The sequence below is a fragment of the Drosophila sulfurigaster genome, chromosome 2L (genome assembly GCF_023558435.1).
Source record: "Drosophila sulfurigaster albostrigata strain 15112-1811.04 chromosome 2L, ASM2355843v2, whole genome shotgun sequence".
NCBI lineage: Eukaryota > Metazoa > Arthropoda > Insecta > Diptera > Drosophilidae > Drosophila > Drosophila sulfurigaster.
In genome coordinates this window covers 8,131,370-8,389,381 of record NC_084881.1, presented here as the reverse complement: position 1 = coordinate 8,389,381, position 258,012 = coordinate 8,131,370, and the positions used below count along the sequence as shown (strand labels likewise).

The 258,012-nt window shown below is 37.0% G+C and overlaps 15 protein-coding genes, 2 long non-coding RNA genes and 1 pseudogene across 23 annotated transcripts; 10 read left to right on the top strand and 8 right to left on the bottom strand.

Moving 5' to 3' along the window:
- Nucleotides 1–14,698: 14,698 nt before the first annotated feature.
- LOC133847368 (laminin subunit alpha lam-3) lies at nt 14,699–99,435 on the top strand. Its single transcript, XM_062282357.1, is given in 21 exon segments — nt 14,699–16,002; nt 35,378–35,727; nt 42,988–43,638; nt 43,640–43,837; nt 47,411–48,450; nt 48,595–49,391; nt 87,980–89,339; nt 90,512–90,767; nt 91,090–91,143; nt 91,145–91,487; nt 91,541–92,570; nt 92,629–93,202; nt 93,204–93,287; nt 93,664–94,404; nt 94,473–94,755; nt 95,201–95,351; nt 95,412–96,069; nt 97,584–98,202; nt 98,266–98,399; nt 98,463–98,691; nt 98,755–99,435. Coding segments are annotated over 21 exon segments (10,161 nt in total). The 5' UTR covers nt 14,699–15,548; the 3' UTR covers nt 98,910–99,435.
- LOC133850826 (uncharacterized) lies at nt 19,854–23,202 on the bottom strand. Its single transcript, XR_009895708.1, has 3 exons — nt 23,074–23,202; nt 22,898–23,008; nt 19,854–20,260 (listed from the first exon to the last, which is right to left on the bottom strand). It is a non-coding gene; the product is annotated as an uncharacterized LOC133850826 (long non-coding RNA).
- Nucleotides 44,422–45,381, bottom strand: LOC133844304 (synaptosomal-associated protein 25-like; annotated as a pseudogene).
- On the bottom strand, nt 46,476–46,958 carry LOC133847426 (synaptosomal-associated protein 25-like). The gene has a single exon (XM_062282460.1). The coding sequence runs from the start codon at nt 46,946–46,948 to the stop codon at nt 46,541–46,543; it is 408 nt and encodes a 135-aa protein (XP_062138444.1). The 5' UTR covers nt 46,949–46,958; the 3' UTR covers nt 46,476–46,540.
- Nucleotides 99,436–99,513: 78 nt separating the features above from the next.
- LOC133847376 (uncharacterized) lies at nt 99,514–105,774 on the top strand. Of its 2 annotated transcripts, XM_062282369.1 has the most exons (8): nt 99,517–99,906; nt 99,963–100,285; nt 100,339–100,424; nt 100,720–103,857; nt 104,116–104,270; nt 104,910–105,120; nt 105,173–105,280; nt 105,349–105,774. In XM_062282369.1, exons 1-8 carry the CDS (start codon nt 99,645–99,647, stop codon nt 105,731–105,733), a joined length of 4,668 nt encoding a protein of 1,555 aa, XP_062138353.1. In that variant the 5' UTR covers nt 99,517–99,644; the 3' UTR covers nt 105,734–105,774. The 2 variants fall into 2 exon arrangements, with proteins under 2 accessions (XP_062138361.1, XP_062138353.1); XM_062282377.1 differs by lacking the exons at nt 104,116–104,270; nt 105,173–105,280; nt 105,349–105,774 and having other exon boundaries at nt 99,514–99,906; nt 104,910–105,074.
- Nucleotides 105,775–106,102: 328 nt separating this feature from the next.
- LOC133847391 (non-lysosomal glucosylceramidase) lies at nt 106,103–126,798 on the top strand. 2 transcript variants are annotated; one of them, XM_062282399.1, is made up of 7 exons: nt 106,103–106,571; nt 122,293–122,562; nt 123,776–124,293; nt 124,352–124,607; nt 124,668–125,041; nt 125,107–125,340; nt 125,403–126,798. In XM_062282399.1, the coding sequence occupies exons 1-7, from the start codon at nt 106,294–106,296 to the stop codon at nt 126,260–126,262; spliced, it is 2,790 nt and encodes a 929-aa protein (XP_062138383.1). In that variant the 5' UTR covers nt 106,103–106,293; the 3' UTR covers nt 126,263–126,798. The 2 variants fall into 2 exon arrangements, with proteins under 2 accessions (XP_062138383.1, XP_062138374.1); XM_062282390.1 differs by having other exon boundaries at nt 123,683–124,293.
- On the top strand, nt 117,722–119,766 carry LOC133847409 (uncharacterized). Its single transcript, XM_062282435.1, has one exon. It carries the CDS (start codon nt 117,922–117,924, stop codon nt 119,470–119,472), a length of 1,551 nt encoding a protein of 516 aa, XP_062138419.1. The 5' UTR covers nt 117,722–117,921; the 3' UTR covers nt 119,473–119,766.
- On the bottom strand, nt 126,768–128,599 carry LOC133847417 (transcription termination factor, mitochondrial). Its single transcript, XM_062282447.1, has 4 exons — nt 128,042–128,599; nt 127,420–127,849; nt 127,212–127,362; nt 126,768–127,152 (listed from the first exon to the last, which is right to left on the bottom strand). The coding sequence occupies exons 1-4, from the start codon at nt 128,490–128,492 to the stop codon at nt 126,919–126,921; spliced, it is 1,266 nt and encodes a 421-aa protein (XP_062138431.1). The 5' UTR covers nt 128,493–128,599; the 3' UTR covers nt 126,768–126,918.
- Nucleotides 128,600–130,662: 2,063 nt separating this feature from the next.
- Nucleotides 130,663–132,478, top strand: LOC133850789 (uncharacterized). 2 transcript variants are annotated; one of them, XM_062286982.1, is made up of 3 exons: nt 130,663–131,524; nt 131,609–131,677; nt 131,743–132,478. In XM_062286982.1, exons 1-3 carry the CDS (start codon nt 130,721–130,723, stop codon nt 132,181–132,183), a joined length of 1,314 nt encoding a protein of 437 aa, XP_062142966.1. In that variant the 5' UTR covers nt 130,663–130,720; the 3' UTR covers nt 132,184–132,478. The 2 variants fall into 2 exon arrangements, with proteins under 2 accessions (XP_062142966.1, XP_062142965.1); XM_062286981.1 differs by having other exon boundaries at nt 130,663–131,677.
- Nucleotides 132,313–135,070, bottom strand: LOC133850793 (defense protein l(2)34Fc). Of its 2 annotated transcripts, none has more exons than XM_062286988.1 (3): nt 134,986–135,070; nt 132,745–133,058; nt 132,313–132,680 (listed from the first exon to the last, which is right to left on the bottom strand). In XM_062286988.1, the coding sequence occupies exons 2-3, from the start codon at nt 133,051–133,053 to the stop codon at nt 132,507–132,509; spliced, it is 483 nt and encodes a 160-aa protein (XP_062142972.1). In that variant the 5' UTR covers nt 133,054–133,058; nt 134,986–135,070; the 3' UTR covers nt 132,313–132,506. The 2 variants fall into 2 exon arrangements, with proteins under 2 accessions (XP_062142972.1, XP_062142973.1); XM_062286989.1 differs by having other exon boundaries at nt 134,982–135,026.
- A 570-nt stretch (nt 135,071–135,640) lies between these two features.
- LOC133850792 (uncharacterized) lies at nt 135,641–136,346 on the top strand. Of its 2 annotated transcripts, none has more exons than XM_062286987.1 (2): nt 135,641–135,902; nt 135,960–136,346. In XM_062286987.1, exons 1-2 carry the CDS (start codon nt 135,719–135,721, stop codon nt 136,265–136,267), a joined length of 492 nt encoding a protein of 163 aa, XP_062142971.1. In that variant the 5' UTR covers nt 135,641–135,718; the 3' UTR covers nt 136,268–136,346. The 2 variants fall into 2 exon arrangements, with proteins under 2 accessions (XP_062142971.1, XP_062142969.1); XM_062286985.1 differs by having other exon boundaries at nt 135,643–135,902; nt 135,954–136,346.
- On the bottom strand, nt 136,278–138,767 carry LOC133850787 (nucleolar protein 10). Its single transcript, XM_062286979.1, has 4 exons — nt 138,607–138,767; nt 138,149–138,550; nt 137,368–138,089; nt 136,278–137,312 (listed from the first exon to the last, which is right to left on the bottom strand). Exons 1-4 carry the CDS (start codon nt 138,670–138,672, stop codon nt 136,328–136,330), a joined length of 2,175 nt encoding a protein of 724 aa, XP_062142963.1. The 5' UTR covers nt 138,673–138,767; the 3' UTR covers nt 136,278–136,327.
- A 98-nt stretch (nt 138,768–138,865) lies between these two features.
- Nucleotides 138,866–143,069, top strand: LOC133850791 (ras-related protein Rab-14). 2 transcript variants are annotated; one of them, XM_062286983.1, is made up of 6 exons: nt 141,461–141,479; nt 141,542–141,655; nt 141,721–141,901; nt 141,970–142,152; nt 142,210–142,389; nt 142,451–143,069. In XM_062286983.1, exons 2-5 carry the CDS (start codon nt 141,550–141,552, stop codon nt 142,385–142,387), a joined length of 648 nt encoding a protein of 215 aa, XP_062142967.1. In that variant the 5' UTR covers nt 141,461–141,479; nt 141,542–141,549; the 3' UTR covers nt 142,388–142,389; nt 142,451–143,069. The 2 variants fall into 2 exon arrangements, with proteins under 2 accessions (XP_062142968.1, XP_062142967.1); XM_062286984.1 differs by lacking the exon at nt 141,461–141,479 and adding an exon at nt 138,866–139,202 and having other exon boundaries at nt 142,210–143,069.
- A 482-nt stretch (nt 143,070–143,551) lies between these two features.
- LOC133850788 (polypeptide N-acetylgalactosaminyltransferase 35A) lies at nt 143,552–145,936 on the top strand. The gene has a single exon (XM_062286980.1). It carries the CDS (start codon nt 143,725–143,727, stop codon nt 145,609–145,611), a length of 1,887 nt encoding a protein of 628 aa, XP_062142964.1. The 5' UTR covers nt 143,552–143,724; the 3' UTR covers nt 145,612–145,936.
- Nucleotides 145,937–146,208: 272 nt separating this feature from the next.
- LOC133850786 (DNA mismatch repair protein spellchecker 1) lies at nt 146,209–150,357 on the top strand. The gene is made up of 6 exons (XM_062286978.1): nt 146,209–146,372; nt 146,439–146,488; nt 146,551–147,344; nt 147,964–149,048; nt 149,113–149,345; nt 149,408–150,357. The coding sequence occupies exons 1-6, from the start codon at nt 146,324–146,326 to the stop codon at nt 149,954–149,956; spliced, it is 2,760 nt and encodes a 919-aa protein (XP_062142962.1). The 5' UTR covers nt 146,209–146,323; the 3' UTR covers nt 149,957–150,357.
- A 437-nt stretch (nt 150,358–150,794) lies between these two features.
- LOC133850785 (voltage-dependent calcium channel subunit alpha-2/delta-3) lies at nt 150,795–163,905 on the bottom strand. The gene is given in 12 exon segments (XM_062286977.1): nt 150,795–152,342; nt 153,128–153,552; nt 153,613–153,706; nt 154,198–154,440; nt 154,514–155,019; nt 155,478–155,629; nt 155,685–156,061; nt 156,132–156,209; nt 156,269–156,913; nt 156,915–156,962; nt 156,964–157,777; nt 162,612–163,905. Coding segments are annotated over 12 exon segments (3,666 nt in total). The 5' UTR covers nt 162,782–163,905; the 3' UTR covers nt 150,795–152,228.
- Nucleotides 163,906–215,998: 52,093 nt separating this feature from the next.
- On the bottom strand, nt 215,999–241,108 carry LOC133836427 (voltage-dependent calcium channel type D subunit alpha-1). Its single transcript, XM_062266920.1, is given in 35 exon segments — nt 215,999–216,717; nt 216,796–216,926; nt 220,241–220,281; nt 220,825–221,249; nt 222,068–222,727; nt 222,788–223,036; nt 223,094–223,282; nt 223,347–223,412; nt 223,471–223,554; nt 223,623–224,094; nt 224,169–224,315; nt 224,381–224,433; nt 225,513–225,620; nt 227,405–227,512; nt 228,201–228,288; nt 228,371–228,537; nt 228,718–228,847; nt 229,341–229,458; nt 230,710–230,768; nt 230,832–230,947; nt 231,013–231,222; nt 231,287–231,494; nt 231,613–231,838; nt 232,116–232,635; nt 232,693–232,874; nt 233,453–233,605; nt 234,087–234,193; nt 234,343–234,482; nt 234,700–234,805; nt 235,627–235,758; nt 235,760–235,841; nt 235,939–237,314; nt 238,330–239,119; nt 239,567–239,980; nt 241,011–241,108. Coding segments are annotated over 34 exon segments (8,214 nt in total). The 5' UTR covers nt 239,577–239,980; nt 241,011–241,108; the 3' UTR covers nt 215,999–216,156.
- Nucleotides 228,845–229,465, top strand: LOC133836432 (uncharacterized). The gene is made up of 2 exons (XR_009893727.1): nt 228,845–229,086; nt 229,317–229,465. It is a non-coding gene; the product is annotated as an uncharacterized LOC133836432 (long non-coding RNA).
- Nucleotides 241,109–258,012: the final 16,904 nt, after the last annotated feature.

The following is a 258,012-nucleotide window of genomic DNA, read 5'->3' as shown; positions in this document are numbered from 1 at the left end:
TTCCCAGGCAGCGACCCGGGTCAACTGCCTCGAGATTGTATTGAATACTTAATCTTCTCACTCTTTCTATTTGTCTGTCCCTTTTTCTATGAGCTTAAATGATTCAGTATGAATACTTTATACTATAACTTTTGTTACATGCTATCTAGAAATAGTTTAGGAGGCATATAAACGTTAAACTTTAACATACACACTTCAATATGCAAATTAACATGCATGCAGGGAAAAGTTTTTGAGCCTGGTCGGAGGATTATCACATCATTTAAGCATTTTAATGGACTCTCATTTGTTTGCTTAGTCAAAGTTTTCGAGACAAAACTTTATCAGCTGCCACGTGTCAAATGTCACTGGAATCGACTGGTGACTCTCAAGTTCCTTAAGTCCCTACGCACGTGTCAGGGGCCTTAGGTAACAAACATATGAGATTCTAGATCCTTGAGGCGATGACGACAGTCATGACCTAGAATACGGAAAATCCAGGCACTCTTCTCTAACAATCGCAGATTCAAATTAAATGTATTTATTCACGACCATTTACATTACGAAAATAGATTAAATAATATTCCATATATTGTTGTACAGTGTTTTTCTTGCATAAATCAGGGAGTCTCATGCGTGTTGCATACTTTTAGGCTACGCTTGAAAAGAACTTTTGCTTGCTGAACGAAATTTAATTTGATTTATTTTGCGTCAGCGCAAATTCGCCAAACGCCGTTTGCTGACGACAGCTGTGGCAAAGGTAAGTTACTTACAATTGGCTCAACTGTGAAATACCCTGTATGCAAAGCCTCATTGAGTTCATTCGGAAATTAACATATTGGGGATCATAAAATATATATTCCAATAAATAAAATATTTGCTTTTATATCAATATACATAAATACCCTTGCAAATGTATTCGTTAAGGAACGAACGTCATGAACAGATATCCCATTGTGACGATTTATTTTTATTAGACCTGTTATGAAATTCAAATGCTTGTCAGCACATTTGACGTCAGTCGAGGAGGCAGGTTGCACAGCGCTTGTAAGTGAATTAATTCCAAACTAATTAAACAAAATTTAATAAATAATTATTCAACCGTGTTCCGGCTGTCACCTACTTTTAATGCGACTTTCAGTTATTCAAGTGAGCGACTGAGCAAACTTTTAACAGGAATGAATTTGTAGTAGAGAAAAAGACAAAAATCATTGCATACTTTCAGGCGGCACGTGAATTACTTAAGTACACTGCTTGTCAAACTGTGCGCGAGACACAGGTAAGGATCGAAAATTTTCATGTCGTTTATTTGTAAATATGGTATGGCAGGAAAATATTATTATTAAAACCGTTGTTTTTTAAAGACGGAAAATCTTCTATTAGGTTTAATCAAAATTTAAACTAGTAGGTTTGTCATGCTGGATGAATTCCAATACAGCAAAGACGATTGTTGAACAACTACTGGAATTTTATACTTTAAATTTCTAACAAAATCAGGTATTTTGATCAAAATCAAGGAATGCGATTCAAATATCGATAGATGAATTTCCCTATACCGGTTTAAAATAACGAGAAAATATATTATACGCAACTTCAACAATTGAATTATTAATTCAACTGATTTTGTATCTTACGATATTTTCATGAAAAGAGGTCGTCGTGTTCTAATTCTCCTCCGACTCATAAACATCATCATATCAACATACATAATTTGCATGTAATTTGTTGTGTCGGCACCACAAGAGCCCAAAAAAACACCAAATTGCAAGAAACTCAACTCCATTTTCAGGTAGTCCCAAAAGAGGAGCACACTCAATATTTTGCATTTGCTCGCTGGCTGCAGAGATGCTTATCGAGGTGACAACAACAACAGCCAACAGCAGCAACAACTGCACCAAATTGGCTCCAGCTACAGACCCCAAAGCAGACTCGACTTTTGTCACTTTGCATATTGGGCCGGCTTCTTAGCATAATATCAAGTTCACGCTGTGCGCCCAGTTAACCTGATCAGCATTGTTGTTGTTGTTGTTGTTACAGTTGCTATGGATGTTCGGTCTCCTGATCATGTCTTCTTTTGGGCAAACAACAGCACTAACAACAGTTGCATGCTCATTGGCCCAGTTGGCAACTGTTTGACATGTTTACCACGCTTCTTGGCAAAAGCAGAAGGATTAACCTCGGACCCAAACACAGAGTTGTTCTTTGATCTCGTTTCCAGTTATGCGGAAGTTATTCGCTGTGTTCTTTTTTTATGTTTGGATGCGAAGGTGTCGGCTTTTGGCCATGATTGATTGAATCTCGAAAAGGGACTGAATACTAAGCAAGGGGACCAATTCACATAATACAAACTGAAGATTTATTTCAGGACTCGTATAATTTCAATAACAGAATAAAAAAAGGGAGGTAAGAGATAAAAATAAAATTCAGATTACACAATTTAAAGTCAGATTGAATTTACTTCATGCTATTATTAAAAATATATGAAAGCATTGTTAGACTACAAATAAAAGCAGTCTTAAGGCACATTATTGTACAATAAAATTTAATTTCCCGCTACAAATTGTATAAACAAATCAATAAATGTAATGCAATTTTAAAGTTATTGATAAACATTGTGTTCTCAATATTATTAAATTCGTGTTTCCAAAGTAGACAAATTGATCTGGCGAATAATAAATAAGTACGTAAGCTACAGTTAAGTTTTTAATTAGCTAAAAATATACCATAGAAATACTAAAATATACCATAGGCTATATTTGGTACATTGACATTCTTCTACATTAAAAATATACCATAGAGAACAAAATATACCAAATTGTCAGCCAAGGCAAATAATGCAGTAGCCATTTTTTTGCCATACAAATGTATTTCTTAAATATCTTGAATAACTTGCATCTTTAACTACTTTTTAATACTTCGCGTGTAATCCGACAGACAATTTCTCAATTAAAAATCAAGATTGAATATGTTGTCCATTGTTATGCATAACTCTTGAGATATATCTTAATGATAATATGAATTTAACTGTACCTTAAAATTCTGACATACTTTCCTTGGATTAATTTGGATTTCTCCAACAACATATGTATGTATAGCCGATACATTCACGCCATCAACAAGATCACACGCCTCCCATATTTTCACTTGACTCACCGCAAACATGCAATTGGCCAACACTTGCAAAGCTGGCCACACTTACTGCCACATAATACCTTTAATTACGCCCCAAATATTGCGGCAGACAGGTTGATATCAGATACAATCTTGGCGTTTAATCAGAAAAGTAAAGAAAACAGCAAGGAGAGCAGCAGTAGCTGATGCCGTGGCAGTTGCAAGTATGTAGGAGAGGACTGGAATGTTATCAGTGGCAAGCAATCGGCGCATGCCCCACACGGCCATCGACTGTGCCACTGAGCCACAGCAGCACTGGAAAAGCAATTACACGCCACATGAGAAGCTAAACCAACCAGTCGCAGGTATGTATTATAAGTTTTTCCCCTTCTCAACTCATTTTATGCAATGGTAACATCAGTTTCTCAGCTGTCTCAGTTTACCTTGAACTTCGGTTGCGTTCGCTGTTTTCTCTCCTCCTCTCAGACGCATGCAAATTGACCGTTTAATAGGCGCTAATATGTTTTGCCAGCTACCGCGTTAATTTACAGTTTACTTTTCGCAGTTGGCAGTTGGCAGTTCCCAGTTCCCAGTTGCCAGCAGTTTGCAACCCACGCGACCAACTCGTAAATGTAAAGCTCAGTGGCACCGCGTCGTATACTTTTAACGATTTTGTAATACCACCAAATGGCGCCTCGCCCGGAGGTGTAATATTTTTTGTGAGAAACGTGTGTTGTATGCAAAAACAACAAAATTTAAATGCCACTTCTATGCAATGTATTTGCCAGCAGCAACATTTGCCTGCCCAACATGTACTCCGAGATTGTGAATCATCAACATTTATTCTAAGAGTCTTATAGAATTTAAAATCTTTGATAGAATTTATCATTTTATTTTTTAAGTGAAAGCTTGGTAAGTGAGCAAAAGAGCTGAAAATCTTCAAATGAGTAGTAAAACGAAAAACAAATTTAAAATTATATAATACAAAATTATATTTTTTGTTTAAATACGACTTCAAACAATAAATGAACATATTTTTTAAAATATATTTTATGTATATACATATATGTATATGTTACATGCGTTTGATGTTAAAAGATACATAAAATTAAACTGATATTTAGTTGGTAATAAAATAACTCGCTACCCATTTTGAATAAGAGCAAAACAGTGCAGAATTGCTCATAAGAATACCAAATATTATACTGCAAATATACTTAAGTATTCTAAAGGTTATATTTGGTATATAAATTATATAGTACATTTCAAATATAGAGGTAAAAATATACCAGATTGTCATCGAAAGTAGCTAAGGGCTACTATAAGTATTTTATCATATTCTTTTAACTGCGTATTGAAGTATTTAAGTTCAATGAAGACAACCGATTCTGACATGCAAAATAGTAATAGTAAAAAGTAATCCCATTTATGAACTTGCATTCTTTTTATTGGAGTGTCTCACAAAGCAATTAATGTCTTTGCTACATTTTTGCATGCAACACACATTGCATATTCCTGCGAATTTAAGCCTCCACACACAATGCAGCAATGCCATAAAAGAAGGCGAAAGAAGAGGAGGAGAGGGTGAGATAGACAAGTTTATTAGCTTAATTAAAACTCTTGAAAAGGTTCATCAAAGCAACGGAAAGAGTCGATTGGATGCGCTTCTCTTAGCCCAGGGGCAGCAAAATGCAACAAAATCTTCAAACTGAAAAAAAAATGTGTTGAATGCTGGCAATTTAGCAAGTTAACAGTTCTCTCTCCCAATAATGGAAACCTATGAACCATTCGCATTCGTATTCGCATTCCCATTGCTATTCCCCAGTTGAAGTCCAGTCTTGAAACCATTGCTGTCTCTCATTCCGTGCCCAAGTCCCAGTTGAATGACGTTTTACTTGATTGCAGTTAATTTTTTTTCCCTCAGCTTTGTTCAAATGCAAATTCTACTTTTCTATCATCTCCCTCTCCACCGAAAAGAGAGGGAGAAGCGACAGAGGAAAGTGGTTTTGTGGCTCTGCCACAGCTCAAATCCAATTGAAGCCACAGAAACTTTTGATTGTTTGTCCCTCAATCCACTGACAGGGTTTCTTTGGCGGGGCAAAGTCGTATAATAAAAAATTAAGTTGTAAAATGTGGAAAACGTGTTGAAAGACTTTGTTGGAGTCGAAGCGAACTCTTCGATTTTCTACACCCAACAAACATTTTCAAGTATGCGGCATTCGATTTTTATTGTACTTTAATGTGTTTGTGTGTGTTTCTCTTGATGTCGGAAGTGAACATAAAATGGGATTTAGTGAAATGAAACTACGGATCGTATTCAAAAATAAACCTACATATTGTCAGTTGTCAATAAAGCAAACGATGTTTGGTTTTTTATTGATTTATTTTTAAGCTTAACTCCATATTTATAGTTCGGATAGGTGGATATTTGATTTTTTATGATTTCTGTAATAATGAATTCAAAATATAATTAATTTTAATAAATAATAAAAGTCGAACCAAAAAACGAAGCTTTTTATATTAGCATTAAAGTAAAAATAGTATTCGAAACTTTATTTAAAAATGTAATTTCATTGTAAGTTGGTTTTATTATACGTAAGTTCCTTAATTTTATGAGCCATTCAAAAATTCCTCTCTTAGCATTGTTTACGTGAGAAAAAGCTTCCTAATGGATCTGATGCTCAAAAGACCCCATTACCAGGAACGTAGGGCAATGAGAAATTGAAGTTTCATGACTCTTAGCTTGTCGGTGAACTATTGACCTGAATAGTTATTCGGTTGCCCCTCGACATCAAAACGAAGTCGCCAATGACGTCGCTGATGATGACTTGTGTTTGATTTGCCGAGAGCTCAGTTCAATCGTTAGCCATGACTCTGAGATTGAAACATTTCGCCAATTACTAGACGCAAAAGGTGAGGCGGTTAGGTCAAAACAATGAGGGAAAAATATTTCAGAATGCAATATTAAAATTTATGAGAAAGAAATTGTAACAAGTCGGATGGGTAAATAACTGAAAACCCGTTTAAGTGAGTAGAGACATCTCCGGTTCTATGGATAAACTTGTTGAGCTTGTTGTCAATATCAATTACGTAATGTGGGCATGTTCGATATTAATATTCAATGTTCAACATGAATCAGATGGCTCGCTTATGGCTGCGCTTATCTAATAGAGTCATAAAACTTGGCAACGTTTTTGAGAGATTTTTACCAATAAAATGTGTGGCCTTTTTTTAGTAGTGGACACTTTTGTGGCAATTAACAGCAGCCACCACATGGTTCACAATTAAACGAAACTGTCAGCAATTTATCTTAAAGCGTCGAAGATGTCGACGAACGTGACTTCCCAGAAAGAGCCGGCTTTGACTTTTCATTTGCGCCTCCATAACTGGCCAACTGGCTAGCTGGCTAGTCGAGGCAACTACGAGGATTGGTAATGAGGCAACGGTGGAAAGTAAAAGGGTTGAGATTGCAGTGCTGTACATCCTCCACCTCTAATTGGCACCAAATATGGCAATTTAGCTGCTACCCATGGCCAAGGCTGCGGCTGCGGCTGCGGCTGCTGCTGTTGCTTCTGTTGTGGCATGCAGCAAAAATATGTCAAAATGTGACAAAATGCGTGTAGACTCGTACTCTGCACTCGCTTTGCCAATATGGGAGAAAGGTATTGGCGGAAACTACGGATAAGTCCACATACCAACAGCAAAACTCTGGAAAACACCATTTAAGGTGTTCATTAGTTGCGGCCACATCGATCGTCGATCGTTGCGACGATCGAAAAGGGACGTCCAAAAATGGCAGCAAAATCTCATCAGTCGTTGCCCATTTCTGAAGATTACAACAGACGCAAGATCATCATGATCGTGCTCAAGATCGATAATGGAAATGCCAGCATGCCGCATCGATCACATCCCATCAGATGGAGAGAATCTTCTCTCTTTGCGCTCTCTTTCTATCTGCCTCTTTTCGCTTTCTTCGACATAACTGTAAAGAGTTTGCCCTTAAATGTCACTGTCCAACACGAAATTAAGCGATTTTCGCTTAGCTCAATTTACATTTCTCGTTACCAGATTTCGATTATTGTCTGTCCATCAAGGCAATCGTAAATCGTCCTCAGGTGTCAAACGAGACCCGAAAAAAATAAACAATAACAACAACTTTCACTTGTCGTGTGGTCATTGTGGAACATGTTGCAATTGCACTCAATATAAATTGTAAATTAAAAACATTGAGAAGACTCGATTATAACATATTTGCACAGCTGTGATTTCGTTTAATCATATACTTGTAGATGGCATCCCATTTTGCCTAATATGCCACAAAAGAATTTCAGCTTGTTAAGTGATTTGTCTAAAATTAATTAAATTGAACATTTTATGCCGGGAATGCGATAAGCCAAGCCACAAATGAAGCCAAACACGCAAGCTACAAGCAAAGCCAAAGGCAACAATCCGCCCAATACACAATACACTGAAAAAATAACTTGCAAAGAGATTTTGAACATACAAAAAAAAGATTTTATAATAAAATACAACTCTTTTTTTATAAGAGATATTTATTTAATGTTAAAATAATACAATAACTATTTAAATAAATAACATTAAATATACAGAATCTTTTGATTTTCTCTTAGTACTATATTTTGTTCTCTTAGTGTTATGTGTTATATTATTATTATTTCTTTTATCCTTTCAGTAGGTCTTCAAGTTAAAAATTGTGTATTCTAATACATAAGTAAAGACCGTAAAGATATCACATTTCAATTAAAAAATCTTGTGATCCTAAATCTTTATTAATTTTTACGATTTTTATTATATTACTTTTAGTAATTTTATTACAAACAAAATGTACCAGAATACCACCAGAATTTTTAGAGAGCGAAGTAATCAAATTCATTTATAATGCATAAAAATCACTTGAGCTACAGGGCTTGATAAAAATGCATCAAATTTACGTAAATACATTTAAGATACACATATTTATTTATATTAAGAAATCTCTATTATACACCGAAATTGAATGCAAATTGTATTATTTTAAGTGTGCCTGTTGAAGCATGAAATTTAATTGAATGCATTATTTCTCTCAGTGTATGCATAATCAGGGCGCAGGACCTAAATGGAGTTTAAATTAATGGGCTTTCGGTAGCCCACAGAACAGACAGATAGAAGGAGAGGGAGACAGAGAATAGCAAGGGGATATCCGACAAAGAGTAGAGCCTGGCAATGGCGTAGGAGTCCAGGGCCAGGCAACCTGTAGACAGAGCCCTCAAGTGGCGTCTGTGCTGGCGATGGCTAATCAAAATATTTAAAATAGTTTGCCGCAGGCTGTGCTCCTCATGGTGGGGATATAAATAGATGGGCAAAGGAAACCTCCTAGTGCAGCAATCGACTGGCGTGTGCTCGCTTCATAAATTATTGAATCCCATCTCTCAGCATCCTCTACGCCCATTTCATATTTCATAATGTTGCGATGTGGCGGCGAGTTAAACAATATGCTTAATCATTGCCAGGGAAAAGTGACACTGGGGGGGAGCATTGTAATTGCGCATGCGCGACATGCTCCGATGGCAGAGTCGGCGGCCTCTTCATAAGCAAAATGTACCGTGTACTCGTATTAAAACATATATCATGCCTTCTACGCGCACTGCATTGATTGCAAATGTCCGTCCAATTCGCCTTCTCTTTTCCCTTCTCACAGCTTGAGTATCTTGTTCGGTCTGTGGGTGACCTACTAAACGCCTTTACTTGACCCCTTTTCCCGTCTTCACTTCAATGCCAGACTTTGATTGCGACTCTGTCTCTCCCGTCACGCAATGTTGCTCCGTTCTGGGCGTGCTTCAGCATTTCCCTTTCATTTGACTTCGCAGTCACCAAGCAGAACTCATGATAGACAGAACAAAAGTTATACTCAGGGTGCGCTAATTTCAGTGATTAGACAATAATACGATCTGGCCAAATTATGGATCCTCAGAGATCGACCACACAAACGATTTGATCGAAAGAATTCATTGAAGATGCAGAACTTTAAGGACCTCAATGCACATATGTATGTACATATCAATTTCGCGGTCAACAGATTCTAATCGAGATGTACCTAGGGTATTTTTTCAATGAATAAAGAAATCCCACGAATAAAAGTGTTCGTTAGACATATCTGAAACAAGTAAGAGTGAGCTCGACTGTGAGATACCCGCTACTCATTTTGAATAAAAGCAATACAACATGATTCTTAAAATATACCAGAATGATATGTCACAAATATACTTAAAAACATATCAAATGGTATATTTGGTATATTACTGCATTAAAAATATACCATAGAGTGTAAAATATAGCAGATTGTCAGCCAAAGCAACTACGACCATTAGTGGGTGAATTTTCCCATACCAAAGAATTTATTTAATAACTACGACACTTTTTTCTAATGTAGTACTTCAGTGATATAGCAAATATGGCCTCAGGTATATTTAAGTATTATAACAGTATATTGTTTGGTATATTTTAAGGATCATAACGCATTGTTTGCTTTTATTCAAAATGGATAGCGCGTATCTCATAGTCAAGCACACTCGACTTCAGCTTATATCACTTGATTTTAATTGTAGAACAGCCATGAGATACATACATACGTAACTGCATTTAAGCAATCGGTTCAATATACAAAACCGTCTTTAAAGTATAAAAATAATAAAGTATCATATAAATTGAATTTTCCCTTTTAACTCAAATAATCTGTAACTCAATTTTAATTGGTAAGTCAAATATAAAATGCTGCTCACATATTGAACCCTTTTGGTAACAGATGCGCAATGTTTAATTAAATTACAGAAAGTAACGCCTCCAAACTGTTGATGCCACTCTGATTACAATCTTCTTGGCCGGTTTGCCTTGGGCCATTAATGCATTTAGAGCCCAGTTATTTCTATGTGGAACTAAGCGTAGCCACAATTATAACTTAATTTTACAACATTTTAAACGCTTTGAGGCGTAATCATATTAATTTATCGTAAAACTCTCTAATTAGTGGAGCATTCAAAGCGCCGCCTGATTCACAGCTGGTGGCTATAAAATAAAAACCGAGTCCCAGAACAAAAAGGCGTTACTACAAATTTTCCAGTGTCAAAAATCAAAATGCGATGCATGACACTTAAAAGGTCATAAACTTGTCCGAACCCCTTTTAGAATGACCGTCAACAGGGCTCTTGAGTTCTGTTTGTTGAACTGAAAAATTAGTAAACACATTTCATTCCCATAGGGTGGTCGTGATTGTGGTCGACTCAAGAACCTTTTCACTCTGCCCCCTCACCAAAGAAAAACAACACTTAATTATGAATTCTATATGCATAATTTTGTCATTTCAGAAGAACAAATTTTTGGGGCAGGTTGCGGCTGCGCATAAGAAGAGAAGTGAATTAAAGGAGTCGAAGATCTTGAAACGATCTGAAATCTCAACTATTCAGTATGCGTGGACATGTTGCATGAATACAAGTGTCTAGGCAAACAATTGGAATTGAGAGACTCATGTATCACGTATTTATGGAGCATGAAATAAAGTTAATTGGACATCAACTGGAATTCAGAGCGAAGATTGAACGTGTTATATAATCTCAACAATTCTGAGAATAATTTAAATTGATTTTTAACAGTTTGCGAGTGTACAAAAATGTATTGTATAATATTTAAAAGCGCCCCATGAAATCTTTATTGAATTTTAAAAATTCTTTTCTAAGAAAAGCTACAGAGGTACAAAGCATTCTAATAAAGTGCCTCAAACTTGGATTTCTGATACAAGTATATCAAGTAGCTGTGACTAATGAAGTGATCACCATGAAAACCCCCCGAGAGAACTGTTTTTACCGCTAGCTCTGTGACCAAAAATACGAATGCATCATTAATCTTTCAAACTCCTTGGGCAATGCCATAAAAATATTTCCTGGAAACCCAAAAAACAAATGAACATTGCGAAGAGAGAAGTAACAAAAAAATGCAACCTTGTTAGCACTTGGAAGTCTGAGCTGTGCACTCGATTCACCCACAAGAAACTTGCTACAATTTACATAACAAGACCAGTTCCCAAGGCGAGAGACAATCAGTGGCGCTAAAAAAAAACTGAAAAAGAAAACCAGAGCCTGTCAACATGTAATCCATCAAACAACAGCGTTCAACATGTGAGGCAACAACTGGCTGGCAGTTGCAACAACTGTCCGAAGCATGCAACATATGTATGTACATACATAATGCTAGAAACAAACAGTTGAGAACTGGCAACTGGCAACTGGCAACTTGTGACTTGCGACTGGAAGACCCCATGGGCGATCGAAATCAATTTGGCGCTTTAACACACGAACGTGCCCCCATAGATGACACGCCCACCGCCTCTTTTTGTACAGCAACTGTGCAACTGTGCACCAGACCCACAGGAATTGGCAGTCTCGGAGATTGCGCCTCAGCTTGCACCTAACTCTAATTGGGCATAATTTAAATTCCGCTCGTGAGCGCCATGAATTGTATTTAACGTTTTGGCGCTTCCAAAGTTGGAGTCGATATCCATCCAGAGACTGTAAGACTCGATGGCATTGGCGGTAAATTTCATTTGATTTTATTTCGCTTTTTTTCTAACTTAGTTTTTTAGTTTCGGCTACCGCAAGGCGATTGCGACCAGAGAAACTTCCTTATTTGTTTGGCCAAGCAAAAAACTTCTTTTATTTTTGTTTTCTCTTTTTGGTTTCCTCCCAATTCTCGGCTCGGCTTAATTGGTTTTGCGCCTACAGAATCGTCGAGAAGTTAGATGCCTTAGTTTTGATTAGAAGGCGGCTATTAGAAAATTGAATACACGAGTTTCGACTACTTAGATTCCATTCGAAAGTCGCAGTCTAAACAAAGATTGTCATCTGGTAAAATGGTCATGAAAAATTACATCACAGTTTGCTAAGCAAAACGTGCACTATTCAGTGGGTCACGAAAGGTTTCAAGCAACTGAAGGTCTCTTGGTTTGCCAAATAATTAACCTCAAAATTATTGTTGAACTGTTTTGCAAATATTACTGTTTAAATTAGTATTTGCAACACAATTTGTAAGTCCACAGTCCAAAGGGTAAATACAATTAATATTTAAGATAAATAAATTAACTATTTCGTATAATTTTTATAAATTCACATTATTGTCTGTAAAATAATGTTGTAAATAGCATTTAATCTTAAATAACAATCGTCACACAAATACAGCACTTGAAAATAAATACATTTTTTTAAGGTTTCGTTGCAGAAAACAAATTGTTACTTTTTAGTTCGATGTAGAAAGTAAAAGAATAATCATGGATTTAATCCCAATCACAAACCTGACTATATAGTATCTGGATTTTATTAGGAAGATCAATTAGTGTTTGCCGCGAGATCTTTACGATATTTTAATTTGATTATTTAGAAAACTCACTTTCAATTACTAACCTAAAACTAAATGACAATGCCTATGCCTTAAGGAGGCTCTCTAATAGTCTGAAATACCATTGCCTACAGGAAGTTGTCACACTCCATCAAGAAGCGATTCTAACTCTATTCACGTTGCAGCCGGGCATTCCGAGAAACACAAACTCTTTTGCTGCTGCGATGCCAAGGCCAAACGTGTCTCTCTCTCGCTGTCTTTGGCACTTGCGCCAACAATTTGTAAGCCATCATTTCAATTAAGTCGCATAAATCACAGAGAAATCAGCAGCATCATCATCATCATTATGGTCATCATCGTCCTCGTTATCCTCAAGTACAGAGAGCACTTAAACAGGCACTGGGCATGCGCACAACCTACGCAACCTCAAGGTAACCGCGGAGAGAACCTTTTCTCAACTCGTTCGAGCTCATTTCATTTGGTAAACGAACCAATTTAAACGGCGCATCGGCATCGGCAGCCTGCAAACGATCAAGAAGACGACGAAAGCGAAGAATACGGAGACAAAGGGCCGACAGACTTAATCCTTGTCATGACCGATACCCTGGAGGGGGGAAGGAGAGACACAGAGAGACGCCTGGCAATTGCAGCAGCTCGTGAAACTGCTGTTTCACGCTTCGACAAATGCCCTTTGTGCTCTGTGAGGAGTTGCAACAAATTGCGGCAGATACTTCTCGTCTTGCCTCTCAACATGTTGAACTTATTAGGCGCAGCATTTCGACAACGAGGTACGAGTATATTTATGTAACTGCCACGAATTGAGTTGCAAATAGCCAGCGGGGCAACTTATAACGTGCGCCACTGCAACTGAGTGGCTTAAGTATCTTTCAGATACTTCTACATGGATTTCAGCACAGCATCCCGAAGGCGGCGTTAAGTATCCGCCATTCGTTGCGGATCCATCACCTGCTGCGTTGCCGCGTAAAAAAAACACGAGCACAACAAAAGCACCGCAAGGATAATCAGGAATGACCCTTGGCCGGTGCTCAGTCTGTTTTGTCGGTCTGTTTGTTATGTTTTTCTCTTGGCCCTAACTTGCAACTGTCAAAATGAATTTCAAGACAAACAATAAAGTGTAAAATGTGAGACAACAATGACAGGAGGCTCAAGGTGCGGGAGGTCATAACAAAATGTTTTTCTTTCGCGCACCGGAAAATCCCATTGAACCCAATACGCATGTGTATCTTTGAAGTACCTGTAAAGTCACTCGGCAACAGGTAAATACCGGCATTCTAACTAAAACGCCGGCACGAGAGAACTCAGCTGGGCGAAAACCAAGAGCGAGCCAAAAGAGTATTAAATCACTTGTGGAACACAAGTTTAACTATAAATTTTTATAATATAGATGCTTTCGGAAAACTGAAGATGATCTATAGAAGATTTCTTTTAAATTTTTTACTTTAATTTTGATTTTAAAGGAAGAAAGTAATAAGAGTTCGTTAAATGAAACCTTCGGGTTGTTTGCATTAAATTCTCGAAAATAAATTCTCTCCGCATCGAGAGATCTTTAATAAGGATAATTCTAAGGAATGCCTGTAATTGCATCACAAATAACACGAAGGAATCGAACAGCAATACGTTCCACAAACTCAAACAACACAATTACATTCCAGCTTGCACTCAGCACAGAACATTTGGCTTTTTTGCGGCTAAAGTCACAACATTGTTTAATGGTGTAAACATCTTTAAAGATTTACCATGCTGCTCAAAAAATATATAAATAATAAATAAAAATAATTGAGATCAGTAAGATAATGATGAAAATAAACAAAATAAAATAATAATAATAATATTTTGAAATCGCGAGATCAAATTTAACAAATAAGAATGTAATTAGTACATATTAATCAATAAACTAAAATGAGAATATATACTTACATATTTTAATGGTCCATTAAATTAACAATTTAATATGAACACAATCTACAAAGGCATGTCTGAAATAAATTGAATGAAATATAAATAAGAGATAAAGACAAAATGAGATAATTTGAAGGAGCATAATATATTTTACTGCTTTTGTATTCAACACGCAATCACGTGTTTGTTTCTTTTTATAATCTAGCCGTATTTTTTACACCAACTCACAAGTTGGCATCACTGAGTGCAACGAACAGGCAGCACGATCGCCAAGCCGGCACGAGCGTTCGCATCAGTTTCGATTTGACGGTCGTTTGTGTAGGACGTAGATCTCGCTCAAAGACCGAAGCGAAGAGATCGTCGAGTGTTCGTTCGTTTTGTGATCGGTTCGTCTCGGTGAAAGAAAACATCTCGTTCTTGTTGTTGATACTGTGGTGCGTGTTTATGTTCTTCTTATGGTTTTTTATTCTATTCCTGATAAATAAGCGTGTCATAAAAATTAGCTCTTGCAGTGATAATACAGTGCCAATAAATAAATGCGAAATTGCTTTATGCAACGCCACAGTTCGTCTTTAAATACATATGTACATCTGTCTGTCTATATGTATTGATATCATTATTTTTTGCTTCTTTTGCGTCGAGGATATACGAAAATAGCCAGAGAAAAAAATTTGTCGCTGTCGCCGTGCAGGGAAGTGCGAAATGTGCGTGAAACGAAAATAAAATTAAATAGCGCAAAAATTGCAGCAAATAAAAAAAAGAGGCGAAAATAAAAGATTGAAATGTTTTTAAATACATATAGAAAGTTGAGTTTGCGATAGAATTTGCATACCAAGTCAAATAGAGTGCCAAAGGAAATGTGTAAAGAAATAAAATAAAATACAAAATCAGACAAACGTCGCGTCATCGTCTGACAAGCGGAAATTGTGAAGAAAATACGAAAAAAAAAAGAGAATTACAGAAATAAAAAGCATTAAAATTATGAATGAAAATTCTTGGAAATGGGCTGTGTGAGTGCGCGATCATTTTGATATAAAAGCTATAAAAAATCTTAACGAATACAAAGTTGAAGAAATAATTAAAGTTCCCAAGTTCAAAGTCAAGTCGTTAAAATGCTCATTTGAGTTGTGTTACAGCATTTGTTGTTTTGTGTCACAATGAAAACCAGAAAGTTCTACAATTGCCTTCTCTGCTGCCTTTTGCTGATCCTGTTGATGGCCATCGATGGCCACTGCAGACGTCAGGGACGTCAGGGCAAGACCAAGGCACAGACGAAGCGTCTTCAGATCTTCTCACCTGCACAACTGCTCAAGGAATACAATTCCAGCGATAGCTATGCAGCCTCCTCCACAATGGATGTGCTCGATGAGAACATTATGTCCTGGACAGGAGTTAGGATAAAGGAACAGAAACCGACGACGACGACGGTGAAATTACAAAATCCTCGCCGTCGCAAAACTAAAAGTGGCCTCCTCATCGAAAGTAACATTGCCGAGGAGCAACTGACAACAACTTCCGCAGAGTTTGGTTCCAGATCTGGCAAGAAATCCGCACAGCAGCGACGTCGCAATGGACGCCTCCAAAGACCCAACAGCAAATCGAATGCGAATGGTAAGTCAAAGCCTCCTCTCTAACTTCTTTCCTCTTAACTATCGGGGGTCTAATGCCCAGCTTGGAATTGCATACTAAATATGGCTTTGATCGATTGTTGCGCCTCAAAGAAGTCGATCGTTGTTCGGCTTCCTTGTTGGTGTTGTTCTTGTTCTTATTTTTATTCTTGTTGTTGATGTTGCTCTTCTCGTTGTCGTGTCCAACGTGTCTTGCGTCCATATTTGGGCGCTCAAGTTGAAAGAACTTTCATGTGAAAGTTGTGACAGGAGGAAGAGATTTTTTTTTCAACTTATTTATTTTTTCTTAGCTTTTTTTTTGTAATTCTATACATTATTACGTGAGAGGTCCAGTTATGGGCCAGCTATGTTGTCGTTGCCTTTGTCGTTGTCGCTGTCTTGGCTCCAGATGTGGTTCTTTGCTTGCTCAGTATTTGCTCTGCGTCTTTGTCTTCTGCTGCAGCTGTGTTGTGAACTTTGCCTATTAAGCGTGCGATCTGCATAGTTGTGTAGCTACTTAACGCACCAACAACTTTACAGATAAACTTCATTCCAAATGAACAAAAAAGTTTTAACATTAAACTTTGATATCAACAAAATAGATAATTTCATAAGAGCGATGAGCGATTTATAAATTATTTTAAAATTGTATTTAATTTCTTCCTAATAAAAATAGTTATTGAAATTGATGACAGTTTTTTAGTATACCCAAACAATATCCCAATATTTTCTGTCAACACAAATTATTGTATTGTTTTCAATAATTGCTCAACAATTGAACCCATTGAAAGTAAAGGCCTAACACGATAACCCAACAAATGCACAAACTGAAAACCCAAAAGAAAAGCAAATCGAAAACAATTTAGAATGTGCAGCACTTAACCGATATAACATCTGGATTTGTTTGTGTGTGTGTGGGTGTTTGACAGTCTTTGAGACGCACATATGACCCCAAACTAAGAGCACACCAAAACAACTGAGAACAACAATAGCGCCAGGCTCTAGTCTCAAGCCTCGACTACCTACTCTAGGTCTAGTTCTAGTAATTGTGGTCGAGCCTAAAGAAGATGCCGTAACAACAAACTAACAGCAACAGCAACAGCAACAACAACAACAACGACAACAGCAAGAACAATGCACACAATGGCCAATTGTTGAGCATTTAGAAAACCCTCTTGAGCATATAATAGATGGGCCAACTGGGACTGAGACTGCGTGAGTTGTCGTTACTCGTAGTTCGTAGCTCGTAGTTCGTATCTCGGAATATGTTAGACAGGAACCGCAACACGCGCTAATAGGAACATGTGTTCAACTCATAGTTCAGTTCGGTTTGGTTCGGTTAGGTGTTGACCAGAAGAATTCCGGTGCACATATGGCAAAGTCTGTGGTAGGGTTATAGAATTTCAATCTGGACGTGTTGCACTTTTCAGCCCCCGCCTCCGACGCTGTTCATAAAAATTAAGTGGCTTATCGTGTTGTCTACTGGCAACGCCGAATCGTTTAAATTCGTTATGCCCTAAACCAATTTCTCGCTTGAATATGCATTCTTCGGTCTCTCAAGACACATGCTTATGACTTGCTAATAGATGGGCCTTAAAACGACGAAGCTTCTTACAAAGTTGCGTGCCGATATGTTTAGGAGATGATAATTTGAGGACAGAGGGCTTTTATGATAATCGCTGGTTAATTCTGACGAATGTTGATAGCTGTGCTACCAAAACATGATTGACCAAGTCTGATAAGGTTTAGACTAAGAGCAGTTCTCTTCAAAGAATTCAATTTTAGTAATCATTTCTAAACGATCTGTAACGGTGGCAATGATTATTATGATCGATCAATGATCTATGCATTTCAAGACTTACTAGTCTTAAAGTCACTTTTTGATATTTACAACAAAATATATGAATATAAAAACAAAATTTAAATGTGTTTAAAAATAAATTTGGAAGCTGCGAAGTCTGTAAAATACAAACGTATACAAACATATACAATTAAATTCAAAAATATTAAAAACATAATTTTCAAAGTATCTTCTCTTCAATTTTTGTTATTTTATGTTCTTAAGAGGACCAAACGAACTTATTTCAACTGTATGTCCAACCTCCTTCACATAATTGAGAAACATAGCAGTAGAATGATTTAATTGATACCAGTTCCATTATTATTCATTTATAAATATACACCCAATTTACAGTGTAAACTAGACTGTCAAATGAATCGGTTTTTTAAGTCAAATTGAATTGCAGCAGGAAACAACTTTCGAGCAAGTGATTGAAAATGAGTCTTTTAAACGGTTGCTGTAATCATTGCAAATCAAATGCATCAAACAGTTAAGTTAATCAGTCAATTGTAAATAGATTCAGCGAAATTGTTGAGTGCAATTCAAGTCTTGGCAAAGTCAAGTGGGCTGCTTTGGGCGATGTGTGAGACAGCGAGACATAAATGCGAATTGATAGAGCAAATTATTTGCGATTAAACGGCGTGTTGACTGTTTATAAAGCCAAACAGCGAATTCAACAGCTAATGGCATTAATTGATTGATGACTTGTTTAGATTAGATGGAGAAAACGAAAGTTCGTGAGCGCTCGAAATGGGTCACCAAAGGAGCTACAAGCGAAGAGATAGATTCGTATACTGATACCGATACAGATACAGATACATTTACTGAAAGCTACAATGGCTACTGAATGATTGAGCCACGCCGACGTCGCTGCATTTCCGTTGTTTCTGTTTCTGTTGTTTCTGTTGTTGTTGTGTGTTAAGCCATGCCTAATCAACACACACGCATGCACACTTTAAGAGCTCATTAGTTGCTTCGGCGTGGTTATAGATTCTTATATACATCGCGCGATTCCATAAGTCATGGCCAACCTCTTTCTCTCTCTCTCCTATCTAAAAGATATTTACACAATCCATGCTGGAAAGCTGTTGCTGCTGCTGCTGCTTTTGCTGTTTGTCCATCGGCAAACTGTTTGGAGAATGCATTCTTCATTGATTTTTAACGCGGCTTTTTTTTGTTTGCTTCTTGTTAACTGCATTACACAATGCATCCAGCATAACATTCAACATACGAGTTATAGACAGACAGCACTCCGTAGTGCTGGAAATTTAGATTTGTGGGAAAAAAATGCCGCAGATCTCCAACTGTTTCCCTTTGCCACTCGCCACTCACCACTCGCAACTCGCCACTTGCCTCTTGCTAGCTGTCATTGACTTTTATTTGTTTTTAATTTTTTATTGACATGTGAAGTTGTAGAAGTTTAGTGAACTTTACTGTTGGTTTTCTATTGCCTTTTATGCTTAATCTTCGTCTGCAAAGCGTGAAAAGCAAAAGTTGCTGTTGCTTTTGATTTTTAGTGTTATCATTTTATTGAGAAATTGTTTTCTACAAATGCATTGATCCAAAGCGATTCGTAGAAGCTAAAGTGTTGAAACTCTTAAGCAGTTTATTCATGAATGAGTAACGAAGACGGGAGTGCTCAATGGGAGCAGAAATATTGGTTAATATGAGTTGAAAAACAATCTTCGTATTTAGATACATAATATAAATTAATTCTTGAAATGGATTCTTTTTCTGTCCGTATAAGCACGTATTATTAATTATTATTAATTATTAATTAATTATTAATATTTCTGCATATTTAGGTGCGATCAGATACAAATTTTAGAAGTTATTTAGAAGAACTTTTGTATGGTAAAAAGTGATGGGTATAACATAGTAGCTGAGAATATGATATATTTTGTACTCTATGGGTATATTTTGAATGTAGTACGTGGTATATTGATATACCAAATATAATTTTCGATATATTTTAGTATTTTTGCGGTTGTCTGCAAATGGGTAGCGGATATCTCTCAAACTAGACTTTCCTACTTGTTTTAATGAAGGAATTATTGTTTTAAAGATTTATCAATTTAGGGCAATTTGTTCAAAGTGCACAAAACAAAGTGTTCGCAATTTCCTTGAACATTTAAAACTGTATTTTCCGATTCCGCAAAACCCTTGTAAAATAAACATAATCGTCGGCTTCAATTCCAATTATTTTACATGGGCTATAAATCATGCTTATCCCCATTTTCTGCTGGATTTCACAAGCAATTTGTGGTCCAGACCTTTGTTGTGATAATTTATTTAAATGCAGTTTATAGATCATTCGGATTCATCTGCGATTCAAGCGAACACCTGGCCAGCACACCTGTCCATCTGTCTTTTGGTTGCGCTTGCTGAACGGAAGTGCATAATTCTGGAAGACAGCTGCCAGCTACGGCAATGTTGCATACACAGTTGCCAAAAGTAGATCAGAGAGGAAAAGATTTAATCAGTAGATGAACCAAAAAAAAATAATAAAGGATTTACAACTGTAATTTGGAATTTTATAAAATTTCTGGAATATCCCAAAAGTTATATGATATGGGGGCGGTCTCAATTGGGGAAACACATGTCAAAACTCCACAAAAACAATAAACATCAGCAGCAAGATGATGATGATGATGATGATGATGACGACGAGGAAGAAGAGGATGAAGCAGCGGCAATTGGGAAACTCATTAAAAATAAACAAAAGCTGCGAGAACACAATGAAGTACAGAGTTCAGTTGAGTTCTGTTCGGTTATTGTTAGACACAGGGTTATTTTATACGGAAACCCAATACACATCCCATACAAATTGCGAGCGCGCTTTTGAAGTGAAGTTCCAATAAATAAACCACTTAAGAATATAAAACTAAAGGGCAAGCAGGCATTTAAAGTTTTATAGATCACACTCTCTAGCCATATATAATAAAAGTAAAATTGACTAGCAGATACCCTATTTTTAGCGTTCACAAATCTATACTAATAAAATTTTCATAAAAACACAAGCCGTAACTTTCATATTTCTCTCAAAGAAAACATGTTGTAAATATGTTGAAGACATTTGAAATTATCTGTTTTACCTTTATGTTCTTTTAGTATGCATAACAGGGTATAAAAAAACGAACACACATCAGAAAACGGCATGTAAACATTTTGTTGGGCATTCATAAATACAAACACGGCGCAATTTGTAGTTGTAGTTGTAACTTTTATAAACAAACAAAAGTCAAAAACACCAAGAAACGAAATAATCGAGTTACAACTTCGCGCTGACCGAGAAGACGCCACAAAATGATCTATAGAAATGAGAAAAAAAAAGGAAAACTCCCAAAGTGGAACTCTACGTGGCGCTGTTTACATAAATAAGAACATCATTTTGGTTGGTTAGTCGGCTGGTTAGCAATAAACTTATGCTTAATTGCTGGCAGATATCTGATGGTTCCAGGCATCTTTGAAGTGCCCCCAACTGGTATGCGTATTCATGCCTCTCCAGGCAATAAATTAATGTTATAGACCAGCGTTTTGATAAGACATTGACGCCGCCAGTCAGACGGCGGAGTCATCCCTCCCTCCCTTCGCTCTCTTCGCTCTCATTGACCCTCTCGCGCTGCCTTGGGCCACCGGAACATTTAACGGGTCAGCGGCTGTTGATGTGCAGCCCGTGGAAACAACAAATTCGTAGCTCGTTAGTGCAGACACTTGAGATAAGAGATGGAAATGCAATGCTCGCGCTGTGATTGAGGTTGATGCTTGCCGTAGCATCAGCCGCAGCAGCAGTTCCAATAAATTCTCCCAGGCCCCACAAATTCTTGAAATTGGGTCAATGAAAGAGAGCATCAGTGCCACATGGTTTTGTAAACTACCAAATGTGCTGATAATGATCATAATGCACGTGAATTGAGACTAGATTGAGTAATCAATAAGGCAATCTCCATGGTATATGTTTGAAGAAGGAGCCATAACATACTCAGAAGTCGATTATCAACTATTCAAATATCTCGTGAGTAGAAATGTGAAAGGGATGTTGGAGGATAAGAGCACTTGGGCACTCTCTTCAATTTGTCCATCACTATGAGGTATTATCTTTTATCTTTCACATGATAAAATAACAATATTCAAAGAAGAATATTTGTGCACTTCTTGTAAATTTCTTCCTTGATTGATAATGCATATGGAGCTAAAATTCGATTGTTTATATTTCAAAATATATTCTTGTTGCACTTTTAAATCTTCTTTCTGCCTCTTCTAGAACCTCAAATAATCGCAGTTCTACAACAGTTTACTTGTGTCTCATGCCATCCTTTTTATTTCAGCTATCAATGCTTGTGTTTGGCTCAACTTTTTTTTCTTATCTTGCACCTCAGTTCAGTTATCAACTCGCAACACTCATCAATGTCAGCGTTGTTGTGTAGCGCCTACATGTTTAACACTATCATGCTATAGTATTTCCTTTCGTGTCTCTTCTTCTGCGGCGTCTTTATCGAGCCATTTGTCAATATTTAAGCTGATAAACGATCATTGATCGAAAGCTACAACGACTGTCATTGAACTTCATTGATAAATGTCGCCTTGGCGACAGGTTTTTCTCGACTGCATTCCACCGAGAGTCGAGTCAAGTCGAAGTGCCGAAAAGTATCGAGGTGCGATGCAATTGATAAGCTTAACACACAATCCATTCTCCGGCTGTGCAGCAGGCAAAGAACTTCTATATCATTCCCTATATCAGATTACACTCTTTAACCTGTTTCTTGTAACGAACTCAAATCGTAGCAAATATTTTAGTAACAGACCTTTCCATGTTCTTGCCTCGCGCTTCTCATTTGCTGATGAAAATATTCTTGAATTCTGGGAAGGGAAACGCGTGCTTACAATTGCCCGGAAAATGCAGTTGTGAGAAATTTGGTGGGGCGAAAACACTTGAAAGTTCTGTATAAATATTTTGTAGAGGGCAAATCGCTGCTGTTCCTGTCAGAGACTAACACTAATTATGCTTTATGTTTGGGTGCTGAAAGAAGATCTTCGAGTCGACAAATTGTTTATTTACCTTCAATCTGTGTGGTTGCTTCCCTTTGAGCATGCGATGAAAGCTGCATAAAAATGACTTGCAGTTGGAGATCTTCTTTCTTTCAATTTATCAGTCAAGTTGTTGGTGGAGCTGGGCAAAGTGTTGATATTAATTCGCGTAAATGCAGAGGATGTGATTTTAGTAGGGCATTTTACTCTTTGATCAGATTGCTGTGCAACATCTGGAGTTATATTTGAATGTCGGAGTTCATAGAACATGAATCTTTTTGATTGTGCACTTTGTTCATAATAAATATTATGCTTCTTTATTGAAATTAGAATTTCGTTGTACAATTTATTATACACGCTAGCCATAGGGTATTATATCTTTGTGACTGTATGAAATGAAGTTAAGAAATATATTTGTATGGGTGTTAATTGCTTTAGCTAACAATATGGTATATTATGTAGTTTATGGAATATTTTAATTGTAGTACAATAACTATTTACCAAATATAATCTTCCCTTTTCGTATTTTTGCAAAATATTAGTTAGGTATTTTAGGGATTATAATACTGTCGCTTTCTTACTTGTCTTTAGTTGTCCACAATTTGTATGAAGATTAACGAATTTATATTATTATATAAATTTATACTACATATTGTTTAGTAGTATACATTTACGTTAAAACTCTTATAACTATGCTGTACTTAATGTTTCCTACAGTCTTTAAAAAAGAGTATACCTTTTTATTAAAACTAAAACATAATTTTTTGCTCACTTAAAGAGTGTTCAGAGGAAACTAAATTGAATAATTTTTATAGACTGAATTTGTTGTATATAATTCCTTATACTGCAACCAGTTTAATGATGCGCATGATTTGAATAAAAAATGTATTTTTTTCTTAGATCTGAAGTGCATTTATCACTTTCGCTGCTGTTGTTATAGACTCGTAGTGAATCATCAATCAGAGACATATGACCTCGCTGACAACATTTTGTAACTTTAGTCTGCAACTTCACTTGCCTTTCTGGGTGTCTGTCTGTCTGCCTGTGTGTGTCTGTCAGCCCGCCTGTCTGTCTGACATTTGTACAAATGCGCCGACAATCGGCGACAACTTTTTCGCCAGTCTATTTTGAATACGCTACCAATGTGGTTCCCCCCAGGGGGAGAGAGTGTAAGGGGAGGGACTGGCAATGATGGAATTTCCATCAACATGCAGACGATGTACAGACTATTTACAAGCTGGAAGCAAATGCAAAAGCACAAGAGAGGCATACAGACAATCAGGCAGATAGGAAGCTAGGCAGACGGTAGTACGGGTAGATGGATTGGATGGATGAATGTACTCACTGACTGAGTGACTGACTGACTGACGGACAGATGATGAAACGTGCCTTTACGCATGACTCACGCATCGGGTGCAGGAAAATTGAGTTGGGAGAAAATGAAATGAGAAATTTGCACAAAACTGAACTCAGCTGTTGAGCTGGAGTGTTATCGAGTTAACACGCCCCTCATGTGGGCGTTGACGCACACTTGTACAATATTCACAGGAAAACATCACCAGGAAAATGCTCACAAAGTATTTCTATTAAAATGCCAAACTGAAAGAATCGCAGGATCCACTCGACTAGCAATCACTCTGTAAGCAGATTTAACATTAAATTGATTGGTAATTTTTTAAGAGCACATGAAAATATTTGCCAACAATATTGACATTAAACAAGTTCAAAATACTTGTAAAATATTCTAAATTTAATACAGAAAATTATTACTAAATATCAACAGATTAATACAAACTAAATTAGACTCTCATAAGCAATTAGTACAGGGTATGGCAAGCTAAACTTGCTGTCAAATCACCAGAGAAATGCACGACAAAACAAATTGTCTACAGACACGCGGCGCAGACACGTTAAAAGCTCAAGAAGCTGGCAATGAGGCGGCTGCCAACAGACCAGAGATCAGGTTCAGCTTCAGCCGTAACAGCAACAGCAACAGCTTTAGTTTGAAGATACAGATACAGATACTCACAGCTGGAACCGAGAGTGTGGAGATGCTGCAGCTGTCGACTGCCGTTGGCGGCTTTTGCTTTCCTTTCCATTTTATGGCTGCGGCAGGGAGTGAGAGTCGGGGGCTTTTGACAGCTTCTCGAGATTTGTCTTTAAAAGGATTGAAACATTTGGGACTGCCATGATTAGTGTTCTAAATAACGCAACTGTCGCCTTGTCAGAGACCAACACCAATCAATGAGGAATTGACACGCGACATGCAAAGTGATTCAGTTGGCCGACCATCTGATCCAATCCGATCTGATCCGTTTCGACGCTTGACAAATTGCTTAATTAATACGCCTTGAAGGCGATTTGTAATTGTTGCTATTGGAAACCTGTTGCCATTGTGACATCAAAAGCCAAAAAACCGACCAGTTTCTTTAATTAAAAAATCTGAGCTGAATACTTAAGTATATTTTGCACATGAATTGAAAATATTTCAATTTATTATGATGCAAAAAATTACGTCAATTTATGCGCAAATTTTGTTTATGAATTTGCTGTGGAATCCTTGTGAGTGGATTAACATTTCAAACATTGCTAATGTATGTTAAAAATAAGGAAATAATTAAGATGTAAACCACAAAGTTGCAACCACAAGTAAGATGTTATTAACGGGTAATTTCTAAATGAGCTTTGGGAGTAATTCAAGTCAAAAGGAGTAAAATAAATTGCCAAATAAGATAATTTCATAGACATTTGTTATTAGATGGGTACAAAAATAAAAAACAATAATAAATAACATTAATCTTGTACTCTTAGATGCATGATTTCATTCATTTATAAAACGAATTGCGCTAGTCATTAGTAATTGGGTAAAAAGTGGGTAAAAAGCTTCGCCACCCATAGCTAAACAGTTACAAAAGTCAATTAGAGATGGAAATCTTTAATGTGGCAAAAACCAAGTTGATCTCAGCTTGCTGTCAACTTGTTCAATAAAGCGTTAATTGCTAATCAAAAGCAGCATTTTTGTGACGCGACAGGATAAGCGCTTATCAAATTGCATTGATTATATAGTATAGTAAGTATGCAGTTGGCTGACAACTGGTTAGCTTACTTGCTTACTTCGTTGAGGCGATAAAAATTTGTAAATGGAAAACAAACCAGGCAAGAGATACGCATCATCATCGTCGTCATCACGATCGTTACGACCATAAGCATCGTGATCGTTGTCGTTGTTGTTGTTGTTGTTGCTTGGCGACATCAACGTAAACAAGCAAATTAACGCAATTTTCTTTCGATGCATCGACAATTAACCAGCGACAGCTGACAACTATTACGGATTGCATATGCCATAAAAAACACAATGCAATACAAAACATTGTCCAAGACTATGAAACAAAAAGGCCAAAACACACCGACTGTTGGCCACATCTGGCGGCGCCATCAAATGGCCAATGCAACTCGACTGCGGCGCCTGAAGCATTCGTGGGTTGACTCTGGTGATTTTTGTCTCCTCCGGCGGCGCCTTTTTTACAGCCAAAACTAACACGCTGGCGCGTACGTACTAATTAAATAGTTTACAAGTCAACTTGATTGCACCGGAGGTGGTGCCTCCAAGAGTTACAGAGCTGCCAGCCAACTATTTTGACCAAAGTTTGTCCAGGCCTGAAGATTTATTATAAGCCAGCTTCAACATTCAACATATATCCTCGAAGTATTGCCAAAAGGGGTGTGACCAAGATGTAACATTTCATTTTTATGACTATTTAGTCCGTCTTGCAATTTTAAAAAGAATTTAAAATGAAATGGCATGAGTTGTTTATAGATGTGCAGTCAATTTATGACTTAAGAGATTTTAATATTTGTTAATTAAAGTACAAATAAACACTATTAGAGCGTGCCTTTCAGTCAATAACTCCCACTGAGACCAAATTTACAGGTTTAACTTTGGGGCGGATCGAAACGCTTTTATAAACTTGTTCCTGGCAGCAAAAAAAAACTCTTTAAGTTTTATGTCTATTGCAAATGATTTGTTTATTGCTGATCGTGTACAGCATGTGCCATTAATGGCTGTCATTTGGATTACCCGCAGATTTTCAAGCTGACCGAGCGACCCACTTAAATGTTGACTTACCTCCTCTTAGCCAGAGCTGCCAACTCGTTAAAATCCACTAAAGTTTGATCATGCTCGTAAACGTAATGTTTTTATTGGCATCTGCAATTGATTTGTTCGCAAAGTTGAGTGGCAAAAAAATAGAAGAGTTAAAGCTATTCTCTCGATCAATTTTCACCAATAAAAGTCAGGCATCAAGGCAATAAAACTTTCTTCGAAATTTTCAATATGCCATAATGCAAATTAAAGTTTGCGTTTTTAGGGAAATAGAAAAAAGAAAATAAGGTTGTGAGGTTGTAGAAAATCAGTGCGATAACAACTTAAAATAAAAGTATAAATGTTATAAGCTAATTTAATGAATGAATATCTATCTGAGGATTTGTGATAAAAGTATTTCTTGAAATATTTCAAATGATATACATATATAAATAAATGTATATGTATTTCAAAATGAATTCCATTTGCTGCGAATGACGAAAACTCTTGTATGGAAATTCCTGCTGTACAGAGAAGTCTGTTCAAGTCTGCTGATATAGGATTAACTTTGCTGTCTGGAGTCTAGACGATGTCGTCGACTTCCTCAACTCCCTGTTAGATCCCAGCTAAGTTGTCTTCCCGTTTGCTGATGGGCTGACTCAGAGTTTATAAATTTAATTATGACATTTTTATGCGAGGCTCGCACACGACCACAAAAAAAAAGGAAAAGAAAAGAAAAGAAAAGAAAAACACAAAAAGTGCACAAGGCAAGCGCATTTATTAATAAAAAAGTGACAGCTCATGACAAATTAACAGCTAAAATGAGTGAGCCCAAAATAACATAACATAACATAACCAACGCAATGGACTGTGGGCGATTTTTGTGACTTGCGACTCGTGGCTAAGCTGAGAGAAATATCAGATATCCAATATCAAAGTCTTAAGCTTGCCCAAAACTCACTGAGACGTAAATAATGAGTGTTGATATACATACGCTACGCTGAAGGAGGCCCAAAAACTGCGCGCATGTGCATTTGTCTGAACCAGTGTTGGTCAACGCAAGTAAATATTTGTCAGTGGTCCGAAACGACTTTGCTGCAAATGCATTTCAAGTGATTGGCAAACACGAAAAAAGCTAAATTTTAAGAGTGCATATAGAAAAGCATTTGGATAATGGACATTTCGACGCCTTTTCGTGCACTTAATGAATGAACGGGACCGACAAAAGCGATCGCAATTGTTCGATAAGAGGTTTTTTGGGGGCCTCATAAATCGTGATAATTATCGCGGCAAGTGCAGTTGCGCTCTATGAGTATGGCCGAAAATTATCGAATGTTCAGCGAAATGTATATTCGTGATGTTGTGCCACTTATTAAATTATTAAATAAACCGCTAACCGAACAGAGATCTTTGAAGATTTCCTCGCCAATGCCTCGCTTTCAGCTTCAACTTATTTCGCTTGCCAGTAGCTTACACAATTTCGATCGCAGATTAGATAAAAACTCAAGTGCTTTTGGCGCTCGAGCGAAACAAGTCGCTTAATTAACAGAGGTGACGACTGACAGGCTCGGGAGACTCTGGAGACCAGAATACCAGAGACCGAATGCACCAAAGCAGTGCAAAGCTTTGCCAGTCAGTTTGGCTTGGTTCCTCAAGACTTTATGTCAACGTAGGCGCTTCTACAAAATGAGTTAATTTATGTTCGCCGTAAAAAAAAAAGTGATCAAGGTGAGACTTGTTTTGTTGGGATGTCAAAAAATTGCATTCTGAAGGTGTTAAAAGCATTGAATATTTGAGATATTAAGGGAAATCAATAACACCTTTCTACAATTTTAATTTCTTCTAAGTTCAATTAATAAACAAAGGGTATTTTATTTTTAGAGATTAAAAGAAACACAAAACATAGAGTATAACTATATAAGCTAGAGCTTAACTGTGAAGTAGTAAATCATTGCTTAAAATTCCTGTTAATGAGTATTAGTTTTTTGGTTAAAACGTATTGATTGCTGCGATGTTTTAATGTATTAATAACTACTTTAGTTGTCAATCAAAGTCGGTTCTTGTTTAGTAGTCAATAAATACAGATTTCCGTTCATTTTTTATTATTTTGCCTTAACATCTAAGACCTGAACTTTCTCATTCAAACTAACATTCAGTTTAGACTAGACAAATGTAGCTGAAGTTTATCATATCTCTACGATATATCATAGATTCTTTTTCTGTATTATCTTAAGCTTTAGCACACCAAATATTCAAAAGCAAAACCTATCTTCTCATGACCCATATATTGCTTTGAATTTCCCCTAAAATACTTAAGCCCAAGAACAAACGAAAGCTCACAGCTCAATTAATTTACTTTATATAAAGTTAAAACATTGTGTGAACATAAATCTATTGAACGTATGTTCTCACACCTCCATTATTGGAGTAGCCACCCAATGTGCAATGCACAGCACTTGAATTAGTCTCGCTGTCTTTGGTCAACTCCCTCGACTCGAAAGCCAGAATGTGGCAGCTTGATTGTGTTGTGAGTCATCAAAACAACACCAAGTGGCAGCTACCAGTCTTCAATACCAAATCAAGCATTACTTGCATAACCCAAGCCAAAGTCATCGACCATCGTCATCATCATCGTTATTACGTTGCTGATCATCATCACTGCGCTGGCATGCATAAATATTTTTCTAAAGCACAACTTGAGCTTGAGGTTGGGGTCGGGGTTGGGGAAAAGAGGGAAGCTCTGCATCTTGGGGACCACTTGAGCCACAGCGCTGTCAGAACGCCGGTAGCTGCCATGTGTGTGTGTGTGTATGAGTAGACGACGTGCTGGACATGTGTGTGCTTCTCACTAGTTCTCATTGTCGAAACCCGTCGTCTTCTTCGTCGACGGTTTGCAGGCAGCTTTTCTGAAGCACCCACCGACGGTTAACGGGCAATGTGCAGCATCCACTTTTGGAGACGTTCCCGGTACGGCTTTCAACTCACTTGTTGCTGTTGTTGTTGTTGTCGCTGTCGCTGTCGCTGTCGTGGTTTGCAGTGGTGCGCTGATGCATGTCCAAACATCCTCAGTTCTGGTCAGTTTGATGGTTGTGTTCGTTGGTTCTTGGTTCTTGGTTGTTGGCTCTCCAGTCTCTACGTTCTACGTTCCTTCATTTTATTTCTTTTCTTGGAAATGCGTTTGTCGCCTTGTCCGTCCGTTTGTCCATCGTCGGTTTGCCGTCTTGTTTGTCAGTTTTGTTTATTTGTTTGCCCGTTTTGTTTATTTTCAATAAATATTTGACATTTGTCTAGGCATTTTCCCGAGCCCCCCCTCAGCCATTCGACCGTTTGGCGGCCAACACGGCGCAGGTACATTAATTTTTCAAGTAGTATCGCAACCTACCAAACCCGCCCATTCTAGCATCTCGTCTCTGCCACCTGCCACAAGTCCCAGCAGAGTTTTGTAAGCTCGCTGCTGCAATCTGCTTAGCCAACTTGATGCATTTTTAAAGCCTCTCCTTTCTGGCACCCATCCTCAATGCGGATGTTTGATTTGAACTTTTTGTTCTACTATACATTTGGTTGCGAAAAATTTGTTCATGGAAACTATGTGACATTCCCAGCTGAGTGTTGAATTTATCGCTTTACTTCACTTGCAATCGGTTTGAAATGCTAAGCAAGTATCTTTAAATATTTCACAAACTTTGCATAAGTGGTAAAGTAAATTCTAAAACTTGTGCAATGGTGCATATGTAATATACATACATTGAAAAAGATGTGTTGAGTAATAGTCACAACTTGACGGTGTCAACGACATTTATTTGTAACACATTTTCAGCACTTCCTGTTGCCAGCAACATTCTAGTTCAAGAATTGGAAAATTCAAGAGAACTACTGCTAAATTTATTTTTGCAGTGAAATGTCGAATTGCACAGAATTATTTAATAAAAAACAAGTAAGAAAGTTACTGTAGAGGGACTGTGAAACACACGTCGTAAAAGCAAAACAGTTCGGTATTATTGTTAAAATATACCAAATTAATAGACCACAAAAATACTAAACAAAATTTACTTTTGATATATTTATATACGGCAACTAAGACTAAAGCAGCATACTAAAGTACTTATTAAATAAATTCTGCAGTTTTTATCTGATCGCATCCAAATTCTCTGAAATTATAAATACTATTGTTATTATTATAAGTGCTAGCTTTAAAATTGCGGTAGTTATACGATTTTTGGTATTTTGCGGGGGCAGAAGTGGGCGCGGTTTTTAAAGGTTATGCAATTTAAAATTGTATAGTTAGTACTCCTCCCTATTAAATTTTCATATATAGTCGGCGGCTAGTGGCTTTAACTTAATTTCTTTCGTGTTTCCGCCCAACGTATAAATTTTGATTACTTTTCATTAAGTGCAGCACCGAAAAGTAAATTCCGCGAAATTTGTTCGTCGCCTCAAAGTTTCATTAAGTTTTTAAAAGTGCTGCATCACCGAGAGGTCCAATGCCAGCCATTGTCGCCATTTGTAATTGAGCCGTTTTTGCATTTTTTTTTTTGCCTTTTTGCTTTTGGTTGTAGACAGACTGAAAAGTCAAGTCGAGAGTTGCGAGACGCCTCGCGCAGTTTTGGTCGCCTATTTATGGCCATATTTTGATTGCTCCTTCGTTTGTTCCATCATCCATGCATTCGAGCAAAGCGGCCAAGCAACCAATCCATCCTCCAGTCGAGTCCGGGTCCAGGTCCAGCTCCAGCTTCAGCACCAGACAAGGCAGCAACGGTAGCCGAGCAGCCTGTCAAGTTGCATAAAGTTTGTTTTCGTCACGCTGCCGCCTCGCATGAGACTCATCAGCAACGTCATCGTCATCGCCATCGTCATCAGCTATGGACCCATGTGGTGTTTTTTGTTTGCCTTTCCTTTACTCGTTTTTTTGGCCAGCAGCGATTTTTTATTATTATTAAATTTTTGCTCGCTACCTCGTGGGGTTCGAATGTCGTCATCAGACATTTTGGCAGCTACTTTGGCTACCGAATTTGATTTTTTATTCGCAACACTTTTGGCCAGGTCAGCGATGCTGCAGCGCCTGGTAAATTAGTCATGAAAAAATTGGCAAAACAAACAAATCATCGAGCATCTCAACCAATTGGTTGCCAAGGAGAACGAGTACGAATTGTAGGCAATTTGGCAGTTTGGTATTCTTTGAAGTTCAACAACTTGAAATGACTTAATAAGCAGGTTGCAACTGGTAGATCCAAGTAATTTCTACCAACTAGATTGGTCGACTGTGCGCACTGTCTGTTTATATGCATAATTGGCCCCTAACAAACAAACGAGAGGAAGCCAACCTCAAAAGCAAAAGCATCAGCAAGCAGGCAGGCAACTGGAAAGCCCAATCGAATGCACAGCTGCGGATGAGGACCAAAAATAGTGAAAATATTTTTGTATTTTATGCGCCGGTCGATATGAATAAAATGCTGAAAACAGTAAAATGCTTTCAACTATGCAACAACAACAACAATACAGCCACGACAACGTGCAACAACAAACAACAGCTGCTGCTGCTGATGATGATGATGCTGCTGTTGCATCCAATGAATGCTGCATGAACTGCAGTCCACAGACTCCAGACACATGCGTGTGCCCATAATGGTTTGTAATTAATCAAAACGAGAAGCAATCACTAACTCCAATCTGCAGCACTCCAAATACTCTTCTCAAACTTCAAAATAAATCGCGTGCTTAAAGAATAAAAATTAGTTGTAGGGAGGTACGCAACCGAACTATAATAATATATATCTTTGTTATATTTTCGTATTAATTAACAAATTTAACTTAATTTGGAATACGCTTTTCGAACTTCAAACGCGAAATATTTCAATAATATTTTAAGTTTTCTTACAATACATAGAGAATACTTAATTCTAAATAAAATAATCTTGCATTTAATAAGTTAGTATTGCTATAACATAATTTAATGGATTTACCTGCTTTCTAAAAAAATAAACGGGTAAAATATTGTATCTGAATATATCAATATCAATATCTTAATTTATTCCTATAGTAAAATATTGTGAAATATAAGAGAGATGGAAGTATACTTGAGACATACTTAATAACACACTCATATTACTCTGCGAAGATTAGAGAAATTTCGCGCTTATTCTATTGACCATTTCTTGGTTATTTCTGGCTTGTGGCTTCCTCAGTGTGAAATCAATGTTATGGATTGTTTACCTTATTGGCTGGCATTGGTGCTGAGTGAAAATTGCTTTAATAAAGTTGTCTTTTACAAATCACTCAAACGGTTCATCCATGACATTATTAATACGAGTTTTCTTTAGCCTTTTCTCTTCCATAGCCTCGTAGTTTAATTCATGCTCGACGCCGCTTTTGTGTTAATGTTTTATAAATATTGCCATTCAATTTGTCAAAACATTTAATCAGCAAAACTTTTCTCACTTAAGCTGTCAGCGCATGGAAAACTTGCCCGAAAAACATGCCCCATGTAGCCAAGGGGCCAGAGGAAAGATACACACTCGACTTCGTGGATTTAACTGCTGTGCTGTGTTGGGTTTGGGTTTGGGTTTTGGTGTGTAGTCGACTGGTGTCTTGAGTCTCGAGTGTAGAGTGGAGTGAAGTCAACTTTTTGGCTACCGCAAATTTGTTATTTGTCAAGACATTTAAATGCCATTTGCGTGTAGCGTTGCATTTTGACAGCTGTCGATAAATTTTCTTGGTTTTCCGCGTTTTCTCACACCTCTTGCCCTGGAAATGCTCTGCTCAAAGCGAATTTGTTTAACATTTTCTTTTGACTTTCTACACATTTCATAAACTCATTTCAATAATTACAGACTGTTTCTTTTTTTTTTCTTTTCGTGGTTTTATTTTTCACGGCTGTCTTCTTGTTGAAATGAAATTAGTGTTAAGTGAAAGTGATCTGAGTTTCGAGTGGTTTTATTGCCTTGCGTGTTAGCTGGTCCAATTATTGATAGCTTTAATAAGCACTTCGGGAATAGATGTTTCTATTTAAATTGGCCGTGTTATTCGGGAAGTGGTAATTGTCGGTAATTCACACTAGTTACTTCAATAAACCTATAAAATACTTCCTATTTCATTGATTTTGATTGCAAAGTGCTAGATTACGAACTGTTGTTTTTTTATTGATTACTTAAATTAGAAATTGTAAAATACTTCTGAAAAGTTTTCCTATGATCACTGCACTAAATTTGCACAAAATAGTTGAACTTTTTAAACTCATCAGTTACGAGTCAGTTAACTGTTTTTGAAAGTTTTCCCTTGCCACACTTTAAGACATCAAATATTTGGAGCTTCTGAGAAACTTTGAAGCCTTGGCTCAGAAACTTATGTGCAATTTCACAGCAATTACGTCAACGTTTTTGCGTCGGACAAACAAAATGCGAAAAACTTTTTGTTGACAATTGCCAAAATTGCACATGCTGATACAACAACAACTAGAAATACACTTACACACATGTGACTACTTGTAATAGAAATAGCAACAATTTCAATTTGAAGCCAGTAGTCGTAAGAAACATGCAAATCGCATACCAGGTCAACATTTCAAACTTTGGCTACAGCTGCTACCAACTGCGCTGAACAGCGATAAACATTATCTCGAAAGTTGCCTTGTTTGGCTATCTATCTGCAGATATGTACGTGAGATACATTTTTGCCTTTAAGCTGACCAATCAATACGAACACTGAGCCCAGAGCAGCTGTAGCTGTGATTTATGGTCATTGCTGAGCTTGTTCTTGACTTGTTCCAGCAATTAATATGATTTACATGGGAAAATCTGTCAAACGCATAAAGCGACGCTCTCGGTGGGCAGTTTATAGAGTATGCATATAGTTCTTGTTAGAAATTGCATAGCGCAAGCTATATATGTAAATATCTATTAATGATATATCGAAACTGCTATCGACTTGAAAGCTAAGTGAGTCGGTTCCACAGTCATCCCTCAAGCTACGAAAGTATTTATTATGCTTGTCTGGTACAATACTTAAATATATTCTATAGGTTCTCTTAAGTTTTGTTTAATTTATTGAAATAGTTCGTTCGTTAATTCTCGATCGCGGAACTACGTTGTTTAATTAGCCGTTCATCGTTTGATTTCGTTCAAAGCTCGTTTTCGAAAACAGTATGATTTTCGATTATTTGAAACCCCATTTGTTTTAGTATACTATTATTTTTATAGAAAATATTGTTCCATAAATGTTAAAATTTGTATTTTAAGTGCGGCTACATCAGTTCAAATAGCAAGACGATAGTGACAACCAACTGCAAAAAAAGTTTAATCAAAATTGAACATATGAACTAGACCGAACTAAAGATCAAAAGTGAACAACTGAACAAGAAACCATTAAGGAGTTAGCTTATTCAGTTCGTTACGTAATTTTCACTATATCACTAACTTAATTTTTATATTTTTTCAGCTGTGCGTGATCTGAACAGCCAACAGGCGGATGATGTTAGTGCTGGAAGCCCAGGCGGTCTTTACCCGCCCGTTTTCAATGTCGCTCCACGTGCCGCGATAACTGTGAATGCGACCTGCGGCCAAAACGGCGCCGAGGAATACTGTAAATTAGTCGATGCATATCCGCATCGCAAGTGGGCCACGCAATGTGGCACCTGCAATGCCCACAGCTCTGACCGGGCCAAGCAGCGACCCATTGAGTCGCTTATTTCACCCGGCTCCAGCTTCGAGGAGAGCTGGTGGCAATCACCAACACTGCAGGGTGGCCGGCAGTATGAGTATGTGACCATCACATTGGATCTGAAACAGGTGAGACTTTTGACTGTGCCATAGATAAACCCCCGCTCCCCCCTAAGTCTGAGTCTGAGTTGAGCTCATGTGACAGCGTAGCTGTGATCCAGTTTGTAATTAAGCCGATGACTTGTCACTCATTTACAAGCGATTTAACGCCAGTTCCATGATCCATCTGTGCCTTGGGCTTGTCGCTGATCATTAGACTATGCATGAAATATGATCACAGTGGGTTGGATCGGGTTTTTCCATCTTTTTACCGAGACCGGTCACTAGGTATTACATTCTAATGCTCAAAATGGCAAACATAAATTGGCTGTGATTGAGTTTTGATTAAGTCGTATCGTCTTACAGTCTTTTCTTTGTGATTGGAAATCGTTTCCGGGTTTCATCAACTAACGTATGTCATGAGAAGTATTCAAGTAATCGAGACTTATTGAAGTAGAGTCAACGAACATCTACAACTGACACCCACAATTTCTCATCACGTACCATCTGAACTTCAGATACTTCAATCAAAATCAAAGTCAGAAAAAAATAATATATAAATAAAAATTCCATGACAGTCTGTGAATACATTTTGCGTTCATGCAAAATCAACTTAATGGGAGCGTGTAAATTTTGACACATGCCGTTGATATGTTGAGCTCTCTGTCTGCTCTCCTCCCTTCGTTCTCTTCATAATGAAAAACGCCATTGAGCGACGCTGCCCTCTGCCAGCATCATAAACAAAAGTCATGGGAACCTTACAAAAAACGCAGAATTTAAGTTCTTTTTTTTACGTTTGTGACATTTTAAAGCAATTTTGTTTGTCTGTCACCGCCTGACCAAAAATTCAGTTCAACATGTGTCAATTGTAGCCACGAAATAAGCGAAACCAATAAATGAAAAAAATGTTCAGACTCTAATTTCTAACGACGCATCCATAAAAGGTAATTCGTATTTTTTTGGCAACTAACATATTTTTTTGTACTTGCAAACTCTATAAAACTGACAAAGTTAATTAAAGGACGAGCCAATTTAAATATTAATGCGATGCTCTCGAGAAGTTGGGCTCCCGTTTGTAGTCTTCGTTATTTATTAATAACTCTTGGAACGCATGGCTGTCATAAATCTCTCATACTTGAGGCATATGCGAAAACATTGTTATTGTACCCTGTAATCTTAATGCGACCATAGGGTATGCGTACACAATGGAGGAAGTATGTAAATCAATTTATTGTGCTTACTTTCCTCATATATTAATGGAAATAAATTGGAGAACTTGGAGAACTAGAATTGTATTCAGTTTTTAAAAATTCGTTTTTTTAATCGAAGCGTTTTCACATTTTCAAACTAGTTTTTCATATTAAAAGTAAATTTTAACATAGATGTAGAGAGTATCTACTGATCGTATCGTGGTAGATAATTTATTCATACTTGTTAATTTTAAATCAGTGCTCGAAGTTGGTTCTGCGCTCGTCTGTTTTAATTAAGTGTGCACTTCCATGTGAATATCTTTGTCTTCTCTTGTCTTGTTTGTGGCGTCTTTCTGCGCCTTTCGCCAGCATATGGCAATGAAAGAATTATATCAAAACATTGAAATATCTTTCGAATCGAGACAGAAACAGAGAGAGCGAGAGTCTCGAGTGCAAACTGCACTTGAAATGTCAACTTTATGTCGGCTGAAGTTAAGCAGACAATTTTTCAGCACATAATTGGCCATATAGTAGAAGATTGTGAAAGTTCACAATGATCAAGGCAGTCATAATGATGATATGATTGAGATTCGTAATGCTCATTAGCTGACTAAGCAGCTGCACTAAGGAGGAAATGCTTGGTGTGTGGCCACAAAATATAATACTTTGCTGTTTTTTCTGTTTACCTCGATCCACAATGGAATTTCAATTAACACACGATTTGCACACAATAAGTATTCGGAGTTGCAATGTTGCACTGATTGTAGGATAGGTCAAACTCTGGAACGAGATACTTTCCTTGTTTCACAGATTCACAAAAGAGTTGCAGAAGACTGCAGCTCACAATATTTGTGAACGTGAAGTAAGTTATGATATTTAGTAAACAAATATAAACTTTATCATAATGCACTCACCTAGAGTCTGTTAGTAAAATGAGAACCAATTATTATATTTATTTTTAAAACTTCTCCTGTCTCTCAGGGACGTCACAGGCAATTAGCACTCATTTCCATTTCCTATTCCCATTTCTTCAATTCGTCAGCATCCCCCCAAAATAGTTATCGCTTAATTTATGTATTCATCTGTTTCGACGGGAAATATTTAAAGCATTTGTCACAACTGTTTAAAAACACATTTGGAAGAAATCTCCCCACGTCCGAAATAAATAGACAACAGACAGACAATCAGCCCACCAAATTTATGACCTCTGACGGAAACTTGACATTCGAAGTTTGTATTTTTTTTCATGGGCGACAAAGCATTGAAGCCTTCGAGTTGATTTTAACAATTAGACTATCGAGTTATTTACAACAACAAGAAACAGCGTGAACAGCAACAACAACAACAAGAACAACAACAAACATAAGACAGGCATGTGTCAACGATTTGACAACTTAAAATATTTTTGTCGCTCGCAGAAAAAGGCAGCAGACTGCCGCCAAAAGCGGCCAAAAGGCAACTGCAACTGTCAGCCAAACAGTCAGGCATTCAGTCAGTCAGTCCGTCCGTCCGTCAGTCAGTCAGTGAGTCTGTCATTCTGTCAACTTGAACTGGCCACAACAATGTCTAGATTTATGCTTCAATGACTTTGGGGCGCGCGTGACTAATTGAAAGTCTAGCGAGCATTCTGGGAATGGCGGGTATGTAGTATGGAGTAGCTAAACTTCAGTGCTTCTTAAACTGTAGAACACTTGGCTAATCGCAAATTAGATGCTTTAACTGTTACATTATTGGTGCGAATGGGGGGTTTAAAAGAAATGTCAAAAAACTTAACCATTTGAAAAATATTTGTAATATTCACTTCCGAAGTATGCAATTTAAATTTGGGTAAAAAAAGATAAAAATACTGACAGTTTCATGTGCAGACACATGGATTTTCGTTATTGGATTAATTCTAAACCGGTTAAAAATCGATTTATATCATTGATTTTTCTGCCCAAACTGCGAAATGTTTGTGATTGTTTTTTCAAGCGGCAACATCAACAAGCTGGATTAAAAATGTTTTTCTTTGATTTTTATAGGCATTTAATTGCTTCATTAAATTTAGCCAAATTTGGCCAAAAAGTTGTGCCTGTTGTTGTCGACGTTGTTGTTGTTGTTGTCTCTGTTGTTGCTGGCGGCGGCGCCCGCGGTTTGGGGCAGCTTTACGTAACTGTAATTCAAATGTTTGACAAGTTGTTGCAACATTCGCCAGCAAACAGCGGACCAACTAAAGCAACAGCAACAACAGCAACAACAACAGGCAAAGCGTGTTACAAGCCACGTTCGCGACGCATTTAGGCGTTGCAATTATTTTAATGGTCAATTTATTTATTTGTTTTGACTGTGATGTTTTTCACGTTTCTCCTTTTTCAGAATGCTTCTCCCCTTTTTCTGTTGTGCGTTTCGTTTTCACAGTTGTTGTGGCATTTACATAAATCGCTTAAAGGTTTTTTTTGTAAATTGTTAACGTGATTGAAGCTTTGCTTGAAATCCTCATGCATGTAATTCTTCACATGGATTTAAGGCTTTTGCCTTTTATAGTAAGTGAAGGCGAATCGCAATATTTGTTAGTCTCTGGAATTGAACTGTGAACTTACTGCAGTTGCAGTTAATGCGCCAATTTAAAGATAAGAAAAGTTGCCAGCAAAAAGTTTTCCATGCGAAGCATTGAACTTTTTATTACCCCCACACGAAGTATAAAGAAAACTAAAGCAACGGAACAAGCAAGAATTTTAAAGTTTAAGGTCATCGACTATATGATACGCTGTAGACATAAATGAACAACCAAATTGGCCATTAATTAACCTACTATCTAAGTTACTTTAAAAAATATATCAAATGCTGCGCACCCATAAAATATTATTTTATTTTGTATAGGTTATTTTTTATAGTCTTTGCCACTTCATGATCTTAGGGTAGACATTCATGCTTTTCTCTGTCATGTAGGTTCATTCACTACAAAAGCCAAAAATTATGCGCTTCGCTTGTTGGCCGCCTTATCTAAAAACGTGCCAGCCAAAAATTCTATTTCTTGGCCGCTTCAAATGGGCCAAAACTTTAAAAATTGTTGCAAAAAAAACCAAAAACGAAAATACTTCAATTACGAGTGCTCAACCTAAAGTTACTCTATTAATTCAACGAGAATAATAATACTTTTCAAACAACACTAAATAATGATTAAGATAGTGTTGTAAATGCGTCCATATTATATATGTCATAATTAGTATAATAAACATGACCGTATTAAGTTGTAATTAGCCTTCACTTTGTTGTATGGACACACTTGATCCTAACGTTCTCTATGTATGACAGAATATGAGTTCATTATCGATGTTGTGTATTTTATTTGGAAACGGATATTGATAATCTAAGAGATAGATCATTTAAATGTCGAATTTTCCCTTAAAAGCAAGTCGTTCAATTTCTACAGGGTATTGCAAAAATTGTGAATAAGTTCCTTGCAGACATATGAGTGATATGCAGATGGCGACTACAAAACCAAAATAAAAAATGAAACAAAAAAATCTTTCTAAAATTTTTTTTATTTTATTGTGAACTGTCAGCTAGTTTGCTGTCTGTCTAGCCACAAAATTTCGCGCTTGTTTATTTTTAAAGTTTATGATGCGACTCAGTGAGTTTTCTGGGATTACGGCATTTGTTTTTATGGTTATAGTTTTCTTCCATTTCTGCGACTTTTATACAATTAGCTCGGGCAACGTGTTGCCGTTGTGCTCGATTAATGTCGGCCATTGAGCGATAAATATTTAATGATCGTCTAAATGCTAAATAATAATAATTTATGGCCTGCAATTGTGAATTTCGATTCTATAGCTTATAACTCTCAATGTCTCATCTACCGCTATAAGGCTGATAAGAGTGCCTCGCTCCTTTGTCATCCCAATTAAGTTGTCTGTGTTGCATATTTTTACCATTTTGTTGTCTAATTTGACAGCGATTGGGGTTTATCAATTTGCAGCATCTGAGAAACGGGTTTCATTGTGTGGCCAGTTATTATCTGGAATGCATATAACAATAAATTAGGCATTTGGCTGACCAAATATATTAATACATTTGTATTTCTCCGACACGCCCTAGAGATGATCATCGCTTTATCAACTCGTTTTTTCGTTTCCTCTCCCAGCTGTTGTTTTCGCATTTGTTGAACAAGCTCGTCGCTATTGAAAGTCATGTCAATTGGCCCGTCAGTTCGTTGCTGATAAAAAATGTCAAGAGCTACATTGCCTGCCCCAAGCACTGACAGCTTCCAGTTGCCGTGCCGATGATTGCAATCTACACAGTTCCTCCACTGCCCTATAGAGAGCATCATACATACCTGACTCTCTGTGTGTCTGTGTCTGTGGTTCCCGCTTATCGGCAACTTGTTTGGTGACCAGGCAGGAAGCTTCAGTCAGCAGACGCGTGCACTTGCTTTTGGTCTGGCTTTAATCTGTGATCAAGGTTAGTGCAATTGACGGAGACAACATAATTTCAGCAGATGACTTATCGATAGTTCGTTCAATGATGGATAAAAACAAACGCAATTTATATTTTGAGATTTAGATTGTAGAGTGACATTTTTATTGGTTTGGTTATTATTATTATTATTCTTATTACATTAGTTTAATTATATTTCGTTTTATTTATAGACACTTTAATTATAGCTGGCCATTTTCCTAGTTCGATTCGTTGTAGTCCACAAATCATTTTGTAGCATGCAATAAATTTCTCGCTGACACTCGCTAATTTGCCTCCTGCGAGATCTCGGTTCATTTCTTTGCTTCTGCATTTCTGCCTATCTCTGTCGTATCTTATCAGCGTTGTGTGGCAGTTGCTGTTGTTGCAATGTAATCGAATACTGGCAGAAGAAAATTGGAAGAGTGCGATGCGGCACGCATGTGCAGTGGCTTTTCCAGTGGCTGCGTGCGTTTTATCAGTGACTGCGAATCGGAAAAACTTGTAGCGAAAATGTTGCAGTCGTTGTATGTGGCAGCAACTAGTAACTGGCAACAGGCAAGAAGCAAGTGCCTTTGAAATTTGATAGACTCGTTGCGGCTTGTTGCTTGTCGCTATATTATCTCTGCCTGATATGGTCCTGACATTTTGGCCATGAGTTTGCGGGCTTATGAGTTTTGGTTGTGCTTAAAAAAAAATGTCGTTAGATGGCGCCAGTTGGCTTAGCCACGTCTTATAATCAATTATAGCCTGGTCGGAAAGCCACACCTTGCCGCAAGTTGCCTTTTATTGGCTTTAGTTTTCCATTTTTCGATCTCTTGACAACGATAGGCATAACACGCGACGTTTTTGGCATTTGCCATTTTATTTTCAGTATTTTAAACAATTTTTCGAAAATGCCTCATACTACACACAACCACAAACACCAAGAAAAATAAATAAATAAATATAAATATAAATATCGCTTGTCAGCTGCTGCTGCCGGGCGTGTTCCAGGCGATTGGTAGGTGGTTTTTCGCGGCATTTTTGTTGACAGTTTGGAAAATTTATGACGCGACGATGGCGTTGGGTTATAGTTTTTCATGGCGTTTTCTTCGCTGGTTTTTTCTTTTATTGTTTTTTCGGCAGCCAACGGCAACAGCAGCCAACTTCAACAACATTAACAGACAACATTGAGTTTGTCTGCTGCAGTTGCTGATAGAAAGATATAAAACTAAATAGAAACATCAGCGAATTGCCCCAAAGTGACAGAAACAACGCTGCTTGGCTTCCTTTCCTAATTTATAGCCCGCACAGTGGCTGTAAAAACTGTAAGTCAACTGCGGTTTGTTCGCATCCAAATAGCAAGTAAAAAATCACAGTTGGAATTAACTAAGCTAGTAAAGCTTTCGAGTTTTGAGTTTGTACACATAAAATGACTAACCTTAAGTTAGACTTCTTTCATTTGTGAAATTTATCTGGAGTGGCAGATAAATAATAATAATTATGTTAGGGTGAAAACAGTTTAGATTTTGCAAACACAAAGAAAAACGTTCACAGGTTTATGTCACTTATGTATCAGTTGTTTTGTCCGTCTGAATTATTCTGTCAATTCTGGACAATATTTTAAATGCTCAAATTTCTATCATTGCATTTTCCTAACTGTCTTTATTAATCTCCATTTCAGACATACCAAATATTCTTCATTATGCTGAAGTCGGCCAACTCGCCGCGTCCCGCTTCCTGGATACTCGAGAAATCCCTCGATGGCATCAACTATGAGCCATGGCAGTACTTTGGCCTGAGCGATGCAGACTGCAAGCGTCGCTATAATCTGCCTGGCCAGAATGGAAAGTATATGTTCCAAAACGACACCGAAGTCATCTGCACAACACAGTTCTCAAAGGCATTGCCTTTGGAGAATGGCGAACTACACGTCTCCCTAATGAAGAATAGACCTGGAGCCATGGCCCAAACACCTGAGTTGATGCAGTTCATCACGGCGCGTTTCATGCGCATTCGACTGCAGGGCATGCACTCAACAGCGAATCTGGACAACAGCGTCGATTGGGTGCTCGACTCCCAATCGATGGAGAAGCGCAGCTTCTACAGTCTGAAGCAGTTGCGTGTGAGCGCTCGACTAGATTGCAATGGAAATGCGGATCGCACCCAGGAAGTAATGGGCAGCCAGTTGCTACAGTGCAGTTGTCAGAACAACGCCTGTGGCATGCAGTGCGAACAGTGTTGTCCACTTTATCAGGACCGCGTTTATCGTCCTGGCGCCGAGTGCGAGATTTGCGAATGTCATGGCCATGCTCTCAGCTGCAGCTACGATTCGTTTTTTGGAGCGAGGCATTTGTGAGAACTGCGTCAATAATACGGCGGGCAACGAGTGCGAATTCTGTGCCGGAGGCTTCTACAGAGCGGCAGATGCAGCACCAACTGAACCGTGTTTGCCCTGCTCTTGCAATCCACAACGTTCGACAGGCATCTGTGCTCCGGTCGGAGGCGCATGTCATTGCCTGGAAGGCTTTCAGGTAAGCAATGATAAGTGCATAAAAATATATTTTATTTGTAGCTGAGTTGCGTTGTTATTAAAAACTCGAAAAAATAAAGAAATGTTTAAGTGGTGTTCATTGTCACTCAATATAAAATTAGTGATTAATGTATTTAATAAATGCATTAAATTCTCAAAGCTAATTACTTAGTTCCACAATCAGCAATTTCATTATTGTAACGAACATTTTTATTTTTCTTTAAATTGGAGGATTCCATTTATACTCAAAATTATTTAGAAAAGTATGTAAACAAAGATGCTATACATCATTTAAATATTAATAATAAAAAAATAGATTAATAATATTTTTTAAAGCACACAAAAATGAATTTGACACTACCCTTAAATTTTTAATCATTCCTCCGTCGTCCGTCTCAATTCACCTTTTCCTCCTCCTTAAAATGCTTAGCTTCGCTTCGGGCTCAAGTTGAGGTTTTGTTGCTTGAGTTGTTTACTAAGTAGTTTGTGTGCGTTAAATATAAAAGTTTAATAGTTTTTAATATCGCCATAATTAAAGCAACTAAATGAACTGCTAAGTAACGGTAGTAGGTTTTTGTGCCCACAACATAGTATTGTTTTTGTTCAGTATATAGTTCATAATTGTTGCATATCTTTTTGATGCTATTGTTGTGCTTCTGTTGTTGCTACATCTACTGGTGAAAGTTTCAAGTGAGAGTTAGATAGCAGGAAGTTAATTGGTAGCGATGGGTGGGGTGGTTATCGGTATCAAGCAGTTATAATTGATCATTCAATTTGACACCTGATTAACTTTTGAGCAAATTAATTACGCGTTTAGTAGCATCGTCCACGCGCAAATTGTTGGGAATCACCCTTGGCATTGATGCGTTTGATTTGTTTGTTTTGATTCTCCAACTCGGATCCCATATCAATCGCCATGTTACGCAAATTGTCCAATATCGAATTTACCTGCCCCAAATTCTCATCCATCTCATCCTCGCGTACATCGTTCGTTATTCTTGCCACATAGCCCGATTGCGCTGGATGTCCCATTTCATTTCGTTCACGCTGCGGCTGACTTCTAACAACTTTGCCATCATCATTCGCCTTCCAGACGCTATAGTCCTTCAGATTGACTTTCTTCCACGGCAGCACACAGATGCCACAGCCTTTCTCCATGGCGCTGATATTCTTTTCCGCCTCACGCATATTCGCATTAATACGATCCATTCCCTCCTCAATGTGATCCAATTTCTCGCCCTGACCACCCAACGCTACAAGAGTGCGATTGCCTGCCTTCTCGGATTCTTCCACCATGCTGAGTATGCGACGAGTACTTTCCAAGGAATCATTGACAACTTGAGCGGATTTGAGCTTCAGTTCCTGCTGCTCGGTGCGTGGTTCATTCTTCACAGCGGCAGCCATAGCGTGACTATTCGATGTGGGTGTAAGTTACTTACTGATGACTGCCTCTCAGTGTATAGCAAGTGATTGCGAATTTCTCAGTGATTGAGGCTGCAAAAAATAGCTAGGAAATGACTCACAATTAACAGCTGACGCCACTTGCTGACGATGATGATGTGTAGTCCTTTTATTAAGTTCGTTTATTTTTGTAAAACAGGAACTTAAATTTGATAAACGTTTTTGATTTAATAAGTTTTGTTTCAGTTATTTTTGTACAATATTTTGGTAAATGTATACACACTAAGTATAAAACCAATTGTATATATTAAAAAGAGGTGGCGAGCCATCGCTTGCACTATAGACTCTTTTCAATGTTTTAATATTTAATAAGAAAACTATGCTTTTGCGTCCACATAATATTTCATTTTTTAACTATTCATGAAATTATTCTTTCAGGTTGCAATTTTACTCTTTACTTGCCGAGTTGTAACCATAAGCTATAATTTTTATTTACTAAAGTAGAGAGATCCAGAGAATTGTCAACATGGCAATTGCATACAGTTTTCAAACTGCTTGTTTTTTAAAACAGCATATTACTTACAGATTTTTCATTTGAGTGTCATTTTATAGAATAAAATAAAAATAAAATAAAATAAATTTCTTCGCACATTTTATCTGTGCTTTGAAGTGTGAAGTTTGATCGGCTGATCCGAGCAGTGTGATTATTCGGCTGTTGATCGCGTACGATTTTTTTTTTCATTCACCCGAAGCCGTTCTCTGGTACGAATATAACACAATGTTTTTAATATCAAATATATCACATTCGGTTTGCTAAAAATTATTAATAACTTCTAATGGTTAAGTAACCACTGCTAGAATTGTTTTATTTTTTTATTTATTTATTTGAAAGTAAGAATATATTGGTGATGACAAAAAATATATATTGACTCTGAATAATTAAATATTATTTTTTTTAAATTAGTACAAAAATTATCTTAAAAATCTTATTACACGATCAAGAAACGGTTCATAAATAGGTTAAAAAAAATCGCTCACCTCTTTCTAAATGCTTTGCTTCGCTTCGGCTCAAGTTGAGTGTTTTTTGCTTTAGTTGTTTACTAAGTAGTTTGTGTGTATGTTGAATATAAAAGTTCATTAATTTTTGATATCGCCATAATTAAAGGATAACAGTAGTAGGTTTTTGTGCCCACAACATAGTATTGTTTTTGTTCGGAACATAGTTCATAATTTTGCATTTATTTTTGATGCTATTGCTATGCTTTTGTTGTTGCTCCATCTACTGGTGATCGGTATCAAGCAGTTATAATTGATCATTAAATTTTGACACCTGATTAACACCGTCAATGCGCATATAGTTGGAATCATCCTTGGCATTGATGGTTTCGATTTTTTTGTTTGGGTTCACCAACTCGGATTCCATATTATTCGCTTTCCAGTCGTCCTTCAGAATAATTTTATTACACGGCAGCACGCTGATGCCATAGTATTTCTCCATGCCGCTGAGATTCTTTTCCTCCTCACGCATATCCGCATTATTGCGACCCATTCCCTCCTCAATGCGATCCAATACCTCGTTCTGATCACACAAAGGCTTAAGAGAGCGAATTTCCATCTCGTTGAATTCTTCCATCATGCTGAGTATGCGACGAGTACTTTCCAAGGAATCAACGGATTTGAGCTGCTGCTCGGTGCGTAGTTTATTCTTCATAGCGACAGCCATAGCGCATTGGTATTTTAAGTCAATTTAATTTTTCGCTTTGCTCAAAATTATCAACAATTACACTCAGCTGATTACAACTTCCAATTGTGAAGTAACCACTGTTTGATTGGCGCGCTAGAATTGTTTTTTTTTATTTATTGGAAAGTAGGAATATATTGCTGAGCACAACAAATATACGTATATATAACATTTTGTAATTTTTCATTGGATTGACTCTGAATAAATAAATATATATCCATTTTTAAAAATAACACAAATATTAAACAAGAAGAGGTTGATAAATATGATAAAAAAAAATCACTCGCCATTCTGTTGTGTGGTGAATATTTCCTTAAGGTTTGGATTTTAGAGAATTTTAAAATCGCCAGATATTTTTGAGCTATCTGTGTGCATTCAATTAACTTAATAATACCCTACTTCTAAATAACAAATAAATTAAAAATCTTTCAGGGTCCCCACTGCGAGGAGTGTGCGCCCAATCACTACGGCGACGATTGTCGACGCTGCGAATGCGATGAACGTGGCACAATGGAGGGCAGCGCCTGTGCGGGCAGTTGTCAGTGCAAGGCAAATGTGCAGGGCGAAACATGCGCCGAGTGTGCCACAGGCTACTATGATTTGGATGAACACAATCCAGATGGCTGCAGTCGCTGCTGGTGCTCACAGGTCTCCGAGACTTGCCACAGTGCCAAGCTGCAAACTCTGGCCTTTGAGACACTAAACGATTGGAGGTTGACAGACATCCAGCGGCAGCAGTCGATTGCTGTGACCGTGGATGCGGAGCAAATGCGTCTGATCTTTGGCAATGAATTGGATGAAGTTGAGGCGATCTACTGGCAGGCACCAGTGGGTTACCTTGGGAATCGACTGACCAGCTACGGTGCCAGGCTCCAGTTACAACTCTCCTGGGTGGTGATGCGAGGCGACACCTCGGGCAAACCAACAACAGGACCCAATGTCATACTGTGTGGCAAGAATGGACTTAAGATCGCTTATGCAGATGAATCCTTTGAGAGTTTGGAGGTGGCTCTCAATGTAACTCTCACGGAACAGGGCTGGTATCATGTGCCGCCCGCTGTGAAGGATATCAAGACACGACTTCGACGCACAGAGGGAGGTGCTTATCATGGGGAGCCCGTGACGAGATCACAGTTTCTATCCGTGATGGTCTCACTGGATGCAATGCTTATACGCGCTGCCTATCACACAGATCAGGTGGAAACTTCGCTGGAGCGTGCTGTCATCTATTCGGGAGGCTTAGAACTCGGAGCTAAGGCCACCACACAGGTGGAGCAATGCATTTGCCCGGCCGGCTACACGGGTCTCTCTTGTGAAGGCTGCGCCTTTGGCTACAAACGCATCTACGAGAACTCCACGGATCATCAGCTGCTGGGCAAGTGCATTCCCTGTCCCTGCAATGGACACTCCAATTCGTGTGATCTGCAGAGCGGCAACTGTGGCGACTGTATGCACAACACTTTCGGAGAGCGGTAAGTAAATGCATTCCACATGCCACAATCCACTTTAGCGAGTGCACACACTGGGGATTGAACGCTCGCTAAACTCACCACACAGCGAGTGCCACTGCTTAGCCAAGACACACACCATTTATGCGGCATTCTTTTTCATTGCAGCTGCGAGCGTTGCCAGCTCGGTTTCTATGGCAACCCATTGCAAGGCACGCCACACGATTGCAAGCGATGCGCCTGCCCCCTCTCAGAGGAGTCCAATAACTTCTCACCCAGCTGCCAGCTGAAAAGCTACAACTACATGGATCTAAATCCACAGTTTGAGCTGATTGAACATGCCGAATACATTTGCACCCAGTGCCCCGAGGGCTATACGGGCGACCATTGCCAAGTGTGTGATGATGGCTACTACGGCAATCCCATGCAACTGGGCAGCAGCTGTCAGCGCTGCAATTGCGAAGGCGGACCCTGCAACGTCACCACCGGTGCCTGCATCACCTGCCAGGGCAACACCGAAGGTTGGCACTGCGAGCGCTGCAAACTGGGCCACTGGGGTGATCCCGCTGTCGGCTGTGAGGCCTGCCATTGCTATGGCGAGGGCTCCGAGAGCGAGCTCTGCGACAGCACAGATGGTCAGTGTCTGTGCCGCCCAAGATTCGCTGGCCAGAAATGTGATCAATGCGAAACCGGTTTTGCCCATGTCGAGTTGCAATGTGTGCCCTGTAATTGCGATGCACTTGGCGCAGCTGTCTTGGACAGTTGCAATGCCAGCACTGGACAGTGCGAGTGTAAGCTGGGTGTAATGGGTGTCAAGTGCCAGGAATGCGAAGATGGTTACTTTGGCATGAATGTGAATGTCGAGCGACAAGAGGATTTAGCTGCGCTGCGTGAGGCAGAAAACGATGCTGATTGGGAGTTGGTTCCAGAGGATGATGACCAGATGGATGCCGTGGCCTGTGAGGGTGAGTGAACATTCGTACTACTTATACTATTCGACTAGGGAATACCCTTTTAAGTTAACAACTGCCTTCTAAAAGTTGAAATGAAATTAAAATAATATTTAAGTTTTATTCTTTGTACAAATTTATTTGCTGTGTACAAGACAAGGGAAATGTAAATAAAATTATTCAGGAAATCTATGATAGGCTTTAAAAGTGATATTAGACAATAACTCATATGAATAATTAATAACGTAGCTCGTATAAAGGTGAAATATATGTCAAACAAAACCAGATGTGAAATGAACAGCTAATGCAATGTGTAATATTAATATTGCTTTACTAATGAATATCTTAAAAAGTTTTGAAAAATCTTATCAGTTAAATTACCTTTAATAATAGATGAAGATTGCGACTAAAAGTATCTTGAGCAAATTAAAAAGGGATTTGATTTCAAGAAATTAATTTAAAGTTACTCCAGTTTCATACATTTTGAAGGTCTGCAAAATGGCAGACGATGTACCCAGATGATGATGCATACACAGTGATTTCACTTAAGTGCGGCTAAGAACAAAGAAATTCTTGAAATATTCCATGTTGCATGTGCAGCATGCCCCTAATTTGTGTGTTGGCCTTTGATAGATGGATATGTGCTCTGTTGTGGTTGCACCTATGAAAACCAGATGTGAGATGTGCGGTGTAAAGTGCTGTGGCTCATCAATAAGTGCGAGCACAAGTATGTGTAGTAGAAGAAAAATGCGGTCGATCTACAAGCTGCGCGTAATTGATTTTTTGCTCCATTTTCAAGTTTGAAACGTAGTGGACTCTTTTCTATATACCCTATCATAGTTTTGCTGCCCTCAAGGAAAAGTCTAGTTAATTCTTTTTGAAAATCAATTACTTGGCTGACCGTAGCTTATTAGCTAATTAACTGCCAGTAAAATTAAAAAGAGATAATAAAATCCCAGAAAAGACTACCTTAAAAAGTCGACAGCCGCAGCCAAAGTTTTTAGCTTTGGGTACGGAGCAGTACGCTAAAAAAGTGAGTGAAAAAGCATAAGCAAGAAAATTGAAGAATAGAAAAGGCAACGTTTTGGATTATGCAATTCGAGTTCTTGTTCAAGTACAACACCTCCGACAACGAGAAGAGAAGACGACACGAGAGAAGACAGATAGATAAAAGACGAAACTGATGAAGACCTATTATACATCTGCTGAGGTTTCTTTCAAACTCAACTTGCTGTTGCCGTTTGTTGCCCATCCGTGTTACAAAACAATAAATTGTTATTTGAGTACACTTTGTATCATAACTACTCTGCAACAACTGCCGTTTTTTGCCTATTGTCTATAGAAGAAAATGGTGTTAAAAATTGTAGAAAAAGAGTTGACGGACTTCAAGGAGAACTGCCTACAGGTCTCCGATATATCATCTTACAATGGGCCTCTATAATGAGCAATGTATGTTGAATTCAGACAGAATGCATATATTTGAGTGTGATGATGATGATGATGCAATAATGATACGCCCATAAAATAATTATCGTACTGAGTGAAGTAATTTACAATTCATGAAGTCATATTTTAAATTAATATTTGAAATATTTTACAATTTACATTTATTTAAACACCCAATCTAATTCACTTGCAGCGATTATAATTCTATACAATTTAATATAAATTTATCGCCCTTGTATCATAAAACACCCACTGCAAAATATTTGTGCAGAGAATTGCTTTCAACAATCGCAACAACAATCCCAACAGTGATTTATAACCACAACAGGAATTTAAGTTATGACAGCACAAAAGTTCAGATTTTGTTATGCAAAACTTTTGGTTTGTAACTTGGCTAACCAAAGAGTAAAGAGTTAAAGTCATTTTGAAAAAAATGTATAAAAACACAGCGTTTTTGTTAAAGACATTAGGGTCAAGAGTCGAAATTTGAGCTTGATTGAAGAGATTTTAGTTGCAAGCTCGAAGGTGTTTTTAGTTGCAACAAGTTACAAGCTGTCTTTGCTCAACAATTGCTGTCTTCTGGGTCAAAATATCAAGTCGCTTAGACATAACTTGAACCATCATACTTAATTAACAATTTGTGGTGTCTGCTGTGGCGCACAGTTTTAGAAGCACTGCCGGCCAACCAGTTTGCAATGCATGCCAATCTTTGGCAATATATCTAACACCCGAATCGCAGTTTGACTTCTGTGCTCCAAAAGAAGTCAATAGCCAAAAGCCTGTTTGGATTCGGGTCTCTATTTCTCCTATCAAAACATCTCACTATCTCCGAACTCGCTGAACAGCCATGACAATGAAAGACTGCAATGACAATTGTGGCCTGGACTTGGATTTGCTTTGCCACACACAACGGTAGCTCCATCTAGCTGACGGACGGCACACGGTAGCTGCAGTTGCAGTTGCAATAGCAACAACTTTCATAAGCAACACCCACGCACATGCCACGAAATTGTGTGCAGAGTCAGTAGCTCAAGATGTGAGATATGGGCTGAAAAGTGATTGAGAAATAAGTTGGGCAATTCCGTAAGAACTATACTCTTTACTATTACTAATCCACAACTTAAGCAGATGTATCATTAGTCTATAAATGGAAAAGTTTTAGAAGGGAAATAAATGGTAAATCTAACTGACAAAGAAAAATAGAAGAATCAAGACAACATTTTATTGAATTTTATTTGATAGAATATTGGCTACAAACTTATAATGAAAGTTCAAGAGAATTTTACATTTAAATTTTTAAATTATTTGCAGTTATTGTTCAATTTAAATTCAATAAAATGTGCTATGGGAACATATTACGTATACGTAATTTAAAGAACCTTCTACTTCACCACGTTAAAGCTTTCATTTAATTAGTTTGTTACTAGAATTCAATTCCTTTCTCTTTCAACTGCAGTTGTATTTTTTAACTTTTATCGCGAATCAATTTGCGACTTTGTTTTTGTAAGAAATAGCCGCCAACGCAGTTGTTTGAAATAAGTTCATTTTATGCCGCAGTTTGGTGAAAACCACAGTTGCAATTAATTTCAAGGTATTTAACACAAATATTTGAAATTGTTGCACTAATCAGTTTGGCCGAAAACGTAAATCGGCATCGGAGCAAAGTCAAATGGAAGGCAGTGACAATTTTCGCATATCGATATTTGGTTTTTTCGTTTGTTTGTTGGTTTTTATATTTCTCCTTGCTGGTGGTTCGTTTTCGGTTTCTAAGAGATCTGTCTGTCTCTCTCTCTCTCTCTCCCTCGATTCCGAGAGACTGGGCATACCAATGTCCATAAAAATGTCAACCGCAGCAACAGCAACAATAACAACACCAAGACCAGCAACGGCAAGAAAATATGTACCGCTTGACTTGGATTGCCAAAGTGGTTTTGTCCCAGTGGCTGTTGGTTCGCCGGGGCCTTAAACTGGACACCATCTCGCTTGGCTCCATGCTGTCTGAGACTTTGCTGTGGTTGTGCCTCTCGTTGTTGTTGGTGTTGTTGCTCTGTTGTGGCTGTTGCTGCTGCTGCTGCTGTGGCATGTCTTGGGTGAGCGGCAAATGGAACTGATTACAAAATATGACCAGCGGCTAAATGTATTCGCCGTTTGCTGCTTAATTTCTCAGATAGCAAAGCCTTTAGACCTCTACAACTCTATATTTTTGTTCGTAATTTTTATGCGTGGGTTATAAATTTTGGCCTCTCTGTGTACACCACAAAACGCACGTGCTACTGTTTCTGTTGGTGTTGCTGCTGCTGTTGCTGTTGCTCTTGCTGTGGTTGTCGCCGTCGATGTTTTTGTCGTTGTCGTTGTCCACACTAATGACTAACCAACTGCCAAATTGGTAATGCAAATGAGCTCCTTAAGTGCCTGGCCCAGTTTCCAACTACATTACAGTTTGTTGGAAAAACAACTCTAAATTGTTTTCAAGTTTGCCTAATCTCGACATGGGAACAAAATGTTAATATACTTGTAACACTAGACCCAAAAAAAAAACCAATAAAAATAATAATTTAATGAGCAAAGAACGCCATGATATAAGATTTTCAAATTTGCAAGTATTATTAACTAGCTAAAATTTGTTTTTCGAATTCATCTTATTGGTTTTTAACTATTTCTGAATGGAAAAGTTTGCCACAAAATTGATTCACATATGTGAAACACACTTTGAGATGCTTCAGCTGCTAACTAGGCCAAAACAATTACAAAATTATAGGTAACAAGCACAAAAAAGCAAATAGTAAAATGTGTGAAACAAGTATCTTTTTCACAATTGCCAAAGACAAGACTGAAAATAGTATACCAAGAGAAAGAGTTTGGGATAGCATGTGCTCGACTGACTGATACTCTAGAGGATGAATGATGAACTAAAGTCATTTGAAATATTATTGAATTATGGAGACAACATTTTATAAAAGTAGTTAAAGGCATTTCAAGCTTACTTATTTCTACCCCATTCGACTCAAAGTACAGGGTATTTTGAAAGCAACTTAATACATTGACTTGATACTTGGACTCGGAGTCGCAATGTCGCAGCAAGGTAATCAAGAAGCGTCTAAATGGACAAAATGGAGCAACAACAACCACAACAAGCGACTCTGACAAGTGGTTGTGTTTGTTGTTTGGCCTGTCAACGCATCTGGCTGTGAAATGATGACTGGAAATGGAGCAAGAGGATCCTCACCTCACGTGGCAATAAATTTCAAATCATTTTCAAGCGAGCTGTACACTAACTAACAAATGTGCGATCACTGCCGATCACACACTAACGGTAAATGCAATGCCAGTTGAGAATCAGTTAATGCGATGGCCAAAGAAAGGTAAATTGGGAGTCCGTCTGGCCGTCTGGCGAGTGTAAATGCAAAGCACTTGACACTAATGAATGTGGCTAACAAAATGTAATTGTCAAAAGATGACAATTTGCTCACAATTTGAGTCAAATTTATTGCCTGTTATTAAAGCGGATGCTGCGCTGCGGCTGGCAGAGGCAATCAATTGCTTTCAAACTGTGCCCCCATTGGTCAAGTGATCTCACACTCCAGCTAGGCGCTGGAGTCGAGGCACAGGCCTTTTTGGCATTTTGACTATCTAATTTATGGCCAGTCTTTAACCACAGTAGCTTCTCCTCCTCGCTCGCTGCCTTTATGCATCTCTATCTGCCACCTGGTTGCCATGTTTCTCCTATCGCCAAAATGCCACACGACTGTCCACACAGCCACACAAATACAACACACAACACGGCCATGAAAACACGTCTCCAATTTCCACTCGATCGTGGTGTGATTTTAATTGGTCCAACAAATATTCTTCAGGCACATGCATCGCCATTTCGAGTGCAAATCGATGTATACTCACTGAGCTCTTTTCGGTTTTATGGCGATCGAATAGCAAGCAATTGGGTTGACTACAGTTTGGAGACAAATCACAGGGATTTGAAGTTACGAAAACAATGCAAAATATTGTTTGATTAAAATCATGTTTTAGAATTATATTTTATCAACATAGTAATTCTTACATTTTCATTTTTATCTAATTCGCTCGTAAGAAATCATTATTGTAATGCCTAATTTAAGTGCCTCTGACATTTGATAATCCCGTTTCAATAGCGCATTTCAATATTTAATCAGCACTCAAATGATGCGTTGCTTACAAAACACTTGAAGAGCAATATAAATAATCTTGAAATGCCACCCAAAATAACAAAACTAATCAATGAAAATATTTTTGAGGAAATGGAAATTAATTAGAAAATATCAAAATTCAAAACTTGCCCGAAGCCCAAAAGCGAAAACAACACCAAAGCAATAAAAAGACAAGGCACAAAGTAATTAATAAATTATTTCCAGTCAATAAACTGTGTGTAGGGGTCCCAGTTGCAACATGTTCTCTTGTGTGGGTCTAACGTAGGCGCCCCGCGGATGCGCTAGCGCCGCACCACCGCACCGCACCACAACACCACAGCACACCGCATCTACGGACAATCGCCATGCCGCTGCTGCTGTTCCATGTCAGTTCATTAGGGTCAAATGGCTGTCGGCGACTGTGGCAACTGTGGCAACTGTAGCGACTGCTGCCGAGACTGTGGACTGTGGGTTGAAAGAGCTCTGAGCTTTGATTTTGTTCACATTTTCCATGCATTTAGCGGTTCGTAAAAATTAGCTAGACATAAAATAAGCTAGTCGAGAATCTCGTGGAAAAAACATAAATTGAATTGCAGTTCATTCATAAACGCATTTTCAAATTCTTTTCATTCAATATTTGTTCTCTTTTTTCTTGTCGACATATATTATTATTTATGGCAAAGCTTCTTCGGCAGTTTTTCCTTAGACCATTTTACGAGCTATCCGTAGCATTCATGAACTGACAGTGAAATTTTTATACAAAATCTAATAGACTTGTGCTCTTGGCTTGTGAATATTAAATGAGTCGAGTGGCAGGTGTGAGTTTTACATTGTCTAAAAAATAAATAGGTTCGATATACTGAATTTTAGCTCATCATAAAACTGTTGGCAGTCAGTTGTGAGAATGTTCTTTTTATACACACGAAATATTGTAAGTTGTGAGAATCTAGAAGTTGGAGAAAGAAATACGCCTTGAATTTGACCCATTGTAAAACAAGATATTTGTAAATATTGAATGAATAATATTTTAGTAATAGTAAATAATATTTTAGTTTTGTTAAAATTGTTTTCTAAAAAAGTTTATTTTATATAAAAAGCTAAAAATTGTCGTCAGTTTTTATATCCCCTACCCGTAGTATTTTGAATGTACTATGTCAATATACCAAATAGAGCTTTCGGTATATTTTAGTATTTTTGCAATATATTGATTTGGTATTTATTAGAGAAGCACACTCGTCTGTAGCTTACTTACTTGATTATTATTAGTGTAATTGTTATTTTTTAGATACATTTTGGAAGCATTTCCAAGTAATTCTTAACTTTTTTTAAATTGATTGGGGAAACTGTGCATTTGATTTCTAAAGCTCTGTCATTTCTTTCTTTAATGTATTCATAACATTCTCCAACTCATTTTGATTCGGTTCTCCTCAATTCTTGTTTCTACCTCTTTCACTCAACTGTCTGTCTTTCTTCTCGACACATTCACATGTGATGCTTGCTGAAATGAAAACTCGTTAGGCTTTTGTTCACCCCAAAAACATACTGGGCAAAACAATTTTCGAGTCGCTTTTCCAGCAGCAACTCGCTGATTGATTACAAAACGTGCGCCAAACATTTTCACGGCAGCAACATGCAACGAGCGTAGCAAGCAACAGCAAACAGCTTCCACAACAAAGTTTGCAATTGTTTTTCGCGCATAGATTTTTCCGTTTCCACAATGGCATTTTCTTCATTTGCGCCTAACAATGGCAACACTTTGTCACGATTTTGCGCAGCTCTGCAACAGCAACAAACCAAAGCAAACCACAAGCGGAGCCAACTAACAAGACACAGGCAACATGTTGCCAGCGTTTGCCAGTTGCTGCTGTCTGCTACCATTTAATGTTGCCGTTGCTGCCGTGTTGAATTATCACCGCGCATGTGTGACTAACCTCCCGAGGCGGTGCACAACAAAAAAGATAACGAAACGTTCGTCGTTGTTGCCTCCGACGGTCGCTCGATTTTGGCTGCTGCCTGCTTCTCTAATATTCGTTCATCCTCCTCTCTCTCTCTCTTCCGCTTGTCTTGGCCGGGGCCCAACCTGCTAATGTTTTTCCTCAAGCCTGCGCTTTAGTCATAATTTTTGCTGCCAGACGACACAGAGATTCCCTCCTTATTTATGGGAGCAGCGTCTAGTGGGCATCCCAGTTTTGATGCCACAGCTACTGTGGGGCCATTGGCGAACAAGCGACCAAGGGACCAACCGACGACCATGCAACCAACCGACTTGCGGCACGTTAATGATCTTGTTACTCTCGAAGCATCGGTCGCGGGCCCTTTTGCATGTGGCAAACCGACAACATGGACAAATGGACGACGAAACCCAAGCATAAAGTTAGACTAACGAGCAAAGCCCCTTTTCGCGTTAATTTACACGTGATTTCATTGTGCGATGTGTGATGATGTGGTGTGATGATGAATCACCCAATCATTCACAGTTAGAATGGGTTATGAAATCGAAATATGGACTACTTTCAAAAGTAGATAAGATGCAGCAATATAAAATAACATGTTCTATGTGTAATGCCATCCAAATCGTAAATTTAATTATGTTATATACTAAATACTTGAGAATAAATTTTTGAATTAATTTAAAAGAATCCAGTTAAATATTTTCTATAATAAAAAGATAATATGAAATCAAATTATAGAATAGCAATAAAAACTGAACTTATAGTTAAATGGAAAATAGATGCCAGATTTTCAATAAAACCATGTTCTTCTGAAAAAAGACCGAGTTCTACAATCAAGAACATTCATCTTAAAAATTGTGTTCTTAAAGTAAACCACTTTAAGAACAATTCTTAAGCCTATAGGTCTTTAGCCATTTTTGTCATACAAAATTATTTTATAAATACTCTTCGCCACCTTTTATCAAATCGCAACCAAATTTTCAGGAATCATAAATACTCATTATTTTTATATGTAATTTTTCAGTCAGAAAAAAATTTAGCTTAAACTTAGGAAAATTATTTTTTATAGCTATTTTATTTTATAGTAAGGAGAAAGTAAATTAAATTAGTAAGTGGAGCAATAACAATAAATTGAAAATTTGGAACACATTTAGTAAAATAGTTTAAGTAATTTATAGAGCTGTTCTATAGCTGTATTTTTTTAAAAAATTAATTTTATAAATCCTATATATTAATAATATGTAAATATAAATTCTGTATATTCAAAAATATTTTCATAATTTATTCGTATTACATTCCTCTATTAAATGACTCTACACTATATGAGTGTTTTAAATTCTTAAATCGCCTTTTGCTGCACATGATATTCTGAGAGTGCTAATCTCTAATTAGTTCATATACTGTATGCTGTATATCACCGTTTTTCTTTGCAATCACATGATGTGTCTAGGCATTTGCATCTCCCGCTGCTGTAGTACATCATCCACATCTGCAACGTGTTGCGGCCGTGTTTCGTGTTGTGCCCGATTAGCACTTCCCATGCACTTCATACTCTATATAAATTTGTTTAGACTGCTGCACTTCCGTTTGGGGGCCTTGCATTTTGCCAGCTGCTAAAGTCATCTGTCTTTGCTGAGGTCCACGACAAAACATCATGAGAGAGAACCCCAACTCCAACCCCAACCCAAACCCGAACTCTGTCTCTGTCTCTTCCAGCCAACAACAACAGACACGAAACGTCACAAACTTGACATTTAAATTGTACTCTTGATAAAGTTGCCAACATTTTTTATGACACTACAAGAAAAGAGAGATGGAGAGGGAGGGAGAGGAAGAGAGACGGGAGGAGAGACCAACAGTTGGTTACTTTGTTGCAACGTTGCACAATGCAACAAACACACACACACACTCACTCAGATCTCTTGGCCAGCTGTCATATTCTCCAAGAGCTGTGTGGTCTCTGAAAATAATTCACATAAAGTAATTTATGTCAACTGAGGTGACACTTTTGTTGTGCTTTCACACGAACACGAATCATGCGACGACATTTATGTTTTCCACTGTCGCACCTAATGAAAGCTCACACATACTTCTCCACTATATTTGTAGTTGCTGTTGGGGGCATGCAAAATTCTGCTAACCGTTATAATTAGCTGCTTTATTAGAATGTGCATGGATCATAAAACTTTTGACTCACCATTCGAGAGAGTCGAGAGAGTTGCACCCCCAACTCGTTTTCCGTTTTCTAGCCTAGTTCAGAGCTTCTATTTTACGGTTATTAGAAGCTTTCAACATTAAAAAATCGTAAAAACAAGAGTAGAGAAAACAAAAATTTGAAGTAGTTGGTTTAGCACACACGTCGAATGATGGTTTGGCGGTGCCATTAGTTTTATGGCTCAGAATGTGACCGCAAAACATGTCAAATGCATTTAGATAGCAATGCGTTCAGCTGCTCCAGGGCACAAGCATATGGAATATCTGCATCTGACACACTGTGTGTACAAATACTGCATATGAATGTGGGCGTTACCTGATGCACTTTCTAATGGTCATGGAACGCCCCTCGCTTCATCAATCTCATGCATTTCTCTCTTTCTCTCTGCGGCTTGCACACGCAATGCATTTAATCAAAAGTGCAGTGTGTGGAGAGCGACCATCCTACGAGTGAATCCATTCACATTGCGTGTATTGACACTCGACAACGTAAATCACAAGTGCAATTAACAACTCCTCCAACTCGAAACCTCATCAGGCAATCCATTTGGCCAATACTCCAACGACAGTCCAACAGCCAGAGTAATATCCACCAATAGTCGAGTCGTGCCAGCGGAAATTGTTGTTTGCCCAATAAAAGTAAATTGCAATTAAATAAAATTGCTAATTTCAATGATGACAGTCGTCATAAATTTGTTGCGAAAAACCGGCAAGTTCATAACAAACGCAACTTTTCCTTGCTTAACGTTTAACTGGAGGTGGGAAACTCTAACTGAAGATGTTGCTTTTTTTTGTGTTTCGTGTATTGCCTTAATTTCAGTTGATTTGTCATGCTTTATGGATTAGACACATATGCACTATATGATGAAGCATTTTAGAGTGATGTTCTTGCATATTCTGATCTTTGATGGCCTATTTGGAAAGTCTGATATGGGAAAAGTTGGCAAAAAACATTCAAGCATGTAAATATATCTAATCGCATCAAATTATTAAATTTTCTTATTAATTTGAAATATTTTGAAATCTAGATTCTAAACTTAAATCAAAAATATAATTTAATTTTGTTAAAGCTAGTTTAAAGGCTATTGAAATAAGAAAGAATTAAATAGTCTAAAAGTTTAGTTGAAAGCGATGGAACAGTAATATATGAGGAATATTTAAAATATTTGGAATTAAGACTTTTAATTTGATTTACAAATAAAATTTAAATTGGTCATGATTATTAAAAACAATTTAATCACTGGAAGTTATTTTCCTAAATATGATAATCTATAGCAAATCTAAATATTAAAATCATATAAGATCAAGAGAAACATTTTAAGTAAAAAAATTAATTCTTGTGTGAACGAAGTTGAAGTTATTCCGACAGGAAATCCGTATTTAATAAATTAAATATCAAACCAAAGCATCCTTAGATCTCTCCCGTTAATAGTTAACCTATCCTAAACCTCTTGTCTAAGCATTTCTATGTTGTACTTTCTGTAGCTGCAACTGTTGTTGCTGCCGAGGCAACTTTCGCCCATAGCAACATGTTCTCAAAGTGAGGCAAGCACACAAAGCTTTTGCCGACGAGTTCAACATAAACAACAGCAAGCCGAAAAAATCAATTAAAATCAAGACGACAGCTGCCCCAGCAAAAGAGGCTGGTGCAAGGGAGGGGAGGGAAGTGGATAGAGGGGGGTTGGGGCAGAAAACAACATTTAAGGTAACGCTCAAGTGTAATGCATTTACACTTGGCACGCAAAGGAAGTTGCAACTTGCAACTGCTGCTAATGTTGCAAGCTACACACTCGCAAAAATGTTGCCAACACTTTCAGTCGCTGCCGTTGGCGTTGTGTTTTTGTTGTTGGTATTGTTGTTGTGTTGTTGCACGGGTAGAAAACAGATCAAAAGGTCGAAGATTGTGCTAACCCGAGGACGCCCACTTTTTTCGCACGCTTTTCTTGTTGCGCTGCCCCGCGCCGGATACGCGCAGTTTTCGCGGATACATGTACATAGATAAGCACTAAAGCTAGCGAGGAGCATAATCTATAATAATGCCCATGGTGGAAGGAGAGGTCTTGCCATCTCATGCCATGCAGCTGCTGCCCAGCTCAAAGTTAAAAATTGAAAAAAGTGGCAACGACAGCGCCTCTGGTGAAATTCTTTCATCAATAGACGCTAAGATCAAACCAGGGGGAAAGTTCCTGCCAAACTAGAGGGGAACTACAATAGAGTTACCTAGAAGAACCCAGAGTTAATTAATAACGATTTTATTTTCCCATATTTTTTTTTTATTTGTAAAATAGCGCTATTTTGGAAAATTCTTTTAACTAAAAAATGTCCCTTAATAAAACAAACCAAACAACAAAATTAGTTTTGAAATATTTATATTTGAAATTAAATAAAAATAAAATTGTGTTATTCTGAATTTCGAAACTCTTCATTAATTTACCCTCGCCATTCATCAGCTTTGGGTGAGTCGACAACCCTGCGACACATGCGTAAAGCGAACATCGTGGCATTGCTCAGACCAAACAACCAATAAATAGTATCAATCACAAATGATCGCAAACGAGGCAGTCGACTGCACCCAGAGGGTCTCGAACAGAAAAAGAGACTGGCCAAACTTGCAGCTGTCCCAAAAGATCCTCCACTTGCAGATCCCAGACTTCTCTCTCTGTGTGGATCGCTTAGGCACAACAAATAATGATTCATGCGAGAAAAGTAGCGGCAAGAACAGGTTCTACTTAAAACGTGACTGTTAGTAGTCATAGTAGTTGTAATATTAGTCGTAGTAGGTTTGTAAGGTTTTAACAAAAAGAGAGAGATAGATAGAGAGAGAGAGAAAGAGCCGAAGCCGGTATTTTGGCTTTCAAAGATCCTTTCGGCACATGTTCAGCCAACTCTCTTGAGGGGCCATGCATTATGGTTCAATAGGTCAACGATGCGTTGAATGACGACGACGACGACGACAACGACAACGAGGCAGACGACGAAGCCTCGAGAGATGCCATAAGAAGAGATCATTGCATGAAAAATTACAGTAAGACACGTCAATCGCTGAACTGATCTTCGCAACGAGCCATGTAATGGGCCAACGCTCCGTAAATAATGCTCCGACCCAGACTCAAAAGCGTTTCGCATACTCACATGAGGCCGAAGCCAAACTAACGATTGCGATCGCTACAAATCAGAAATGAAAAAAGAATATACGAAAAACTTGCTTAAATGCGACTCGTGCGCTCTTCTCTGAGAAATGCGCAGACCACCAGAGACAGCTGCGAGTTCTCCTGGACCATACCAAGGAATAGAGGGAGGAGGGCAGGCAGTCAGTTGGTTACTGTGGCCTGTTCGCAGTTTGTCAAAAAGATGTTGGCGTTTTGATAATTTGCAGCAGAACAACACAGCTCTGAAAATCTCTGTGTAGGATTTCCTGTTTCTAGACAAAGTTTTTCCAAAGCTTCTTCATATGTTTTTTCCCTGCACTTTTTTTTTGCGACCGCAACAAATCTGTAGCTGATTTAAATCTTTGCATTTACTTATTGTTAGTTTCCAGTTAGAGACTTATAAGATTGTTGTGTGTATGTGTGTGTGACAGCCTTTTATTTTTATTTTTGGTATTTCGTGGGCTTGACTTTGACAACTAACGTTAAAGACGATGGCAGGTGGGGAGTATTCTGCAGCCAAGAGAGTAGTAAAGATAAGGCGACATAAAATCTCTTAAATGTAGACGAGTGATGCAAAACATTATATTCGGATTAATATATGGATAGTTAGTATTATATTCTAGAAGGATAAGTCAGATTTAACTGTCAAACTAACCAAACTTAGGCAACTTTCTATACAATCTTCAATAGAGGACAAATATTAATGTATTCAAATTATATTTTCTTATTTTAACTTCACTTTTTCATATGATATTTAAAGCAAGTATAAAAATCAAGAATAATGTATAATATTTATATATTTTGTACATTAATTTATAGTTTTAAAAAATTCATATAAAAGTCAACAAACATATATAAAATCTTTAGAAATAATTGAACTTGATGTTTAATAAAAGCCATTTACATTTACAATCTATAAATATAAATAAGCGCTATGTTTCATAGCAGGAACTGAAAACCTATCGTAATATAACATGAACTATACTCACATTGAAGTCTGCTAAGAACGAGACGATCTTCTTTTACTTAAAATGAAAACTTAATCATTTCACCAACGAATATTAACAGTTGTTTGAGAACTTGCGTCTAGAAATATAATTTATATTAAAATTTATAATCTATTCAAAATTTATAGCAACTAAATCAAATTGGAATACGCTGAAGCACAACTCTTTATGCATTGAGTTGTATTTGATTATCTACTGTGCTGCAATAGTCAGCACTTGACCTTGTTTTCTATACAATGCACCCTCGTAATTTCATAAGACGGCAAGCTTTTATCCCCACTGTCATATTTATAGACTTTACTCATGTTTTTAATTGTTTAAATTGATAAGATTCGAGATTTTCAAAAGTTGTTGATCTCATTGCGAGCTGCTGCCTATTTATAGCTATTTCTGACTGCACTTTCGGGGCGTGAAGCAATGTGGAGGCCAGTATAGATCCAAGACAAGACCAGATTTGGATTGAGTCGACTTTTCAGTACGCCCAGCTAATGCCGTTACGCCTTTGTGCGTGGGGTCTCTTGTCCCATGTCTTGTGCCCCTGTTGGCGTCTCATTTAGCATACGTAATTTCTATAGAGCCCTAATTAAGTTTTTTTTTTTTTGTTCAATGAATTCAATGGAAAAGAAAAGCAAAATCTACTCTTGGGATTATTATTATGCGTCGTTCGTCGATTATAGGCCATAATTTCGAGAGCGTTTTGTTGTTTTTGACATTTTTATCGCTCACTTAGCTCCCAAAAACAACGAAACAAATTACAAAAAAGAAAAAGGTTACGAAAAACTCGTTACAAGCAGCAAAATTGTCATCAAAATGCGACACACGCATTGAAGACCATTTGCTTTATTGGAAAAAGTAGCAGCACAAAAAAAAAATGATTTTCCCGCAGAATGCGGACACACGCAGTGGACAGTGAACAAGAAACTGAGTAAGAGGAGCTTCAGGAGGAAGATGAGGAGCAGACAAACCGGCTGCATTTTCAGGCTTGGCAATTAAAATATTGACAGTTTTTCCATAGCGATGAATAATAAGTTTTTCTTTATTTAAAAGATTTTCACACACAAACACACTTAAAGTGGACTCCTGCTGTTGTTGTTCTCGATCATGTTGATGTTGCTGCCGTTGTTAGTTGTGTTTGTTCGTTTGTTTGTTTGTTTTTGGCGCGAAAGGTTAAGGCGACATGTTCATGTGACAATGTCATAGAACTGCCGGCAGTCGGATCGGTCTCCGTCCGTCGACGCTGAAGCGCATAAATAACTGCGTTTGTGACATGGAATGCCTGTTGTCGCCAGTGGACAGTGGCCAGTGGCCAGTGGCAGTGTTGGTGCCACACCAGACCAGGCTAGAGCCAGGTTGAGGCCTAGTCAAAGGCATATGGCCTAGACGGCTCTCACTGCCCGCCTGTCTGGGCTATTGGCCATGTCTGGCTCGGATTGTCTTTAACTCGGGTCTGCCTCTGTCGCAGCCACTTCTTTCTTCTTCTGCTGCTTCTGTTGCTGCTGGTAGCAAGGTGCGGTGCCCATATGCAGCACTCAAAGCTATTTGTAGCTCTCATTGTTGCCTCTCTGTTTTGCTGATTATGGAAAATCGTAAGATGTTTTCCTTATTCGTTTCTTTCTCTCAGCTCTTTTTTTACATTGCATCACAGCAGATGCGTAGTTTTTAAATGTGATAAAAAATATATATAAGTGGTATGCTGGATAATACAACGTGTTCCATCTGGGGCATATGCTCTGAAGTGATGAGCGTTGAATCTGCAGCTTTATGTTGATAAGAGTGCTTATTTATGAACAATATTTTCAACTCAAGATTACAGTAGAGACATCAGATTGTCACTTTGAATTATAAGAGGTCTCATCAATAAACAAATTAACAATAATTATTCCATATGGCATTCCTCACAACTCTTATTTTATGATGATATAATTTTGTGAAATCTTTTAAATACCCATAAATTGCGCTAAGATTCAATTTCGAACTTGGCTTTCAAGCTGTGTTGCCAACGCACTTGTCGCTAGCAACATTTGTGTGATAGGCTTGGCAACATCAACCAGCCGTTGGCAACATGCTCGCAACATGTTCGAAGCGAACATTGGCTTTTCGCTCATCGGTTTCTGATTGGGACAATCGCGATCAGTTGCAACGAGACGTCGCGCGCGTTTGGATCAAATGAAAATCGTTCGGCTGTCGTTGGAGTCTTTCTCGTGTTGCGTTTACCTCTCTGTGTCTACGTGTATGTGTGTGTGAGTGTGTTGTTAGCGTTTATGTGAAAATTTTGTTTATGCTGAAAGCAAAAAAAAAAAATATCCAAAACAAAAGAAATAACAGCAAATCATCTTTTCCCGTGTCGGCAATTCCGCGGAAATGGCAGAAACTAAATTTGTATCAGCAGTTAATATGTTGATTCTGTTAATTCTGGCCAATCTCAGTTCCCATTGATTTCCTCCCGACGCGCGGCGACACGTACGAAATCAAATAAAAACTACAGACAAAAAAAAAGCTTTTCATTTGCCATGGAGATTGAAGCGATTCGATTGATTGCTTGATTGATCCATTTTTGCACTTGATTTGCGACGCACGCGCCGCGTTCGCAACGTGACTGGCGCTCCATCACCATCAGCATCACCAACTCCGTCTTCGTCTCCGTCTCCGTCTCTGTCTCCATCTCGATTCCCAGGTGCAACTCCATTCCAGTTGGAGTACCGCTGTGAGTTGGAAGAAGCTGCTCCTGCTTCCTCGTCTCGTGCCGCGTCGGGGGCAATTATGTTGATTTGTGTACCGTGCGACTTCATCGATCGATCGTTTGACGGAACCGAAACCAAACCGAACCGATCGTCAACGTTGATAACGAAAAATTTGCAATGCAAAGAAAGAAAATTGATTTGATGATCGCGTCTCCCGCTGCTCTTCTCCATTGATCGCTCAACGTGCCACGCCCACAATTTGATTATAGAATGCATGGTCAAAGTGTTCATTAGCTGGGCGCGCATTGCTTGCATTTTACACGAAATTATTACTTGGCCAATTTTGATTTATTTTTGTTGTGTTTTTTTTCGGTAATATCTGTGAAAATATCCAAATATTTTGCCAAAGGTGCGAAGAATTCATTCGATTGATAGTTGCAGCGTGAATAATAATCAATATGAAACAAAATATACATAATTAATTCTTTGACTAATGAATAAGCCGATTAAAACGCTAATGAAACATTTGTCTTGCGACTCGATTACACAAGTTCCCACGTCTTTCTTTCTGCTTATTCTCTTCACAATTTATTAAATTTCATCAAAAAATTTGATTGAAGCTTTTTCGTTGGAAACCCACAACAACAAAATACCGAAATGTGCTTGCCAATTCTAGTTATAAATCAATTTCAATTTCGCTTTCTCGTATTCAAATAACCCTGGGCATATCAGATTTACATAACTCATAATCTGATCATTGATCATCGAAGATGGGGGGTAGGCGGAGGGCGCTCTAAGAAAACCTCCTACTTGTATAATGAAAAGCTGCTTAATTAAAAGTACCAAATCAGTGCCGAAATCATCGGCTACTAATAGCCACAGAGATTACACAATGTGAAAAGCCCATAACTCATTAGTGGAACGCCCTAGAGCTCTACTTAGTGGCTGATTGTCTACAGAGTTGTTGAAATGCGCTGCAAGTGATGATTGCCTCGGACATCCATGGTGATTAATGGGCGAGACTGCACAGATTTATGGATGAGCAGGCTCTTCTGCATCTGCTCAGACTCAGTGGGTAACTAGTTTCTTGTTCTAGGAATGCTAATAGAGCTGCAACTGGCACTTAACTTGGCCTGCAATCAAGTTGACTTCATGGAATATAATAGGGAACTATATAGTACACAGTAGTCTGCCTTTGTCTCTGGCCCTGACAATTCGCTGCTCTCTATTTGTCCAAGCGACAGATAAAACTTACTACTACGACTAGATGATTTTCCCATTATGCGAGAGATGACAAATGCATATCTAGAAAATGTTCATATTTGTCAACTGATAAGCTTGGAATTCTGCTATGCCTATTGTTTTGAGACTTTGGTAAATAAAGGTGCCAACACTTATGGCGTTCTAACAAATTTGAAGTTTATGACTCAACTCAGCTCACCTCAATTTTTTATAGTTTGACGCGTGTTGCCAAAAATATGAGTCGCATAATCAAAAGGCGGTAATCCCAATTAAATGTCTCAGTCGTCAGACCGGTTGACCCAATTAGCTGCGCTCCTTGTCGATCGTCATTGATTGTACGAGTAGCAAACAGCAATGGAAACAGCAACGGCAACAAAACAGCATCTTGAACTTGAAAGCGGCGCCTCTCCATTGTTCTTTGGCAGATCCCCAAACCCGCACAGCATCCCGCTCTTTGAGGAGCGTGCTACAGAAACAAAAACAAGTTCTAACTATGCGCAGTTAACTCCCTAAATAAAAAACAAAAACGAAACGATCGCATCGACTTGATCTAACGGCCGCCCTGCTCTCTGTCTGTGATCTCTCCCTCTCTTCTCGATCTCGATCCACTTCGCTCAGCTCCTTCGCATTGCTCTGCGTTTCAAATTGTAGATCAAAGATCAAGCTAAAAAAAAAAAATTCTTAAATTGGCATACCAAAGCCACAAGCCTCAAAGCCAAACTTCACCCTGCAGGCACAACGAAACTTGGTTACCCTATGATTTCGCTTCTCCTTGATCACTGCGAATTGATCATGATTCTGTGTACTTTTTCCTTATAACACACAAGCTTATGACTTCAACTCGATGTTATCAAAAAACAGATTGGCTTGATCATAAATTAAATGAAACCAGATCAAAACAGAAAAACCCATATTTCTTACTTAACTGTAAATGTATAGAATACCCAATTCATATGTGTTTTTGTTCTAATTTAACGATCGCTTTTGAGGACATAAGCTCCAATCGTTATGGAAGGCATTTTGCAAAATTACATGCACATAAATCTAAATTGTGCCACACATGGTATTCGTTATTGAGATCGCAGGCGATCGATAGAGAACCATTATAATCCCAATTTAATTGCTTCCTCAATTAATGGCGCCTAGTCAAAGTACTTTCCTGTCACTCAAATCGCTAAACACATCTGAAAGTCTGCCAGCTGCAACTCGAATGCAATTCGATTCGAATCGATTTGAATCAAGACAAGTGCATTTGAGCCAAATGATTGAATGTGAGTGCAAGAGATTCATATGCATATGAGTGCTACTTTCTACGTTGTGAATGTTATTGGGGTAACCCTTTCCCAAGCACCAAACACTAAACACCAAGCTCCATCGTCGACGACACACACGATTAATCACATGACACAGTCGGCAGCCACGATCTGTGATCGTTATCGAAAAGCCAGGCATAAACTGACACAAAGTCAAAGTTAAACAAAATAAACAATGCAACTTTGCTTGAACTCTAGACTAGACGACGAACCAAACTCTTCCTCTATCTCTCTCTCTCTTCCAAGATCATGCTGTGTGCGATCTTGACAATCAAGATCAATATCATGCCATTACAATATTTGTACAAGCTCTTTTGCCTTTACCATCAAGTCAGTCTCCCAGCCACAGACTGACTTTCCAACCACATCCACATTAAAAGCCAAGATGCCTACGGGCTATAAAGGAAACTACAAAACGCTACATAATCAAGTTATGTTTTTGGTAAGGAAATTTGAATACTCTTTGTCAACAAAGTTCGAGTGAAGAGAAACAAAATAACAGAATATATCTTTCCATTGCCAACACTTCATATTCCTGTGTTACATACAATGCGGAGAGATGTGTTTACTAAACCTAGAACAAAGTTCGTTCCAAGCTGTGTCTCATTAGCAAATAACTTGTAGTTAGTGTTATCTTCTGAGTGGGTTTTACAAGCATCATAACACAGTTGTAGTATCCACTCCCAAGTACTACGTGTACTCGTATTACCTAGATTATATGGACAAACAAACGATTGCTGCTATGTGGGGTATGTTAAACAAATTAGCCTGAACCTAGGCCAATGGCTGCCAGTTGGGCTCGGCTGCTTTGCTTTGCTTTGCTCTGCTCTTGTCTTGGGCCGGAAAATGCTATAATTATGCAATTCCTCAAAGGCGCTGACGGTGGTCGTCCCCCTCAACTCTTTTTGCATGTCTTTGCCTGGTCGTCTGTCTGCTATATAATCTGCAAATGGCGCGCGTTTCGGGGCATCGGAAATTATTGACTGGCAGTCATGAGTTTAGGCCTTCAAGTAAATTGCTGTAAATCTTTATTTGTGCAGCTACTTAAAGACTTGCTGGCAACAAAGTTTGCAGTGGGGTGCAGTGAGGTTAACAAGCCGCCAGCGATTAAGTCATTTCTTATATGGGCTCATTATTTTTTTTCTATTTTTCGAATATTTCTCCTCTGTGGCATGCGTAGCTATTGCTACTGGGCTTAGGCTTAGTCTGCTCAACCCTCTTCGATGGCATTGCAATTTTTCACAGTCTAAGCCCGAAATTTAATGTCTGCTGCGTTTGGTTGCAAACTCGTTCCATCGACTTGTGGCAGCAGCACCAGCAGCAACAAGCATGCAACTTGTGCCACACTAAGTGCCCGCAACTTTGTTAGTAAAATATTTTTGCTTTTATCTTGACAATGTGTTGTTCCTTGTATATCTTGACTCTTTCCGCATTTGTTCTAATTAAAAGTGACAATTCTACGTAATTAGCTGGCGGCTATTTTTAACACTCGACTGACTTTGGTTAGCAGCCCCAAAACAGCTCCAAAGCAGCATCAAAGGACAAGCTTACCAACTTTTTATCATATCAAATTACTGCAAGTTATTGATTTGTTTATTTCGCTAATTAGTGTGGACAGTTTTGCTTCTGTTTCCTGTGCAAACATGCGTGGTATATTTTCTGATCTTTTCCAGCAAAGATTGAAAATAAATTCATTGAAGTTTACTTAGAAATATAGTGATTTCTATAGATAGAAATGCTTGTAAAAATTAAATTAACTTCCTAGTTTTTATTTTATTAACAAAAAAAAAACCTTTCACTACGCTCCCGCTGCGTCATGCCACATATATGTCCTAGTTTATTATATCTATTCCTCACTTCGACAGACAGTTTGAAGAAATTGCTCAATTCAAGTGGAGCCCATCGACAAACACACAAATTTTCAGCTAAACTCAACGCTCCAATTGCCGCGAAAACACAGATAAAATGTGTTGTCTTCATAAAGAAAATTTATGGCCACTGAATGTGTTTGTGTATTGGGAAGCTGGTAGCCAATAGCAGGAGTCTAGTACAAATCATTAACATATTTTCCAATTTAAAGACTCGAACAACAAAACGAAATCGAAACGTGCAAACAATTCAATTACAATTATGCAATAAAAGATTGGAAAACCGAAATCAAAATCGAAATCGAAATGAAACCATTCCTATAAAGCGCAACATGTGGCCATGTCCAGTTGAGACTGATCAAACGGATCAGCGGGTGGTTGGCCCGATCAGTCGGTGGTTTTTTTCTGGTGCCGTCAAACTGCACTGCAAGATATTAAAATACTTTATGACCGGCACTTTGCACTATTCTCCCTCCACTTCTTCTATTTCTGTTTTCCTGTATTTCTTTTCTTTATTTGGTAGCCTGATGAAGGCGTTAATAGATTACTTTTTCTCTGTGGTGTAAAGTGAGCGGTGGAAATGTGCGAAATGTTCAACAGTTTTGTAATTGGGTTATACTACTACTACAAAAACAAAGTATAACGAATACCGAATGTAGTCTGAATGTGTAATGGGGTGTGCCTCAAAGGTGAAACCAAAAATGCTGTCAGCAGGTGAAAGATATTAAGCTTGGCAGACATCTGAAAAAGTATACAACAAATTACTTCATAAATTGGGCTAATAGAAAAACAGACAATTTGTCTAGTAATTATAATTCATTTAAGAACTCATTTGTTTCAAGTTCCAATAGCATTTACTTCAACAAACTTAATTTGTTGAACAAACAAATTATGCATCAAGATTTCAAAATGAATATGCTTTATTTAGTTCTACAAAGTAAAATGGTTATAATGAGATGTTACAGATGGAAGTTCTCTAAGATTCTGTGTAATGAATTTAAATTATTTTTCTTTTGCCTCTTTAAATATTGACACATTTTTAATCTTAACCCAAATGAAAATTTTAATAATGAACAAATGAAAATACAATAAGAAAATTATAGTTATTGAAAGATCGAGTATTTTGTTAACCTAACTTTAAATACAAACATAAATCTGTAAATTCGTATGTACCATATGTTATACTTTCAACTGTTAAGATTCGCGTTAATACCCGTATCATAAATAATTCGCGTCACTTACAAAAAGGGTCCGTCACATTGAATGAAGCCCAATTTCAGAATTAATTATTTACGCGCTCAGCTCTGGCATATTTGAGATTTTACATTAATTTGGCACTAAACTGTCAGTCCAAATGGCCAGTCAGTCAGGTTTATGTGTGATATGTGGTTATGCTTAAAAAGTAAGTGCAAAAGGTAAATGGCCCAGGTAAAGCGTTCCAAAGTTGAGCAACTGGCGAATGTCCAATGTTTCCAGGTTCAACATTTAATTGTAATGTGAGAAATTTAAATTAGGTAGCCGCAAATGCGGCTCAAAAACCTCAAGCGGAAGATGCCTAAAGAAAACAACAGCAGCAACAGTAACAAAAAACAACAACAATAACAACTACAAACAACGCCAGAATTATGAACAAAAAAATGTTTCATTTGTTTTTGTTGCTGTTAGGTTTGTTAAAAAAAGATCAAATAACAAAAAGCCGCCAAATTTCAATGGAAAACAAAAGCTCACTTATTTGAAATTTGTTGCTCGACTCTTAAGGCAACTAATTTTCCACTTGTGAATACAGAGAGCGAATGAAATATAAATATATATAGACAGAGAGAGAGAGAACCAAACAAAACTCCTCATTTCGCTGATTTGTCAGTTCATGTTTGATTATTTACGATCGTTTGTTCAGCGTTGTATTGTATTTTTTTCCTCTCGATTGCTGAAATATTTGATGTTCATCATAGGCTCGATATAATATTTTTATGGTCCGTACTCGTATAACTAGAGAATACGAAAATCTTTTCGGCATTTTTGTTTTGCAGTTCCACTCGAAATTTATTACATCACGATCATTTTTGTTTGCTTTCGGATTCTCCAGATCTACTTTGTAGTTTATGATCATCTCTTTTCGCTTTTGTCTGGTCGACAGCGAATTTTGTTTGCAGCTGCGTTTCCTGGAAAATAATTTCAGCTAGCATCTGATGACGATAGAACCGCTTTACGAATAGATATTTGTGGTTGAACTCTCTTATAAACGATTTAATAATAAAGTTTTCGACACGAGTTTATGGGTTTTGCGCTACATGTTTATGGCATTTGCCAAGCAATACGTTCTTGTGTGTTTTTTACCAAAGGGTGCCATAGATTTCTCCAAAAGATTGCGATTTTACTATATATTTTGGCAATACGAAATTTACGCTTTGCCACAGTTGTGTCAAAACTGTATTCGGCTTATTTCCGACGCCTTAAACACAAACAAAATTCTTTTACAAATTGTAACACATTTGCTTAGTTTTATTTGCTTGGCAAATACCCTATACTTTACGATTAAAAAGGTATATGGAGATGGCAGCCAAAATTTGAAACATTGTCTCGACTACAGAGTGGCATAAAGTCTAGCATTACTCCCCATTCACTGCTATTTTTGTAGAACTTTACTAATTAGTTTACCAAAGCCCACACACATGTGTTTGGCTTCGTTCTGAATTGAAACTGTAAAATACTATTTGTTTATTTACAAACTGTCAAAAGTTTTGTTTAAAAATGTGCCTAAATGTGTTGTCGATTGCTATAATGTAGTGAAGCAAGAAATGTACAATCATTTACTTATTTACTTCACTAATTGAGACATGGAGCATAATTTCGTATTCAACCTATACCAAAGAAGTTAATAAAAGTGTAAAAAATTAAACGCTGCAACTGTCAAGAATTCAAACTTTAAACAAAAAACATAAATTCAAAGTTTTCCCCAAATTAATTACCTTAAAAATACAGTGTAAAGAAAATGAATTGCAACTCAAGGCAAAGCAATGAAAAGCACAAACAAAGCGAGCCGCAAAATGTGTGAAAACTCATTGAAAAGCATCGAATACTAATTGGAAACAAATTTTCGAAAATGGGAAATGTGTCAGCGTCTGACATGCGAACTGTCAAAATGACAGACGCGTCAATAAAACAAAAACATGAACAACAAATGACAGCTGCAAGTCAACGACAACTAAAACGACAACGACAACTACGACGACAACGATACAGTGCAGCAGTAACCACAGCAGCAACAGCAGCAACAACAACAAAATTGCTGCACTTATGCATTTTTCTAGTCTGCATAACACACACGCTGCAACAGCAACAGCGACAGCAACATGCAACGCCCGAGGGCAACATGTTGCAGCAGCAACATCCACAGCATCAAACAACTAGTGTAAATAGCAGTGTAAATATCAATTTAAGCAGTAATTTCAATGAAATTGTCACTGCCACGGCCTCTGCGACGGCGACGGCGATGGCAACGGCGACACTTCACACTGCTGCAGCTGGCACATTAACCACAGCAGCAGCAATTGTAACCACGTCAACAACAACGACTCCAATGCGCCGCAAATGGCGTCACAAATTTCCCTTTGTCGCAAATCGCAATGCGAGCAGCAACCACAGTCACAGCAATGGCAACAATAGCAGCCACAAACGACGTAAGCTGCAGCGTCCTCGTCATTATCAACGCAATGTGACGCATGCAACTCGCACCACAACAGCAATGGCAACAATTGCTGCCAGCGCGATGGCGACAACTGCTGCAACATTGATACCAAAGATACAGCAACAAAAGCAACATCAGCAGCAGCAGCAACAACAATTTACTTATCGCACGCGCTTTCAGACCAGCTTTCAGCAACAGCAGCAACATATTGCAGGCACTCAACAACAACAGAAGCAGCAGCAGCAACAACATCAGGAGAAGTACTTTGTTGCCATAACGCCTAGACCGCAGAGTCAACAGCCACAACAAAAGCAACATGGCTTTGCATTGCTGCCTGCCACCTACTATCAGCAACACCAACAGCAGCAACAGCATCAGCAACAACTCTTTGGCAATCTGAGCCAGCAGCAACAACAACAGCAGCAGCAGCACATTCTAATACACCCGGGCAACAACAACATTGTGTTGTACAACAACCTCGACTCAATACCTCCCTGCCCCCCCAGGCATCTTGCCAACAACTGGTGTGCGTTTGATGCCACAACACTTCATACCACTGCGCCCCACAACAACCCAGCGCTCCAGGCAACGCGGTAAGCAAAGCTTAACTCACGAGTCATTTAATTGTCACGATGAATACATCGAATGCGCATTGCATTTAAAAAAAAAAAAAAAGACTAAATAAACAAATTATAAATAAAAGTATAGGTGTTAATTACGCTAATAAAAATTGCATTCGCTCCGTTTATGGCATTAAAAGTGTTTACCCACTTAAATGGCACCGGGCTGCAATAAGCTCGTCATGCTTGGCGCCTAAATGGCCCCTCTTTCTACCCATAATTACCACCACACTCCGCTGCAGTCGCCTCTGGCTATCGCAGCGTTAGAAAGCCTGCCTAATTGGCCAAGGCAATTGGCATTTTGGCGGCCAACGGCTTCAAGAGACGCCAAATTATCCAAACAAGCTGCATGTGATTGTCTCTGTTACGAAAGAAAGCTGAGGTTCTCAATTTAAAATCATCTTTCTTACTCTAATGTAATATTAAAATATTAACTTAAAATTTTCTATTTCTTATTTAAATCTAAAAGATTAACTATGAAAAAACTAGCTAAATATCTAAGCTATAAAAAATACTAAGAAAAAGTAAAGTACTTTCAATCAAAACTGGGAATTTCCTTAAATCATTACGAAATTATTCTTGGCTATAAATATTAAACCCAATCTAGATATTTCATGTCTGAAATCAATTAGCAGGAATTTAAATGACCCGCGTCGACTTTATTTATTGATTTCTAAGGTATTTATTTCGTTTTTTTCGAATGCTTATGTAATCAAATCACTCAACAAATTTGCAACCAACTCAAATTACATACACATTAAAATGCAAAAAATGCTGCTGCCAATTTGATTGGGGTGCCTGAGAGTTGTGGGTCCATTGATAGATTGTTTCGGCGTTGGACATTTGGCGCCTGTTGCGCCTGCTCAATTAGCATTTTGGGGAAACAGCCAACGACAACGACAACATACGATTATTCGTCGTCGTACTCGACTCATGTTCGTATTTGTACCAACGAAATGGCCGCAAACGAGCACGAAGCTGACATTAGAGAGTTGGATGTTTCAATGGATTTTTTCGTTTTGCTGTAGGCGCCCAACGTGGGGTGCTGATGACATTCACGCTCTATATGCATAGATGTGTTTGGGAGCTGCCTTGTTAGATCACTATTAACTGCCACAATTCCTATTCTAGAGCAGGCATTGGTGAACAAACTCCGCCAACTAATTAAACGCAACACAAATATTGATATTAACCGTGTCTTCGATCTTCAAACGAGACGCCATCCGTTGGCACAGATATTCGACAGTTGCAACACCTACTACATGGGACAGCAATCTATAGTTGCATGCACTGAAATGGACAACATGTTGGGGGCTGCAGTTGATTTTTTAATTACAATGAAACGTGCCACAAAAACAATGTGCTCGCTAATTGCGCATAAAACTCCAGCAAAGGCCAACAAAAAAAAAATGTTACAAAAAATAAACAGGAAAAAGACAACGATGGGGAAAGAGGAGTAACGGATTAGATGTGAGCAAAGGGCCAGGGGAAATTCTGTAACATTAACAAACTTGAAAATGTAAGCGGAGCAAATGGACAGGCAAACAGGGCAAAGCAAAATCCAAACAAAAGCAAAGCAAACAAATGAGCCATATGACAAATGCAAGTGTCAAACTTGTAGGCACGACAGTTGTTGAGCTGACATTAAGCTGCAGTGGCTCTCAAACTGTGATTGTTTGAATTTATGGATTAGCAATCATTGAGAAATATGTCGTTGTTTTGAATTTTACTCATTACTAGCAAACTTAAGCTGCAGCTTCGCCCGCGACTTCAATTTGTAAATTTTAATGAAGGGTTTAGTAAGAAATTATTATACTAAATTTAAAGGTATTAAGAAAGCTTTCTTCAGCTTTCTAGATCTTACGGTTTGGATGGTGATTTGCTTTCTTCTGTACGATCTTTTGTAAAACTATTCAAGTTTAAGAATAACAAGAATGTAATAAAAGTATATCACCATACATTTTCACTATAAATATTCAATGCATATTGTATAACCTATAAAAATCAAAGTCAACTTTCTCAACTTTTCCCAGATATACTATTTTGTTTGTTCCCTCCATTTCGAAAGATCAACATAAGGAGTGCAGCCACTTATTCAACACTTTTACGGTTGCAACTTCCTCCATCTGAGGTCTCTTCAAGCACATGTTATGCCAACTTCTTTGACGCTTCAACTGCCAAACGCAAAAGTTGCCGTTTCATTTAAATTGCCGCTACGTTGTTTACGCATCGCCACAAACAAAAACAACACCAACCAGAGAGCACAACAACGACGGCAACAGTAAAGGGGACAAAGAGGCAACGCTAACAAAAAAAAAAAAAATCATTTGAAGTGCATAGATCAAAGTGACCGAGGCGCCAGTTTAGTTTGTTGTTGTTATTATTTTGATGTTGTTGTTGCAAGCATATTTGAGGCTTATGTCTGCCTGAGTTTCTGTTGATTTTGGCCCACGAGGCAGGCGTCAGCTTCAGCTATGGCTTCGGCTTCAGCGTCATCTTGTCTCTGACCTTAGACAACCCGGCACACGTTGTGGGGCCCAGAGAGACACACAGACATTCGGAGAGACAGCCAAACATCCAGACACAACTCAACAAAATTACCAAATAAATATGAAAACGTGACTAGCCAGAAATAGTACAAGTATTTGCAAAGCTCTCCTGGGATCATAGACACTTATGTGCATATACATGCGAGTATACAACTTATATAGGTAGGAGCTTGTAACTGTGTATCTGGACTAGTTAACATTATCTGAACTCAGACACCGACCAATAAACAAAAGCAAAGCTAAGCTGTCATTAAAAAAAGTGAAATTCTTCAACTTTGTTATGTTATTTGAATTTCTCTGGCGCTGTTTAACCTCATTTTTCTCCATTTCCAGTATCAAAACCACAATGAAACTCGTCACTCTCCACACGTGGTCTTTCACACAGGGTCTCGTATTTCCGGTGTGTTTTAATTGGAAATTGATTTATAAAGCATATCAAGCTTTGTCTCTTCATTTATCTCCCTCTACCTCTATCGCTAATTTGACATTTATTTGTAATATTATACATTTAGCTCTGCTTGAAGAAGACCCATTTAAAAGCCACAAGAACACGGTTAATGTAAGAAGGGAATATTTGAAATCTTGTTACGAAAGTATGCACAGGCCGAATAATCTCTAAATACACATCTTATTATACACTTATCTTATTATAAATGTAACTGTGGTTAAAGAAAATTTCCTTTACAAAAACATGGTTAATGTAAGTGGGGAATACATAAAATCTTGTTGCAAAGTACCAACAAGTCGATTATTATCTCTGGCGTTGCTTATCTAGCATTCGATTAATCGATAACATAAGTGTGTCTATGTTACACTTATGATATTATCATTTTTTACTGTGGTAAAAAAAAAACTCCTTTAAAAGCCACAAGAACATGGTTAATGTAAGGAAATATATAAAATCTTGTTACGAAGTACCAACAAGTCGATTAGTCTCTCTAGCGTTTGACTATTAAAGTGATTAAAAAAAAGACTTCTTTACAAGAACGTGGTTAATGTGAATATTTTAAATCATGTTACGAAGTACAAACTTGTCGATTACTCGCCTTGCCGTTGCTTATCTAGCATTTGAATATTCGATATACATAGACAAACTTATCGCTCCATTCGCTTGTCACAACAAGCACAGCAACACCTTAAAAAATGTTTTGCTTATTTCTCGACATGATCTCTCACAATTTTCGACGGGGCTCGAAAAGATATTTATGAAGCCGCAATCGTTCAACGGCGAACGGGTTATCCATAATCAGATTTAATGAAAATTGAATAATAAATATTATCGTGCGCAAAATTGTTCAAAATTACAGCTGCCAACTGTGTCGGCAACAGTGGGTTAATGTTTTCATACACAGAAGCTGATTACCAAATGAGCTGCCAGAATAGTTATCGAATTCTTCAGATCGAAGGCAGCATTCGCTTACGTCATTATTAACTCGAAACTATAAAATGCAAAATATTCATAAAACATATTTATGCAATTGAAAATACTTTTATCTTTAAATTTAATAGACACTTTGTGAGTAAAGCAAACATTAACTTTTAACTATTAACTGACAAAAAAATTATTAAATGCCTCTTAGATACATCTAAATCCAAATTCAAAAATTTGATTACAATAAAATTTGTGTTTTCCATTCCATTTAAGAGGTGTATAATTTGGGTAGGAGGGCTTAAGATAAGTAAATTCCTTGATTGATTTACTCGAAGTGTATTTAAATCTTCTATTAACATTAATATTCTACATTTATTCTTTTACTATTGATTATTATACCTCATTACAAAACACCTCTATAAATATAAGTCATCTAGCAATCACATTAAAAAAATTAATTATTATCTATGAAATGTGCAGTAAAACTGAATTAATTGAAAATTTGCCAACTTTTCACACGTTTTAATGGCCATGCGAATCAACTATATGAATTATGGGTATACTATTGAAAATTCATTTGCATTCGCATGCAAATATTATCGAAATCTATTGGGAGACCGTTCAAATTGCCCATAAAAACGGGTTGCATCTTTCTAGCCAGAAAACAACTTTCACACTTTACACACACACACACATATACTTAAGCTTACAAACACCAATGAAAGAGAGCTCTGGCTGTCTAGACTGCCCCTAAGCAAGCAACTGCAACTGCAACTTCTCACGTATTTAGCCAAACTATCTCCACATGCCATAAAAACGTCAAATTGAATTTTATTTCAATTAACGAAACTATTTGCCCAAAAAGAAAAATCCAAAACTGTATAAAAAAAACCAGATACACTCTAAAAAATTATGCATGCTATCTGAAAGTCGAAAGAAGTCGACCAAAAGATGCCCAGTAAGCACCACAAAGCTGCCTGAAATTGTTGATTTGTAAGCTTTACAAAGTATTGAAAAAGGGAAAACCAGTTATATGATTTGAAATTAACATATTCTTAAATGCTTCGAACATCTTTCAAGTAAATTCTTCATCACCTCCAAGCACTATTGTTAATGAAATCACGTTTTGTGTTGTCCATTTTCGCATAGCATAAACCCCATTTTCATGTTCTTCTAACTACAGGGTATTGTAACAACGTCAAAGACTGTAGCCGGCAGCTTTTCAAGTCTTGAAGAGCAAATACTTACCCAGCAGCCAAAAAAAATAAAATAAAAAATAAAACCACGAAAACGAACCGAACCGAACCGAAATCCATTTAACAAAACACTTTGGGGCATTGTCCAGGGAGTTGCTAGCGATGCAGTTTAAATATTTGATAGTCGCGTTTAAATTAAAAATACATGTCGCAAATAAAGATAAGAAATTGCCAGACATAATGTTGCGGCCGATCGAGCTCCCCCGGAATGCTCAACTCCGCCTCCACAACAACAACAACCAAAAAAAAAGTTAATTAAAAATACTAAAAGTGCAACTGGCGTAATTAAAATACAACTGCAATTAGGCAAAAACACGTCATGGCCTTTGAAAGTTTACTTTTTTTGCTGTTGATGCAGTAATAAAACATGTTTTTATTGTTTTGGTAATTACAATTTCGATGTTTTTATGGCATTTCAGTAAGGATATCTCAAGTATGCAGATAAATCTTTAAAATTAAAACAATTCAGCGATTAGCCAATCAAAATGGCATTATAACATTCGTAGATACTTGTTGCTCACTCTTTAAGGAGAGTCACAGAACTATCATCGCTAGCAATACAAAATGTTTGAGAAGGACTGACACTTTATCACATCATAAACGCAAATGGAACTCATTAACTTGTCATGATGTAATTTGAGATGCAGTTTAACACTTTGTCATATAACAAAGTCAATTTATCATGCACTTAGAAGGTGTATTCCATATGTCAATCAATTTTCATGGGAACACTAGCTTTCAAGGGTATTCAGAATTTTGCAATTCAAATTTTCGGCATCCTTACTGCATTTTACAAAAAGAAAAGCAAAAACATATGCCATCTAGTTGGTGTTGGTGTTGATGTTGATGTTGATGTTGTTCACCGGGCTGTGAGACACACCCACAGCATTCGTTGAGACTGACACACATGTAGCTTTGCATGTCGTATGTTGTGTTGTAATGGGTGAGAGGACTAACAGACAGTGAGACAGGCATAGAGTTAGGCAGACAGTCAGGCAGCCTGCATTTGATCCCCAGACCCAGAGAGATATACAGCACACACCCATGAATTTAGCTAGAGAGCTGCGAGTTGAGAAGCTGGGTGCAAGATTCATGGCTGGGCTGGTCGAGCAATCGGCCAAGTGACAGGAAATGCAATTTGAGCCCGCCAAGCATTTGACTGCGTTCATTTTGATGGGCGAAAGTGCAGTGTGCCCAGGTCTGGCTGTAGGCCAGCATACGCTACACATATTGTATTCCCGGTGGGCGTTACCTGGTGGGCGGACCCAAAACAGATCTTACAGCCTAATGGAAAATTGCTTAATTAAGCGCATTTAAAGGCATTAATTGCGCGAAAGTTTCAAATTTGTAGAAAATTCAGTTACAGTTAATTGGAAATATTTTGAAACGATAGGAAAATTCATTTGATAGGTTTAAAAAGAAAACAAATAAGAAAGCGTCAGTCGAGTGTGTTTGACTGTGAGATACTTGTTATCCATTTTTTAATAAAAACATATTCTTTAAATACATCAAATTTATACCGCTAAGAACTAAAATATAGTGAAGGCTATATTTGGTATATCAATATAGTACTACATTTTAAATATACCATAGGGTGCAAAATATATCAGATTGTCAGCCCAACCAACTAAGACCCGATTGTAGTAGGAATTTCTTGCTTTACAAAATTATTTCTTAAATATTTTCTAATCGGGCACAAAGTTATAATAGCCTTCTACGCTATAGGTAGAAGGTATAAAAAGATTATCTGGATGACAAATATATTTATTTAAACTCTTTCATTTACTATTTTCGCATATACAAAGAATTATTATATTTAATTAGATACACCATTCAGAGCCATCAGACTTCAACAGAAGCTGAAAACTTGTAATGCCTAAAACACGCATAAAAAAAATTTCAAATAAATAAAGTAAATTTCAATGTAAAGCCACAGTTTTATAAAAAGCTTTGATTTCCTCCAAAAGATAAAAAGCAGCGATACATCTTTAAGTTCACACCAAGAAAAAAAACAAATCTCAATAAAAAAAAACCCACCCAATCAACATTGATCTGATCTACACACTTCATGTAGGCATTTAGAGCCATTAAAGAAACCATTTAAAACTACCGAAACACTTGACGCTCCGAAACTCTTCAGATGATTTCAATTTCCGAGACTGTGATAAATACTTTGCATAAATTTGCACGCACAAAACTGTCAACAGAATTAAATTTGAAAATGCTGCCAACGCCAAATGAAAAAAAAGAAGGAAAAAACCTATTATAAATTTTAATATTTTTTTCTTTTTGTGGGGCGCGCCTGAAATTTGGCACAACTGCGAATTTTCAGCATGTGAATATGACATTTACAAAATGTGTTTTTCATATTTCGAGAGCTGCAGTCCAATCTACAAGTATTTGCTCGATGTAATTTATGTTTCCTGAGCACCGCGAAAATTGTGTGTTATTTTCACGAAAAAAATAGCTGTTTGTCTCATTATTCAATGACAAGTTGAAAAGCTGAAAAGCAAAACCCGAAAATATGTTTGCGGCATTTAAATGCAAATTAATATGCCATTCATTAGCGCTGTGGCAATTCATCATTTTGTGCAGTTTGACAAGCACTGCGAAAGGTCAAAGCGCTTCAAATTGATTGCCAAGTATTACAAATACGTAAGTATAGCGACTAGCTTTCGAAATACTTTATAGTCCCATTGAATAGTTTTGAGAATCGAATGACTTGCAAATACCCTGTAAATGTATTTAATGGAGAGAAGGACAATAAAATAAGAATTTCTATACACATTGAAGAGCTTAATACTACAACCAGCTCTTATAGACATACATACATATCTATAGCCTTCACATATTTATATAATCTGATAATACCCTTCGCTTCGGCGTTTTATGACTAAAGGGTATACACAAAAAACACGTTGTGGTCTAATGCCAAAGTTTATGCTGCTTAATACGCTCGCATTACGCGGCATAAACAAATTTGCATATGATTTTTTATGGCACGGGTGCCAGCATAAGCCCCAAAACTGCCACTTGTCTTAAAATTCCCCAACTACTCGACTTTACTCGACTCAACTCCAACGCCAAACTCGTGACTTCAATCTTCCAAAATGCCAAACGACGTGAAAAATCTAAAAATAAATGCGCGAAATTGTAAACTAGAAGTACAAATAGAGAAAAAATAAAGCGAAAAATAAAATCATGCTATCCATAATTTAGATGTCGAGACGTCTTAACGGTGTCTGACAGTTTGCCTCAATGGCTATGGTTACCGAAAACTACATCATTTACGATTTGGCTTGCTTAATAATGGAGACATTCGGATTAAGTGGTGCTACAAATGTGCTTCCACTTGACAAGTCGTAAATACAAGAAGTAAATTTTCAGAGCAAAGTATGAGTAATGCAAAACACTTTTAAACACCGAAAGGTGAAAAACAAAATTTGTGTGTAAATTTCAATTCCGATTAAAACTATTAAGACCTGTTTGCGATATTCACTAATCAATCTAATCTTCCACCTTCTCTCTCTACGAAAAGCCTTCATCTACTACTCAATTTAATAGAGTCGACAGCTTAGCCAACAGAGGAAAAAAAAGAATTTAATAAATTGCACACAGGCGATATTTTAATGTAGCCACTTCCACGGCGACTGCCACTTATCAAGAGCCGCAAATTCAACACCGTCAACCGATTATTATAATCAACAAAAAGCTATAATTAATTTATACCCTGTACCCAGAAATGGTCACTTTAACGGTTACCTAGAAACATTGTTCCAAAGTATTATTATCTAAGACAATAAAGTTGAGCTTAGTAAATAGTCGCCAATCGTTTAAGACTTATTAAAAGTAAAGAGAGTATTTAAGTCAAATTACGTGGTATTTGCTAGTCAATCCCTAGAGATTTGTGCATTCTTACATTTTTCTATTATTTTTTCGAGGTGGAGCGATCAGCCAGCAAGTCAAAGGCAATTTCCTGAGCAAAGTTAACATTCGATTAATTTATGGGGCGCACGAAAACAATCGAGAGACTCTACTTGTAGTCATAGTCGGGACTCTTTACTCGGGAACTGTGACTATTATGACGCTTAAGCGCCGAGTTCGATCAAAGAAAGCATAAATAATGCCACGCCACGGGAGTGGGAATGGGACTGGTCCAATAATAGTAGTTGTTGTTGCTGTTGCTGTTGTTGTGTTGTCTGGAGCAACTGGTTGAAGCCAGCAGGACCAGTCGCAAGGCCTGGCCAAAACAAAATGTATGCAAACGGGTTAATTAACTACGAAATTTCGAGCGTTAGCGTTAGCTACGTGAGCCTATTAAAAGGCAGCTCAGCACAGCCGGGTGGTCGATTCCTCCTCCCACCGCTGCCGCTGCCGCTGCTACTCGCTCCTCCAGCTTGCACTCTTTCAGTCAGGCCAGTCTTTCTTTCTTTCACAGTTAATGTGGGTCAACTGTGGGCGGCTAACGAGGCAATAACAACACAACAATAACTACAATAACAGCCAGCAACTGCAACTGCAGTAAACGCATTAAGTCTGCTGCAACTTACAGCAATTGCCGCTGTCGCTGCCGTTGGCCAAGTATTTTTGTTATTTTTTTGACATTTCAAATGTCAACTTACACATAAATCTTGTCAAGACAGTTGGTCACTCAGTCAGTAAGTCTGTCAGTCGTTCAATCATTCATTCATACAGTGGTCAACGCATTGCCACAAGATTGTTATCGCAGTTGCATACAGATGCTTAATTGCCGTTTGATTTCTCGCACAATCTAACCGTAGCTAATATGCATTGAATGCCCTTCCCGCTCTTGGGTTATATAGACGCTATATATTTGATGATCTCCACTCTATTATTTACATTAACTAGTTGAAAAACAACAGCATTAAATTCATTTGAAGATTTGGAATTTATGTTACCCCTATAATTTGAATTTAATCTCCTATTTTTCTCATACAAAAACATTTAAAGTGTATTTAGACTTTACAGATAAAATTGCGGTTAAACGTTTTTTTGTATCTTAACAATTTTGTTGTTGTTGATTGGAGATTTATGATAATTGATTGACCGCGTTGGCGCGAGTTTCTTTAGCAATCTGCACATTGCGCATACGCAGCGGTGTCTGGCAACTGGTCGCAGAATAAATCATTTAATCAATATTTTGTCATGTCCCAAGTGAAAAACCGCAAGGCAGCCAAACACGTGCTCTACATTTTACCTGATATATTTTCTGAACATTTTTTTGTTGCATTTTTGTTTTTTTTTTATTTTCCTCAATGTGAATTTGCAATTATACTGTCAATTCTCGTCATGTTCGTTTATGGCATTTTAGAATTATTATTGTTTAATTGTTAATTTATTGCATTTTTTGTAAGTTCTGAATGTGTTGACAACATTTTGGAACTTGTTTGCCATTTTCATTGCAGGGTAGGTTGAAGGCCAATATCATGGTATAATAACATACAAATTAAAATATAAATCTTGCTGCTTAGTGTAATTAAAAATTATTTACTATTTATTTATTATTTTCAAAAACAGTTAAATTATTTCATTACAAATCTCCATAAGATACTACACTTGCCTAATCTCAAGTTTACCTTTAAATGCACTACAATTACTTTAAGTTTTCATGGCAATCCATCAAAGCCAGTTTGAAAATGCATATGATAAATGTTACGCACGCTCACCTAAAACCCCGTTAAACGAACGGAAGTGCACTTTAACTACCCACAGATGCCCCACACACGATCAACGAACGTCTGACCATAGTTGCAGACCTCTAGCCAGAGTTTCTAGCCAAACTTGGAAGCAACCAAAGAAACAGACAACAAAACGCGCTCATTAATAAAAGGCAAACAATGAAAATTGTCAATAAAAAATTGAGAGAAACAACAACAACAACGACAACGACACAGTGCTGAAGACCCACGCAAAATTGAACAACTCTAACATTTTCAGTCAGCAAGCAGACAGAGCAAACCACTGTGGGAGTTGCGATTGCCGTACAGTTACTCTCAAACTGTAGCATGACAAACGCATTTCTGAAGCGTCGAGTCGTTATGCCTCATTGTATATTTTAATGACATCATTTGCTCAGCGAGATTGAGAGTGAGAGCGAGAATGATAGAGAGGGAAAAATGAACGAGTGTTGGATTTGAATTGCATCAGTTGATTGAACCTTTTATTGGTTGACTGTCTGAGAGGTGGCAACAAATGACAACAATAACAAGAAGATTAAGAAAAGAAAACCTTTCTCTTGGATGTTTTTAAGCTGCAATGCTGCAACTGCGCCTCTCGTTCATTCATGAAAATGCAAATCCCAAGCAGGCACTTGACAGCTGCAACAGTCAAAGCCTCAGCCAAGTGCCTTGAGGCCTGCCAGTCTGCCTGCTCTTCCAGCAACTCCTCCACAAAAAACTCCTCTCGTGGACGCAGTCGAACTACTATCTCCTCGTGTCGCGTGCTATGGCATGTTCATATTTCTAAACATTTATTTGGCATACGCTTTTCACTGAAATGGGTATCGGAAACTGTTCAGAAAGTTTGATACAGTACCGAAAATAAAACAAGAGAAACTCATTATTTGATTCCGAAAACAATTCCAACTAATAGAAAAAAGTTTATTTTATTTGAATTTTAATAAACTCAATAATATTAGTTTTTTTCATGTATATCATCAGCAACTAAGAATAATACTTTGATTAATTTGATCAATTTTCCATCCAACATTGCTTAAAAAAATAAGTAAATGCAGTATGCATTTTTATTACTCTGCTTTCACTAGTTCAAATTGAATACTCTGATCCATTGATCTAATTCAAGTAAGCGTACTTCAAGTTCGCCAGATCTAAGCATTCATTTTGTACCCAGTCTTTATAGATATTTTTTGTGTTAAACATTTTTAGTTACTTTTTTTGCTTAGATCTCGCAATCAATTTGAATATTTTTGCGTTGGTTTTACCGGATTTATGAATGAATTTATTTTCGTACTCGTATACTCGCATATGCCAGGCAAGTCGACGTACGCTAGGTTGGCTGACTTGACTGGTAGACAAGCAGACTTGTCTGCCACATCCATGTGCAGCAACTCTCCTTGTCTATGTATGTGTTAGGCCCCGTAAGCGTCTGTCGTATCCTCTGTGTGTCGTGGTTGCATTTGTCGTTTGTCGCCTGGATAGGAAACTCTATGCAAATGTGGGCGGGTTTGCGATGCTGCCTACGCGCAACCCACAAAACGACCAACTAGCTGACTGATCTTTTTGCTTGGCCAACCAACTGTTGTTGTTACCAGTCTTTTGGGTGCAGTTAGCTTTTGCTGCCGTTCGACTCCATGATGATGATGGTGATGATGGCAATGGTAGCTCATGTAGCTCCCTAAACAAACTGCGAATTGCAAAGCAAACGAGTCCAATATGAATTGAATAGCACTGACCTATGACATCGAATAACCTTAACAACCGTTATCATTTAAACAAATTAAAGTTTGTGAACGATTACTCGAAGTTAAAGACTTAGTTTTAACAGAATAAGTATAGAATTGAACAGCAGTTATTTAAATTAGTTACATTTGTTTTAATTTGGTTATTCACTTTTTTCCATTCTTAACGTTTTCCATTTCCATTCTTAACGAATTTTATTTTATTAGATTTTATTTCCATTCATGGAATTATCTCAATTGAGCAATTATATATTTTTCTTTAATTGCCTGAGATTTATTCCATTTAATTTCAGCTGGGTTCGATTGATTTTAAATATGTATATTTTTTTAAGTAACTGTCATTTCTTTTTTTCCTAATAATTTTCGATACCCTTAAATTATTTACCTTTTCAATAATTGTGATTTTTTTAAGTATTTTGTATTTATATAGGATACCATTTCAGAAATGGTTCGTTATAAAATATTTAAAATTTTAGGTATCTATGATTATTATAATGTTTATTATTTCCAACACAATTTTCAATTGCTTTAGTAATAGTTATGCTTTTTATTATATGGAATATTAGAAATAAGTAGCTCGCATTAGAGTGCCAATGTTTCTTTTCATTATTTTTAATTCTCAAATCTCTCTTCATTCCTTTGCAGACTGTCAATGCAGTCCGGTTGGATCGCTATCGACCGCTTGCGATAAGCGCTCCGGGCAGTGTTCGTGTTTACTGAATGTGGCCGGTCGTCGCTGTGAAAAGTGCAGGGCGGGGCACTGGAATCTTACACAGGGTGTCGGTTGCTACGATTGTCAGTGTGATCCACACGGATCACGCAGTCGTGAGTGCAATCCGTGGACTGGTCAATGCGATTGCAAAATCGGAGTCGGAGGCAGGCATTGCAATGAGTGCACCGAGGGCTTCTTCGGCTTCAGCACAGATGGCTGTCAACGCTGTGCAGCTTGTGCGGCCGAGGGTCAGGTGTGTGATCCCCTCAACGGACGCTGCATCTGTCCCAAATTCACGCGCGGCCTGGGCTGTGCCCAGTGTGTGCCTGGCACCTGGGGCTGGCAGGCGCGACTCGGTTGCCGGGAGTGTGAGTGCGATCACATTGGCTCCATTGGCCAGCATTGTGCTGCCGTTGGTGGACAGTGTCAATGTCGCGAGGGATACGCAGGCCGCACCTGTAACAGCTGCGCCGTCGGTTACTTTGGCTATCCGGAATGTCGACGTTGTGGCTGCGATACAGCTGGTTCGTTTATGCGCTCCGATGGCCTCATTGCCTGTGACTCCAACGGGCAATGTCCCTGCAAATCGCTGGTGGTGGGACTGAAATGCGACACCTGCATGCAGAGCACCTTTGGCCTCTCAGCTCTCAATCCGGAGGGCTGCACCCACTGTTTCTGCTTTGGCCGTGCCTCTGAGTGTGAGCAGAGTGATCTATCCTGGGGTCATATTCGCATGTCGGAGGCACGCAATCTCAGCGTGCAGCAATTGCGACCACAGCACGTGCCAAGCAGCGAGTTCGAGTACATTGTGGTCATCCAGATGGCAGGCAGCGTCTCCTATCGCGAGGATGCGGAAATACAGCGCATGAATGACCTCAGTCTCGTGCCACGATCCACCGGCAATGTTTCCATCGGCGCCTACACCCAGTTCTATCAGCCACTGTACTTCCAACTGCCTCCGCAGTTCTACGGCGATCGCACCGCCAGCTACGGCGGCAATTTGTATTTCTCGCTGCTCACCGATGGCGCCCATACGCCGCTGGAGCGCAAGGTGTTGGCGCAATATCCGCTGGTGCAGCTGCATGCACATGCCAAGCTCGTGCTGGACTTTTACGAGAACGAGGAGTTCGAGTACTCGCTGAATGTGACACATCGTGTGCCGTTGCACGAATCGTATTGGAAGTATCATCATAATAGTCGGGCAGTGGATCGCGGCACTTTGATGGCGGCTCTGCAGAATGTGCGCCACATTTTCCTGCGTGCCTTTGCCTTTGCAGAGTTCCAGCAAGTTGTGTAAGTATATTTTCAGTTTGATACATTTTCTTTAAGATTAAACCCAAACTACGCATAGGTACCGATTTCTATTTAAAATAAACTCATTTAGGGTGTTCCGCAGCCAGTACTTATACGTTTTCACTTCTCACGGTACATTTCTTGCAGTCATATTGTACCCACATTACAACAGCTACTCGTAACTAATATTTACTTCTTTTACATGCTGAAGTTTCTCATATTTACTTTTGTTGGCACCGTTACTACTCATATTAAACGGTTTAGGCTAGACACAAACCAACCAATTCGAATTTCACAATTAACATGTACTTAATTTACTTACGAAGAAAACTACTCGTTTAATATGTACTCACTTCACATTACGCTATTTGTAATGCGTATGAACTCACATTACTTTTCGCAGTAAACTACTTTATTTCGCGGCGTAACTATTTGCTTGAAAACGCACGTACTTTTTATACCCGCTACCCATAGGGTAGAAGGGTATTATAACTTTGTGCCGGCAAGAAATGTATGTAACAGGTAGAAGGAGGCATCTCCGACCCTATAAAGTATATATATTCTTAATCAGCGACAACAGCCGAGACGATATAGCCATGTCCGTCTGTCCGTCCGTCCGTATGAAACACTGGATCTCAGAGACTATAAGAGATAGAGCTATAATTTTCGACTATAATAATCGACAGCATTTGTTATGTTTCCACGCAGATCAAGTTTGTTTCAAATTTTTGCCACGCCCACAACAAGCCTTATTTTAAAGCTAGAGCTGCGAATTTTGGTATATTCAATAATTACTATAGTAGTTACGATTCCTAAATGATATGATTCCTTGGTTGGGATCAGATAAAAATTGTGGTAGTTATTAAATAAATACTTTTGTATGGGCAAGAACGCCTACTTACTAGGTCTTTTAGTTGCTTTGGCCGACAATCTGATACATTGTGCCATCTATGGTATATTTTGAATGGTGTACTATCGATATACCAAACATACCATTTGATATATTTTTAGTATTTTCGGTGTATTTTGAAAATGATACCGCAATATTTTGCCTTTATTAAAAAAAAATGGGTAGCGGGTATCTCACAGTCGAGCACACTCGACTGTAACTTTCTTACTTGTTTCGTGTTACGTTTGCTTGTATTAATTGCATTTCTTATTTACTTTGCTAGGTTACACAATGTACACATGGATGCTGCCATATTCGTGCAGGGCTCCACTAATCTCATAGCTAAGGGTGTGGAGCGCTGTAAGTGTCCCAAACGTTTTGACGGCCTCTCCTGCCAGGATCCCGGCAATTCATATTATCGCTGGCGCAATACGAGCGATGTAGAAAGTGTTTTCATCGAGGATCTAATTGGACGTGCTGCACCTTGCCATTGCAATGGACGCAGCAACGAGTGCGACCGCGAAACCGGCGTGTGCAAGGTAAGAATTTAAATTTTTCACTAACTCAATAACTTTTTCGATGCTTTGTCAATCAAGAACTAGTTAGTTCGAATGTAAATAGGAAGGGCAAAGTCTGTACTGAAAGTTAATTGTCTTTCCCGAACCCTTTGCCATTATCAGATCCCTGTAAACTAGTCCGAAGAAAGATACAATTTTTAAATTTGATGTACCGTAAAGCAAAATTACAATTACAAATTTGAACCAATGAACTGAATGGTACAAATACAAACTTACGAGCATCTATTGCGAATGAAACGTTTTACACCACTGTACATATTTCCAATTTAACGTTACTTTGCAGAACTGCCGCGGGAACACTGGTGGCGCCCATTGTCAACAGTGCGCAGATGGCTTCCTATGGTGATCCGAACTCTCGCCACGGCTGCCAAGCATGTCCCTGCCCCGAAACAAATCGCAACTTTGCGCGTGGTTGCAACGTGTGGGAGGGCGAGGTGAGCTGCATCTGCAAGCCCGGCTACACAGGACGACTGTGCGAACGTTGTCAGGAGGGCTTCTTTGGCAATCCGATGCTGTATCCGAACAGCAGCTGTCAGGAGTGCGGCTGCCACCCAGATGGTATCAGAGCCGAGGGCTGCGATGCGGAGACGGGTCAATGCTATTGCCGCGATGGTGTCACTGGTCTCAAATGCAACAAGTGTCTGGCAGAGCGTCATCATCTGGTCGAGAACGGTTGCAGAGGTATGTTATACATTACTCACTTAAGACAGCCATTAATTTATACTTTCAATTAGTCTGCGACAACTGCACCTTGCTGCTACTGGATTACGTGGAGCTAGTGGGGCACAAGTTGCGTCGTGGACTGCACAACATGGATTTAACGGGCATTCCCGCACCTTATCAAATGCTCTCCGAGTATGAGCGTGCCTATGACAAGTGGCATGCCCGGCAACAGAACTACATTCAGGCTCGGCAGCTGCTCCTTGGCTACGACAACGGAGCACTCATCAAACTGGATGCCCATGCCGAGAATGGCAAGTTCCAGTCGCGGAAAGCTCTGGCCACCATTGGGAAGCGGCAGCATGCACTGAACTCCATGCAGGAAGCCGCATTGTTGGTGCAACACGATGTGGCTACGTTGCGTACTGAGATTAAGCATACTCTGCACAATCTACACAACTATGGCCAAGGAGCTCAACATCTGAGTTTGCCCACGGCACTGAAGCAGGCACGTTTCTATCTGCAGGCCATTCAACAGCATCATCAGCTGGTCCAGGATATTCGCGGCAGCAATGAATGTGCATGGCAACAGTTCTATGCCACGGGCAATGCTTCGGATGCGGCATTTGATCAACAGGCGCGCCTCGAAATACTCTGGCGGGATCTCAATCAGACCAACTATCGTGTGGCCGACATGCGACTGCACATCGATCGCACCCAAGAGGCAGAGTCGGAGGCCGAGGATGTGCTCGAGCATGTGCGCAACTTGAGTGGCCATGTTGGGGAACAGTATCAGCAAATCGACGATCTTAGCGAGCGCATTGGCAAGCACTTAAATCAGAGTGTTGTGCACCGTGGCGAGGACATGCTGAATAGAGGCATGTTGCAGCAATATCAGCTGCAAGAACAGCGTCATCATCTGGTTACCACAACTGTGCAACTCAACCAAACACTCGACGACCAGCTAGAGCCACAACGTGAGGTGCGCAAGCATTGGCTGCCAAAAGCGGACAGACATGCAAGTCGCCTGCTCGAGCGTTCAAATGAGTATGCGAGAAAATTTCAGCCTACGAGGAATGGAGCACGCATCGCCATGCTGGCCAGGTGAGTATTAAAGGCATCTCAATTCTCCTAACAGCTGCAACATGATTTTTTCTTACAGTTCCGCGCATAGCAATATATCGCAGGCCATTGACGATGCTCGTCAGGCTTCACAGCTCGCCAAGGAGCGCGTTTATGAGGCACAACACACGCTCTATCCCAGCGATGGCAGCTCCATGATTGAGCGTGCCAAGCACTCGTTGCACAGTTCCAAGCAGCTACAACGCGAGGCACTGCAGCAGATGCAAAAGTCCACAATGCTCAAGGACAAGCTGCAGCAGCAAGAGCAACAGGTGGAGGGCGTTAAGCGCATCATCTTCGAGACAGGACAGCGCAGCAATAACATTACCAGCCATCTACAGTTGTTGACCAACAATTCGGCGCGTCGCCTGGCCGAGGAGAGCATGGAGCTTGCCCAGCGCACCAGCGATCAAATGAATGCTGAACTTCACTCGGCTCGCGAAATGCAACGTTCCTTACAACATATGCGCAAATCATTTGCCATGCTGGAGCCCGACTGGGAGATCAAGCTGGGCATGGCCGAGGAGAACATTTCACTGACCAAGACCAATCTGCGACTGGCGAATGTGACGCTCAGCTACATTGAGCAGCAGGCGGAGAAGGAGAATCAGGTTTTTTGATACCTGGAACAACAGCATGTCCCAACAGCTGCAGCAGCTAAGAGATAAGATTGCCAAGGCACGGCATGCAGCTGAGGCGGTAAGTAATAGATACGATGGAGCCACGAATATGTCATTCTTTCTTTCTGTTGAGTTCAATAGTGGGGTTTTACCTCAACTTTACCCCAAATCCTTAGATTCACTCAAGTCAAATATAAATTCTCAATGATTTGGTTTTCGATGTCCATGAATAAGACCTTTATTCTAAATTTAGATCATATAAAGCTACAAGAAAACTGCCTTGACACTTGGCTGAATTAATTAAAATGTAGAAAATACATTTCGCACATCGTGTTAGCTCAAAGAGTTAACTTTTTCGTCCGATTCAATATTAACGAATTTCAATTTGGTTCTTAACGTTGTTTAAATTCCTGCTTTAAAATAGTAATGCAATATATTAAATAATCTAATTTTAGATCGACGTCTCCTTGGAGTCCCTGGGACCAAAGTGTAGCCGCACCTACCTGCCAACCTCCTATGGCCTAAGCACTTCGAATTCCCTGCGCTTGAGCTTTGCACTGTCAAACCATATGGGCAACTCACCGCTGTTGCATGTGGAGGGCAGCGAAGGACGGCACATCACATTGGAATTGTACAAGCGACGAGTGCGCCTCGTTTGGAATCTGGGCGGAAGCACGGCAACCATTACGCATCCACTTGAAGTGCAGACGCGCGATCCCAAATTCGATGATGCCTGGTATCAAGTGGAAGCGAATCGTACACTGAATCTAGGCAGTTTGTTGGTGCGGCGCATGAATAACTACGGCGCCTTGACGCCAGCGTCGCCTGTGACGGGTTCCACGGATGCGGAGCACACGAGATTCTCGCAAAGTCACAATGAGCGTATTTTGCTGGGCGGCTATGCCACCAAAGAACTGACGCCGGGTCTTAATGTGGTGGTACATCAGGTGGAGGTGGACAACAAGCCATTGGGACTGTGGAACTTTTTGCGCAGCGAGGGACGTTGCGGAGGCGCCATGATTGGTGCGAAAGAGTCTTCGGCCTCGTCGGTGGCGCGTCACTTCAATGGCTTGGGCTACGCCCAGGTGATGAAGACGCGACTGCGCCCCTATCGCAAGAACCTCTTTGCACTGCAGATGACTTTCCGCACTCTGGACGAGAATGCGTTGCTCTTCCTGGCGGTTGATGACAAGAACGTAAGCTACTCTTACCTTAGAACTACTCTTGAGTCCGTCTTAATGTTTTTACTTTTCTATGTTTGCAGAACCGCTCGGTCTCTGTAACATTGAGCCGGGGACGCATTATGTTCCGCATCGACTATGGCGACGAGTCCAAGCTGGAGATCAACACCACCAAGAAGTATAACACTGGTCAATGGATCAAAATGGAGGCAGCTCGAGAATTTTCCGCGAGACGAAGTACTGAGAATGGCATGCTGCGTGTAAACAACGATCGCGCCATCTCTGGAGCTCCCACATTGCCAGTGAAGAGTTATATGTTACCTGATCTGTCCAAGGCTGTGTATTACTTGGGCGGCGTGCCACCAGGTGAGTTAGCGAAGCAACGTCTGGTGCTCGAACGGGAATTACATAATAGATTTGATAAATCAATCATTTAGTAGTTTAACTTTTATTGCCTATAGATACATACATTCATTGATAATTATATCTTAAAGAGTATCTTGAAAAATTGTTGCTGGAAATTATTGTACCTTTACTTAAATTTATATGCTCCATAAATTGAACGAAAAATATGTATAATGAAAGTCATTACTACTTATTCATTATCTATGTAAATGATTTTGATTGACAATTTATCTAACTTTTAGTTTTTGCGTTTATCAAGATTTCACTTTTTTATGGACTACTACTATTTTATGATGTTTCTTTATTAAAAGTCAGAGTTTTAGTTTTAATTCTAGTTGTTGTTTATTTAATATAAATTTTACTAAGTGATTTTATTTTATTTCTAAATTAATGTCTCATTTCATAGGCTTTACTTCCGGCACTACAAAGGCTCCCGGAGCAGATAATCCCTTCCTTGGCTGCATGATGGATGTGCAGGTGAACGGAGAGACTTACGATCCGCTGGAGAGTTCCACTTATTTTGGTGTGGAGGCCTCCTGCAAAGACATGATTACCAAGTATGTAACCCTATACACTTTCCAAGTAAACTCAAAATTAATCAAATACTTATTTTATAGAGCTGGCTTCTCTGGCAATGGGTATTTGGAGTTGCCGTCGCAATCGCTAAGAAAACGTGCCAATACGGGCCTTGTTTTCCGCACATTGCAGCCGGATTGTCTGCTGCTGTTAGCCGCATATCCGCCAGAAGTGCTGGCAGACTACGATGCCAAGGATATCAAGGGCAACTACTCGATGAGTTTGATCGATGGTCAGCTGCATGTGTGGGTCAACTCTGGTCGCAGCTTCGTGAAATTGTCCTCAAACTCAAGTCAATTGAATGACGGCGAATTGCATGTGATTAATCTCATCAAGACTGGACGCAGACTAGAGCTGATGGTGGATGATGAGCAGCAGGATGTGCGGACCTTAACTGGCTCACCGTCGCTGGTCAGCTTACCCCAAGATGCAGGTGGTCTCTACATTGGAGGAGCACCGCCACATGAGAGCTACACGCCGTTGGCACCCACATTTATCAAGCTTGAGGGTGCTGTTCGGGATGTGGTTTTCAATAATCGCACTATTAACTTTAATGATGCCTTGACCTTTGCCAATGTGCAAATCGGACGCAATGGTCCAGTGATGGGCAGTCTTAAGGGTGGCATCTACGATGTGCTTCTCAAGACGGAGCCGATGATTGGCAAGAGTTTCACAGCTTCGCCGGAGGGCTGCAAGCGGGTGAGTTGTTGATTCATTGGTTGGTTGTACACTCTGTCGGTTTATGGGAGATCACTAAAAGATGCATGTTAATAATACCTAATTTACCCGATAGCCATACTGTTGAGAGGTGTGTTGTTTATAATAAATTCGATAAAGATATAAAGATGAATCCGATGGCATAATGAGAAATTTATGTATATTTGTCTGATCGTTTGTTCGCAACTATGAGAACGCACAGTTCAAAAACTATAAATGCTAGAACTATAAGATTGTGACACATTGTCTAATGTTTATATGACAATTACACATCACATCAATTCACATCACCTCTAATCCGCCCAAAGCGTAAATACTTGTATTCGTTGCGAATACTTTAGATAACATTGTATTGATATATCTTTCATATCTTTCCTGCACTTTTTATTATCTTTACAACACAAAGTGCAGTCTTGGCTAGCGGGTATTTCATAATCGAATTTATTTCGACTATACAGCTTTCATATTTGTAAGTGATCTGTGGTTGCCAAACACTCAACTTGATCGACTTAAATGTTTCTCTTTGTTCTTATAGGATTTTAGTTGCTAAGCAATTATGTCAAAAGCTGCTACGCTAAAAAGCTTTAAGCGCTACGCTGCAAGAAAGCTCTTTTGTATACTAATTTCGCCTAAAAAAAGTAAACAGCTTACTAAACACAGCTACACTACTCAATGTGGTCTACATGTGGATTAATCATACCATCATCAAATATACATAAATATAACCTCAGTTTTAACCAAAAGTTTCAATTAAGCATAATTCCAAGGCATATTCACTTGGTCTTGAGCCTTAACACTCGTCTAAAGAATCACCAAAGTTGACTTACAATCGAAAGCAATGCGAAGTTCATGGCTAAAGCTTCTCGATGTACGCCAGCTTTATTAGCATTTAAGATCTACAATTAGTTGTAAGCTTTTAAGATCTGAGCGCAACTTTTTATCATGGTCGTCGGCTAACAAAAGCGCCATTTGATTATTAATGACATTTGAAAACATGGAAACATAAAAACATATTTGTAAATATTTCATACAACTTTAATTTCTTATGTATCTTATAAGCTCGAAAGCCATAATTAAGTATTTAAGCATCAACATCATCTATGCATACATACAAAAATACTTTACATACATACATATGTACATATGTAGTTCACTCATCAACGCTTTGTGTACGTTTTTGCTTTCATTGATGTAACATACGAATAACTTTTGCTCTCTTCAACTTCAACTACATGAATTGTTATTACATTTTGCGTTTTCAATAAAAAAAACATTTTTTAACTAAAGAAAAAAATAATAATAAAAATCAACAAAAATCATGCCAAAGTTTTTATTTTTTAACCGTACTAAAAAAAAAAACAACGCGCACACTGAGTTTGCACTCAGAAAGCTCGCTCACAAAAGCTCAGAACTAACACAAAGTCGTCGTGGTGAGTTAAGTTCCCGGGTTACTTAGGCTAGAATTAAAGATTAATCCGACTACAACTCTCTTACAGATCGGCAGCTACTCATACGAACCAAATGCTTTCAAATTCGGCGATGAGAAATATAGTTATTCCCAGCTAAAGCTACCGGAACGTCACTTCTGGCAACGTAATTTTCACATGACCTTCGACTTCCGCTCCTTTTACCCGAATGGCATGCTCTACTTATCACCGGGCAGCAAGGAGAAGCACAAGCATTATGTTGCGCTGTTGCTTAAGGACGGACAGCTGGTTTTAATCGTGCGTGGACGACGACGTGAGGAGCTACAGCTGACGGCAAAACTGAATGATGGCGAATGGCATCATGTGACGATTAGCTGTCACGATCGCAAGGTTACCATGAGCGTGGAGATTGGACGAACGGATCAAAAAACTTCAGCTCAAATGAAGGTGCCCAAGAAAATTGGCGCAGCGCAGCTTCTGCTGGTCGGCGGTGTTCCTCAAGCACCAGGAAAGGTGCAATCGGAGCTCTACATGCGCCTGGAGCCCTTCAGGGGCTGCCTACGGCGCTTCAGCATTAACAATGCAACACAGGACCTGGCTCGTCCGGGCAAACATTCGAATGTGGGTCAATGTTTTCCCACCGTGGAGAGGGGAAGCTATTTCCCAGGCGATGCCTATGCCATATATAGTGAGTACACTTTAAAAAATTTACGAGTTTAACTATATTTACCATTTTACTATTTATTTGCAGCGAAAAACTTTCATGTGGCAAAATATTTAGAACTGGAAATGGAGTTTCGCACTTCCGAATTATCCGGCATCTTACTAAGCGTATCCGAGCCAAGCGGTTCACCGGCACTTTCCATGGAGATTAGCATGGGCAATGTGAGTGATAAGTGCCAAAACTTTCAACTGCACTATTTGATTTAAATTTTCTCAATTTTTCAGATTATCTTCTCTTGCGATCTGGGAGATGGTGTGCACTTCCGTGTGGAGTCAACGCTGCCTGGAAAGTATGCTCTGTGCGACAACAAATGGCATAATATATCAGCTCTCTACGATGGCGAGCAACTTGCTTTACGAATCGATCAGTTGCCTGCGACAATCAGCATGTCAAATCAACGCAATGCTGGCAAAGTGCAAACACGTTCGCCTCTCTACATCGGAGGATTGCCAGGTAAATATACAAGTTATGCGCCGTTCTTTGAGATTCTCACTTTCAAATTTACTTTATGTACAGATACTGCACCCAGCGGTTGTTTGTTGGCGCGAGACAACTTCAAGGGCTGCATTCGCAATGTATCCATACGCAATGAGAGACGTGACTGGATCGAAATGGATGATCTGCACAATGTTCTGCTTAGCGAGTGTCTCGTATCCAGCGATGATAACTGATGAAGATCCTGGTTCCTGTGTTGATGCCACACCGAAACTTTTTCCAAATGTATTGTGATCAATTATTGAGTTTTATATAGCCATAGACTTAGAGAACGTCCAGTTAGCATATCACTGCCATATAAGTACCATAATATTAATCTATCTAGCTATACGTTTCAACTGGAAAAGAACAAATTATCATTGCCAGTGACTGCATTTCTTATGACCTAACAATCCTAATTTATTTTTTCCTTTTCATTATTTATTTTGTTTTCAAGAGGCTTTATGTTTGCAATTTGAATTTATTTGATTTCATTTGAAAATATCAACATGAATGCATTATTTCGAATCTCCTCCCGTTTGTACAGAATTTATTTATACATAAAATAAAATATATATTTTATAATATTAGTAATTTCATAATTTCATTTGTACATAAAGACGAGCCATTTAGTATGTAGATTTGTAACGAGTATACTTAACATTAGTTTATAGTTACCATTTAAATTAAAAGTTGTATTTAATAAATATATCTTAAAATAAATACTTTTTATTTTTCTTTCATTTTCATTACAAATAGAATTTCAATGATATCCAACTGCAATTAGACAATTCAATAACAGAACTGAATTTTCAGGGTCAAGACTTTATTGTCAAAACCGAGAATGGGACATTTTCTGTTTATATTTCCTACAAGCAATAGATAAAAATATCTAACAAAAATTATATAAACAACTGGAACACTAGCCCACCATGAGTGTGAGCACCAGAAGAACCAGCCTTGGCAGTCGTCGTGGCACACGAAAATCACACCCCTCATTAACATCGGTATCCTATGATATATACTGTATGAACTTCTATGATAATGGACTGGCTGCTGTGCGAAATGAGTATATCAATCAGATCAAAATTGGCTTACGACGATTTCTCTTTGTCATCGATGTGGAGTATGAGATTCGACAAGCGCAATATACCAATGAAATTAACAAGCGAATTTCGAAACATAAAAAACAAGGTAGGTTGGCAAATTTAACTTGAATGATTCGGCCGGGATCTTATCTGTTCCAGCAGATCCCATACCCACGGAGAGAATGCCATTAGTAATGCTGCGAATACGAGATTGCTTGGAAGAGTATGAACATGTGACCAAGCGAATTGATGCTGAGAATAGCTTCAACTTGCTCAAGTACTTCCAACGAAATACGCCCGCTGAACTCAAGTTCAAGTTTGTTAATCAGAAGGACAAGGCAGGCATGGAGTCCAAGAGGGCAAAGCCACCCGCGAAAAGCAAGGAAACAACCGATACGCAAGTAAGGAGCCAAATTACTTGCTTCGGTGTTACGTCCAAGGAGCACCACAAAGTTGGCAAGGGACGCCCACTGTCCAAGCGTTCAGTAAGTTGCTTAATGTTTAGCTTTTAGTGCTTAACATCTACATTCCAATTTAGTACATAAAGGATCAACCGCAAGCTACTTCGATTCTTATACTCATAATTGGCAATTTGGACAATGACTTCTACCAAAGTTTGATATCGTAAGTGCTTGACGAAAATTTTTGGTTAACTGTATCATAGTCAAATGATCTTTATTTATTTTTGTGAGCTTCGCCAATATATGTTAATTATGTCGTTGAACTCACTCTTTGCCAGAACTACTGTCCCTCTACAAAAACACTGTGATGAACTACTATCGGTATACACATAGGAATAAGAATTTTATAGCATTACTTCCCTACCAAATTAATTTACAATTGTCTTAGTATTGGCAAAACTATTGCTAGGGTATCTGAACTAGAATACACAAATGATTCTATTTCTTTCGTTTTAAAGACTCGATCTCCCACTACGTGGTATTATTCACTTTCTACCTGAGGAGTGTGCCTATGATATTTTGGTACCACGCCCACGACGCCTCAAGGAACTGCGAGACACCATCGAGAATATCCAAAAGGGAATTCATTCGCTCCGAAAGAGATCCGCCACAAAGCCAGTGGGCATCTTCCAGCAGCAGTTGCCACAGATGTCCATTTGCCAGGCCACTAAATACTCTGATGATATTTTTAGTCAGCTGAGCTGGTTCATCTATGATGTGCAGACGCTGCGCGAACACTACGAAGATTACTATGTGAAACCTTACAATGAGATCAACGTCAAAATGAATCCCGCAGAGAACATGCAGGAGAGCTACAATTTGGCTAAATCGCTTAGCATTGAGGGACATTATCTTAATCACTGTGTGCCCGCAGTGCACGACGATGATGCCACAATCTATTTGTATTTGGAGTCGCTGTTAAACACTTTTGGCAGTCCAAAAGAAGTGATGACTGAGATGGAAGTTCTGCTGCTGGCTAATCCATCGTCCTTGGTGCAGACCCGAGTGCTTGACAAGATCAAGGTGTATGCCAGCGCTTTCAAGAGCATCGTCAAACTCAATAAAACGGAACGTCTTTTTGTGGAACAGACTAATCCCTTACTCACCAGCGTTGTGTCGTACATGGATCAGAAACTAATGCGTAACATTTACCATGCCTGTCTCGAGTACAATATACTGCGGCGATATTTTAATGCCGGCTATACCATAGACAGTCTGCAGTACACGCCCTATACCAGTGAAGTGGAGCCGCGACACCTGCCCAAATATGCTAAGCTATATTTGACGGATGATGCGGTCACTCAACGCATAATACACCTGATTGATGAGAATGAGAACTATAAGATTGAAGAGATTCATCCCACTATTAAGCTCTACACATTTCGGCGCCGACTGAACGAGGTCTTTGAACACCAGAAAGACATTATCTTGCCATCACGTCTTTGCTTTCGAGACTTTACGCTTTACAATGCGCACGAGTTTCTGAAGGACTTGGTCACACCGGTAATGTTTGAGGACTCCATCGAGCCACAACCGGATCCATTGTCCACGTACACAAGTGTCTACACCATGAATGATATCAGAGAGTCGCTTAATCCATATAGTCACTGTCCGACTAATGTACAGTATATAATTACGCCGAGCGTTTTCATACGCCCCAAGTCTCTGAAAGCCAATAAACTGGCCGAGCAGTTGAGAGAGAAGGAGAAAGCCGATAGGCTATCCACTCGAGCATCAAAAGCCCAAAAAGATAATTCCATGGCCTCCACCAGCAATATTCGTGCGAATGTTACACACAGTCAACCTGCAACGTTGTCCAGAGAATCAAAGGAAACGAGCCAATATTCCTACATTGGCCTGGGACCAGATCATCCGATGCTCAAGGGCTACAATCTCGACGATACAATGCAGACCATCAAAGCTAAGACCTCAAAGTATCACTTCGAAGAGGGCCACATGACACTGTACCAGGAGAAGTGGAATTTCCGGCAAATGAACAAGTATTTGAACATAGAGATTAACAAAGAGCTCATACATTTGACCAACGAACGTGGCAACATGAATAAAATCTCAAATAATATACGCATACAGACCACAAACGGGGTTCATCTAAGGATCAGACCCAACAGCGAGGAATGCGCCAAGGCAGTCCTCAATTATCCGAATGGTTTGTCCCTCTACTGTCACGATACCCATGCCGAGCATCTCTGGTCTGGCCACCAGAGTGAGCTCAACGAAAGTCGTCGCATATGCACCCCTTATGGCTGCGTGATCGTCTTCTATAATGATAATGATACTGTGATTATTATGCGTTATAATGGGGAGGTCTACAGGCTGTATAGTTTCCCCGATGCCATGGGCGGCGAAGAGGAAGGTGAAATAGAAGAAACATCGGAATTTGTTAATGCCTGCTCTACACAATCTACCTACAGCAACTATAAGTCATTGCCTAAAGAAAAAGGCACAATCTCATCGTCTGCGCCACGCAAGCGCAGGAAAAAACCCAGCAAGGGATCAACAAATCGCGCAAGTGGCGGAACTGAACCCAGGGCTAAAATATCAACGCTAAGCAATAGTTCAACCTCCTCCCAGACGTTGGCTGCCAGATCAGTGAAGGCACATATAAAAGAGATGAGATTGAATAAAACAGCAGCTCTATTCGCCAGCATCGATAATGAGCTAAAGTTCCTGGAGACGATGATGACCCTGTTCGGCTTTAGCTATGTGCATCTAAAACTAACCACATCACTGGGCAGTGTGGTGCATGTGCAAGGACAGCATAAGATCTATTGTGCGAAACCCATTCGGGTCACCGAGTGGCATGATTACTATGCCAACGAAAGCTACGCGATGCGGGACGATGGAGTTCGCATGGTCTGGACGCATGATACACTCAAGTGCTATCACAGCGATGGCACTGTAATCAATACAACGACATCGATGGGAGTGGATTTGGGCATTAATGAGGATGATATTGATAAGCAGATTAGTTCGAGTAGTTCCCATAAGATTCAATTGGGTCGCATTGGTTCGAGTTCTGTGCAAACCGAAGAGATATTGATCAATATGATCGATGATGATGATCCAAAACTGAAGACCCTTGGCATCGATGAATTTCTCGAAGAAGGCGAGGTCGAAGATCAGTATCTTTATGATTATTCTTTCGTCACCTTTAATCCAGAGAGTTTTGCGATGCTGCACAAGTCTTACGCTGGCACACAATTCTCGTGCCTCAATTTTAATTTACCGGAACTGCAGATGGAAACAAAGGTCATGGCGGCAGATAGTTTGCAATTTCGAATTTATCCCATGGCTAATACAACCAACGACATCTATGACATTAAGAATCCCGGAAGCAACAGATTTAGTGAGAAATACTTTAACAAGGTCTTCCAAGAGCCAGTATCTTCGGAAGCTGATCCCGATGAATGGACTCGACCCTCGGAACCAAAATCACCACCTAGGGATCCCAAGTGTATGTGTGCAGGAGTGGAAGTCGAGACTTCCAACTTCCATTTGTCGGTCGAAAGAGATAGCTTGTTGTTGCACACTCGATTGCAAAGATTTGGTTGCAACGAGAATCAAGATGAGTATCGGTAAGTAGTTGATTCCAAACGCCAGCCCGCTTTATAGCAAATATTTTAAGTAGTTATCAAAAATATTTATTTTGTATCTGAGATACTAATAGAGATAGTAAATTTTCTATGTAGGTGCTTGAATTTATTACGTAAATCAAAATTGTAATTAAATTAGATCAAGATTATTAAAAATTAAGCCTGTAGCAAATTATAATTATTTTAGACACTTTATTATTTACAGTCCATGTAATAAATTTAACAATTACCTTTTAACAGAGACAATATCGAACTAAAATTGAACTTAAATGAAAATCTGAGCACGGTTTTTCGAAATTGGGTCGAAACTTTTCATCAGTTTATCAGTTGTTCCTGTGCCAAATGGAAAACTAATTACTTTATAGAAAGTATATCCGGTGACTGTCGGAAGAAGGGTAAGTGAACCAGGCATTATCTAACAAATAAGAAAACTACAGTCAAGTTGGCTCGACGGTAAGACACCCCCTACGCATTTTGAATAAAAGCAAAACAGTTTTTTTTAAATATACCGAATAATACCACAAATACACTAAAAATATACCGAAGTCCATATTGGGTGTGTTTATAAAATTTCACTTCGAAATATACCAGATTGTCAGACTGCCCATTGCAGTATGCGTAATTAATGTGTCTTACAAAAGTTAATAATTTCTCAATTTTGTATCCGATCACAACAAAATTCGCAGAAATCATAAATACTAGTTATTATTATCTCTATCAAATTTCGCAACTCTAGCTTCAACGCTTATGCTTGTTATTCGAATTTTATCAATTTGCGGGGGCGGAAGTGGGCGTGGAAAAAATGTTAAACAAATATGATTTGCGGGCAAATATTACAAGTGCTGTCGAGAAAATTATATCTCTATCTCTTATAGACCTAGGGGTTTATAAAGATGGACGGAAAGATCGACAGTGGGACAGACGGGGGTCGGAGATGTTACCTTCTGTCTCATATTCTGCCGGCACAAAGTTATAATACCCTTCTACTCGATGGGTAGCGGGTATAAAAATATTAAACTATTTGCTTTTTGCAGGCCTAGAACTATTTAAAACCATGCCCGACTTGGGTGCTTATAACTTTTGTGCTGGCAACTATTTTCTTGATCCAGAGGAATTAAAATCCATGCATACCCGAATGGAGCAACATTTTGATTGGTATGAGCAGGATATGGCAAAGTTTCCGCGATTTCCCCAACAAAAGAAACCACCAACAATAGTTGATTTTCCGCCTGTATTGACAACAAAGTGAGTTAATAGCCATTTCTTATACCAACATTAATTATATCATGTTGTATAGGATCTTTGTGGAGATTCCCGCACAACTGGCCTATACGGATCGCATTCATTTGTTTTTGGACCCCTTCGATCGAATTAAGTTCCGAAAGCTTAAGCATCGTTTCAATGAGTAAGTCTAATCAGTATTATGAATAACAAACCAGCAAATATACATATACAATTTTTTTTTTTTTGCAGGGCTCTTCTTTTCCATTTATATCCGAATCTTCGCGTAATGGTAAAACAAGAAATTAGCAAGCAAAGCTGGCGAAATCATCTTGCCGCCAATAAGCGTCGCCAGTTTATGGAACAGCAGCGTCTAAGTTTATATACTGCAATGTTGAAGCATAAAGTGTACCCTAACTACTTCCAGTTTAAAGATAATTTCTATAGCCATGTGCGTAATATTGATTTCTTCGAGTTCATGTCCTCCAAGTGCAATGAGAAAGAACACCCGGAACAGTATAATACCGATAAAAATAAGAATGAAGATGCCGCTAAAGACAAAATGCCATTATCTGCAGAGCAAAAGAAAAATCGTAAGAAGTGTCTGTGCCCTAAATATATAAAATCTATTAAATAGTTGTCATTTTGTTTATTTAAATATATACATAATAACGTATACATTTTATGTGCATTTTCGAATTTGGATAGGGCGCCAAATATACTTGCTGGTCACACTTGACATTTTATTTCTGCATGATTTTTAAAAAATATAATAACTTAAATATATTTTTCTTGTCGTTAAGATTATTATCAGACTATTTTAGTAAGAAAACAAAGCGAAACATAAAGCTATTTTCTTAAAACCGGCAAAGTGTGATCAAACCTGTATAGAAAGCGGTATATTTTGGTATATTTGCCGTTATTAAACAGCATATTCTTAAATATCGTTTAGGGTCACCCTGACGACAATGTTTGTGCTTAGTCGCTCTCTTTTTCTCTCGCGTTCTCTTATTCACAGTTGGTTTCTCGTTGTGGACGGTTGTCGCTTTCGTCGTTGCCGTCAATTTTAGTCGCGCGCGTGTGTAGTTCTTAAACACAACCAAAATATGAAGTGCACGCAATTGTATTAATCACCCAACACTCGCACATCCACACAAATATAAAGTCAAATCGAACAATTGAAATCTAACACGCACAATGGCGTCGGCTGTAGAAATAACAACAACAACAACAACACCATTGACGGCCAACGGAACTGCAGCTGCAACCGCAGACTCCGCCAGCGCTGTGTACGCCGAGCATCTGCAACAGGCGGAGGAGGAGGAACGGCAGCAAACCGGTGAATCAAATGAGATAACGGCGGTGCCGCGTTATGGATTAAAGCTAAAATTTGATCACGTTTGGCCTGAGAAACGTAATCAAAATTTGCGGCCATCGATAAAACAATCGCTGCCCATGGTCCCATTAGTGTGCAGGTGAGTCGTCAACGCCGCTGTCGCAGTAGCAGTCGACGTCGATGCGTTAACGCAACAGCAGCTGTAGATGCTGAGTGGATGGACGGTCGGTGGGCTATATAAATAATTAATTGAAGCACATAATGCGAAATCAATAGCAGGCCTAATATAACTTGAGAACATACAAATACATACATTGTCCCCGTGCCCGTGCGTGCCAAATATAGCGCCAGGTCCTGCCAACACACAATCAAATACCCATACACACATACTCATACATGCGCTCGTTCATAAATTGAATATTTTTGTTCGCTTGGCGCCAACTAAATGACATTAATTTGCCAACGGAAAAGGCAGGAAGTAGCGATGAGAAAATGTCGTGTTTGCGTGACACGAGTGCGAAGCACGCAAAGAAAAATAATGCAGAAAACTTTCGAAAATTCCAATCTATTATCGTTATAGTAATTCTCACATTTCTATTTGAAAAAAATTCAAATTTTTTGTGTTTGCAATCAAAAAAATTTGTCAAATTTGTTTTTTATAAAAATAGGTAAACACTAAACTTAAAATATTCACTACAATTACTTTGAATACTTCAAATTGTATGTTGGCATGATTCGCATTTTACCGAATGCAAGTTAAAGCATTTCTTAGTTATCGTTCGAATAAAATTATTTTTCAGAAAAAGGCAATGCGACTATCTCAATCTCTATAATGTTGTAGCAAAGGCTTGACAGTTCTTTCTGCAGTTCTCTATAATGTTAATCGTAGCGACAATTTTTTAATTAAAAACGGAATTACTTTGTTTACTTTCTGCAGTTTTTATCTGCTAATCGAAGCGACAATTTTTTAATGGTTAAAAACGGAATTACTTTGTTTACTTAACACGGTTTACTAGAAACCGACTATTAAAATGACCTTAGTTGAATTTTGGAAATACCCTACGGCCTCTAAAATCGAAATTCATTAAAAGCTAATGCTCGCTTTCATCGCTAGGCACAACTCTAATCTATGTAAACAGACCCTTGTCTAGCCCATCTCACATGTCTCACTGACCATGAGAGTATCTATGACTTATGCGAGGCATTGCTTGACTTCAATTCAAAGCGAATCCTTTGATAAGAGCCTTATTACTGCTCTGCTTTTACAGTTGGCTTCACGTTACGCCTGGGGTTCTGTTGGCGCCACATCCCAAAATTGCCGCCCCCTTTCGTCTGCCCGCATTGGCGCCAAGCTGGTGGCTCTGTTTGCGTGTCCTGGCCACATTTGGAGCCACAAAAGCAGCATGTACTATACTGTAGGATTTTTTGTTATACCTTGTTTGCCCTCGCTTATACAAACAGTCAACTGTAGGATTTTTTTTGTTATTTTTTCCTTTTGTGTACCTCAAGCTGCTCCATTTATGGGCTGCCAAACAGGCAATCAGCGCCAAACTGAACTGACCTATCTGAAATGCCGAACCTACTCAAGTGCAATGAACTCTCATAAAAATTTCAACATTTTCACACTCTGTGAAAGGCATCCAAAGTGGGTCATTTAAGAAGCTATCTTGTAACGTGAACAATTACGAAATCTAAGATTGTCAATCAAATGACAAAAAATAGTTTCATAGATTTTAGAAGAGATCTTAAGCTAAGGTGGTTTGAATAGAATATCTGAAAGGTGTTCAAATAGTTATATTTTTGGTAATTTATTGATTTCGATTAATTACATTACATAGATACATACTCTTTAGTCATATTACCTGAAATACTACTCTTTAGCATTGCTGAACTGTTTGGGTTAATTTGTTAAACATACATACAAAAGATACGTATCTCGTATTTAGTAAATATTTACCTAGAATATGTTTATGCATATCTAGAAATGACACCACTGTTCGCTTTACTTTATCAGCTACCCTTCAAATATTTACGCGAGAATTTGTTTAGTTTCGTCACGCTTTTTGTGAACTATGAACAAGCGCAAAATAAAAATAAAAAAATACTCATATGCAGGAAGAAAAAATGGTTTTGTATACATTTTATTATCACTCGGTACCATAATAAAAAAGGGGGTTATAACTTTGTGGAGTTGCATTTATCCAAATGAGTTCATAACTCAAGCATAAATATAGTTTTTTATCAGATTCAGCTACTTTTTTGCAATATTAATCTTTGGCTTTTCCTAGAAGAAAAAAGTTACCAAACGTTAATGATTTAGTTATGGATGATATCACAATCTTGTATCGTTTCACGCCTTATCTGAATATATGTATACAAAAAGGTTAAGCATTTTTTTATTATATTTTTTGTGTCAGCTTATCATATAGTATCTACTGTTTTTCTAAAACGAGTAGTTAAAAAGGTTTCTGTGTTTCAGCATGATATGATTTTTTATACTTCTGATGTCATTTGTTTGCAGTGTGTTTAGTTTATACACAATTTGTATTACATATAGTATTAGAATATCTACAAGGTAATCGTGATACAAATTTGGCAGTATGACTAGGAAAATGTAACGTCATAAAATGTTGATATTGGTGTGATTAAAAAATATTAAGACAGTTATAAAATAGCATTGAATTTTCCCACCAAGTTTTAATCAGTAGAATTTTAAAAGCCAGCTGTGAATTATGTTGTTTTTTAACAATTATGATAACGACATTTTTACAACTTAAGTAAAGAGAACAAGAAAATTATGGAGCAAAAGAGAATCAAATCGTTTCTTTTCATGTTCTTAGACTACTGAGAATTCTACAAGTATAGTTTGCAATACAAGTTTCAACCGAATTGTGATAAAGACTGCGAGATTGACCCACTTGAACGACGGCAGCTATTCAAAGATGCGGGTAAAGTGTAACAGACTCGTCAGAGTTGCAACAATTTCCCTTTCCTTATTGCCATTCCACATTCGCACACAATCAGCGCATTGTCGTAACCGCGAATTCTCATTTTGCTCCTGGCGCCACGGCCGGGATAACAAAGTCCTGTCAGTTCACTCTGTCTGTCATTTAATGCCTTTGGCAAGCGCCCAAGCGAGCATTTTAAATGAATATATGCACATGTAGAATCTGAAAAAGAAAACCGCATTACGAGAAAATGTATCTGTGAGATGTTTTTTTTTTTTTTTGTTTTGTGTATTAAATGTGTGTAGTTTAAAACAACACGAATTGTAGCTTAGCGTCCGATTTATTCTGTTGCTCGATCAAGACTGACTGCGTAGCTTAATTATGTATAATACGAATGTGAAAAGAGAGAAATGATAAAGAGAGCCAATATCGAGAGAGAGAGAGAGTTCGGATAGCCGAGAGAGCATCGAGTTAAAGTATATGTATGTATGTGTGTGTAGGCACACGTCCTACTACAACTCGGCCATCCTGCGAACCAGATCTCCTGATCTTGACTTTACAAAGAATAAAAATAAATCTTAACTAATACTTTTACTATTATTTCGTACAGTAAAACATTTTTATACATTTTTACTTATTATTTAATTCTTGCCTGATTAAAACATTGAAAAGTTTCTTCCATGTAAACATGGAAGTAGAAGCTGAGTTTACTAATTTGATAAATCTTTGTTGTTATTAATTATTTTCTTCTAATAATTCCATAAAAGTTTTTTTTTTTTCATTTAATCTATCGCCCTTAATAAATTGATCCTCTAATAGTTGTGATTTAGCATAACAATCTCGTAACAGTTGTGTTATTTCCTAACAGTTTGTTTTCATTATTCGCTCTGTTATCGTTAACAGTCTGTGCTCCTAACAGATGTTGAATAATAATCTATGTTCCTAACAGTTGTTGCATGACAGTCTATGTTCCTAAAGTTGTTGCCTGACAGTCTATGTTCCTAACAGTTGTTGCCTAACAGTTGATGTCCCTTACAGTTGTTGCCTAATAATCTATGTTCCTAACAGTTGTTGCCTTGTGATGAAGCGATCTTCTCCCAAATGCGTGCACATGATTTTCCGTCGAACTCTAGCGTAGCTTCCTTTCCGAGTGCGAGCGAGACCGCTGATCCACATTTTACTTCGTTTAGCTCAATTCTTCTCTTCTCCAGTACTGCCCGTTACATTTCCAGTGCTGCCCATAGCTTGAAATACAGAACTGTTGATGTTGTTGTTGTCGTTGCTGTCGCCCAAATTCGCGACTTCTGGCGCCGAATGCTGTGCAGCTGCGCGCAAAAAACTGTATGGCACCGTTGTTGTTGTCTCGATCCCGTTGCTGTCGTTGTTGTTGTCGCCCAAATTCGCGACTTCTGGCGCCGAACGCTGTGCAGCTGCGTGCAAAAACTGTGTGGCGCCGTTGTTGTTGTCTATTTCTGATGTAGACATCTGATGTGCAGCTTCGTTGTTCTGCGAATTTCGCAATTCCTCTTTGCTTAAACGTAATTCTTCTTGCAGCTTTTCAATGGTGTTTAACAAATCCTGGTCAACACTCTCTCCTCTGTCAGAATTTTCGCGAACATTTTGAGTCTGATCATGACGCTCGTTGTTTTTGTGCAATTCCTTTTCTTGGCCAGACAAAATATTCGCCAAACTTAATAAATCGTTGCTTCCTGCTGGTACTTTTTTAAACATCTTTGGTGAAACATCGAACAACCGTTTTATTAATTTCGCTCTGCTGCCTGTCGTGGGCAAACATAGCTCTGTTAGCCACTTTTTTAACTGGGCCGTAGCGTATTTGTCAAATGTAGACGTGTTCATGTTTTTTTTTTTTTTTCATGGCCGATCCCACTTCTGAAATTGTGGTAGTTAATAAAACAACACGAATTGTAGCTTAGCGTCCGATTTATTCTGTTGCTCGATCAAGACTGACTGCGTAGCTTAATTATGTATAATACGAATGTGAAAAGAGAGAAATGATAAAGAGAGCCAATATCGAGAGAGAGAGAGAGTTCGGATAGCCGAGAGAGCATCGAGTTAAAGTATATGTATGTATGTGTGTGTAGGCACACGTCCTACTACAAATTATTTCGTACAGTAAAACATTTTTATACATTTTTACTTATTATTTAATTCTTGCCTGATTAAAACATTGAAAAGTTTCTTCCATGTAAACATGGAAGTAGAAGCTGAGTTTACTAATTTGATAAATCTTTGTTGTTATTAATTATTTTCTTCTAATAATTCCATAAAAGTTTTTTTTATTTTTCATTTAATCTATCGCCCTTAATAAAATTATCTTTCAGAAAAGGCAATGCGACTAACTCAATCTCTATAATGTTGTAGCAAAGGCTTGACAGTTCTTTCTGCAGTTTTTTATCTGCTAATCGAAGCGACAATTTTTTAATGGTTAAAAACGGAATTGTTTTGTTTACTTAACACGGTTTACTAGAAACCGACTATTAAAATGACCTTAGTTGAATTTTGGAAATACCCTACGGCCTCTAAAATCGAAATTCATTAAAAGCTAATGCTCGCTTTCATCGCTAGGCACAACTCTAATCTATGTAAACAGACCCTTGTCTAGCCCATCTCACATGTCTCACTGACCATGAGAGTATCTATGACTTATGCGAGGCATTGCTTGACTTCAATTCAAAGCGAATCCTTTGATAAGAGCCTTATTACTGCTCTGCTTTTACAGTTGGCTTCACGTTACGCCTGGGGTTCTGTTGGCGCCACATCCCAAAATTGCCGCCCCTTTCGTCTGCCCGCATTGGCGCCAAGCTGGTGGCTCTGTTTGCGTGTCCTGGCCACATTTGGAGCCACAAAAGCAGCATGTACTATACCTTGTTTGCCCTCGCTTATACAAACAGTCAACTGTAGGATTTTTTTTGTTATTTTTTCCTTTTGTGTACCTCAAGCTGCTCCATTTATGGGCTGCCAAACAGGCAATCAGCGCCAAACTGAACTGACCTATCTGAAATGCCGAACCTACTCAAGTGCAATGAACTCTCATAAAATTTCAACATTTTCACACTCTGTGAAAGGCATCCAAAGTGGGTCATTTAAGAAGCTATCTTGTAACGTGAACAATTACGAAATCTAAGATTGTCAATCAAATGACAAAAAATAGTTTCATAGATTTTATAGAAGAGATCTTAAGCTAAGGTGGTTGGAATAGAATATCTGAAAGGTGTTCAAATAGTTGTTTTTGGTAATTTATTGATTTCGATTAATTTTACATGGTCATATATAATAATACTCTTTAGCATTGCTGAACTGTTTGGGTTAATTTGTTAAACATACATACAAAAGATACGTATCTCGTATTTAGTAAATATTTACCTAGAATATGTTTATGCATATCTAGAAATGACACCACTGTTCGCTTTACTTTATCAGCTACCCTTCAAATATTTACGCGAGAATTGTTTAGTTTCGTCACGCTTTTGTGAACTATGAACAAGCGCAAAATAAAAATAAAAAATACTCATATGCAGGAAGAAAAAATGGTTTTGTATACATTTTATTATCACTCGGTACCATAATAAAAAGGGGTTATAACTTTGGGGTATTGCAGTTATCCAAATGAATTCATAACTCAAGCATAAATATAGTTTTTATCAGATTCAGCTACTTTTTGCAATATTAATCTTTGGCTTTTCCTAGAAGAAAAAAGTTACCAAACGTTAATGATTTAGTTATGGATGATATCACAATCTTGTATCGTTTCACGCCTTATCTGAATATATGTAAAAAAGGTTATGCATTTTTATTATATTTTTGTGTCAGCTTATCATATCTACTGTTTTTCTAAAACGAGTAGTTAAAAAGGTTTCTGTGTTTCAGCATGATATGATTTTTTATACTTCTGATGTCATTTGTTTGCAGTGTGTTTAGTTTATACACAATTTGTATTACATATAGTATTAGAATATCTACAAGGTAATCGTGATACAAATTTGGCAGTATGACTAGGAAAATGTAACGTCATAAAATGTTGATATTGGTGTGATTAAAAAATACAGTTATAAAATAGCATTGAATTTTCCCACCAAGTTTTAATCAGAAATTTTAAAAGCCAGCTGTGAATTATGTTGTTTTTTAACAATTATGATAACGACATTTTTACAACTTAAGTAAAGAGAACAAGAAAATTATGGAGCAAAAGAGAATCAAATCGTTTCTTTTCATGTTCTTAGACTACTGAGAATTCTACAAGTATAGTTTGCAATACAAGTTTCAACCGAATTGTGATAAAGACTGCGAGATTGACCCACTTGAACGACGGCAGCTATTCAAAGATGCGGGTAAAGTGTAACAGACTCGTCAGAGTTGCAACAATTTCCCTTTCCTTATTGCCATTCCACATTCGCACACAATCAGCGCATTGTCGTAACCGCGAATTCTCATTTTGCTCCTGGCGCCACGGCCGGGATAACAAAGTCCTGTCAGTTCACTCTGTCTGTCATTTAATGCCTTTGGCAAGCGCCCAAGCGAGCATTTTAAATGAATATATGCACATGTAGAATCTGAAAAAAGAAAACCGCATTACGAGAAAATGTATCTGTGAGATGTTTTTTTTTTGTTTTGGTATTAAATGTGTGGTAGTTAATAAAACAACACGAATTGTAGCTTAGCGTCCGATTTATTCTGTTGCTCGATCAAGACTGACTGCGTAGCTTAATTATGTATAATACGAATGTGAAAAGAGAGAAATGATAAAGAGAGCCAATATCGAGAGAGAGAGAGAGTTCGGATAGCCGAGAGAGCATCGAGTTAAAGTATATGTATGTATGTGTGTGTAGGCACACGTCCTACTACAACTCGGCCATCCTGCGAACCAGATCTCCTGATCTTGACTTTACAAAGAATAAAAATAAATCTTAACTAATACTTTTACTATTATTTCGTACAGTAAAACATTTTTATACATTTTTACTTATTATTTAATTCTTGCCTGATTAAAACATTGAAAAGTTTCTTCCATGTAAACATGGAAGTAGAAGCTGAGTTTACTAATTTGATAAATCTTTGTTGTTATTAATTATTTTCTTCTAATAATTCCATAAAAGTTTTTTTTTTATTTTTCATTTAATCTATCGCCCTTAATAAATTGATCCTCTAATAGTTGTGATTTAGCATAACAATCTCGTAACAGTTGTGTTATTTCCTAACAGTTTGTTTTCATTATTCGCTCTGTTATCGTTAACAGTCTGTGCTCCTAACAGATGTTGAATAATAATCTATGTTCCTAACAGTTGTTGCATGACAGTCTATGTTCCTAAAGTTGTTGCCTGACAGTCTATGTTCCTAACAGTTGTTGCCTAACAGTTGATGTCCCTTACAGTTGTTGCCTAATAATCTATGTTCCTAACAGTTGTTGCCTTGTGATGAAGCGATCTTCTCCCAAATGCGTGCACATGATTTTCCGTCGAACTCTAGCGTAGCTTCCTTTCCGAGTGCGAGCGAGACCGCTGATCCACATTTTACTTCGTTTAGCTCAATTCTTCTCTTCTCCAGTACTGCCCGTTACATTTCCAGTGCTGCCCATAGCTTGAAATACAGAACTGTTGATGTTGTTGTTGTCGTTGCTGTCGCCCAAATTCGCGACTTCTGGCGCCGAATGCTGTGCAGCTGCGCGCAAAAAACTGTATGGCACCGTTGTTGTTGTCTCGATCCCGTTGCTGTCGTTGTTGTTGTCGCCCAAATTCGCGACTTCTGGCGCCGAACGCTGTGCAGCTGCGTGCAAAAACTGTGTGGCGCCGTTGTTGTTGTCTATTTCTGATGTAGACATCTGATGTGCAGCTTCGTTGTTCTGCGAATTTCGCAATTCCTCTTTGCTTAAACGTAATTCTTCTTGCAGCTTTTCAATGGTGTTTAACAAATCCTGGTCAACACTCTCTCCTCTGTCAGAATTTTCGCGAACATTTTGAGTCTGATCATGACGCTCGTTGTTTTTGTGCAATTCCTTTTCTTGGCCAGACAAAATATTCGCCAAACTTAATAAATCGTTGCTTCCTGCTGGTACTTTTTTAAACATCTTTGGTGAAACATCGAACAACCGTTTTATTAATTTCGCTCTGCTGCCTGTCGTGGGCAAACATAGCTCTGTTAGCCACTTTTTTAACTGGGCCGTAGCGTATTTGTCAAATGTAGACGTGTTCATGTTTTTTTTTTTCATGGCCGATCCCACTTCTGAAATTGTGGTAGTTAATAAAACAACACGAATTGTAGCTTAGCGTCCGATTTATTCTGTTGCTCGATCAAGACTGACTGCGTAGCTTAATTATGTATAATACGAATGTGAAAAGAGAGAAATGATAAAGAGAGCCAATATCGAGAGAGAGAGAGAGTTCGGATAGCCGAGAGAGCATCGAGTTAAAGTATATGTATGTATGTGTGTGTAGGCACACGTCCTACTACAAATGGATGTACAAAAAAGTATATTTTTAGTTTTAAAATTGCTTTTGCATAACAAGTGAATTAATTTTTTTCGTAATTTGAACATTTTTTTCTCACTTTAAAAGCTTAAAGAACTTTGTGTAAGAGTATTGAATATTCTCCAAACTATAGATTGGTGCCGTCAGTTGTTTTTATTTGCTTCACTCAAATCATACATTTGGTATGTTTATCCAGGCGTTGCCTGCAATCCCAAAAGCACTTTTCCTTATTGTTTTTCCATTGCTGGCATTTCATTTGTCACCGTCTAACATCCAAACATCTTTCCGTCTGCATAAAAATGAACAATTTCGTTACTTTAGGGAGTTTTTCTTTTGGGTTGACTGCCGTTTTCATTCGGTTTTTCTTTTAGTTTTCATTCCTCAACTTGTCACATTTTGTTTATTTTTGGCTTTTGCTTAAGGGATAGTTTTAGCTCTGGCTTCAAATACTGGAAAATGTGTGTTTTTTTTCTAAAAATATTCTGTAGCTTCGTTCAGTGAGATTTGATATTTATGGAATTCAACATCGAGAATTCGAAATTGCAACCGCTTGAATGCTTTATATCACTTAATGTAATGTGATTTACGTGCTGCCACTATAGAAACTGTTGAGACAGACACTTTGTTGGATTACTTATCTGATGTCCAAGGCTTGATTTTTCTTTACATCTTGGATTATGCAGGTCGTTAAAGTCAAAGTAGTTTTTGCGGTTGCCCAAAGAAACTCAAGTTGATGTGAATCATTTTAATAGCTTTATACATATATCAATTTTAACATTGATTAGTCTTAATAATGTTAGAGAATTTATTCTTTTCTTTAAAGTTGTCTTGTAATAAATACATACATGAATTACGTAAATATTATCTTAAATTTACAGCACAATAAATGTATCTATAGTTTAAGTGGTTTACAATCTCTATTTTATAATTCCTAATTGTTTTTTAAAGAATAAATTAAACGTAAGAACTTCTAAATTGTTGTTGGCATTGCAATATTTAAAGTTTTTATACCCGCTTCCCATAGGGTAAGATGGTTTTATATTTTTTGTGCCTCCGTTAAATGAGTTAACAGGCAGAAGGAGGCATCTCCGACCCTATAAAGTGTGTTCTTGATCAGCGGAAGCAGCCGAGACGATGTCTGTATGGAGACTATAGAGATATAATTAATTGTGATCGGATAATAATTGTATAAATATATATTATATATATATATATTACACAGATCTTGGTTGTTTTGGCTGACAATCTTTTATATTTTTGCACTATATATAATTTCACTGTATATAAATATACCAAATATAGCCTTTGATATACCAATTTAACATTAATTCCGTTATGTCTTTTTTTCAACGGGCACTTTTCAATTCCATACCTGTGTCTGATCTCTGTCTGCATTCATCTCGAGATGCTAATCCGAAATGAAAATAGTTTTTTAATTGAATTACAAGCACAGCGGACATGGCAGTCTCAATGTCTGTTGCTAACGCAGAAAACATTGCAATGTTGCAACGAACTGTGGCAACAAAGTTTGCCAGCAAACAGGGCTGGATGAGGTCATGTGGGTGGCACTGTCCGATGGAGAGGGGCAAGGGACTAGGACACAGTGACACAAATTGCTTGTGGCAACTTACAAATGAAGTTGGCAATATTGTTGCAGTTAACCAGTTGGATAGACTGAAATTAATTTATAACTTGCTCGGGGATTAAATTGAACGGCTGCGTAGGAGTTTAAAAAGTCATAAAACAGTTACTTGTTGAATGTTTCGATGTAGATTACATGGCTTTGCAGTTTCTTTTCTTGACAATTTTTGAGAAACATACTTTCCACAGACTTTATTATCACCAGAAATATATGTAAATCTATTTTTACGTATAAAGCAATAAATCACTTTCGAATCAATCGAGTCAGTTAAAAGCCCTAAGCTAATTTTACGTACTACGTATATTTTGTTATTTCGTATGTTGTGTGCACCAGTTTATGAGACCATCATATCTCTTGGGTGATATCTAGTTGTCTTCCAGATCGCTTCATAGCAACATTTGATCTTCAGATTACAATATGAATCGTCATGAGAATATCGTGTGCAAGGGCTGCGGCAAAATGGACTTCACAGGACGTTGCTATCGCTGCCTCAGCTGCCAGGACTTTAATATGTGCGCCGAGTGCTATGACCATGACTTTACCACCACTCAGCATCTATTCGATCATCCGGTCAAGTGTGTGTTGACGCCAGCCGACGTGGAACTCTATTTTGGTGGCGAATATCTAAACGATCCGCCGCAGAGCTATCGCTGTCCATACTGCAAGCAATGGGGCTACAATGAGTCCACATTTCTGGAGCACGTCTCTGCCGAGCATATGAATGCCAGCACACTGCTGGTGTCCACCATGGTTACGCTCTTCGAGCAACAGCAGGCGGTGCGTCTCTTTCTGGAGGATGAGCAGCTGGCGGTGTTTGCATCGGCGGCCACATCGCGCAACGAGCTAATGAATCGAAACGAGGGCTCATTGGAATTGTATCTGGAACCATTGAATCCAAATGGCAGCTATCAGCGGGATCACGTGAACGGAACCTATGCCTTTAGAGTCGTAAAACCTGGCGCTGTTGAAGTGGCACCTTGGGTCGCCGACAGTGGCGTCGCCTTATCGTCATCGAATGCCAATCACAATGTGGACAATAATTTTCTAATCCCGGATCCGGTGCGTCGGCAATCGTTGCTGGAGCGAACGCGCAATCGCTTGAACTTAGATCGATCGCCGTTGACACTGCAGCAGTTGCAGCAACAGCATCAAGAGCAGGACCAACAGCAGCTGCAACAAATGCAGCAGCAGCAGCATGAACTGCACCAGCAACAACACCAGTTGAGATCCGCGCATCCAACGCTCTCGGAAATGATGCGATTCAACGAACCTTTGCCCACCAGTCGACCGAATCGCAATGTGCCAATGCAGTCGCCCAATCAAACGCCCAGCGGACGCAGTATCAATCTCTTTGGTGCCCACACAGCGGGCGAAACCATGAGACGCAGCATCTTTTCGCCTGTCGATTTGACGCGTCCACGCAGCCAGCGCCATCGCAATCAGCGCATGCAGATGGATGGATTTGCCACCAGCGGCAGCGGTCTGCGTCAGGTGCATGTGCAGCGTCTAAGAGGCGGACCCGGAGCGCCAACTGCAAATCAACGCCTGGTCGAGTTCAGTGAACTGGCTCACAACACCGCTGAACTGATGATGGCCTCGGGTCCTATGTTATTGCGCACCATCGAGGAGGAGGAACAACAACAGGTACAGCAGCCAATAGTTGAGGTTAAAAAAGTGGATCAGGAACGCGAACGTTTCCTTTGCTTTCCCTTTCTGTCGGACACATCCATGACTCTGTGCCCACCCGAAGAACGCGTCACATTTCTGGCTAAGCGCGCCGAGTTTGTGGCCCAGCTGCTGGCATCGGTTCTCTGCGAGGAGGAACTATCCACAGGCATTGCCACACCCATCAAGGCGATGACAGAAACAACTACGATCACGACACACAAGTTACGCAATCGTTTGGCCAGTGAATTTGTTGGGGCTGGCGACTCTGAACTGGACCTAAAGCACACTACGTCATGCTAACACAAAGTACAGAGTAAATACAACTATTTGTACTCGCCACAGTTCTCGACAATTTGATACGTGATTATGCAGCACAGCAACAACCAATCTCCTTTCGTTCCATTTCTTACTAGGCACAAATTTTGGAGTCTTCGGCCCTGTTGAATGTTTTCGGATCCAATGGTTAAAGCCTTTTAGGGGCCAGCCAAATAAATTGCAATTGTCCTAGGTAGTTGCGTGTTTGATATGGATTATACTGAACCAAGTAACACCAATGCATTATTCAAATCATATCAAATAAAGACGAAGCTGTAACCAGCTGTACTTTCTAAGCTTTCTTTATGAAAGAAGTTTGCTCGAAATTTCAATAGGTTTTTGTTCTATACAATTTTTATATGCATTTATACAATTCACAAATGTGATCATTAAAATATCAGTGCGAGAAAAGAATAACTGTATAACGGCATATGGTATTCATTTTTGACACATTGTTTTTGTAAATTGATAGGAAACAAACAAAAAACCGCAGTACACAGGCACAACCTTTTTTGACTCTTCATTGAAATAGCAGTTATGGATTTTCTTTTACAAAAAGTGCCGAAAATTTTATAAAATGTAAGTTCCTTTGATCTATAAAATATGAACGTACATATGTATTTAAAGCATTCTAAACATTCGCATTTGTTATTCGTTAGTAACATATATGCCATTCAAATTCTTAATAAAGAATCGACTTCGCGGTTTTTGCAGTATATTAGCATGTTAATTAACTAGCAACTGCGAGTACACAGTATTTTCTATAAATAAATGATTAATCGTTTTATAATTGAAGTGCGCTATCGCTATTTGATTGTAGTGTAATTAGAGCTTCTTTAACTTCATTAAATTCAACGACTGTGATAAATTAGGAAAGCGAAAACATTATTATCCTTTGAAATGATATTCGTGTTACCAGCTTTATTCCTACTATGCTACATTTTACTTTACTATTCCCACTGCCTAGACATCCACTCGAAGTCCTCGTTAGGTTCTACTGCCTTGAGCAAAGCCCATAAATAGCTGACTCTAAGAGCTAATTAAAAAGTCAACAACAAACTGACGTCGCTCGACACGGAATCTGTGTCATCATTTGCGGTTGACCCTTGTGTGAGACGGAGCGGAGGTGATGAGGTCGGATACACCCTAGAGTACCCCCTAGAATCGTCGCAAAAGCTCAGCTGAATTTGTGGCTTAATTATTTAAATTGCAGCCCTTGGTTGTGTAGGAGTTGGTTATAAAAATATTTAATCTGCCATCTTCAATTTCATCATTTTTATGACAACATATAATTGAATATAATTGGATAAATGAAATTGTGGCCCAACTGTGCTGCGCGAGCTTATCTCGACATTCGTGCCACATGAAATGGAAATCCCTTTGAGTCAATTACCCGCTTAACGCTGTGCTATTCACTTGATTTGATTTATTCTCCAAATGGAGGAACCTAATGTGTTCTCTTTGCCATTAAGGCTCGTAATTATTGTGCTTAAATTGAAAATGTGCACAATATGTTTATTACAAGCATTTTTATAGGCAGATTTTCAATAAATATAGTGCTTGAATTGAATGCGTTCAATTTGCTTACTGCAGCACTATTAACCGTACTATATATTGTTATTATGTGTTGGACAAGCAGTTTAACATTCAGTTCGCAATTTCATAGTTATTTACTTATTTGCATTCACGATTCCGAGTCACTCATCCTATTAGCATTCAAGACAGTTCCCCATTACTCAGCTGGATAGGTGTCTCGCCCAAGCTGGTTTTTATGGAGAGCCCTAAAAGATTCAATCAGAAGCAGATACTTATGTAGTACATTTCGTGCTGAGTGATTGGCCCAATAGAGCAATAGGGATTGACAGTCCAATTTTGCACAATAATTTTCAAATGCATTTTTACGCTGGTGATGTTCACACTCAGCCTAAAATATCTGTGTCAAAATACTGATTGACAGAGTCAATTGTATATATCCTTTACCGCAAATAGCATGTAAAGGGTTGTACTACAGCATTTATTTTGGAAGAAAATAGTTCGTTGTACATTGATCAAACCTTAAGAAAACAAATCAATATACAATCAAAATAAATATATTTCTGCTAAGAAAAGGTCTTAGACTTCATTCTGATATAAAGTTATACAATTTGCAATTCTTATTATGGAAAATTTTATAAATATTAAATACTGTTTTCAAAAGGCTAACGGAAGGTGTTTAAAACTAATAGAAGCAATTTATTATTATACCAACATAAGTTTCTTCGTTTATATAAATACTTGCAACACATTTAAAAGAGTTGAGGTAGTTTTCTTTATGTTTTGAATGTTTTTGCAAGCCAATTCATTGATTTTACTACCAATTAAATCATACGCCACATTTATGGGAAATTTCAGTGTTCTGTGTCTGGGTCATTGTTGATGACAGCACTTAACATTTCGCTGGATTCCGCTTGGTAACCAGCGTCATTGGCTTCATGCCGCACATGCACTTGACTTTGGCATGGGACTCGATTGAGACATTGGCCTTCAAAATGAGACAGTGGCACACAGTGTTAAGCTGTGACCAGCCCTAAATTCAATATGCGTGTAGAGAACCACAAAACAAGCCCAAGTTGAACAGAAAGAGAGAGAGCGATAGAGAAAGAGAGATAGAGTCGAGCAAAGTAACCCCCCAAAGACCACCCCAATTTGGGGGCTAGGCTAACATTTGCAGAATTGTGACATCATCGTCATCGTCATTATGAAGTGCCGCACATTAGCAAAACAAATCTGATACATTCTCTTCATTCTATTTCTCCCGTTTCCCAGATATGCGGCCTACTATTGGAAGGTCTCTCGTGAAGGTCGTCGCGTGTACATGGATTATTATTATATGGAACATGGTAAGCAGATCTATGGAGTGCCCATTGGGGGCATTGGTGGCGGCAGCATTGGACGTGGCTATGCTGGCGAATTCTGTCGCTTTCAGATGCGTCCCGGCATCTATGAGTACAATGTGGTGCATGCCAATCAGTTTATAGTCACCATCAAGGATCACAAAGGTTGTACCATCTTTCAGAGTTTGCTTTCCAAGTGCAGGTGAGTTTGACAAACACAAGAAAAATATATCTTTATGTACATACTACGCACTAACTTTCAGTAGCTGCAAAGTAGACTTTCAGATTTCCATTTAATTTTCATCCTTCATCAGCTTTACTTTCTGTGCTTCACTTATGTATACTATTTTTTGATGCTGTCTTCAACCCTTCAATAATTGAAGGAATAAGCTAATAACAATTCTTTGTTTTAAGTTTCGCACAACTTAACTTATAATTTTAATCGGTTAAAGCTGTTCTAAAAACTTTTTTAACTAGTGCAGAACAAGTGACTTGAAGTCGAGAATAATTTTCTGCACAATTTTTCACTTTGTTTGTTTTGAGTAAGCCTGAGCTAATTATAGATATAATTACAATAATTACCTCTAATGGCATTTGTTCATTGTTGAACCTAAACACGCATTCTAGTAAATGAAAACTACATTGCCTTAGTATTTACGTTCAGCAATTTAGGAATTAAACTCAGTCTCGTAATGTTTGTTCCATAAAAATACTACTTACTATAGTTTGGAATTACTTTTGTGGATTTTCCTTAATTTTTAAAACAGCCTATTAGTAACACAGATGTTAATTAATAATTAACTTAATGTCAACTTAGTTAAGCTTAAAATTCCAGTTTAAGAAATGCTGACAACACTGACTAACTCTCTAATTCTCTGTAATATATTTGGAATCAATTCATTATATATTTGTATATATAACTCGTACCTAATCCTCTCTTCACTCTTCCATCTACGTATTAATGGATCTGATAACCCAATAATTAACGGTCTGTCCCATTGACAATGAAAACATACTTTTATAATTTCCAAATGTGATATTTTTCTCTCATTTTTGCTGCACCTACAATATTATAAAATACACCACGTCAACAACAACAACAACAAACACCGATAACAACAACTATGATTAAACAAAAATATATATACTCACATTTTGAACTGGTAAACGGATTCGGTTCTATTGCAATTTGTGTTTTATTGCTTTTGGGAATATGCAATTTGATTCAATTCTCGATACACTTTGGTTTGCTTTGCTTTTGTGCGCTGATCAACCATTCCATTCCATACAACAACAACAACAAATATTATGTGAATCTGTAGCACCAAGTCAAACAAGGCAAAGACCAACAACAACGATGCCGACGCCGATGAGGCCGAAGCTCGCAAAACTAAATGTCAACTGCCCAATTGCAGCAGCCGCCCCCGACAGCCGTTGAGTGCCTGGCACTCAAACATTGAGGACTCCCGATGCAGCTATACGGGTCTCTATCCCCGCGCCTGGACCGAATACGATCTATCGCGCTATGGAGTGCGTTTGGTGTGCCGCCAGATCTCGCCAGTGATTCCACACGACTACAAGGAGTCGAGCCTGCCCTGTGCCGTGTTTGTATGGTCGGCCGAGAATGTGAGCGATCAGGAGCGGAAGGTATCGATAACGTTTACATTTAAGAATGGCACTGGCAACAAGAAACAGGATGCTGAGGGCAATGCCGAGTCGCAACTAATCAGCGAAGGCAATGCCAAAGGTGTGGCCATCAGGCAGAAAATCAACGAGATGCCATGTAGCTACAATCTGGCCTGTCGCGTCTTGCCCGAGATTAGCATAACGCGTTGTCCGCAATTCGATCCGGCTGGCAACGGTGAGCAGTTGTGGGCACAGCTGAAGGAACATGGCCAACTCAATGAGCAGCCCACCACGGAGGTACTCAAGAGTGAGTAGAATTCAAGCATTTCGTTCCATGGTACTGATTTACATATATCTTTGTATAGCCAAGGACATTGGTGTGGCTGTCTGTGCTCAGCTGGCGTTGAAACCGAAAGCTTCGCATGAATTGGAATTTGTACTAGCCTGGGATATGCCCAAGATACAATTTCCACGCAAGCTGCAGACGCACACTCGCTACTACACGAAATACTTTGATGACAGTGGCGAGTCTGGTCCGAGGATATGCGAGTACGCATTGAAGCATTATCCCAGCTGGGAGCGACTCATCGATGCCTGGCAGCGACCCATACTTAACGATGAGTATGTTCTTTCTTTTAACCTCTTTCAACTGATAGTTAATAATGTTGATTGCACTTTCAGTGGCCTTCCCGATTGGTATAAGTGTGCCATATTCAATCAATTGTATTTCATCTCGGATGGTGGCACCTTGTGGCTCAAATGTGACTCTTCACTGGGCACTCAGCTGGCTTACGATGATCCGCGCTTGGCGTATGGTCGCTTTGGTTATCTAGAGGGCCATGAGTATCGCATGTATAATACGTACGATGTGCATTTCTATGCCTCGCCTGCATTGGCTCATCTCTGGCCCAATTTGCAAGTGAGTTTGCAGTATGATTTCAAAGATGCCATTGCCGCGGAGCTCAACGACACTCGAAAAATGCTCTACGATGGCAAAGTGATGCCGCGCAAAGTTAGGAACTGTGTTCCACACGATCTAGGTGATCCTGATGAAGGTAATTTAATCCAAAGAAGTTATTCACAAAACACCAATTTAATGGCATTCTGATTGGGATTGCAGAACCCTTTACGCTTATCAACTGCTATAATATACATGATGTCAACGACTGGAAGGATCTCAATACCAAGTTCGTGCTTCAGGTCTACAGGGACTACTATGTTCTAAATGAATTGGCCCAGGCGCAGGCGGACAATGCCAGCAAGTTCAGCTCCATTGAATTTATCGATAAGGAAAGTCTCTACGAGCTCTATTCCCAGGATAACAAGCGCAAGAACTCGGCAGATGAAAAGCAACGTAAGTTGTTAACGAATGTTAAACTGTAATAACGAAAAATATAATAAGATGTTCAATTTCAGAAAATCGCAAATCTGCTTCCATGTACATCAATGAAACCAATGGCAAGGTATATCTTATGGATGCAATGGGCTACTTAAAGGCCATGTACGGCGCCTGTAAAGCCATTATGGAACGCACTATTGAGTATGACAAGGATAATGATGGACTTATTGAAAATACTAAAATGCCTGATCAAACCTACGACTCTTGGGTTATGGATGGCCCAAGCGCGTATTGCTCTGGTCTTTGGCTCGCTGCCTTGCAAACAATGTCGGTTATGGCCACACTTTTGGATCAGCCCAACGATTGTCTGCGCTACCAGGATATTTTGGAGAAGGGCAAGCATGCGTTGGAGGAGAAACTTTGGAATGGCAGTTACTATCGATTTGATTTGTCCCACAATCATCGAGATACAATTATGGCTGATCAGTTGTGCGGCCACTGGTATTTAAAGTCTTGTGGCTTTGATTATGAGATCTATCCCAAGGAGAATGTACGAACTGCTTTGAAGCGCATTTACGACAACAATGTGATGGGCTTCCATGAGGGCAATATAGGTGCTGCGAATGGTTTCATTGCGAATGCAGGCGAGCCTTCAAAGCCGGGTCACGTAGACAATAGCAACATTCAAGCAGAGGAAGTCTGGCCAGGTGTTGTGTATGCTTTAGCTGCAACCATGCTACAGGAGGGTATGTTCGAGGAAGCCTTTCAGACCGCTGGCGGCATGTACAAGACCATATCGGAGCGTATTGGCATGAACTTTGAAACCCCCGAAGCGTTGTATGGTGAAAAACGCTATCGCTCGATTGGTTATATGCGACCCCTAAGCATTTGGTCCATGCAAGTAGCTTGGGAGCGACGCAAGGCGCTACGTGACTAAATTCACAGTACAATCCTATGTATACCTAGTTGATTTACCTTTATATCTACACTTACGAGTATGTACCGCGATACCAAAGATATTTGTAATCTATCATTGAGGTTCTTAGCTTTTTCGTTTTTGAGAAATCGTAACGTTACGAGCTTAAATGGCAATTCAAAGAGTTGCCTCAAATCAATCAAACTGTATTGAAATGTTTCAAGAAAAAGCTTTATATTTATGTATTTTGTAATCTAAGTTCAGCTGGTTGCTTGTTCTCAATGTCTTCTCTAGCTTATAAGCCTGTCTATGTAATCGTTTGGCAGTCACAAATTGAAGAGCACTTTGCTAAAACGCTCAGCTCTGTTCCAAGTACAATTATTGAATGGTATTCAAGAAGCACAAAACGTATTTAAATGTTAGCTAAGCAAAGATATTTACATTGAAATCACGATTTTTGTTTACTGATTATACTCTATATATATGAATGTATTTATGTCTACAAAATAAGCAAAGTATTTAAATGTTGCAGTCAATATTAAATTTATTCGTGGAAATTTAGATTTTTTATTAACAAGCTTTCATTTAAAACTTATTCCTACTAGCAACAACTTGCTCAACATGATCTTAACAACGCTTTACACAAAAAAAGCAATCAGTCATTGATAAATATTAGTTTACTCTGCATTTGTATGCTTTGAGTGGCTGGTCCATTGTTCTAGGAATTTATTATATTCACGCCTACTACGACAAACTATAACCAAGGAGGAAGGTCGACAGCCGAAAGATGCCAATTCGTTGAGGCGCTCCTTTGTTGTCTTCAGACTGTGGCATAAAATACGCGGCACTTGAGCAATTTCGAAGCGGGTGAATTTCGCCTCATTTAGCAAATAATCCAGCACCTCCTTGATCTAATTAATATACAATAAGGCAAAATTATAATATGGAGAAATTGATTAGCCCATTTTACCTTTGTAACACGAACTGTGTGCACTTGCGGATGTCTGTCCATAATGGCTTTGGCTTCGTTTACACTGAACTCCAGTCGATGCGCCAGATATTCTACAACTGAGGAGAATTTACCCAACACCTGCAGCTCATCCAGTGAAAGTTTCAAAGACCTGTACAAAGTACCTACAATATAGTATAATTTCTACTGAATATAAAATTGATCATACCGTTGCAAAATGGGCTCTGGGCAACGAACCATCCAGGGCATAATCTTGTCCTTTTTGGCACGCTTGGCGCGTTCCAGACGCAGCTCAACAGATTTGGGTGTATAGCGAAAGGCCCACAGATCCTTCAGTATATTAATGGGCGACACATTGTAGTGAATCATATGCTGCAGGTTCTTCTCAAACATGTCATATGGCATTTCCAATATGAACAAACGTTTGCACAAATACTTGGTGACAATCTCTGGACGTACGCCTAACTTATCGCTTATGTAGTAGACGCGATTCTTCTGGGAATAGTCGCCAGTTTCGGCATTTAAGGCGGTTACCAGTTTACGAAGGCGTGGGACCGTTAGCCGCAGAAATGGCACAAAGTGATTAATGTCGTCCATTTTCATTGTTTTAATTACATCCAGTTTGAACCCCAAGCGTTCTATAACAAATTAAATTTATAGGTACTTTAGTTAAATGTCAACGCATACATACATATATATATATTTATATAACATTCTGAAGAGGTCTGAAGATAGCGACGACAAATTGCAAATTTCTTGAATGCTGTATTCTCTAAAAATGGCTATCTATAATAGAGCATCTCGTTCTCAAATTCCTCGTTTCAACTTACTCTGGTCTAATGCTAAGAGCCAGGGATACTCCACAAAGCTATGTTTGGTAATGCCCTCCAGTATCAGGGTATCCAGTGTTTGAACAATGCATCGATTGCGATAGAAGCGTTGCACTTGTTCATCACTCACAATACGCTGCACTTCGTCTTCTGAGAGACGGAAGCGTTCGCGTAACGCATCAATTAAAACGCTGATACGACTGCCGGTTTCCAGGTTCGCTCGATATGGCACATAGTCGTTGTCTGTCTCGTGTCCCAGGGATGTGGCATGACTGCTAATCCGTGCAGATGACAGTGGCTTATTCGAAACCGAATTATTCGCATTTTCTTCGAATTGTGTAAACAGCGCGCGACGTGGTCTCGTTGCTAGTACGGATGATGTTGTAGGCGCTTTTGAGTAGAGATGCAGTTTGAGAGCGCTCTCAAAACTGCGTATCAAATTTCGCAACATATTTTATGAGGCTTCTGTATTTTTAAGTATTTAATATAATTCACTGAAATTGTATAAACATTGTGGGCGCTTGCAAAATATTAATATAACAGCTGTTTCAGAGTGGCGTTGCTATCGATATATTTTTCGGAGCAACCTGGCCGCCAATGGAAAAATATCGAAAATTAAAAAATTCGTTTAAAAGTATTGCAGCTGAATGTTTATCATAAAAAATAGGAAAATAATTTAAGATTTAGAGAGATAAGTTTCTGGAATGATACATAAATACAAATTTTTGTCAAGACAATTTTTGAAAACTAATTTGTAGGTTAAAGCCGAATTCCAGGTAACACAACTTTTTAGAGAAATGCCATTTATTTCAACAAAATCCCGAAATTCTATTAAAATTATTTACAACGGCCTATGTTATGTGCATATTCTACACAATTTGATACCAGTCAGAAACGAACCAAATATTAAAACACAATAAATTGATTATCAATTTGAAAGCAGAAGCAGAAAATTATGAAATATAAAACATATTTATTTTATTATTTTTGTTTCCATTTTATTTTGACAATTTTAAATGTTCATGTTTCTGGGATTTTTTTTTTGCCTTATATTAACATTACAATATTAATATAAATCATTTCAGGGGATTCCCCACACTTGCCAAGTGTTTTGACTTTTATATTTGACTTCCCAAATATTCCATTTTAGTACTCGAAAATTCGAGAATTACTTTAAAATCGCGTTCCTTTAAAGTCTCATAAGACTTTTCATCGACTAAAACATATAGATAATCATAAGAAGAATACCGATCTTTTGTTTCTGATCTATTTCCAAATTCCCATTCCTCGGTGCACAAATTGTTCTGGGCTTTTATTAAATGCTGAATCTTCTCATTAGTCAAATGTTGGAAATTATTGATCTGAATACGCATTTTTTTGTGTCGGTGGAAAATGATCTTCTTCTACTAGCTTGATATCAAAATCACAATTCATCTTGATAGATTTAAAGTGAAGTCGCATCCATTCGGCTGCATTGTGATTGGCGCATTGAATCATCAACCAAAAATCCAACCACTTTATTCCTTGGAAGTGCGCATGCGGTCCGTTGTTGGAGATAATAATAGTCTTCCGAATCGATTCCTTTATCAACTCTGACTGTTCGGTAGTCAGTGGCGGCTTTCCTTCCGGAGCTACAAATCCCAGTTTCACAACCTTATCTTCCATGCTTATTGTTGCCTCAAACACCACTTCTTCTTGGTAAATGAAGCACCGTTTTGCCGCTTCCCCTAGTGCTGGAATAATTTCGACGCAATGTCGATATGATCGATAACACGGCAGTATGCAAATTATCGATAGTGCCATTTTTTTTTGTTTTAAAATAAAACAACTTTCTTTAAAATAATTTTTACTTACTCATAAATTTAATGCAAATTCTTTTGACGTTCAAATGTATATTTAAAAGTGATAAAACTGCAGATAGTATATATTTTTTTTTGTATTTACACTAATTAATATTTATACACATCGCATAAGTGCGCTAAGGTTAAAATCGAAATATCGAACTCTACTATATTTTGCCAGTAACCGCTATCCATATTGTAAATAGAATAGTGGTAAGCTTAAGCTTCGAAGTTTAACTGAGGTATGCTTTTAATATTTGTGAAGTATTTTCGAGTTACATATGTATATTAAAATTAATTTCCTGTGAGTGCTCCAGCTTGCCGAAACCAACACTGAATTGAGCTCAAAAACTTTGGAAATATCTGTTTCTTTATTGAAAGAAACACGACAAAGCGATTAAATTTCTCAATGTTTATAGAACACTTTGTGAATTGTAAATACATATGTGGGGTTAATTAATAAATTAAATTCATATATCGGAAAACAAATTTTTTTCTGTTCTTATTCTTCGTAAGTGAATTTGTTAACTTTGGTACGCCTACACAGCTATTTGAATGATTCGACATTAGTGTAAGCACTTGCATCCTAGAACAGAATCTATCAATGAAATGCTATTGGTGTAATCAAAAGCAACAAATTAACTTAAGCAACTTTAAATTAACTTTCTTTAAATAAATGTTTGAATTTAGAAGGAACTATAAATTATTCAAAAGTAAATAAATCTTTGCAAAATATATCGATATATGCTGTATAATTCCATGCTCCACACTACAAAAGAAGTGATACTTTTATAGTATCATAAATGCTCTCCCATCACTAGGAAGTAACTGAATTTTAATGCAAATAAATTACGCATTAAATATGTCAGTCATCTCCACTCGCAATATTTCATATGCATCATCAATGCAATGCTACGTTTGCATATACAATCAGGCATGTAAATTAAAAACAAAGCAACTTGCCAAAGATGAAACGATACCAGCTAACGTGCAATGCAGGGGATGCAAATTGCAACGTTATTGTAGCTTAAAGCATCTGATTGAAGATCGCGAGCATCACGAAGTTTGTGGAGTTTTAACAAAATTGCAAAAATCACTGAACATTGCGCATCCATTGCTGTTGAATGATCATCCCCATAGACGCATGGAACTGCAGCGGACTGTTGCACAATTGATGCTAGCGACGCGTCTCAAACTCGGTCGCAAGTTGACACCACGTGAGCGACAACTTATTGGCTATCCCAGCTATTGCATGGTATGCTATAGTCTGGACACATTAACTGCCTGCAGTCGCTGTGAGGCTGTGGCATATTGCTGCTCGGAGCATCGGCGCCAGGATCGTGATTATCACACACGTGAAGCATGCGACACTTTGGCGCTTTATTATTCCCCATATCGCTTTCTCGAAAGCCAGTTAATAATTGCCAACTTTAAACTGCCATGCGATTTAGAGCAGAGTTGTTTGGTCGAAGCATTTTATCGTGCCACCAGAATGAAGATAAACAGCCAGCCCTGGAGCTGCTTAGAGGACTATGAGAAATACGCAGCATGTTCATCCTTCAGCGGCATCAGCAGCATTTGCTTGGCTCTCACTACTATTACATTTGAGGCTGCACCGCATGAGACGCTCAACATTTATGTGGTGGGTGCAACTGAAGAACACCGACGCTACTTTCAGGAGATGCATCTGAAGTTCTTCTTTCTTCAATATCAATCTATTTGGCAGCTGGTTGTTTCCTTCATTGGCCATGAACTACAACCGCAGGAGGAAGAACTGGTCATATTTAACTTGAAGGTAATTCAAAAGGAATTTAAAGATAAATTTGAACTTTAATCTAATCGACTCCAATTGCTTTACAGGGTAGCAAGCGTAAAGTTTTCAAACGCACATTTTCGATGACTTTTGTCCAGTTTGCCAAGTGCCATAAGGTGGACCCTGTGCTGATTATGATTTATAATCCAGACTTTTCTGCACTAAAAAAACTTGAAAAACTTGTACCAAACTGTCCACATCTTCCCAATCTTAAAGATTCATATTCTTGGAATTCATGCGTTCTAGAGACACTTTATATCTATAACGTTCCCATATGTATTACTTCTCTAACAAAGATGCAGTTCCGCTCGAATATTGCGTTTCTTAATGAGATCGCCTCTGCGTTTGAGATCGAAATAAATAACGCCTATGATTGCGAGGAGAATCCGTACCGTGAGATCTTACCTTATCCCAATCTTAATCCTGATGATAGTGAAACAATCATATACGCCAACAACTATTTGAAAGTTATTTATACCAGTGTATAAATTTAATTATATTTTTATCATTTAAATGGAATGCGACATGTTTTTATCATTTATTTCATATATTAAAGAACATTTGTACGTGTTCCACTGATAAATCCAATGTATTGAAAATTTCGAAATAAAAAATCCTTTTAGTTTTTATGTTTTGTAAATGACTTTATTGCAAAAATACTGTTTTCCTACACGAATGTGGTGAAACATGCACAAAAATCATGAATATTTATCACAAGGATTCCATTAGCCTTCAAATAGTCCAGTAAACAAAAACAAATGGGAAATCAAAGAAATGTAATAAGTAATTTTGAAAAATTATTGCAACCAAATTATGCTTCCACAGTAACGTCCTTGGTGACACGTCCCACCCAATAAACGAATGAAGATTGAACCACAGATGCCATAAATTTGACGTTGCCTGTGTAACCCGCTGGTGGAATCCACTCAAAGGTCAGACCGCTCAGTGGACTGCCCTTCTTAGCATTCAAATGGGTCAAAGTGTCCTAGAATGGTTTCAATATTGCCTTAAGTTAGATGCTAAAAACTCGATTGTAATGGGCAACTTACCTGAGGTCCCGAGCAGTCCAAAGTCTGAGAGTGCTCTGTGTCCACAACCTTGAATTGTCCCACCACACGATTCTGTCCGTCGCGTGCCTGAATAATAAAGCCCATGAACTCATCACCACCCAATGTAAGGGTCAGCTTTTGACTGTTGCGGACATGAGATGATCCAGAGATGCTATATGGTGGCTTCTTAGTCTGCAGTTGTGCACCGTGTTGGGGTGTAAGGTCACCACAGGCAACTTTGGGAGCACCTTCGGAGTAGGCATGAGCACTGGCAGCCAGGCAGACGGCAATCAAGAGCAAGCGGAACATTGTGGCTAAAATTAGGGAATTCATGAAAAATATTTAAATGGGTAATGAACTTTTAGAAGATGATGTAACTTAAAAAATCTTATTAATTTATACTAAATTTACGATCCAATTTTTATAGATAAAAAATTAATATTATATAAATATAAAATATTTTTTTTTTTTTTTGTATTCACAGTCGTTCTTTATTAATAATGGAAAAAATGTTAAACAAAATTGAATATCTGAAAAATCTATTTTATTATATTTTGAGTTTTTGTAAACTTGTTTTTAAAGTCAAAACCTATCTGTAAATTTTGTTGCAGTTGTAGTAGTGCAACAAAGTATGGCTTTCAGCAGTTGGCGAATTAATAAATAATCAGAAAGCCGTATTCATTAAAGATCAGTATTTATTTGCATTTACTATAATTGCATATGCTTGTTTCGACTAATTAATCAATTAGCATTGGCGCTGAAGTGGGTCCAATAATAAATTTTTCCACTTAGTTTTGCCCTTGGCCAGCTTAACATTGTCAACAACTGCTTGTTCCAAGATTTGTTGCTGCAGCGACAAAACTGGTAATAAATAAATAATATACTATGTAAAGATACAAAATCTTCTCGTCAAATTTGCGAATTCAAGCACGCTTTGGTCATAAATCGTTTCGAAGAGTACAATGACATATTTGCTATATACAAATCAAACGTATCAGATGTATAGCGTAATAATTATAAACCTAACCAAGTTGCATTTGTATGCTGATTAAAAAAGTTTTAGATAAAAAAACAATCAGAAAACTGGTTTTTGGGCTATTAGAAATGCGAAAATCACGTTTAGAGTACAATTCCAGTAAGCTATAAAAAAGAGAAGTAAAGATAAAGTAAGAGCGGCCAATGTTACAATTACGCACATTATTTCCTGAATTATAGAAATCGTGAGCGGAGCTAACTCAAGTTTATTCACTTCAAGTTCAAGGCAACAAGTTGTATAACCTCCATTAGATCTCACAAAGCAATCAATTCACACGCCGACGCAGTCGACCATACAATTGGTTAAGACCTTGTCGATGATGTCCAAAGACCCAAAGAGAAGCAGATAACGAAAATGTCAAGCCAGTTTGTTAGGCGACTACAACTCAACTCAAGTCAAGACAAGACAAGCCAAGCCAAGCCAAGCCTCAAATACAAATGGTATATGTTTACGTCAAAGTATCTTTGTTATATGTTAAAGTTCAGCACTGGACAAGTTGCCAAAGCAACATTAATATTTATATTCTCTGAGGGTATAGCACTTCGTGTAAGTGGAACTATAAATAATATAAATTATTTAACAGCAAAAGTAGTTATTACTATCCGTCTGCTCTTAAGTCTGTCCATTAATTATATAATATCTACAGGATATTGTGAAGTCAAACACACTCGACTAATGCGTTCTCACTTATCTATTTCTTGTTATAGTGTTTTTTTTTTTTTTTTAAATAAAAAAAACCGGTTACTTTATTTGTTTAAATAAAACATCATCGGCTTGGCGTATTTCTTTCGCCACAAAACCTCAATTATCGAGTTTTGTAATGGTTGGAAAAACTGTGCTGTTGTTATTTCTTTCGAGTTAAGTTCAGTGAAGCTTAAAACACGCATTCAGTTTATTCAAATAACTATATCTATATAGTATACAGTAGCTATTGTTTAAATGAGAACTTTGAAAACAATATACAAATGTATAATTATCATAAATTTAGTAACATTCATGGTCAATTAAGAAAACCATTGTTTTGATTTTTAAGTATTCCCAGCACTATTCGAATAATTAGTTTTAATGTTAGTTTCACTCCTTGGACATACTAATTATGTCAATAATCCCCCTTAGTGATAATCCAGTACGTATTCCTTTTATAAATTATCTTTAAAATTTAAGGGCACCACACGTTTCTTGAATTGACTTTTAAAAGTACCTACCACTGAACGATACAACCACACGACACAAAGGAAAAACTTGAAATAAGCTGAAAATTCTACTACGACTCTCTATTTATACTAAAAATATAAAGCCCATCCATAAGCCGGTCTACTGAAACTATAATAAAAAAGCTTTTAAGACCGGTCAGAGCCGAGCTTTAGTCAAAAAGCTAACGAATAACAAAGAGCATTAAAGCTCATCGATACTTCGACTTTTAAATGGGAAATAAACAGAAATAGATTCAGGAATCCGTTCTATAGAAAGTGCAATGATATCTGCGACCATCGCTAAACGCTGACTAAGTGTTTACTCTGAATAATAAATAGTTAATACAAGGCAATTAGCACAGATATCAACTAAATTTCCGCTAATAAATCACGACTTTTAAATTGAAACTTTTGTGCAACATTTAAGAGTACGACAAGTGTTAGATACGATATTGCTAATGTGTATAGTTTAAGGAGCTTGAATGAGAACAAAGAAAACGATCTAGTGAAAGTTAAAAAATTTGTCTGTTGCATGTAAAAAATTAGTAGTTTATTTTCATTACCTTTTATATATACAGTTTTGGATAAAAGATTTGAACCATTTTCCGACCATTTTTTATTATCATAATTAGTTCTCGATTCGAACCTTTGTTCTAGAAGCGAATGGCAATAAAATAATAACCTAAGCAATCCATGTTTGAAAATTACTATTCATAAATTTGTTTTTGTTTCTTTCATTTCTATTATGGGTGCAGAGCAATCAGCATTGTTAGTCTGCACACAAACTGGAAAACCGGAAAATCCTCTCAAACTTCCCAATGCTGAGCAATTTTTCCAAATGTATTTTGATAAAATGGCTGAACCTAGAACAGGACCTGTCACAGAAGCCCTGCTACATTTAATAGCGAACATGCCACAACAGTCTTTAAGTAAGTTAACGGAATAATAATAAATCAACTTATCAAATTTTAATTACTCAGCTAAAGAGAACGAGAATGTGTATGCCAAACCTTTAGAGCTGGGTTTTGCCTACCAAAATGATCATTTAGAGGAAGCAAGTGATGACGAACCGGAGCAAGAAATAAATGTTATGTCTGACGAATTCAATTCACTTGATAATTCTTCCGACAGTGATGTTAGTATAGAGCCCATTTCCAGTCATGGCAATTGTAATTTTAAGCTGATACCCTTGGATTTAAAACCAATTGATTTACTCGATATTGACGATCCTAAAATGCAGTTTCAAAATGAATTTGTTATACGAGTTGGTGACTTAGCCAATGAAGATAGTTGAGAACGAAAAATTTACATAAATTAAAACATTTTTATGTAGCAAAAGTTTGATTACAAAGTCCTACTTAAAATTAACCTTTTTCAGTTTTAATGATTTAATTGGTCTCACGATGCCGCGACGTTCTTCGCGATGCTTTTTCAGTTCCGCCTCACGTTTCTTTGCAATGTGCTGGGATTTCTTTTCCCTGTTTATTTCAAATGTCATTTGTCGATTGCCAATTGAGCGGCCCACATTAGTCACTTGACCTTCCAAGCTAGTCATGACACGTACACGATCCTGCAGACTGACCTGCTTGATGCGACGCTGCAGCTCAGTGTTGCCCTGCTCTTTGTCGATAGCTGTTAGTTTAAAGTTCAGCTTATTCAATGGTGATGCGCTAGTTTTGCTATTGCTGTCACCATTGACATTGGCCAGTGGAGACACATAATCATCTGGTCCATCAGGTTCTTCTTCTCCGTTCTCTGCCTGCTCCTCTTCATCGCGCTGTTGTTTCACTTGTTTATAGGCCTGTTTCATTTCCTTCACATATTCTCGTCGGTCATCATCATCCGAGGATGCCTCATCACCACTGCTCTCCTCGGAATTGCTCTTCTCGAAACCAAACAGATCTTCATCGTTATCACTTTCTTCGCGTGTTTGCGCCTCATCCGCGTGTAGTTCAGCGACATGAGCAACTTCAATGCGCTGTTTCAGCTCCTTGGCCTTTGATTTGTCCAGGCGATTCAGCACAGGAGCCAGTAAGCGATATTCCTCAGCTTCTTTGTTGACAGCGAAATCGGTGTTTTCGAACATGGCCTTGAAACGAGAATCTTGCAAAAGATTGGGCACATTGCGTTGCTTGGCGCTGTTTGAAGGATTCGCCTGTTCATCCATAATCTTAAGGGCCAGCTCTTTGTTGACCTTTGGCAACTTCGATTCGATTTGCAAGCGTGACTTGCGCTCACTTTCAATCTCTTGTCGCACTTTCTCCTTGCGGAAGCGATCGAAGGCAAACGGCTCTACCACAGACTTGGCCTTGTTGTAAAGACGAACATTCATAAAGTATCTGAAAACATAATTAAGTTGAATGAGGGTTAAAGAAAAATGTTTTTATGACTTACCCATGCATGTAACCCTTGAGTAGATTACTTCCAATCAAATGTTCCATGCCCAGTTCGGCGAGCTCCTTTTGTGTCACAAACTGATAGTCATCGTAGACATTTTCCACCACCTCAGATTCAATCTCCTCAGTGAGATTGTCTAGGAAAGCGCACCAACGTGGCGCTGGTCCCATGGCTGGTACATAGTAAGTTAGCATTTTGACATCCTCTTGTGCCAGGAAGAACATTCCCGAATCGGGAATAGTGCAAAAATCATTGAACGATGTCGTCGACTCCACGTATGCTATTTGTTTGCCCGTTTGCTCATCCCACAACTTTAATGTTGCCTCATCTAAGCTGTAAACAGCATTTGGAGCTGGATTAAAGGCCAAGCGCTTGATAGGCAAATTGTTGAGATGATTTTTGGTGAGTAATGGTTGTCGAGAGCGTATATCATAGAGCAGCACATGTCCAGAAGCAGTGCCAACGCCCATATGAAGTCCATTGCGGAATTTAAGTGCTGTGACAGAAGGAAACTCTTTGACGCCCGGCAGTTTCATAGCCACATCCAAGGTGGCGCAACGCTGCTTGCTGCGCGGATCCCAGGCCTCGACTGTGCCTTCTTTTGTGCCCACCACAAGCAGATGATGCTCGGGATTCACTTCGCAGGCATTCAGGCAGCTGGCGTCTGTCTCGTAGGGCTGTAGGAATTGACCACGCTCCAGATTCAGACGATAAATATCCTGTAAAAAATTGTATACTTTAATAGCCTGCTGGATTATTATTATTATTAATTACTTACCCTGCCCACACCCACTATAAACATATCACAGCTGGGTTTATGATACTTCATATCGCGACCGAAACGCGGAATGCGTAATCTGTAGTGACGCCCATGTGCGGCATGGATTTCAACATATCGATCACATTGGAGGAACACCATTTTACTATAATCATCGCTAATCACCTCAAATGTGGTCACCTCTGAGTCGAAACACCGTTCGAATTTGATGGAAAGATTTGAAACCTCAAAGCATTTAACACGTGGCTTATAGGTTCCGGTGGCTAGAATATATTGCTGATCCGGACTCATGCGTATGCTGGTGCACACGCCGGGCATATCGAAGTCCTGTATGAGCTCTATTTGTCGACGAGAATCCCCCTTTTTCATAAGCTGTGAGCGCTTGCGACGATCGGTAAGCCACTTTAAAGAAACGTATTAATTATTGTTTACATTGTATTGAAGATGCAATGACTTACATCTGGCACCGATTTGCCGGCGCTCAAGTTGTAGATTTTCACATCATTCACTTCGTTGACAAACATTACTGCATTTTAAGCACACAAATCTATGTGTATTAAACTACAAAATACAACACGTGCGGTATCAACAAAGTGTTGAAAAAGAATAAAATAAAATGTATACAAACGCCACCTTACAACCCTAGCTTTGAGTGCTGCACAGCTGTTCAACAATGCAGCAGTTTATAACACTTTGTGCAGCAATCTGGCAACGCTAGAAAATTCGTCGCTACAATTGCTAACAAGAAAAACGCAAAAGAAATTTGCTGCTGGTTCAATCTTGGCAAATTATTAATATACAATCTAAGTGATTTGCATATTTGCCCGTATATTTATGCAAGTGGTCGAAACGGAATAAGCACATAACTGTGCTTGTGTTTTTACGACGATAGTGGGTGAATTGAAATATACAAACAAATACAGACGCGATTTACATATACACACAAACACACATACGCTTTGTACACCCCACACAACCCCGTGCTCGTTGCTGCCACCCTACATTCCGTCTGCTCCCTAGCTCAACTTAAAATACAGACAAAAAACCAAAAACGGTGAGTAATATGCTTGTTGGGTTGCTTTTAAGCCAATTATAAGACATTGTAGATTTTGATTGCAATTAATATAAAATACAAGTTCTTCTCATGTGTTGCCATCAGAGTGGAGGGGGCGGTCGCTGATTTCTAATATAATGACAACTTTCCCTTGTACCATAAAAATTACTCGTCATATGTTGTTGTTGTTGTTATGGTTGTAGGGCAACCCACTTTTCCTCTCTCGTGTCTGTAATTGATATTAGGGTCTTAGTCAACACCCCCCAATTGTTGTTGTTGTTTTTGTCTAGTCTTCTGGCTGGGCGCGCCTTGTGTTTAGTTTATCAAATGGCGGGGCTTTAGGGAATACTCACATAAACGCACACATGTACACTTACACATCGTTCAATGTATGCAAATATTTTTAATTATTTTTCCTTCTACATTTTAAAGTTATCACCAAGTTCCATGCATAGCTGACACAGGCACAGCTTAAGTTTTTTTATACTAGGTATTAATATGTTAGAAGGGCATTCTAGTTTAGTGACAGCAGAAAATATTATCTTAATGCAAAATAAAACCCCATTTCAGTTAAAACATTAATAACGATTTTACAATATCAAATATTTTGATACGGTCGTTTTATAATCTTAAAACTTCTAATGTTAATGCTCTGCTGAAAAAAAGTTTTCGAAATCTTGAATATGTTCAAAACTCAAACTCATCTTGAAGTGGATAAAAGGTGTCTCAAATTCGATCACTCTCAACTGTTGCTTACTCGTTATTACTAAGGCAATACTCTGAGTCAACCTTCAGAGTTGCGATTTCCTTAGAGTAGCACCAGCTTTCATTCATTGTTCTCTGATTTGACTGATAAGACGAAGAACTCAATCTACATACATATGTATATTGAATGCGTCGCACTTCATATAACAATGTTCTTTATGGATGTACTGATTGTTGTTTAACTAGCATACAAAACCAAGAGAACCCGAATAATATTTGATATTTTTGACATTAAAAATGTGTTACAATAAAGCAATAAAGATTTTAAACAATGATTGTCCATTAGTTATATTATTAAAGATGTAAATATCTGGTGATAAATATATAAACTATTTGTTCATGAACATAGTTTAATTTGATCATTTATTATAGCCTCTATATTCAACTGAGGTGAAAATACTTATGTACATTGGTACGGGAAATTCAACATTAGACGCTAAAATAATTGTGCCTTTATTTTTGCAATCAAAATTAAATATATTCTACAATTTGCAATTTATTTCTGTGTGAATAATATCAAATGTGTTTTAATAAGAATAGAATTGCTTTTATCGCAATTTAAAAAAATGAATTCGTCGAAATAAGCATAGTAGGGGTATATGGGTACATTTAATAATAATTTTGAGGTCGGAAAACAAGATAAAATGTATGCATGTATTGTGTAGTATTAAATAATCGTTAACATTACTTAATTGTTATCTATGGTTGCAACATGTGTTTAACAAATTACAAATAAGTTATGTTATGTTTCTGTAGAATAATTAACTGAAATGACACATGAGATGTATAAATATTTTAATATATTGTTATGTTGTTATTTAAACTGAACAAATTTCATAATAAACAGAATTGATTCACCTAAAAGTCTGATGTGCGCAAACTTGCCTTAACTGCGTCATATTCTTTAAAGTGATGCACTCATATATTGAGTATTTAATTATATATTTACAAATGGTCAAACAAGTCATATTTTGGCTCCTTTTCTTAAGACTTGCAATTTATTTTACTTATCACTTAATCAAAATTTTAATTAAATTTGTAATGATCAGTAAAGATCAATTGGGGTAAATTGATATGAACACTATGAGCTTGAAAGCACAACTATCTGTCGAGCTGCAAGTAGGGTTAAACCCCTTAAAAAGAATAAAAACTGACACATACTTTAAACAAGTGGTTTGTTGGAATACAGTAAACAAATAAACTGGCCTGCTGTTCAAACACATGCTTGAAGCCCTCCGAAATGGGGGGCAGAACAGCAAACTCCGCTGGCGACATGCCACAAAAGACAGACAGCCAGAACCAAGAACCAAGCGACGCTGAAGCGAATTAATGCACCATTACAATTCTTGATAAACGAAAAAAAAACTCAAATTGTGTATATATATAAATGCACCTAACAGTTATTGTGTTGAGTAGGTTGCCAAATGGGCAGAAAAATGGATGCCAAAAGGCCTAAAATATGTCGCGTTGTTAACAAGCTATATGATCGCTTTGACTACTTTTTAGAAAAATGTGCGAGTGATGCAACTAAAGATGTATCAAAACATTACAGTTTTGTTTTTTTTCGTTGACAGGTCCCACGATGACTGCAGCACCATATAACTACAACTATATCTTTAAGTACATCATTATTGGTGACATGGGCGTGGGCAAATCCTGCCTACTGCATCAGTTTACCGAGAAGAAATGTAAGCATAGTTTGAAGTACAATATTAGATCGATATTACAAATATATTTAATTCTTTCTGCTTAGTCATGGCCAACTGTCCGCACACAATTGGCGTTGAGTTTGGCACACGCATTATCGAGGTCGATGACAAGAAGATTAAACTACAAATTTGGGATACTGCTGGCCAGGAACGTTTTCGGGCCGTTACTCGATCGTATTATCGCGGTGCTGCAGGTGCTCTAATGGTTTACGATATAACTAGACGGTTAGTCCACAAAACCAAAAAAAAAAAACAATATTTCAAATTTAACCTAACAATAATTTTTTCGGCAGTTCAACGTATAATCATTTGAGCAGCTGGCTCACCGATACTCGCAATCTCACAAATCCCAGCACTGTGATTTTTCTCATTGGCAATAAATCCGATTTGGAGAGCACACGAGAGGTGACCTATGAGGAGGCCAAAGAGTTTGCCGACGAGAACGGACTCATGTTCTTGGAGGCCAGCGCCATGACGTAAGTGTGAGACTTCAAATGCTGAGGGATATAATTAAAAATATCTCATTTAAATAGTGGCCAAAATGTGGAGGAAGCATTTTTGGAAACGGCACGCAAAATCTATCAAAACATACAGGAGGGTCGTCTTGATCTAAATGCATCTGAATCAGGGGTGCAACATCGACCGTCGCAACCATCGCGGCCAAATCTCAGCAGCGAGGCAGCACATGTGAAGGATCAGTGCTCGTGCTAAATGTATTAACTTTATATACATACGCATAGATTATAATAACAAAAATCTAACTTTTATTTTTAGCGCAACTCGTAATCATATTGATTTCTTATCTATCAAAACCAACATGCAACTAATATGCAATGAAACAAAAACAAAATCATGTATGTAGTTAAATGATTGGATTAAGTCGAAAAAGAAAAGTGTGAACAAAAACCAAAATATATAAACGTCCCCATATGACAAACAAACATTTAGGTAACTAGTAAGTTAAACATAGAATTTGAATATCTACATTGTATTGTTGCATTATTTCTATCTCTCATTGATCGTTGGCATTGCATTGAAACTGTTTGGATATTTAGAAAACCTAAACGTAAAAACGCAAAACCAAATGCATATAGAAATATGTTGGATGTTAGCGAATATGTTTCTCATTTCAATACTGCAATACACAAAACATTTTATATTTCTATTTTCTTTTGTTGTTTTTTACATCACACAAATTTGTTAGAAATAATCTGTATATATTATAATATGTATCCTTCTTTAAAGCTCATTTTGTTGAACGTTGTGTGTAATGTAACAAATATTTGAAGGCAACCACTGTTATATGAATATTAAAGACGTATTTAACGCATAATGCTATATAGGAAATAAAGAACGATTTATTTATAAATCCCCCACAATTACACACAAACAAGCAACCCAATAATGTTTAAAAGGTATCGAGAGCGCGCTCTTCACAATTCGCATCTGGCTTGCAAAATGGCAACTCTGGAACTAAAGCGATGGACCGACTATCGATAACAGCTGTGGGTATGCAAACAATTTGAATTGAATGAAGCTCTAGGCAACAAAAAATGTTGACTTCGTATATAATCCGGTTTTACTACAGATTTCTGGGCATGCATAGGTGAAGTGTCAATCAGCGGTATTAAGCAATTTTTTGACTAGACTCGGCTTTTTGCGTATGATGCAAAACAAAATCTTTTATGCTAATCATGCCCCTCAACTGTTGAGGAAGCTGATAACTACATAGGAAATACAGAATTTATATACATATATCTCATCTACAAAACTGGTAGCTTAAAATTTTCAAAGAATGCGCCAATGCTCGCAACTAGTTTTGCAAAAGCGTTTAATAAGAAATGGCAACGCCTTTACCTAATCGATAGGCGCACGATATCGATAGCAGCTGCGTGTATGCAAATTAATTGAATTTAATTAAGCTTAGCCAACAAAAAATATTGACACCGCATAAAATCCGGTTTTACTACAGTTTGCAAGATATGCAGTGATGAAGTTTCGCTTAAACGGTGTTGAACGATTTACTAACACGATAACAACAACCACGTATGATGCAAATCAAGCGCCTGCTATGCAAATCCTGCACTCTCGGCTCGCTCCTAATTGCGGCTGTTTGGACAGTGGGACTCTTGCTTTACATGCATATGCTGCGTAGCTCTATTCCAGCGGCTGGCTGGAATATTGCACCACGAGCCGAAATGAATTACAAAGCTCAAGTAACCGTTGGCTGTCGACCGGAGTTCTTCAACTACTCTGGCAAAGAGGATCTGGTCACGGAGGAACAGCCCAAGCAGCTCGAGTTGCTAGGCGTGGTGCGGAATAAGCAGGATAAATATATTCGCGACATTGGTTACAAGCATCATGCATTCAATGCGCTTGTGTCTAACAACATCGGACTCTATCGCGACATACCCGACACCAGACACAAGGTGTGTCAGGCGGAGCTGCCTGATATGGAGCTGCCTCAGGCCTCGATCATCATGTGCTTCTATAATGAGCACAAGATGACCTTGATGCGCTCTATAAAAACAGTGCTGGAACGCACCCCTGACCAACTGCTCAAGGAGATCATACTGGTGGACGACAACAGCGATTTGCCGGAGCTTGAGTTTCATCTGCTGGCCGATCTTCATGCCCGGCTTAAGTACGATAATCTGCGCTACATACGCAACGAGCAGCGGGAGGGTTTAATACGTTCGCGGGTCATTGGAGCACGTGATGCGAGTGGTGATGTATTGGTTTTTCTCGACTCGCACATCGAAGTAAATCGACAGTGGTTGGAGCCGTTGATGCATCTGGTGCAGCAGGAGAATGCCACGTTGGCGGTGCCCGTAATTGATTTGATAAATGCAGATACTTTTGAGTATACGTCGAGTCCGTTGGTGCGCGGTGGCTTCAATTGGGGACTTCATTTTCGCTGGGAGCATTTACCGGATGGCACCCTCAAGGTTCCGGAGGATTTCAAGGGACCGTTCCGTTCGCCAACGATGGCAGGCGGTTTATTTGCGGTGAATCGTTTGTACTTCCAGCACATTGGCGAATACGATATGGCCATGGATATTTGGGGTGGCGAGAACATCGAGATCTCCTTCCGTGTTTGGCAATGTGGCGGTGCCATCAAGATTGTGCCTTGCTCCCGTGTCGGACACATTTTTCGCAAGCGACGTCCCTACACGGCACCAGATGGCGCCAACACGATGTTGAAGAACTCTTTACGTTTGGCGCATGTCTGGATGGACAACTACAAGGATTACTATCTGAAGCATGAGAAAGTACCGAAGGATTATGACTTTGGAGACATAAGCGCGCGGTTGGCGCTGCGTGAGCGTCTGAAGTGCCATGACTTTGCCTGGTATCTGCAGAATGTTTATCCCGAGTTGCGAGTGCCTGGCGAGGAGCCAAAGAAGTCAGCGGCAGCAGCAGCGCCCATTTTCCAGCCTTGGCATTCACGCAAGCGCAACTATCTGGACTCCTTCCAGCTGCGTCTTGCGGGCACACAGCTTTGTGCGTCGGTTGTGGCGCCCAAGGTGAAGGGATTCTGGAAGAAAGGCAGTAGTTTGACATTGCAACCCTGTCGCGGCAGAGCACCCAATCAACTGTGGTACGAGACAGAGAAATCGGAGATCATCTTGGATAAGCTGTTGTGCTTGGAGGCTGCAGACGATGCTCTGGTCATCATTAACAAGTGCCATGAGATGCTTGGCGATCAGCAGTGGCGACACACCAGGAACAAGGACAGTCCCGTCTACAACATGGCCAAGGGCACATGTCTAAGAGCTGCAGCGGCCGAAGTGGGTGCCAAGATCAGTCTGGACTTGTGCTCCAAGGCGGGCAATGTGGGCGGTGCCTGGGATATAGTATTAATGAAACAGGATCAAAAAGCTGCAGGAGGCGGAGGAGATCAACAACCAAAGCCGGACAGGCAGCTGCTGTGAGCGGCGGTCTCTCGTACTCAAGATATTAGACTGATGTTAGTCTCTAAGTATATAGTTGATTGATGTTGATTGATTGATTGATTGCTGTATTAAGTTTAAATTAGTCTGTATTTTTCCACACCGCGTAGTTGATAAAGCCAAGTGTAAACAAGTTTTTATTGATTTAAAACCGAATTTTACAAGTATTCTTAAGTTAAAATCAAAGCATTTCAGTTTTTATAATATTAAGTCTTGGCTGTAAATAAATAATCACTTTATAAATAAACTGATTCCGTTAAACAAGTTTAGGCAACTAGCTTGACCAATGGGAATTACCATCCACAAATTATTGATTTGACGCTGTGTGTTTAAGAAAGATGGAAAAGTTGACATTAATTTGTATGAGAATACAAAATTATTATCTTACACACTTTGATTCTAAATTTCCAATTATAAAATTCAAATTCAATAGAAATAACTTATTTTAATATTTAAATGATAATACACTAATTACACCTCACTTATTGAACTCGATTATTTTAGCCGGCAATCGATAACTATTTGCTGTTAACGTTCATTATTTGAAAGTATCATTCTATCATGTCCAAAGACAGCTGTTTTGTGCGATTCTTGGCGTTCACTAACACTGAATTATTCGCGTCGTTTTCATTGAGTGGCGCGTAAATTGGCAATTTGTTTAAAGAGGCTTTATTAAACACATAAAAAAGTAAGAATGGAAGGAAAATCAATTGTGAGCAGACAAGAGCCGGTGCTGCATCTAGGTAAGTGTAATAAAGCAGCCCAATTACAATATAATTACACATAAATGCGCATTTACTCTGCACCAGATACAAATGCACGTCGCAATTTCATCAAATTCCACAACAAGCTTGGCGAGGTGAGTTCTGCAATGCAGCTTTAACTTCTGCGACAAAAGTTTAAATTCTCACCACCATCCAGAAACCCAACTCGACGGTGCGTTTTTTTGATCAAACCGATTGCTACACTGTTCATGGCAACGGCGACTGCGAACAAGTGGCTAAAATTGTTTATAAATCTACCGCCTATGTGCACTTGTTGCTGCCCGATGACAAGAAGGAAACGCTGCAGTATGTGGCCATGTCCAAGTCCAACTTTGACCTCGCCGTGCGTGAGCTGCTTTTGGTGCGCAATCTACGCGTTGAAGTGTATGTGAAACGTTCTTCCGATTGGCAGCTGGAGTATAGTGGTTCACCTGGCAATCTGCTTCAGTTCGAGGATATTTTGTTTTCCAACAAAGAGGTGCTTGTGGGAAATAGCATCATTGCGCTGCAGCTTAAAGTTGAAGCTGGCACACAGAGGCGTGTGGGCGTGGCTGCCGTGGAGCAAAATGATTGCACCTTTCAGCTGCTCGAATTCGTGGATGATGATTTCTTTACGGAACTGGAGGCCACTGTGGTGCTATTGGGACCCAAGGAATGTCTGTTGCCCTCAGCTGAGGGGGAATATGCGGCTGTCAAAGCGCTCTTGGAACGCAATGGCGTTATGATCACTGTGCCCAAGAAGGAAAGCGTTGCAAATCGCAATGATCTGTTACAAGACTTAAATCGTTTGTTGCGTTTTGCCAAGGGACAGCAAGAGGATGCCAACGGACTTAAGGAGCTACAGTTGCAGCTAGCTTCAGAGGCCTTACGAGTGGCAATTAAGTACTTGGACTTGGTCAATGATGCGGGCAACTTGGGACACTATGAACTGAAGCAGTTGGATCTTAAGCGGTAGGAAATATGTTTATTATAATTGAAGAAATGGTCTCAAATAACAATCTTTGTTTTGAGGCGAATGCTTCAATATTTATAGTTATCTCATAAGGGAATGATTAGGAAAGTTTACTCTGCCTCCTCATGAGTTCATTTATGTACCTTATAAGTATGTGTTTACACGCACTCAGACCCACATCCGCCTCTGGAGTTATAGAAATTACTTTTATTGAACACAATGAGTTCTATTGTGATTTGTATGTTTATTCAAAAACACGTTACATAAAGGCAAGAGAAATAATTATATAATAATTCAAAAAAGTAATTTTATAATCAAAAATGCGTCTACAGCAATCCTGCTGGATTTAACATCCGTAATTTTAACATACAAATATTTAATACACATATCCTGCCTTATATTTCGGTTAAATTAACGTAATTTTAACATAAATAGGTCTGGTAATTAGCATTATTATGACAGACGAAATAGCAGACGTTTACTTCAGCTGGGTAGTAGTCTAAAACTCGATCCAAATTGAGAATAATAGATATTTTCGTTTGCAGTACTATTTTGTCTCTTATATAATAGTAATAATCTCTTGGTCAAACTGTAAATTAATTGATTTGATTTATGCAGCTTTGTACACCTGGACGCAGCTGCAGTGGCTGCTCTGAACATCATGCCCAAACCAGGCACGCATCCATCGATGCCCTCGTATCGTTGGCAAAGCATTCTGGGTGTCCTTGATCATTGTCGCACGCCGCAAGGACATCGTCTCATGGCACAGTGGGTGAAGCAGCCGCTGCGCAGTTGTGAGATTCTCAATGATCGCCACAACATTGTGCAATGCTTGCTGGAGTCTCCACATACGCTGGACATGCTCAGTTTGGATTATTTGAAGCGTATACCAGATATTCTGATGCTCACCAAGAAGCTAATGCGTCGCAAGGCCACATTACAGGATCTATTTCGCATTTATCAGGTCACATTGCGCACTCCAAAAATATTGCAGTTGCTGATTGAGCTGGATAACAGCACAGTGCAAAGCGTGTTGTGTGCGCCCTTTAAAAGTTTCCTCGAGGATTTGACAGGGCTCAAGCAAATGGTCGAGCAGGTGGTAGATTTTGAGGCCATCGAGAAGGGCGAGTATTTGGTGAAGGGCTCTTTTGACAGTCGTCTTATGGAGCTGCAGGAAACCATGGCTGAGTTATACAAGAAAATGGAACGTCTGCAGAGCAAATGCAATGAAGAACTCGAGCTGGACGGCAAGCTGCTCAAGCTGGAAAATGTGGCAAAATTGGGTTATCATTTTCGCATCACACTCAAAGATGATTCGGTGCTGCGCAAGAATAAAAACTATCGCATTGTGGATGTGATCAAGGGTGGCGTGCGTTTCACCTCCGACAAGCTAGAAGGCTATGCCGATGAGTTTGCTAGCTGCCGTACTCGCTACGAGGAGCAGCAGCAGTCCATTGTTGAGGAGATTATCCAGGTGGCAGTGGGTTATGCGGCGCCATTAACTTCACTAAACAATGAACTCGCCCAGCTGGATTGCCTGGTTAGTTTTGCCAACGCTGCCCGAAGTGCTCCGACGCCATATGTGCGTCCCAAGATGCTGCCCGAAGGCGCCGGTCAGCTGCAGCTTGATGATGTGCGGCATCCATGCCTGGAGCTACAGGAACATGTCAGCTTTATAGCCAACAGTGTCGAGTTTGAAAAGGGTAAGCTGTTTTTTAACCCTGCTCCAATTGCAGTCCATATTATTATAACTTATTTCTTTTGCAGATAAATGTAACATGTTCATCATAACGGGTCCCAATATGGGCGGCAAAAGCACCTACATACGTTCCGTGGGCACAGCTGTGTTAATGGCACATGTCGGTGCCTTTGTGCCTTGCAGCTTGGCCACCATTAGCATGGTGGACTCGATATTGGGCCGCGTTGGAGCCAGCGACAACATTATCAAAGGCCTGAGCACATTTATGGTGGAAATGATTGAAACGTCTGGCATTATAAGGGTGAGCTTGAACTTTTAGTCTTCTAAAAAACGATCTTTATATTATTCTATATTCCAACGCAGACTGCTACCGATAAGTCTCTGGTTATTATTGATGAACTCGGACGCGGAACGTCCACTTATGAGGGCTGTGGTATTGCCTGGTCTATAGCTGAGCACCTAGCAAAGCAAACTAAGTGCTTCACACTTTTTGCCACGCATTTCCATGAAATTACCAAATTGGCTGAAACATTGTGCACAGTAAAAAATTGTCACATGGCTGCTGTAGCCGATGCGGACAACTTTACGCTGCTTTACCAAGTGCGACCTGGTGTCATGGAGAAAAGTTTTGGCATACAGGTGGCGCGTTTGGCTAATTTTCCAGAGCATGTGGTGCAGAATGCCCAAGAGGTTTACAATGAATTTGAGGATGAGCATGCGGACAAGCAAAATCAAACGGATAAGGATCTGCTTGATAAGATACAAGTGGCCATAGAGCAGCTATCGACTGCTGGCAATAATACCGAGATCAATGTGGAGGATCTTACAACGTTGGTAGCGCAATTTGCAAAGGATATTAAACAGCTGGATAGCGATTACTTCAAATCTGTGCTCAGCACCACCGAGGCTTAGTTTGAAGGCTAAATAAAATTGAATCAATTTAAGGGTTAATCTTAAATGTATAGAAATGCATATTCCATCCATTGAAAGTCGCTTAGTTTATTATTTTAACATTTATTGGTCTTTTTTCTTATTAGCTGTAAAAGTTTCTTTTTTTATTATTAATATTTTTGTGTACATATTGTATCAGTTTTAAACCGTTTCTGTGTTAAACATCGAATTTGCATACGAAGTGTTTTAAATTTGCTAATGAAATTATAAAATATTGTTCTATTATATTATTTGTAATATTAATGTGTTTAGTTTAGTGGACATTTGTTTATTTAAGGTGCACACATGGCTTGTTTTTCACAAATCATTTTCGAATTCCATATTTTTCAAAATTAAAATTAAAATCGAACAACTAAGGTGTTGTCTTCTTTAAAAAATGTGTGGTATGGGATTAAATCTTGAATGGAATTCGAAATAGAATTGATTTGTTGTTTATTTTGTAATCCATGTATATCATTTGATTTATTACGAATTATAATTAGCGATTTATTTTCATTTAATACATCTTACAACGTTTAAACACTCCAAAAAATAAATATTGTATTAGTACTCGTAATATAAACATTTAATTAGTTTTAGTTCATTTGTTTATTTTCAGTTTTTTGTTTTTGTTTTTTTTTTCGTAAATTACATTTAATAGTTAACTGTTTGCGTTTAAAATTTCCATCTTCATTTTGATTTCCATTATGTTTTAATTCGAAAATAAACTGAATTAAAAATTTAATATTTATAAATTACATTTATTTTTCTATGCGTAAATTCATAAAATGTTTCGAAATACGATACAAAGGCAATTAGGTTGTTTTTGGTTTTTTGTGTTTTTCAATGTCTTGTTTTTTTTTTTTATATAACGATCGTGTATATGATGAATAATTTTGTTTAGATAAAAGATTATAGATAAAGTTTGCAACGAATTTGCGGTTGTTGAAAATAGTATTGCATCATTTAAGGTGGTCCTATTTGCTATCCCTTGCAGAGGATACTAAAATAGTTACACATTTTGTTAATATATGTATAGCAGTATAGTTTACTATTTCAAACGATGTATTTAACGGGAGGCACAATAAGAAGATTCTGTAAGTTAAACTTAAACAATTTTGAAATATAAGTTTATCACAACTTTAAAATGTAGTGAACCTTCTGCAAGGGTTTTTGAGAACTGTTTTTCGTAGTTTTCATAATATATATCCGAGTGCATTTGTGGTTTTGTGCGAGTGTAAAATAAAGTTACCGCAAGTAGAAAAAACAATCTTTATAAATACTCGGTACATATACAATAAATGTGTATACAAAACCATATAAAAACTTCGGATAGCAGTTTACGAATATTTATGTAAACATTGAATATATTAAATTTAGTGTTGGTTTTATTTTTTACATTATATAATCGTATTAAGTTGTATAATTAAAAGTTTTTTTTGATTGTATATGAAAAAGCTAATGAATTTTGAAAGACTTTTTATATTGTTCGGTTGGGCTTAGGGACGAAATATTTATAGTATTCTTCGTGTTTCTGTATCTCTTTGTGTGTCAGTGTGTGTGTGTATGTGTTTAACAATTTATTTAAATTTACGTTCCGTTTATAAAATTCAACTTATTTTATAAAATTACAAAAATAATTGTTTTTTTTTTTATTATTTTTGTTTGCGTTCGCTTCTCGTTAATATTTGGCATAGGTTGTACCATGTGAAACTATAAAAATAGTTAATGAAACGTGGGCTCTTTTGCTAGTATCATGTATTTAACAAATACATATGATAGTATATAAAAATAAAACTTAACTTCTTTCTTTTGTGCGAGATTCGCAGAGTGCCTGTCGAATGTGTGAAAATATAAAAAGAAAATAGAAAATTTAATAGCGTACTCTTCTGTGTATCAAATATTGCAAAAGGTATATTATATACTTTTGAGGTAAAGTCGATAAAAACCATTGAATTCGACTGTTCCACGTATTTCGATTAGGACTTAATAAAGTAAAACGATTCTTTCTCTTAACATTTGGCGTATTTTGTAAGTCTAAAAGTTGAAATTGTTGTTTTGTTATTGCTGCTAAACATGTATTAGTTAGTTAGAGATTGTGCCATTTTAGTTGGTATCTGGTAACTGGTTTAGTTGTTGTTAAACATTCGACTAAAATTGTACTACACAATAGTTTACAATCTAAAAAACAAACAGATCGCAATAGTACATAGGTATATAGTATACATATATATGCTTGTATAGGTTCTATCAACTAGATGCGCATAAAGCAACGCGTCAAGTAAAACATCAAAATTATGGTCAACGGCAGCAGTTGTGCCGTCAGTCGAAGCCGCGAGGCATTTCCGCAATACGTGAAATTTTGCTCCTAAAAAAAGTGTATATATCATTATTAATGTATTGTTATATAGGTAAAAATGTAGTATATATATTCTTCGTTATTATTTAAATGAGATAATTGGTGTTAAGTAACTTATTGGCACTTCACTTATCGAACTAATAATCTTATTATTTTTATTTATTTAAAGTGAGAAAATATTGCTGCTACGTGAATTTTGGTATTAAATATAGTTTGGCCCTTAAGTGCAAATGTGATATGGGAGTATATAGAGTTGCTTTTAAGTGCAAATGTGATATGGAAGTATATAGAGCGGCTCTTAAGTGCAAATGTGATATGGAAGTATATAGAGTGGATGCAAATGTGATATGGGAGTATATAGAGTGGCTTTTAAGTGCAAATGTGATATGGAAGTATATAGAGTGGCTCTTAAGTGCAAATGTGATATGGAAGTATATAGAGTGGCTTTTAAGTGCAAATGTGATATGGAAGTATATAGAGTGGCTCTTAAGTGCAAAATGTGATATGGGAGTATATAGAGTGGCTTTTAAGTGCAAATGTGATATGGAAGTATATAGAGTGAGTGCAAATGTGATATGGAAGTATATAGAGTGGCTTTTAAGTGCAAATGTGATATGGAAGTATATAGAGTGGCCCTTAAGTGCAAATGTGATATGGGAGTATATAGAGTGGCTCTTAAGTGCAAATGTGATATGGAAGTATATAGAGTGGCTCTTAAGTGCAAATGTGATATGGGAGTATATTGATATAATGACATTTAAGAATAAATTATTTTTGGCTTTAATGCAACTCACATTTTCATGCACCGTGAAGCATTCTTCAATGCGCCGACGTTCGTAGAAGCTCATGTTGAGCTTGTAGCATGGATATGCGGATTCGTAACTCGTGATGCGTGTTGGCTCGGTGGTAAGGCGAACGTTGCGCGATGGCATCAGCACATTGACCACCACCAGCAACAGATTCGAGTAGGGTATCTTTTTAACCAGAAATGGACGTGTCGATGGCACCGTCACATAGTCATTGATGCCCACGAGTGACTCGGGTTGAAGCGAGTACAGTGTGGATTGCATATCGCAAGGCGTATATTTGGGCTCCGGCTCAGGTGCTTGAAATATTGCATCACCCTCATCGCCATCCTCTTTGGGCTTCGCTGCCGATTGTGAGTTGCTGTCGCCGACTGCAACATATTCGTCCTCGATATTGTCTATGTATTCCATGACTGCCAACCAAAAAATTGGTAAGAAAATCGTATATTCTAATCAATTACTAAAGTACTTACAGGGTGCCCCATCCGCCCACCATTGTACCCTTTGGTAGTGCCAGAATAACTGCGCTATTAGCCATTTCCAAGTGAGACTCAACAATTTTAATGGCTGTAGATGAAATGAACAGTAAAACAGTTAAATATACAAAACAAATTATAATTGGAAACAAAACAAAACAAATTATAATCTGAAAAAGATACCACAGATTACAAAATATAATAGATTGTCAGCCAAAGTATATATTATATCTTTAATCTTTAATAGCATATAAATTTTATTTGATCGCAACCGAAAAGATTATAGTTATTATTGTATGTACCAAAAATCGCTTCAAAATTACGCTTGTTATTTTTCATTAAATTAAATCTTTAATTAAAAAAGATTTTTAATTATAGAATTATTTATCCCATAACAAAAAGAATGTAATGTATCAAAAAGATTAAAAAAATGACAAACTTCATTTTTATATTTTTATTTTTATATAAATGTAATTAATTGTTTTGGTCGCGGTAGTTAATTCCTTCGATATTCCCATATTAATACTGAATATTAATTCTAATTTAAATTATATAGGCCGTAAACCAAACTAATCCACTTACATGCAACAGACTGTGACCATCGCTGGGAGATGTTGGTTCTTCTTTGCAGAGAGCCTGAAAGTCGTAGACTTCGATGCTTTGGAAGATGCCCTTTTCTACCATAGCAGCCATGACATCGCCATGGAATTCTCCAAAGAACTTGCCTGTATTATTCAAATTCTGGCCGACCACGATGTAGGCATTGTTATCGATAACCACACAATCGACATCATCATCAGTGCAGATAGGAAGGCAATTATTGCACTGTGCACATCGGAAATCGGAAATGGGTTGTAAACTTTAAAGTTTTACACAATTAATAAACGAAACTACGTACATTGTCAACGGCTGTAATGTTGAAGAATCGTTCATACATCCGAATTTGAGAGAACTGGAATCCAACGACACAGGCGGGCGCCTCCTTGCCGCCATCTCTGGGGAAGATTGCATGCGAGGCTGTCACCTTCAGATCACTGTCCTCGAGCGGATCGTTGTAATGCTTCACCGAATAGACAAAACTCTCGGTGTTGTCCTGATGGTGTTGCAATATGGCGCTCTTATACCATGTCTCATCAATTGCCGTCGTATGATAATCGCCAAACTCCTGATCCGTATCCACCTCCACTTCACCGAAGATGAATTGCCAGCGTGTCAAGCCACTCATTGTGGCCACAAAACGTAAAGTAGCCCCAAATTTTTCGATCAGTCGACGTTCCTCTTCATTCTCGAACTTCCATTCGCCGTAGCTAAAGTTGGTCACCTTGGCGTCAAAGATGAGCAAGTGCACCAGCTCCTTGTTGCAGTAGTAGGCATCATCTCCGAGTGTCTTTCGTCCACAGTTCACTAAGGAGCAATAATAAACATTCATTAGAACAAATTTAAAATTTAGTCATAGGGAATTGATCTTTTACCATATTCAAAATAAATCATACAATCATCAAATCTTCAATAATTTCCAACATTTATATATGATCGATATTTTTAGGAATCATAAATATTATATTTATTATAGTTATTGAATATCAAAATTTTCTATAGCTTCAAAATTACATTTGCTATTCGAATTTTATCGTATTTTGATAATTCTAAGGCGAAAAAATCAGAATTCTTGATCACAAAGAAAAATCAAACATACTAAAAATTGGTGGAAAGAAAAATGTAAATGGTGTAAAATCACAGGTTTAGTTGATAAAATATTTGTTTCTATTTTTGGAGGAAAGTAATAATTCTAATAGTTCTGTAAGAGGGATATGTAATTAAAACTAATGAATACTGTTAAATTTCTTTCGGCTTCGACTTACGATCGTCTTTGTCATCAAAATCGGACTCTTCTTCCGCATATTGTTCTGGAAATTTCCAGTCGAGCCTCATCATCTTCTCTAGAAATTCTCGTAACTCTGCCTCAGGCGTCTTAAACTCATGACCCTCCAGATAGTGGTACTTGCAATAGACCCTAAAAAAAGCATGTTCAGTAGGTTTTTAACTAAGTTTTTCAAACTTCATCTTACCAATCAGGATGCACTTTCCAGTTTTCACCAATGAAGAACTCTGAGATGTTCACCTTCATGTGCTTGTTCTTGTCCACCTCATCGCCCACTTTGATCCAAGTCTTGCCATAATCGCTTGGCATAACAATCCCCAATGTGAAAGGAGTATTTGGTAGGGGGGCAAAGAAGTAGTCCTGCTTCTCCTCAGAGACGCGTCGCATTTTATCGTAGTGGAATTTGACGGAGATGTCCTTAAACTCCGTGGCCTCGTGATTCACCATAGCACGGCGTATATTTAGAATAGATTCACCTGGTTCACGCGGGCTTTGATCTTCAAAGAGATGTTCGACCTCGGTAAAATCGATGCTATTATAGTTGGGATTCATTTTTCCATTCGACTGCAACAATATGATATTATATATTAAATGATGATTACAAAATTTGAGGACTGATTCGCTCAATGCTTACGCCTATGGGACGCAGATCTGGATGGAGCAGCACATAGCCATTGTTGGACACCACAAATGAGTAGCCATTGACGCCAAGCTGTTGGATATGATTAGAATTAGAAAAGCAAACATTCTAACAGGATAAAGGACACGCACTTTGTAGGGCAGCGTCAGCTTGTCAATGTCCTCGACGGGCACATCTGTTCCGGCCACGCCCAGTAGACGAGCTCGGCGATTGGTACTGTTCTCATGGCAATACGAACGATCAAAGGCTGGCACTCCGACGGCAATCATAAGACGCGGCCTTCGTTCTGTTGAGTTCAACGGATCGTATGTTTTGTCGGTGAAGGCGTGCGTCCAAGTGGGCGGATGTTGAACGTCCTGGAGCACCAACGGCGTTGCAATCACGTCGACATACTTCAGCACTTCCTCGTGGACTTCGTCGAGAGTTTGAACATGTGAATAGTAGCCACGATTCATGCATGCCATTAGCTGAATCTCTCGCACCTTGGTCACCTCCTTGCCCAGCAGATACGTAAAGATGCGCACATTCATTCTGGAAGTTCCATTCTCACCATTTCCCCAATTGTATTGCTCGAATACCTCCGTCGTATTACCAGCAACGCCGTCAGTAACCAGCATTATGGCCTGATTGCAGTTGGTGGTCTCATTGCATCTACGATTTATATAATAGTTGCGTAGAATTTGAAAGGCTTTATCATAAGCTTGTGTAAGATTCGCAAAATCGTTGGGAGCTTTAAGTTTAGCAATGGCTGAGTTGAAGGTCTCAATATTCTCGGGGCGTGGCCTGGACGAGGGCATCTTTGAAACAGGGCACAATGCCCGTAACATTTTTTCGAATAGCTGAAGATCGTAAAGAAATCGTTGTTCGAGAAAGAGTCCAATATGCTGCGTATGGTGAACTTGGCCACATGAAGGCGATGACCCGTCATCGATCCCGAAACATCCAGCAATATGACTATATCCTTCGAGCACGTGGCAGTCTCAATGTACCACGATCTCTTGCGGCAATCGTACGTATCCGCATCCAGTTTATTGGTCCGAGAGTCCGTCCATTGTGCGGCCGGATAATGCCGTAGAATTCCCGTATCGGAGCCAAAGTATTGCCAGGATAGAGCAGGATCCGATTGATAATTCTGACGGAATATCTCGTCCAGCTGCTCTGACCATTGAATGGTCCTAAGAACAGTGTTTTTACGATCCCAGACATTCGACGGTACATGCACCGAAGAATGCTCTGTGTCCACGGATATATTGTAGAAATGTGTATCCGGATTCAGTTGCATATCGCGATACATATACGAATACTCCGCCTCATTTGGTTCCAGTTGTTCGGAACTGTTGCCATTGAAAGTGGAATATTTGCTGGAATAGTAGGTGAAATTCGATTCCGCATATGTCTGATTGTATTCAAAGTTCTCATTGACCATCTCGGCCTTCTCCTGAATGCAACGCACTGCTTCCATTTTGCGTGCCAACATTTTGCCCACATTTGCGGTTATAGATTGGATCAGTTCGGTGCCATTCTTGAGTTCGACGCGGGCATTGAATTCCTTATATTTCTCCTTTACTTGCTGGGACTTGGTTATCTTTTGGGCCAGTAAATACAGTTCATCTCCAAATTGTGTCGCCCATTTTCCAACACTGCAAATGTAAGAGGAAACAAAAAGCTAATGTAATTATGGATCCAAGAAATAATTATATGTATGTATGTATGTATTTAAAAAAATCTTTTTTAATACGAATTTAATAGAAAACGAATAATACTAATCTTTTAAATAGTTAATCATCAATATTATTTTTTGACAATAATAGATAATGTTGATACATCACTAACTCAGTTATTGTACTAAATTGTCTTATGAAATTTGGGGTGTAGATGCCCCTGCTAATTGCCTCCATATGAAAAAATTGACAAAATCTCGAAAGATCCTAAAAATGTATTGTTTGTAACCATATGATGTTTGTTTTTTTATTACAGCAGTAATTTGCCAGGCGCTTTGTAAGAGAACGAATCTAAAAAAGGCGGATGCAAAAACAATCTGGCAACCACAAGTGAAATGTCAACCACCTGTCGACGTTCAACTACAACAAGGCCGCTAATTAAATTAGCGCACATGTCTGTCACGAGAGTGTTGGTAACAAGTGCGACGCCTGACAAGACGATGGTAGGGGAAACAAACGAAATGTGATTGTGTGTTTGTGTGAGTGTCAAAGAAAGCATCTAAGCCAAAGGCCTTCGCAGCAGCGACGCTGACAGCAGCAGCAGAAACAGCTGTGATGTCCCATAACTTGGGTGTGAGTGAGAGCATGTACATATGTATGTGTGAGTGCGAAATCAACAAGTGCCCAGTTAATGCGCGCGCATGCCTGAAAACAAAATGCAAGTTCAAATGCTCTTCATATAATCTACTCTTAAATTGCAGAATGCCCTACAACTGCGCTTATATTAGTTCTTTGACGTGTTTGATTATTGTTTGTAATATCAAGTTTAAATTGTTAATAAATTTCCGTACTTTTGTAATATTTGCCCCATTAGATTAATCCTTACAACTACCTACACAATAATGTTTTTCATTTAAATAGAAACAGAAAATTAAATAATATCGTGCATTTGTAGGACATTCAAAGTGTCTGCTGTCTAGCTTTTGCACTCTGCATTTTGGCTGCAGAGCAAACCTGCGCACTGCTATCTCTCTAGCTGATGCTCTATTTTATTTTGTGTTCATTTTCGTTCTCTTTTCGTTTGCTCTCTTTCTTTGTTGCTGGTGCCGCTGCCGGCTGCGCTGCTGTGGCCATTTTCAATTCAATGCTTTGGTCCGTTGTCGCTTTGCCTTTGACACACTTATTTAGCGTGTGTTCAAGTGCTGCCTGTTGTCGCTGACGACGCTGCCTTTAGTCAAGTGAAATATCATGTTGTTGTAGTTGTAACGAGCTTTTTATTTCATTTTGGAGTTGTTCAATTAAATTTGCAACATTCCTTTGTGGCACGGACCAATGGGCAGCTCTTGTCTGCCTGCCTCATATTGTTCTCAATGGGCTCCGTTGTTGTTATCTGCTCAAATCCGTCTGGCTAGCTGTGCGAGGGCGTAGACGTGGCCAACAGAGCATTGCTAGCATGAACAGGCTGCCAAGCTTTTGCTTTGTACATTCCGGTTTTATTTACTTTTTACTATTGCACTATCTACCTATCAAAGATTAGCCAGCTGGGTATATTTATATACTATATTTCTATAAAAGAAAGAAATTATGAATATTCTTTGATGTTGGTTAATTTTCATTCCTAATTTTATTATTTATAAAGTTAAAAATAGAATAAATAAAAGTTTTATAATTTCTAGTATATTAATACAACTACAAGAAGCAATTTTTAGCAATTTCAATATATTTATTTGAGTCTGTAAATTTTAGCATTTATTTATAATAGTAGTATTAATCTTTCACTTCCAGTATTTAAAAAATATAAAATTATTGCTCGGAACAATACTGAACAATAGAAATCGGATGCTCTATAAGAATTTATCTTTAATTTAACTTTAATGACTAATCAAATATAAATGCCATATTTTGAAAAAATCGAATATTTAACAAAAAGAGCTAATCACTAAATAAAATTGAAGTTGTATATAATTCTTCTTCATACAAAATTCTTTCTGGAATTATTCTTTATTACTTGTTAGTATATTTAGCATATACTATTTTAAATTTACTATGTGATATGCTTATATGAATGAGTCGATTTTAATATCCAACCATTCAAACTACTTTTATCTTGTATGTTGCACACATTGAAAACTATTCCAGAAATAAAAAAAAATTTCACGCAGAGTTAAATTTTATGGCTCTCTGAGGACATTTATTTTAGTCCAATTAAATTTTAAATAGTTTTATGATACAAATATATGCTTCAAGATAAACGTTTAAAAATAATCGGTCAATACGTCTTTGCGTATTTTTAAACAAATTTTATTGAAATTCTCAAATATCAAATGTGCTGTCAGGTCATAAATTATAGGCAAAGACTTAAACTGATTAAACTATATATTTTTTATTTGTATATTTTTCAAATAGAACAATCTGTGGTTAGCTATTGTTTATGCAGTGAAAGCTCTTTAAAGTGAACACTAAAAACGCAGCCCCGGGAGTTTTGCTTCCATTGAGGGAGGGTGACTCTTCGAAGCATTGTGTTTAGTCTAATAATTGGAGCTTATTTTGAAATCCCAAACTAAATGCTCTGAACACGTAAAGCTATCCATTAGCGCTGTCTGCCTGTTCGTGAAGCTTTCGTATAGTATGTAGGTCGCCTTTCTTTTTCTTAGCACTGTTCCACAATGTATTATAAATGGTGATATCATGGAACAGTTGTGAGCTCTGTGGCACGCCCCAAACAAATTTCATAATTAATCTGACTAAATGGATATACTATTATGTTATAGCTAAGTAATAAGATGGTTGTTTTTATAATCTTCGACGATGGGCCTTGGTATAAAGGATTGGTCAAATGGTTTCTGTAGACAACAATATTCCTTTTTGCTTATGGTTTGTGAACGGTGCATGTCAAAGTCAAATTCAACTACACGCCAGCTATTAATTAGATTTTCTACATACATATATGATTTAATTACATTTCCTAATTGTATTTGCATACTTTGCTTGCGACTAGTTGCTAAGGTTTGGCTTGATTAAATTGACACGCCCCCCAAAGCGCCCTATATTTTCAGGCGTCAAATTAATCGCACGACTTTCAGCAGCCCCACAAAATGCCCAATAAAATATGCATTACGCGCAAATAGGCGGCTGTACCTGCTGTGGCCCCAAGTCAACATGTCTGACAAATAATTCCTTTATGTGACTTATGAAAACTGGGCCCAAAAGCAGTCAGCTGTACACAAGGCACAACAACATTAGCAACAAAAACAACAACAACAAAAACAACAACAACAACAACAACAACAACTAAGAAGCCGACAACAACTGTAAAATCGTCAGCGAGAGTAGCTGAATTGTGGGAAAATACGCTGACGCTCACACAGGCATTCACTCTCTCATACACACACACATACATATATATATATACATATATATAATGCACACACACTTGTATATACGCGACAAATAAAAATTCAAGACAAAAGACAAAATGCGTAAACACGCAAAAAGCAAAGGCAGAAAAACACAGACGGACCGTTACAATTGGCACTATACGAATGGTTTACACCCTATACTAAGTGTTCGAAGTTACTTCAAAGTATTGAAAGCGATTCACCAAAAGCAGAAAATGATTTATGATTTTTGCGGTTGATACAAGAGTTGAACTTAAGACTAAACTTAAGGCTGGAAATGTGCTTTATTTTGCAAATTATTGTATATTAAAAAAAATGTTAAAATCAAGATAGTCCGTCTTAAAAATTGGGTTCTTAAAATAAGACCAATTTAAGCAGAAATTCTTAAAACTAAAAACAACAGTCTCAAAAATGCCAAATTCCAAAGACCAAAAATTCTAGAATTACGAAATTCTGTAATCCATCCAAATAAATTCTTACTTTCTGTGTTCTCAAAGGAGAGAGGGACTATATGAAGAATGATTAACGTAAAGCTTAATGCGCTCATTAAATAATAATAAAATTGTATAATAATAAATAATAGCAAAAAAAAGTATAAAGTCATTCAATTTTTGGTTTTAAAACTATACGATATATCAAATGTTCTTGAGATCAAGATGTGTTTTCTAACATTAAGATTTTCATGTTCTTGACGCACATTTAAGAAAAAAAATTATTATTTCTAAGACCAAGACTTTGTTTTCAGTGTGAATATTTGAAATATTGTAAAGATTATTATAATCAAAGAAATTAAAAATTCCAAATTATTTTAAACATTATATTATGTATTAAAACAGATTTTGCATTACTATTAAGGTTATTACAAGGAACACGCACTCTAAAACTGAATACTTTATTGGTAAAACATTTGTTTATATTTTCTTTAATTATTATTTAATTATCGCATTCATTTCATTGTTTTTCAAAAGGTATATTTAACGAAGTAGTTAGCTAACTCTTTTCTGGTAACTGAATACTGTGGGTAATTTTTCTTTTCAAATATACAAATTAAATTTAATAATGAAATGAAGGTATTCGGTAATGATTAATTCGATACCCTACAAATTCCTACGGCGCACATGCCCAAGTCACGAAACGTAGGGCAAGCGATAAGAAACGTGTGGAGGTGGCTGCTGCCAAAAAAAATTAGCATAAAGTGTACGAAAAATTAACAAGCGACAACGACAACCCAACAAGGACGAAGTAGTAGAAAAACATGATTATGATGACGATGATGATGATGATGATGTAGATTGTGATGAGAACACGCCCTTTAATTTAGTTGTTTTCAAAGCGCCAAAATGCCTCGAATACAACAACAAAGTTTAAGTTTTTTAAATCATAAATGAATATAAGCGATATTTGGGGAAACTTACGCTTCGTCCGCGGCGGAGGCGTGCACCAGCATAGGGGATAAATGGGAGGTGCCGCCATGAGGTGTCGTTGGCGGACCGCAGATCAGCAACAACAGAAGCGGCTGGGAGACAAGAAATGCGGTCAAAATGACAGCGAAATGTGTCATCAACTTTTCACATGTACCAAACATTTTTCTAGCATTTTCCGGTCTTTTGTTGTTTGCTGCTTGTGCACAGACACACACACATACAATATTTTAGCACACCACACACTAAACGCTTTAGCAATGCACTTGCGACTATTGAAGCATTTGCCAAATGTTTTTGCTACCAAATTTGGTATACAATTTTGGGTGGAGTCGCGACGTCAGCAGCGAGCAGCGAGCAGCGATGCTGACGCTAGCGTTTGGCGATGGCGATGGCGATGGCGTTGACGCTGGCGCCAGGCGCAAAATTTTTGCCAATAATTTTTCACCACACACACACAATGGCGGCGACGCGGCGTATGCGTAATATTTAAGTTATTGCATACGAGAGGAGCAGAAAGAAAGTTGGAACACACACGCAAAATTCAATCGTCTTCGCATTCGACGTAATTTTCGTTAATTTTCTTTCATTTATTTTCAGCTGCACACCGAATTTAGTTTTCCTCAGCTGTGCGTACAATTTTCTATATATAAACTTTTGCTCTTAGCGCGGCCCGTCGTTTTGATTACACATATGGCACACTGTCACTGTACGCGTGTGTGTGTGTGTGGGTCTTTTCATGAGTGTATGAGTGTACGATAGTGCTTGTGTGCGCTGTTCACTTTCCGCTTTTCCGCTGAATTTCGGCTACCGACAACGACGAAGAGCTGCGTCTGACTAAATCGGAAAATTCGAATGCGGCCTGGCCCAACCTTTGGCTAAGAGCGAGAGAGCGAGAGAGCGAGAGAACGACACAGCGAGAGAGCGTTTATTTAGACTTTCTCTGTGGTTGTCCTATTTTTAATTTTCCTCTCCTACGCTCGCGCTGTCTCTTTGGTATTCCTTTCGCTCAGTTGTTTACGTTTACTTAGAATAGCGAAACAGCTGTTTGGGGATTTTTCTTATCGCGTTTATCTATTGATTTTGTGATGAGGGAATCCATTCGGGAGTCTCCCATCCATTGGCACTCCATGTGTTTGCTTTTCTTATTGGCTGTTCTCTTTTGTGCCGCATATTCACAACAGAGAGCCATCATACTGCTCTGTGCCGCAAGAGTGGAAATTTGAGAGCATTTTCTTTCTCAGAGAATGAGTTCTTCAAGAGCCTATATTATTATTATTATTATATTCGGCATTTTTCTGACACTCTCCATTTTAATGACTACTATTCTTATTTATCTTTCAAGTCTGAGTTGTTTTCGTTAGTGTATTTATATTCAAGTTTTATTTATTTGTCATTGGCCATTTTATTAAGTTTATTATATATATATTCAGCAAGAGGCAAAAATGTGTCCTACATGTTCGAATAGGAGAATATTATTAAATTTACTTCTGACATATTATATTTCTGCACTTAACTATTCAAACTTTTCTGCAGATCTTGTATTATCTAGTTATGATAATGTGACTTATGTACAGTGAAGTTTAAAAAAATTACAAAATTAATCATCTTTATGGATATATGTAGTATTCATAACAAAAGTAAATGTCTTAAATCAGAAGTCTAAAGAAACACAAATATAATACATCATAATTATGCGTTTTTATTCTTGACATTAAATTCTGTAAAATGAACTTATTGAATTACATATATCAATAGTTTTCAGTTATCAAATCAAATTCCGCATATACCATGTAAAATAAGCCCAAATATCACTTATCCTCATTTTACGAGTATGTAAATTTATTAAATTACATAATTAGCTTCCCTTTAAATGAAATTCCGAAGATGATAAGCAAAATAAATACAAATATCATATCATCTTATTATGTAACACACACATAATTATGCGGGTTTTAAATACTTAAAAGACTGCGGCAATGCTGCGAACCTCATGGACATACATACTCGTATTTATCCAATGAAATTTTAATGCTGAAGCAGATTTGATTGAAACGAATTAGCGTTAAGCTTTTTTAATTCTATGAATAATTGATTTATTCTGCGTTTGCTGCCGTTAATGTTTCATAAATCCAAATTAGACTGTGGGGAAGTTCGACGCATTTTCGCGCCAAATCGTTTTTTTATTTCGGGGAGCTAAGCTCAGCATGAAAAACCAATTTTGGCGGCTCGGCGCAAAGCAATTTACACACACTCGCACACATACTCTCTCATCCGTAAACAGATACAAATACATACATACATATGTAGACGAAAAAGTTCAAGTATGCCTGCCGCAGTCACAGCTCGCACATCACAATAAGGACATGCGGAGGAGCAAGCATCCACTTCAACAGGAAGCGGGCAACTGCGGGCAACCAAACAATGTGGTTGAGGAGAACCAACCATAGGCATGATAATGACGATGACGATGACGATGATGACGACGCACTTAGTCAAATTTTTAATGAACTCAACAACGTTTTACTTTTAAAAGAACCACAAGAACAGCAAACAGCAACCGCAAGCAGCAAAAGGAAAGGCAAAGGATCGCCGCGCGAAGGACAGTGCAGTTGGCTGCAGTTGACTCCTGAGTGCAAAGAGGCCAGACTGCCACAAGCTTGTCACTGTAAATTTGTTGTTGTATGTTTTTCTACTTCTGCAGAGAGGTAGGCTTAATTACGAGCTGGCATTTTTTTAGCATAGCATACTTTTTAGGGCGCCCTCTCTGCATCATTATGAAGATAATTTGTGGCAGTTGGCAAGTACTCACATACGCAGAGAGACTCAAAGTGAGAGCGAGAGATGGGCAAACATATGTATGAGTGTGTATGGGGAAACAAACCTTTTCGGGGCTTATCGCAGGAAGGTGAAGCACACTGCTTGGTTTTGGTAGCATATAAAGTGGCTTGTGCGCATTTCATTTGCATGAAATTTATGAGCCATAAGACTCTGCATAAGTGTAGCCTACTTATAGGAGACTGGAACTGACATCCTTTTGATGCTGATTACGCTTTAATAAGCCACACACACACACACACACAACTGATGTGTGTGAACTCTTAATTAGTTTGTAGCAACCGCAAAGCTATAAACACCTCAGAACAGCAGTTTGGAATATCCTAAACATCTTTCAATAAATCATACGAAAGGGCAAAGATGCAAAGGAAAGAAAAACAACTTCGATAATTGACAGTGCCAGAAGAAAAAGGAAAACCAATCGAATCGTATGCCTTGAAGCACATCATAAACTTTTAGCAATTGGAAAGTTTGCCTGCTTTTTTCGACGCTCCCTCGAGGGCAATCGCTTCGACAATATTTCGCAACATGAACTTGTACTTTTTATATCTGCCATGAATAAAAAGAAGGAATTGATAATCAAGAAAATGATACAAAAAAATAAAAGTGGAAACAGAAGTAAGCAACCTCAAATGGTAAAGGGTGTTCCCAGTAAAAAATAAATAATATAAATATAATTACAATTACAATGGACAAAAATAAAAAATGTTTAAATGGAACAAAAAAAGAAAAAAATAATATTTTGAATCGAGTTTACATGATGCTAAAATAGAACCAAGAAGGTTTATTCATAAATTAAAATTTAAATTCTACAGGAATTCTAAACTAAATGCAAAAATCTCAATATTGAACCAAGAAGGCAAAATTTTTTAACAAGATCAAACGTTCTTAAATTTTAGATTGTATAAAATAAAACAAGAATAGTTTTTTGTTATACACATTTATGTAATTTTATTTGTTAGAATTATAATACTTAATCCTTTCTTATATAGACTAACGACCACACCGCACAATAATTTGCAGAATATCAACTACTAAGCTAACAGCAAGCACCCAAATCTAATTTTAAGAGAAAGGAATTCCAACATTTTAAAAAACAAGAGCAAAATTTGAATTTGAAATCTTTTAGATCTTAAATTAAGGTTTTTTAATCTCAAAACGATGTTTGAACGGCCAACTCATGTTCTAAGATTTTTTCACGATTTTTTCAAGATTTTGTTCTTTTTTGTTAGATTGAAAAAATCTTAAAGCAAGATTCGCAATCCTCTTTTAATCATAGATTGTCTCTCTATGTGTAAATTAAATAAATGTTATATTAATTCGTGTTTGATTTTCAATCACACATTATAATAATAAATTATCAAGAATAGTATAATAAAAATAATATTTTGTATGCAATTAACTATTTTTTATGATAGGAAGTGCATTGCGATGTTTTATATTACTCGTATTAGATGAGAACATTTTGATACTTGACAACATTTGCATCACCCTGTTTCGCCATAGGCGAACGCCCATCAATTGCTTGAGCAGTCATCTATTTTTTATTCCGCTTTGCTGCTTCTAGCTACGGTCACCATTGCAACAACAACAACAACAATAACAACACCAACAACGAGAACAACATCAACTATAACAGCAGAGTCATCTAAAAAAAATTGTTAAGAGGTTGACACCAGTTTGTGTTGTCATTTGCCATTGCCATTTTTCCATTGGACCGGTGCCAATTGCACGACAATTTTTTGTGCTGCCAGAATATCCTTTCTCTCTTTGTCGACATGAATATTTTATGTATTTATTGAAATGCAATTTTATACGCTTTTTTTCCTGATATTTCGAGTGTGCTGTTGGCATTGAAATGTAATGGGAATCGACGTTCGCTTGACAAATGTGGGCGAGTCCTTTGAAGAGCATGCCATCAGCATTGTTGGCTGAAGTCGACATTCGATAGTTGCAATTTTTGTTTTGGTTTTATTTTTTTTTGCGCTTGGATTAAATTGTAAAAAGTCAGTTTTGGTGAACACGCCCTCGTTGGCTTTGTTGCTTGTTACTCACAGTTGGTTGACGCTGTTTTATGTGCCAATGGCCAACATTTCGTTTTGACCACATGTCCTTAACCAAAATGTTGTTGCCATGCCATACAGTCGAAGCATTTGTGTGCAGTCACTGGAAACAATCAGTTGCCAAACGATGGCGATGAGAGAGCGAGAGAGTTCAATTCAGTTTGCTGGTTATTTGGATGTCCTTTAGCGACTCTGAACGTTAACTTTGACAACTAGCGCGTAGTTAAAACTCGGCAGGCACATTAATTAAACATAATTTAGTTCGCATCGCATTTAATTGCATATGAGTTGCATGACGCATGAAATGAGTCCATCGAGCTGAACTTTAGCACCAAAACGTATCCTCTTGCCGGTGCGCAGGATAATTTATGGACTTGTGCCCATTTGCAGTGGATGTGCCGTAAATTATGGCCACTTCAGCACGCGTCCTTGTATCCTTTTTCTCTCCCCCACCCCACCTCACCCACACATACACAACAGTGTTGTTGTGTGACTTTATTGTTATCTCCATTTCTCTTTACACATCCGCACCCACACCAAATAAAATCACGTATACGCATTGTGGGCCAACCCGAATGAAATGTGATTAAATAATTCGAGGCCGAAATGTCCTCATTACGTAGCCCGCAGTTTAATTAATTTATACTTTAGCTAATTTGTAATTAGCATTATTGAAAAAACAGTTAAATCATTCGCACGTGCTGTGCTTTGACCTCTGCAATTTGGCGCTGTTTGTGGCTTTTCATATATCAAAAACCTCTAATTAGCCTGTCATTAATTGAGTAGTGTTTGTGACAATACTCAAATGTGAGCAGCGTTTAAATGTTGCATCGATTTAATAGCACAGTGAGCGTTAAGCAACATAAAAGTTTAAGAATTCGGCAAATTACTGATCGATAATTTGATTTTTAATTTGTATACTCGCTACCCATAGGGAAGCATGCTTTTACTGAAAATAGTGGCTAGTGGTTATCTCACAGTCGAGCACATTCGGTGTAGTTTTCTTTTGGTTGTGAACAACGCTTAAATTTTTGACCACGAACTGTGTTATTCATAGTTCTCAGATTAAAGAAATTATTGTCTATATTAAATTGTTTTTTTTTTTGGATATATTTTTAAGGTTATGAAAGCTATGATGGGTGCTTTATATAATTAAGAGAAATTAAATTGACATTGAAAACTCAGTTCTTATCGCATCGAAAACTGTGAGAATTGTAAACTTAATTCGTGCAAATTGTGTAAACTTTAAGCCAGTTCAAGCTGAAATTGTCCACATTTAATCCACTCAAATTGCTGCAAACACTAATCCATAATTGTTTCTGGCATCAACTTTGGCATTTAGAACAGACTTGTGATATCATCGTGTGACCCCGTGACCACTTTGCTCAATGCCAAAGCCAATGCCAATTTGCTTCTTAATGCCGCTGGTTACATTCCAACGGATTTTTACGCTTTTTAATTAGGCATGAGAGCTTTCGCTTTTGCTAAAGATTTTCTTTCATGGCCTTTCCTTAATTCACAGTGGCACTCTGCTTAATTTATCTATTCAATGGAAACTCAGCCAGGCTAAGGCATGTTCAATAATTTTGCGCGTCCTTTTGAAAGGCGACTAAACAAAACGGTTTCCAACTGAAAAGATGCCCACTTGATACAAGACACTGGTCCCCAGTTGGCTGGCTGCCACTTTGGGTGCTTCAACTTTAATAAATTGCTTTCGGTTTTCGGTTACAACAGCCAACTTTATGAAACACTCAGGTTCGGGCACACTTCGCTATAAATAGAAATTCATCTGCAATCGATAATTGCTTTGTTGGCCAGAAAATCTGTACAGATTAAATAGAATTTAATGAACCACAAAAAATGTTGCTGAAGAAATTCACTTGCTGTGCGCGTTTGAACTTCATTTAGGAGAAGGATTATTATAATTATGTTCATTCCAAGAATTATGTGAAATTGAAACAAATAAACAATGGAAGTGGTAATAGAATAATTTATTCAGTAACTCTTTTGTTGTACACTTTTTATACCCGCTACCCATATGGAAGAAGGGTATTATAATATATTTATTTAAGAAATACTTTTATATCTAGTATATTTCTACCTCTATGGTATATGTATTAAATGTAGTAATACATCGAATTACGAAATATATCCTTTGGTATATTTTTAAAAGATTTTTCAGTATATGATTTTGTATATTTTGGTTTGCTTGACAATCTGGTGTGTTTAGTGTGTGTGGTATTTTAAATGTATTACTTCATAGATATACCAAATATGGGCTTCGCTATATTTTAGTATTTTTGCAGTATATTAATTCAGTACATTATAAGAATAATATCGCACTATTTTGGGTGGCGGGTATATCACAGTCGAGTACACTCCAATGTAGCTTTCTTACTTGCATAAATCATATTAATGTTAAATGATGTGTGCTACACGTATTAATAAATTTTGCAATGAGTTGTGACAACAAATATTAAAAAATTTATCGGCGGAAAATCGGTTTAAGTGTATGTGCATTTTAATGAATATATTGATAATTCAGTAGGCTGACCCTTGACATTAGCTTGACTCTTCATGTGAAAGTACTTTCAGCACACCTTCAATTAATTTCCATTGACAGTGAGGCACGTTGACATTTACAGAGGACTGTAGGCGTCAGTTCGCATCTAATGGCTTTGGTCAGGCTGGTTGGCTCATAGCTCCTATTGTGTCCTTGACTGATGATGGGCGTTGTATGATTTATGAACATGGACCAGACATACAACCAATTTTTTTTTTCTTTTCTGTATTTTTTGCTGCTGTTGTTGTGCTGGCATCTGCAGAAGCAGCAAAGTCACGAGGGAATTTTGGTTGACTCGGCTAAGCAAGTTGACAAAAAACTGTCGTGCAAAGGCTAAAGATATTCATGGAAAAAATTCACCATTTAGACGATACAACGGAGTGTTAAATGATAGTCGTTTGGCACAGGCCCAAACTGATTTGGCAGGCATAGGAAAAACTGTGCAAAATGAATGGAATGGCATAACGTAAATTTGCTGCAATATTATTCTATTAAATAGAATGATAGATTCACAGTGAATGCGGAAATAGATAATACATGAGATGAAGATTAAGCTATGTAAACTATTCTGGTCGAAAGTAGTTTTACATTCATGCTCTTATTAAACACACAGCTTACGTAGCATTTAAGTCTTAGCTGTATCTTTAAGGACAGACATGCTTATTGCCCGCATTAGCGCAGTTGTCTCTTATCCACTTTAACAAAGTAAGGCCCGAAGGGTAGATTCACCTGACAACAAAGCAACTGAAATGACAATGGGCAAAGGAAAAGCTGAACGTGTTGAGATACTAAGTATCTGTCATTATGCAACTAATTAAAATGTCAACAATGGAAAAGGCAAGACAAGCCAAAGCAAATAGCAGCCCACACTCAACTACACACTTAAGTGCATACCTCGATATATGTACATATATACATAATTATGTACTCAACACATGTATATAGTGTTATGTCAACTGCTGCAAAGTATAAGGACAAATCTATAATATACTAAATGGACTTGAATGCACTTCAATGCTGGACGCTGTCTTCAACCGTTTAACACAGCCTTTCTCCCTCATAAGGAACACTATGGTAAAGACATCAATGTACTATGGGCTAAATTATTATTTTTCATAAACTTCCTCATTATATTAATACTTATGCTTTTTAAAATAGTAAAAATAAGAGAGGTTGTGGGAGTTTCACAGAGTTCTCCGCTGTTCTTCTCTTTTGTTTTGAATGAACTTATAATATTCGCCTCCATTTTAGTTGATTTACGTGTCAGTTAATAAGATATATCGATGTCTTTTCTCAACATATTAAAGAAATATAAGATGACCGGACCAACAGAAGTTTTGGAATGTGTGTTCAGATAGAGGAATAATTTTTAACAATTTTTTCTAGATTGGTTTTATAACAACATTTCTGTAATACTTTATTTTTTTCTATGCAAAACATAGAAACAGAGAGAGAGAGAGAGAGAGAGAGAGAGAGAGAGAGAGAGAGAGAGAGAGAGAGAGAGAGAGAGAGAGAGAGAGAGAGAGAGAGAGAGAGAGAGAGAGACTGAAAGAGTTAAATCTACAATACTTGTTAAACATGTTTCCAAGAACTATTCTTGTGAACCAGATGTAGTCATATCATGACATAATCATCCCACTTTTGTCACATGAAATTGTATTCTAAACTGTATAATCTATTCCCCTGGTTAAGATACGAAAATTCAGTTTACCGTAAATGTTAATAATGAATTCTAGGAAAATTTGCATGTACACCATCGTGCCTAGTGACAATTGGCAGGCAGAATTGTCAACACTTGCCTTTTAGTTTCCAGGTATGCTGATTTCCAATTCGTGTGATTGTATGTTGGTATGCGTTTGTGCTTTGGTGACTGAATATTCATGCGACCAAAGATGTGTGCGTGAGACATTTGATATTGTTGAATAGTAAATAGAAACTAGAAAGAACATCTTTTGAGAGTTCTGAGGACTTTCGAATCCTAATTAGCACTACCTAACTGTTTTCATCACTCAATATTTCGAGTCATCAAATCCCAGACAATCTCACATCTCTAGCTGACGGCAGATGAGCTTTGAGCTCGTATTAGTGGCTGACGCTCATGCATTATGCAATTTGAGGAGCAACTAAAACGACAACAACAACGCCAATATCAAGCATCACAGAAAGCTAGCAAGAATAAATTTCAGCTGTTTAATGCCAATAAGAAAAACTATTGATTTCATTGTAATCTGGCATTATCTCTGATTTATTTCATATGAAATAAAATACACATTAAATGTTTTCTCAAATTGTAAAAATAATAAATATACTTCTTAATTCTCCTTATCTTTATACCAAGGATTACCCTTACAATTAATTTGTTTAAATTATTTGCGTTTCGAAGCTTGAATTTTTTCATTTAAAACCAAAGACGTCGAATATTGGCACAATATTTTTGACTTCAGTGTATATTGGTTTATAAACAGGAATCTAAGCACACTTAAAAGCTTCAAATACGTATGCTTTTCCGAGCTTACTTATAAAGCTCGCATGAGCTTAAAGCTTAAGTTGGACATATGGTACACATTATTTACAACAGCTGGCGCTATCAGATACAAAAATATAGGATAATTCAAATAATGCATGCAAGAAGCTCGGCTATTTATTTAATTAATAAACGAAATGAATTCGTGATGTGTAATAAATGGAAATATTTTCCCTTAATTAATATTTACAAATTATGAAGACCTGAAAATACTCTTTCGTTTATCTTTACACAATGATGTATTGTAGTTAAATATTTTTTTTGGTTTTTAAGTATTTAAGTATATATATAGTATATATTGTGTCATAAGATTAGCAAATGTGCTTCCTTACTTGAAGTTAAGATAATTCCGATCAATTTGTCTCTAACATCTGGTTTGCTTTAGGAATAACAAAGTGCTTGTAATCGAAAATATATACCCACTATAATTGTAACTAGAGGGCATAATAAAAGCACATGAGCATATTTCAAAGGAACTGCAGATACAGCAGCAACAAGAACAACGTGTAATTCACAAAAATGACCTCAATTTAATTGTTTTCGGTGAGTGCAACAATGCGTATACGTTGATGTGGGTGGATGTGTGTAGGCGTAGATGATATTCAATGCAAATACTCGATTATTCATCATTAAAGCATCATTATTGATATAAATGCAATTTGGTTATGCGTAATTAAATTGCTTTTTACAAGCTTCTGCTGTAAAATGTAATTTATAGTCAGTTAAAACCATTATAATAAGATATTCGAATTAACGACTGTTTGCCGATATTATCGTGCATCTCCAAAGGATATACATTTTGTAAGGCTTTTTTTAAGTCCTTTGAGTCTCTTTAATTTTTGGTTAATCCATATTAAAGTAAGTTATGCACATGCTTGTTTCCCATTTGGCATTAACTTAATTTGCAGTAAAACCCGGCGAAAGCTATTTATCATAAATTCCAACAAATATTGTAAGGAAAAGCGAAGCAAAATATTTTACAATAAAATACAGCATACTTTTTTTTACAAAAGGAATTCAGGGCATGCAACACGTACTAAATAAAATGTCATGGCAATGTACTCGACGACTTCCTTGCCCGGCGTTCAACAATCAGACAAAGTAGTCACTGGATGGACGGACGGACCGAAGCTCGTCACAGAATGCAGTTGAGTCATGCAGCGACCGACCCGAGCGATTATCATTTATTTACAGACAGCATTGCCACATACGAGGGCAGTTACTAAAGCTATCATCTTCATAGATTTCGGACCTCTTGTTAATGAACTGAATGAAAACTAATTGAAAACAAGATAGATGTGAGATTTGTATTATTCTTAAAATATACCAAATTATTATACTAAAAAAATCTTAAGGTATACCAAATGCTATATTTGGTACATCGATATACTATTTATATTTCAAATATATCTATCTGTATATATATATAATATATAAATACAGATTTTTACTTCAATTTCATTTGTAGATGCCACAGCACCCTTTTTACAGTGCTTTTGCTAAAAACACTAATGAAACTTCACTTCAATTCAAATTGTGATTAAACTGCGTTTAAATAATAATATATTCTGAGGAGTAAATTATTGAAATTAACATTTTTGTAAATCACTAGTAAAATCAATTGATCCGCAAAACACTTCAGTTCTGATATCTCAAATCACTAGTGATGTGGCACCCCTGATAGAGTACATAATATATATTAGATTGTTAACCAAAGCAAATAAGACGTACATACATACATACATACAACTTTTTCTTATTATGGCAAAATCTAAAAGAAACGTTATTTCCATTCGTTTTCAAATTACAAGCGAGGTTGAAAAACAATTACATTATGTATATCACTATCTCTTATAGTCTCTGAGATGAAGTGTTTCATTCAGACGGACAGACAGGCGGACAGAGAGACGGACATGGCTGCATTAGCTCTGACACTGATCAAGAAGAGATACTATATATTTTATAGTGTCGGTGGTGGCTTCTACATGTTACATACATTTGATGAAGCCACAAAGGAAATTAGAAACCTAGGAATGAATTCATATTTCATTCACAATGAAAAATAAAAGTGGATGCAGAACTAAGCAAACTCCAATTACAGAGCTTGCTTAGTTTTGTTTCCACTTTTATAAGGGTGTTCTCAGAAAGGAAATATTAAAAGATTTAAAGACTGATCTTTGTTATATATTTAGAGATAAGATATATTGTGGATTCCAAATTTTTTTCTTAAACAGAATACTTTCCTAGCTACCCTCGCTTTAGAGTTGAACTAAAAATATCAACTGACATTTCAAAATTTAAACAATTTTAACAGCATTTGAATTAGTTATAAAAAATGCTTCTTTTTTATTATATCTCTTAATCGATTAAACAAATTTACATTTTGTATTTGTAATCTAATTAAAATAATATTAATTTATTTCTTATTTTGTGGTATTCATTTTTTAACACATTTGAAAGAAGCACTTTTCGGTATCAAATAGAATATCAGTTCGCTCTGCTCCCTAAATGGTTGTGAAATAAATGTTGGGCAACTTTGGAATTATTTAGAATGTTAATTGAATGCAACAAGATTCTAGAAAACCCTCCAGGCTGGTCAGCAGTATACGATATACAGTTCACGGGAATATCAAAGTCACGTAGTCCTTTCGACTAGTTTATTGCTGGCAGACGACGACGACGACGGAGACGAAGACGAGAACGATGCATGCAATGCGACTGAGGCTCATTTTCAAAAGTTCTTCCCCATATATTTTATGCAATTTAATGCTGCTGATAATAAAATGTGCACAGTTTGCCAGATATACTATATATATATATATATCTATGTTAGGTTATTTTTTTTTACGTTCGCTGCAATGGACATTATTCATAGGCTTAAAAGTGTTTAACAGAATTTCGTGCGGGGGTCGTCCTGGAGGAACGCCCTAATAAGTCCGATAGCAGTATGTAAATGGTGTGTGTGTGTGTGTGTGTGGCACCCCGAAAACTGTTGCAAATTTCAGTTGCAGGCGCAGAGGACCAACCAACGGCACAGGACATTTAAGGACCATGGCTTCCTCCAGGCTGTGTCAAAATTTATGTGGCTCGCGTGACCTTCGTGCGTTTGTGCGTGATAAATCAATTTCATTGCAATTTGTAATTGTGTAAAATGTATTTTCAATTTGGCCCATTGCAGCGCATCGCCCAGAAAGTACAAAGACAGACAGAGAGAAACAGAGATACGGACGGAGAGATAGAGAGAGAGAGAGAGAGATGGAGCGATGGCTTTGCGGAAATGCATGATTTTGGTCACATTTCCAATTGTCAATGAGATTTCAAATTTGCCGAGATTTATGCGTGTAGTCCGAGCCACACGCACACAATAACATTTTGTCCGTTATGTCAAGCAATTTCTATGCCATTATGAATGCTACAAACACATGTGTGTGCGTGTGTGTGTATGTGTGTATGCGTGTTGTGTATATCGCTTTAGTGTGTTTGTATATTTGAGCTTTTGGTTTCATGATTTATGCATGCTGCCAGACTGAGAGACAGAGCTAATTGCATTTGCTTCTATCTGACTTGAGAAATCCTCTGACTCCAATAGAATAGCTGTTGCATTTTGTATAATTATTAAAGAGGCATTTATCTAAATTAACTAATGACAAATTCCAGATTGTCCCCCACCCATTGTCCGATTCTGTTTCCAAGTGAATTGAATTAAAGTCCTCAGCTTGGCTCCAGCTGTAATTTTTAAATATTTTTGTATGATTGCCAAATATTCTCCAGACAGTCAGAGGCAAGTGCGAGCCATTTACAGAGCAATAACGTCGACCTTAATGGGACTGGGAAATACTTTTCTTTTATGACTGCTTGATTATGGTTATTTTTTCTACCTTAAAGATGTCGACAGCCAAAAATAAATGTGAGACATATGGAATTATGTGTTAATAACATGCAAAACAATTTAAACGTTTACGTTGCTTTAATAATATTTGTAAATTCATTGAATGTATTTAACATACTTCATTCATAACTTCATGTTGTGCGCTTATTAGTAATTTATGCCAATCCAATTTAGTCAACCAATTCTAATGCTGACTATAATCGTAAATAAAATACTAAATGACTGAAATTCAAACATACATAAATATTTCGTTGGGAAAGCGTTGTATTTAATCTGCATCATTAATCAAAGGGCAAGTATTTTAATTATGCAATATAATAGCATTAAATGAATTCAAATTCCAAACCGTACCCAGGCAAAAGTTAATTTCGTCTATGGACATAGATAAAATCGATAAACCTTCTCGTGTGTGCGTAAGCGGCCTAAATAAATTAAATACCTGTAATGCGACTAAATAAACAAAAGCTGCTGCTGCTCCTGCCAGTTGCAGCACTAAAATTACTCAACTCTAATTAACAAATTTTGTGCACGCCATTGCCTATGAATGAACTTTTTTGCAAATTAAAAACAATTATGATAATTATACGAAATCATAAATACAAAAACATTACACAGTCATGGCAAGTAATGACACAAAAGTCTTACACGAAATTCGGCATTGTTAAAAGAAGTTGATTACAAAAAAATTGAGTTCAGGTAGCTTTAATCAAAGTAAATGTTAAAATCTGAAATATTTTAATTGAATTGATTTTTCCAACTAATAATTTAATGCAATGTGTCTTACACAAAATTGAGCATAGCTTAGCAATGTTATTCATACATGCAAAAAAGCTATAGTCGAGTGTGCTCGACTGTGAAATACCCGCCACCATTACGATATGACAACTGCCACAGCTGATGCGAAAATCATTTAATTGCAACTTTTGCCCATTTATAAGCTCCAGCAAATAAGGCGTAGATGAACTCGAGTATGACAGTGCTTCAATTGTCAACAGCTTTAAGGGGATTAAAGAGCTAACTTGTCTCATGGTTGAGTAGGCAAATGTACTTGTATCTTTGCTTATTTAGAGCCAAACACACAAAATCAAGTATTTTTTGGTTTTCTCTCTGGAACAAAAGACAAATTGCAGTCTCGTCAAGGTTTGAGAATGCCTGCCATTTGATATACTGCTATCTACTATATTTCTCTGCTGGACGACTAAGGACAAGGCCTAGACAACTGGAGTTTTTAGCACAGCAGACAAAAATGTCAATGGAGATAGTGTTCACATGTATAGCACACAATACACACACATACACATACACTGATTAGTTGGATGCTTTTCTGCAGATGAGTTCAAGCTTGACATTGACAAGTATCAAATTAGTCAACGAAAAACGAAAAAATATAGTCAAAGTTCAGACTATAAGTATTTGCTAAAAAGTGTAAACTTTAAATCTTAAAGCTGAAACATTTCATTGCAGTTGGCGTAAAGCGCTTCGTACTCGTAATTTGTGTGCATATTCAAATGCCTTAACGCATTTGATTACACAAAATAAGTGATGAGCAAAAAAGAAAAAGAAACAAAAAACTTGCTTACTGCTGCAATAAAAGTTTTCTGCAAACATCAAATAAAATGTTCAGTGAAATATTTTCTAAAAAATTTGCATAAGTGCTAATTTACTAATAAAAATTCAAGAGTAAATGGAAATCAAGTGAAAGGCAGCAAGTGGAGGAATGGCACGAAAAGTGACTTCAGTCAGATAGTGAGTCGGTATATTTATGCCTGAATGGAATTCAATTTGCATAATTAAAGTGAAATGCATTTGTTGCTCAGTAAATATATAAATATGCACTCAGACACACTCACACACACACACAGACGTACTCGCATACATGCATAGAGTATGAAAAGAAAAAAAAGGAAACAAAATGAATACATAAACAAACAAGTCAGTTTGCTCGTTATGCAAAAATTATGCAGTTGCTTGTAACCAAAATCTAATAAAATTAAATTTGATTTCTGATAACTAACAAAATGGCCTAGAGCACGGAATTGTGTTAGATGATTGCATTGAAATTATATGATGCGGATAACAGTTCGTATGTGGAATATTTTATGCAGCAGCTGTTCAATTCCAACAGGCATTTCATACTTAAATTCTTGTCAATCAACTGCCATGTCCTTTTGAGCTATTTTCATGATTATTACATGTTTTTCATGCTACATTTTTATTGCGAAAGAACAGGTGTAAAGGGGGAAAATCTCAAATGAAATTTCTATTTGATGTACCTTTAAAAAAGAAACTTAGTTTGTTTTGTGATACAATCTAAATGAATTACATTTTCTGTTTTAATCTTAGCTTATGAATGCCAACATTGTTTATAATAAAATGAAATTCAATTTAATTTTAATATGACTCTTGAAAAGTGTGATCTAATTTTAGTGTACAAATAAATGCATTTATTTTCTTTTAAATTTACATATATTAAGATGCTATGCTTTGCTTGCTAATTATATCTTATTTACATATATAAAAAAATAGAGCCTTCAGGAAATATTTATGTATGTATTTAACAGATAGAAGAAGAATACTTTTGTATAGCAAAAAACGCCTACTACAATCGGGTCCTTGCTGCTTTGACTGAGAAATCTGGTATAATAATTTTAATAATTTTGCGGTATATCAATTTCATATATTTTAAAAATAATACCGCACTGTTTTTCACTTATTCAAAATCGGCATCGGGTATCTCACAGTCGAGCACACTCATTTGAAGCTTTCTTACTTATTTATTATTAGCCAGCGAGTTAAAACGACCTTTACTTATAATCTGTCTAATTCCTAGCAATTGACAGATAATTGCAGCTTATTAAAATTCAATCTGAAAGTCCGAAATTGTGTCCATTGCAATTTAAAATTGAATTAGAGAGATCTAAGCATCGACATCTTAGTTTAAAGCTTTTAATTAACCAATACGATTGCAATGCAGAATTTAATTGAAATAAGTCATTTGTATTAGGGATTTGTTTGTTGATTTCTATGATGGCCAAAATGAATGCACATGTGGGTCAAATCAATAAGCGAACAGCAAAAGCAAATCGAGTAGAAGTTAAAGCGATTTGACATGCCATAAAATATAAGTAAATAGTATGGTGGCCAATAAATACGATAATAAAATGGTTTTGAAAAATACAATTCGTGCACAAAATGGTCCCCAAGGATAAGGAACAGACATTCATACTATATATATATAACATAGATAGACATACATATATACAATGAACCCGCATCAAAAGGAAACCAATGAGGCAATGAGCCAGGCACGACCACAGACAGCATTTGGAGTTGGACATCCCTATGCTGCTATGCTATTCGATTATGATAAAATGCCTTAAGGTGACCACAACTAAACATGCAAACTGAGTGAGAGCTGGGAGCCACTGTATACGGACAATCCAAAATAATAATCGTGCGCATAAATAAAACATTTTAAATCAAGTGGTTTCTCATTCGAAACAAACAAACAAATCGAAAGGAACTCTGCAATAACTGGAAGACAGAGAGAGAGCGAGAGGATATACAAACCATAGCTGGCCAAGTAGAAATTGAAAGTCAAGACATGAAATATTTATGTGTGTTTTCTGTGTGGGACTTTTTGTGGGTGCGTTGCCATCCCGACATCTTTGCTATTTGTGGTTTATATGCCAATAAATAAAAACCTTTGCCAACAGTAGTCGACAACAACATTTTAAAGTGTGCTCGCTCACTGTAACCAACAGTATCTGAAACACAAACCCCAGAAACACATGCCCATACCCAACTCCTTACAAGCTGCCCCTGTAAATCTTCAGTTCCTAAATGACCAACACACACACACACACACACACACACACACACACACACACACACACGCACACACACTCTCTAATCGTTAGCTGAACTTTGCTCCATCCAGTTCTGTTGATTGAGATGTTGGTTTTTAGGGTCTGCCTGGTCGACTTCCCTTTTGCTAGTTCTCCTTACACCCAAGTCCGCAAACTATTTGCACTTGGTTTTGGCTATAAAATTGCATAATAAATGTATAAACATTTTTTTTTTGTTCATTTTGACTTTTCAGTGGTCAGAGAAGTGTAAATTATTTTGAAATTGTTGCCGTTTCGATAGGGAAATTTCAGTGCGAAATTTTCGCACAGTGGAGTCAAAGTTGTTTGTTGCCCAGAGCTTATTAAAGTTTTGCAGTATATTGAATGAAAATTATATCTAAACTAAAACAATACTTTATATTTTTTGAGAATAGAGCTTTCAAAGAAATGGATTCCTTTTTCAAGTGGACACTTAACTTTGATAAATGTCAATTATTTTTATATAATTTCTAAAATGTTAGTTATTTTTTAATTAGTTTCTAATTTAGTAAATCAATAAATAATAAAAATTATAAAGTAATTATATTAATGGATAATAAAAGATAACTAAATATTTTATTAACATTTAAAGTATTAATGTCTTGTTTTAAATCTATATCTTGGTGGCTAAACCTCATGCTTGGTAATCATATTATTTAAGTTATTCCCACAAAAATATTTATCACCCGCTTTATGTCAAATGCTCATAACATTTATTAAAATAGAATAGATTTTAAAGAATATAATAAATTAATTAAATCATTTATAAATACATAAATAAATAGATTTTGTAAATGAGTAAGTTTTTAAATGTCGCTTTAAATAGTTATCCAGAGATTACGTCAGTGCGAAAATGAATAATAAATTTCGAAACTAATAATAAATATGTTAAACAAAAATTACTAAAATATATTTTTTTGAATATTTATTTACCTTAATATGTCAAGGCTTTATTATGTATTTTTGTTAAGAAAGCTATAAATAATAAGAAAATTTAACAACAAAAATAAATTAACAAATACATAAATCAATATCTAAAGAAGAAATTATTCAGGAATCATATTATGCTTTTAATAATGGTTTTTAGATTATCGTTCATATTTCATAGTTAACAGAACAATAATAGTTATTTCAAAATTAATAAATAAGTAAAATACTGTAAATGTAATTTTGAGTAGTTATTCAGGTGTCAGTACTATGCTTTGAATTATGTTATTTAGGCTACTCTTAAAATCGTCACCCCATTGTAAATAAAGCTTGAGCAACAGCCTTACCATTCAACCACGTGTAGTCGAGGCTAAGAACTAAAGTAGAAGCTTTTCGCAGCACTCTTATATTGTAGCCAAGAGTCAGACGCCAGCTAGAGTCTGATTGGAGGATTCTTTTGACCTCTCCAAGTGCTACACTTGCCAAACATTGGGGGCATTCACACACAGCAGCCAAGTGGAATGTGTTCATTTTTTGTTGGCCGCTGCTCAAGATCGACCGACAAGTTATTTAATTTATTATAAAACATTGAAATATGTATTATGTTTATTCATACCCCGCATCGCCATCCTGTGCCCCCCCCCCCTCTCTGAGGACACAGAGAAACAAGCGCACAAATGAAACAAACGGCTCGTGGCATGGGCGAGGAAATGGAAAAGTTTTCGGCGCAGCTGCTTCATTGCCGCCGGACGGCCTTTGCCTTATACATAGAGCCGGAGGCTGTTCTTTGAATTTTCACTTAGGCATTTTGCATAATCAAGATAAACGATAAGTAAATTTATCTTTATTAACAAATCTTCAACGTGCCATGGTAATTTATTTGCGGTTTGCCCTCTGCTTGTGTTTTGTTTCGTTGACTGGCCATTTACTTGGTAGATGAAATTGACTTACCATTCGGTTCTGGAGGTGGGTTTAGTCATTAATCTAAAATTGTGTGTGTTAGGTCAGAGCCACCTTGAAGTGTGAGTACAACGTTTTTAGTTGTAATTGAGCATAATTATATTAAAAACTAACTATCAGGATGGTCATTGTAGTTCTTATGAGGGTGAATAAGTGCAAGAACAATAATTGAACTACAGAAAATTACATTTAGGTGCCTTAGCTTACTTATTTCCATTAAATAACAACAACAAATGGAGTATAATATTACTGTGCCCGCCCATTAAATAAGCAGAAACACAGCTACAATAATACACAGAGTCATTTAAAGTTTGTCTTGGCTGCGAATCTTGAAATTCTTTGACTTGCATCCTTATTTCATAAGCTTTTACCCAGAATATATATATTTTTTTTGAGCAGCAAACACGTTTCGCGGAAACAATCATGCTTGCAATAGCTTCCTGTCTGATTGTAAAGCGATTATCCCAATACGTATAAGGAATATCTCTGCATGTGTATGTGTAAGTATGGTTTAAATATGTGTAAGCATCGTAGCTGTTTCAGGCGTTGCTCCCATCGCTGTTGCTTCTTTTGAGCGCATAGAGTAGAGAGGAGAGAAGAGGGAAGGAGAGAGAAAAGGATGTGCAACCGGCACACATGACTTCCGCTTGACGGAAAATAAAGAAAACGAATTGAGTGCAGGACGTTACAGGACTCGCATCGAAGAATGCCACTGATTAAAGTCAGCCAAAAGAATTGCGGGCAAGGCGAGGCAAGGTAAGCGTCTAAAATAGCTTTGGTATTGGTTTACTTTTGCCCCTAACAGTTTCCTATAAAGTAAATAAGGAATTCGAGATGCTGTGCACAGAGCACAGTCTAGTGCTGTGTAACGTACATAAGTGCACCAACAGCTAAAAGGCATTAAAGGATTACTTAGTTTGGAATTTACTATATTATGGGCTATCACTGGCTATTTTTTTTTTTTTTTTTGTCATGCTGTTGTGTGGAATTTATAAGATAACTGCAAAGGAAATTAAATAGCAGACGATGACAGAACAAAACCCAGTTTGAAAAATATGATGTTAACTCGAGTATCTCTGTCGTGCAACAGTTTGGCAGATTATCTTTTATTATGTTACCAGAATTAGATACATTATTAAATATAAATATAGAAAAATGTGTTAGTGGATAACAAGTAGAAGATATTATTAAATATAGTACGTTGAACTCAGTGCAACAGTGTCTCGATAATAATGTTCAATAAAAAATTAATAATAACAACAACAATAAATACAAAATATATAATTAAAGTTCTATAATATATAAAAGACAAATATGTATTGTAGGATGTAAAATACTGACTTAAATTTAATATATATTTTTAAGATTGCAATATTTATGTATAAACAAGCATCTTCCGTAAATTAAATTAACAAATTTATTTCGATGTTCATTGATTATTTATTATTATTGTTTTATTTTTTACTTTAATCACATCAGTATTTCAAAGCTATATATTACAATTTATTTAAATTTGTTTATCGTAAAATACTGATAAATATTAGAGGAAATAATGATTATTTCTTATTATTTTATGTGTTTATTAATCAACATATTATAAATATTTTTTTAAGTACCTCAATTCTTAATAAAGTTAGACAGTCTAGAAGGATATTACAAAATAAATTTTATTAATCTGAGATGATATAGCCGGGTCGACATTTCTGTCTGTGCGTCTGTCCGTATGAAACTTGTTATATTATTCTTGATTTGGTTGTTATCAGATTAGAATTTCAGAAGATATTTAGAAAATAGGTCGCTTTGCTTCACAATCCAGAACTTTTTTAACTTCAGGGTATCTTTTAAATATTGTTCAGTATTTGTTTAAATATTTTTTCTGCATATTTTTAGAATACTATCGCATTGCTTGAAAATCTGGTATATTGCTATCTCTATTTTTAATATAGTTCAGTATATTTCGGTATATTTAATTAGTATATTTTTATGTTTTGCTTTTTTTGAAAATGTGTTGTCGAGCACATCCGACTGCAGTGTTATTACGTGTTTAAATCAAAAGTGCATGCAGTTTAGATTCTCGTAAATATTCGTTTATGTTCTTTCTGGAAATTTCATTATATTTTCTCGTACACTTACTTAAAAAACATTTTGAGAACTTTTGCGTGTTCTCAAGCACATTAACAATCAATCAATTTGATGCGAAAGAAATCCAGTTTTATTCTCGACCATTTGTGCTGAACGTTAGCCGAGAAGCTGAATTCGATCAGCCAATAAAACTTCAATTAATTGAATATGGCAAAGTAAAGCGTACGCAATTCATACGAGAAACGTGTGTGTCCTCGAATCTGGATCGTTGTCGTCATCATTCAGGATATGGAGTCACTTCTCAAGCCTCAATCACTCAATGGGCCAGTTGGACAACAAAGTACAAAGTGATAAGACCCAGAGAGACAGAAACACGAAAACAAGCCATATAAAACTTTTACTTACGCCCCCACACACACACACACGCACACGCACATTTTTGATTACATGTGTGGATGTATGTCGTGTCGTATATATACGACAAATGAGTCAACAAAGCAGCGGGTCTGTTCCGGCCAATGGGGAAGAAAGCGGGAAAGTGAGAGAGCAAGAGAGAAAGAGAGAGAGAGCTTGGTCAATTTTTATTTGGCCGCAGCTAATTGTTTTTCGTTACGCAACGCATACCAATGCATTTAGCATTGAGCAGCGGCGACTGCCTGAGACCAGGACATAACTCTCGAGTGTTTTATGGCCTCACGCACGGCAGGACAATATCTTACCGCCAGTTATCCTTGCACACGAAGCACACATGTGCGTGGTAAGCTGAGGCAGCCATAAAATAAACCATATACCGGAATTCAAACACTTGGAAATTTATTAATGCGAGCAACCCACACTCACACTACTGACTCACACACTCACACACACATTCACAAAAATAGCAATTTCCGCACAACTTGAATGCACATTTAACGCATCTCCTGTGGCTAAGGCTTCATAAATTTCGCTGACCAATTAATTGCCAGCCAAATAAATAATTTAATTAATCAAAAATCAATTCATGTCATCGCTACACAATTTATATAGCATACTTTTTTCGGTGTCGCAGCAAACGACTTCTTCGACTTCACCGCAAGCCAAAAACACAAAAACAAAAGGATGTCGGGATTTATTGTATAAGTATGTGCGTGTGTGTGTATTAGTGAGTGTGTGTGTGCGTGTGTGTTTGTGTGGGTGTAAGTTGCATGCCTCGTTGCTTTGGCTTCTCTGATTACTTGTTGGCTTTTCTGCAACAGATCCCGTCAAATGAAGCGAAATAAGCTTTTGGCTCTTCTATGTCCTCTTGCTCTTTCGTTAAATTATAGCATGGCAAACTTCATATGGTTATTGTATAATGGCCTTTTTATGGTTTATTAAGCTGTGGTATTATAATCACATTAATGATTAAATTTATGAGTTGGGTTTGCTGCTAAGAACTATTCTTATTACTTTGTTAAGCAAATAAAATATATACATATAAATTTGTGATGCTCGTTTTGGTTAAGATTATGGTTTATTTAAATGGATATAAAATACAAATTTGATAATTTTGATTGAGTGTAATTATGACAACGCAGCTCGTCGAAAGCTTCAACTCAACGTTTTCTTTTGCTTTCGATATGCAGGGTTGCATTCTATGCATTATTGGTTAATCGATAGCTACTACGATAGTCGATAGTTTAATACTGCTTGCCGGTTCGTGTTTTTAACGTATTTCTATATACATTCACATATAATAACTTCTCTTGTCATACCCAAAAAAAAAACTTGCTTACAAAATTGTCAAACACAACACACATCAAATTTGTTTATTAAATTTTTAATTAGGCTCGAGCCTCGTTCAAAGGTTTCCTGACCTTACTGTCTAATTACTCAACATACATATAGGCTTCCTCGCAGTATGCATAACTTTGCCTTGCCCTGTAGTCTCTTTGCTATGGCAGAATCCCTTAAATGTTTGCGCATAAAGTTTATTGCAACGTTAATTGTGCAAATTAAGCTGGAAAAAAGCCGAAACACAAAATGCACAGCAGCAACAACAATGTCGCAAGGAGGCAAAATAGAAGCAGAGCCACAGCAAACAGCAACAGCAACAGCAACAACAGCCAAAGCCGCATGCCAACACTTAATGCCAACCACGAGGAGGCTGCTGTTTCAGCCAGGACGAGGCTTAATTATAAGCAAAACGCACAAAGGATGCTCAATCCTGCGAGCCAACAAACGCAGGGCAGTGGTCCCTGAACTCGCCCAGCGCATATTATACACATGTCCTGCAAAGGACCAACACAGAAGCACACAAAGACAAAGTCTGCAATGCATTGGACTAAAAGTTGAGCGCAGCGAAAAGTTTTTGCAAGCTCTGCTGCTTTGTGTCAAAATGTTGGACATAACAATGCAACAATAACAACTTGCATTGCAACACAAATAAGGATAACAGGAGTTTGCTAGACTTTTGGTCATGTCTTCGACATGACCTCATGCAAAGTTTCCCTCGAGGCAAGGGACGGGGCAGTGGGGGGGCAGCAACTTCGTCGCCATCTTATCGGCATTGAGTCAGCAGAGCTCGGGCCGCAAAGCAAACACAAAAATGCTATTAATGCCTTCAGAGTTTTTGGCCATACAGATGCAGATGACTGATGTTGGCTGGAAATCTGCAACATTAAAGTTCATTACCAAACATATCCCAGTGCTGGCGGGTGCCAAAATCCTTAGCAGTGTCAGTCTTATGCAGACATGCAAATATATCAAAGTTTGCTTCTCTGCACGCTCCATTGCAATCCAGAGTCAGCAGCCAGAGTCTGCTCACTCTGATGCTCAAGATTTATTATTTATCAGTGCAGATTTCGCTACATCTTCGACTCCAACTGCGATTCCAACTACGACCCTGACTTTGTGTCTATCTCTGCTTCTACTTCTGCTTCTGCTTCAGTCATGTGTTTAGTATAAGATTTCACAGAAGCGTATCACAGCATATCCTTTGGCAATGCTTTATTCATTGTCTATGTCTCTGTCTCGAAATGCAGATTGTTTACGGATATTTTATGTTATTTTCAACTGCTTCACTGCGCTCTCCATTTTGTATGCAATTGCTTTGATTTTGTTCCTTTTTTGCTGTAACATATATTAATGAATATTACAGCTGCAGGATAAATAGAATGACTAGGCAAATACCAAAATTGTATGCGATATGAAATTGTTAAAATTATGCAAGTTTTCTTTTTAATTTTGTGATTTTTCGTGCGCACAGTGTTTGTTGCATGCAACCAACTGGGGCACACAAATTTCTTAAGCAAGTTTAAAGACAAGAAACACGACATTAACTAAGACTATAAAAGCCGAATAACCATTAACACTCCTTTGCATAATCCCAAATGCAAACTTATGCATATCCTTTGGATTATCGCCAAACAAACATACAGACATATGTGGCGTCTCGTTCTCTCTCCACACTTTTTGCCCCCCTCTTCCATTCACAACCTTTAGAAGTTCTTCTTTCGGTCGCTTCGCTTTGCGGCAGTGTTGCTATGGTTGCACTTCACTTCCCGTTCTGCCGACTTTGGTTGTTAGTCTTAATTAATTATTGTAATTAGTTAAATGCAGGCAACAGCAATAACACAAGCATTATATGCGGCCAGACTGTAGCTGCGATGGAGGGGGAGGCAGGAGGGAGGGAGGATGGGAGGCCTAGATAACAACAGCTGACTGCGGCAAAAATGAATTTTCTGCTTTCATTTGCACGAAATGCTCAGATAATTTTCAGTTCTCTCAGTCTGCGTGTTTTGTTTTCATTTTCATTCTCATTTTGTTTGCCAATTTATACTTGTACTGTTTGTTGTAGTTGTTGCTGTTGCTGTTGTTATTGCAGTAATTGAATTGTTTAGCAGATTTCCTAGCATAAGGTCGTCGTCGTTGTCGGCGTCTAGTTTACTGTGGCCTATTTGTTCTTCTATTGTGCCTTACACAACAATAACATCAAATGGATAGATTCAGTTATATTTGAACTGGACTTTGCACTCGATAATAAAATGAAGACTGACAGCACTAACTACTTGGCATTGGGCATTTGTTACAATTTATTTGCTGCTCTAATTGGCATTGCTAAAGTCTACAGAGATTATGCTTAGATTTCGTCGGAGAATGCATTAGGAAAATTACAAATTAAGTAAATACTCATTACTCTCGATCAAAATAGTTGACTAGAAATCCAAATAGTTTGATTCTAGTTTTCCTCTTGTTTATTAATAATATTTGTTGCATTCATATTCAAATTATCAACAAGTCAACATCGGGCATGCATGAAAAATATCCAATTGACTTGTTTACTCAATTCCAACCGCTTTTGTTGTTCTTCTCGTTGTTGTTTTTTAACACTTTAGCACTTGGGATTGCAAAAAGGGAGTCGCTTTTGGGACCTTTTTGCATAACAAAGTGAGGACAACGAGGATGTCCCGCTGCAATCTATTTAATAAAATGGCAAAACGCAGCTAAGGACGTAGGACGAAGGACGAAGGACCAAGCACTCGTCGACGTCGACGACAGCGACCCACGCAATTGAAACTTTTTCAACCGCAAAATACTAAAGCATACTTTTAGGCAATAACGTAATTCAAACGCCACGCCGTAGACGTTGTCGACACCAGCAAACTTTGCACATTTTTCGAAAAACTCGAAACTGAAAACTGAAAACCGGTTTGGGCAGTGAACAAACTTTTTTTTTTTTTATTTTAAAAATGGCGTAAATTGCCGAGGACGCTTTCGAACCCTTTAGAGCGCCCGCTTCCCTTTTCGCTATATACAAATAGAGTTGGCGGTTAGGTGTCCAAGTGGGGCAAAGTCAAACTCAAAGCGCGGCATTTACTAAAATATTCATGGTTTGGTGCGTCGAGTGTCACAGTTGGGTCGCCAGACTGTTGTTTGATAGTGGCGCGCAGAGAGAGAGGGGCCGAAGGGGGCGTCGTTGAAGTTGAAGCTGAAGCTGCGGGTGAGTCTGAGCAGCCGTAGGATGGTTTCATTTTTCTCGGCTGGCTTGCGCTTTTTTGTTTACGACACGAATGAGTAAAGTTGTTGATATTTGTTGATTGCTTTTCGGCACTGATTGTGGGCGCATTGGGGCGTGGCAGCCATGGATGAAGTCATTGCTCAAAGTGTATTTAAATTCCGTTTCCATTACTTTCGCCATTTATTGTTTTCGTTACAAGTGTCGTCCCAACAGAGTTGGTATTTTGATTTATAATTCAAATGAAAAATATTTGATAAATCATACAAGTTATTAACACCTCTCACGTTTTCAAAATAATCAAAAAATAAAAAATTTCTGCTAGTTATTGTTGTTATTTACATATTAAAACATTCGTCTTTATATTTATTTCATCATTAAGTAAACTTTTCAAATGGTAAACAACTATGAGCAATGCTGTTCTCCCATTATTGGCAAATCCTTTGACAATCCACATTAGCAACACTTTTATACAATCAAAACACTTTGCCCACGCTGCGTATACTTTATTTTGTTGCCATGTTTATTTTGTGGAAAGAACACGTTTGTTTGCCCACAATTTATTCACTATAAACTGAAATAGACAAACCAACTACGTCTACCTTGAGCGATTTCAATTGATGCGAACATTTTAGCGAAAATCCCCCCCCAATGCTTTTTTCCAGGATATGCATAATAAAAATGTGCTGCGTGTTTGGGCTTAACAAAGATGCAGCCACGTGTTGTTCGCTCACCGTTGTGGGATTTGAGCAGACAAGTTTCTCTAATGGATACAAAGAGCGGGTCTTAAGCGGTTGTTCAAATGCTTCTTCAATCCTTGCAAATATTTCTAATGCATTAAGCATAAATTGAGCATATTACGAGAAAATTTCTATTGATACATTGATTGTGAGAATTGTCAGAAGTGGAAATAGTGGTGAAATATTTCAAAATAATAGAATGTTGGACCATAAAAGAGTAATGAAGAGACAGGGTAGAAATTAATGTTTTAATTTATTGCCTTTAATTATTAATTAATATACGAATAAATTATGTGCCCAAACATTCCATTTTGTGATTAAATTTTGTTAGTTAATATCATAGACCATGCAGAGAAGCTTTATATATTTGTATGACTTAGGCTGCTTTTTGAAAGATTTATTTAGACATTGTACTGATGGCAAAACAAAAAGAGAACTATTGATAGTGGGCCATCGACATTTGACGATAGTTAATTATTGACAAATTTTGACGTATTGCCAGTTGTCTTGCATTCTTTACAGTAGTCAAGATAGTTTTATCGTCTAACCTTATCAAATATATTTATGTGTAGTACATTTACCATACCTATTTTTAAAAAGTGATCCATATATATTTGTCCTGATTTTTTTTATCAATGTTGACGCACTGGGAGTGGTTATTGGGCCACTATTAAAAGTGTCTGTTGCTATTGATTGAGGCTCGATAGCGCTTAACCTTCGGTAGTGCCATCGATTGCTTTTTACCTCTAGTGTATTTGCAATAAATAAAAATAATAGCAATTGAATATATGGTTTATATTTATTTTTTGAATAGCGAAGCGGTCACTGATCGCTAGTTATTATTAAAAAAAAGAGATCGATGAATAGTGTGAATAGTAATTAAAATAGATTAAACATTCTTAATGTTATATAATAAATAAGGAAAATATACGTTTTTTTTAAAAGTGACATGCTATAATTGAGACAGACAACAATTATAAATACCTTTACTATCTAGGTGACGTGGTATGTGAGTAATTATCAGAAGTGGAATTAGTAGTGAAAATGTTTAAGACTAATTGAATATAAACCCCTAAAAAACTAATGCTAATAATTTATTTTTTGTAATTATTAATTAATTAAGACGGAGAGAATTTTAGAAAAAGGTCGTTTGAATGATTGGTTTAAACACTTTTTAGAATTATAAAATATAATTCTTTATTAATTTGTAGTCTCTTAAAATGTAGTCTTTATTAAATTTGTAATGCGATAATCGAGACAGAGCCATAATAAAAAGTAGCATGAATGCAATGTTAAACAGTTAATTTAAAAGCTTATCCCAACAGACTTTTCTCTCATTTTGAATACTTTTACTATCACTTGATCTAGGTGACATCCTGTTTAAAGCACAATCTTTATGGATTTGCGCATATTCCGAGATAAGCGCACCCTGGACACATCCAATTTGTCCATCGCATGCCACAACAACAGGTCGATTAAGAATTTGTAATATCCTCGTGAACAATGAAGAGTTCTGCGTCAATTGCAGCAAGAGCCGAGCCTTACAGGGACGACATCAGCTTGGAGCTTGAATGGCGGCGGCTCGAAGGCGAAATGGAAATTGAAGCGAGGTCACTTAGCCAGGGTTGCCAGGCTATAAAATAGCTGTCACTGGCAGGTGTTGCTACTGCTGTCGTTGTCTGCAAATCGATCGCAGGCAATTAATGCAAATAAGTTTGATTGATTATTGCAAGCAAATGTTAAATATAGAATTCAAATAAAGAGTGAAAAGTTTATAAGCCGCGGCAAATATAAAGACGCAAATTGATTGACATGCTGCTCAATCGGAAGTGCACACACACACACTCACACCCATACATAAACACAAATATTCATGAACATACGCACTGAAAATTGCTGCCGGAAATGAGCTCAAAAAGGAAAACAACAAAACTTTTACAGACATTTTGGCCATGCATGTGGCATTTATATTGTTGCTATTGTCTTTGTCTTTGTTGTTGTTGTTGTTATTTTTGTTATATTGTTGCTGATGGCATTGCCATTGTTTTTGTATTTTTATTGCCTGTCGCGTCCATGGACGAATGGCCGCTTCGACCGTTGATTACAATTCGCTTCCGGCAGTCATTAATTTTTATTTAGCACATTTTCTCAGGAACAACAACAACAACCATAACGGGAACAAAAACAAAAGCAAAAAAAGAAGGAAAAAGAACACAATTCAAAGAGAATGGGAAAAACCGCTCAGAGGTAAGAAAAATGGCGCAAGGACAGCCGAGCAATATGAATAAATTATATAACAGTGAGTGTGCGAGAGTTTGGGTGCATGTGTGTGTGTGTGTGAGTGTGGAGATGTATGTGCTATTGCGGAAACGGAAAGTGTGTTAATTTCCGACAGCAAAATGTTTGCGCCGTTGATGGACGTGAACTGCAATTGATTTCAATGGATGACCAAAATCAATGAAAGGCGCCGCATGAGCTGCTGCTTCATCGAAAAAGAGTTTAACTGATTTCAGCAATATTCAAAAAGTTCGCAAATAAATTAAATATATATTAAAAGTGCGAAAATGCTGTAAAATAATAATTAATTGAAACATTTTGAATCCCAGACAGATGAATTTTCTTAGGAAAATATTACAAAATCAACATTAAAGCTTCATTTCTGATACTAATAAGATCTGCTTCAATATTTGAAGTTCCTAATGTACATTTTTGAATATATAGTATTAATGATTCCGCACTTCAAATAGTAAATTGTTTTATAATTTATCAGAAAAATAAAGACTTAAATTTCCCAAGAAATTTTTAAAATTAAATTTGATTAACTAAAATTCTTGTTGGAAATTAAGCCACAATTCAATATATAAATATCGATTAATGATCTATCGAAATTGACATCGCTATTGTCTACGCTAACGTCTTTAATTATTTATTTTGCTTGTCTGGTGTAAATACTTAAAAGTGTTATAACGTATCTCTTTCAATAATTCTTAATAATTAATCTGTAATATATTTCTCAAATAATGATGAAAACAGTGTATTAATGATTTGGTTATATCATTCATTTTTAATTGTACAGCGCTCATTGTTTTCCGTATTTAAATTCTCTCATGACTGCCAAGAATCAACACATTAATACTTTATTTTACCAAAGTGTGCATCAATTTCAGTTTATTTTTAAACACAGTTTGCAAGTAGGCGTTGCCCAGTTTCATTCTGAATGCACTTTACATGTTGCATGCTCAGTAAAAGAAATCAAAAAGGAAATGCAATGGGCGTACAGCATCAGGGGTGGATCCTGCTAGCCATAAGGGCGTGTAAGTAAAAAACCTGAATATGGAAATGGTCAGAGAAAAAAAGAGCAAAAATCAAGAGAAATATGCAAATGAAGTGCAGAGGTGGACACGGATATGTGAGGTGTTGTTGTAACTTCTGTTGCGGCCTTTGTCGTTGTCATTACAAGACGAAAGCGATGCTGTTGTCGATAGCTGGTTGCTGGTTGCTGCTGTCTACTATAAATCGGCTGTCGATAGGGCCGCCGGATATAAAGGTTTGCTTAAAGACGGATGAATAATCATTTAGTGCTGACTTTACGTAATTTTAAAGATAAGTTTAAATATTACACATTTAAAATTTGTGCAAGGAATTATTTTTGTTTACTTTGCTAATTAGTTCTTTGTCCACGTTTAGTGGCTCACTTATGTCCTCTAATTATGTATAACAATAACAGAACTACAATAAGAAGAAGAAGAAGAACAATAACAACAACAGGTGGCAGTGCCTCAAATTTCGTCAGTGGAACAGAAAATAAATTGTTAGGTCCTTCTCCCACTTCATAAGTTCCATGTGCTCTTACCGGACGACGGCCTCCGCCATTACGTTTTATGATCTTGACACAAACAAGAACACACTCACACACTCAAACACACACACACACACACAGTGAACATGTACGCACTCTAGCTGCTATTTCCGTTTCCGCTCGGTAAATGTTTCATTTTGTTCTTCTTTTCGGAGGGGGGGGGGAACCATGTCACTCAGCAAATGCTCCGTGTGTGTGGCCAAAGTTAATGTCCTATATGCTTGTCCATATGTCAGTTAGTTAGTTGACTAGCCAACTTCATGAGAGACTGCTGTAACATATAAATGTGTGTTTGTGTGTGTGCGTTTAGGCCATGTGTTAGCTTTCGAGGCAAAATGGCTTAAGTAGTCACTTTTTGTGCTTATGGCTGGACTTTGGTTTAATTAATTACAAGATTAATGCGACTGTTGTATGTGCGTCTGGCCTGGTAATAGCTGCCTCCCACGTTGCACGTTTGTGCTGAGGGTGTGGGGGGCACAGTCTACAGTGCTACATGAAAGTAATTAGACCGACACCCCACAAATTTGTCACTGCTTTAGTGCTTAAATGCTCCAAAATACAATTACCAAAAATAGTTATTTGTAAATTGATTACAATTACGATTCAAACAAGTTCAACTACTGACACACATTTGTTTTTTGTTTATTTATGAAATAAACAGTAAATTAAACAGTAAAAAAAACTCCAGACGAGTGTGCTCGATTGTGAGATACCCGCTACGCATTTTGAATAAAAGCAAAACAGTGCAATATTACTATACAAAATTAATATACCGAAGATATTCTGAAGAACAAATGTTTGTATTTGGTATATTGATAAAATACTCTATGTAAAATATACTATAGAGTATAAAATATGTAAATAATATATGTACTGTCAGCAAATGTAATTTATATCTCTCGACGGATAGACAGGACAGACAGGTTATATAATCTCGCCTGTTGACGGTGATTAAGAATTTATTGATATATAGGGTCGCTTATGCCTCCTAATGCTTTAACCTCCCTTTTACGCTTTAGGTAGTGGGTATACAAAATATTGCAATGCACTATTATTATTTCGAATTATTATGACGTCCATAATTTATCAAAAAAGTGATTTGATTTGTTAAATTTGAAGATTTTAATAGGCATTCTAAAAACTGCATTATTTTTGTGTTTTAATAAATTCCATTTTAAATCGAAATATATTAAATGTAATTTATTCATATGCGTTGACGCATATTATTTATTTTCTACCATAAATGCATGTCGATATTGCTATTCAATCTGTTTTATTTTCGTGTGTAGCTTTCTCTTATTTCCTTTTTATATTTATTTGTATTATGTCAACAATTTAATTAATGCTCCAATGCTCAATTTGATTGGGTTGGAGTTGCGGCATTGTTATGTGGTATGCTAACAACACCCGATTCATCCCGCCAATACTCATTAGCTGGCTTTTTTGGGTGATTGATGCGACGTCTTCTGTAATTTAAATGCAGCGAATAAAGGTCCCCCCACCTTTAGCAATGTGTGCTTGTGGCACATGGAGGTCATATGCAAAGAGGCAGCTTTAAGTTCCATGTACATGAGAATCTTTTTACATTCAAATGGCGTGCCATTCTCTCCCTTTCTCTTCTCTCTCTCTCTCTCTGTGTCTCTCGCCCGCTTTCTCTTCTTATCCATACGCTTCTCGACGTCACACTCTATTTTTTTAAAAGCGCCTTTCAACTTTCGATATGTAATCCTTTGATTGATGCGCCTAGCGTCAAAGCATACATACACACACGCATGCACACCAGTGATGCCAATATTTTTCGAAAAAACGGACAGATTGAGAAAAAACAGGAAAAATAGGATGAAAATATTATAAAAAGGATAGAAAAAGGGACAAAAAGTTTGTTTACAGTAATTTAATTTTTATTATTAAGATAATAGTTTCGATTATTTTTCCTTCGTCATTATTGCTGTCCTCATAAGTAACCATAGAGCCAATTATTTGGAGATACTTTTCAGGCACAGAGTGTCTGTCAGACGTTACATTTTAATAAGGTAAGTGCACTTGGTTCTGTGCAATTTAACCTTCTTGGCGTCAAAATGTGTTTTACTAATTCACTTAGGTGGTTACAAAGCTATCGCAGCTTCTTGGCGACAAGTTTCTGAAGATTTGACCGGCTCGAAACAAATTTTACTTTGTTTCACTAAACTTGATGTATTTTGCGTATGTTTTTTGTCGTCATGTGCACTCTTAATAGGTAAATTTTACAGTTAATACTGCATTTGCGGTATTTGAAATAAGCCTTGTTAATGTCTGAATTATGTCGGCTAATGCAATCTTTAAAATCGGGCTGCAGTAGCCAACAGTCCCGAAACTTTTGCTTTTACATTTTTTACATTTTAATTTAATAATACAAATTTTGAAATTGTGTGTTCAGTACCGAAACAGAGAGTGCAAGTAAACCGTAAATAGAGTTTTTCGACTAATTTTTACCAAACTGTCGATATAAGTATGGCATATGTGAAAAGTTGCCACCTGTTTCATATTTTACATATTTTACATATAATACTGATAATAAATTTAAATTGGAGCGCGAAAGCATCTATTTTAGAAAAATAAAGAATTAATATTAGATTTAAAAAAGGACAGATTTCCGGATGAAAAATCTAAAAATAGGACAGATTTCAGGTATGCGGATGATTTTCAACTTTTTCCGGATGAAGCGTTCAAAACAGGACAGATCTGTCCGGAAAAGGACAAATTGGCATCACTGATGCACACAACACCTATGTGTGTGTTGGGGGGAGGGTGTGATTGTAAACCTCGTTCTGCGAACTATGTCCTGCGTCCTTTTGCCTTACCATCGCATCGACCAGCAGCCAAAATCAACGCCTATGTAAATTCACAGGGTTTTTGGTTTAGGTAGGCGTCTGCTTCGTTGTGTGCAAAACTCTGGGCACGTGTGTGAGTGTGTGTGAGTGCGGGGTGTTAGACATATGATGACAAAGACGATTTTAGCATTTTTGCTTTTTGATTAGCCCAGACAGTAGCAGCAGTAGGAAAAGCAGCAGCAGTAGAAACAGCTGCAGCAGAGGCAAAAGCAGAATCAGAAGCTAAAGAAACCGGAGCAGTAGCCTAAGCTAACCAAAAGGTTGTTGTTGCCTGCTTTTAGGCTGTAGCGAGTGAAATATCAGCTTACACTGGTTTAGTTTAGGTAACCGTAACCGTAAACAGTGGCACAAAGCAAGGCGTTTGATTAGCCCCAACATCGACTCCCAAGACATGAGATGCTGTCTGAAACAAAGCTGTCAATTTGCTAACAATTTGGCCGAGTCTGCAGTTCATGTTGTTGTTTAGAGTGATAACAGCAGTGGGAGACTAATGTGGTTACTCTTGAGACTGGGTGATTAGCCAGTCCTATCAATGATTTAAGTTGAGTGTAGAGTTGCTTTATGTATTATCAGTTGCACTATACGACACTTCATCTTAGTTATCACTTCCTACTACAGTACTCTACACTTTGTGTAAAAAAAAGTATTTTTAAACAATATACAACACTTAAATTAAATAGTCATTACGAGTTGTTTAACACTTCAAAAATGTATTGTTACACAATACATAACACTAAAATGAAACGATCGATAACAAAGAAAGGAAATTAGAGAATCGGTAACAAAGCGTGTGATCGTCGTCAAAGGCAACATTGTGAAATAGTAGTGCAAGTTAATAAAGAAATTTAGTAAGTGAAAATAACGGGAATATATACTAAGATCACCGTTTTTCAAGTACATATTGCAAAATGGAATAAAAAGGTGAACAACAATGCATATGTTTATATTTGACGGACTTGATTTGTAACTCTAAATGTTCATTTGACCAAAGTTCTGTCTCGAAATCTCATAGAAAGCAAGCAACCATATGTAGGTTTAAAGCGTGCAACTCATAAATAAATCATTTGAAAATTGCACCATAAAGCAATTACATTAAAGCGCAACATTTGGAGTTAGCAGCATTAAATGACCTCAAGTGTTAAAGCCACAAAAGGGGGCATTGAGTCGAAAAGCTTAAAGCCGACCAATAAACCACATTTTGATATGTAGAGAAACCACCAAGGCTGCCAAAAAAGCCACGAGGCTGCAATTGAAATCAATTAGCTAATTATGGCACAGATTGCGGCCGCAAAATGGGTGCAGGAAATGCCAAATGTTTAAATTATAAAACGAGCATGGCCAAAAATGGAGGATAAATCTTTAATGAACGAATGCAAGTTTAAAGCCAATTGAAGTACGGTTCGGTTAATTGATTAGCTGCGGTTCATAACAACAAGGGCCAGCAATGCAGAACAGCACATATTTGAAAACGTTAATAGAAAGCAAATGCGTGGCCGAGACCGAGACCGAGAACGCCCAGCAGTGCCCCGCAACAATTGAATAATGCAAATTTTCCTAAAAGCTTCTCTTAACTTGGCCTGGCTCATTGGCCAAGCGGCAATTTGTGCGCGCCTTTTGGCTAGCCACAGGCAGATTGCGAATCGCGCTACGTATAATTGAAAGCATGCATTGTGGCTCAAAGGGGGGATCAGAGTGGGGGAGTGAAAGAAATAGAGAACATGAAGGGGGGCAATGGCGAGGAGTCAGGTGGGTGCTGCAAACTGGCTCAAACTCAAACTTTGCACTCTGGCAATAATATTATTGAAGGATTAAAGTTTAAACTTTTAAGTGCAAAAACACTTCAATTCAATTGAATTGTGTGCATGTGCCAATCCCTTCCCCTCATCTTACCACCACACCCCTCCCTCCACGACTTCCCATCTACGGCAGCAATCTCGACAGCTAGGTGAGCCACTGTGAAAGTCGTGTGGCAAAGCGCATTTTGAGTCAAGTGGACTAAAAAGTTTTTGTTGCGGTTATTGTGGGCATAAAACCAGCTACAAAGTTTCAACCAGTTAACGTTACAGTTGCAACACTTTGCCTCATTTATCGGTCCGAGTGGGGTCCACTTGCTTTTTTTTTTTCACGATCAAACAATGAATCCGAAATGTGTGATTTAAATAAGTGCGTTGTGAAGCACTAAAGAAAGGTCCAGGCAAAAATATTTGCAACAAACTACTCTGTGATTGAATTGTTTTTCAATTATTTTCTATTACAACTACAACTAAACTCATTGATGTTTTTCTCACATATTGGAAAGATGAGAGATATTGAGTCCACATCAAGTTACCATTAGAGAACGATTCCCGAATGTTTAATGTCGCCAATAACTAATTGGTGTTTCACATTTTTAACAGTTGATGTAACATTTTACATAAGTAAGTAATCTGTATAAAAATAAGAAGATATCAATATTAAAAATTAACAACATTAAACGAAGTAAAGAATATGTATCTAATTCAAAATTTTTAATTGTTTTTTAATAACTAAAATTTGAGAATTTCCGGAATAACTAAAAATAATTTTAAAATTAGAAACATCTACAAACTAAACTTCAGCTTTATTTGTATTATTTTGCATTATTTATTTCTAATTATATGTTGGTCAAATGAGCATAAGATTAAGTGTAAAACTACATCAAAATACAATTTTCTTGATGTTCATTAAATTTAAATCATTATAATATTTATGTAATCCCCAATTAAAAAAAAAAAATGAAAACAGGAAAGATACAAGTCGAGATTTCGAATAAGATTAAAATAGTGCGCTATTATATTTAAAATATACATATGTACTACAAAAATACTAAAATATACCGAAGGCTATACTTGGTATATCGATACCATAAGATTAACATTCAATACTTCGTTTAATATTGTTGACTTCTAATATTTAAAGTTACTAATATAATATTCTGATTGATTTTTAAACATTCAAAATAAACTTGGCTTGTCATGTATCTTAAAGAGTCTATTCATATAAGGTTAGTAAAAAATATATTAAAATATGGACTTTTAGCAGTAACGTATTTTATATACAAAAGTCTTAACAACTATGTTACTTTAAATTACTCCTTGTTGGCGTATAACAAATACCTCAAGTTAAATAAGCATTTTATACGTTAAACACATAATAGCAGGCCAGCAGACAGAGGCAGACAGGCAAATAGTAAAAGAGAGAAATTGAATCCCAAAAGCGCATAAAAATTGAAAAGGAACCAAGAGAAGAAGAAGTGCCGGCAACAGCTCAACATAATGGCTTGAAAGGAGACAGCCCTTTGGGCCACCCCCAATTGACAAGTGGCCTTTAAATGAAGTGAAGTTAGTCCGAGGCAGCGCCTTTTGATGACGACTACGACGACGACGAGGATGATAACATTGCTTGGGATGTTGAGAACAGACTGGGCATGTCCTTGACTATAAGTTGTCATGTTTCTCAACAGCGGGCGGTTCGCGTTCGTTTTGGACCTGGTCATTTTGGTCTTAACACGCTTACAGCGATTTAGTTGATAATTTTTTCTCTCCATTCTTTCAATTCTTATTCGCTTAACGCGAGATTTACGCTTGACTACATGCTTCAACTTCCTAACATTTCAACGGCCTTTAAGTGATAATCTTGACTTTTGCTGCGAAGAATTTACTAAACTGTTGCCGCCTCCACCTCCGCCTCCACCTTGCTCTTTAACCTTAAACTTAAAGTTTCCCATGTTTTCTTTAACTTCTTTTTATTTGGAGCAAAAACTTTGGCCTCGCTTAATTTGTATATTCGCCTCTTTCTCTGTGTTGTCAGCAACAGAACAATTCATTGAATAGTCGAGTAGGAGTATTGTAAATATATTTGTGTGTAATGCGATACAGACACGCATTCGATATTCCTATTCGGGCGCAAAATGTCAGCCGTTGAAATTCCGCAAATACTTTTGCATGCCAATAGCAAAGTCCTTGCCACGGTTCTGCTTGAATTCTGGTCCTGCCTTTCGCTTTCGCACATACATATATATTTTTTTGTTGCTTATGCAACTGAGCCAAGAAGAAAAACGTGGTGCACGTTTTTGTGAATTGATTTGGTAGCATTTTCGGTTCAGGCTCCTCTCCCTTTACCCCTTCCCCTCCCTATTCAGTAGTCACCCCTTTGGCCCCTTTGGTACTCCACATTTATAATGAATAATTTCCGCACGAATGAAATTCAATGGGCAAAATGGTTTGCCGGTTCAACGTTTGCCTAATGGCCATTATTATTATTAGGATTATTATGTTCACGATTACAACGGCGCGCCTTCTCAACAACAGCAACAACAACAACAACAACAACAACAACAGCAACAACAACAACAACATCAACTGCGAGGAACTTGATATCATTTATTGTGCTCTTCGGGCTGTGTTCAATAGTTTTTCTTTTTGTTATGCCGAATCGAGTGGAGTCGAGTATTTATTTATGGCACAATTTGCTTTACCTTCGTTGATTTATTGCGTTTTTAATTAACGTATAAGTTGGCAAAATACTAAAAGGGTTGTCTACGTTAATTAATTAAAATGATTAGGGAAAGAGCTGAGCAATGTCACCAAATACACAAATGTTGTAGCTAAAGCCAAGACTATCCCAAGGTTCAGTAAAAATTTGATATTTTTGTATAAAACAATATATTATTGTATCAGTTGTTTTATTTAAGGTTAATGAATTATTATAATTTTTTTTAATTGTTTATTTTCAGAATATATTATTCAACTATTTGTACTTTGCGTATGAATTGAATTTGTCGTAAAAGCTGTTTGAATTTTTATTAATATTATTGCAATCCAAAGCCATCCAATTTGAGTGCTACAACTGACAATTAAGCTGAAATTACTAAATAAAAATATATGCACATTTATTTAACATCTCAAATTGCATTTAAACAAATTGAAAACATTCACGGACATTAATTGAAAATGCCACTACACTATGAAAGCGGTAAAAAAATGTAATTGACAAAAATTAAATTTGATAATGCTCAATAGTTTTGTTTAAAGGTACAATCCAAACAATATGTCCATTAATTGCCAAATGAAAACAATGCACGGCACATTCCAGCCACATTGCCTCCGCATTTAAATGCGAATTATACAAGGACGAATACAAAAAATAAAAAATACCAATAGTCGTATAGCCATTGACCAAAGCCCCAGCCAAAAGCTTTTATGTACTCTATAAAAATTTGCAAAACAAGCCACAAAAGTAAACAATGAAATTACATACAGAAACGCACAAAAAACCAGCTCAATAACAACTATAACAAATAATAAAAAAAAAACAAAAAACGAAACTTGTGCAATAATAACTGTATTTGCCCATTGAATGTTATTGCATTAGTTTGTCGCAAACAAAAAACAAAACCAACAAAAACAAAAACACAAAGAGTAAAGGAGGAGGAAAATGAAAGGAAATCGTTGGCAAGAGAAAACTTTTCACAGAATGACGCTCTGCCATAGCAATTGCATTATCATTCGATTTCAGCCTGAATGTGAATGCGTGTGTGTGAGTGTTGAAACTCTTTAAGTACGAAATAGATTCGACTGCCTTAGCATGCGAAGAATTTTGAATAAGCTGATTAAACATACGAAGTTATTATTTTGAATTTGTCGCATGCTTCAGTTGGAGAGCGCTTCAACGAAAAGCTTTAAAAGCAAGCCAAGAAACATATCAGAAAATAACATATGACAAAAACGAAAGCATTGCAAAGAATACTAAGAAGAGTTGTAAAAACAAGTATATCTTTTCTATGATAGATTATTAAAAATATCTTGGGACGTTTTATTTCTTGCAATATTTTTAAATTTTGTCAAATATCTAAAATTAAAGTACAATAATTCTGTAAGAAAGCTACAGTCGAGTATGTTCTACCTATTTTGAATAAGAGTGCGGTATTATACTTAAAATATGCCACACTAAAATATACCATTGGCTATATTTGGTATTATGATGTAGTATTAGATTCAAATTATACTATAGAGTATTAAACATGCTTTATTGTCAGGTAAGTATTGCAAATAATACTAAGAAGATTAGTCTTTTTATTCAGAAATATGATATTCTGTCCATTACGCCTGGTTGCTCTGTGAAACAAATTATGCAAATCATTATAATTTATAATATACAATTTATAATGGACTGTAAATTGCAACTAAATACTCGTAGCGAACGAAATGCCTATTTCAACATTTAACACAATTTGCCAAATAATTTTATTGCACATTTTGATTTAATGTGTGCTTAAAATTTCACAACGCAACAATAACACAGGAATAATAATTGTTTTACACATAAACAAAAGCTCGTAAAACAAAAATAAACACATGAATTTCAATGCAGTAAACACGACACGAAATTTTTGGTGCAGACAAAACAAAAACAAAAGCCAAGCATGTGAAAACAATACGGAAAGGCAAAAGTCAAGAAGGAAGTAAAAACTGGAAAAATAAAGGAAATAAATTGCTGTCTTTAAACTGGGTGAAAGTAAACGATGTGAAATAGAATTTAATATAAAAATAGAATTTTAAATTAAATAATATCATACCTGGAAATATAAATAAATACAACATAGCATAAAGTGTTATGTTAATTGGAAAAACTATAATAAATTTGGATTTTGGCAATTATTTGTATTGCTCTGATTTGAGGCCAGTTTTGCATTTGGGGCGAGCATTTTTGGCTATGCAATGGTAAACGAAGCAGCAAACGCGAAACGCGTTGAGCACATAAATTTCTTGGCCAAAAATATGATTCGAATCGGGTTTTAAGCACACACACTCTTTGCGCATGTTTCTTCAGTGGCTGCCAGAAGGGGTCGCAAACTCACCCCTGACTTAATTTCACCACGGCAAAGCAACAAGTGTTTGCCGGTAATGCATTCGCTGGTTTGCAGGGGTCCCATCGAGGTGAGTTAGGTGAACTAATCTGACGAAGGGGGAAATGTGAGTTGCGCTGGTGAAATTCGCAACACTGCTTTACCGACTCAAGATTCTCCAATTGCTAAGGTGTTGAATTTAGCTCTGAGAGGTGAAAATTTCGTATTCAGTTGTCTAACTGTTTTAAGGGGCTGTTTTAAAGGCAAGTCAAAAACATTATTTATAAAATTAATTAGTTAATTATTAAAAATAAATAAATTACTATAATGAATGTGCGGAAATCTAATACCACGATTCGATACTGAAAATCATCTGAAAATAGAGAATGTTTTGGTCGAAATGCAACTGAGTTTCTGTCACTTACCGCAAATGCTTTATTATGCCATAAGCTTAACTCTTTTTTGTTACCACTGCGAGTGGATTGGGTGGCAACGTGGAAATAATCCTGCGAATGGCACGTGACAAATCCTTGGGTAAACCACGTGAAATGGAAACTCACACAAAAAGAAGCCAGGAATAAGTGAAAGACGAAGCAGAAGCAGAAGAAGAAGCAGAAGCTCTTTCCACTTGTCACGAAGGCACAAGTCAAAGTTGCGTGTAAACTTAAGGGCGAAAGCTGCTGCATATAATTGCATAAGGAGCACAAAGCGCAATAAAAAATGAACTTGTTGCGTAGCCCAAAAAACTCGTAACACACAATTGCAGGTATTTTTCGTGAGGTGTTTTTTGGGGGCAAGCGAATTGTGCAAGCCAAATTGTTCTAAAGTCAGCACACATCGAATATGTTAATTGTTGTTTTTTTTTTAATCACATTCAACAACTGTTTCATTTTTATTTATTCTCAATTGGTCAGTATTTAGTGGGTTCAGTTAAGTTGAGGACAGATAGCATATTGTATGCATATTCTATAGATTCACACAGATTGCCGGACCGACGAATATGCAAATATATTTATTGCGACAACAATTTCTAAACTAATTTAACATGCTTCCCCCCCATACCGTCCGCCACACAAATATATGTAAAATAGGCAAACAAAACCCGAAAACGAAAACAAACCAGACGGAAACACAAGGGCTGCAACTTTTGTCATGAATTGTTGGCCATAAATATGTAAGCACAAACGTCATGCAAATTTCTATATATGGCATTTCTCTCTCTTTTTGCCCGATATGTTCCTTGAACTCTAACTTCACATATTTTGCACATTTGCTAGCAAATATGACAACTAATTAGTTGCGACTTTTGACCATAAGAGTAGCTTGCAAGTCCAATTGTGAACTGTCGCTAAAGAGTGTGCATCACAATATTTAATTAATGTTCATTTATGCGATGATTTTGCTGATTCACTAAGTTTTCTTCTTAATTGTGTTTTACTTTATTTATAAGAAGTTGAGCGATGCTTTCATTTGTCTGTCGCATTGCATTCAGTACTACGATTTATGTTGTTGAGCGTATCAATTTTAAGAGGAATGGTCTTAGTTTATAAATGAAGTAAATCAATATTTTTAAAATTATAAAACAAGTGAGAAAGCTACGATCGAGTGTGCTCGACTATGAGATATCCTCGACCCATTTCAATAAAACCATGTTCTACAAATATACCGAAAATATACCATTTTGCAATACAAAAGTATTTCTTAAATAACTTCTACAATTTTTATCTGAGCGCGACCAATCTTTAAGGAATCATTAACACTGTATTCGATTGTCGACATTATATTTATATCTTTTACAGTCTGTGAGATCTACGTGTTCATACGAACAGATAAAATTAAATTCGTTTTTTTAACACATGAATAGGAATTTAAATTGTAATGTATTTTTTTAATCCTATAGAATAAAATTTCTACAATAATTTCAAGTGAGACAATCCGAATTTATTTTAAATAAATGGCGAAAATTGGCTATATTTCCCTATTTGTATATTAGCAAGAAATACTTTTGAGATCTACATATAACTATCCCTATTAAAACATAATGCTTTCGACACTTTTTTCAATATTAATGAAACTGTTTTAATTTTTTCAATTTTCAATTTAATTCAATTTCTCAGCTAGTTATAAGAAACAAGAATAATAAAATAAATACAACAACAATACAATACAACTAAATCTTTAGTTGCAAAGCATTTCCAATTGCACATTTCAAACGCATCGTAGTGAGCTAATTAAAAGATCAGGCATGTGTATTAAGTGCACATTGCAGAGTTGTATAAGCTCGTGAGTGGCAAAGTGACAGGAAGGACGAACTTTACTTAAAATATGAGCAGCAGTCGGAGAGTGTCATGAGATGGACTGACTTGGCATGCTTGAGCTATGTTATGTTAAAAGCCTGGCAGCAGATGTAAGTGCATCCTGGCAATGCGCATCTTGACTGTCTCAGCAGGAAGCACTTAATAAATTCTAAACTACAATTGTTTGTGTCCTTTTGCCAGAATTGCAACAAAGCCATTGTCTGGCCCCAGTCAATGAACTTGTGACAACTACACGTTTGTCATAATTATACAACTAAATGTGTCCTAGTGTGTGTGTCCATGTGTGTATGTATGTGTGCAGTGGGAGGTTGTCAGTGAGAAAATCAAATTCCGTGTGGCCAAGTTTCAACTGAGCAGCGAAACCAGGTAATGTTGCGTTGACATACCAAAATAAAGCCAAGTTCCCCAAGTTCCGCAGAAGCTCACGCTGATTGAGCAACGAAGGGTGTGGAGAGGAATGCGAAGAGAAGAGAAGAGAAGAGCAGAGCATAGCTATGGTCCTGGCGTTGATGGTTATTACTCCCATGTCCTGGCCACTGACATGTTTGTAATTAGCAGATCAGCGTTGTGGCCAATGCGACATTGGCTTTGGCTTTGGCTTTGGCATTTGACTCTAATGCTGAAGCTAAATATTTTTCTCATCTCAGTACAATTTTCGCTTGCTTTTTTTACCAACACTCCGCACCACAAGCTGTTCTGTATTCGTGTCGAAATTGTGACAGCTCTCAGCTGATGGATGGGAACGCGTGACGAAATCAACACGCAAATTAGTTTATAATTTTGGAAAAAAAAAACAAAAACAACAAAAAAAACCGTACACAAATTAAGCAGCGCAAGGCCAAAAGTCAAATTTTATGATTGAAATGCAAATTGCAACAGTAAGTATACGCAGTGTAGACTCGATGCCGATGTAGCCGCATCACTCTTCATTTCTACTGAATATGAATTTAGTGCAAAATGTGTAGCCTGATATCATGCGACATTTTTATGTCAATTTGTTTCATTTCATTCCTTTGAGAGATGCTTTTCTAAATCGGATTACCCTTCCCATATAGTACATAAGTCAGCCCACATTGCATTGGAGTGAATGTTGAAAGTTGTGCAAAAAAAAAAATAAAAAGAAATGAGGAATTTCATTTCGTCATTACCTTTGATTTTCTGCAATATTAACTAAGAATTTAGTCGCTGTGCTTCGCCATTTTACTTGGCGTTCCTTGTGCCTCAAATGTCAACTCAAATGTAGAAGTGAATCGAAGCAACGGAAGTCAAAGTAAAGTAAATTAAAAGTGCAAACTATTGAGCAAAAAAGAAATTGTAAAAGGAAAAATTCCTTTGCATCCCTACACCAAATTTGTAGTGCGCAGTCAACAAGTGCCAAACGGAAATGAGTGGAGGTTTGACTGCATTATTAATTCAATGCGAATGCAATTTGAGTGTTCGAACTATAAGTACATTAAATCTATTAGAAATTTCCCTCAACTGTCAGCAATAAACATGATTATCTATTGGTATGCTCAAGAATAAAAAGAAGCGCATATGAAAGGTATGATGTGCTCTATTGAAATTGTGAATAATAAATTTAAATCTATTCAATTCAATTTCATGAATTATGCAAAATTATAAGATCATATGTAATAACTAAATTTTAAATTTCTATTAATCATTTTAAACGCATATTAATACAAAACAAATTATGTATCTAGATTCAAAAAATTGTTGCCACGGTATCTGCTGGTCGAGCACTATTTACTTCTTACTTACTTGTTTTGTAAAATCAATTTCTTGCTAAGCGGCAAATTTACTTATCAGCGACTCAAAAATGAATTCAATCAAAGCGCACTTCAAAAGTGACAAACAGTCGGAACATTGCTTGCTTCAACGTGGCATTAATATGACAGGCAAACAGTTTGATGCTGGTGCCAGAGGACCTAAAGCGTCAAGAGCTGATGCTGAGGCAACTGAGAAACTCTGCTCAGCAAGGACACTGAACGATGAACGTTGGTTGCACTGTTAAATGCATTTGCCGTCGTTCATATTTTTCCAATTTTACCCACCGTCACTTGCAACTTGCATCATTCGTTTTCATTTTGTCTGAGCACAAGGATGAGCGAACGAGTGACTGAATGAATGTCTGAATGGATGGATGGATGCTTGAATTGTTCGTTGACTAGCTGGCTTCCTGACTTCGCGGCTTTCCATCCGACTACCACCCAACCACACCGCTTGCTTCTCTCCTGCAATCTCCCTCATCCATCTGACTGTCTGGCCGTCTATGTGGAGTCTCTCTTTGTCGACGGCTCGTCAGTTAAAGCGGATTTGCGTGGGGCTCTTGATGCAGTTGGTCGCCATTTTGTCGTCATCGATTCAGATTATTTATTTAGTTTTTATTTGCGGTTACCGTAGTTTCAGCTTTTGTTTGTTTACTAACCATACGCAAATATTTATGATGTAAAAATAATATTAGAAATGAAAAAAATTACAAATTCTACTCATCGAGAAAGTTACATAAAAATTTAATCGAAATTGTAATTTTCATGAATGGAGTAAATGAAACTTTAAGCCATCAATCCATTAAGTGATTTCATAGTGTTTATTGGTTTATACGGATTTCATTAAATCACTCTCTGTTACGCTATATAGTATGTACCTTAAACTAAACTGTGCCTATTTTATAAAATAGTGTATAGAATATAGTATAGAATAAAAATTATTAAATTTTTTTGTTGAACTTTGTTTTTTTCTTATAAAAAGAACGTGTTCCACTTCATTTTTGACATTGAGATAAAGATCAGGAAAAGGGAAAGTCCTGGTGTAGTATATGAAATGGTATTTTTAATTGTTCGGATAGTGTTATTTCAACTTTTTCTAAAGTTATTTAAAAAATCTACATAAAAGTAAATAAACTTATACATATATGTTATGTCATGTTGGTTATAGAAACCCTTTAATGATTTAATATGTGGGATATTTGATAATATTGTATATGCCATAGAACAGTTTGATTAAACTTAAATAACACTGCTTTCGGCTGAATACTGATTCCCTATTTACACGAAGTGCATTTGCTTTAATGATGAGATTCTATGATGCCAGTAATTACACCAAAGCTGTCTCACGCTAACAGCTGTTTAGGGTTGAATAAGTGGAAATACTCAGGTAAAAGAAAACCAATATCAAGGGCAATAGAAGCAAATTAACCGAAGTTGATACCGATAGCTTAGTTCGTATCGACTTGCTAATGAAAACCGATACCAATAGTGTCTATACCTATGTTCTTCTTTTTAATTTGCAAAAGATATTGTGAAAAAATACATTAATATCAATTTTATTTGTAGAATTACATGAGTCAGTTTAAAATGCAATATGCATACGTATAATATGATAAATAATCAAATACCTTAAGCTGACAAGTCAACAGTTCAACAACTGTGCCGTGGGCAGTTTGCTTAAAACAACTTTCGTTTGTTCTAACGCACGGACACATGTTTTGCAAACACGATATATTAAATGGCCCTTAGCAAAGGGATTTGATTGTTGATCTATTTTAAATCGATGAAGAGATACATTGAGATAAGCAAAAGTTTCTTATGAAATTTAAAAGTTTTCGAATTGTCACTTAATCTGTGGGCCAAATGCTCATTAGTCATTTGTCTGCAGAAGGCACAGCACTTAAGGGAACGGAAGAAAGAGGACAAGTGATGTCCTGTTTTTAATAAAGGACACTCGAAAAAAGCTTTAGTTGACTGCGCAGCGACCACCAGCAGTGCGTTTGCATTTTCCATTCTTCTTCGTATTATTATTATTATTATTTTTGTTTGCTGCTCCATCTTTTTGTTTGTGTATTATCCTGCGCACAGAATGCGTCCTTCACATCAGCATTGCTGTTGCTGTTGTTGGTTGTATTTTTTGTTTTTTTTTTTTTTTTGTTTTTGGTTTGTCGGGCAGGATATTACACCTCGTTTTTTGTCACTGTCTCTCACTTTCACATGCTGTGACATATTTCTATAGCAGCCTCCCCCCTCATTCACTCCGTAGCTATCCAAGTTCTTGTTAAAACTTGAGTGAAAAGTCTGCTGCGAGGCAGTCAGCCAGTCAACCAGACATTTTTGCGGAGGTTTCGCTGTTTTTAATCTTATAAACAATGTCAGCATGAGCTCTGCTTGGCTCTGTTCTGCTACGCTCTGCTGTAGCTGCCTCTAAATGCTGCACACACACACACACACACAGCCCAAAGCCCTTTATTGCTTTAATATGTTAAATCACATTTGCCTTTAATTTTTCTCTCTTTCTCTCTTAATACATAAATTGAAAGCATTATTTATGCTAGTTGAGAATTTTTTAATAAATGTGGACAGTTAAGCTGTCAACTGTTTATGTGAAAAAATCAAGATAATTTGCATAAAGTAACATAAAATCCTTTACGTGAAATATTGGAATTTTAATTTGAATTTTTGATTAGATATCCGCAATTGACAAACAAAAGTTCATAACTTTACTGATTTAATACTAAGTATATGATTTTTACTTTTTATAACCCTATAGGTAAAAGGGTATTAGAACTATGTGCGTGCAGGAAATAATAATAGGAAATATAGGAAATAAATAATAATAGCAGACCTCTTTGACCCTATAAAGTTCTTGATAAGCGTAAATAGCCGAGATGATATAGCCATGTCCGTCTGTCTGTCTGTCCGTTCGTATGAACATATAGATCTCATAGACTATAAAAGATACATGTATATTTCTCGCCAGCACTTATTATGTTAGGACGCAGATCAAATTTGATTCATGTTTTTGCTACGCAAAACTTCCCTGCAGATTTTGAAGCTAGAGTCGCAATTTTTGGTACTTAAAAATAATAACAATAGTATTTATGATTTTTAAAACTTGGATGCGATAAAAATAGTAAAAGTTATTTATAAAATAATTTTGCATGGAAAAGAACGCCTTCTGCAACAGGTTTTTATCTGCTTTGGATAACAACCTGATATGCTTAAATGTTTACTACTTTATAGTATATTTTGTATGTAGTACATTATCAATAAACCAAATAAAACCTTTGGTATATTTTGGTATCTTAGTAGGAGTTTAATTCGGTAAATTTGAAAAATAATACCGCACTGCTTAGCTTTTGTTATAAAATGGGTACCGGGAATCTCACAGTCGAGCACACTCATACTTGTTATTGCAAAAGCGATGAGGAACGCTCTTTGTATTAGATTGTAGAGCATATAATGCTGGAATAAGCTCACCTATTCATCTCGCCAAACGCAAAGAATGTTGTAAAAGCATTGAAAGAAGTAAAAAGAAAAATGCCTTCTTGGCCGTCGAGTTATGCAAAATGAGTTTGCTTAATGATATTAAATGATACATTTTTAATAATCTCTTTGGCCTCTTTTTGAGTCCAGTCATAACGGAATTTCCTTGGTTGAAAGGGAATGTCATTAAAATTTATTGGATATTTATTATGTCAAGATGAAAGAAATTCGGACAAAGAGTAAACACATTTTAGTTCATCATAAGTTTGCAATATGAAATTCATATAAATTTAAATGTAACTTGAATTTATCAAGAAATTTGGAAAATTTTACGCTTGCCAACTGCATTCATTCCGTTCATTTATCAACATTTTTTCTCTGCCCTTTGGCGAATGTAATTAATACTACTGTGCTAGCACTTGCTCTTTTTTATTTACCTATTACAATTTCCTCTTTTTTTTTGTTGGGTGTGTGTGCTTTTGGGTTGTATTGTCGAACCTGAGGCTATATTTCGTACCGTGTGCGCGATGAATTAGTCCGTTTCCTAACGGAATACAAATGCGATGTTAGCTCGTGTGTTGAATCCATCTAAATGTCTGGCTGATAAAAGCGCAAACGATAATGCCGCCGGCAAGTGTGTGAAATTTTTTGGAGTAGACTGTGTGCGCGCTACATGTACATAGATACCATGCATAACTTTGCCTTGAATTTGAGCATAATTTCCCCTTTTAATACCCTCATAGAGAGCATTTCACACTTGCAAGGTATTGTGGAACATTCTTAAGTTTGTTTCGATTTCAAGTTGAACAGAAGTCTCTATTTTTCAAGTAAATTAAAATAATTAACTATACTATAATATTCAATGCAGATTGAAATACTGACCAGAATAGAATTTTTTTTTTTTAAATTTTAAACTACAAATTAAAGTTAATGAATTACAAGTAGTGAATACTTTGTAATGTATCAAGGAATAAAAATAAAACAAAATAAAATAACTAAAAACTCGAATTCTATTGTAACTCTAATTTTAGATGTCATTTACTTATTAATAAATGTTAAAAAGTAACCAAAAATATTCTTTTTGTCAAGATAATAATTGTTAACTATGTCGTAAAACTAATAATAATCATTGAATGGCTGAATTAATAAATGGTAAAAAAAATTGAAAACTTTATAATTTTGGTAATAAAATGTACAACAATTAAAACCTCTATATTTATTATTTGGAAACTCTTAGCGCAAGAAGGTAAAAGTATTAAGTATTCGACACATTATTCGCATTGTTTTCGGTTTACTTTTGCCTCTTTGCAAATGTAGTGCAATACGTGAGGATAATCGCAAATGAAAAAGGCAATTCCTTTACACATAATGAGGCCAATTAGGCCAGCGGCAAAAACTAAATGTAATGGGTCGCTTAACTATGAATATTCCTCGGTTCGAGCTAGTTTCGTTCATCACTCTTGGCTTGATAAGCAACCTCAATTGCTGTTTATTCATTTGATTGGGACAACTTGAGGCTATTTCTCTGCGCTAGCTGGATTTTATTCGCGTTCGCTGATTGCGAATAAGCTTTAAATCATTCATACGACAGAAGCAGTTAAGCGACTTGCAGCGGTCTTTGCGACGCCTTTGCTGAACATAAAAATTGAGCATTGCACTAGTTGTGGTTAACTGCGGAAGCTGTTCTTTTTTATGGCATAATTCGATTGGATAGCTTCAGAGCGATTCCATTAAATTGAGAAAAGTTAAAATTAGTGTATTGGTAATGGATTGTAAAGTGGAATTCAGCCAATTCCTTCAGCTGAGATAAATAGATAATGCGCGAGATGCAATGGAAAAATAAATTGAATTGACTTTAATTTTTATAAGCATATTTCATTTGTTTGTTTTGATGTTAATTGAATGTTTTTTCCTGATGTCTTATAGCTTAAGATCTGTAAAATTAAATTTGAAAATGTGTGCACATACTTAAAACTCAAGGCTACCACACACGCCTGCACAGATACTCGAGATATACAGAAGAGGCACGTAGACACTCACACAGAGTGAGACAGCTGAATATTTGCACAGAATGCATTAGTCCCTACATGAGAGCATGTGAAATATTTATGGAGGAGGATTGTAGACGTCAGATGATTAGTTGCATATCCTGTGTACAGGCAGCCGGGAGCAAGCAGAAGGCAGCTCCCACAGCTGTCGATGATTTTCAACCGAGCAAATATTTAATCTTAAAACATTTTTGCACTGACCTGCGCTGCCCTGGCCATCGGACGTGCTGAACGTCTTGGAAATCTCAGTTGTATTCCAACTGCAGCAGCATCAGGAGCAGTGTCAGCTCTCAGCTCAGCTCGTATTAGCTAAAGTCAAACAATGGCAATGGCAAGACCCAAGAAACAACGCCAAATTGCAACGTGTAGAATGGAAAAAAAGAGGGAAACGAAAAAGAAAAGAAAACGCAAACGCAAACGTAAACGTAAAAGGAAAAGTGTTGTTAAGAAAATGCAGAAGACAGAAAATCGATGTGTTTTGTGTTTGCATTTGCGGTTTGCTGTATAAAGTTTTTCTTTCGGATGTGGTATGGGGGCGTAGATGCCACTAAATCCTCAGTGTGGCAGATTAACACGTGCTGGTCAAGCTATAAACGAAGTGCTGCCAACAACAGAAGGTCAAATTCCAGTTGCAAACAAATAAAAGAGCTAGATGTAATACTAAGATGTAATTTGGTGCTATGATCGACTAGCAGATATTCTGTAGATTTATCTTTTCGAAATGGAATTATCATGAACTCATGGAATATGTTTCTATTTATTTATACTATTTTCTTAGTCTTAATAAAAATATTTTGATTTTCAATATTTTTCTATTCGTGTTCCTCTCACACATAATATCGCAGTCAAAGAGCTTCCGATGTCAGAATCGATTAAAAATTCAAGTGAAATCAATTTGCACTTTTTTTAATTAAACTTGTTTGCTTCACTTTGACCCCTAACTCTACTACACGGCCCTTTAATGTTTTATAGTTTCAGCTACTGCTGGTTTGCTTTGGTGCGTTTGTGTATGCAAACCTGATGCGATTTTTAAAAGAACGTAGTTGTGTTTGCATGTTATGCAAATGAAAATTGCTATAAAACAACAAATTTGTATCCTCTTATTAAATGGAATTAATAAGTGAAATACAACTGAGTGTGCTGGACAGTGAGATCCGTTTATCAATTTTGAATAAAATATTCAATATTGTACTAAAATGTACCGAATGATATTATATATTTGGTATATCAATATACTACCACACTCAAAATATACCATGTAAAATTATATTTTAAGCAAGTTAGAAAGCTATAACCGAGTGTGCTCGACTGTGAGATACCCGTTCTCCTTATTGAATAAAACCTAAACAGTGCGGTATTATTCTTAAAATATACCAACCTCATATACAAACAAAATACTGAAGTATATCGTAGGCTATGTTTGGTATATTACTAAACTAAAAATATACCATACAGTACAAAATATGCCTGTTTATTTCGCCATTTAAATTTTTTCGTAAATAATTTCCCCAATTTATTTATCGAATCGCTTCCAAATTTGCAGGAATCATAAAATCACTAGATGTAAATTACGTTTGCTTTAATTTTTTCGAAAAAAAAATTTAAATCAAACTTGATCTGAAATAAATTATTGCTCTATCTCTTTCATACGGACAGACAGAAATTTGGTTGCACTCAAATACAAATTGTAGAGTTAATTAAAAAATTCTTCTGAATGGGAAGAAAACCTTCTTACTACCGGAGTTAGTTGCGTTGGCTAACAATCTGATATGTTTTGTACTCTATGGTATATTTTGAATATGGTATTATTTGAATATTTTTAAATTAATACAATACTTTTTTGTTTTTATTCACAATGGCTAGCGGGAATCTCAAAGTGGACAACACTCGACCGAAGCTAATTTTTTTGTTGAAATAGAGACAGGTGTTTTAAGTGCAAGCGATCTTATTGAAATTGCGTTTATATTATAGTTAAATAATTTGGTAAATAATGGCAATACTTTCTCTTTTTGCTGGTCCCTTTAAAATGTCAGTTGCCCGTGCATATATTCACTGTAAAAGGCTATTCAAATGTTTATTCATTGAAATTGTAATCCATGCCACTCATTTATTTGGAGGATTAAACTGTGTATAACAACAGTTGCAAGCCTTAAATACTTGAATTTCAGTGTTGAAGCTTCCCCAATATCAACCTACAAATAATGAAACCAAGTTTCTGATATTTTAAATTTGCTCATTTATTTTATAAAATCAATCATAACAATTCATTTCGCAATTTCAGGGTTCAATTTCATTCATTCACTATGAAGTTAATAAGTTTATTTGTTTTTATTACATATTAACCAATTCCATATTTGTATGCTTTATTTACGCAGTTGTTAAACACTTAAAAAATAAAATGCGTCTAAATTGAAATAGTCGTACGGTACGTACACATCAGATGAAATTTGTCATTGTTAATAATAATATTATATAACTAATCAATTAGGTTAATTTTCTTTTTCAATTATGTCATTCATTTAAAAAATATATTTCTTCATATATAATAATTTGCGTGTGCTTCTGTTTTCTTGTGTGTATTTTTATGTTTTTTTTCGTGGTTCATAAAGGACGATAAACCATCATAGACGTTATCAAAAAGGCAAACCATTAATTTTATAAGTACATACAATGCTTTTTACAAGTTTTACAATTTGTTTGTTTGTTTTTGTGTTGTTTTGTTTTGTTTTTTTCACGTCACGCAATATTTGACCTTGAGTAAATATTCCTAATGTTCTTTTTTCTTTGCTAAAAATTATACAAAAATTGTCATAAACGTACATTTAAAATTCCATCAAGAAGACATTTCGCATGTATGGACTACAGTATGTATGCTATGAGGCGGCCGGATAACCCTGACCACTGCCTAAGTTACGCTGAGGCGATTGTTGTTGTTGTTGTTGTAGTTGTTGTTGTTGCTGTTGCAGCAGAGTGGGTGAATTTGTTGTTTGGCTAGTTGTAGGCGATGCTGCATTAGTTCTACTATTTAAATTATTATTAGTATTGATTTGGCTAATTTGAGACTTATTATTATTAGTGGTCGTTATAGTGGCAACTCGTCTAAGACGATTATCTGGTATCGGTGGTGATTGTAGAGTGCCCGAACCTTGATGCAACGGAGAGAACGATGATGGTCCACTGGCGCTGCCACCGAATGCACCAGCAATGCTGCTGCTGCCACCGCTCATGCCACCGCCAATCGCACCACCAGGACCACCGAAGATGCTGCCATTGCTGCTGCCAATCAGACTCATCGAATGCTCGTTCGATAGTATCTGATGTGCAGCCAAATTCATCTCCTCAGGCGTCATGTCTAACGCCTCCTGCATCTCTCGCGCAGCCGTGCCCACGAATTCGGAATCACAATATTTTCCCAAGCCCTCAGCGGCGAGTACCTAAATGAAGACAACATCTCAACACAATTAATATATGTATGTATGTATATATGATAGATTTAATAAGATTGAACATACCCCTCCAATCAATGATTCGGCTAAGCCATTCATTTCAAATGAAGTTGGTAAACGACGCTGATCGTAAGGACTAGCTGGTGTCGATTGGATCATGCGCTCGTGGCCAGGAATAGCACCATTGGGTGCGTAGACTATATAATTGCATAAAATGTAGAATTAAATATACATTGAACATGTTAATTATCACTGGTAACTAGAAAGTCTGAGTGAGATTAAATATGAATACATTTTGTACACAGCTTGATGATCATATGCAAACTATCTAGATAATATCTATGCAGCATTTCTTAATAATGTTAGTATTTGTTACTTAAAAACCATTTTTGGAAATATTTGGAACCAAGCGGACAAATTTTATTAAGTATAACTGAAAAGTTCCTGTCAACATACCTCATTTATTTAATAAAAAAAAATGTTGTAGAACCAGATTGATATATAAAATATTGCCTTTGGTATATTTTAGTATTTTTTTGATTGATTTGTGCAACAAATGGTTTTATTCAAAATGGGTGGCAGGTATCTCAATGTCGAGCACACTTGACTGATTGTTTAATCTTTCTTTATATGCTGATTTGAATATGGCAATTCAATTCGCTAATTGTTCACAATCGGGTTACTATTTTCTACAATATTTATAGGCAAATTTGATATAAGATTCACAAAATATCAAATAGTTTAGCTGATTAACTTTATTTTACTATATTTCGCTGCTTCAAATGATCATCAAGCATTAAAATAAATGTTCTGCAATATGAATTACATTTGACTGTTAGTTTGGCATTCAATAATTCAGGCTATTTATATGTTAAATTGTACAGCTTTATCTAAATTAAATGATATAGTAAGCATGTTCTGTACAAAACAAAAATTGATAGTTACGTAAAAACTGAACCAAGCAACATACGCTAAATATATATTTATAAGTATTTTTAATAAGGATCTTTATTACTATGGTATTATTTAGGCAATTTCTAGGGCAAAGGCGAAGGCGTTACATGAACGAAGCAGGCGGCGCATCTAAAGCGTTTCTTAGTTCTAATCAATAGCCAAGCAATATGTTTGGTTGTGTGTATGGGTGTGTGTGGATGTGCGTGTTGGGTATTCACAGTTTGCATAAGTAGTAAGTTTGTGTCTGTGTATTCATCTTTTATATTGGATACTTTGGATCACATTTGAGTCCATCCCGACACATAAAATAGGAAGCGACGACAAGACAACATTGAAACAACAGTTAACGAACATTTTCTTTTCAAAATTCGGAATATCAAAATATTATATAAAATGTATGTACATTTATACGATTATCTTGGACATGGGTATCACAATTATTATATATTAGATTAGTATATTAGGTATAAGATGGACGCAAGGCACACTTTGATGGGGGGACGGGCTCAATCGGCGAGGCCAGCTTTATGAGTATATAGTATGTATGTATGTGGGCACAACAACACTGTACTGTTATAAGTATATGAATGTAGGTATTTATATAGACACCGATATCGTTTTCAATAAATATTTTGTGAATAATACTTTGATTATGGTAACCTTTTTTCATTCGTTTCGTTTCAATTCGATTCGATTTGATTTGATTCGTTCATTGATGCGTGTTACAACGGTAGTTCTTGTTGTTGTTCAGTTGTTGTTGTTGTTGGTTGTTGTTGTTGTTCTTGTAGGTGTTATGTTTTTACTCCACGCAGGTTACATTGAACTCTTTCGCATTGCTAATTATTAAATAACGTACTCAGGGTGATGGTAGGGGAAATGCAGTCAAAGGAATTAATCAACTCAGGAATTTCAAAACAAAAAATGTAAAAAAATACTTTCTGCCCACGAGGTCAGAAAAAGAGCTAAGTGTTTATAAAAAAATGGTTCGAACTCTCTGAGACTCATCCAGCAAGTATTTCAGGGTTCGAAACTCAGCACTCGGTTGTTTTTAAACTCGAATCACTTAAGCTATAATAAAGATTTTTATAAAAAAGAGTTATACAAAAACAAATTACTTTAACAACATAATTTTTGCATGAAATTTCGTTTAAAATAGATTTTTACCCTAAATAACAATTATCTTTACAGTCAATTAATTAGCAGTTATTATATAACAACTTGTCAACATTGCATCAATCTCAGTTTGTTAGTTTGTAATCAACAAAAGGAGCCATAAGCAGGTTGCTAATTAGTTACAATAAGCTGCTCAAATAACCCAATGTATTACTTAATTGATGCGCTGCCATTATTAGAGGAACGTTTATCTGCACAGAATTAATCGCTGATGGGTAATACTTAATGCTAGGAAAATAATTAATGTCTTAACGCATCTTATTGTCGCTTACATATATTCTTCTTAAGTACTTACTTTGCATATCTATATCTTCTACTCTTAATCTATTTATCGTTATTATTATGTATATTCTAAGCTTACAAAAATATTTCATAAATCATGAAAACCCAATAAAAAAAATAACCTTATTATTGTATGATATTATCATATATGTAACTCTTAACTTTCTTCTTTTTTAGACCCATCACAGGATTGTTAAAACATCAAATATACATACATATTTAATATTCTATTATTTAAGAGAATTCAAAGTCACAGCATAATATTTTGTCAATGTTGTATTCAAATGTTGTTTTGTGTAACGATTGTTGACCAAATATATTTGTGTGTAGAAATGGAAATTTATAAGTCTAAATATATCTATGCTCTATAGGCAGCAAAAGCGTTTCAATAATAGCCCAACTAAACTACTAAACACTACTTTTACTTGTTTGCTAAAACTAGTAAAATACGATAATTTAAAATTAATATTATGAACTGCGCATTTAACTAATGTACATGTGTGTATGTGTGCTATAAGTCCGAATGGAACGCCATTCGGATGAGTGTCTTGAGTGTTGTCTTTCTGTGGCGCCGCATAGAACAAACAGCCAAAAAATTAAATACATTACAAATGTAGCAATCTTATTAGTTGTTATATTTATTGCTGCACAATTGCACTTATTAGAACTTTTTTAGTTTCGTTTTTTTTTGTGTTTTTTATTCTTGTTCATATTTTATTCTTTAACGTTTTTTGGGCATGCCGCAGGCAAAATTCAGAACTCACAACTTAGAATCTGTTAAGTGGCGTTTACTAAAAATGTACATGGATAATAATGTTAATTATATATGTTATGCACAAAATAATAGCAATTAGAGGTTTGGTATGAAATCAATAGTTTTGTGTGAGAAAATTAATTCAAACGTAATAAAAAAAATGCCACAACGAACGAACAAACAAATGTTTTGGTTTTGTTTTTGTTTTAATTTGTTTCCGTATCTCTTTGGTGTTAAATTGGGTAAATAATAAATTTGAAAATGATTAACGTTTAAAGAACTTGTTTAGTGCAATTGCTTATTGCTGTTGTTGCTGTAGTTGTTGCAATTGCAGCATTTTGCGCTTACCATTGTTATATGGATGCAATAAAATACCACGATTGCGGTTGCTGAAATTAATGTTCGGGGATTGAGTAAAATCGTTTTTCGGTTTTCGGTTCTCGGTGAATGTTGGTATTTAAAACGCGCTAATTTATCACAAATAATCTATAATTCTAGTCAATATAGATATTTATGTTAGGGGCATATAATTAATTTGATTGGTTGATTTAATATATATTTTATATAGTATTTGTATGTATGTTCTTATTCGGATATTTGATATATATATTCAACTAAATTGCTAGACAACTAAATTGTTTATTGTGGCCCGGGGCTCCTTTTGTCCATTACAAACGTTAAAGGCGCACTAAGTGAAAATCAAAAAATGCCATTCAAACGTGGCCATAAATGTGAATAAAGTATAAAGAAAACTCACTAAACAGCAAGCCATAGTAACAGGAAGTATGTATGTAAAATAAAACTCAAGAATTGATAGCGTCGTGTATGCGGCTAAGAGTATGACCACAACTCCTTCTTTCATTCTTTGGTCTTCCATCTCCCCCCACGCAGCCGAGTTCCCACTCACCACTAACTTGTCTCCCAATACTCACTCATAAGATATCGCATTGGCTTCCGGTGGTAACGTGCCCGCAACTGTTGATGCACCGCTGCTATTCTTCGCCAGGGGCCGCATCGAGATGCTCTCGCCAAAGGTTCGCAGCTCGCCTCCGCTGCTAGCATGCAGCTCATCCTGCAGCTTGCCGCTGGCCGCCATCCGTGCTTGCATTAGGTTGCGTGCTATGTGATTGACACCATCGGCCACACTGCGATTGAGGCTGTCATACAGATAATCAGTGCCCGCGGGATCTACGCTGCCCAGCACCAAGCTACTGCCTCCAACTCCAGCAGCTGCCAGCGAGGAGCCGCCAATGGTCAGTGCTCCATTGCTATGGGATGCCTTGGCACTGCGTCGGAAGGTGCCATTGCCATGTCGGCGAATGGAGGACCACACGCTGCCGAAGAGTGTGTGATGGCGCTGTGAAATGGAAGTTAATAAATATATTTTGAATAAGAGCAAATGTACTTGCAGAAGATATCATACGCTTGAAGTAGTTTCAAAATTACAAAATAAACACAAAATCCAAAAAAATTAAGATCCTACTGCAATATTCTTAGCTGCTTTGGCTGACTATATAGTAAGTTTAGTACTTTATGGTATATTTTAAATGTAGCAAGTATTATTATTAAAATATACCAAAATTAATATACCGCAAAACACACAAAATATACTGTATACTATATCTGGTATATTTAATTATTTGGTATATTTTAGTATAATACCGCAATTTGATGTTTTTCTTTTCTTTTGTTTTTGTAATAAATTGTAACATTATAACTTTCAAAAAAAATAAGAACGCTTAAAGAATATACAATACCTTCTAAATCTTGCTATTCGTTTCTGTTTTTCCATTGTCAAAATTATTGCTATTTCTCTTAAAGCCTATTGGACCGAATAGACATTATTAGACCGAATAGACATTATTGTCTCGGTTGGTTAAAAATATATACATTTTATGCAGTCGGAAATGTGCCTTTTTACCTATTGCATGCAATTCCTGTTTGCACAAAGTTAGCAGGTGCTCAAAATTTAGATCTACATAAAAAAGTGCACCACGATCTCGTTCTTCTGCCTTGTTGCAAAATTAAGATGCCGTAAATAAATAAAACATGATATCGAGTTGTTCTTCTGCATAATTGCAAAATTAATGGTAATAATATCCCAAATCCCAAGTTAATACTATCGAAATTGCTAATATTACACAAATTAATTAAAAAAGAGACTTTTTAACTTACGCGATGCATGGGTTCGGGTTCCTCAGCCAATTCATCCAGATTGCCGGAGATGGCGCGCTTTAAAGCTGGCGACACCTCGTGTAGTGTCCGTAGACCGGCTTGAAGGGTGACCGTATTGCTATCGGGGTGACCCTCTTTGCCCTCCTGCTCCTTGCGCTTCTTGAAACGTCGGAAATAGTCCTGAATTAGATACGTGGCATAGAACTTGCCCACTGTAACCTCATCATCATTGCCAGGTGGCGGAACCACTTGATCCAATAGCTTAGGATTGGTACGTTTCCAGATTTGCTTAATTGTGGCACGCAGTTCGGCATTGGCATCATCGATGTTACCCTCGGTCTTGATGCTCAACGATGTGCGAACCACGGCAAAGAGCGTGGCATTAAAGAGCACAGTTCCATCGGAGTTGAGGGGCATATTCATGCTGACCAGACGCTTGCAGGCCATGCGATGTGGACATAGTTTGCCAAAGCCAAGAGGCGGTGATATCTTACGTAGCAGAGTGACGACGTCCAAGTGTTTGATGCGTCCCTTGGCATCCGGATCGTACTCGCTCCAAAGACGAATAAACTCATCCAAATGATGTGGACCCAGAATGGACCAATCACGTGTGAGGTAATCAAAGTTATCCATAATGACGGCCACAAACAGATTGATAATCTGAGAGCAAGATTAATAGTTAATGAAAGTGATAAAAATTCGTATAAAGAGGCAATCTACCAGGAAGGAGCACAGCACATAAAACGATATGAAGTAGGGATAGGCAATCGATGAGCCGCATTGCTCGCCGGGCGTATCGGATTCCATGTCACAGCGCACATCAGGCTGTGCTGAGCACGACATCATAATTTCCTGCCAGGCCTCGCCAGTGGCTGAACGGAAGAGCACCAGAACAGCCTGCTGGAACGTCTGGAAGTTGTTGTTCCTCGTTATAGCAGTCTCGCTGTTCAGCGCTATCTTGCCAAAGACCTAGAGAAGTATATTGTGATATTAAAGAAACAAATGGTATATCTTTGAGATACGCACTTGCATGCCGACCACGGCATAAATGAAGAAGAGCAAGACGATGAGCAATGCGACATAAGGCAAAGCCTGAAACGATTTAATGAAAGTCCAGAGAAGGGTTCGTATACCTTCGCCCTTGCTGAGCAGCTTGACGAGACGCATGACACGAAACAGTCGAAAGAAGTTGATGGAAATCAAGTTCGAACCGGCCTGCAACAATACAATAATTCCCAGTAACAAATGCTTCAATTTATGATTTAGTTAACACACTTACCGCTTTGGCTTTTTGCTTACAGCCTTCGACTATATCACAAGCGGACTGACCAGATGTGGTCTTGCTCTGTGGGGCAATTGGAGTCATTTATTTAATAGACATTGCAAAAAAGATTGACACAAACCTTAATTTCCGAATAAACGATATCAATAAAGCTGCCCAGCACGATAATGAAATCAAAAACGTTCCACGCATCGCCGAAATAGTTCTTGAACATAAGCAAAAAAAATATATTAGTAAATTTTTATAAAGAACATTAAGTCCTCTTCGGCTCACCTTGAATCGAAAGGCTGCCAGTTTAAAGACAAACTCGAGTGCAAATACAGCTGTGAATAGCATATTGAGTGCATCTAGAAGCTCTGTATACCATAACGGTTGTTGGTAGAATTTCATCGCCAGTGTGACCGTATTTATCATGATCAATATGAATATGGTATATTCAAACGATGAGGATGTGACAAACCACCAAACTTTATACTGTATACCATGTTTGGGTATATAGCGTCGCACTGGCTTCGCCTTTAATGCGAATTCAATACAATTGCGCTGATTCTTATCGAGATCACAATTCTTGTACTCCTGTTCACCCTCGTTTTGGAAAGTGACAATAACGAAACCGACAAAGATGTTGACCATAAAGAAGGCAATAATAATAATATAGATTATATAGTAGGCAGCAACTATAGGACGGAAATTGTGTATTGGACCCCCATTTTCCTTATTCGAATCAATAGAGACGTATAGCAGGCTGTCAATAAAAAAAAAACAATCGAGTTATTATTCACTCTGAAAAAATGCATTGAAAGAATTATTTATACTCACGCCGGCCAGCCCTCAAAGGTGGAAACGGTGAAGAGGGTTAACATGCCCTTGGCCACATCATCGAAATGGAAACCGTTATTATCCCATTCGCGTTCCTTCAGGCGCGGCTTGTTTATATCACCATCCTCATAGACAAGATAGGTACCACTGAAAAGGTGACATCAATTAAGATTAAGATGCATTTATGAAAAGGATTGAAAGTAAATACTTACTAGCATTCGCTTTTAGACATTTTAGAGCCATCGGTGCAGGAGAAAAATTTACCCTACATAATGTGCGATGTATGACCATTGCGTTGTAACAGCAACAGAAGGGATTTAGAAACATGTTATTAACTCTTGCAATGCAAATTGATAAAGTTTGCTTACGAAAAGTGCGCTTAACTTGGCAAACTCAAACCAGCTCAGTTGAGGGCACTTTGCTAATACAACTGTTGTACTATGAACTAAAGCCTAACTAGATGTATTATGCAGCGATACAATAGACTAAGCTAGTCCATATATAAGTATATATACATACATATACAGGGTGTCTCAAATGCAATCAAATTTACACACATTTCTTGCTCTGAAACGGACACAGGTTTTTATTGGATATGTGTGGGACATCACAATATATTTACAGACGGTACCAAAACAATACGAAACAAACATTTCAGGATTGGTTAGATACGATTACTTACAAATATACGAGTATATTACAAGAGGTTAGAGAGCAGCTTTTTTTTTGGAATTGTATCGATATACTTCATATGGCATATTAGTATACAGAGTAAGTATATGTAAGTTGGAAAAACTTGAACAATATCGGGTTAGGTTTGTTGGAAAGCTAATAATAGCTAGCAAGGCGTAGAAGCTAATAGCTGGCTGATTGGAAAGTGTGTGTTGCAACGATATAATGATTTATTATAAAGTAGTTGATGAAGTTGTTGTATTTATATCAAGTTTACCAATATCATAGTCTTTCTGTTAAGCTGAGAAAAATCAAAAGAATCGAGTATGAATCAGTACATTGATTGTCCATTCAAGTGAATGCCCTAATCTTAAGTGTTCGAGTCTGCCCAAGTCCCAAGAGTACACATACAAATTTTAAACACTCCCCTCCCCACCAATAACCAATCAATATTTGTTTTCAATCACATAAACTGTTGGGCCAAGTGTACATCAATAATCCAAAGCACATATAATATTAAGCAGCAAGTTATTGAATTCTTTTAAAATTAGAAAGCACACACATAAGCCGATTCTGGTTACCCTCCACCAAGTATTTTTTTCAATTAATATTTTAATTTTTTTTTTTATTTTTTTTAATTTTATTTATTGTAAATAATTGAAATGAAATTACCTTAAAGAGTTGCACTCCAATAACGGCAAACATGAATTGCAATAAATATGTAACCAACATGATATTACCAATGGTTTTAATTGCGACTACAACGCACTTCACCACGTACTGTAGTTATTTTGTTCAGTGTACGAAAATAATTGACAGGCGTGTGAAATTTTTTTGGTTTTCATTTTCGTTTTTTTTTAAATATTAATGGATGTGTGTATGTTTGTGTTTATGCAGCATCAATCAGAGGAATTTTTGTTATTTTGGCCACATTTTTGGAATTGTTTTAGAGAAATCAAAAGTTTATACATATTGCCAAAGCAAATGGTATATATTGCAATTTTTGTTGTGTTTGGCATAATTGGAAAACCGAAACGATAAAAGAGAGAAAAAAGAGGAAAATTCATTTGTAAGGGATTCATTACGAGTTTCATTTGTTCTTCATATGCTAAAAATAAATATGTATGTATGGATGAATGTGTTCTTCATTTCAATATACATTAAGTAAAAGGTTAATGACATTGAAATTGACGGACAGTGGGCTAAAAAATCGGTATTTTGATTTGAAAGTAATAAAAAATCAAAAATAAATAATGAAAAGCTTACTAAAAAAAAAAAGATGAAAACTTGTTGTTAATAAATGAATTAGTATGAATGTTCTATGACAAGGTTTTGTTACTACTACATACAAGAAGTTTTTCTACCGACGATCATTTTGCTAGAATTGTAAACAATTCGTGGATTATATATTCGTTACTCTTCGGTTTGTTGATTGGATTGCCTTGATGCTAGGGTGCAAGGTAGGACGCTGAAACTATTAAAATAACAAGTTGTTGCTGTGTGGGCGTGTGTGTGTGTGTGTGTGTGGGGTGTGTGTGTGTGTGCTTGTGAAGTGTGCTGAGATTCACTTGAATCATTCATTATTTCACTTTTTGATGCTTTGGGATTGACGTATACAACGCAGAAAATGGGTGTGGAATATAAGAATTGATTCGACAAGTTTACATGGTACAAGATTTTTGTGAGTATGGTTAGGTCTCTATTTGATTAGCAGCATATCAATTCCCTGGTAAAGTGCACAGACAAAAAAAAAAACATTAATTATGCTCTTCCCTTTTCGAACCAGTTACACTGAAATGTGCAGAGCACACTCTTCAAATATTTTATTAAAAAGTTGAATCAAAAAGTATGCTCTACTGATTTTGGTAGAATTGATTCGAGTCTCATATAATGCCCATCAATTGATCACTGCTTAAATGTAAAAGATGTTTTAAAATCTAAACTGCCCTTGTAGAATGGATTCCCGCATTAAGGAATGGTATAGAGAATGCAGTCTTAGTTATGCTGAGCATTAATAAGCAATACTAGGCATTACATAAGGTAGTATTATTTACAATAAATTCGTTTGTACATTTTATCATATTTTCAGTTATTAGTAAAATAAACGAGTGTTGCGATAAAATTTCAAAAATAATTACAATAGTAGATTAGATTAAATTTTAAGGATAGCAATTCAAACATTTAACAATTTGGAACGACAACAGAAGGTTAATATAATTAATGGTTGCAATTAAAATAAAATAGAAATGTCTTAAATAATTTACAACTAAATATCTTAAAGAAGCTTTAAATATACATTTGTTACTTTTAAACAATAAACTGATACTTAGAAATATGTATTTTCGGTAAATTCGTTAGTTTTGATTATATACTAACTTGTACCCTAAATAATTATATATATATTTTTCGCTTGATCATGATAAATGTTCAACAATTATGTAGTCTAAATCTTAGATAAAATACATATGGTAAGAGTAGGCTCGAATTTTATACAATCTTATATTCGGTAGTTGGAGTGTTACTTATCGAAAGAGTAGATTAAGCACTTAAGAAGAAAATCATACCTTAAACAATTGGACTCCTATAACTGCAAACATGAATTGCAGGAGGCATGTGACGAGCACAATATTTCCGATAGTCTTTACAGCGACTATGACACATTGAACAACATGCTGTACGTGTGATATGACGATATATTTATATTTAGTTAAAGTACGATAGATATATAAGATATACGTGTGATATGACGATATATTTATATTTAGTTATAGTACGATAGATATATAAGATATACTCTATATGTATATATGTAAATAGCTCTAGTAATTAATTGCGTTTTGGTTTAGTATCAACATGAACGGCACATAGTTTGACTATGCCTAAGCCACGCCCATTGCATTTATTCCACGCCCATTTTCGTTAGGTGTTAAATGTGTAACTCAAAATCAAACAATATATATAAAGTATATAAAGATGTATTTATATTGTTGAAAGAAATATTCGTATAGTTTTATTTCATTGCAGTTTAAAGTTCTTGAAGCACCCTACACCCAGCATTTCAAGGTTTTATTTTAAGAATTCATTATGGGTTCTCTTGGTTATGAACCCAAACCATCACTTCATTTCGGGTTATTGCAAAAAAGTCAATATTTCATTATTAGCTCGCAGATAACAAAAATCATATTATTTGGTGTATTTTGTTTAATTAATATGAGCATAGCCTAAACTTAAAAAACAAATGTCAAGGAAATTTCAAAACAATTTTCGTTTAATAAAAGCAGGTGAATAAAAAAACATTTTAAAGAACCAAAAAAACAAAAGAATTGAACAAAAGTTATGAAATTTGTGCGTGTAGCTTACCTTTAAACCCTTGGCTCTATTAATGGCTCTTAGAGGCCTTAAAACTCGAAGAACACGAAGAATTTTCACGACTGAAATCGCATTCGAACTGCAGTTGAAATCGACGTTAAAATTATGGTTCAGAAGTAAGTTTTCAACTACTGGGTTAGAGTAGCTTTGTTAGTGTTTACCTGAATACTAGAGATATCAATGAGACGCAAACCACAAGTAAATCTAATAGATTAAATGCGGATCTGCAAAAGGCTCCGTCGTGTAATACGAAACCGTATGAAATCAATTTCAGAATCAGTTCTATTGTGAAAACTGCCGTGAAAAAGTAATCAAATTTATTGAGAACCTGCAAATTGAATCCAATGACGATAACATGAAAAGTATATGAAAAGAAATTAACTAGAAACAATCGATAGAAACCAAAATAAACACACACATCTAATACTCGTATTATAGCAAGGCCTGTTTAGCAACTTACAAGATTATCAGATGGTTTTTGGCTTTAAATGGTACAGGAGCTACTTACTTTATTCAAATCGTCGTTAGCCTTTAGTGGATTCTCCGCAGCCAACATGGCGGATGAAAACATAATACAGCACAGGATTATGTTGCCAAAGTTACTGTGATTACAGAGCCAATGGCAAAACACGCGAAATCTGTGAATGAATATTGGGTGTTGTTAATTAAATATGATTGAATTGGAAATATCAAAGAAATTTTCGGAGAAACATAATCAAAACAAAACATGCAAAACACAATTGTTAATCTGATAAGAGCGTGTTAAACGAAAGCAAATACTAAGTGCTAGAGTTGGCTTATCATTTGTATACGAGATTTCTACTACAACTAGGGACAGAAACAAACTCTATAGATCTGGTGATACAAGAGATTTCAGGTATTGCTAGGCAAGAAAATCAAGTGTAAGTCTAATCATCTAGACACAGGTACGAGTAAAGGGTTATATGCAAAAGACAAATACATTTTTATCATAATAATACGAATACAAATACAAATAATTAGGACACATCACATATGTAGTCATAGTACGCACACAAAAACACGCACACATAGAAAAGGAAAAGGATAACTGGTTATCAAATGAAAACTCTTTGATTTATTTTCTAGGATTAAAACTAAAACATAAAAAACCTGTTCGTTTGGGAGAAAAGAAAGAATGATGTGCCCGGTGGTATTGGTAGAATTTTTGTAGCCGTATTAACCTCAGACATACGACGTGGGCGTGCTGTTATCATGCCTTCTTCATCCACTATATGCAATAAATTTTTCATATTTATAATTGGCCAATGAGGAAAAAATAATAAACACATACATATATATTCCAAGATATATAAGGCAGCTTCTTAACTTATACACAAAGAAATGTAAATATATGTAAGGTTATATATAATACAAAATAAAGAGCTTATACTAAGGTTGTAATTCTACCGTACTATCGAAGAAATTTCGAGGAGGAGCTTTTCATTTTTTAGGGAAAATTAAGTACTTATTAATTTCTCCGATAGTACTTAAATAATAACATGTTTAAAAATCTTTCTTATACTGTTATAAAACTAAAACGACTTAAAAAGAAGATCTATTCTTAGCTACTAACTAATAAATTTCTTCTTGAAATTAAAATGAAAAACCAATTCATGTTTGTGTGCGAACTAAATCTATTGAACCAGGGACTATGTAAAGTAAAGTTCTAGTGTTGTCTACATTAACCAAAGTATCATAACTGAATGCTAAATACATACTAAAAATATGGTGATCATTAATTTAAATTACAAATGATTATCAGTTGGATTGAGTCAAATTGTTGATCATTAACTGAGAATCCAAATCAGTTCTTTATAAAATGTATATTATTTATGTACATTAAAAAGTGCAATAAATACAGCTCACTGTGAGAAAAAAATCAAGTAAATCGTATGGTTTTACTTTAAGGCTTTTAATAGTTTATTTGTAAAATGCAAGCATGCAAAATAACCGTTAAACGAGAGTGCAAAGAAACGTTCAACAAAATCTGTTTAAACAAATTTGAAAATAAATTACAAATGTGTATTGTGTTGTATATTTTTGTATTTTGTTGAAGTATATTCAATTGATATTATTGGTCTGAATGTGGTTTCTTGATTTACCTGTTTGTGTAACTGAAAATGAAAAATGCACTGCCGCGTGGTATGGGTTTTTTAGTCTTCTTCATGCTGACTTCGGATAAACGTCGGGGTCGTGCAGTAACACGTGCTGATACTTCAGAATGGGAGTCTTTCGATTAATACAAAATTGAGAGTTGTGCGCGATTTTTTTTTTTGGTTTTCCAAGGCAGCAAATGAAAGCGTCAGTAGCATGAAAATCATTCATCATTTTTTGTCAACTATGATTTAGTAAGTTTTGAAGCTGTTTTTTGTGTGCTTAACTTAGATATTATACTTAAATTCTATATAGTTTTTGAAATATTTTAACTAAGATTTATATATAGCTTAGTTATAGATAAGTGTTAGTTTATGTAACATACCTTCTTCTTCCTCCTCGCACATTTCTCGACCCTCTTCATCGGATAAGGTTTCATGATCCCTACAAAAATTAAAAAATCTCAGATGTAAAGTCTACTCAAGTCTCATACAACAATCACACAACTTATCATCGTCCATGTCATGATGTTCCATATCCATATCAATGCTCATATGCTCATCGTCCATACCATCTATGGTTGGCGTGGGACTGTGTGATTTTCTTAAGGCGCCCTCGTCAAGCTATAGAAATCAAGCCCAGTAATTAATGATCAATTGAGATACAAAAACGTAACATTGTAACTTGCCGGTTCCTCATCCTTCTCGACCTCCGAGAGTGAGTCAGCATCGGCCAAATTGTCGACAGCAATGGCCAAGAACACATTCAGCAGAATATAATTACCGCATATGAACAATATGATGAAATATATGCAGGCCAAGGCACCATAGGAGGAGACACCGCCATAGGCATTGATGCCAACATACATGACTGCATTCCAATCCTCGCCCGTCATTATCTAAGAGCAATCGGACAAATTAGTATTAACAATAAGATGTCCAGCTTTGAGTTATTCTACTTACCTGGAATACTGTGAGCATGCTCTGCCAGAAGCAATCGAAATTCATGCGAACCTTCTCCTCATCATTATAATTAAATTTACCACCAAAAACTTGCATACCCAGCAATGCAAATATCACAATAAACAGGAAGAGCAGTAAAAGAAGCGAAGCAATTGATTGTATTGAATTCAATAAGGAAGCAACTAGATTAGACAGCGAGCGCCAATACCTAAAAGAAAAAAGCGTTATTAATCGATACACTATCCAAGAATAGTAAAAATTTCGCTAAATGCCGTTAATCGATACAACTATCGCTAACTGCTGCTTTTCGATAACACTCAACTTACTTGGTCACCTTGAAGACTCGCAGAAGACGCACACAACGTAACACGGAGACACCCAATGGGGGCATTACTCCGGTTCTGGTCAACACAGTCTCGGATATGCTGCCGATGACAACAAAGCAATCGAAGCGATTGAATAGTGACACAAAGTATCCCTGGAAACCTAAACTGTACATTTTCAGCAACATTTCGCAAGTGAAGAGTCCAATGAACACCATATTTGTATATTCTGTAAGTACGGAAAGATGAAATTAGTATGCTCTTAAAAATTTGTTAGTATTTGAATTACAACATAATATCGATAGATGCGCACGCATCGTTAGTATACATCATTATAAATATTAGATTTATTGAGCCAATAAATTTTATCATCAGATACCTCAAAAATCTTATAATCATTTGAAAGACTTTGGTCGAACTGCAATTGTCCAATATGAAATGTTTGACATTTTGATTTACATATGTACTATAGGTGCACTCATCGACATTACATTGTGATCACTTACCCTGAAAATCATCTAGCCAATCGACTTGGCCATAGTGTTCTGTTGCCAGAACGCCAGTGTTGAGAAACACCAGCACAATGATGAGCCAATAGAATGCCTGCGACTTGACAGCTCTGCGACAGGCGCGACGCATTCGTCGATTAACACGATCAAAGTCTTTCTTCATTTTGCGCCAACGTGATTCGGTAACTTGCATATCGGGCATCTCTTCGCCCATATTTTCGGTAGAATCCATTTCATTTGGCTGTTTGCCCTTGCCGTCGGGCATAAGTCCACCGGGAGCATCGGGCTCAATGTCTTCGGCCTGTGTTATCCAATCGAGGTAGCCACGCAAATCCTCCTCGATCTGTTGCTTCTCGCGCAGCTTTTGAAAATCGCCACGATTTTTGGCCTTGTTACGCTCTTTGGAGAACTCTCCAGACAACACACCAAGAATCAGGTTCATGACGAAAAATGCGCCCAAGATGACCATTGAAATGAAGTACATCCATTGCCATGTACTGCCCATGGCATCTTGTATCTACGAGTACCGTTTAAGTATGTATCAATAAGAACTCAAATGGCTCAAATCACTTACATAATACAAGACATCTGTCCAACCCTCTAGTGTGATGCACTGAAACACCGTCAACATGGCAAGTCCAAAATTGTCAAAGTTGGTAATGCCAAAGTTGGGTCCAATCCAATTGCCGTAGCACTTCATACCAGCTGGGCACTCATAGCCCACTCCACAGGGCCTTTTAGTATCTTCGTATTCACCTAGATTCCGAGTTATTCGTTTGGGATTGTTTTTTTTTGTTTTGTCTTTGTTTTTGGTTTTTGTTGATATCTTTTTTTCATGCATTAGTAATGGGATGAGATGATAATGTGGATGATCTGGTGATGTTTATGGTGTGGTTTGTGAGGCGATTTTGTTTTGTTGAATTTATATGCGGAATATGCCGCCCGTTTGTCCCAGGAGTTTAAATTTCAACAGCTCTATTAACTAGCAGATTAGTTATAATGCTCCGTCGAGATTGGACAGTAATTTGTTTTGTATTTTTTTGTGAAGTTTAGTTTAATTTTCATTTTCAGTTTTTGGGTGCATTTGGCATATCTTTGTGGTGAATGGATGTGTAGAATCTGTGTAGAGCGTTTTCTTTTGGAGTTTTGATTAAACACTAATTGACTGTTTGTCTGATTGGAGTGTGTTCTGCCCATAATGACGTGCACCAATCTACTATTAATAGAGCTTCAGGACGTTGAATTTTAATGCGACATATCTGGTAGCATTCAAGACTTTGAATGACATTCGTACAACGTATAAATATTGTACTGTGTTGTTATTAAACGCTTACCTGTTACCTCATCTCGACACGCCTTGTGCAATTTACCAGAGAATAACTCTAGGCCAATTATGGCATAGATTATGATTACGAATATGACCAGAAGTGCAATGTGAAACAGTGGCACCATGGCCTTTAAAATTGAATTAAGCACAACCTGTAGACCTGCGGAAAGCGTATGAATAGCCAATATATAGTGGGGGTTTACATGTACAAATACATCAAGTGCGGTTTACACTACAAAACACACAACGAAAGCTGGTCACGCTGCACAGACCTTTAGAACATTTTCACGAATATTGCAAGTATTTCATATTAAATTTTCATTAATAAATGACTTATCTATCTTATGGACAACACACGTATTAATTCAAATTTTAATTACTTTGGCAAAATCGCATCAAATTTAATCTTTAATTGTTTAAGTCTTGGAAATATATCTGTATAATTAAATGAAATTGAAAACGTTTTTGGAATATTAAAAAAAAAAACGGACAACATTATTGATTCTCAGCGCAGTTGTCTGTGCAGCATTTTATCTACGAATTTACTCCGTAGTTATTCGATTTCTTGCTCTACAGGACAAAGTGAATTTTGTGTTTAGTGGGAGTTTTTCGTTTTGGATTTAGGTGCAGAAAGCGCTTACTTGGTACACCCGATACAAGTCGCAGTGGACGCAGTACTCGAAAGGCACGGAGTGCCTTCACATCGAAGCCCTCACTCACGAATGAAGATAGTCCGGTACTTATCGCTCTGTAAAATGATTTGTTTGGCAGACAATTTCATACGTGTCTCAGTTATCGATTGAATTGGATATAAGGTAACATAGAAAATGGTTAAAATTAGGCCTGGAGGGGCCTCGGCGCTTTTGCGCTTTTAACTGGCATATTTTATATGCTTACCCTATAACTACAATTGTAAAATCTAATAAATTCCATCCATTTCTTAGATATGCACCATTATGTAACACAAAACCATATGCTATTATTTTCATAACACATTCCGCTGTGAATATATTTAGGAATATAACTTCAATTGATTCCTAATTGGGATATTTGGTTTTTGATTGAATGTATGAATCGTTCGATGGGTGCAGATGAGTGAAAGGTGATGTGATGAGGTGGGTGGAATGCATAAAAGACAGATGGAATAAAAAATGCATATCAATTAATAAATCTCAATATCAGGCTGTAGATAAATATATAATTAGATTGTAGTATAAAGACAACGCCTCTTCAAACAGACCGCATTTAACTTACCAAGGTTTGATTCGTGGCATTCGAATCGGCGCCTGGATAAGGCGTGTACACGGCCAAGGCAATACAATTGGCGAAGATTGTTAACAATATAAGGAACTCAAATGGTCTAGAGAAAGATTTTGTATTCGATTAAGGAAAACCAAAATGACTTTGAGAGTTTATACAACGGAATTGGCTAAAAGACTGTGAAACATTAATATAATAAATAAAAATTTACTGATATTTGTTTGCAATGTATGGGTTTAGAAACTTAAAGAAACAAGTAAGAGTGCCCTACTGTTAGAATCCCACTACCCATTTTATATATGAGGAAAACAGTGAGGTATTTTTCTTAAAATATATCAAAATAATTACCGAATGATATGTTTGGTATAATGATATAGTTCTAAATTCAAAATACACCACAGAGTACTAAAGACACTAAAGATAACAGATTGTCAGCCAAAGCAGCTAAGCCCCTGTTGCAATAGACATTTTTGACATACAAAAATATTTAACAACTTCAATCGAAATTTTTAGAAATCATTAATACTGTATGTACCAAAAATCGCGACAAAATTACACTTGCTATTTGATTTTTTCGATTTGCAGTGGCGAAGGTGGGCGTGCCTTGATATGTGTGTAACAAGTGCTGTCGAAAAAATTATGTCTCTGTCTATAGGCATTTAAGGTGGCTTTTGACGCTGATCAAGCATATATACATATATGTTATTTTAGGGGTCGAAGATGCCTCTTTCTGCCTGTTAAATACATTTCCTTCTACTTTACTTTTACTTTCTACTCTCAATTATTTAGTAAACTATGTAACATATATCCAAATATTTCTATTTTGTTTGCTTAATAGTAATGTAAAAGAAAAAATAATATACAAATTGAAATTATTTTCTTCACCACCGAATGAAGCATGAGTTATTTAAAAAAGGATACTTCCATTCCACAATGCGAATGCAAAGAGCTCGTAGAGGGTTCTTAAGCCCCAAACAGAACAACGCACGCTGTGGTCGATCCGGCTGCGGTTTGCCTCGTCGCTGGGGTCGCTTCGAACCTGCAGCTCCTGGTTTTTTGTCCACCGGCGCCGCTGGGTCCAATTGTGGTGCCGTTCATGGTTTCCGGAATGTTTGCTATGCCCATGGTATCAATGCCTGTCGATGTAAATGTCAATGGCAAAGTAGTCGGATCGAGGGGAGAAATGTTAGTAGAGGGTTTCAATTAGTTTGAGTTGGGAAACTGAAAACATACCCATAATGTTGGTGCCTCCGCCGAGGTCTGCTTGCGGATTATGAGAGTGGGACATATCGCCGCCAAGGGCAGCACCTCCGTTGCCATTGGGAGTGTAGGTGCCGCCTCCAGCGGCGCCTCTTTCAAAGTCCATAATGTTGAAGAACTTGCCGGCGCCGCCGCCAAAATTATCAATTAGCTCCGCGGAGCTAGAGTAGAAGGGTGAAAATGCTTGAGTGTCGTCCTCCTCCTCTTCGTAATACTCGTCAGCTTCCTCGTCGTCCTCGTCGTCTTCGTCGCGCTCTTCCTCGTCGTCTTCGTCGTGATGATCGTCCTGTTCGCTATAGTGCTCGTGCTGTTGGGCCAGCTGCTCTTGTTCATCAATATCAATAGTTGTACCCTCAGGCTCGTCTTCTTCGTCGTATTCCTCGTCTTCGTCGTCGTCGTCCTCTTCGGTTATTCTACATGTCCTTCGAATCGAGGGACGATTGTTGCGCGTATTTCTTCTTACAATGACATCCGCATTGTCATCCACATCACCGACATCTTCGAGCGAATCGTTGCCACTAAGCGCTGTCCCAGCAATAATTCTAATCTCATCATCCGCATCCTGGCGTCGCTCACTGAAGCTCTCGCAATCGGTGTTGCCAGCGGCCGATGATGCGGCCTGTTCCTTGGCTGCTGCTGCAACGGCTGCAACAATTGCCGCTGTGCGCAATGTCTGCGAGCTGAGATCGGCCGGATTATCGGGATCGTCGTCGTCGTCGTCGCCTGCCTCGCAATCGTCGTCCCCTATGAAGCTGCTGATGTCGCCAACGCCAAAACCATGCAACGTACTGTTGTCACCGGTGATGTCGCAGTTGCAACTGTTGCTGCTGCTGCTGTCGCCTCCAATGGCACTGTAGCTGCTGTCCTCGTCTCTGGCCCCGCTGCTATAACTGCTGTTGGTGCTGCCAGCACTAGTCACACTATTCTGTGGTTGTTGCTGCCACGTCACAGCCGCTGCTGCTGCTGCTGTGGCATTTGCTGTCGCTGCTGCTGCTGCTGCTGATTGTGATGCTGCCTCCTCTGGTGTCAAACGCTGACTGACGTTGCCGCCACCAATAGATCCTCCACAAGAGTGGCAACTGGATTTGCGTCGTTGACGTTTGCTGCCTCTGTTGTTGCCACCGTTGCTGTTGCTGCCACCGTTGCCTGTGTGGCTGCCGTTGTTATTGTTGTTGTTGTTTTTGTGCCTGCGCTGCTTAAAGTCGAGCTTGTATGTCGTATTATTAACAATTTGACTGGTGACGGTGCTCAACGCAAGTTCTGTGTTGTTCGCTCTCTTCCTGCTGCAGCTGGAGGCGCCTGCTGTGGTATCCTCGCTGCTTGCGGCAATCCCTTCAAGCGGACTGCAACTGTGTGTGTTAAAAGGACAAACATAACTTTAGTTTTCGATTGTCAATACTCAATTTTTACTTATACTTATACGCTTTTGGATGCATTTTACAACGATTCTGTGAGTTCCTTTCATTTCTAATACATTTACCTATGAAGCTACTTGGAATTTCTGACCTCTCGATATTCCCTTTGTAATCTTTAGTTAGGTTGTTAGTGTCTATACTTTTTTTCTCAGGATACCTACATTTAATTAGAACTGCAAATAATTCGTAATGTAAAGATAATTATGTCGAGCTGTGTACTATTATATAATTGACTTTAATTGCTGAGGTAATCGGTTAAATAAAAATCAATCAAGAAACCCTAATTTTCTTTCCCATTAATACTCTACAACAGATTTATTTGAACTACTAAAATATTTAAAATTTTAATTTTACTTTATTTTTTTGTGTTTATAATGTTTTTGTTTGATATTTATTTAAGCAAATATATTTTAAATACTCGTACTTAGCTTCTTTAATTGCCTACATTTTTTCATTACTGATAGTTCAAATGTTTTTTTTTTGAACATGTTCAGTTTTAATTACCCTAATTTGCCACCATATTAATTTTAAATATATTGATCTTGAGCTTACGAAGTATAGATTAATTTCTTTTCGAAAATCGACATGAGGTTAGTGTTAACATGCTTTGGAACTGCAGCAGGCATTCTTAAAATTAAGGTATGACTCGAACATCCATGCGTATGCTTAATCTCCCACACACACACACACACACACGCACACGCACACGCACAAGAGAGACAAGGAGCGAGGGACAATCACAGACAAACATTTAGCACAACACATATTACGATATACGATTTACGATATACGATTTACGATATTTATAATGGTTAAATGGGGTCATTGGCTAACTTACTATGCCCTAGAGTTTCTAGAATTTCTAGAATTCGTATGTTCCAAATAATCAAACTCTTGCATTGCATTGTAAATGAATTTCTTATCGTGCTCCTGTTGGAGCTGCATATACCTTTGTTGTAGCACCGTTGGCCCTGTGGCAACCGTTGGCGATACCGACGAGCTGCCACTTCCCGTTATCATCGATGTCGCCGGCACCGGCAGCGTTATCGTCGGCGATCGATGCTGATGATGATGCTCCGGCTTCAATATAACCACCTCTAGGTCACTTTTGGGTGGGGCCGACTTGCGATTATATTTGCGACTGCCCCGCGTCGGCGTCTCCGCTTTCAAGTAGCGTCGCGATGTCGATGGCGATGTCGGCGATGGCTTGCGTTCAATAATCAGCGTATTATCGTCGTAGGCTATGCAATTGACTAGCTCGCCGCCACCCATCACGCTGGTGGTCGATGATGTCGGCTCATCGCTGTGGTCATAAAGTTTCGCCTCCTTCTGCCGCTGAAATTGCAACTGACGACGCCTCTGACTTGAGGAAGTTGTTGTTCTCGCTCCGTTGCCGCTGTGGGAGCTGCTTGGCTCTTGCTGTGTGTTGTTTTGGGGCAGGCATGATGTAGATGATGATGATTCATCAATGACAATGCTTGTCGGACTTGGTGACAAATCCTTGCTCGTCTCTTTATCCCTATCCCTATCCCTAGCTCGTTCCTTATCTTTGTCCTTATTATTGATATTGTTTTTATGATTTAATTTATTATTGGTACTAGAACTATCCAAGGCATCGTATTTCTTATTTTGTTGCTGTTGTTGTTGCTGCTGTTGTTGCTGCTGTTGTTGGTGTTGGTCATTGGCTGTCGGCGATTGTTGTTTTTGCTGCGTTGATGATGCATGCTCCTTATGTTCTCCTGGTTTTAATGGTTAATGATTTGTGTTAGTGCTTGAAGTTAATTGATACATCTAATGTGCTTTTACGATAAGTGCACCATTAAATTATTTATTTATTGTAGTATTATAATAAGCTAAATTGATTCATTGATTTCTGTGTTCAATTCTGACTCATTTAAAGCATACAAATAATGAAAAAGTCTAAGTAATTATTTGAATAGAATTTGGAAAAATAGGTTTCTTACAATATCCTAATAAAATCAAGTTAAAAATGGATTATAAATCATTATTTATTGACTTAATAAGAAATAAAAATTATTGATTTCTATGCTCACAAGCTAATCAATTGGGTTTATCTCATTTAAAATGAGCTCTATAATGTTTATTTTGTCTTTTCTGCTTCGTGCTCTATGGCAATAAAGATAAAGCTGGTTTTAGTTTCTAATATTTTGTGGAACACGTAATACCTGTATTCATATTTAAAGTTTCCTTCCAGCGAGCAAATTGATTGTTCCTGTTAAGTTCATTAAGTGCGCCTTTGTGCTAACGCTGTCCCATTAAGTGCGGACAACACGAGCCATCAACAGGTGTGTTGAGTCCCAGTACCACTGACACTTTTACACTCACACACACTCCCACACACACACACACGCACATACACTCGCACTCGCATGCACACTTTTGCAACTAATGAAGCCTGCTAAAAGCTTTTTTGTTGTTGGCCACAAATAAATTAGAATTTGTTATATTTGACGGTGGTGCAGTTGTTGTTCTTTGGACGTTGTTGTAAATTGATTTTTCTTTCGTATTTATTTTATTATTTGTAAATTATTTAAAATTTGGCATTTGTTGAAGTCTGCGGTTATTCAGCTGAATGTGTTCTGTATTAAATAAAAGAGTGAACGAATTTTTGGACTTCGTTATTATCAACGTTTATTATATTTATTGAATTTCTTTTATTTCCATCTGGTTGCTTGACACAGAATATCCATTAGTTGAGCCTGATAACTTATCACTGATTGGCGCTCTATATATAAATCTAAGCTCCTAACACACACATACTTGCGCGATGAGTGTGCACGTGTATATGTGTGTGTGTGTGCGTGTGCGTGTGCGTGCGCACCAAAACAAAAACATACGCAATGTTTACATTTTCTTTTGTTGTCGCAACATTATTTTGCGTTGACCAACTGTCAAATGGGCAATCAACTTTGGCGCTCTCTCTCTCTCTCTCTCTCGGTAACCAAGCTTCTCTCTTCGACCTATTACGCGCTCTCTCTCTATCTCTCTCTCTGTGCAGAAAAGCACAGTTAACTTTGCAGCGACCGAAAAAGTTTGAACCAAGTGTCAAAAAAGCATTTTTTGCTTTCACTGAATGGCAGTTCCCGCTGTCATCCTATCCCCTACCTCCCCGCACTACAACCTCATAGAGGAAGCCCCCCTTGGTCCCCTTTGTGGTCCGAGTAGCATTCGTCACTGATTAAAGTTGGTAGAATGCTAACCACAAGTCGGTTCAATGAGGGGAGGGGACGCTGACTAGCATTTATTCGCATTGGGGTCAAGTGCGCGTTGGGCTGTGTTGTAAAAACTAATATGCGCGTTTATTTTATGAGTCGCTTGGGGAAAATGCATAGCATATTTTTCAGCGTAATGGCTGCTGAAACAACTGTAAATGCTGACCGATTGACCTACCCAGGCATATGTAATAAGCGCACACATTCACTTACACGCACGCACACACAAGCACATGCACATGCACAACACACACACATATACACGTGTGAAAAATTTCAGTCGCAGTACGTAGAAAAGCGAAAGCGTTCTTCCTAATACAATCAATCTCTAGCCAATTGCCCTAATCAAAGGCTTCTTCTATATAATCTATAAGGCACCAGTTTTGCGCGGAGTTACATTTGCTTTTAGTCGTTTAAGGATTATTGTATTATTATTATTTTTCTTTTGTGGTTTCACGCAAGGCAACGACCAACAGCAACGCGAACGAGTTTAAGGAATCAGACACAAAAGCACACTGTGCAGGAATTTTTAGCTTTTCGCGTGGCAACCGTGAAAATGTTGACATACACCAAAGCTGCAAAGGCAGCTTTTTCGTTGTTGGAGAAGCTTGGCAGGAGAAAGCTCGTCTTATCGATTATTATGGCGCCGCTGGAGAGCTTGCAAAATGGGTTTGAATATTGACTACGATGCAACGTGTCCTATACTCATTGGCAGCTCGTAAATGAATTCCTCAGAAGTCAAATAAATAAATGATATCGCACATAAATTATCAAAAATCCCAAGCACAATAGACATGTACTTTGTTTACAAACAAACTCAAAGAAAACATGTGCCAATGAATTAACAACATAAACTACTCACACAGCTTTGCGATTGTTCCGTTACGTTTTCAACAAGTTCTATACAATTTATATCTAAAAATATACATATATCACGACAGATAGACAGATCCATGTATCGAGATTCTTTGCCTCTCTTTTCGACTCACGTTTGTTGTCAAATGCTCAAAAGCAGCTGATTAGCTGAACGCGCATGCTCCGTTTGCTGTTTTCTACAACGTTTTGACAATTGCAGAGTGTGAAATTCTTTTTCTCTCATTCCCTCTCAGAGAGAGAGATGGAGAGAGAGAGAGAGGCAGTGAAAGCAAGAATTGATTGTCAAATTCTGTTTGACACTTTTACGGATTAGAAAACATTTTTATTTTCTGCTATTTCTTCAGTGCTCTTTTTGCTCGAGTTTTACAGCTGACTCATCGCAGCAATTTTTCTGCGCTGCCCAATAAATCAAAACTTTTTATTTTACTGAGTATCTATGAGAAAGAAAACTATAGCAAATTGTGTGTGTGTTTTCATTTTATGAGTTGTACAATTTGCTAATGAGCTTCGTCCGGCTAGAAATTAGTTTTTGGACCATCTTTTTCATTGTTGTGTAGAATGAAAACAAATGTTCGCAAATTCTCATAAACGTTTTAAATTTCACCAAGCAATTAATATTAAAAAGATATTTTCATTTTTAATATTTGTTGTAATAAGTATTTTACTCAACTAATAAATGCTTAAAATATTTGCCTCACTTTTTATTTATTTTACAAAGTATAAAAATTGGCAAAAAGAAACATTTCCTCATCTATACAAAAAATAGCAACAATAATAATCAAAAAACAGTCGATAATTTAGATTCGCGCAATTTGTTTGATTTCAAATCTCTGGGGATCCGAATATCCTTAAAGTTGTATACATTATAATAATAATTAGCATCGCTGCTTTGTTCCATCAGATATAATTTGATCGATGCTTTGTTTGTTCTTCTGCTATGTTTCACTAACAACTCATTAAAATAGCATTAAATGTTTCATTAAAAACATTTTTATGTGAAATTATGTTTTCTAATAAATATTGCTTTTGGTTATATCGGCAAATACTTTGATCACTGTGAAGGCAGTTGAATGGAATGGAAAGCATGGCAGAAATTGTTCTATTGTGTGCGACGGTTGTGTCAATGAAAAATGTGTTGCTAAATATTATTGAAAACAAGAAAATTAAACAAAAAAAAAACGACGACAGTGCTGCCAAATCGGAGGCACAGCAACGACAAGCTGTTACCGGCGCTGTTGTTTTTGCTGCCGGTGGGGAAATACAATGAAGAGCGATGTGAAAGTGAGGTTGGGGGTGGGGGAATGGGGAATGGGGTAGAAGGCAGAAGGCAGAAGGCAGAAGGCAGTTCGTCGGTCATTTGGTTGCTTGGGCATGATGCTTCTTTCCTTGCCCGCACTTCTATATTTAGAACAAGCACACGTAGTTGGATCTGTCGATGCGATCGTATAGTCGTTCATAGTGTTGTTGTTAGCCCCAATTTTTAGTAGCAAGCAAGCAGACAATGAAATTAAATTTAGCTTAATTGAATTGCCTTTAGCCTAAATACGAAAACTATTAAGAAGCGTTATAGAAATTCATGAATGCAATGCAAATGTTTGGAACTAAATATTATGTTAGCTACGCCCCATACACATACACATACATTTACACATGTATTGCATGCACTTACACACATACGCATAAGCATACACGAGTATTGAAAAATCTATAAATATATGGTATTTCGCTTGTTCTACATTTTACTTACATGATATCACAATGCTCTCCCTCGTGGCCACAATAAAAACAGGCAGCGAATTTGTATGTCTTCGTTGTTCATACAAAAATCCGAGCCAAAGGCTGCGGCAGAGTCAGCATATGTGTCGTTGATATTTTTAACTTTGCAAATTCTTCACTTTTTTTGGTTTAGTCAACAAAATATGTTTAATTTCACTATTTGCTTTAACTTTTGCTAAATTGTTATTGACTATGATGTTTAATATGTATTTTATTTTATGCGATTATGACAGCACACAAAATACTTAGTATAGATTTCTTGCAAACACATATAAGCAAATCTATATGCATAATTTTTATGAAACACTTTTCACTTCTTTTTTTTTTGACAATTGCAAATTTGTAGTTATGGTTGATTAAATCAATTTTCAATCACTATAACATTCAAACATATTCTCAAAATAATAGATATTCCATTGAAAACCCCAAGTGATGGAGTTTTTTCACTTCACCCGCACAGAGAATATAATTTGTGTGTAGCTTAAAAATAAATCTGAACACACACGGACGCGTTGCGCGGCGATTGTGAGAACGCGAATGCGCCGAACCAACGGACCAAATAACGCCAACGATCAGCCGAGAACTGTCAGATTCGTCTTGAGATCTTTGAAAACTTTTTCTCTTCAGTATTTTTCTTATGTATTATTTAGTGGATTTTAAAATTTGTAGTTTTATGCTTTAAAATAAGTAAAAGACTTGTTTCATATAAGACCAACATTTAATATTTTGTAATATAGTAAATTTTTGATATTAATGGTTTTTTTTTTATAATATTAATATATTTAAAACAGAAAACTTTTTGAACAACTTAATTAAGTTTAGATAACATCTTAGAATGTAACAAAAATACAATAGTTTCTTATCCTCATTATAAAACCTCAGACATTCGAGATATAGACAACATGTTCGTTGATTAATGGGTATTGCAATAAAAACGCTTTATATGATAGTAAAATTAATTTAATATACAATTCTATGATGTAAATAATTCGTTTGAATTTGGAGCTGTAAAATTGATATAGGCTGTTTTATTGACATAGGCTATATGCTTTCAAAAGAAGAGTATAGAGCTTTACAAGAAAGCTTTCCAAAGCACTCAGCCTTAACATAGTTTTGAATACAAATTAACATAGTTTATACTCTGTTAACATTTGAAATAAAGCTTTCGATATCACTATCCAAATTTCTTATTTTAATATTTTTAAATAAACTATATTACAAATAAAAGTTTAATAAATAAAAAAAAATTAGATCATAGCATAAATTGGAATTTTATAATTTTCCCATTGTTATATAATACATTTATATTCTTTATTTGATTTGTGTAATTTGGGTCATAATTATAGAGCTCACACCTTACATGAGTCAAAAAAAAAGATTGCCTAGGGACAACCTGTTTAAATCTGTGTAACATGCACAAAAACTTTCATAATTACCAACTAAAACAAAACAGCGCAGCAAAATCCAAATGGCTATACACACACACACAAACACAAAGCCAAGACACACACACACACACACACACACACACACACACACACACACACAGTGAGAATTACATATAAAAACAATATTTATGTATGATTTTACCGGTAGAATGCCGACTCTGTGCCAGACCAACTTTTGGCTGGCATTGCCTCGTTTTCCCGGCCCGAATTCCCCCCTCATAAGTGTGTTTGTGCTCATATACATAGCATATTTACAGGAGTTGAACTTGTAAGCAGCACCAGAGCAACAGCAACAGCAACAACCATAAAGACAAGAATAACAACAAATGAGGGCAACAGGAAGAGTGCCTTGCAGATTGTCTTTGTACTGCCGACAAGCCACTTGGCATCTGCTTGCATATAATTACGAACATGTTAATGATATAACAGAAACAACAGCGAGAGCTTCTATCTGTTAACAATTATGAAGCTTACACACTCTATAATATATTTTGTTAATGAACTTTTTGGTTTTGAGACTTAAAAAACTAAAAGTAAATCAATTATAGAAAAGTCTAATGTAATTTGTTTTTGCTTATATAAAGTTCGCTTTGCATAGGAATAAAACATACAAATAACTTTGCAATAATAAATCGAAAGTCGGTGCGACTTTTCACGGAGAGTATTAAAAATGTATGGCAAATAAAAATACATGAAATGAATATAACATTGAGTGGCAGCCATCAGCGCACATTAACTCATTGGTTCAACATTGCGTATGCGTGTTGTTAACAGTTGGTTAATTAAAAGTTTTCCATGGCAGCAGCAACAGCGTTTCGTAAAGCTTATTCAATTGCTGTTTCATACTAATGATGATCATGTTTATTTTCAAGCAATTGTAAAGCTAATTGCATTAAAATAACTGACAATAAGGACACACACACACACACACAGATACATTTACACACTCACACTAGGGACATCATTATAAGTTGGCAGAGAGAAGCAACTGCAACAGTAACTGCAACACAATATTAAACTTGATAATTTTCTGGATATTTAAACAGTAAACTGACATTTTATAGCTGGACCTTCGGGTTGCGACTAACAGTTGGACTGAGGCGTGGCCTGGCCCAGCAGCTGCAACAATATACATAAACGTTACTGCAGCAGCAACAGCAGTGGCGGCAGAAGTAGAACCAGCAGCAGAAGCAGCAAACTGTTTGGCTAGGACACTCGATAAAGTTGCGCAAAAGGCAATTCTCAAAGGAAATTAATTTGTGTTGCAATGTGAAAATTGTGCTGAAAATGAGATTTTTACTGTGTATATTGCGGGCTTTACTTTGAGGAACTGTTCTCTTTCATATGCTCTCTTTACATATTGCACACATACTTAGTTGAAATTTAGCTCGGTTTATTTTACTTATGCTTCTTAAGCTGATATTGCCTCACCACATCTCCCAAATGATGCGTCACTTTAGTTGACATTTCGCATTTCATTTGAATATCGCTAGAGTATCTATTACCACCCACAGCTTCATCCTTTCAATTTTGTTTTTATTAAAACGCACAAACAAAAGCTTGGCAATGGGACATATGCAATCAACAAGCTTCTATGTATCCAGCCAGACAATTGCAAAATGTTGGTCTGCCGTCTGTGTGGGGAGTATACAATCCGCTTTTTATGACCCGTATTTTGCCTGATTGGTCAAATATAAATAAAGATGTTATTCCACTTATTGTTATGACTTTTAATTAAATACTATATATATGTGGCAATAAACTAGTCTGTGAATCTTTGTTCGATTGCCAATGAAATTTTGTGTGGTGATTTATTTTTTTGTATGGTTTCATAAAAACTAAGCTGCTTTTTCGATGGTGTTATACTCTTAAAGCGCATAACGACAATGATCAGAATGAAAGAAAATTATCGACTTCTTGAACTAATTTTAAATTTGTAAAGATTTCAATGGCAAGTTCAGTAAGCATTTCCTTTGCGGACATTTCTGTCTGCGATTTGGCAATTTTCAATATTATATTAGGCGGTATTGCTCGTAACGGAAAGAAATACTTATGGATGGGAAACAACGCCTAACGCAATCGGGTCTTGGCTCTTGTCTAACAATCTGGTTTATTTATTATGTATTTAGTTGAGTTCACCTCAACACTATAGCTTTAATTAACAAGTATGTTTAATTTTAATTTTATAAATTACATTTTTTTGACTGTTCCACAACACAAATTCATCTCTTTTTAGGTAAGTTTATGTTAAATCAACAGAGAGCATATTTAATATATTTTATATTTTTTATGGATTTGTGAAATGAAAGTTAAATACTATTTTGTTCTTTTCATTTCACTTTATTTCACTTTAATTTATGACAAAAAAGTATCGTTTGAGTATTATTACTTACCGGAATTAATAATGAAACCTCAACCAAAGGAAACAATTTGTGATAGTGACTGCGCATATATAAATTATTAATGCATTTTTTCATAAATCGTTTAGTGGCAGTGTAAGGAGAATTGAAAATAGTTTTGTTTATTTTTGACCAACTGTTCGAACATAAGATTGTACAACGAGTGCTGGCAAATAGCCCAAAGTGGGTAAAACCATTTTAAGAGAATATCCTCGTATTCGCTTCATACATATCTTAACTCTGCCGTTGCTGTGTCTGTTTCTGTCTCTGTTTCTGTTGTTGCAGCTGCATGTTAAACAAAACAATCAGAAAACGCATATCGAAGGCATCGATTCGCATCTGAATGGATCTCGTTGCATGTACTATACTATATGTATGTGGTCAGTCAATAAAACTGTTGCCCAAAGGGAATTAACACGCACTCTTGCTGCCCCCGCCACGATTCTCTCTTCGTGCCCGTCTCACACGCATCTGATAGAAAGGGTGAACGATACGACGTCCAGGATTGCGTTTGTTGCTGCTGCTGTTGCCAATGCTGCTGCTGCATTGTCACAAAACACTTTGTCTCACTTAATTTTCTCTGGGAAACTCGAATTTTTTTGCTCAACGATTCATTTTTTCCTCGATTTTCCAAGTTTTTTTTTGCAGTATGCTACTGTTGCGATGCGGCAAACAATTTCAATTTAAATTGCCAGCTTTGCTTACCTTTTGCTGCGCTCTGGGTACACTTATCAGTGTCAATAAAAGTCCAAGGGGACTTTCAACTCTCAGCAACAAAAAAATCGACCCGAGACAGATTCGAAAAGCAGGAGAAAAAACACATACAAAACACAGACAAAAAGAATGCTGGCAAAATGGCAATTCACTGACATCGGCTGGCCACATGAATGTCCTGTCTAACTATACCTTTAAGTGAGATGTGAGGGAAGGCCGTGACGGCTGCTCTAAAAGGCATGCGCCTAATTAAGCGTTAAGCGAGAAAAAAAATATTTAAGAAAAACATTTATGAATGAACCCCAAGTGGAATAGGCAGGGGAATAAAGCCACATGCGAATAGCTAAGGAAAGAGAATGAACGCAGCTTAGCTAAGCAAGGGAGAAAAATGCCAAAAATGTATTATACAATAAACTAAATACGAAATACTCTTTTACGAAAGTTGAATATAAGAAGTTACTTAGACTAAAAACAAGAATTAAATCTTTTGAATAAAAATAAAAAAATTAAATATGTATGTGGAGAGAAGTTATATATTTAAATTAAAAAATAATTGCATGTTTAAATGTTTCAATCTAAAACTCAATATAAGTTTAGCAAAACAATGCATTTTTATTCTTAAAATTTTCCAAAAATACTAAAAACTTTGGTCTATTAATTATTACTACATTAAAAAAAAAACATATAATAGAGTACAGAATATACCACATTGTTAATGTTTCCATAAAAAAAAAACATTTCTTAAATAACTTCAACAATTAGTATCTTATCACAACAAAACTTTCAGAAATCACAAATATAAATATAATATATATAAAGTAATATATATATTATTTCAAGTTTTGTTTAATTTATTTTCAAAGATATGGAAAATAATTCGAATAAGATTTTTATGCTTTTACAAACTGCCTGCCAAAACAATGCGACCCTCAAAGAGGCGTTCAGGAAAGTCACGGTAATTGTCGTAGTCGCAGTCACGGGGAACATGTAACATTAGGCACGCCCCTTATATGGAGTCCTTGAAGCCTTGTGTTAATTTCACGCTTCCTGTTTTTGTGGCAATGAAATAAAAACCTTTATTGTAGTCTAGCTAATAATTGCAAAGACAAAAGGCGGCGTAACGGTAATGTGGCGTTGTTAAGTGTGCATGTATGAATGTATGTGTGTGTGTGTGTGTGTGTGTGTGTGTGTGTAGTGTGTATGTGCTTGTTTGTGTGAGTGTGTGCAATCATAGTCGCTGCCATTTGCGCCGCATGGCAACGCTTAATTAAGCAATGGCCAACGCTTCAGTTGCTGCCACAAGATTTCAACCGTTCGGTTATCGGGGCAGCAACTTCGAGATTTCGAGTGTTGCAATTATGCCTATGATTTATGTGCTTGTATCATATATCCTTGGCAGCAATGGACGGACACGTACTGGCAGAGAGAAGGCCATCGAACATATTAAGATGCATTGGACCTGATTGCGAGAGCAACTTCATTGTGTCAGTATCTAATTTGTCTGTGGACAACCTCCATACATATTAAAGACTTTTGAATTGGAAATTCATGCATTGAACAACACTCAACGGCAGCCATAATGAACAGATAAGTTACACTTAAATTACAATGATAATATTCAGATAGGCTTTCATAACTGCGTACGCTCTTTACATTTTAGCAAGACTATCATAACTTTAAATGCCATATCAATTCTCTAATATTATAAATGTGATGAGCTAAATGTAATACAAATGTATGTATGTACATGCACTGCAGGGAGAGAGAGTTGTAAATGTTTGGATCGAACATTTTGATTATCACTTTCAGCAGATGATGTTAAGTGCAATGCGTAAACATTATTCAATCATTGCTTTGTTAGTTCATTTCTTATTAGTGAACTAGGTTATTTGGTTCATTCGTAGGATTTTGTTCCCATCATCATTCATTTCGATTAGCGTTAGTTTATGATATTCTTCGTTCTATTATTATTTTTGTAGATAATATTGTTCAAATATTGTTTGCATTTTTACTTAAAATTTCAAAGATACAAAAATGAATTTACATAATTCATTTTAACTCACTTTAATAACAGACAAAGGATAATAAAACGAACGAATAATCAAAAAATGAAACATTAGATCAAGTACTAACTGAATATCAAAAGGGAACAACTGAACTGAAGAACTGAAAAAATAACGATGATTTTATTCAGTTCGACAATTTAATGAATAGTTTTTTCCGGTTCGTTCATGAAAAACAAAACTAGTGATTAGTGATACTCTTAAAAATATTGATATTGCTTTATTGTCCAACTGCAAATTTTCTGTTTATTAATTGCTTGTACAATGAGTCTTCTCTGCTTTATGCATTAATTTCAGGCATTTGAAAAAAAAAAAAAAATTATCTATTTGGGAAGTGGGGGGAGGAGTAGACACACTGCTGGAGCTTTAAGGGTCACATCCTGTTGGGAATTTATGTTTGCGAGCAAAAGTTTTACAATACACAATTCGCATAGCTCAGCCACATTTTTCCAGTGGCACTCTGTGACCCATTCGAAAGTTCGAAGCACAAAATAATATCGTATACATCGCATTTTAAGCGCAACTTTCGGAAGAAAACAAAATGGCGTGCAAAAGCGGAAGTGCACATTAGTTGTATGCAAAAGTTTTCACTTTGCCAAAGGAATGAAAAACTGGCAGCAAAACGAACCAACACTATAAGGGCTAACACAGCAAAAAAGAGGAAAGGTGTGTTGTGTGTGTGTGTGTATGTGTGGATCTGAACTTATGTACAGCAGCCCAACAAATAGAAATTTGTGGAGTACGCTTGGCTGTCAGCTGGCCCCATAACAGTACAGCGAGAGCAGTGAACAGTGAGCAGTGAGGGCAGCGAAAGCCCGCAAAGAGGTGCGAAAAATTTGTGCACACCTGTGCGAAAAATGCTTTCAAAAACTTCGATGCATTTTCTTACAATTTTTTTTTGTGCCCTTCCTCTAGATCTTCTCGTTGCTGTTGCTGTTGTTGTTAATAATTTTGAACATTGAAAGTTGTTGGGGTTTTTTTTGGTAGTTTGGCAAAGTGGCGTCTTCGGTTGCCGCTTGCTGCTTACCGGTTGCCGGTTGCCAGTTTTGTTTGCTGCCGGTTCCATGCATTTCAATTTTCATATTTGTCGGTTCAAATTTTTTTATATTAAATTTGTGGCAGCTAAGAAAAGTTTTAAATATTCATGTAAATTGTAAAAGGTATTGTAGCTCAGTCACGATTCTTAAGCAGAGCTGCATTTTGGATGCAGCCTGTCTGCCTATCAACAAAAGATGCAGACAGATATAGGAAAAAACAGAGAAAACAAAGGAGATTTATTATTCAGTCGCACAAGGCAACTGACACTTGGCCACTTCAATTGCCACATGATGCTACTTATGGGCAGCAATTTGACTGGGAGCAGTTGAATTATTTTGCCCAATTGACTGTGACTTCCGATCGATTTTGCGGACTGTTTGCATTCCTTAACTTAATACTCTAGAATTTCACTTTGTTTGGAAAATAAATTCATTTTATGACACAGAATTTAGTGGGTAAAGAAATATCAAGATAAATACATTAGCAACAAAAACAAATTGGAACAAGTAAGAAAGCTACAATCGAGTGTACTCGACTGTGAGATACCCGCTACCCATTTTGAATAAAAGCAATATATTTTGCGGTATATTTCTCAAAATATACCAAATATACTACAAAATACTAAAAAATATACCAAATGGTATATGTGGTATATCGATATAGTACCGCATTCAAAATATACCATAGGCGGCACAATATACCAGATTGTCAGACAAAGTAACTAAGACCCCCAGTACTATAAGTAGGCGTTTTTGCCCATACAAAAGAATTTCTTTAATAACTTCGACAATTTTTATCTGATCGCAACCAAATGTTCAGGAATCATAACTACTATAGTAATTATTGTATATACCAAAATTCGTAACTCTAGCTTTAAAATTACGCTTGTTATTCGATTTTTTTGATTTGCGGGGGCGGAAGTGGGCGTGGCAAAAATTTGAAACAAACTTGATCTGCGTGCAAACATAACAAATGCTGTCGAAAAAAAATTATAGCTCTATCTCTTATAGTCTCTGAGATCCAGTGTTTCATACGGACGGACGGACAGACACACAGACACACAGACGGACAGACGGACAGACGGACAGACGGACATGGCTATATCGTCTCGGCTGTTGACGCTGATCAAGAATATATATACTTTATAGGGTCGGAGATGCCTCCTTCAACCTGTTACATACATTTCCTGCCGGCACAAAGTTATAATACCCTTCTACCCTATGGGTAGCGGGTATAATAAAATTTAAAATATGTCAAATTAATATATCTCAAAAGTACTAAAAATATACCAAATATAATATTAGGTATATTTATAGAGTACTTCATTGAAAATGTACTATAGAGTGCAACATATTGTCAACTTAAGCATAAGTATTACACTTTGGACAGCGGGTATAAAAATCCGATAACATTTCAATGTTACTTTTTTTAACTCCAGACATATATATATTTTTTTGTATTTTATAAATACTCATTACTTATTTTGAGCATGTTTAGGTCCATATTCAATCAAGCACTTTTTTAAAGTTGTTCATTTAAGCCAACTGTAGATTCGCTTTACAACTCTATTAACATCGGTTTTTGCAAGAACACTCATTCATTCGGCTAGCCACGCCCATGCAACAGTTGTTGCTGACATTGCTGCTTGTCGCGCATCTGGAAGCCCAATAAAATTTATGGACATCTCGCACCGCACCGCACCGCACCGCATCCCGAGTCCTCAACGTAGTTCACATTTTTTGGGCCTCTTTGCACTGAACAGCTGCTGTAGAATCTGAGCGTTGAATCCAATAAATTTCATGTTGTTTGCAGAATGGGCGAACGCGTTTGTCATTAAATTAACGCTAATTTGTTTAGTGGCGTCTTGGGAGACATTGAAATAGAAAAAGTGTCAACAAAACTGGCCCCAAAAGTGGAGCGTGCAACGTAAAACGTACAACGTACCACGTGGCGTATACACACTTAACTTCAGTGCTCGCGTGTGATTTATGTGACATTTCGACACTGCGACAGTCATTTAAATCGAAATTAAAGGCACACAACTCCAAATGAATTTCGATAACCATTCCAGTCATTGAAATGCTATGAATGGATGAATTTGAATTGAAATCAATAGCTTTCGATACTCAAATACTCGAACACCATGTAAAATACATAATGCAATGCGCATTGTTACCTCAGGAAGTAATAATTACGACTTGCATGTAATCTAATATCCATCTAATGGGTTCATACCCCAAACACACACACATACACATACACATACATTAATCCAGGCGTAGCTCTCTCATTCCTCCCCAGTGGCAACCACATTGTCCGACGTGCCTTTATATATGTATTACATAAATTGTCATTGTTAAAGTGCTAATGAATTTTTGGCATGCAAATCTCACATGTACTCGTATTGTGTGCATTCTGTCGGTGGGAGTTTTGGCAGGTTAAACGGCGTCTAAAATGTTTGTTGTCCATTCAGACTAATGATGGAGATGCATGAATATCAAGCCTGCAGATAAGGAAAGTGTATACTTTTGAGTATGTTATTTTATTTTACTTGCACTTTTGGATAATAGCTAACTTAGAATAAGTAATGATATTCTTAGGATATAACTTTAGCAAATATTTAGAGTACACAAAGTTACTAATATGTGTAGAATTAATTTTCATGTATGAACCTTTAGTATGTGTACTTTTGTACTAATTATACGAGTTTGAACTTGAAAAGTCTAGAATTTTAGGAAATATTTAAAATAAAAAAAGTTGGAAAATGTGTGTAGAAATATATTGCATGGAATTAGATTGAATTAAATTTATTTTGAATAAAATTTAAATGGAAATTATGTGCTTTTAGGAATATTCAAAATAAGTAAAGTTACTAATGTGTGTAGAAATATATTAACCTCTAGTTTTTATATTTATTATTTAAGAAGAGTATGAATTATATCATCATTTTAATTTAAAGTATGTTAGGATACTTATTTAAAGTATATAAAATTACTAAAATGTGTCGAAATATTTTGCATATATCAACCCTTAGTATTATATATTGTTTGAGAAAATTTTGAATTATATCTTCATTTTAATTTAAATTTCATTGAAATATTTAGAATAGGTAAAGCTACTTATATGTGCAAAAATAATTTCCATGTACATATCAAACTGATATATAATATGTACTTATTTTGGTAGTAGAGTTTCAATTATATCTTCATTATAATTTTAATTTAATTAAAAAGAATATAAAATTTTGAAATATTTATCATAAAGTATTTCAAATGTACTAAAATGTATTGACATAATTCATGTACTAACCATACTAATATTTATTATGTGACGGAACTTAGAAAGAAATCTTCATGTTAATATAAAATTATATCGAAAGTATATTATTTAAGAAAATATTTAAAGTATATCAAATTATACCATACTATTATATATTGTGTGATAGTAGTTGGAAATATATCTTTATTTTAAATTAAACAATAAGGCTTTTTAATAATTATTTCTAAATTAAATTGCATAATAAACTTTGCCACGAATGTGTCACACAATTTACGAAATACCATGCGAAATTCCAAAAATATTCATTTAAGCATAATCGAACAATTTATGTGTTTCGTTGTTGAAATGTTTAACCGCAAATTACACGAAATATTTTACATTTCATTACCATTTAATAGGAAGCTAAGCAGATTTTTAATATTTTGGCATTTGAAAGCTTCACCTTTGCTATGGAAGGGCTGATATTTTCGCCTGATATTTCTATATGAAAATGCAATTTATGTGTACAAAACAATTTTCAACAACAAGAATGACAACAACAATAACAACAACAACAAAGGATTCGCATCGCCAAAAAGACATTGAATGAAAATTTATGTTGGATGCGTGACCGTAAATGTTGTGTGCGTGATAAATCAATTTTCATTGCATTTTGTAATTGTGTGCAATTTGCTGTGGGCATTTACTCGTATGTGTGTGGGTGGGTGGATGAGCGGGGGGTGGCTGATGGGAAGGGAAATAGCGGGACTTGATGGGCCGATGCGATGCATATAACTACAACATGTGCATAAATTTTAAGTATTTATGCAGAAAGCAGACGAGAGAGTTATTTATGCGTTTTGTGTTGCTGGCCGCCTTTTCAACTCGCTCATCTCGTCTCGTTAACGGAAATCGCGCAGATTTTCAATTGCATTGCGGCAATTGTCAATTGGCTTGAGAGATTGAAATCAAGCACAAACACAGATATTGCTTTTCACTCTGTATGAGAATGTGTGCGTTTGTGTGTATATGCATTGTTCTGATTATCACCGTCATTTTGTGATTTATGTGTTGCATTTTGAACCGCATACATTTGTCAGACAAATGCGCATTGCAATCGCATACATCGCCAGGTTAATTTCAATTAAAAGCTGCATTGGGTTTTAATTAACACGAACACAAATACATGCGCACGAGTAACCCGAATAATGCAGTCTTTAAGAAAATCCATGAAATTTAATTGAAAAGCGTGCAATTGTATTTTTCTGTACAATTTTACTTTACTTAAATCACACAAATTTAACAATTATTTAAAAACCCACTATTACATTTATTAACTGCAAAAAAAAACATAACAAATACTAAGAAAAGTTTCATTTGATTTAAATTTCATTATATTATTTCAGTTATTTTACGTTCAACTGTTAGAATAACATACTACTGTTTACGATTTTAATAATAATGAAATTATATTTTCTATAAGTTTACAAGTTTTTTTAAATCATATATATTTTATAAAGTAAAAAAGTTAAACTTTTCCAATTCATACAATACAATTCCACTTAATAAGAAAATTTATATATGACTTTAAATTGATTTTATTATTTCAATTATTTCATTTATATATTTAAGCATACATATTTTTAGCTTAATGCTTATGTGGAGTAGTAAATACTGCTTTTTACGATTTTAATAATGTGTCAACGAACCTTATCATTTAAATTTTAACATTAAGCAAATTCAAAGCAATTCTATATTTAGTCTTTTTTTTTCATACGGAACCGTTTCCTTAAGGCAATTTACAAAGTTTCTATACTCGTTACCCAAAGCGTAAAAGGGAATTATAGCTTTGTGTCAAGAGTAAATTTAACAGACAAAGGAAATTAGTTCAGTTCACATTAAGTGTACTATGTATTCTTGGTCGACGTCAAAAGCCGTGTTTGTTTTTCCGTTCAAACAACTAAAAGTCTATATGAATATGAAGTCTATAAGAGATTTGACTACAATTTCTTACAAATATTGATATAGCTTAATGCATATCAAGTTTGACTAAATTTTGGCAACGCTTCCACTCTTTTAAATAGAGAAAACCGGATAACAAGTGAAATTTTACTGATAGTCGTATACTTAATAATATCTTTTGAGATCGGATGAAAAGTGAACTGCAAAAATTAAGTAAAGCTGCGATGGATTTATTGCAATATCAAATTTAGAACTCACACACAGACTTTGTATTTTTGCCATATTTTTGGTACATTTTTACTAATTATGTATATGTTATACACAACTGTTTGCGTTGATGCAAAAATGAAGTAAAGTTTCGATGAATTTCTTGCCTGGGAATACAATTTAGAACTCAGTGGTATATCACTATACCAAATATATTTGGTATCGGTATGCTTACAGAGTATTTTTGGTATGCTTTTGGTATATTTATTCAAATTATACAACTGTTTTCTTTGTTTTTATTTAAGATGGGTAGTGAGTGTTTCAAAGTCGAGCACACAGAAATATTCTTTCTTGTTTATTAATAGCTTTCCGTGCGACGCTTTAAATGATATTTTTAAACTGCTGTAGCAATTGGGGTTGTTCATTTTGTGTCTTCTGCTCCAGACACATTCTCCTCGTTCTCATGTTGATGCTCTTGTTGTGGAGTTGTCCCAAAAAGCGTTGCCTTTCTGCTGTTTAGACACGAAACTTTTGGTGAAAAACTCGCGTAAGTTGCGATGCTTCTGTTTTTGTTGACTTGAATGTTTTTTGCTCGCATCATTTCCGCTTGCCAACTGAAAAGTTCCGTGTGCACTCGAGGAAAGTACGAGCTACAGTTTATTATTGGATGTAAAGCAAGGGAAAAGTAGGCGTGTTTTTCTTTCTGTATTGTTATATTGTGTTTACTCAACGATTTAATTGTTTCGAATAATACCGAAAAACAAATATAGAATTTTAAAAAAAGGTTGCTAAAAGTGAAATTTAGCAACTGATTCGCTAATATCACGACTTAAAGCCGTTGTTAAGCTGCTAAAATCAGTAAATTTCAGCGGAGGCATTAAAATTTTGACGATTGCTGAGCTCTGTGGGAGCGATAACCCAAAAGCTAAATCCAAAGCAGTCCCAACAAGCCAAAAACTGCACGCAATAACATGACCAAGTACACAAGCAAACATAGCAACAGCAACAGCAACAGCAGGGGCAGCAACAGCAACAGCAACAGCAACAACAACAGCACGAATAACATCAGGCAACACAATACACGCTTAAAATGTCCAGCATGTGAGCACATTAAGCTTAATTAGAAGCAAACAGACAAAACCGAGCGAATGAAAAGACCAAACTGCCAGTCAGACGGGACACGGCCCCCGCTCCCCACTCCCCTTCTAATATCCAAGAGTAGACACATAACATACACAAACACACACGCATAGATACGCGCACACACACACACACCCACATGCGCATGCAAGTGAACTTTTGTTGAGGCCAAATACTTCAGTTGCATAACTCATCTGACGAGGCAACGATGTGGCAAATTCTGCGCTTTAATTTGTAGTCCGGCGGTCACACTGCCGCGTCTGTTTGCGGAAAAGGGTAACGCTGCTGTTGCTGTTGCTTTTGCTGTTTCTGTTGGTTTGACAGGATACAGGAATACAACACATGTGCGTTTGGCACTTGATGTTGTTGTGGCTACTGCTGTTGCTGCTTCTCGTACGTACTTGTTATTGTTGCTATTGCTGTTGCCACACACAAACAAACACACACACGCAAAAGTTTGTTCGCTTGACCTCGACAGGCGCTACATCCTTTGCATCCTGTGTGGTTTTTCACACTGC

What these genes read in the sequence shown, in the direction of transcription:
- LOC133850791 (XM_062286984.1), top strand. Translation starts at nt 141,550, where the DNA reads ATGACTGCAGCACCATATAACTACAACTATATCTTTAAGTACATCATT. An exon ending in GTTTACGATATAACTAGACG is followed by an intron (nt 141,902 to 141,969) that starts GTTAGTCCACAA and finishes TTTTTTCGGCAG; the next exon opens with TTCAACGTATAATCATTTGA. An exon ending in TTGGAGGCCAGCGCCATGAC is followed by an intron (nt 142,153 to 142,209) that starts GTAAGTGTGAGA and finishes TCATTTAAATAG; the next exon opens with TGGCCAAAATGTGGAGGAAG.
- LOC133847391 (XM_062282390.1), top strand. Translation starts at nt 106,294, where the DNA reads ATGGCGTCGGCTGTAGAAATAACAACAACAACAACAACACCATTGACG. An exon ending in ATGGTCCCATTAGTGTGCAG is followed by an intron (nt 106,572 to 122,292) that starts GTGAGTCGTCAA and finishes CCCGTTTCCCAG; the next exon opens with ATATGCGGCCTACTATTGGA. An exon ending in TCTAGGTGATCCTGATGAAG is followed by an intron (nt 125,042 to 125,106) that starts GTAATTTAATCC and finishes TTGGGATTGCAG; the next exon opens with AACCCTTTACGCTTATCAAC.
- LOC133847417 (XM_062282447.1), bottom strand. Translation starts at nt 128,492, where the DNA reads ATGTTGCGAAATTTGATACGCAGTTTTGAGAGCGCTCTCAAACTGCAT. An exon ending in GCTCTTAGCATTAGACCAGA is followed by an intron (nt 127,850 to 128,041) that starts GTAAGTTGAAAC and finishes AATTTGTTATAG; the next exon opens with AACGCTTGGGGTTCAAACTG. An exon ending in CCAGAGCCCATTTTGCAACG is followed by an intron (nt 127,363 to 127,419) that starts GTATGATCAATT and finishes TACTTTGTACAG; the next exon opens with GTCTTTGAAACTTTCACTGG.
- LOC133847376 (XM_062282369.1), top strand. Translation starts at nt 99,645, where the DNA reads ATGAGTGTGAGCACCAGAAGAACCAGCCTTGGCAGTCGTCGTGGCACA. An exon ending in GCCCACTGTCCAAGCGTTCA is followed by an intron (nt 100,286 to 100,338) that starts GTAAGTTGCTTA and finishes ATTCCAATTTAG; the next exon opens with TACATAAAGGATCAACCGCA. An exon ending in GAGAATCAAGATGAGTATCG is followed by an intron (nt 103,858 to 104,115) that starts GTAAGTAGTTGA and finishes ACCTTTTAACAG; the next exon opens with AGACAATATCGAACTAAAAT.
- LOC133850788 (XM_062286980.1), top strand. Translation starts at nt 143,725, where the DNA reads ATGATGCAAATCAAGCGCCTGCTATGCAAATCCTGCACTCTCGGCTCG.
- LOC133850793 (XM_062286988.1), bottom strand. Translation starts at nt 133,053, where the DNA reads ATGTTCCGCTTGCTCTTGATTGCCGTCTGCCTGGCTGCCAGTGCTCAT. An exon ending in TGGACTGCTCGGGACCTCAG is followed by an intron (nt 132,681 to 132,744) that starts GTAAGTTGCCCA and finishes AAACCATTCTAG; the next exon opens with GACACTTTGACCCATTTGAA.
- LOC133850787 (XM_062286979.1), bottom strand. Translation starts at nt 138,672, where the DNA reads ATGTTTGTCAACGAAGTGAATGATGTGAAAATCTACAACTTGAGCGCC. An exon ending in TTATAGTGGGTGTGGGCAGG is followed by an intron (nt 138,090 to 138,148) that starts GTAAGTAATTAA and finishes AATTTTTTACAG; the next exon opens with GATATTTATCGTCTGAATCT. An exon ending in CTCAAGGGTTACATGCATGG is followed by an intron (nt 137,313 to 137,367) that starts GTAAGTCATAAA and finishes TTATGTTTTCAG; the next exon opens with ATACTTTATGAATGTTCGTC.
- LOC133847409 (XM_062282435.1), top strand. Translation starts at nt 117,922, where the DNA reads ATGAATCGTCATGAGAATATCGTGTGCAAGGGCTGCGGCAAAATGGAC.
- LOC133847426 (XM_062282460.1), bottom strand. Translation starts at nt 46,948, where the DNA reads ATGAAGAATAAACTACGCACCGAGCAGCAGCTCAAATCCGTTGATTCC.
- LOC133850789 (XM_062286981.1), top strand. Translation starts at nt 130,721, where the DNA reads ATGCAAATAAATTACGCATTAAATATGTCAGTCATCTCCACTCGCAAT. An exon ending in TGGTCATATTTAACTTGAAG is followed by an intron (nt 131,678 to 131,742) that starts GTAATTCAAAAG and finishes ATTGCTTTACAG; the next exon opens with GGTAGCAAGCGTAAAGTTTT.
- LOC133850786 (XM_062286978.1), top strand. Translation starts at nt 146,324, where the DNA reads ATGGAAGGAAAATCAATTGTGAGCAGACAAGAGCCGGTGCTGCATCTA. An exon ending in AAGCAGTTGGATCTTAAGCG is followed by an intron (nt 147,345 to 147,963) that starts GTAGGAAATATG and finishes TGATTTATGCAG; the next exon opens with CTTTGTACACCTGGACGCAG. An exon ending in AAACGTCTGGCATTATAAGG is followed by an intron (nt 149,346 to 149,407) that starts GTGAGCTTGAAC and finishes ATTCCAACGCAG; the next exon opens with ACTGCTACCGATAAGTCTCT.
- LOC133850792 (XM_062286985.1), top strand. Translation starts at nt 135,719, where the DNA reads ATGGGTGCAGAGCAATCAGCATTGTTAGTCTGCACACAAACTGGAAAA. An exon ending in CATGCCACAACAGTCTTTAA is followed by an intron (nt 135,903 to 135,953) that starts GTAAGTTAACGG and finishes TTAATTACTCAG; the next exon opens with CTAAAGAGAACGAGAATGTG.